General features: G+C 46.7%; 3 protein-coding genes and 1 pseudogene across 7 annotated transcripts in view; 3 read left to right on the top strand and 1 right to left on the bottom strand.

Moving 5' to 3' along the window:
- The window catches only part of HACD2 (3-hydroxyacyl-CoA dehydratase 2), a 93,005-nt gene extending 60,100 nt beyond the window's left edge, over positions 1 to 32,905 (top strand). The window contains exons 5-7 of the mRNA XM_080918668.1: positions 23,617 to 23,738; positions 25,841 to 26,019; positions 30,117 to 32,905. Of these exons, the coding sequence (XP_080774794.1) occupies positions 23,617 to 23,738; positions 25,841 to 26,019; positions 30,117 to 30,199 (384 nt within the window). The 3' untranslated portion in view covers positions 30,200 to 32,905. The remainder of the gene's footprint in view (positions 1 to 23,616; positions 23,739 to 25,840; positions 26,020 to 30,116) is intronic.
- A 50,554-nt stretch (positions 32,906 to 83,459) lies between these two features.
- ADCY5 (adenylate cyclase 5) lies at positions 83,460 to 229,723 on the top strand. Its single transcript, XM_080918647.1, has 21 exons — positions 83,460 to 85,158; positions 173,374 to 173,523; positions 177,337 to 177,458; positions 190,635 to 190,746; positions 192,151 to 192,278; positions 194,071 to 194,229; positions 195,689 to 195,830; positions 198,014 to 198,154; positions 202,268 to 202,290; positions 202,954 to 203,098; positions 204,066 to 204,163; positions 207,025 to 207,112; positions 213,226 to 213,342; positions 213,757 to 213,921; positions 215,234 to 215,409; positions 216,671 to 216,700; positions 217,597 to 217,729; positions 222,562 to 222,825; positions 223,677 to 223,881; positions 226,334 to 226,458; positions 227,695 to 229,723. Exons 1-21 carry the CDS (start codon positions 84,022 to 84,024, stop codon positions 227,821 to 227,823), a joined length of 3,789 nt encoding a protein of 1,262 aa, XP_080774773.1. The 5' UTR covers positions 83,460 to 84,021; the 3' UTR covers positions 227,824 to 229,723.
- Positions 188,391 to 190,528, top strand: LOC308422570 (small ribosomal subunit protein eS10-like; annotated as a pseudogene). The gene is made up of 2 exons: positions 188,391 to 188,879; positions 190,524 to 190,528. The product of its transcript is annotated as a small ribosomal subunit protein eS10-like (transcript).
- A 7,888-nt stretch (positions 229,724 to 237,611) lies between the features above and the next one.
- On the bottom strand, positions 237,612 to 284,762 carry SEC22A (SEC22 homolog A, vesicle trafficking protein). 4 transcript variants are annotated; one of them, XM_080918865.1, is made up of 7 exons: positions 284,635 to 284,762; positions 278,837 to 279,035; positions 266,298 to 266,461; positions 265,035 to 265,229; positions 253,450 to 253,565; positions 243,285 to 243,350; positions 237,612 to 238,481 (listed from the first exon to the last, which is right to left on the bottom strand). In XM_080918865.1, the coding sequence occupies exons 2-7, from the start codon at positions 279,016 to 279,018 to the stop codon at positions 238,281 to 238,283; spliced, it is 924 nt and encodes a 307-aa protein (XP_080774991.1). In that variant the 5' UTR covers positions 279,019 to 279,035; positions 284,635 to 284,762; the 3' UTR covers positions 237,612 to 238,280. The 4 variants fall into 4 exon arrangements, with proteins under 4 accessions (XP_080774991.1, XP_080774992.1, XP_080774993.1 ...); XM_080918866.1 differs by having other exon boundaries at positions 237,612 to 238,328; XM_080918867.1 differs by having other exon boundaries at positions 237,612 to 238,267.
- Between the last annotated feature and the right edge of the window lie 3,596 nt (positions 284,763 to 288,358).

The raw sequence follows: 288,358 nt of genomic DNA, 5'->3' as shown, positions 1-288,358 counted from the left end.
TAAAAAACTAAAACAAGAAAATACATTCTTGTATTACATATAGCTTTTTGTTCTCATTCTTAGCTCTTATGGTGTTAGAAGACTATTATACATATTTCTATGTGTATTTCTTCCTCCTACACCTTTTTGTTTATACTATAATGTTTTTCATTGTAACCAGTAACTCCTTATTTTATTTGCCAGTATTTTCAAGTAACCTCAAGTCTTTCTGTTGTACCTCAATTGTATCCTTTTGTCTCCAGTGCTAGGGAGTGAACCCGGAGTCTTGCATGTGATAGACAAGCATTTTACCACTGAGCCACCTCCCCAGCCTCATCCCACATGCTCTTTGAACTTGACTATGGTCCTGGCTCAAGCCTCCTGAGTGGTACAAGTACAAGCCTGTACCACCAGGCCTAGCTCCTTCCTTACATCTTCAATGGGTTATTATGTGGATTCAGTGCATGTGATGCAACTGTTGAGTCACTTTGCTGATACAGGTGGATATTGATTATTTCAGCATTGATGCCTTGCCCACTTCAGTGACCACTCTTCTGCTTATTACGATAGTTGCCAAAGCAGGTGGGCAAGCACCCAAAAATGCTTGCAGTTCAAATGAAGCAATTCTGTAAGATTCCCAGATTTCCTAGACAGACCAGTGAAACAGACTGTCTAAAAAGCTATTAAACGTCTCTGTAGATTACAAGTGCTAGGCATGGCTGTCATCTCCATAACCACACTGCCCGCCAGATGTGGAGTCTTGACATTTAGCAGGTAGTTTCCAATATAATATTACACTTAAGTGTCATTACATATGCGTATTCACAAATTGTTTCTCTGCAGCTAAAGTGATCCAGTTTCTGCTAACATTAACATGCCATTTTCAGAAAATCCTAGTATAGTACATTTCACCATCTCTTTGTCACCTCTTAGGGCTCTGCATCTTTCATGCACCCAGTTCTCTGCACCCAGTTGGTCAGCTGACTTATGAATTTCTTGAGTAAATAGAGTTGGTATTTTTGCTGACCCATGATTTCATTCCATTTCTCTGGACATAACTGTTCATTTGTCATTTTGTTGATTCCAGTACATTTTCTGCTCTGCCTCCACTCCATCCCCAGTTTGCCTGACAGCCAAGTTGAAAAGCTTGCTTCTGTGTTTTCCGGGGCCAGCCTGCTTGCTCTCTGTCACCTATTCCTAAGTCCTGTGTCTTAGCCAAATGCCATGTTTCTGTCTTAGAGTTTCTTAGAACTGTAATTCTACTTGCTGTGTCTAACATTGCCTATGACTTCCCTTCCATTTCCTGAAGTATCTGAAACACAACTGTCTTACCTAGCTCTGTGTGCTGTGACTGTAGGAACGTGTAACTAATGTATCCACTTTTGTATCTCTAGGTTTCCTTGTTACCTTCTTCCCCAAAGGGGACAGCAAGTATTACATTCTCTGTGGGCTTGATTCTTTCCCTGTCTTCTGTGCTCATTCCTCTTGATATTTTGGTTTTTTTCTTGTTGTTGTTGTTTGTTTGTTGTTTTGTTTTGTTTTTCAAGACAGGGTTGTCTGTATAGCCCTGGCTGTTCTGGACCACACTGGCCTCAAACTCAGATTCACCTCCCTCTGCCTTCCCAGTGTGCGCCACTGCTGTCGGGCTCCTCTTGGTTTATTATTGTGTTTTTGGTTTGTTTTTAATTGTTTGTGTGTTTATGCCCTGGAATTTTTTTTTTTTTTTTTTGTGATGTGCTAAGGTAGAGCTCATAAACCTTTTAAGATCTAACTATATTGAAGTATATCCCCACCCCATGTGTCTCTCCTTTTAAAAACAAACAAACAAACAAACAAACAAACAAACAAACAAACAGGCTCTTATGCAGCCCAGAGCCTTTGACCCTCCAGCTTCTACCTCCCAAGGTGCAACCACATCCAGCTTCAGGTTTTTTCCTTTTAAGAGACCTTATAAGACAAGCATCCTCCCTTGCCATTTTATTTCTTTAGCCCGGGATGCCAGCCGTGTCGGTGCTGTAATGTACACTGTGGAACTAAAGGTGATCAGAGAGTGTTCTCTTGAAAACAAGAGCTCCCTCTTCCACTTGACAGCACAGTAACAAGGATGCTGACTTAAGTATCTTAAGTAGGCCTGATGGTGCTCTATCCAGTGATTGGGAGACAGAGGCGGGCTGATTTCTATGAGTTTTAAACCAGCCAGCCAGGGATACAGAAAGAGATCCTGTCTCAAAAAAAAAAAAAAAAAAAGTCTGATCCTGAAGCTTTTCATTTACCTATGTACCAAATACTCATTTCCTTCTAAAGAGACTGTACATATGAGCAAAGAAAAGCTGTGGCACAGCGGCCAACCTGGAGTAAGAGGGGAGTTAGCAGAGGTAATCCACAACTCTAGCTGACCCGCTTCCTTTCTCAAGTTCCTTTCTGTCCCAGGTCTGAACTGGCTGGTTCAACATCTGGCCACTGCTGGTACTTGCTCCCCTACTCTCTATCTGGGTCTGAGTGTGTGTCTTCTCATTCAACTGAGTCAGGACCAGCATCCTTAAAGCGAATGGTGGTGGGCATGTGTTCTCTTTGTTTCTTATCATGACTCCCCTTCAAAAACAAAAACCCGCATATCTTTGCTTGTTCTGAAACAGCTAAGCTTGGCTTCAGACTCCGAGACACATAACTAGACCACTGTTAGATTCTGTCCTTGACTTGGCCCTCTGCAAAAGCCACCACAAATCTTCCTGAATCTTAAGAGCACCCTGATGCTCTTCCAATAGAAACCCCAAGACTTCTGTGGAAAACAGCTGGGGAAGTTCAAGACTATTATTTTGTATTCAACCAAATGACTTTACTGGGAGTGATCTTCATAAAATAAAACTAAACCTCAAAGATAAAGCCTTGACTCCTGATCTTACTGTTTGCCACAACTGGAACAAGGGTTGTTACCCCCACACTCTTTGGTACCTCTTTGTGGCACACTGCTGGCCTTCCTGACATTTACTCTACTGCTCTTGCCATTTGTCAAGGGGCTTCCAAATGCTTAATACTCTGAAGTCAGTATTAAGAATTTAGTGTCTGATGCCTTATTATTGTACTAATTATTGTTTGATACATTATAATTTACAGAAGCTTTATCATTTATTCTTGGCTACTGTCTCTGGAGGTAGATTGGACAAAGTTGGACTTCTAAGTTCTGGGTCTTCAAACGACATCACAGTTGGCTTCCTGCCACAGTTGGAAACTGCTGCATGGGTTGTCCTCATTGTCCTTTTGCTGACTTGTCATTGCTTGGTGGAGTAGAGAGCCCTTGCCTAAGATCCAGGGCTATGCTTCCTATTCAGCACCTCATTTTGCGCTGTGCATATTGAGGTGTGATTCTTTTATTACATCTTGCGCACACCTTGTGCAGATCAGTAGTGAACCTCCTCTCAGGACTTACCTGCAGCACTTTGCTTTTGGGTGTTTGTTTTGTTGTGTATTTTGCTTCCTTTTTAGTCACAGGGTGTTTACTTAGTTTCCTTTCTGTTGCTGTGACAAAAACACCTTGAGAAAAGCAACTTTAAGGGAGAAAGGGCTTTGCACCTACAGTTCCAGACACATGCTGACACTGATGGGAATTAAACAGGAACATGGAGGGGCTTATCACAGCCAGTCCGTAGCAGAAAGAGAATAAATGAATATATTCTTCTTATACTCAGCCAGTTGCTGCTACTTACAGTGGGCTTCATCTTCCCATATCAGTAACTATCAAGACAGTCCTCCATAGGCATTTCCACAGGCCAGCTTCATCTAGACCAGTGCTTCTCAACTTCACAATGCTGGAACCCTTTAATATAGTTCCTCGTGCTGTGGTGACCTCCAGCCATAAAATTATTTTTGTTGCTACTTCATAACTGTAATTTTGCTACTACTATAAATCATAAAATATTTTTGGAGATAGAACTTTGCCAAAAGTGTCATGATCCACAGGTTGAAAACCACTGATGTAAAACAACCAGTCCCTCACAGAGACTCTTCTCAGGAGATTCTAGGTTGTGTAAGGTCAATTAACTATTAATTAATTCTCCTGTCTTCCAAGCTGGCCTTCAATTCCTACATAGCTGAGGATGTTCTTAAACTCTTCTCCTTCCCTCTCTACCCTAAGAATTGTGACTCCAGGTACATGCTGCCATGCCTGGTGTTATAGCGTGGTGGGCAAACACTCCTGACTGAGACATATCCCCATCCTACTGCTCTCATGGCTCAAGGACGAGCCCGATTCCTGTGCTTGTCTGCTGTAAAGCACTAAGACTTTCTATAGTTAGCATTCATGGCCCATTTGGACCAGAACTACCAAGAATGTTGTTTCAGGTCCCACCCCACACTTGACAGAGAATCTCTGAAACCAGGGCCAAGGAATGAACATTTTTCAGAAAATCTGAATTCTGACTTGGAGAAATGCCCTAAAAATACCTGTGCTCTGTACATCTCACCTCCTGTCTCAGTTCTCATCCCCAGACTGAGAGGGAGGGAGAGATTGATGAAGTACGCTGTAAGGGGGTCCATGACTGGAGTGCCACTGACCATCTTTTTAAAGCTGGTGTATGTAGGATATTTTTATTGAGTACCAGCAGATAGATATTATTAAATGTCATATTTTAATTATACTAGAAAAACTATTTTTTTAGATCAAAACATTCTAGCAAGTTTTTTCTCAAATTCTAGTATATGTAAAAATAGACTAGAAATTTTGTTAGAATTTGTATTTTGATTTATAGATATATAGGATTGTTTCCCCCCCGGGTGTGTTCCTAACCTGCTCTCATGCACATGGCTGTACACACACACACATAGAAGATTCATTTAGGTATTTTATGTGTGTGAGCATTTTTATCTGCATGTGTGTATGTGTGTGCACCACATATGTACATAATGCCTTAGAAAGGTCAGAAAAGGGGGTTAGATCCCTGGAACTAGGATTGTGGATGTTTGGAGCCACCATGTGGGCGCTAGGAACTAAATCTGGGTCCTCTGCCACAGCAGCAAGTATTCTTAACCACAGAGCCACCTCTCTAGTCCCACATATACACCTTTTAAAACATAAAATAGGGGCTTTCAAAGCTTTCATTCTTTGTAAAGCTTTCAAAGAGAAAAAAGCTACATACTTCTGATATATGGCGGCACACAAAAGGAGGAATTGGGGCATACTGAGGAGGGTTAGGAACAGTTCTGAAACTTTGCAAGGCAAACATCTGGCATATGTGAAAGTTCTTTTGAGCATCCTGCTTGGGGGAGGGGTAGAGTTCTTCCATTTGTAGCTCTGTGTTTTAGCTATTGAGCTGGCTCCACAAGGCTTTTGCATCTTTTCTCAGCAGACATCCTACATTCCTGGTATGTCTTGTTAACTTCTGTACCACTGACAAAAATACCTAGGAAGTCAGGGTTCTGTAATTCTCCAGTATCACAGCCCTGTACAAATTCCAGGCATTCTGACTCCTCAGGAGAGAAGTCAGTGGCTGGGGCTAGGAATATATTAGATTGCTTATCTAATATGGAATAAATTCAGTTTATGAACTGGGTATAGAAACTTCTGCATGCACAAGAATCGGAAGTTCAAAATGGTCATCAGTTATATAGGGATTTGAAAGGTAACCTGGAATACTTAAGATCCTGTCTCAACAACAATAAAAGGTCAGTGGTAGGCTGGAGAGATGGCTCAGCAGTTAAGAGCACTGGATGCTCTTCCAGAGGTCCTGGGTTCAGTTCCCAACACCCATATGACAGCTCATAACTGTCTGTAACTCCTATTCCAGGGATCCAATATCCTCACATAGACATACATGTAAGACCAATGTATACAAAATAAAAATTGTGTGTGTGTGTGTGTGTGTGTGTGTGTGTGTGTGTGTGTGTGTGTGCCAAAAAAAAAAAAAAAAAGTACTTACTGGCTACTATTCCTGAAGACCTGAGTTCAGTCCCCAGTACCCACATGATGGTGATACTCACAGCTGGTCCCAGAGGCTTCTGGTTTCCACAGGCACCACATTCACATGGTTCATTCACCACCAGGTGAACTATAAAATAAACAAACTTTTAAATAAAAAAGTGGTCAAAGCTGGAGAAACAAAGCACTGACTGTTCTTCCACAGGTATTGAGTTCAATTCCCAGCAACCACATGGTAGTTCACAACCATTTATAATGTTATCTGATGCCCTCTTCTGGCATGCAGGTATACATGCAGATAGGACACTCATAGATAAAATAAATAAATAAATAAATTTTTTAAAAAAGTAGCCAGTCTTGGAATGGCAACAGTGTTTCTCCCTACTCCCAGGGTGTTCTGGTGACCTCCCTGGGGATTTCCTGCTCCTCCAGTATTGGTAGGTTACAGGATGACAAGGGCTACAACAGAGCCATCTGAGATTCCTAATTGAGGGACATCATATGAGATAATCCTAAGTTGGTGGGCTGCAGAGATCCCTATTATGAAAATCCTTAAAATTCCTTTAAACCACTAAGTGTAACTCCTGTGTAGGTTCTGGCATTTTCTTCATATAGTGGCTTTTGCTGTTGAACAGTTTAAAGGAAGCTGAAAAAGAAAGTCAGGGGCATCCAGAGGAGACAAAGCACCCTCTCATCTGTTTGGTTGGTGAGGTATGAAATGCAGCTGCTTCACACTAAGTTCTAGTGTTGTAGAACATGGAGGCTTCACACAGGTCATGCACAGGAGGAGGTGATGATTTGTCTCTGAGGCTTTTTTTGCGCTGCCTGCCTCTGCCTCTGCCTCACAGTTGTGAAGTTAGAGTGTGTGAGAACACAGTGGGGGCAGTGAGGAATCGTCAGCAGCTGTGGGAAGGGGCTAATCCTGGAGGTAGTTTTCTCTTTCTTTCCCCCTGGTCCCCATTTTTTCTATTCTTCTTTGCTGGTCCTCCAGCTGGGTCTGCAGAGTGCCCATGCTGCCCATCTTGTCGCTGGAGGGCTCACAGCTTCTTTTCTGTGGCTACACGTGTGCCTTGGCCGTGTTGTGGCCTTTCCAGCAGATCGCACCACAAGCTTAGTGAGACGGGCAGACAGAGCATCTTTGTATCCTTACTGTTCAAGGAGATGAGATGCTGCCTTTAGAGTGTGTCATTGTTTTCCTGAAGGCTGTGCCTGGACTGGACCATGCCTGTCTCTCCTGTGCCCTTCCCACAGTGGTATTCCATACAACTCAGTCTCCTCTATTCCCCTTGAAAGCTAGGCATCCAGTGTTCCCCTTCCATCTATTTCCTTACTTTCTATTTTAAACACTCCTGTAGGTGGGTGCACATCACCTTCACTTTTAAAATTATCCCACTCCTAAAGGCAAAAACTTTATTTGATTGTTAATCAGGCACTGTCAAGCTTTAGACAGCTCTTGGATAAAGGCAACACACTAGAATATCATTTCCACATCTGGTAATTGTGGGCACTTAGTGATTATGCTTCTAACTGCCTGCTGAATTGTTCTTTTGCTATTGCCTGTCTTGGATTATTGTGGCAAAATCAGAATGTCTTATTTTTCTCTCAGTTTTCTGCTTATTAACTTCCAATATTGTACTTCGGAATACGGAAGATATGTAGATCCATTATGCTTGGCCTAAGTTCACTTCTGCCATTTCGTGCTCTCTCTTTCTCCCATGGTCTTAAGCCCCTCAATTCCTGCCAGACTCCATTAGAACACATGTCATTTAAAATAGGGTGTCTTCTGATAGTTTAGTCAGTTGTTTGTTTAAAAACTGCATCCATCTTTGTAAACAGTTGAAAGTTAGCCTCACTCCCTGCAGAGGTGGTCCTCCTCATCACCTCAGAGCTGAGTAAGTTCAAGCTCATTAAGGCAGGAAAGTGACAGTTTCCTTAACTTAGTGTGTTTCTGTTCTGGGGTCCATGCTGCACCCCACATTCTTCTCATCCAGGGCCATTCCCCTACAAACATCCAGCACACAAAGCTCCCCGAGCCCGTCTAAAATGTGACACACAGCATCCCCAGGTTCAGCATGAGAAGAGACAGCTACACCGGTCATTTCTCTGGCATCTTATGAAGTTGTCTTCATTCTGAGAAGTGCCATTCAGAAGAGGATGGTCGGGGGCTCTCAGGAAGTGTCCTGCCCACTTTGCTGAGGTCTCTGAGAAGCAACCTGCACTGGCCTGCCCTGTAGTACCAGTCCTTCCAGGATGAAGAACAACCTACTTCTTTCTCATTGTTTCTGTCCCAGATCTTAGGGTATTTTGTGCATTTTGTATTTTAGTCTCTTAAAATATTAATGGTCCTTCCATATAATGGATATTATGGAAACATCTGTGCAGCACCCTGCATTTTTCCCAGGTTCGACAGTTATGGCACAGTAGATTATTGTTGGAACATGCTTTCTCCAGGCATATGCACTATTGGGCAGTGTCAACATATGCAGTGTAGTTGTCTGTCAGTACCAGGCAGCGTCGGAACAAACCTGGTTTCTTGCAGTCCTCAGATTACCAAACATGTTTGGCTTTTGACATCAAGGACACAGAGTGAAGAAAAAAGTGTTACTTGGACTTAATAGTTTCCCAAATAAACAAACAAATCTTTACTGGCTGGGGGCAAGCTGAGCAATAGCATGAGAGACAAAGCGTGTGTCACAGAACTGCCTAAGTTGTGATGTCAGAGAGTTGTTAGCAGTGAGCTCCAGCACTTGCGCTCTCATGGGAAGAGCACTGCCTTAGACACAAATGCATGCGCTCCGCTCTCTTTATTTTATCCGGTTAGATTTCTCATGTGCATTTTTCTCATGCTCTGTAAATGACTATGATACATTAAAAAAAAAAAAAAAGCAGAAAGCAGGAGTGCTTGGTATGTTGTTCTTCAACTAAAGGACTGCTAATTTTAAACAAATCCCCAATAGTGAAGGTGGCTTTCATGGTCCTCTCCCTGATGCAGGGTTGGATCTGATGACCAGGTGCAATTCCACATGGCCTCACCCTTCTCACCCTTCAGAGAGGTTGTTCACTCTGACAGCATATCCCAGATTCACCCTTGTGGAGAAGTGAAGCATGTCACATGCCTTTTCTCTCTGGTTTGAGTTAAATGACACCAGTGGAGTACAGTCAGCATTGTTATTATCTGCGTGAATTCAGAGAGCCTTGTTTCCCACTGTAAAAGTGAGGTGATTGGCATGCATCGTGAGCATGGCTAAATATGTCAGCAAAGCCAAGAGAAGTTAAAAGGTTTGACCTATAAAAGTGCTTTTAAACAGTTTCTACAGTACAGTGAATGGCATTCTTAAAGCATTGATTAATATTCATTTGGAAACTTTTTAATATGTGGGAAGAACTCTTCTCTGGCAGAGCAGCCCCTCATATACTGTAGCTTTTTTCAAAACACATTTATTTTGAAGCATGAAGGAAAACATCTTAAGAATCCTGGTGCTTTCTACCTCCTGAGAGCCATCCTGTTCAGCAAACACAGTCCGGTGACTGTTGGCCATCCTGCAGCCCACAGGGGAACCTGAAAGTTACTCCTGTTCTTATGCTTCTAGAGAAGACATACAAAGTATACATACCTTCCTGTGTTTAGGAAAGACGGTCTAGTAACCATTTTTTACTTTAATTATCAGAACACCCATGTTCAAACTGCCATCATATGTGGTTATGTATCATGAAAGAAGTAAGGCATATTACTAAGTGTCTGCATTTTCCAGAGAGGACCCTTACAAGTCTGGTATAAAACCCTGGTAAGATGGACTTGATACGTGTGTGTGTGTGTGTGTGTGTGTGTGTGTGTGTGTGTGTGTGTGTGTGTGTGTGCACGCAGGGCCTGCTTTGCCTAAAATGGGGAAACTAACTTTGTTCTTTTCAGATTGCTGCCATAAATGTTTGTTTTGAACTTGACAGTTTCTCTGCTTCTCCCTTTTACCTTTTGCTCTGGCTCTACCAAAATAGCCTGAGTTTGAAAGTTTTGTGTCCTGCCTTCCGTCTGTGCTGGTGTCTGTCTGTCTGACTGGGTCAGCAGTGCTGATGTCTGTCTTACTGTGTCCACTATAAAGGGCCATCTCTTGAGTCTATGACTTGAAGAGAAAATGCACTGTGTAGTTCTGGAGAGCCTAGAGCTTTTCAGGTGTGCTCCACTGCATTACCTTACCATCTGGAGTCAAGGCTCAGCTGGTGACGTAAGGACTGGTGAGTGTAAGCCACCTCATAAAAGCAGCCAGTGTGTGCCTCAACTAGTCATTGCCAGATCCAGTCTGAGTTTCTTAGAAAAAGGCAAAAATCCAGACATTAAATTTCACATTAAAATATGGAATCTCCCGATTAAAAAATAAAAACAAAAAACCTAATTGAAATATTTTAACACACTGTACAAATCCAAACAGAACATCCATGGACAGAGACCACTGGGTACTGTTTTTATCTCTGCTCCGAGAGCTTTTGTTTGTACTTCCTATTTTTTGAAACTTGTGCACTTACTACACTGCGCAGAATAATTATTTACATATATGATTCCATTGGCTGTATCCAGATCTAGCATCCAGATGTTATATTTCTGACAGTGATAAGGCCCTTGCCCCTTGGGAAGGACAGCTGGCAGGCTGTGGTGTAAGTGTACCCCAGTGTATCACAGCAACCTTATGCTGGGAATGTTGTCCTTTGAGCTATTGTTGCTGTTCTTACGGATACCTTAGTTAATAAGATACTTATTGGATTAGATATGACCCCATTCTGATAGAATCTCGCACACAGGCTGTACTGAGGGTGAGAGCTGTGTGAAAGCGTTGCAGTCATTAACACTCGTTGGAAGTAGGAGACTCAACTAGGACTAAGGGAAAGTGTTATCAAAGGCCAGTAGCCAGTGAAAGCCGTGGTATGACTCCAAAGGCAAAAGTCTCCATATGAGAAAACCAAGATTCAGAGAGGGTAACTTGCTCTAAGAAGTGCTTCTAAGAAGTCTTGAAGGTCTTTTGCCTTCCAGAGTTGCAGTTGGAACCAGACACAGTGACATTGTGATAAGGCTAGCCAACTTAAAGTACTTCTTGATACTTTCATACATTCTAGAAAATGGGCTGGACACATAGAAAGCCATAAGCTAGACAAATGGAATACTTGAATATTCAGAGCTGCATGCTTGGCTATGTATGCCATAATGCAGGATTGATTGTGAGTTGCTTGTTGAATGCATGCCTATTGTTTTTCTTAGTGCATGTTCTGTTCAGAAAAGTTGACTTTGTACAGAGTGACTTGGTAGACCAAGATCACCATCCACATCTAAAGTAACCCACTGGGCTGATGATGTGGCTTAGTGAGTAAAGGCTACCTACCCACCACCTGGGCCCTACATGGTATCGAGAGAACTGATACTTGGGAGTTCTCCTCTCACCTACATACACACACACACACACACACAATAAATAAAATCTTTTCCTTGGTTTTGTTTATTTGTTAAGTCGTCCAGGCTGGAGCGATGGCTGGTGATTAAGAGCACTGGTTGCTCTTCCAGAAGACGCAAGCTCAATACCCAGCCCCCACATGGCAGCTCACAACTCTCTGTAACTCCAGTCTCAGAGGACCTGAAGCTTGCTGCTGCCCTCTATAGATAGTATATACACATGCTACACAGGCATGCATGCAAAACACCCACACATACAAAATAGCAAATGTTGTCCTGGGCTGGGTATGGTAGTTCATCCTTGTAATCTTAACATTTTGGAGGCTGAGACAGGAGGATTCTAAGTTTGAGACTAACTTGGGCTATATAATGAGACTGTGTCTCAAATTGCTGCCAGAAGAAGGAGGAGGGGGAAGACAAAGAAGAGAAGAGCCCTTAGTTATTGTGTTACAATGGTAAGAATGTTTTGATCAGTTTCCTTTGTCACTATAATTTTTTTAAAAATGTGTGTGAATAGCAACACATTTTTCTCACCTGTAAATGGAGTAAACAGTGGTTTTTAAAAATTACTTAGTTCATGTTTTCCATTAAAAATAATAGTATTTTAGCCAGACATGTTGGCACATGCCTTTAATTCTAGTACTCAAGAGGTAGAGACATGTAGATCTCTGCAATGGCCATCCTGGTCTATATAGTAAGTTCTAAGATAACCAGGACTATGTATCAAGACCCTATCTCAAACAAATAAACAAAAAAGGTATTTTCTGGCTTATCATGTATCCTGTAATGGGTTTAATCATAAAGAATAAAGTATATGAAATTGTTGTGTTAAAAGATAAAGAATCCAAATGTCTGTTTTTAAACCACCTTATCTGTGTTTTTATATTTTACTAAGGATACATTTTTAAATAAACAACTAAGTCAGTTACTTTTGTATTCAAGTTAAAGAAAGGATGGAGGTTGTCCTTGTGTTCTCTGTCCTAGTCCTTCAGCCTGTGTAACTGGCTAAGGGTCAGTCCAAGGCCTTAGCATCCTCCGGCTGGGCTGCAGACAAGGAGAAATGCAGTTCCTGTCCTCATAAGGACTGCAGTCTAGCACAGGCCAGCCACATCAGGCAGACCACAACACAACCAGGCATGGATAGATAGTGCTCTGACCCCTTGTCCTGCTCAATTGCCCCAACCCAATGAGCCACGCCCATCTCCCACACTCCACTGGGAGTTAACATATACAAAGTACTCAGAGCAGCCCTTTTAAAGGATCCAGTGAACTAATGTGTTGATTACATACTAGCAATTATATAGCCCAATCCTTTCAAGACAGTGTGGTGATGACAGTCCATGTAACAGTTTCGAAGCCTTTTCTATGTCCCGAGCTTTCTAGCAGAAATATAATTGACTTTTCACATAGAAAGTAATATGTTCTTTATACTTATTAAAATAGTTTCACAGTAACTGGTGAAATTTTCTACATAATTACTTTTATCCTGCTTAAGGAATAATTATCCCTGCTAATGGGAACTATCATTATCATAATCATGATTATTATCCTAATCTAAAGCATTTATTAAGAATTTGATTTTGGCTTCTAACTAGGCTAGCCCTTCTTCAAAGCAAGTTTGTGACCTGCCCTTGGGGTTTTTATTCTCTCAGACAGTAAAAATGATAGCATAGCTCAGGGCCAGCCTTCAACCTGTTAGTCTTTCTCAAAGACCCATGTTGATAAGTTTTCTTTAATACATGTTCTTGTCTTTCCTAAGACTATTTCATAACCTGCCTATCCAGCATATTCTGGTGCCTTATTTCTTCTAAACAGTGTACAAGCCTGGTAGTGATTATATTTCCTTCTGAATTGACTTCTAGGGTACTTGCTTATTTTGGAGATTTTCTTTGGTTTTCGTCTTTATTCATTTATCTCTTGAGTATGTAGATGCAAGCAGAGCTGCTTGGAGGACAACTTGGGGATGTCAGTTCTTTTCTTCCACGATGTAGGGTTTCAGAGGTCAACTTAGGTCTTCAGCCTTGGTGGCAAGCGCCTTTACCTGCTGAGCCATTTCACTGAACCTTGTAGTTTTTGAAACAAGGTCTCACCATATAGCTCTAACTGGTCTACAACTTACTAGAAAGACCAGACTGAACTCAGACTTATAGCAATCTTCCTGCTTCTGTCCCACAACAGATATGAGTTGTTTTCCCTTTTTTCTTATATGTGTGGTGTGTATGTATGTGTGTTTGCAATATGTGTGTACATACAAGTGTGCCAGTATGGGTGGATGCATTTCCAGTTGCACGTGGAGGTCCCAGGTCAACATGTCTTCCTCAATCTCTGTCCAACTTACTCTTTTGAGGGAGCTTCTCAGTCAAACCCAGATTTCCCCGATATGGCTGGTCTCACTAGCCAACTTGCTCTAGGAGTCTTATTTGTCCTTTTGTTCTTTTCCTAGTGTGAGCCACCCCCTACAGCTTACAGCCAGATGGATTTTATACTTTGTTTTATTTTATTTCTTGGAGACAGTCTCACTATGTACCCCTGACTGCCCTGGAGCTCACTCTGCCTGCCTCTGCCTCCTGAGTGCTGGGATTAAAGGTGTGCACCACCATGCCCAGCCCCTGAGATGTTTTTCAAAAGATGTTCTCAGTGATACAGTGCTTGCCTAGCATACACTGAGCCCTCAGTTCAGTCCTAATATTTCTAATTAATTTTTCACATAGAAATTATTGTGTTCTTTGTGCTTACTAAAATGATTTCATGGTAGTTGGTGAAAATTTTTACCAAAGAAAAAGGAAATGTTTTTATTTTGAAATCATTTCAAACTCACAGAAAAGTTGTCACAACAATACAGTGAGCTGTATACCTATACCTCAGATCTTTCACCTTGGCATTTTACTACATCCATTGTTTATATATGTGTGTATGTGCATCATTGTTTTTCTTATTCTGAACCTTGAGAGTAAGGTATGCATGACATTCTCTTGCTTTCAAATACTTAGGTGTGGGAATCGTGTACTTAGTACCTGTATGTAGCCCTCCAGATAAGAAAGTCCTCTTACCTATTCTATGAGGCCCATGCACACTTCACTAACTTTCCAAACAGTGCATGCATGTACAAACAATATAGATATATACATACTCTAGATGTATCTGCATATGCATGCACACATGTGTATATACAAGGAGGTGTGCTGTCTGCCTCAGGTACTATGCTAAGCACAACAGGAGGTAAGGTAACAGGTGTTTATGTCACCTGTCAGGCCTCAGTCTAGAAAGCCCCTCCATCTTTGACATGTGCACCCTGTGCTCACATCCTTAACAGTTTTCAAGAGCATACTTTATAGTGGCCTCCAACCTAGATCCATCCAGTTTCCTCATAACAATTCAAGCCATGCATTTTTGGTAGGAAACCTACAAAAATGGTCCTCTGTGCTCCTTGGGAGGTAGCATGGCAGCTTCCTGGTTCTTTCCTCTTACTTCCATATGCATACCTTATGAAGTGAAAAGTTCCCAAACTTACCTTATACTTCCCTGCCTTTGCAAGAGCCACTTACTAAGAAGTCCAGGTCCCTTCTGGTGGAGAGTTGTATTAATCATGGTCTGGGGCTGGAGAGATGGCTCAGCAGTTACGAGCATTGACTGTTCCTCCAGTGGTTCTGGTCCAGCAACCACATGGTAGCTCATAACCATCTTTAATGGGATTCGATGCCCTATTCTGGTTTGTCTGAAGACAACGACAGTGTACTCACACATATAAAAAAATAAATAAATCTTTAAAAAATTAAGAACAGAGACAAATGGATCTTTGTTTAAGAAAGAAAGAAAGAGCAAATGAATGAATGAATTAGGGTCTGAAAATCCCCACATGCAGGACAGTGAGCACAATGCCAACCCCTAACCAAGAAGGTATTATTCACAGCTGATATCTGCTGGGAGACAGACAGAAAGTCAGTTTGGCCAATGAAGTGACACAATCCAGGGCAGGCCCTATGCTCAGAAATGGTTAACCAGTATAAGTCAGACCATGGGGTTTTGTATGCTTTTTTGTCTTTTGGGTTGGGGTTTAGGTATGTTGTTTGTTTTGTTTGTCTTTAAGAGAGAAAGAACATGAGGTTAGGTAGGTAGGAGTATCTAGGAGGAGAAATAATTTGATCAAAACATGATTTTTTTAATTTAAAATTGCACTTTAAAAAGAATTGGAGTTTGAGCAGTTGAAGAGCTTACAGCTCTAGAGATGCTATTGATTGCTGATGTGTTCTGTATAGAAAACTAAGGCATACTTCCCTGTATATATGCATACATGCACTTACATTTAAAAGTACTTCTGTAGCTAACTTGTATGTGCATGTGAATATATGTATATGTTTTGAGGTTAGACTGATTCCTCCAATGCTTGAGTCTAGTGCTCTCATTTCATCTTTGCAAATATCTCCATCAAGAGCAGGAAGCCTAAAGTAGGTGTGTGTGTGTGTGTGTGTGTGTGTGTGTGTGCATGTGCATTCGTCATTGTGTCTGTGTAGCTATCTGAGACCAAAAGAGGGCATCTAGATTCTCTGGAACTAGAACACCATATGGGTGCTGGGAACTGAAAGCCCATTGTCTGCAAGAGTAGCAAGTGCTTAACACTGAGCCATCTCTCCAGCCAGAAGCCTCTTTTTCTTAGTTGGCTTATTTACTCAGTTAGCTATTTCTTTATTCCAAGTACCTAGTTTCCCAACCACACTAACCATTTATTTCATACATGTATGGCCCAGAACCAAAAAGGCATATTAGAAATGTTGAAGGTTAAGGTTGGATTTTCAGAGCTTTACTTTCATTGTAAGATGGGAATCTGTGAGGCAGTTTATGTACAGAAGCACTTGGTGTATAAGAGCTCAGACCATCGATACAATAGCTTTATTGTTGCCTATATAGCATTGAAAAGAGTAAGCAAAGAAGTTGAATAAGCATTCATCTTTTTATCAAAGAGGAACACACACAGTAGGCACAGGATCCTAAGATGCTCTGATGTGAGCAGCCGACCTATGCATGGTCTTGCATAAATACTTCCTTTCCCCACAGTGTGTTGGCTGTAGACATAGTCTGTGTCATAGACCATCATTTTGGTCAGGACAGCAGTGATCACAAAATATAGCTGAACAGACTATTGCTGGTGACTTGTATGTGGTGACTCTGATGTAAGCATCCACCTTACAAAAGTGCAGCACTTGGGGGTTTTACACTCTAGGTGTGCATTCTAGTTTATCACTTAGATTATGACCTCAGGACACACTTATCAAACAAGAAAATCATACTGACTGTACTTCAGTCCTTCAGATTCAGCCGTTCCAAGGAATGCTGGAGAAAGATACTATTTGTGTGGTACAGAGGGGTCATAGGACGGGCACAAAGTTGAGAAGTTTGATGAACCTATTATAAGGGTTAGCTGATGAGCCAAATTGGTGGGATTGGTTTGAGTTGGGTTGCTTTTTGTTTTGTTTTGGTATTTTTGAGAAAGAGTTTCTCTGTGTAATAGCCCTGGCTATCCTGGAATTCACTCTAGACCAGGTTGACATCAGCTCTGCCTCTTAAGTGCTGGTATTAAAGGTATGTGCCACCACTCCCCAATTTTTTTTTTTTTTTTTTTTTTTTTTTTTTTTTTTTTTTTTTGAGACAGCCTCACTACATAGTCTTGTTTGTCTTGGAACTTACTATGTAAACCAGGCTAGTTTTGAACTCACAGAGATCCACCTACCTCTGTCTTCTGGGTGCTGGGATTAGAGACATGTGCCACCATACCTGGCTGTATTACATTTTTTAAGGAGTATAAAAAGCAACCAAGATTTTTTTTAAGTTTTTATGTCATGCACAACCCAAATTATTTACTCTATAGGGCTTCTTAAAAGAAAAATATTTGGCTTAGAACATTGCTTTAGGCCACATAGTGCCCTGTCCCTGCACACAGGTCAAATGCATTGTCCAGATGCCTGTGTTGAAGACATGATCTTAGTGTTGATGCTATGTGGACAGGAGCCTTTGGAGGACAGTTGCATTTAGCTGAGTTATAAAGAATTAGTATCCTTATAGAATACCAAAAAGCTCCCTTCTCCAACTTCATGTAAGGCTGCATCAGGAAGGTAGCTACCCACAAGTCAAGAGAAGCTCCCAACACAGCTGTCACACTGCCACCCTGGTGCAGCCTTCATCCTCTGCAGCTGGGAGGGAATTGTCTTCATTGTCTAGGGTGGGCAGTCTGTTTGGACAGGCTAAGATACATGTGCATGGTGTTCTAGTCCCATCCCATATTTTACTGTAACCGTATCACATCACTTCCTCCCTCCTGTCTTCTCTCTTCCCAGGGGAAGGGATGTTAAGAAGAAAAAAGAAGGCTTGCCATAGCTTGGTCTCAGAAGTTCTTTGACATAAATGGAGTGATAAACAGCAGACCTCGAAGTACTAAGAAGAATGGGGTTTCTGTAATAGCAGCTTGCCTGTGTGCACCATCTGTCTTTCTTTGCATGTAACAAAAGTGACAGCTTTCCATGCGCTGACAGTTCCGTGCTTTTAAAGTCAGACATATGATGCTATTTGTGTGTAAAGGTTTTTCTCCTGTGCCCATTTGTTTTTCCAGCTTGGATTTCTATGTAAACTCCCTTGGCTAAACCACACAAGCCACCTACACGATACCTCCTTCCTGGCTTCAGATCAGGGATAGGAGCCAGTGCCTGTGGTGTGCAGTGGGATCTAGCACACTGCACCAGTGAGGTACCTCTGCTAACCCTCTATGTGCCTTCATTATGAACATGCATCTCTGAGAAACAGCTGCCTGTAAGACACTCGGGGGACAGGGAAGTGGCTCAGTTAACATTGTTTGCCTAGCATGTACAAAGCTCTCAATATAAACCAGTATAGTGGCGCATGCCTGTAATCCAGATCCAAGATGTGTGGACAGAAAGACCAGAAAGTCAAGGTCATCCTCAGCTATATAGAGAGGCTAGAAACCCTGTGTTTAAGAAAAAAGACATCTGTGGATGCCTGTCCTACCCTGCTCTCTGTCCTTTCTAAGCCTTAATAAATCCCAGTTGTCACCCTTTCTCCCCTTTGCCTCATGTGACCCCTTCCCCCCTTAAAAGTCAGTATTATTTATTTATAGAAAACCTTGTTTTTAAACTATTAATTTTTAAAATTAATTGTAATTTTTAAAAATTCACCATTTTAGGTAACCACTACTTTTTGGCAAATTTAGCAAGTTGTGCAAACAACATACCTTAATCTAGTTTTAGAACATTCTGTCACTTAAGATGATGCTTTGTGCCCTTCTATAGTTAACTGGTGCTCCCAGCCTCTAGCCATCACTTTTTGTCGCCAAATTTGCCCATTTCTAGACAGTGGCTACTTATAGTCGGCTTCTTTACAGCGTGGCAAATGTCTTTGCTGGTTTGTTTAGCTCCTCTGTTGTAGCACACACTGATTGCCTTCCTTCATGTTGCTGACTCATATTCTGTTGTATGAATATGTATTATATGTCCCCTGTTACTAGATATTTCAGCTGTTTAAACTTTTTTCACAGTTACGAGTTGTGACACTCCATGAATATTTGTGTGCACCCCCCCACACACACACACACACTTTTAAATGTTGCTGTGTAACGTAGGCTGACTTGAAATCCAGGATCCTCTTGCCTCAGTCTTCCGAGTGCTAGGATTTAAGTGTATACCCCATACTCAGCTGTACATCTCTTAATCTTTTTTTTTAAGATTCTTCTCTCATACAGTACATCCTGGCTACAGTTTCCTCCACTCCTCCAGATCCACTCCCCCTTGGTTTCCCTTCAGAAAGGACAGGCCTCCAAGAGACAACAGCCAAACGTGACAAAACAAGAAAAAGTAAGACAAGACTAAGGCCCTCATACTGAAACTAGACAAGGCAATCTAACAAGAAGAGTCTCAAGAGAAGCAAAAGAGTGAAGAGAGATACACCCACTCCTGCTGTTAGAAGCCACACGAAGACAGCAAGCTAACGGCCATGGCTATAAGAGAGGACCTGCTGTGTAGACCTCTACAGGCCCTGAGCTTGCTATTTCAGTCTGCTGTGCTCCCTACTTAGCTGAGTCAGTGGGCCAAGTCCTTCTGGGATCCTCCATACCTCTTCCATGGGATTCCTCAGGCCCCACAGGGAGGGACAGATAGACACCTCCAATTTAGACTCTCTCCGAATAATGTCTTGCTTTGGGTCTTTGCACCCAGTTTCATCTACTGCCAGAGGAAGCCTCTTGGATGGCAGCTGGACAAGGCACTTACCTATGAGTGTAGGAGAATGTCATTAGTAATCATTTCATTCTTTGTGCTTTTGTTTGACCGATTGTGTTTGGTTCTACCCTAGGTCTCTGGGCTGTTCAGTATCTAGTTTCCTGACCATCCAGACAGTGGGTTCCCTCTTGTAACATGGGCCTCAAGTTAAACCAGATACTGCTTAGCCACTCCCACAAGTTCTATGCTACCATTGCTCCAGCACATCCTGTAGTCAGAACAGATAAGTTGAAGATTTGGTGTTTGGGTTTCTCTTTTGGCAGCCTGTAGTATACCTTCCCACACAAAAGGGAATGTAGGGTGAAGGCTCCATCTATGCAGACACCAGCTTGACCTCTGTATATTCAACGAGCTCCTCTTAGTCTCGATAATAAAGTTGTACATCTCTATTTCTTAATTTGAAATAGCTCAGTTGCTGGTTATGGCTCTCCCACTCTCAGCACATAGGCAAAGGCAGGAAGACAATGACAAATTTGACATCAGCCTGGCTGTTAGTGAATCCTAGACTCTCCAGGGTTACGCTGTCTCCAAAACAAATAAAGAGAACTGAGCTGGATTTTTTAAAATACTTGTCCTTTGCCTTCTCAAAATCCCTTCCTAAGCCACACTAGTCTAAAAGAACTTCATGAAGCTATTAATCATTTAATTGCTACCCCCTAATAGATAGGAGGCTCCCCGCATGTTGGAATAATTGTCCCAACTCTTGCTTTCAAAAACAAAAAGTACATTTTCATCCAGTGTAAGAGGCATTAATTCCACGCAGCCCTAGGACCAGATCTGTATTGGATCTGAGAAAGCTAAATAGTAGGGCATGGTCTGCTGAAGACTTTTCTGTCAAGAAAGAATAAATAGTCTGGTCCCACCCACCCTGCTTCCTCCCCATCTCCTTCCTCCAGCCCCCGCTGGGACTGGATCTCATGATGCTAGTCTGTCCAGTGACTTTCTAGGTGAAGGCTATTCAGTTCCTTTCCAAGGCACTGCACAGACACCCTTGCCAGCTCCCCACCCAGCTCACCCATTCTGTAGGATTCTTCCTTGGTGAGAGACTGTAGATTTAAGTCCAAGGCCCAGGATCCTGCAGCTTTAGAAGGTAGCAGGTATTTTTGGCCAGCTAGTCATTGATGTTGGTTTTCTGATTTCAGACCAACATCTTATTCCTTTTGCCTTTATCCATTAGTCTCATATTAATGGTGTCCTTCTTACATGCCCTCTGTTTCCTTTTCCCGCCTAAGCTCTGCCAGTTAGCTCAAGCATTCTTTTGACAGACTCTGATCTATTTAGAATGTAGCCGTGGGGACAGGACTGTAGTAGTAAGAGGCTGAGTGCTGAACATGTGGTTTATGTCCTCATACCCTGTTGGCTCCCATCTCCTGGGTTCATGAGCCAGAGTATTTTTTAGTCTATACTGAAGCTATTTTGCTGTTGAATTATATAAGACATTATATTTCTTTACGTTGACTTTGACATAATTAAGTTTTTAACTTATTTTTATTATGGTGAAATATATATGACATTTGCCATTTTTGGTCATTGTTGAGCGTACAATACAGTTACTTGAAGTGCATTCCCATGATTGCCTTCCAGCCACAGAATTTTCTTCAACTTCCCAAACTGAGACTCCAGTTAAACAACAGTACTCCTCCCGCTTTTCTGCCCAGCTCCAAGCAGCGTTGTCTTTACTTTTCTTATCTCTCAATTTGAACACTCACATGCTGCATGCGAGTGGAATCAAACAGTGTTTGTCCTTTTGCAAGTGGCATATTTAACTGATAATAATCTTCAAGGTTCATTCATCCATGTTGTAACAAATGTGAGAGTTTTCTTAAGGCTTTATAATATTCCTTCTTATGTGTGTGCACATAGATGCATGCAGTTGTTGATACATTCACCCATTGATGGACGTGGCTTTTATCCACTTTTTGACTGCTGTGACTAATGCTGCTGTGACATGACCTACAGATTGATACCAAGTCAGGCCTTATTGGTGCTCTTGTTGATTTTAATCCATTACATTTTGTCTTGGTTTTTGTTGTTAAATAATTTCTACAAATCAGAAAGATTTACCTCTGACTTTATTCAAATCTCTTCTTGTTTTAAATTTATGTATATGGGTGTTTTGCCTGCATGTATGTTTATGTACCATGTGTGTGCCTTGTGACAACAGAGGACAAAAAATGGCATCAGATCCTCTGAAACTGGGGTTAGGGTGATTGCAAGCCACAAAGTAGGTCCCCTGGAAATACTCTTAACCTCTAAGCTATCTCTCTACCTCTCCAAATCCCATCTTACTATTGATCTGAAGTTAGAATTGTACAACATGGCCATTTCCCTAATCCCGACCTTTGAAAGAGTAAGTGTAAAAACTACCTGCTTGGCCAGGTCAAAGTGAGAAGTTTGGGGTTTGTCTGCATATTTAGTACCCATCTACATGCAGGCCACTAAGATGATGCAAAGCAATATTAGATATTAAGAAAGGAACTGAGTCTTAGAGTGAGCTGAGTAGGTTGAATCCCTTTACTTCACAGATAGTTGTAAAGGTTTTTCCTGTGAAAAGCACACACTCAGCTTCCAAGATGGGGAGTATAGAACACTGGAGTCAAAAGTCTTTAAGCCAGGTTTTAGCCATAGCTGTAATAAATCATACTAATAAAATAAATCTATAGAAACTGTACATCACTGTCAGATAACAAGGGTTACAAAGTCCATGAAAAGCTACACATCCTATAAACTTAAAATTTGGTATCCATGGGCTTTAAGCAAAGCTTTATGGCAGACTCGGCCCTCAGTATGAGCTTTAAAGGCACTTACTTGGCTCTGGCCTTACCGTGGCTAATAGAAAAGCACCAGGAAAGCAAAAAGTACTCCTGCTCTTGACAGTATGAAATTCTTATTATTTTTAGAGAATAGTAACCATGCATTTATGAAGTTCTTTGTCAGAGCAATTTAGTTAATAGCTATGTAAATGACTACTTACTTCACTGTGTAGGTGGATCACTCCATGTACACTTTCTGAGAAAGAATGGAAGTGCTGAAAACTGTTGGCTCTGCAGATGGAGAGAAGCAAAAGTGAAGTCAGGAACACTGCACCTTTGTCACTAGGGGTTGGGATGAGACAGAAATCAGCACATAGTAGTCTGCTTAGTTCACTTAGTAGGACTTCTAACTCATAGCCAACTCGCCAACCATGAAGGACATGGGAAGCAGAAGTGGATCTCAGTACAAGCTTGTCTGTTGGGTTTTGCTCACAAAGGATTACTATAAATTCAGCTATAGTAAGGTGGAAGGGTGCTGGAGTCTTTGTTTACAGCCATAAATTCCCCTGATACAGCACCTATCAAACACGTAAGGGGACTTCACTAGGGTAATCCTTTTTCCAGCATAAGAACAGGCAGTATCAACATGCTTCTGGTTCTAGGTATTTACTGTAAGTGAGAAGGCGGCTTGTCTTCTCACAGAGGGCGTGAGCCTGGGTCTGAGGAAGATGTCATCAGTGACCAGCATGAGCACCTACCTGGTAGATGGTCTGTACCTCTTCCCTTAAGTTCGTCACCTGAACTTTAATCCTCACATTTGCATTCTGGAAATGTCCTCAGATTCCCAGCTGTCACACTAATTGCACTCAGACTCTTGGTGATGGATCCCAGGCTTCCCACCCGATTGTCCTCCCAGCCTCCTCCTCTGCCTGCCTACTTCTGACTCCCACCACCTCACTGTCTCCTTATCAGCACAGCAAAGACACTTGCTGTAGTTGTCTCTTCCTGAGGGATCTTGCTCATCCGTTCCCTTCCCAGCAGCTCCTACCAATCCACAAGATGAGTCTCCTGTCAGGAGCCTCTGCAGAACTGTTATAGGTACTGTGTCTTTGATCAGCAAGCCCTCTCTAAGATGTGCTGCAGCCATTGAGGACAGCTAGGTCACTGTGGCTGTGCAGCTCTGCAGGTTATGCACATTATAAAACGGCTCTATCCGAACGTTCCTTTGTTTGCTCTTACATCTTTTTTCTTTTTCTCCAGGTGCAGGGTGAAGACAGTGTACTTCTGTTTGTTATTGCCTGGACAATTACGGAAATTATCCGTTACTCGTTTTACACATTCAGCCTATTAAACCATCTGCCTTACATCATCAAATGGGCCAGGTAAGGAAGTACATACAAGCACTGATTTTCTGAGGACCCACACCGTATTTGTCCTTTATTGCCTGAATATTGCCTCAAGCTTCCTAAAACTAAAGTTGGATAGGATGGAGGGATTTTACCAGAAGGGTCTTGACTTTTATCTACAGAAATACTATTCTAAGGTCTTTATATTTTACTTAGATTATTTTTATTAAAATCTTTCCTTTTCAGTTAAGTCATCCAACAGAGATGTAATATAGTATCTGTTTTTGTTCTTATTCAGTTTAGCTGATGAACTTTTCCACTGTGGTGATTTCTGGTCCATGTCTACATCTCCCACTCTTGCTTTGTCAAGAAACTATGATTCTCAAGGTCATTTTTACTTAATAACAAACATTACATGGTTTTCTCAGCTTATAAGTTTTATTTTACTTTGATTATTTTTACCAGTAATATTAAGAATCCAGGCACGTGGGGCTGGAGAGATGGCTCAGCAGTTAAGAGCATTGACTGTTCTTCCATAGGTCCTGAGTTTAATTCCCAGCAACCACATGGTGGCTCACAACCATCTGTAATGGGATCTGATGCCCTCTTCTGGTGGGTCTGAAAAGAGGAACAGTGCATTTACTCACATTAAAGAAAGAAACAAAGAAAGAAGGAAGGAAGAATGAATTCAGGCATGGTGATTCATCTCTTTGTAATCCCAGAACTTGGGAAGCTGAGGCAGGAAAATTGCCACAAATTCTGGCCACAGAATGAGATTCTGGTCTCAATAACAATGACAAAATTTAATTATGACTTGGACAAAAGGCTGATGGCACAACTGTTTATCCAGTTGTGATTTTTGTGCAAAGAACTGAGGGGTGAGGAGAACAGAGCAGAAAGGTCTAAACTGACTTTGACGCTAAGACACCCCATTCCTAAAAAGAAGACAGTTAATTACTACACCGTTTGTGAGTTTAGTGATTGAGCAATTCACTTTCCAACATTTCAGGGACATGAGCCTTTTGTTCTTTTTTTTTTTTTTAATAGACTATATTTGGGGGAGGTGGGGGGAAAGGAAAGCATAACAACTCCCAACCAACTTGCACTGCCATCAGTACTGCCACCATAAAGGCTGTTTGTCTGTGGGGACACTTGAGGGCTGAGCTTTGGCTTTGTTCTCAGAGAATTCTTTGGTCTATGGACAGTTCTTTTGCCTAATGATCTAGGTTGGCAACAGGCAATATGACTTCTTTCCCAGCAGATTTTTATGCCTGGAAGCTTAATCCAGGTTAATCTTGAACCCTAAACAAGTTGTTTTCTTAAATCCGAGCTGAAGATTTCTACAGGGACCATGATGCCTCAGATGTGTATTAGTGTGTCGTCTACAGGTGTGTTTCTGTGTCACGTACATGCCTGCTGCCTGCAGAGGTCACAAGAGAGTTTTGGATCTCTTGGAACTGGAATTATATGGGTGGTTGGAGCCACCATGTGTGTGCTTAGGTAGTGAACCCTGGTCCTCTGCAAGAGCAACAAGTGCCCTTAGCCTCTGAGCCTTCTCTCCCACTCCCTCTGAATGCTTTTAAAAGAGATAAAGCTTTGTAAAAATGAAAATAATTGCGTGAACCTCATAAAATAGTATTTTATTAGTGTGGTTTTGATTTGTAAAATTCAAAGCTATTAGGAATTTTTTAATGTTAAAATTAGTCAAGATTTTATTTTCACAGTAGCTTGTATGGGCATTTGGGAAATAGCAGAATATAGTTGTGTAATGTGCTGTTTTCTTCAGTCCACATGCAGCTTGACATGCCTTATGAATTCCTGGATACCTGCTCCTTTTTCTTCTCTGCCCCACAGGGAAGGCCCTTGCTATAGTTTAACTATAGTTTAACGCACCTACTCTACCTCCATTGTTCTAAAGCTGCATGTTCTGAAGGAGCCAAGTTTCGAGGTTGACTTGACACATTTCCTTTGCTCTAAAACATTTGGAAAAACTTGGGACCTACAGTGGCCCCTTTCAAAACCTGAAGTCTAAAGGCTGAATATAAATGGGCAATGGGAGCTGCAGACATGAGCTTTCTGAGAAGGCGGTGCTTGTAAACATGCTCTGAGCATGCAATCAGGGCTGTGCTCTGTTTCAGGTACACGCTTTTCATCGTGCTATACCCAATGGGAGTGACAGGAGAGCTGCTCACAATATACGCAGCTCTGCCCTTTGTCCGACAGGCTGGCCTGTACTCCATCAGCTTACCTAACAAATACAACTTCTCCTTTGACTACCATGCATTCCTGATTCTGATCATGATCTCCTACATTCCACGTGAGTATATTTATGTGATAAAGGTCAGCTCTGTGGTAACTACAGTTACGTCTTTGCTCTCTGTGTAGTATAAATCACGTATATGGAGATGCTTTGGTTTTTATTGACCACTGACTTTCAGAGGGAAATTACTCTGGCAGTAATTGAATAAAGATGAGCCCTTTTCTGTGGAGATGCAGTATGTATCCCTCTCAGTGTGCGGGTCACTCCTGTGTTAGGCTAAGTACTAAGGAGAGAACAGAAAACCACTGACAGCCTTACCGTAGCTTTATTTTTCTGTCTCTTCAGAATTGCTTTATTATGGTTTGTGAAAAACATTGTAAAGAGATGTTTGCATTGCTCAGTATATCAAAATAGGCATGTTCACTTCACTTTAAGGCATCAGTAGCTGACCAAAAACAAATAACAAAATAAAACAGATATATTGGTTTTCTACATTTCTCATTTTCTTGTTGAGCACAAAACCCTCAGAATAGGACACAGTGTTCCCTTCAGTGTTGCTTCCAGTTATTCTAATAGAACCTCTGATGACTTAAATGTACGGAAAATCAAATGTACTTCTGCATGCACAGGGGCAGAACAGAAAGGGCACTGTCGACGGTGCTGTCAGGGAATTCTGGTTGCTAATCATCAGGAGTGTGTCTTTTTCTCGGATTCTGCTCAGTTGTACCTCCTCTGGTTGATTTCTGTATTCCAAAAAGACTTTGTTAGACCCAAGGACATACCAAGCTCATTTCACTGTACTGTAGTCACTATAATTCTTAGTTTCCCCTAAGCCCCACTAAGTTCAAACAGGGATACACCTTATTTTTTTAGCCCCAGCATTATCTGAGTGAGTCACCCTAACCATCATAAATGACATGTTTGTGTCCCTCTATAGAAAACTGCATTTTACGCATTGTTAAGAAAAAAAGAATTCTGTCCAGATTGCATCTAACATTTATCTTGGAGAAATTCTTGGACACAGTCCTGCTTTATGATTCAGTTCCACTCTATTCATCACTAAAACCTTCCCTTAATGATGAAACCTTGGTGACTAACAGCCATTTCTCTTCAGAAAACATGCTGGATGTTGAAACAAAAGGCAAATCTGGAAGAGTAAAGGTGTACGTAACACAGACACACGGCTCTTCACCTTTCCACATTTGCTCCCTGGAGCTTAGTTTTCTCAGCTCAAGAGCAGCAAGGCACAGCAGTGATTTTACTACTCTGAGAATAGCACCCCCATGGGCACCTCAGTATTTGTTTCTATTCTGATAAGCAGGAGATATGTCCCACTCTGAATGACTAGAAAGGGCAGAGAAGGCTTCACACACTCACACCTCTGCGGGGACTTTACACTGACGCTCCAGAGTCCAGCTGCTGGCCAGCCCTTTATTTCAGGAACAGTTCCCAAAGTGTCCTTGCCAGGACTTCCTGCTGCCCTAGACTGACTGTCCAGTCAGACACAGCAGCCCTCCATGACACTGGGGCCCCTGCTAGAAAACACAGCCAACCAGTGGGGTTTTCCATCTTGACCTTCAGGGAGAGAGAATCAAGCACAGGCCTATTTCAGAACTCTGCCCTCATTCTTTTTTGAGTAGTGGGATTACTAGAAATTAACACAGGGCCTTGGGCATATCCTCTCCCACTAGCCTGTGTCTGCAGCCCTAGAACTCTGATTGACTTTGTTTTCATTTATGTTTGTTAGGAGGATATATATATGAGTGCACACGTATCGCAGTACACATGTGGAGGTCAGAGGACAAGTTTAAAGAGACAGTTCTCTCTTTCCATGTGATCTAAAGATCACACTCATCGTCAGACCCACTTAGCCAGCACCTCTGCTAAGGCAGCTAAGCTTCATTTTTAATTATGATGGGGCATATGTATGTACATAAGTACATATTCATATCCCTAAGAAGGCCAGCATCTGGTTCTCTGAAACTAGAATTAGTTAAAGATGCTTTTACCTGCCCCACATGGTGCTGGGAACCAAACTCAGCAATAGAAGCATGTGCTTTGAACAGCTGACTTGTGTCTCCAGCCACAGAGCTTCGCTTTCCTAGTCTTGACTCTTTCCTCCTCCTGCTTTCTGCTTTCTAGTTCAGGCCCAATACAAGATGATAGATTTCTCAGCTGCTTATTCAGGTTAATATTGCCAAGGCTTCTATCAGCATGGCTGGATGTAGTTACTTAGGTCAGGAATTGCTTGCCCTAAGCACAGTGGTCATTCTGATAAAGAAGCATCAGTGCTTTGGCTGCCAAGAAGTCACTGGAACTAAAATACAGTCTAAGAACATCCAGTGTCCCCTCCCATATACATCCACATACCTGGAGCACTAGGGGCCTCTACAGACTGTAATAGAGTGAAAAGGGCCATGCCTGGGCCAGCAAGGTGTCTCGGCAGGTTAAGGTGCCAAGCCTGGCAGCCTGAGCAGCATCTCTGAAACTTGAATGGTTTAATGAGAGACAACTCCTGTAATGTGTCCTCTGTCCTCTGCACACGCACCGTGTACACATGTCCTCATTTCTGTAGTATGACTCTGCTGGTGGACTCGGGCTCTTCCTCTTAGACTGAGGAGCCTAATGAACAGACCTCAGTACCACCCTCTCACCTCTCAAATAGCCCCTGGGACATTAGCTCCCTCTGTGGGAAAGGCAGGCACAAATGCAGCCAGGGAAGGGAAGGCATCCCCAGCTTAGCTCAGAGCCCCTTTCCTGAGGAAAAGCTAGCACTGTGGCTGGCCCACATTTTAAATGCTTACAATTAGCACTCCTTATGGCTTAATTATATCCTTACTTCCAGTTTTTACATTATAGAGCTTGTCAAATTTTCTGGCTTTCATACCAAAATAGTTCTGTCACTGCTGAATTCTCTGCATAAGCTGAGCCTTTTCTGTGACTTCCTCACAGTGACTGGTAGTACAAGTGGCAGCTTGGCCTGGGGGCTATTGGCCACACTCTTGCTACCTCCTCATATCTTGACATGCTTTGTGTGGGGACACTGAAATTTTAATCAACTTGGAGCTAGATGTGGTGACGTATGTCTTTAATCCCAGCACTTGGGAGGCAGAGACGGGCACATCTCTGAGTTTCAGGACAGCCAGAATTACAGAGAGAAACCCTGCCTCAAAAGAAAACAGGAAAAAACAAAAAGTGGTAAGGTTGGAATCCATTTGAGAAGGAAGAGATGGTCCCTGGAGAGCTGGCAGTAATAGGAACCACCTGCCCTCAGATGCAGGCTACCTGGAAAAACAGAGATGGCCCCACAGAGAAGAGGAGGAATGAGGAAAGGACTGAACATGAGCTGTGTGGTGACTAAAGGCCAGGTTCCTCAAACCAGCCCTTCTCCACTGGGCATTTGTGGTGAAAAGGTGTTGGTTGGGGGTATTTCAACATCCCTAGTTTCATATGCTAAGTGCCAACAATTTCAACCCACTTAATAAACATTCTCTAGGGAAGCAGTCCATTTTTTAAGAATCAATACCAAGAACAGGAGACTGTCCCATACCTGATGTTCAAGATACGGGCTTCCGTTCTGTAATGGCTTTTTGTGCATCCCAACACTACTTTGTTATGTTTTAAGTCAGAGTTTGTAGCCCTCCTCTCCCTCCTCATTCTTGTCATCCACATAGCAACCTTTCTCAGAAAGTGCCGTGGGGTGATTTGCTACCTCCCCTCTTGCTCTCACCCATACCCCAAGACTGGCTAAACAGTCTATGTGTGTTGTTTACCCCTTTGGGCCTACCATTCCTCCTCTGAAGTAGGAATGACTCCATCAGAAGTCTCTCACTGGTTGTTCTGAAATTAACCAGAATAAGTATGAAGGTAAGCAGAGTTTCAGCAGGGAGGGTGCATCGCTCAGTGATAGGAACTCTGTTCTCAGTCTCCAGCACAAACAATGACTTTATTTGGTGGCCTGTGTCCCTTGACTGTGTCTGCCATTCCATTCCATACGGCTTTCCTCAGCTGAAGAGAGCAGTGTGTCCCTCCCTCTCCTGTAGTGTTGTTGCCATTGGCCACTGGATGAGACAGTAGTCAGTATCAGGGTGCATACTTTGAGTGGACAGAGCGTTCAGAGGTCCGCTAACCCACTGTTGTTTCTTGTCTTCCAGTTTTCCCACAGTTGTATTTCCACATGATACACCAGAGAAGAAAGGTCCTTTCTCATACCGAAGAACACAAGAAGTTTGAATAGCCCTCCACACCACCCCAAACCAAACTTTTCAATGATCAAAAAATGCTGCAGAATTTTTGAGTTCCCAGTAAGAACTATTTTTAAAATATTAAATACAAAACAAAATAAAAACCAAAATCCAGTGTCACATGGGCCTGGGATTTTATAAGAAATATAAATAAAAAAGATTAAAAATGCAAATGGCTGTTCCATAAAGCACCCTCGCTGGTCCTGTTCAGCATGCTCTGACCAGAAGTTCCCAGTTCCTATGATGGCGCTAGAGGGGGGTTGGCGCTCTGTCTCCTCCACGTCCTCCATTTATCTGGCAGTTCAGAGTGTACACCAAGTGCCGAGAGCTGCAGTCTGAGGGACAAGGGAGCTCTCCGACTGACTGCCCGGTTTGCAGCAGAAGCTAGGTTGCAGTCTGCAGTTAACCTTCCCCTTCTCAAAGTGCTTGACTGCATGCTGGAAACTTTGTGCTCTGGAATGCTCTGAAGTTCTGTCCAGGATGTAACCCTCCTGTCTAGTGAACGAGTTAGAAGATGTATATGGCTATGAAGCTTTGGGTAGTGCCTGTAACCAGAAAACCACCAAAAGCCTTTCATTTGTTTTCCATTGAGCTGTTACTGCCTGCCACTGAGAACTTGAACTTAGCTTGTGTAAACCATAAGGACCCTTGTGTGGAGCTCTGCTTCAGTCAGACTCCACCAAGCCACGGTACAAGGGGAAGCTCGGTGCCTGGGAGATGCTGAGTACCCTCCATGTACTTTTGCTCAGAGCACGGATGTGTGTACACTGACCAGCGGGATTCTTCCTGACAGACTCAGAGCCCATCTCAGCACACAGAAGGAAGAAGTCTGTAATTGAGGGCACTTGGAAAGTGTTGTTTTGCCACCAAGGTCCAGAGAAGACACTCGGAAATAGATTTATACTTACTTTTTATTTTAATTTTTTACTCTGCTGTTTAGGTACCTTTCCTGATTGTGTTCCTGTGTAATTCTCACCACGTTGTAAAAGTCCAGAGACAGCACATGTTGTAGGAAAAGCTAAAAGTAGGACTGTCTCCACCTGTCAGAGCAGCTACCATCTGCTTGTGGCTAGGCCCTGTCTGATAGCGTCTTCACAGAACTTTCCTGCTCACATGTGTATTTTATGTCCCCGGCAGGAAAGGTTTGGAGGAGAAGGAGACGGGCAGAGCCGAGGTCCTGCCCAGCCTGCTGCTTCCACAGTTTGGATAAAAATGCCAGGCCCAGGTTTAGATGTGCCCTCGTTTTAAACAGCACCTTCTTAATAAGATCTCTCCCCCTTGATCCCCCCCTCTTTTGTTTATTTTTAAGACTTTAAAAAATCTTGCCATTGTCATTTAGAATATAATTGTTCCATTCAGAAGAATATAATGAAAATTACATTTTCAAATGCCTATTTTCATAAGAGCCTGAAAACCTAATGCAAGCAGGTGTGTAATAAGTTATTGTCAAACTGCACATTAGAATTCCGCTTCAACTCGGCTCTCTTGACTTGCTGTATTGTAATCCAAAACTATTCTGGTATTTGATAGACAAATATGTGGGAAATATTTTTTCCAGCTTTTTCTTCCTCCAAACTGCTTTTTTTCCTTTTTTCTTCTTCTTCTTTTTTTTTTTTTTTTTTTTTTTTTTTTTTTGGTGAAACAGAATCCACTTGGGTTTCATCAGCCTTTTTAGTGTATTGCATTGGAATGCCATAGAAGGTGGTGTAAGAAGCAGGTCATTCAGCCCAAGGGACCCTTATGGCCTGCCTTCCTCCTTGCTACGTCTGCTTGGCTGAATTGCATCAAATTGAGCTGCAGAGATAAGAATACAATCACCAGTTTCCCTCACAAAAAGGGTCTCAACCCAAGTGTCCGCTTGACATGAACTTTCAAGATAGAGCAGACAGCAGAGCATCCTTCAGATGCCTCTTGGTAACTGGTTTTTAGGTCTTTTTCATTCTACATTCCTAACATGAATTAATTTCTCCATTGAGGTAATCATGTTCTTTTATAACTGAGAACATCTAGCCTCCTCAGGTGTGACATCTGATGAGGTGTGAGCGAATAAGGTACTTTTCAGTGGCTATTCTGTCAGAACTAGAATCAGGCGGCATTCTCCCAGCACCCACCTGACTGCAGTTCAGATCTCCACAGGGGCCCTCTGTGAACAGGACGGAACCTTTGAGGTACACAGCCAGCCTTCTGTAGATGTGTGTTGTTAATCTGCATCATGCTGAGGTTGGGACCACAATCATCAAAGGCCCCATGGAGTTAGTCATGGAGTAAGGCACTGTGCTCCTGGACAGGAAAGTCTCTAAAGCAAATGGTATGGACGATGCCCAGACAGACAGACAGATGAGGTGATTGTGCCTTGCTTTTCACTTGTGTTGGCTTTACATTTCTATCAAAAGCCTGGCATTGCTGAGGTCCAACCTGAAAATCATACTCAGTTCTGAGTTTCAGATAAACTATTATAAAACATCAAAGTCAGCACACACTGCTCCTTTGAAATTTGGGTAAAAAATTATACAACCATATATATAGTCATTTTGTATTTTTTCTATGTTGTGAAAACCAAAATTGTAATTTTATAAGTCTTTGATTCACTAAAATTATATAATTTAAATGTATTTTTTGTATATTTAGAAATAAGGAGCTCAAAAACTATGCTTAACTTTCTATGCATGCACTTGAAAGCTGTTTTTATCTGTTAATGTAGTGGTAAGTTATACTCATAAAAGACGGATACATGTTGCATTTCAAAATAAATTGGTGTGTGCTCTGCCTGGGTCTGATCTGGAGCCATGTTGCAAGAATGTGGAAACTCCCATTGCATTTTGGACTCAGCCTGTTCTTTGTTTCCAAGCCTGTTTCTGATATTACTGGTTCTGTACTTAAAGAAGAAATAGACTTTCTTAAGATGTTTCTCTCTGCCACTTAGACTTCACACTCACCAAGGTAGGCTTGCTAACACGCTCACACGAGCAACTCCTTCCCCTTGAGGAACCAGGAAATCTAAAGCATTAGTGAAGAAGTTAAGAACTTTGGTCCCACAATGAGGTTTTTGTTTTGTTTGCTTGGGGCAGGCAGTTTCTTAGGGGCATTTCCTTTTCAGCTTTCTAACATTACAGGGAGCCCCAACTCAGCAGATAACTTTCCCAGCAGTAACGTCTTTCTCATGAAAACTACATGTGGTGAAGTGTAAGTACCTCACCCTAAAAATGGCTTAACTTCCAGAACATTCCTGATAGTTTTCCACAATGTCAAACTCACATAAGTGTTGGAGGGACCTGGGTTAGAGTGTCCCCAGCAGGGTCCCTTCTGAGCCACTCCATCCCAGTTTCTTTTCCTAGGGCACTCATCAAGTCCCCTTAATGCTTTCTCTCCTATGCTTGCAGCAACATCTCGCTCCTGCCTAAGTCTGCAGTCTTTCTCAGAGCTAACCACCAGCACTGTCCAAGAGCAAGGTAACATCCCAAAGGAGCCTCCTCTGTCCCTGTCCCCAGCATGGCTGTTTGACTACCCCTCTCTTACACAAGACCTTTGTTTTCACTTAGGAAAACTGACCCCAAGTAGCAAGTGGGATAGACAGTGGTCAAGGCTTGCCTGTGCACACAGTCCTTACAGTTTTAGCATGGTGGTGGGAGCTAGGCATTTCTGGTTGCCTTTGTCTACTTTGTGGCAGTTGTGTGTGTTGTGCTGGCATGAGCCTTGTGGTGGAAGAATTGCCTGGTGTAATTAGGAAGTCGCCTGTTCACACAGTGTTCCAAAAATGCTACTGGGTGCTTTCCTTTAACAAGAGTAAAAGCTAGCATTGCAATTCATCATATTGTTGTTTTTTTTTAATCCCAGCCTTACAAAAAGCCTGGCTCATTGTCAAACCATTTGGTAGTGAAGAAACTGTTGTAAGTAACTATTACCAAAAATAGCCATACCTATTAACATTCCTCTCCTTTCGTCTAAGAGCCAGACCAGGGAAGAGCCATGAAGTTCTGTTTTTTTAACTAACACTTTCTTTGAAAAATATAAGGGACTATTTGGTTTTTTTTCGCATGACACCCATGGTGTTACATGGGGAAAATATACCAAAACAATTTTTTCCCACATAAGATAAATTTGCCCAGTGACTCCCAATGGGTAACAAACCTAAAACAGTGAGAGGTTTTGTGGTGAAGCACCTGGTGTTCATTTCATAAAACACCTTGTCCTCTGGAGGCTCCCTAATTCTAGAGCATAAACTCATTTCCACAGCAGGGCCTTCATGTCTGTATGGCCGTGGGTGGCTGGAATCCAGATGTACTGCAGTTACAGCCTGGTTGAACAGTCAGAAACTCCATTTCCTCCTCCGTGTTGTGCTGGCCAATCCTCCCCACTAGGGGGCAGCACCTTCCAAGCAATGTGGGCTTCAGGAGCATTGGAAAACAGCTTCAGCTCAAGGATAGGAAGGGGCAGAAAGGCACACAAATGAGAAAATTAGTCACGCATCTATTGTCCATATAAAGCAAAGACAGGTTTGGAGCACATTCTGAAGGCGTACAGAGAGAAAGCAGGTTGGGTGCATGCCTTGAGGGTCGGGTTTTCTCCTTAGTGCCCTTCTGACTCGGACTCTGCCACCCAGAGCTTTGGTGGGGGTAGAGGGGCTGCAAGCAGGTGTTTGCCCCAGTCAGCAGCAGAGCCTGCATGTGATTATCTGAAATGCCCCTGGAGAGCCTTTCCCACTCTTGCTCTGTCTCCGGATATTTTTGGAGGACAGTCTGGGCCATGAGAAAATGTCAGACCACCTTATAAGGCGGTGTCTGGACCCGAGAGTGCTGTCTGCAGCTAGTTGGGTACACTGTGGACTTGAGTTAACTCGACTCTTGGACTGTGGGTTTTCTCACAGATTCCAAATACCCTGTGTATGCCATGAATTATTCTCTTTAACGGGCTGTAGATCTGCTTCCAGAGAGATGTTTAAATGGCTGCCAGATTGAAGGTACCAAGCAGATCACCAGAAGCTCCCTCAGCCACACTGTCCGTCATCCACGACTGTTGTGAGTGGCAAGAGTGGGTGGAGACGTGGAGGGGGGGTGTCTGTGGTTTAAAACACTGAGACAAAATGAGAAAGTTTTCTCCTGTTCTGCTTCACTCTGTGGATGTATTTTGAGTCCCCAAGAGGGTTGCTGTGCCACATTTTCCAAACCTGCTTTTCCCCTGGGGCTTCCTGAACACACCTTGGAAAACAAGCCTGTGGAAGGCAGCTCTCCCCAACCAGGGGATCGCCACCCCTTCTTGGGGATGATGACAGTGGGGCTCAGCCTGAGATCCAGGAAGCTTACTGTTTTGGTTTCTATGTGGACCAATGTTTTAGAGGAAACACCCTCATGAAATAAGTAAATGGATCCTTAGATTAATGACGCACGTGTGCTCAGCTCCAGATGGAGTGAGTTGGTTGCTGTTTTCCAGTGGGTGTAAAAGGCGTCACTGTCACACGTGAATCTTTTTCAGAGACAAGTAAGGATCGGCAGTCCTCAGCCAAGTTCAGTCCCCTGTGCCTCGGTACCTTCAGGGCTGGCCGGCTGCCTGTCCAGCCTGTGCTTAAACTCCATCCATCCTCCGTAAATTCTTGGGATATTATCTCTGCTGCCACCTGGCCCGGCGTGTTGTCCACACCTGTGAGCCCAGCAGTCAGGAGGCTGAAGCAGTGGAGTCCTTTGATGAGGATAATCTGAGCTATAGAATGAGATCTGCCTGGGCGTGGGGGGAGTAGGTGAGGGAGGTGGCTAGCAGCACCAAACCCTCCAGTTTTGGCTACCAAAATTCTAAAAGCTGTTTTGGGAACGTGCTTTCCTTCCTGTCTGCCTTTCCCTGGGGTTCACCCCTCCCTTGCACTCTAGACAGTCTAAGTCTCTCAGTACTTCCTCTGAGCTCTGGCCTCCCCTGCTTCTCTCTTCCTCTCCTGCCATGCTGTGCCTCAGACAGGGTTCTCCCAAGATTACTAGTGGTCTTCGGGTTATGGGACACAGGGCACACTCTTTAGTCTTTGTCTTAGGGCTGGGCACCCCACAGTCTTGACTCTAGAAACCATGATTTTGGAGTAAACGGGCAAGTTCAACAATGACCGATGCTAGCCCGGAACTCTTGCTTTCTCCTCAGAATTCTTCTCCCAAAGAATCCATGGAGAGTAAACCAGAGAGTGTCATGGCTGGTCCTTCCAGGGCCGAGTCCCTCTAGGATTCAGGGGTTGGGGGGAGCCTCAAAGCATGTCTTCTTAAGCCAATGAGAAGTGGTCACATAGACTAAAGGAAATTATGAGACTTTCCAGACTCACCTTAAATCCCATCCCTCTCTTCACGCCAACACTGAGAGGAAGACAGGTGGAGCACCCATGCCCCAATGCCTGGAACCAGCCTGGCCTTAGCAGGTGGAGGGCCAGGTCAGGAAGGACAAGGCAGTTTCCAAGGAGAGCCAGAGAGAGCAAGCCCCACTCCGCTCTCCACTTAAGCCTGGAAGAGTCCACAGAGATCACCCTGTGCACTGACCTCTTAAGGCCCATCAGCTTCACTTGCTCCCATAGCAAATGTAACTCCATCAGAACCATGAGACGCAACATTAAGATCAACATCCTTCTTCCTTGGGGAGAGGCAAAGATGTGCTGTAGGAGGATAAAGGGAATCCTAGGAACCAGCATCCTGGCTTCCATCAGCAGCCATCTTGTGCTTTTTAGCCTGTGCTGTTTTTCTCCTGTTTTCTAGGCCATTGTCTTCTGCCTCCTTCCTAACTCAGTTTCTCATACACTTGGGTATGCTTCAAGAGTAACTCACAGCACTTATTAGAATCTGCCCTGGGCTGCCCTAGACCTGTTGAACCTTCAATGCTGATGCCTGAGGGTCTTTCTCTGTGTCTCTCTCTGTCTCTGTCTGTCTGTCTGTCTGTCTGTCTGTCTCTCTCTCTCTCTCCCCCTCCCTCCCTCCCTCCCTCCCTCTCTCTCTCTCTCTCTCCCCCTCCCTCCCTCCCTCCCTCCCTCCCTCTCTCTCCCTCTCTCCCTCCCTCCCTCCCATAAGTGGCTGTATTTGTAGGGCCATATGGAGAAATTTTACAGTGTGTGTATCCACAACATGCATGTGGAAGTCTGGACGACTGGGGTGATTTTCTCTTGCCCCATGTAGGTTCTGAGGATTGAACTCAGGCTATCCTGATTGTTGGCCAGTGCCTTTACCTGATAAGCCATCTCTCTGGCCCTCTTACAGAGGATTTTTGAAGAACATGGTAGGACTCCCGATCTTGGAGGTTCTGTCTCTGCTCCACTTCTCATTCTAACCCAGGAACTCTGGCGAGCAGGGCCAGAGCAGATCTAGCCTGTGGACGTGTTCTGCTGGACACTTGCCACCTTTTGTTTGTTTTTTGCTATTTTAATTGAATCTATTGCCAACAGCCTAAAACTAGAAGACACCATTTAGTCTTCTAAATAATAAAAAGGAGAGGCATGGAGAGTGGACATTCCCCATGAGGCCTTGTGAGACACAGGGAGGACTTCCCATGTTGTATCTGATGATAGGGAAGGGAGCAAGCTCACAGCCCAAAGCTCGCCCTGGCACCACCCACCCCAGTTCTGGAGGCCACTGGAGCAGGTACTAAGACAGGGAACAGATCTCGGACTTTGAGCTCCATCTGTATGCCGTTCTAACCTCCACCAGGAGTCCATACCTGTCCATTCACTCTTCCAAACTGAAATTCCTCTCCTTCCTCCACCTGCCACAAATCTCCATTCTTCTTCCTATCCCTACCCCCACCCTTCCTGCCTCTGAATGGCCTCTATCTCCTCTGTTCTGGGTCTCACCCATCCTTGATTTACTTGGTTGCTGATGTTGCCTCCTTGAGATCCCCTGGGTGTATCTGCTTCTCTCCTGCCTCCGTCTAAGCCACCGTTGATGCTGTCTGGACCACTCCCCCTCAATAAGAAGAGAGTGGAGGCCTCAGAGCTGCCACTGTGCTCCCCATCATCACCATTTCCCGTGGGGATTCTTAAAAATGCAAGTATGTCCCTGTGGCTGTTGCTGATAAGGTGAAGGACAAGACCCCTGAACACAGCCACGAACCTCCTGTGACCTGTGCCTGCTTCTGTCCCTAGGACCTCTGCTTCCTACATTATGGAAGTCCAACACTGTTCCCATGTTTGGTTCTCACCTGGACTGTTATCCCACAATGCCTCCACTGGGACGATGTTCACTGTCCACCTACATAACCCCTTCCCATCCTCAGCTGTTGGCTATGACCTTGCCCCTTGAAGTACCTACCCAGGTCCAAGACCAGTGGTGACGTTTCTCCCAGGCACCCCACAGTGGCAAAGTTGCCAGGATGAAACATGAAACTGAAGACCCAGTCTAACTTGAAGTCAGATAAATGGAGGGTGTTCTGGCATCTCTCCTGCAGGGCGTTTAGTTTCTAAGTTACACGAGCACGTGCGCTCTCTGAGGGAGGACCCTTCCAGGCCTGTGTTGCATTGTGCTGTCTGCCTGCCACTGCAGCTGAGTACACAGGCAAGAGACGTAAGGATGTTCTGACTGAAATCAGGCTCTAGATTCTAGGAAGAAACCGAGAAAGGCAGCGTGTCGCAGGCCCCAAAGCTCACAATTCTTTCCCTCCACCGTACTTCCTCCCTCCCTGTTCCTGGGATGAAGGAGTAATGTGGGCAGCCTCTCAGATGTCCTGAAGCCTAGCTGGTGACCTGTACCTACAGTCCCAGATCATTTTACCCTGGTAGTTCTACAGCCTGGGCCGATGGCAGAATGTTGTCTCAGAGAAGTAAGAAAAGCAGGCTGGAGAGATGGCTCAGTGGTTAGGAGCACAGACTGCTCTTGAGGGGAATCTGGGTTTGGTTCCCAGAACCCACATGGCAGCTTACAACCTAATGTACCGCCAGTCTCAGGAAATCCAGTGTCCTCTTCTGGCCCCTGCTAGCACCCAGCACACATGTGGTGCCCATACATACATGCAGGCAAATACATGCAAATAAACATTTCTTTTTTAATTTTAAAGAAAGGTGTAGGGAGGTGGTTTAGCTGGTATTGGCTGGACAAACGTGGGGACTGGAGCTCCAGCACCCACCTAAAAACAAACAACAACAAAAAACTACAAAGACAGCAAAAAAAATCAGGCCCAGTGGAGTTCCCCATAATCTCAGTACAGGGGAGGCAGAGACGGGTTCCCTAGGCCACAATGTGGCTGAGTCAGACAGTTTCTGAAAGACCTCATCTCAAAAAGAAGAAGGAGAAGAAGGGAAAAAGAAAAAAGAAAATGAAGGACAGTTATAGGAAACATCCCCATGCCAACCTCTGACACATGCACACACATGCATCCAAAATTAAGTAAAATGTCAACTCCATGGAAGCTGGCTGCTGAGAGACCTGCACTGCTCCTCTCCCCACTGCAGAAGGCTCCCTTTGATGAGCTCCTAGAGAAGCTCAGTGAATACCTTGGAACCTCCCGGATCCTGGGTTACAGTGCCCTGCATGGTTGCCTTCATGCTGAGCTCAAAGCTTTCCCCAAGCTGGTGGGGAGGAGGCTTGTTCCCAGGGCACTTGCTCACCATTAGCAAGCTGCTAGCAGCTGGGAGTCTCCCACAGGATCCCTGAAGGCCTAGGGTCTCTTTCCTGCAGCACTGAGAAGCAGTGCTTGTCCCCAGGGCTGGGCCCCACCAGGCAGAATGCTCAGAGGCGCAGGGGTTTGCACCCACAGGAGGATCTCACAGCACCGTGGAAGCCTACATTTCTTTGGCACATTTTTGTGTGCCTGAGCAGTTTGTCAGGCTCCAAGTGTGTCTCTGGCTCCTGGGAAAGTATGGATGGGGCATTTCACCTCGTAGACAAGAGTCCCTCCCATCCACTCCACAGAAGCCTGTAGCCCGCTGCAGACCTGAGGGGACTGTGTGTGATGTCAGAGCTGGAAGGTGCCTCAGTCACCTCCAGCTTCTGCTTACATAGTGATGGGAATGGCGCCAAGAAGTGAAAGGGGCGTGGCTTGTTAGTGACAGAGTGCCTGCCTGACTCCCCACAGCACATCTGGGCATGCCAAACAGTTGGGTCTGGCTCCTCAGACTCAAGTGTCTGAGCAAGGCAGGAGACCCACAGCTGCCCAGGGTGGAGATTGGGGGTGTCCACACATGCTCTTTTCAGAAGCGTGTAGAATGTGTAGGTCACAATCACTTTGAGAGGTTGAGTAACTCTTTCACAGGGGTCGCCTAAGACCATTGGAAAACACAGACATTTACAATTCATAACTATCAAAATTACAGTTATGAAGTGACTATAAAAAATAATTTTTATGGTTAGGGGTTGCCACAACATGAATTGTATTAAAGGGTCACGCCATTAGGAAGGTTGAGAACCAATGTTGCAGAAGGAGACCACCCTTCCCGACCCAGGAGAGAATGTTGTGTGCCTCTCAAGCCTTGCTGGGCTTTGGTCTCCTTACTTTGTCTATAAGGTGAAATGCCCAGGCCACTGGTAGGTAATGCCCATCCGTACCCTTACTGGAAGGTAAAGAAGCTTTTGGAGCCTGATTAGAATACCACCCACATCTGGAAGTTCAGGAGATGTGACCGTCTCTGTGCCAACCAGCCCTGGAAAAGCTGAGAGCAATGGAAATATGCCTGCTGTGACCCCTTGCAGACCTTCCTAGAAGCTTCCCGGTTATACAGCTCTCCCTGGACCTGTGAAAGTCTCCCGAGACCCAATCAGCACTTATTCAGGAAAAGAGGTCTCCAGTCTTCCTGAGTCAGCCTCAGAACCTCACCCTGCCCCCCAATTGGAGAACATGGGGTACTCAGCCTCTTGTCAGAAATCTCCATTCCAATCTAGGCAGCTGTTTGGCTTGGCTGATATATTTAGAAAAGTCAGACTCTGGTCGCTCCCTGCTCTCTTCCAAAGTGTGAACTGCACCCATCACATGGAAATGTGATTCACTTCTGAGCTGCTTCCCACCACCTCCGAGCATCCTCCTCTCCCTGCCATGCTCATTCCCTCTGCATCCTCATCTCCCCCTCTGCTTCTCGGCTTCTTCTGGGAAGAAGTCTCCAGCTGGGAGAAAGCATCCCTGGCCACTGGCAAAAATGTCCCTTTTGCCTTTGGAGGTGCCTAGGCACTGCTTTCACTCTGAAAATATGAAAACCTCATTTTTCTATATACACACGTGTGCACACACATGCACACGGTGCTTGCCTATGTTCTTTAGGAGCCCTGCGTTAACTCCCCAGCGAGGCATGAAACCCTCATAGGAACATGTACACCAAAGCTTGGAAGTATCTTCTGCCTACCAGCAGCCTTTATTTTTCCCTAAGATATTTTAGTTGTCTTTTTTTTTCATTTTAAAATTATGAGAGATCACCTTTTAAAAATTAATTTCCTGCCTCTCTTGAAGAAAGATGTGAGGTTCCTGTTATTCCAGACCCTGATCCTTCACTTCACCGTGCCTCCCGGAGGAATGGGTAGAGAGACCTGTCATTTTGAGAGAAGGGTCTCTAGGTCACCTCATCACACCCCTATGCCCATGTCTCCCAGCTCTGGGGGCTCAGGGGACAGACAGCTCACACATCTGGACTTTTATGGCAGGAGATAATGAGAGTGCAGGGACCTTGTGTGTTATTTCTCATTCTCTGTGTCCCTCCGCCTTCTGAGCATCCCCCCTTTCTGCTCCTCACACCGTTCCTGTGCTCTGTATTGTTGCTGTTCTATGTTAGCCCAGAGCCAACTTCCCCAACCCTGCCTGGTCCCTTGGAGAGAGCAGTGTGGTGCCTTGGAGTCAGGCCTGGGTTTGATTTTCTCTCCGATTTCCTCTCTTGCTGCTTTCTCCAGTCTCTTTAACACATAAAATAGAGATGGAAAAAAAAAATGCTGGCTATCTGTGAGAATTGGCTTGAAGTTAGCTCATTGATAGCCAAGGATTTTGTACTTGCCTCGGGGAATTGCTGAGCAGAGTCCATGGTCTCCCATGCAGGCCCTAAGGAAGCTCTCTCTTTCCTAACCCAGGTTCCAGGAAATAGCTTCTGTACACAGGCTGCCCCTCAGAAGAGCCAAGAAGTGACAATGTGTCTTAGCTACAGTTCTATTGCTGTGAAGAGACACCATGACCAAGAAGTGAAAACATTTAACTGGGGCTGGCTTAGAGTTCCAGAGGGTTAGTCCGTTACCGTGCCAAGGAGCATGGTAACAGCTAAGCATGGTGCTGGAGAAGTAGCTAAGAGCTGCATTCTTGTCAGCAGGCTGGGACTTTCACACTCAGCTCGGCAGGCAGTAGGAATAGACACTGAAACCTCAGAGCCCACCCCCACTGACATACTCCATAAAAGGCCACGCCTCCTAATCCCTTTCAAACAATGCCACTCCCTGACATCGAAACATTAAATTACATGAGCATATGGGGGCCATTCTCATTGAAACCACCACACTGTGCCTGTGACTCTTGAGAGCAAGAACCTCATTTTGTGAGACATTTCACACGGGGCTAATAAAGGTTGGCCAGGCCTAGGGAGCCCTCCACCAATATGCTAGACCATTCCCCTAGCCCAAAATGGCCTTCTTAGACTCCCCTGGCCAGAGGAGTGAACAGATGGGCCTGGCCTGAGAGAAAGGAAAACCAAGCTATCCGGCTGAAGAGATGGATTGGTGGTTAAGTATTTACTGCTCTTACAGAGAACCAGGATAAAATTCCCAGCACCCATATGTTAGTTCACAATTGTCAGTAACTCTAGTTTAAGGGGGATCTGAACCTTCTGCTGGCTTTCATAGGTACCAGATACACGCATGATGTGCATACGTATATGCAGAAATGGCACCCACAAACACAAAATAAAAAGTAACACTATCACCAGGGCCCTCAAGATGGGCTAGATTGAGCAAGACTCTGGTTCAGGGGACCCCTTCCCAATCTCAAACTATAATCTTAGTGCCAACATGAGAAGGTCAGGAACAAAGGATTTCTGTAGCTTACAGGATTCCAAGCACAATGAGACAAGTAAAGGCTGGGGATGAATCTCCATCAGCAGACTGCTTGCCTAACATGCACAAGGTCCTGGGCCTGATCTCCAGCATAAACTAGTCACAGTAGCACATGCCTGTAGTCAATGCCAGCATTTTAGGGGCAGAAGTACAAGGATCGGAAGTTCAGGAGCATACTAGCTATATAACAAGCCTGAAGCTAGCCTGAACTACCTGAGATCCTATCCCAGAAAATAAACAAAAAGCTCTTCTCCCCCAGAAAAGCCTTGGCCTCCTCATTAAAGCTTATTTTCTGGGTCAAGGGAAGACCAAAGAGCTTCTTCCATTGGGCCTGTATTCCAAATGCAGAGACACTCTCCAGTGTACAGCCCTGGGACACAGAGAAACCCAAGGACCATCATGTTACTGACCATTGCTATGTCAAGCACTGAATGTGTTTCTCATGAATATTAACTTAGCTAGCTCTCCCAGCACCCTACAAAGTCAGTTCTGTCAGACTCCCATTCTGCAGATTAGGACACTGAGGCACAAAAAGGTTAAAGCCTACCCAAAGGTGGACATTTTTGTGAGTGGCAGAGCCAAGTCTTCTAGAACCTGTGCCTTTTGTGAGTTCACTAACTGGGTTGTGTTTACATGGCTACAAACCCCAGAGTGAGCTCACAGACCCACTTGTGAATGATTTCTGGCTACAGTGACCCAACTGTTCACCAATGCCCATCCGTGACAGCATGGCCCAAAGGACAAAGGCATGAGGAAGCTCTTGATAACACAGAGAAGGCAAGAATTTCAAGAATGAACTTTCCTGTGTGACCCGTGAGAATATGGAGCCCCTACATCAGCTCTACAAGATATCTAAGTTCTCCGCTCATCCCTGTTTGATCTTCTTGCTTTGCCCTTCCAAGAGGTAGGAACTTGAAGTTCTGGATGTAGCTGCTTTTGTAGCTGTAGCATCACTGGGGCTCATGGGGTCAGCACACTCTGCAGATTTTAAGATGCAAAAATAAACTTTCAGTCATTAATGATATTTACAGACCTCTGTGGTAGCTGGTGTTCGTTGTCGACTTAACAGAGTCTAGAATCACCTGGGAGAGCCTGTGGGAGCTACCTTGTGTCAAGTGACATGGGAAGACCTATCTTAATTGTAGGCAGGACCATTCCCAGGGCAGGGAAATCTGTAGCTGTACCAAGTGAAGAAGCCAAGCTGAGTTCTATTAGAGCACACATACTCTATCCCCTGCTCCCTGATCCTGGGTGTGGTATGGCCGGCTGCTTCCAGCTCCTGCTGCCTGACTTCCCCACCATGATGGACTGTGCCTTGAACTGTGAACCTAAATAAGCCCTTTCTCCCTTAAGTTGCTTTTGTCTGATACTTTATCACAGCAACAGAGACAAAGGTGAAAACCACCTCCTTTCCATACTTATCCCCCTTTGTGAAAGATACATTTTGAGACACCTGCCCAGAGTCACATGACCTTATATATGCTATTTTTTCTGTATATACATACCTGTAATGAAAGTTAATTTATAAATCAGACACAGTAAGAGTTCAACAAAAATAGCATAATAAAAATTAAATGTTGTGACACGTTCTGTAATAAAGGTGCCAGCGTCCTTATTCTTCTTCCCGGGAGCCAGTGCTGAGTAAAATAAGCCAGACTTTAGTAAGATTTCTTTAAAGTCTATCTGATAAGTTGGATGCCTATGGATACGTTATGGGAGGGTAGTACATACAGGGAAGACACTTTGCCAAAAGGGACGGGTTCATAATCTGTGCAAGACAGAAGGAGGGGACACAAGATTTCAACTTGCTATTATGAATACGTACAATTTAAAAAATAGTGTAGCTAGACCTGGAGGCACCAGGCCTGTGATCCCAGCTACTCAGAACTCAGAGGCAGGAGGATCAAAATTTCAAAGTATGCCTGGCCTACTTCCTTCTCAAAATAGAACGTGAAAGGGGCCAGAAGTACCTCTGTGGTAGAGCACTTGCCTAACATATGGAAGGCTCTCTGTTCTATGCCCCAGTGCAACACCAAAGCTACACACACACACACACACACACACACACACACACATAACCAAACTTACAAAGTATCTATTTCTAGAACTTTCTATTTATTATTTTTAGATTGCTGTTGACCACAGGCCAATGAAGCCACTGAGGAAACACAAACACAGGGAAGAAGAGAGAAAAACCTCAGATGGGAGGTAGCATGTGGTCACAGCTACAGCTACTGACACTTAGGCCTTGGCCATATCACTTGGCATGCGACACAGCATAGACTCTCTCCTCAATTTATTCTTCTACGAAGTCAGGACCAGAGCACCTGCTGTACCATGTCTGTGAGGATGCCATGGGAAACAGCGCTCAGTACCCTGCCATACAAGAGCTCAACAAACGCTATTTCTTGTTTCCTCACCTCAAAAGATGCAACTAAGAGTGGCTCCCAGTGCTCCGCCTGCCTTCTCTCTCACAAGCCAAAGAGACTGTCTACACATCCACCAGTATACACAGCTTCATGCAGCGCAGAAACTTCCTGCCATTATCTGGAGCTGTTGCAATGAGCTGGAACTAGGCTGTTTCTGTCTCTCAACCTGCAGGCTCCTATAGATCAACAACAAAACCTTATTTGTGCTTTTATCTTTTTCAAAATGCTTTTTTTTTTTTTTTTTTTTTTTTGATTTATGTGGATGTGTCTCTGTGTGTGCCACACTTATGCAGGTACCCGAAGAGGTCAGAAGAGGGTGTTGGTTTCACCGAAATGAGCTACAGGCAGCTGTGAGCCAGTGTGGGTGCTGGGAACCAAACTCCCATCCTTGCCGAGAGCAGTGTGTGCTCTTTAGTACTGAGCCATCTCTCTAGCCCCAGATGATTTCTGTGCCTCTTGGTGATGGGCCATGACATATTCATGACACCAGTGGGGGATGGGGACAGTTCCTGGGCTTCTCAAGGACTCGGGACACCTGAGACACAAGAGGTAAGTGTAAGGAGGACCTAGGAGTGACTTCTACCTGCTGATACCCAGGCAAGTGCTCACCCCAGACCCCAGTATCCTAGACCAGAAGGTACCAAGACCAGGAGGAACCTGGTTGGAGACTCTCAGCCAGGCTGAGTGAGAGGTGTCTGTCACCTTGTTCTATGTCAACACTTTGCTCTTCATGGTCAGTTACCACACAGGAGAACAGCAGGTATGTCTGTAATTACTTCATTACAATGATTACCTTCATTTAGTGATACTGCCCAGTTCTTCACTATCCCCAAACAACAACAAAGTGAAAACACCCGGGTCCTTCTCCTCTCCTCTCACAGCGGAGAAGGCAGGTGGGATCCTAGAGGAAAGGCTCCTGTGACCAGAGTGGCTCTTTCCTCTGCCGCTGGTGAGAGACATTGTCCCCAGCACCTGCTGGGCTGGGCTCAATTGCTTACCATCTCCAGCATCACAGAGGCTGCTAAATTCCGTTTCACAGGCTCTGTGTGCACACCTCCAGCAGCTTCCCAAGGATCATTCCCTCTCATTTCCCTGCCTAGGGCGGAAATCACCTGGCTCTACATTTGGGCTTGGCCGGAAGGCTCTCAGAGCCCGAATTTAGTGTCGTGGGCTGGTATATCCATCTCGTGCTCATTAGGTCTCTTGTTCCTCACCCTCACCTTCCTTCTCTCCGGTTCTGTCTCTCTTGTCCTTGGTTTCTACAGTGACAAACACTACAGAGATGCGATGTCATCAGCCCTTCCAGGTTCTCGCCAGCAGGGAGCTGAGAGGAGGCAGAGACTGCAAAGAGCATACTCAGGCAAGCTCTGCTGCCATACTGTGAGTCTGACTTTGCCAGGAAACAGGGAAGAGCCTGCAGGGCCCTTGGGCTTCTGTAGATCCAGCCTTGTGCTAACTGGGTTTCGTTACCTTGACACTAGTGAGAGTCATCTTGAAAGAGGGAACCTCTGTTGGAAGTGGCCTCCATCAGATTAGCCTGTAGGCCAGTGGGTGGGAGCTTTTTCTTGATTAGAGATTGATGTGGGGGGAACCAGCCCACTGTAGGAGGTGTCACCACTGGACTACTGGTCTTAGGGTATATATGAAAGTAGGTTGACCAAGTCAGCAAGATGGTTCCTCCATGGCCTCCAACTCAGCTTCTGCCTCCATTTTCCACCATGACATTCTATCGTTGTGATGGGCTGTAAGCTGTACTAAGAAATAAGCCCTTTCCTCCCCAAGGTGCTTCAAGCCATGGTGTTTATCACAGCAATAGAGATGTAACCAGAACAAGCCTCAAGTTCCAATATACCCTCATCCTGTTGCGGGTGGCTTCCAGCCCCCTCCCAGCTTCCTTTGAATCAGGGATAAAAGACATAGAGATACGCAATTGTTCATTTTCAATTTGGGGCAGTTGTTGGGCAGAAGGTGCAGGCGGGAATTCTGGGTCCCTGGATGAAAAGGGAGACACAAAGAAGGAGAGGCAGAATTTCGCCATGCTTGTGATGGAGAAGGGTTGAAGAGCCATGTGAGATTTCAAAACGGAGTGACCACAAAGACCGCTCCTACAGGCCGGTGGTCAGGGGCATTTAGCATGGGCTAGATGGGACTAACCACTGAAGTTTAGGACAAGTGGGAGATACAGCGCTGAGAGTAATGATAAGGGCACATTTCCAGGTGGGAGACAGTAGTGCCCAGTAACTGTGCCAAGAAGACAAGTTGAAAAGGAATAGCTCCCCCCACCCCGTGTGTGTGTCTGTCTGTCTGTCTGTCCATCTGTTTGTCTGTCTTTTATCCATGGATTCAAGAGAAGCTGGGCAGTGGCTGGTAGCGAGGCTTATCCCCGGAGCTTAGTCAGGGTAGCAAAAAGCTACAGGCAACATCATCCCCAGTGCATCCTTACCCAACTCGCCACTCTGGGCATTTTCTTCACCTATGGGCTTGGGCTGCTAGCCTCTCTTCTTAGGAAGGTCATCCCAAAGAAGCCCTTTGGAGACCTGCAGTCACTGACCCGTCGTTTTCCTTGTTTCTTATCCAGTTCCCCACACTCCAAAAGTATCTCCAGGCTACATCTCCTGCATCCTTCAGTGACAGCATTATATCTCCTGACAGTTCACATACAGGAGCTTTGGCCACTCTCGGTTTACCCTAATTCCAGCCGTTACCTCCGGCAGCCCTCCTAAGTCATGAGCATCCTTGATCTTCCCCTCAAGTGGAAAGAGCCTGACACTGCAGTCAGGAATTTGGGAAGACTCACAGTCCCTGTCTGAAGTCTGCACTGTCCCTCCAGAGCCTGTGTGCAACCTTCAGCCTGGTCAGCTAAGAGAGAGACTGTGGGGCGCTGCCTGCACATTCTCCATTACAAGATGGTGCTGACATCCGGCTGGAGTTAGCAGTAAACAAGTCATGTGCGCACGTGCTGGGTAACTTTCCACTCCTTGAGCTCTGCCTCTCCCGTGGCGTCATAGGGCCTGATGAGTTTCAATCAATCAGGGGGCTCCACGTCCAAGGCGAGGACTGATTCCTATATAAGGGGACGGGCTAGATAGTTCGTGGTCTTCACTTCTACTTGATGTAAGCTTATGCTCTGCCTCTCGAGAGCATTAAAGCTTTACCGCAGAAGAATCCTATTTCGTGTGCCGTGTCGTTCTTGCTGGTAAGACGGTTGCGCAGGACATCTGGTGCCTGAACCCGGGAACTCAGACCACTCCATCGTCAGCACCAGCGAAGATCCCTTGTCTCTGGGCAGGGAGGATCCAGAACTGCGGGGAGATAAGTTCGGCAAGGTATGTCTGACCCTGGATCTTTCTTTAAATTTGGTTTAAATCTTCCACGGCCGTGGGAAGGGTCCGTAGAGGCTCTGGTCTTTGTCAGTGCAGTTTTTATTCTCTTCCTCTTAATTTCCTCTTATGTCCAACGGGGCTGGTGTTAGTTTTGTGCTTACTCGTGCTTTCAGTTTCACTTTGTGCCGCAACGTAAATAAGCCTCGGGCATTACATCGCTGTGATGGGCTCTTCACACTCCACCGTTACAGCCCTGCAGTCAATTCTTAAGCAGAGATATTTAGAATTGCCCGCCCGCATCTTACAGCATTTTGTAAAAGAGATAGAGCGTGCTGCCCCTTGGTTTGCGGTCTCTGGGTCTCTCTCACCAGCCTCATGGAAAAAATTGGGTAGAAATTTAGGCCGTGCGCAGACTGCCGGAGACCTCGGGCCCGGGACCATGGCCATTTGGATGATGGTACAAAATTGTTTAAAAGATGAGAGTTGTAGGCCCGCTATCGCTGTGGGGCAAGAGGTATTGAGTGAAGTCCAGGATAGACTATCAGAAGCCGAACAGAGCGAGAGGATGGGCGCGCGCAGGAAAAGATATTCCCCCCCTAAGGAAAAAGGACCTCCAGCTACGCTGCACAGCGGGAGAGTTGTTACCCACAAACCTTCAGATTTTCATTCCCTTATGCCCTCTAATATTAAGAAAGGGGGAGTCAACTTGTACCCTGTAGAGGACCTTGAGGCTCTTAACATTGATAGCCCCGAGACTTCAGATGATGATGAGCGAGAAGGCTTGGACCCAAAGAAAGGCAGGGTCTGGGCTTTTCCTAAGCGCCATTGAGGCAGTACGGCCCATACCATGGAAAACGGAGGATCCGGTATGGGTTCCTCAATGGCCCCTTACCTCCGAAAAATTAGAAGCTGTTACCCAATTGATTAGAGAACAACTACAATTGGGTCATGTAGAACCCTCTACTTCACCTTGGAATACCCTTATTTTTATGATTAAAAAGAAATCAGGAAAATGGCGATTGTTGCATGACTTGAGAGCCATCAATGAACAAATGCATTTGCTTGGCCCTATACAACATGGCCTACCGGTTCTCACAGCGCTCCCAAAACATTGGCCTTTAATGATAATAGATATTAAAGATTGTTTCTTTTCCACACCTTTACATTCTCAAGATAGGCCTAGGTTTGCCTTTACCCTTCCTTCTATTAAGCAAATGGATGTTACCCATGTCTCCTTCTTTGGTAAGCTGCAATATGTACATGTATCCATTGACACCTGTTCGGGTGTAATTGCAGCCACTCCCTTATCTGGAGAGAAGGCCTCGCACGCCATCCAACATTGTTGGGAGGCTTGGAGTGCATGGGGTAAACCAAAGTTCTTAAAGACAGATAATGGACCTGCTTATACCTCACAAAAATTTCAACAATTTTGTAGCCAGATGGCTGTGACTCATCTTACAGGTTTGCCGTATAATCCACAAGGACAAGGTATTGTGGAACGTGCTCACTGCACCCTTAAATCATATCTAATAAAACAAAAAGGGGGAATTATGTAGGCTTTGCCCCCTGTGCCTAGGACCGCAGTATCCATGGCATTATTCACCTTAAATTTTTTAAATCTTGATGACCACGGCCATACGGTGGCTGAAAGGCATTGCCTACCCATGGACAAACCAAGAGAGATGGTGAAATGGAAAGATGTCATAACTAATAAAAGGAAAGGACTGGATCTTGTGTTGATCAGATCTAGGGGAGCTGTTTGTGTTTTCCTTCAGGATGAAAATAATCCCTTCTGGGTCCCCGAGAGGCTTACTCGAAAAATGGTGGAGACTCCTGATTACAGCCCTGCTCCTGATGCTTTGGAACCAGAGAGTCAGAAGAGAGGCGAGATGGGCGATTCTGTCGGCATTCCCGAAACCAATTCCAGTGGAACATGATGCTACAGTCTTCCTAAGTTTTTCACCACCGATATCAACTTGGGTGGGGGTGGGACTCTTTGGAACAATCCTTTGCTGCGGACTTGTGTTGCTTCTCTGGCTGGTTTGTAAGCTCAAGGCCCAAACAAAAAGAGAGACAAGGTGGTTATTGCCCAAGCGCTTGTCGCTCTAGAACATAGAGCATCAGCCGATATCTGGTTGTCTATGCTTAAGCAGTAGGTCGCCGGCCAGACAGCTCTCGCACTCCTAGAACTTCGGTTCATTGCACAGGATTAGAGTGTCTGGTTTGAGCAGCCCATGAGGGATGCCGAGCAAAGCATCGCACTGAGAGCCCCTTGTCGCGGGGTATCTCTGGGAGATATGTCATCTGGCGTGAGGGTTGCCTGCCCCAGTGTCCCTCCCTCAGAAAAATGGCAGAGTGACAGGTCAGGATTACTATGGGCTACAAAAAGCCTAGCGGTTACTCCTGTACATGGTCTTTATACACCTTAATGAGGATTTAACTTCTATCTCCGCCCTCCTAATATGGGTGTCCTACTTTGCTTAAAGAATAAAAGAAAGGGGGAGATGTGGGGCGCTGCCTGCACATTCTCCATTACAAGATGGCGCTGACATCCGGCTGGAGTTAGCAGTAAACAAGTCATGTGCGCACACGCTGGGTAACTTTCCACTCCTTGAGCTCTGCCTCTCCCGCGGCGTCATAGGGCCTGATGAGTTTCAATCAATCAGGGGGCTCCACGTCCAAGGCAAGGACTGATCCCTTTATAAGGGGATGGGCTAGATAGTTCGTGGTCTTCGCTTCTACTTGATGTAAGCTTATGCTCTGCCTCTCGAGAGCATTAAAGCTTTACCGCAGAAGAATCCTATTTTGTGTGCCGCGTCGTTCTTGCTGGAGAGATGGTGCGCGGGACAAGAGACTCTGCGAATTTCACCTTGAAGACCGTTTTTTGCACTGCGTGTTGAGCACCAACCCATGACCAGGAGCCCAGGCGATATTCTGAGGTTTACAAAGCCAGGAGTGGTGCCCTGTCAGGGTTTTGTGCACTCTGTGATCTCCTGGGACTTTGGGTGGAGAGGACCATACATTCCATGCTGCCCTGCGTTCACCATGCTTCAGTGACAGCTTCAGGTGAGGCATTGAGGCCTCAGGGGAGTGCTCAATCTCCCACACCCTGGGCCTAATAAACCACCTCATGGCATCTCTGTCCCTTGTGCCTTCCCCTCTCCTAGTTAACTCTCTCTTCCAGGTGTTTTCAAGCCCTACATCTCATGGAATCCCAACTCAGAACCATCTGGTTTTTTGTTTTTGTTTTTGCTTTTTTTCCCCCCATCAAAGCTCACACAATGCAATTGAAAGCACCTGTGAAGTTTGAGGTACGTGTCTGCTCCCTCACTGTATAGGGGCTTGCCTTGTGACTCTGCCTTCCATCTGGGTTTGATGCACAGGAGACAGAACCCTCAGTAAACAACCGGGATCGGAAGGCTGGGAGGGGTGCGTGCCAGGGGAAGGAGTATGTACCAGGGATAGGAAGAAACTGAGGATCTCAGTTGGGCTTGAGGTTTGCAAGGCCTTTCCCCATTTAGGAATTGCTCAGCTCTTGTAGGAATTTCACAGGCCATGGAATTCTCCAGCCACGGAATCCACCCATCTGCCCCGGCCGGGCACTGACTTCCTCATCCAAACCCTTCTGCTATTCTTAAAGGTTCCCACAAAGCAGAATTCCATAGCTTCCCTTCCTTTTGGGCGGTTGCAGTGAATTTCTTATGCTTTTTTGTGGTCAGAGAAGTTCTTGGAGCCTGGATCCTACATTTCAGGTGGCATTTTTAACCCCTGCCCTCCTGTGAGTTAGTAAACATGAGCTAGCATTTTCAGTACAAGATCTTCAAGATCCATCAGTAAGGTGGCTTTCAAAGCCACGTGTGGTAACGCACACCTGTAAACCCAGCATTTCCAAGGCTGAGGCAGGAGGTTGTCTTGAGTAGGTCAATTTGAGCTAAGTAGTAAAAGCCAGGCCAGCTGAGGCCACATAGTAATCTGTCTCAAAAAAAAAAAAAAAAAAAAAAAAAACCAGAGGCTGGGGGATGGGGGTAGGGGTGAGAGAACATTGTGTCAAGTTGTTACTGTTTTCTAAGTAGCAAAATCCCTTTTCCAGAAAGTAAGACTCTGAACTCTAAAATGTAAGACTAGCAAATTTGCCATAAGAGGTGGGTGTTCCCACTCACCAGGGTACAAAGAACCCAAGTTGAAAACCCCTAATCAGGTCAAATGGAACATATTTTTTTTGGATAAAAAGACTGCAGCCAAGGGAAATGACCTCCCCTAGACAGGAAGGACCTCAGCCCACGTGTTTCTTGATATGACATTTACTGGCAACCTTGTTGGACCTCAATGAAAATTGATAAAGTTTATGTCCTGAAGATACTCTGTTAATTGATTTAAAGATGGAGGGCTCACTATGTTACTTAGGCTAGTCTTGAACTCATGAACACAACCCTTATGCTTCAGCCTCTGAATTAGCTGAGACCTCCTCAAATGGCGCCGCCAGGTCTGACTCAAAGATGTATTTTTATGAGTGTGTTCCAGTCTTGTTGGTGGCTATGTGGTTCTTATTTTCTTCTTTATGATATTTGGTACTTCAAATGCCAAAAAAACTCAATGAGGAGTTGGCAAAGGGATTTGTACAAACATGTTTCGAAAATCTCCAGATCTTTGAACTAAGATGGTCATCACATTTTCCCAAACATCCCCACATAGGGCCGTGGAGTACGGCCCATCTTTCCCGTGTTATTTACTCATTTATTTTATTTGGAGCGCAGTTGGAGCACACACAGTACGATCGCAAGAAAGATCCAACTGGAATGAGAAATGGCAGTGCCCTTTGTGCTGGGACTCATTAAGCCTCCTGCCCCAGGGATCTGGGAGGCCCATGGAACGAATTTCCTTCTTGGGATTGTTAACCTAATCCTCTGGTCGGAGGGTTGAAGGCCCTGCGAGTGGCCGGTGCAGGGGGCCTGGGTGGGTTCTGCAGGAGCATGTTCCCAGGCACCAGGACAAGGCCTCCTCTCAGATTTCCCATGAACTCCTCTACCTTCCCCACCCACAATCTCCAACTGGTTCCCAGACCAGGAGACTGAGGGGTGACTTTAGGGAGTAGGATCAACAGAGTTTGCTGGGACAACACCTCCTGGCTACTCACTTTCCACCTGCCTCCTTGAGAGCATTAGTCAATATGTACATACATACACACATGTACTCACATGTGTATGTATGTATTATTTATGTATATATGTATGTGTGTTGAGGGGAGTGTGCCAGATATGCATGCATGTATGTATATGTGCAGGCAGGTGTTGTCTTTCTGTATGTATGTGTATGTTGAGTTGAGTGTGCCAGATGTACATGTATGTGTGTAGGTGTGTGTGTATGTATGTATATGTGTGTATATTGAATAGAATGTGCCAGGTACATTATATATGTATGTATGTATGTATGTGTAGGTGTGTGTGTGTGTGTATGTATGTATGTATGTTGAGCAGAGTGTGCCACTTATGCATATATATATATGTGTAGCTATGTGTGTATGTATGTATTATGTATGTATGTATTATGTATGTATGCATCCTGAGCGGAGTGTGCCAGGCACTGTGCAGCCATTTGCAAATGTTTAGTATAAGTTGGGTGCCCTGCAGTCTGTGTTGTCCTGTCCATGGTGACAGCAGCACTGGACTCACCACTGCATAATCAAAAGCACTGATCTTTCACAGGGGCTTGGGCCAATGTTAACTCACCTAATCTCTGCTTACATTACTTTGTCCAATACTAAAAATAACCGATTTGGGGCTCGTTGCTTAAGAATACTGGTTGTTCTCACAGAGGACCTGAGCTCGGCTCCCAGCTCCCACATAACAGCTCACAACTGTCTGTAACTCCAGTTCCAGAGGATCTGATATCCTCTTCTGGCCTCTGTGGGCTTCACACACACACGGTGCCTTTATATACATGTGGGATATGTGTATGTGTGTGTGTGTGTGCACACATATATCTATGCCGGCAAACACTCATACATACAAAGTAGAGATAAATAAATCTTTAAAAATGAAACCAAACAATGAATTCTCTTTTTTCCCTTATGTATCCGGGGTTTCACTGTATCTGTCTCAGCCACAGTCAAGCAGCTGAGATTACAGGCGTTGCCAACGTATCCGGCAAGCGGTTAGTTCTTACTGAATACCCAGCATCCGCTAAGATCTCCATGTGAACACATGTGTTTAGAGTAACTAAGGTGTGGGCTTTGAAGGGCTGAGTGAGGCTCCATCGAAGTTCAGCACTACCGTGGTCTGGAGTGAGCCTGCCTTACCACGGACGGACAGACAGACACGTTAGCTGTCTCTTGCTACCTAGCACCTTAGCTCTGCAGCACCTCAGGAAATCTGAGAGTTTAGCAGGGAGGGGGAGGGGTAGTCTCATGAGGTCATGGTCCACCTCATAGCTCAGCTGGGGAACTAATTCTGAGCTCTGTCACCTGGACATCTCCTCTCCACAAGCTGGCTCTGTGATATGGCAGCTGGTCTCCCCAACTGACTAACCCAAAAGGGCGCCCACAAGCAGGCCACTGTCTCTTTGTAACTGACTCTCCAAGAAGTCCACAGTCCTGTCCCATTCCACCCATTTCAAGCCAATCAAAAAACTCCAGCCTGCACAGAAATAGCAAAGGGTTCCTTCTAGAAGACTGTGAAGACGAAGCCAGATCTGGCACATGCCTGTAACCCCAGCATTTAGGAGGCAGAGGCAGGAGGACTGATGCCATTTTGAAGTCAGTCTTGTCTCCATAGTGAATTCCAGGCCATTCAGGGCTACGTAGCAAGACCCCCCATCTCAATGAGCACGAAGACAGGGAAGTGGGAAGATTAAATTCCCAAGGGCTGCCCACAAGTCCCTTTAACTTCTGAGCTTCCTTTCCCATGTATGTAAAATGGGGGTCTTAATGTCCCCAGCTCAGAGTTAATCTAAGGTCTCGATGAGATGACGCCACTAAGCCAGCGCAGTCTACCAACACTGAGCACTCGTGAAGGCCAGCCATTGCATCACGTAACTAGAAGCTACCTAGGCATGGATGCCATCTTTCCTGATATCGTCTGTCCCTCCACTGCCAGCCTAGCTCAGTGCCTGGCACTTCCTCTCCCTGCAATGTCATCAAGCACCGGGAGTATCAGTCTGGGAGTGGGGAAGAAAGAGCCATTGCCTGGTGCACAGCCGTGACACGTCCTACAGGCATCAAAGATCTCCTCAGAGGCATATCCAGAATACAGGGTCTAGAGTACCATGGGCACTGGTTCCTGCTGCCACCTCTTCTGACACGATCTAGAACCGCGAGCAACTCCAGGTTCCTATCACTCTCCTCTCACACTGCTCCTGTGGGTCCTGGGTTGCCAGGCTCCCCTCAAATATTTCCCTGCTGTTCCCCAGAAAGGCTTGCCCAAGGGCAAGTGCAAGTTCCAGAATTGTCAGCCACTTCCCTGTGGCCAATAATAACTGTGACTTCCTGAGGCTTGTTATCAAGAAACAGCATGTTGCCCTTGAGGGTGCTTGGCCGCACTGGCCTCTGCCTGGCATTAAGGAGAGTAACGCAGAGGACCACAGACAGACAGGCTGTGGGCCAGGAAGGGATGGAGTACCATAGGGGAGCCGTGTGCTGTTCGAAACGTGTCTGCTTAGCATATCCAGATCTGGGCTTGAGTTGGGCTTCAGGACTTGCCTTGTTCTCATTGCTTGTAAATGGAGTCTTATCTGCCCAGCGGGGTGGACACCCAGTACCCTGCCAGTTCTCCAACCTCAACCTTTAAAAACTTAAATCAAAAGAAACATTTACAGAGCCGGAAGATGGCTCAGAGGTTAAGAGCACCGGTTGCTCTTGCAGAGGACCTGGGCTCAGTTCCCATTGCCCACATAGCAGTTCACAAAAGTCTGTGACCCCATTTTCAGGGGAACCAACACACCCTTCTCACCCTCATCAACACCAGGCACCCATAAGATGTATATGCATACATACATGCAAACAAAACACTCGTATACATAAAATAAAAATAAGTAAATCCTTTAAAAAGAAATATTTTCACACTTGCAAGTTAATTAACTGGAGTATTTTGTTATGGTGATGGTAATTTGACACCCCAGGACCCAGCCTCCATGGGCACCCCAGCTCTCCCAGGACTTGTCCTCTGTGGGCACCCCAGCTTCCCCAGAACCCAGCCTCTGTGGGCACCCCAGCTTCCCCAGGACCCAACTTCCATGGGCACCCCTGCTCCCCCAGAACCCAGCCTCAGAGGACCCCCCCCCCCAGCTCTCCCCATGACTGTCTAAAGCTCTGAGACTTTTTTAAATTCTGTTCTGCTAAAATAATTCATGTGATTGGCGAGCCTGCAGTTCAGCCTCGGCTGATAATACTGTGGTGTGCTGACCCCATCACTGATAATACTGTGGTGTGCTGACCCTGTCACTTCATGACAGAAAGTATCCTCTAACAAAACACAGGAAAGGCTTAATCCTAAAACAAAAAGATGCTTTGTGAATTTTATTAAATCAGTCTCATTGAAAACTTCGAAATGAAGGAGAAGATAGTTCCTAAGAGAAATAAAGTGCCGCCCTGAACTGGGGCAAGAGGATGCTGAGAAGGTCTGGCTTCCACCGACTGCATGTTTAACCACAGCATCAGGAGGGCTGCCAGCCTGACCCCCACCATATGCAGATCCCCTGTCAGATGCCATAGGTCACCTGACTTCTTTTCCCTGGCCCAGACTGGGAAACAACAAAAATTTTTGAATCTAAGGGTCTGTCTCAGAGAAGTAACCTATGTGATCTGTAGTAAACATTTGTGTGTGTGTGTGTGAGCATGTGTGTATCTGTGTGTCTGAGTGTGTATATGTCTATCCCTGTATGTGTGTGCATGTGTGTACTTGTGTTATCCTTGTCTTTGTATGTGCATGTATGTATCTGTGTATGTACATGTAAGTGCATGTGTGCATATATGTATCATTGTGCTTATGTATGTATATGTATATTTGTATGTGTGCATGTGCATATCTCTATGTGTGTATCCATGCCTACATGTGTATGCATGTGTGTCTCTGTGTGTGCATATGTATGTGTGTATGTGTATATGTGTGCATATGTGTATCTATGTCTGCATGTGTGTGTGTCTTTGTGTGTCTGCATGTGTGTATCTGCATGTGTACACATATATGTGTGTTGTGTGTCTGTATGTTTTGTCAGGAATAAAACACAGGTCCTTCCCCTACAGTCCTGGTGTATAATTTAAGTGGAAGCAGGTCTCAGAGGAAACAACTTCGAGGTGAGCAAGGGGAACTGGGGAGAGAAGTCTAAGGGGCTGCAGCAAAGCAGCCATGATGTAAAAAGGCTTGTTGAGAAGTTTGGCTTGATGTTTGGGACCATGGAATGTCCGCTGGCCTTGCTCTGTGGGCTGTGGCTGTATTAGTGCTGTGGGGGCTTCAGTGCCTGGAGCTGATCCTGGCTGGGGAAGGCTCAGGGCTGGGAAGGGTAGTGGTGGAAGTAATTCTTAATGGGCTAGCAATCTGTCTGGTCAGGCCACGAGAGTTCCTCCCTAAAGTCACAGGTAGGAACTCTAGAGACAGGAATCTTCTCAGTAGTGAGAGATGTTTTCCACTTCCCTTCCAAAGTTTGTGATGGGGGCTGGAGAGGTGGCACAGCTGTTAAAGTCTAGGCTCGTAACCAGAAGTTTATAGTGGAAATTTCAACATACACAAAAACAGAGAGAATGGTACCATGTTCTGAAGATCCACGCATCACCCAGTGACAGCAGTCATCAGCCTGGTGCTGTCTAGAGCAGTCTTGGACTTCTGATCTCCTGCATGTGAGGCTGAATGAGAGTGGGGGGTAGTGAGTCTAGTTTCCTCAGCAGCAGCTGGGGGCGGGGCTGGCCAGTAATCTCTAGGGGAGCATGAAGGGTTCTCATGGGAGCTGAAGGAATCAAAAGAAACCCTGTAGTTGATCAGAACCGTAAACAAAGGTAATTGAGGTTGGGTGGCCAAGGACACAAAAACCTCAAGTCCAACACCTCAGGAGCTCAGGTGTCTGAGACCAAATGCCAACACATTGTGCAAAACCCATGCTGGTCCTCTCCTTGGCTTGTAGAGATCATCTACTTCCTGCCCCTTACATCACCTTTCCTCTGACTGTGCTGTCTCCATATTCCCTCTTCTTAGAATAGATGCTTTATAGAGTAACTTGATTATCTCTTAAAGACCCTCTGTCTGAAAAAGGGTTCTGTGCTAAGGTGCTGGGTGGGTGTAAAGACTTGGTGTGTAAAACTTGGGGAGGGGAAGAAACACTGAATGAATGCCTTGAAGAAACACAAGCACTCCAAAGGGTTTTCTTACGTAGGAGATGGGCTAGGGAGAAAGGTCTGTGGGGTGAGGAGAGGCATGTTAGCCAGTTCCTACCAGACCCATTTTTCAGGGGCAGCACAAAATCTGAGAGGATACACAGGGGCCTCTGGGCAGAGATGTGACTTGTTGCTGGACATCTTAGCCCCAGAAGTTAAGCACTACTTGAGAAAAGAACCCCCAAAGGATTTGCAGTGAATATTTTATTCAGCTTCTAGTCATGGATCTTGGGAGTTCAGAATTATTTTGGAAATTTGGAGAAGAAAAATTTGATATTTCTGGGCTGGAGAGATGGCTCAGCAGTTAGGAGCACGGACTGCTCTTTCAGAGGTCCTGAGTTCAATTCCCAGCCTTCACATGGTGGGTCACAACCATCTGTAATGGGATCTGATGCCCTCTTCAGCTGTATCTGAAGACAGTGACAGTGTACTCACATATAAAAAATTAATCAATCTTTTTTTAAAAAATTGATATTTCTGCATTCCTTCAGTTAACACAATTATACTTGCCAAATATAAGGTGGGGAGGCAGGACTGCTCTGTGGGAACACACACCCAGCCTGGGTTCTTGATATCACAGAGACAGTTTCAAGGACTCAGGATACACACATGTAGACACACACAAATACACACATGCACACACACACACACACACACACACACACACACACACACACATATACTTTCAAAGGGGCTCAGCCTGAAGCATTTACAGTCCACACCTGCCCCTTATGCAATATATCATTCCCCTGAGGTTTAGGAGAGAGAGCTTGCCCTTAGATGGACACAGGCAAATCAGCAGTGTAAAAACCTCATGTCAATGAGACCATCTCCTGCTGGCTTTCTCGAAGGTTTCCCATAGATGTGGATATGCATCTGCGACCCACAGTGAGATCTGTGAACTGTGTCTCACAGCACAGCCAGTGACTGCTCCCTGAGCTGGCTCAGAGAGAGCCTGCAGCCAGTTTTGGGGACCTTGTGTTTTGTTGTCCTTACATTCTAATAGATGTGTAGTGTTCTGGGTTCTTCCAGCATGTCTCCATATATTTCATAGGAGTATCTTTGCTTTCTATCCCAAGAAGGCATTCCAAATTCACCTTGTCCTTTTCCTGGTCTGGAATAAGCGATTGATCAAAGGAGTCCTGGCTTTTGGAATTTTTGAAGTAGTTTAACAAAAAAAGGAAGGGAGGGAGGGAGGAAGGAGGAACGGAAGGAAGGAAGGGGGAGGGAGGGTGGAGGGAAGGAAGGAAAGAAGGGAGGGAGAGAGGAAGGGGGGAAGGAAGGGAAGGAAGGGAAGGAGGGAAGGAGGGAGGGAGGGGAGGAAGGAAGGACTTAAAGAGCAATGATGTGAGGAAACCATCACAAAATATGTGCTAGGATTTCACATTGTATGGAGAGATCATTCTCCCAGGCTGGAGAAACTCCTGTATATAGAAACAGCTGAGGCCTTCCACGTCAAATCCGTCTCCAGAATTATCTCATGCATCCCTTTCTGAGTCACCTGGCGAGATTGGCTTCATTCTCTGAAATTAACTCTCACCTACAGAGTGACTGAGCCCAAGACCCAGCCAAGCAACTGCAGCTCAAGGAAATGAGGTACTGATATGGCGTCTTGCCCCTCACTGCCACATGGGAGGCCAGCCGTGAGCTGCTGGCCGTGGGAGACCTCATCCTGGTCCTTCTCACCACACAGTGGTAACACGGTGATGGCCTGTGGTCAGCTAGAATAAGTCTTTAGAGGACAGAGAGGCCGCCACAGCCTGTTGTGTAAGAACAAGGGTTATAAAACCTAGGTGTGAGCTGGCTGCTTCCAGCAACACACAGCGTCTAAAGAAGACAAGAGCTCGGGGATTTTTCTTCCTTAAAAAGTATAGATTTATTAGCGGGCTGGGAGACTAACAGCTTTATTGAGCTATAAGTGGTAAACATAAAATATCCATACTAAAGTGAATAATTTGATCAATTTTAACATGCTTTATACAACTGCCCCCTTGGTATTCATGGCGTTTTAAATCTGAGACACTCTATAGACACTCAGATCGATAGATTCAGGTTCCCTATATAAGTGGGGTAGTGTTTGCATATGAGCCATGCAAGCCTCCTGTATACTTTAAACTCTTGAAGTTTATAGTGCCTAATATAAGACAAATGCTATAGAAATACTGGTTAAACTATGTAGTGTTTAGGGAGGAAGGGCATTTAAAATCTGTACGGCGAGGCAGATACAATTGGATTTTTAAAGCTGTTCAAGTAGATATCTCTTTATTCCGTTTTCATACCTACACACAGTGTCCTTTGACCATATTTACCCTTCCTTCCCTTTCTTCCTCACACCCCTCTCCCTTTTCACATCCCCATGCTTTCACTCCCACCCCCTCCTCTCTCCAGCCACCCGGGCTCCACATTGGAGAGCACACACCGGATTCCTGTGGTCCTGAGTCTGTGCCGTTTCATTAACAATGATGACCTCCAGTTCCGACCATTTTCCCCCGCAAACAGCATAATTCCACTCTTATTTATGATCGTCCAAAGCATCACTGGGTGTGTATCCCACGATTTCTTTATCTGTTCACCTCTTGATGGGTACCCAGGGTACACGTCCTGCCTATTGTGTAGAGAACTGAACATGGAGAGGCAGGTGTCGCTGTAGTATAAGTTCACTTCATATCTTTGAGGTGTATACAGAGAAGACGCAGCTGAATCACGGATTATATGCCATGGCTGAGCTAATTTGGATGTCTACTGCAGTGTGTTAAGGTTCCGTTTTCACCAGCCTTTGTTATTCATTCATCTGTTCCTCCCTGTCTACCCCTTCCCTCCCTTCCATCCTTTCTTTTATAATAACCATCCTGTCTGAGGAGACATGGAAATTGTTCATTTTAAAAACATTTTTAATTTACTTTATTTTATATATGTGGGTGACTTGCCTGAATGTATGTCTGTATACCACATGCATGCCTGGTGCCCAAGGAGCCTGAAGAGGCATTGGATCCCCTGGAATTGGAGTTATAAATAGATTTGGGCCATCATGTGATTGCTGGGGATTGTACCCAGGACCTCTGGAAGAGCAGTCAGTGCTCTTAACTGTTGAGCCATCTCTCCACCCCAGATCTTAATATATTTTAATGTACTGATAGCTAAGATTTTAATATGTATTTATTATCCTTTTTTCTTTTTGAGATAAGGTCCTGGCTGGCCTGGAATTCCCTCTGTAGACCAGACTGGCCTCAAACTCACAAGGATCCTCCTGCCTCTGCCTCCCAAGAGCTGAGATTAAAGATGTGCACCACTACTGCTAGCTCTTTCTTTCTTTCTTTCTCTCTCTCTCTCTCTCTCTCTCTCTCTCTCTCTCTCTCTCTCTCTCTCTCTCTCTCTTCCTTCCTTTCTTTTTCTTTTTCTTTTTAATGGACTTAAAAGCACTCTCTGTCTCCTCTCTTTTTGTCTATCTCCTCTCTCTGTTTCTGTCTCTCTGTCTCCCTGTCTCTCTCAACTTTTTCTATCTCTTTCCTCTCTGTGTGTCTCTGTATCTCTTTGTCTCTGTGTCTGTCTTTCTGTGTGTCTCTCTCTTCTGTGTTCTCTGTGTCTGTCTGTCTGTCTGTTTGTCTGTCTGTCTGTCTGTCTGTCTCTCTCTCTCTCTCTCTCTCTCTTTCTCTCTCAGGATTGAACCCAGGGCCTTGTGCCCCACTGAGTTTATACCCTCAGGCCCCATCATTTGTATTTCTTTGAAAAATTGTCAATTCCATTGCTTGTTTATCGATTGGATCATTTTGCTTTGATATTTGCTCTTATTATGTGGTGGGTATTAATGCCCTGTTAGATGAAGAACAGGTATAGGTTCTCTCCCGGGCTGTCTCCTTATTCTGTTGCTTGTTTCCTTTGCTGTATTAAAACCTTAACAGGCACAATCTTTATAGAACAACACCTTTGTTGTTTTTATTATTTGTTTATGTTTAGGTGTGGGGAGAATGAGCAATATTACAAAATCACATGCGACGATCAGAGGGCATTTTGTGGAGTTGTCTCTATATGCAGGTTGTGGGAATTAAACCCAGCTCACCAGGTATACAAGGCAAGTACCTTTGCTCACAGAGCCATCTTGCCTACCCTCAAAACTATTTTCTTAGGGGTCAGGGAGATGGCTCATAGCGTTAAAGTATTTGCTGTCAAGCTTGACAACTTGAGTCTGATATATGACAGGAAGCTCTTCGAGCATCAAGCAAGTGCTTCAGCCATTGAGCCGAACCCCAGCACACAGCTTTTTATTTGCTGTTCACTTGTTTATAGAGTCAGAGATCTCTGGAAGCCATCCGTGCTTGCCAGGGCAGCACAGAGGTTGTGTACGTAGGTCTTTATATCGATATTCATTTTTCTTAGCTAAATACCTGAGCTGGATTGGATGGTGTTAGCTTTATGTCAACTTGACACAAGCTAGAGACATCAGAGAGAAAGGAACCTCAATGGAGAAAATGCCTCTATAAGGTCAGGCAAGACTGTAGGTCATCTTAATTGCTGATTGATGTGGGAGGGCCTAGCCCATTGTGGGTGGGGCTACCCCTGGGCGGGTGGTTCTGGAATGGTATGAGAAAGCAGGCTGAGCTAGCCTTGGAAGTGCAACTCCTCCATGGCCTCTGGATCAGCTCCTGCCTCCAGGTTCCAGTCCTGATTCCCTGTGATGCTGAACTGTGAGGTGGGAGTGTAAGCTGAATAAATCCTTTCTCCCCCAAGTTGCTCTGGTCATGGGGTTTTATCACAGCAATAGTAACCCTAACTAAGATGGATAGACTACATCATATGCATATGCTTAACTATTTAAGTAACTGTGATATTGTGTCCCAAAGTGGTTGTATCATTTTTCCATTCCTGTCAGTGATGGATAAGCATTCTAGTGGCTCATGGCTTCATATTATCTATACGATCTACATATCTCTATCTTGTTGGCTTGTTTCTCTCTCTCAACTATTATTGAGCTTAGCAAGTTCTTTATGGGTCCTGCAAACCCTTGTCATACATGTGACATGCTCATAATGATCTTTGACTCTTGAAGGACTTAACAGTCTTTGTACGTGTTCAAGAGTATATGTTCAGGTGTGTGTGCAGAGGCCAAAAGTCACCTCAGGTGTAGTTCCTCAGGAGCTGTTCAGATTGGTTTTTTGGAGACAGGCTCTCTTACTGAGGCTGACTGACTGGCTTACACTGACTGGCCAATGAGCTTCGTGATCAGCCTGTCTTGGCCTCCCCAGAGCTGGATTTACAAACGTGTCACTGTGCCTACTTTTTGTGTGTGTGCTGGAGAAACTGAGCACAGAAAACACTGAGTTATCTATCACCCCAGTTCCTCATTTAAACCATCTGACATGGGTGCCGAGAATCCAATTCAGGTTTTCAAGAAGAGAAGCAAGCAGCCAGACAGGTCAGCTAGGACTTCATAGAGCAGAGGCTCTCAACCTATGAGTAGCGACCCTTTTGGGAGTTGAATGACCCTTTCACAGGGGTTGCCTAAGACCATCAGAAAGCACGGACATTTAATTACAATTCATAACAGTAGCAAAATTACAGTTATGAAGTAGCAATAAAAATAATTTTAGGGTTGGGGATTAGCACAAAAACGAAGAGCTGTGTTAAAGGGTCACAGCATTAGGAAGGTGAAAACCACTGACACAGAGTGACCCTGTCTAAAAAGACACAAACAACAAGAGAAGCAAGCTCTCTGACTGAAGAGACATCTCTTCAGTCCTAAAAACTTCTGAAAAGAAGCTTTGATGTGTGTGTGTGTGTGTGTTTTGTATATGTGGTGTATGTGTATAGTATGTGCGCATGTGTGTGTGGTGTGCATATGTGTGTGGTATGTATGCATGTATGTGGTATATGTGTGTGGTGTGTATATGGTGTGTGTGTGATATGTGTGAATATGTGTGGTATATGTGTCTGTGTGTGGTGTGTGTGCATGTGTATGGTGTGTGTGTGGTTTGCATGTAGTATCTATGTGTGTTTGTGGTGTATATGTGGAGTGTACGTGTGGTATGTGTCTATGTGTGTCTGGTGTGTGTATAGATGTGTGTGTGGTATGTATGTGGGTGTGTGTGTATGTGTGTTTATATGTGGTGTGTGTATATGTGTGTTTGTATGTATGTATGAGAGTGGTGTGTGTGTGTATATGTATGTGTGTTTGTGTGTATGTATGTGTGTGGTGTGTGTGTGTGGTATAGTGTGTGTGTGTGTGTGTGTGTTACTTTTGGTTGAGATAGAATCTCACTTTGTAATTCTTGACCTTCCTGTTTTTCCCTCAGTTCCAAGATTACACCACTGTCTTAGTTAGGGTTTCTATTGCTTTGCTGAATCACAGTGAAAAGCAGGTTGGGGAGGAAAGGGTTAATCTGGCTCACACTTCTACAGCACTGTTCATCATCAAAGGAAGTCGAGACAGAAACTCAAACAGGACAGGCACCTGATGCAGAAGCTGAAGCGGAGGCCATGGAGGGATGCTGCTTACTCAGCATGCTTTCTTATAGAACCCATGAGCCAGGGATGCAAACCCACAGTGGGCGGTCCCTCCCACATAGATCACTAATTAATAAAATGCCCTTTGGGTTTGCCTACAACCCAATATTATGGAGACATTTTTTTCAAATGAGGCCTCCTCTCTGATGTCTCTAGCTTGTATCAAGTTGACATAAAACCAGCAGGTACAACCAATGAATCTGGCTATGAAGCATTTTGTATTAATAAAGTCTAACCCATCAAAAAATGTTAAGGAGCCTGGAGAGATGGTTCAGCAGTTGAGAGCTCTTTCTAAATTAAACTCCCAGCACCCCTTGGCATGGGGAACTTGGGGATCTGACACCCTCTTCTAACCTCTGTGGGCACTTCACATACATGACACACAGTCGGGTGATGTTAAGAGCCAGTGAGAAGGTTCAGCAAGTAAAGGTAGATGTCACCAGCCTGACAACCTGAGCTTGCTCCCTGGGACTCATGTGACAGACTCCTTCAAGTTTGCCTCTGACCCCCATGTGTGCCCTCTACATGCGACAAATACAGTTTTAAAGTGTTTAATAATATTGAATAGTTGGAAAAGATAATAAATTACGTATGCTTTTAGTGTTTTGTCAAGGAAATCTTTGCCTAACTCAAGGATGTTCTTTGTTCTGTTCTAGAAGTTTTACATCCCACATTTAGGTCTAACGAAGTTTTTTGAGGTAATTTTTTGGTTGGGGGGGGGGGGATGTATGGTACTAGGCAAAGTTCAGAACTTCTTATTTTTCCTAGAAAGCCAGATACTAAAGACTTTCCTTGAGTTATAAGATCTCTCACAATGTTCAGATCTGTCATTGCAGTGCAAAAGCTGCTAGGAGAACAAGTAATGTAGCTGTTTCTATAAAACTTTATTTGTAATAACAGCCAGTGGGTTGCACGTGGCCCCCAGGCTGTGTTAATGATTCTGTCTTGGAAAATCTAAATCCTGCTGAGCCTTTCCTGGCACCAGGTACTGTCCCCATCCACACCAGTCTCTTGAATTTGCTCATTTGGTCAAAGATCCTTAACAGAAAGAACCTTGTAAAAGGATGGTCATTTTTCTCAAGACTTGTGTTCCTTCCTCCTCTTCCTCCTCATTGTTTCCAATACGCAAATGAGGACATCTTCCCATATGGGCACCGAGACTAAGAATCCAATGTGTGCCCATGCCAGGGTCTCAGGTTCACTCTGCAAACTGCCAGGCCTCTCACTTTGCAATGACCAAAATAAAAAGAAAATTTTGCCGAGTCAAATTCTTTTCCTACATCTGTGTGATCTTAAGATAGATCTCTCCTTTCTCTTTCATCAGTAGGGGAAATTACTTTTCCTAATAGTCTCCATGTTATTGAGCAAACAGAGGTCTTTCCTCCTGCACCTGGCTCAGTTTCCACCAGGCAATCCCAGACTAACCCTTTCCCTGGACAGTAGTTTTTAAACTCTGCTTTCTTTCTTAAAACAAAACAAACAAAACCAAACCCAAACCAAACAAACAAAAAACAAACCGGGATTCGAATGTGAAGAATCACTAGTATTCTCTCTTTGAAAGTAATTCTAGAATGCCCTGCCCCAGGATTTTGCAATCTGTCACAGTCCCTCAGTGGCCCTGCCTGTTGCCAGGGAGAGAGATTACCTAGGTTTGGGGAAGGTCAGCCAGCCCCAGCAGTCTTTCACCCAGCCTGGCTTGCCAGGGCTCATCACAGAGTCATCTGAGCACGGGGAAGGACCACTCCAAGGCTAAGCAGAGAGGCCACGGAGAGGAGAAAGAACACTTAGCACCACTCTGCCCCCCCCCCAGGCCGCTCTAATCACCACCCACGCCTGCAGGACACTGCACACAGTTCGCCAGTAGGCATGGCAGGCAGGCTGCCAGCTGTCGGCATCCTGGAAGCGGGAAGGTCTTTGAGAACCAGAGACTTCATCTGCAAGGCCCTGGGGTCCCCCCACCCCACTCTTTGAACACAGAAGATGAAAGCAGATCTAGGCTACTAGATGGGTGGCTACAGGCGCAGTACAGACATGAAAATATTTATCACAGTCCTCTATAAATGTATGCAAGAGCTGGCGCTCTCAGAACTGCACCTCATTCCAGCCTAGACAACAAACAGTCGGATCTGTCAAGAGTGAATTTATTTATTCGTTATTATTAAGAATGTTTCCCACTTGACATCAGGGGAAATCATTTGAAAAGGACTTTCTGTCCGTTATCCTCTTCCTGGTAATAAGTCATCACGGGAGGTATCCTCACTGGCCTGGCCGCCCTGAGGCTGCACAGCTGGAAGTAGGGGAGAGCTGTGTTGTACTGGATTATCCTCTAAAACAAACAACCACCGTCTTGGGGCGGTCAGCTGTGCCCAGCTTTAAAAGATCACCACCGCTGGGCTTGTTGACAGTTTTACACCCTTCACAGAGAAATGGGGAGGGGCACGAGACCCTCCTCCTCTCAGCTTCCAGCTCCTCCTCACCACCAGTGTGTCCACGTGCCTTGAGGAGGGGCCAGCGTATATAGCTCAGGGAAGCCTACAGGAGCAGGGATCTGTCTATGTGGCCATGGGGAAATCATTATTCCTACTGGGTAAAGACTTTGCAGTGTAGGCTTTGATGAGGAGGCATCCATACTCCAGTGCATCAACCCCTCACCTATGCTCAGTAAGGAAGCCCAGTAAACTCACTGGTTTTACCCAGTGGACTTTGATGAAATCCTGCCTCATTTTGTCACTGGGACTTATGAGCCATTTTCATCCCCGACCCCAACCCCCAGGTTGCAAGCTGGAGAGATTTTCCAGTTGTTCTGACTCCTAGTTTAGTGCTGGTCCCCCAAAGTCACCTCTGTGTAGATCCATGTTTTGCCATCAGATGGAGAAAACCTTAGTAAGGAGGTTATGAGGAGGAAGAGGAAAAATGGGCTGGAGCAGGAGCTGCCAGTGCCAAAGCTCCCCCTCCCCCACCCCCACCCAATTCTGCTCCACTTCTCTCGGAATATGTCCCCCAAATCCCATTTAGGGAGCAAATATCTTAAGGAGTAGGTTCTGTCGAGAGCTTTTAATGGCACCCTGCCCCCCAATATCTAAATAGGACTCTATCAAGTGATATGTAAGCATAATCTCCGATATCTGGTACCAGGTCCATACGATAATCATTGAAATCAATGGACGCAGAAAACAGAGTGTAAAGACCTCTGAAGAGGTCAGGATCCTGGCCTCGGATTCTTTCCGTTCTGCACCTACCAAGGAAGTTGTGGGCTCCCTGCGTGAGCATGAGTGTGTACTTTCTGAGCGGGCACTCCCACAGTGGGGAAACCCAGTCTTTTACCACCAAACCTGAAGTTCGATGATGCTGCCTTCCAAGAAGGTTGCCTTTGACTTTTCTAATGAAAAATTAATAGGCACTTACTTGCTGCTGCCTTTAATTACATTTGCCTGAGACGAGTGTCTGCCAGCTAGCAAGGCTCTGGCTGGCTTCCGCACGGGGTCCACTCTCAGCAAAGCTCATTTGGTTTGGGAAGAGGAAAGGTGCCATTTTGGCTGAGCAGCCTGAAGAGGCAGCAATATCCTGGGATGGGCATAGTATCAGATTTTCTGATAATGGGTCTTCATGCATTAGCCTGGCCAGGGAGCCCAAGCAGACAGATCTGAGTAAAGCATGCCCAGCTTCTAAACCTGGGGACTGGGGACCTCAAGACACCAAGAAAACTTTAAAAGAGGCTCACGAAGCCCAGAACATAGGCCTAGTGAACAAACAATCCCACTGATACAAAACCACTCTTCTTATTGAGATTGGCAAACTATTATAGTCAATTAGCTTAATTTCTAAATTTATAACAGTCGCAAGTTATGTATTTTCTAAGCTAAAAGAATATGTACTAGTCACATATGGTGGTTTATGCCTGTGGTCTCAGAACTCAGGAGACTGGGGAAGTAAAATAGAGAGGTGGTGCAGAGAGAGAGAGAGAGACAGACAGAGAGAGAGCGCTATGGCTTGATTGTATCTGCATAAAATTCACATGCTGAAATATTACTCCCTGAACAGCAGTTTTGGGAGGTGTGGGAGTTATTTTGCCCAATGAAAGGCACATGGAGAATGTGCCTTCTTGCACTTGAGTTAAAGGAGCATGGACCCTCACCAGATGTGTCAGCCATCTTGATTTCCAGCTTCCAAAACTGGGAGGAAATAAATCTCTTTTCAATGTAAAGCATGGCTCTTGCTCCAAAAGGAACAACATATGGTTTATTCTGAGCCAAATATGAGTAGCCAAGGCTTTCGAGAATGGACCCAGGCTGCTCTGAATGGCGTTTTCCATCATGAAAGAGGTTGTGTGAATTCCAATGGTCGCAGAAGAAAAGAAAGCCAGAAATCAATGTGCTTACCAAATAGTGGGAAAGAAATAGGCAGGGACTTCAAGCAGATTCGGAATAGAAGGTCTGGATGGGAGTGAGGGGTGGAGGGGATGGGTGAGGGGTGGGGTGGAGGGGGTGGGTGAGGGGTGGGGTGGAGGGGATGGGTGAGGGGTGGGGTGGAGGGGATGGGTGAGGGGTGGTGTGGAGGGAATGGGTGAGGGGTGGGTGGAGGGGATGGGTGAGGGGTGGGGTGGAGGGGATGGGTGAAGGGTGGTGTGGAGGGGATGGGTGAGGGGTGGGGAGTCTCTTCTGTAGGTTTCAGATGTTGTAGTAGTCTCAGTGTTAGGGTAGCAATAAAGGCCCATTTTGTGTGTGGTGGGGGGCTTCTAGTCAAAACACTAGAATCTCTGTCCTGAGTAGAAGCCTGACATTTCTGTTGGGCTGAGTCAATCACCTAGCTAAGGGACCACCCCCAGAAAGGTGAGAAGGTGGGTTCACCATAAGCCAACCATGCTAAAGAGACAGGTAAAGTAATCACACCTCCAATTTGAGATAATAAACTTTTTTAAAAAAATCTATTTTATTTATATGAGTACACTGTTACTGTCTTCAGACACACCAGAAGAGGGCATCAGATCCCATTACAGATGGTTGTGAGCCACAAGGTGGCTGCTGGGAACTGAACTCAGGACCTCTGGAAGAGCAGTCAGTGCTCTTAACCTTGGAGTCATCTCTCCAGCCTAAGATAATGTACTTTTCTTCCTAGAATTCTTATTCCCTGGTGGAGTCCCTACAAGCTGGGCTGCCTGGCTCAGAAAGGTGTAACTTTTCTTTCTTTTCCTGGCCAGAACTGACAAGAACTATTTCTGATACTCTGGGCTTCCTTACTTTTCTCTACCATCCCACTCTCTGACACTCAGCTGCTTCCTCCACGCTGGTCTCTGGTACTTTATTTACCTGGTGCTTTGTGTCTTTTTCCCCCATGTCTCCTCCATCCTCTCTTTCGGGAGCAGCAACTGAAATTTACAAGCTTGCCTGCCCTGGGGTCTTGTTTCTTTTACATGTTCGTAAAAACTGTCCTCTAGTTTCTCTTTGAGTCCATTCTTGAAAACTGAAGCCGAGAACCCCAGTCTTCCCAGTGTGAACTAGCTTCAAGGTTGGCAGAAGTTAGCTGACTACTAACACATTTGAAAGGTTTACCTGACAGTCACAAAATGTGAGGTCAGAAACAAAGGTGGGTAGGAAACGGCTAGTTAAGGGATGGAAGCTACTCGATATAGCTGAGAATTCATCCAAGACTGCCCACCTTTCCCCAGTCAGGAAGTTCTAATCAGTCTGAAGATTCCTCAACACAGTGCGGCTTCTTTAGTCCACATCTTCACAGATCCCTCAGCCTCTGGTATTTTCTGTTATACGGAGCAAACAGACTAAACCATGTCAGGGGTTTTGACATTAAAAGCAAACAAACTTTAAGAAATGGATCTTTGAGCAGGAAAAGACTATGAACTCAGGGTGTCCCTTCTATAATTGTGAAGAAGGATGCTTGAAGTATTTTAAAAATCCTTCCCCTCCTCGATTTTAAACTGCTTTAATGAAAAGTTATTTACATGCCATAATCTAGGCTCAATTAATGTACTGAGATTAACCTTATTAAGTATGTTTATGGGGTTGTGGAGCTATCATCATACTCTTAGAACAGTTTTCAGCAGTGCTCCATTGTATTCATTATGACTGAAGTAACCACTGGTCTATTGTGTTTCCGTGGATGGGCTTCTTTGTAACCTCTGGTCTACTTTGTTTCCATGGATCTGCTTCTTTTGATTATTTTATACAAATGGGATAGGCTCCTTTCTGGTCCTTGTGATTAGTAGAATGTTATGAATGGGCCATGTGAACAGAAGCCATGTCTGGCTGTGAACAAAAGACTTGTAGGATGAGTCTGTATGTCTGCAGAGACTGACAGACTGCTTGGAACTTTAGTACTGTGGAGAGATCAGAATTTTGCAGGTTTGGAGGCTAATTACTTTATCATGAACTAGTTTTAGCTTCTGGAACAGCCATGCCTTGCCCCACTCTGTGTTGGTGTTAACATCCTGTGATAATTAAATAAAAACCTCCTAGAGGCTATTAACTTAGCAGAACACTAGCTTTGGCCAGTCTAAGAGCTAAGAATGTCATGCTATCTGAATAACATTTGGGGCCTATAAAGTGGCTCCTCCTATCTTGTATCTGCCTGACTTAGTCAGCATCCTAATGCTGTGAAGAGACACCATGACCAAGGCAACTCTTATAAAAGGAAGTATTTAACTGGATTACAGTTTCAGGAGCTTAGATCATTACTGTCATTGTTGGTAACTTTGGAGTATGCAGGCAGATGCTTCAGCAGTAGCTTAGAGTCCTACATCCTGATCTAAAATCTGAGAGAGAGGGAGAAAGACCGAGAGAGACAGAGACAAGCAGACAGACAGACTGGGCCTGGCTTGCACTTTTGAAACTTCTAAGCCCACTCCTCAAGACATACATCCTCCAATAAGACCACACCTCCTAATCCTTCTAATCTTTTCAAACAGTCCACTCCCTGGTGACCGACCATTCAAATATAAGAGCCTGCAGTGACCATTCTCATTCAAAATGCCACATATACCCACCAATGTGTTTTAAATTCACCTTGTTTTATGACTTTCTTTGTTCTGTAAAACTATAAAAAACACTGTGAAACTGCTTCCATGTTGGAACATAAAACTTGGTTCTGGGTCATGGTCACTCAAAATGGCTCCATAATAAACTCTCTCTCTCTCTCTCTCTCTCTCTCTCTCTCTCTCTCTCTCTCTGTCCCTTTAATAACTGTGGTGGTTTTTTTGTTTGTTTGTTTGTTTGATCTCAACATTCTCTATACCTAACTTCTATGTCCACTTTCAGGCTCCCACACGTGCCATTTTCTAAGCTTTTCTAGATCACCCTTGTTAACATTCTGTCTAAGCACCACCCCACAGTTACTTGGCAACAGGCAGGTGTGCCTCGCACTATAAAAGGGGCTGCTAGCCCCCTCCTCACCCTCTTGTTCTCTTGCTCCTCTCTTGCTTTTGCCTTCCCGCCCCCACTCTCTCCCCATTCTCTTCCCCCTCTCTCTCCACGTGCTCATGGCTGGCTTCTACTCCTCTATTTCTGTACTCCTCTCTTTCTTTCTCTCTCTCTCTTTCTGCCCCCACTTCCCTCTTTTTTTAAAAAAGGTTTATTCATTTATTTTATATATATGAGTACACTGTAGCTGTCTTCAGACACACCAGAAGAGGGCATAGGATCCCATTACAGATGGTTGTGAGCCACCATGTGGTTGCTGGGAATTGAACTCAGGACCTCTGGAAGAGCAGTTGTGCTCTTAACCGCTGAGCCATCTTTACTGACACTCTACTACCCTTTTAACTCCACTCCCCATGTCCTGAATAAACTCTATTCTGTATTAAACCATCTGTGGTTGGTCCCTCAGGGGGAAGGGGTGCCTCAACATGGGTCTGCCAGAGGCTCTGACACCTCACCACACCTCCATAGAATATATCCCCCCTCTTTATCTTTTTATAAACACATGTATGGTGCTGGTGACTCGGATTTAGAAACTCTGCAGGTTTACCTGCCCCCTGCTACTATATGGAGATCTAATGCTCACTAACCTAAGCTTTGGAGAAGTGGTAAGCCCCTTCCTACACTGGTCAGAGCAAAGGTCTGCATGGTACCAGGGGAAGAGTTCTTGAGCTTGGAGCTACCCCTGTGCTACCCTTGAGGATGGAGTTTTTCACTGACCCTCGTTCTAGGACTTTTTCTCTCGGGTGAATATTTTTTATATTAATTTGCTACCCCTTTTCTGGATTGCCCTAGAAAAGCTTAAAACGGGCCTAAGTGGCACAGCCCGTTTGTGATCAAGAGACATCATGTTCTTGGTCGTCAGTTTTCTCTTAACTCTGACTTTTTGGGGAGGCATCTCCTGACGCTTCCTGGGCTCCCCCAGATCTGTGGTACCTAGCAGTCTGCTCTTCCCCTGGGTAACCAGCTCATGCTGAAAGAATCAATGACTCATAAGGATGTTTCCAGATTTTTAGGAAGAAGAGATTCAGGGGAAAGCAAAGCCAAGGCAGAAATTTGGTGGGCTCTTGAGTTCAAGGGCAGATGGGTTGCAGGTCTTGTGCAGAGATGTAGGGTCTTTTAAAGGTCCTGGGAAACAAAGGGTCTTCCACCTACCTCCAGCAGCAATTTGGAACAACCTATTAGTCACTCCTTTTGCTGGAGGCATTATCCGCCTCCATTAAAATGCAAATGTCAACACCTGGGAGCGTGCAGGATCACACTATTATCAGCCTTTTCCAGACTCTGCTCTGAGCTCTGCAGGGTTCCTGCTCTCCTGAGGCCCACAAGTTTAAAGGTGAGACTGGAGGTTGGAAAAAAATCTAGTCTTTTTTGTCTCTATGTCTGTCTGTCTGTCTGTCTGTCTGTCTATCTATCTATCCATCTATCTATTTATCTCATGTACACGCCAAATGCACACTCTCTCCACCCTTGGTTTCCAGGGCAAAGGAACCAGAGGTCAAAAATAAGGGCAGCGTCCTCTTGACTTCTCAGACTTCATGGTGCTCACAGGCTGGGAAATGAGGATAGCTCCAAGGGATCTGAGGCATGATATACATATAGATGACCTGTCCTTCAAATTCCCAGTTCCCTGTTACCTACCCCAACACGGGGCACAGGGGTGGGGGGAAAGGGGTTTAAATCAAAGGAAAGGGCTTGATCTGAAAATGCGTTTGTCACTTCTACCTAACTAGGCATAGGGTGACCTTTAAGACCCTTTGCATCCTGGTTTCACTCAGAAAATGGTTCCTTGATGTATGATGCTCAGGGGAGATGAAAGTTCTGAACTAACTCAGACCTCAAGCCTTACCCCTTCCCTTTTAGCCTGAAGTAGGAGCTTTCTCTGTAGTTCCTAGGCTAATTTGAGACTGGATCCTCCAGCTGATCACCTGGGAAGAAAAACAAGGGTAGCGGCCAGATGAACGTGGTCCTGAGACATTGTCTATTCTTTGCTCCATTCCTCACTGCGACAGGTCATGTCCCAGTCCCCTCCCTTATGAAGAGGGTGTTTAAACCCTTGCATGCATTTCATACTGTGAATGAGCGTTTGGCAGAGTAGCATAGAGCCTTTGTCTACCATGCTCTAGGCTCTGGGTTTGGTCCTGGATGGTGTAAAGAGAAAAGTTACACAGGTAGTAGGAAGAGTCTACAATCTCAGCACTTGGAAGGTTGAGGCAGGAGGATCAGGGGTTTAACGCCACTCTATTCCATAAGGAGTTTGGGGCCAGCCTGGGCTACATGTAAATAAATGTCCCAATAAATAAATGAATGATTAAAAATGTGTGTCTTTTCTCCCAATCATCTGCTTGTTCTGTTTTTATTTTTTAAAGTGTTATTTATTTATTTATTTATTTATTTATTTATTTATTTATTTATTTATTGTATAGGAGTGCTTTGCCTAGGAATGACAAAAGAGGGCATTAGATCCCTGGGAACTAGAGCTACAGATAGTAGTTAGTTTCCATGTGGTTGCTGGGAATTGAATCCAGGTCCTCTGCAAGAATAACCAGTGTTCTTAACCACTGAGCCACCACTCCTGTCCCTCATATCCTTTTTCTTTCCTTTTCTTTTCCCTCTCTTCCTCCCTTCTTTCCTTTCTTCTTCCTCTCCTCCCAAGACAAGGTTCTCTGTGTGGCCCTGTCTGTCCTGGAACTCACTCTGTAGACCAGGCTGGCTTTGAACTCAGAGATCTGCCCACCTCTGCTTCCTGAGTCCTGGAATTAAAGGCATGTGCCACCACCTTTAATTTTAGCCCCTTAATTTTCATTTTGAGGCAAGGTTTCACTATCTTCTTAAGGCTGGCCTGGCATTCACTTCGTAGCTCAGAATGGCCTTGAACTCACTGCAAACCTCTTACCTCAGTCTCCTGGGTGCTGGGGTTATAGGTATGAAACACTACACTCAGCTTGTCAGTTTCTTTTGATAGGCTCAATTTTCAAACCCTCAGGAGGTGGTAAGTTCCTTCTGCCCTCCATGCTTGAAGGAGCCCCATGTTCTTAGAATTTCTAAGACTTTTCGAAGAATTCAATCTGAGGCAGGTCTCCCAAAAACATGTAGAAGAGAACATTCCCTTTTATTTTCAGACAGGGTCTCTAGCCCATGCTGGTCTCAAACTTCTTGTGTAGCTGGGGATGAGCTTAAATTTTGATCTTCCTGTCTCTGTCTCTCCAATACTTAAGATTACAAGTATGTTGGATGACGTCAGGTTCATGCAGTGCTTGGGGTAGAATGCAGAGCTGCAGGCATGCCAAGCTTCTCAAGAGTTTCTTTTGCTGTCATAAATTCCATGGAACAAAGCAACTTGGGGAGGAAAGAGTTTATTTCACCTTGATGTTCCCCATCACAGTCCCTCACTGAGGGAAGTCAGGGCAGGAACCTGGAGGCAGGAGCTAATGCACAGCCAATGGAAGAGTGCTGCTTACTGGCTTGCTCCTCTTGGCTTGCTCATCCAGCTTTCTTATAGAAGCCAGGACCACCAGCCCAGCGGTGGTACTGCCCTCAGTGGGCTAGGCCCTTCCACATCAGACACTAATCCAGAGAATGCTCACAGACTTGCCTACAGGTAAATCTGGGAGGAGCATTTTCTCAAATGATGTTTTCTCTCTTCCCAAATGGCACTAGCCTGTGTCAAATGGACATAAAAACTAGCTAGCACATTAGGCAAGCATTCTACCAGCAGGGCTATCCCTTGCCCTGGAAAATTCAGTTTTGACCCTGAGTTCCTTCCTAATGGCTTTTCATTCTTGTACTTGCTTACCCATTGCTCTCCCATACTGTGTTTGGCTCTGAGCCTTCTCTTCTTCCTTTTCCTCACAGATCTCTGCTCCTGAGTATTGAGGACATTTGAGGGCAGGACATGTGCTGATAACACTCACACCAGCCTGCTTATACGTTTTCAGACCCACAGTCCTGCACATATCCTTTGACAAATTAAGAACACTTACATTCATTTTTTAACTACTGTATTGAGATAGAACTTTCAAGAGGTAATTTATCATATGTGTGAGTGTGCATGTGTGCACATGCATGCATATATACTTGTATACAATGAGAGGCCAGAAGTGGGCATTGGATCTCCTGATGTTGGAGTTCCAGGTCCTTTGTGAGCTGTCTGATGTAGGTGCTTGGAAGCAAACTCCAGTCTTCCAGCTGAACGACTCTCCAGCCCCTAAGATAAAACTTTGGAGCCATGAAGTGCACCCAGTGAGCCGAGTTGTGTGCACAACCACACCCAGCATTTATGTGAGTGCTGGAAACTGAATGCTCACCCTCACGTTCGAGAAGCAAGAACTTTACTCGGGGAACCATCTCCCCACAGATTCCATTCTGTAATTCAATGGTTTCTAGTATATTTACAGAGTTATGTAATCATCACCATAATCTAATTTTAAAACATGTTCATCACCCCAAACCTACCCATGAACTGTCACTACCAAGTCCTCTTCTTCCCTAGGCCTTGAAACTCACTAATCTATGTTCCGTCTCTGGATTTTCTGCATTCTATTTTTTTTTTTTTATTGTTATCCTAAAGTATGACCCCCTACTAGTGGGATTTTAAGCTGAGTGAGCAAAAGAGTTTGTAAGTAGGAGAACACTATCAGAACTGACTTCTCTAGGAACAACTGCACATTCTAAATCACGTTGGTTCTAATATTCTGATAGAATATTAGGTACATGTAGATATATTCTTCAAAAAGGGCAGCCTGGAGTAGTACAGAATGAAGTCCTGAAGGGCAACACAGACATAAGGGGTTTGGCCAGAGTGGATGTAATGGTTTGTATATACTTGGCCCAGGGAGTGATACTATTAGGTATGGCCTTGTTTGAGTAGGTGTGTCACTATGGACCTGGGCTTTAAGACCCTATCCTAGCTACCTGGAAGCCAGTCTCTTCCTATTTGCCTTCAGACAGAGATGTAGAACTCTCAGCTCCTCCTGTGCCATGTCTGCCTGGATGTTGCCATGTTCCCACCTTAATGATAATGGACTGAACCTCTGAAGCTGTAAGCCAGTCCCGATTAAATGTTGTCCTTTAAGAGTTGCCTTGGTGGGCTGGAGAGATGGCTCAGCGGTTAAGAGCACTGACTGATCTTTCAGAGGTGCTGAGTTCAATTCCCAGCAACCATACGGTGGCTCACAGCCATCTGTAATGGGATCCTATGCCCTCTTCTGGTGCATCTGAAGACAGCTACAGTGTACTCATATAAATAAAATAAATAAGTCCTTAAAAAGAAAAAGAAAAAGGAAAAATGCGCCTGCTGAAGCTTCCTCTTTAAAAAAAAAAAAAAAAGAGTTGCCTTGGTCCTGGTGTCTGTTGCCAGCAGTAGGCCCTAACCAACACAGTGGCTCTGACTACAGACACATTTCTCAAAGTTTCTAGGTGTGGCAGAGAACAAATGCTGAGGTTACCAATGACAGAGGGTGAGCTTACTCCACAGATGCCTCAGGCCCGTGTCTACTACCTCTCCTGTACAGCATAGACATTCTTCTTTTTTTAAAAGGTTTATGTATATGAGTACACTATAGCTGTCTTCAGACATACCCAAAGAGGGCACTAGTTCCCATTACAGATGGTTGTGAGCCACCATGTGGTTGCTGGGATTCGAACTCAGGAACTCTGGACAATCAGTCAGTGTTCTTAACCACTGAACCATCTCTCCAGCCCTTGACAGGGCCTATTAATGAACCTGGAACTTGCTGTTGTGCCTAAGCTGGCTGGTTTTATGAACTGGCTTTTATGTGGGTGTTGGGGATTTGAACTCATGCCCTCATGCTTGAGCACTAAGAATCTCCATAGCTCCCCTTTCTTATTTTAACTTAATTTCTACAGGTTTATTATTTTATGTCTGAGTATTTTTGCATGCATGTATAAAATGTACACGTGTGAGCCTGGTGATTGAAGAGATTATGGAAGATGTCAGACCTCTGGGACTGAAGTTACATCGACTTGTAAGCCACCTTATAGGTGACAGGAATTGAATCTGGGTTGTCTGCATGGGCAACAGATGCTATTAACTGCTGGGCTAACTCTCCACCCGAAACCACTCCTCTGCACTGTGTCCAACCCAACTGTCCATCTCCACTTACCATGGCAGCCCCCCTCCACACTCATGCTTGAGGTCACGTGCTGCTCGTTAGTGGACAACTGTAAGTTAGGGACCAGGCTTAGCACTGAGTACAGAACAAACAATACTAACTCTGCAGACTGTGTGTGCAGCCTGGTCTGAGAAGATGTCCAAACCATGTGCTGATGCAAGCAAGGTACCCTGGGAGCAGAGGAGGTGGGAGTGCTTACCAGGGGCATTATAAAGGGCTTCCCCTAGGCGCTGATAACTTTCGGAGGAAAGGGATGGCGTCTACAGCATCTTATGGAGCAGCCCAGAGGCTGAGTAACGTGGGAAGTAGTGGGGGGATGAGAGCTGCTGTGTGGACAGTTTTCAGAGGGGATGCGATGAGATGAAGTGGGACCATCTGGACAAAGGTGGTAATGAGGATGTATGTGGAGGAAGAGACAGGAATGGACGGGTCACCACTCACAACGGGATTTGGGTCTAGTCATGCCCCTGTCCGTGAGAAAGCACAAGGGACAGCAAGCTACTAGAGAGATGACCTAAGTTTTAGATAAAAGGAATCAGATATGGGTGTGTCCCAAGAGCATCCATCGGCAAGTCGGTACCTCACAAGTCAAGAGCTGGTGGCAGATTTCTGTAATATCATAAGTATATTAAGCTCATCTTTTGATTGAGCAAATTTACTTGTAGGAATTTCTCCCAAGGCTGTAACTAAGGAGGCATGTAAAGATTTATCTATCAAAAGGCTTATTGCTCCTAACATTAGAAGAATGAGAATATTTTACAAATGACCTCGAGAGTGATTAATGGTTAACAGAAAAGGAACACTGATGCCAATTCCAATATACTCATACAACTGTTTTACTCCAACAATAAAAGGGACATTAGCCCTAGGCAGTGGTGTGCGTTGGTAACCCCCAGTGCTCAGGAAGCTGAGGCAAGGGGGATTACGAGTTCAAGGCCAGCCTGATTTACATAGTGAGGGTGTGTTTAAATTGAGTATTGTAAATAAACTGTTTATTAACATGAAAAACATTAACACCATTGGGACACACACACACACAGTTTTTGTTGTAAAAAATAAATGATTACTGTAATTGATGAAAAAATGTCAGAGTAGGGAGTGCTTGCTACTATGTTACAAGTCCTAGTGTCAGTTAGCAGGACTGGGTGAGTGGGGAAGGAGAGAAGAGGGGAGAGGGAGGAAGGAGGAGGGAAGAAGAGGAGAAATGAGAACAGGTTCAAGGATGTAACTTCACTGTGTTCTGTGCATTCGGTGGCCTAGGTCCCAAGTGTCTCTTAAACATTTGCTTGGATGGCTGAGTCCAGAAAATAAGTTAATCTTTATGCTGGAGTAACCAACACCTTGCTTAAGAAGGTTGAACAAAATTTACAAGAGGTCACTGATGTAGACTGACATCCTGCCCCAGACCCAACAGACCCAATCAAAATGGAACCACCCATGCTCAAGTCTGTTTACAGTTAGTCATCTGACCTTCCAGGGGGTTTGGGGGCAGAGAGAGAACACACAGGTGTGAACTTCCCAAACATGGTAGCCTTGACAAGATAAGGAAGTCCGGCTCTGGTTTCACCTTCTTTTGAAATGAGCTATGTTCTCTTTGTTCTGATTCTGCCTCTTCAGCCATTTTCTGCCTAGAAAGCCAAAGCGCTTCTGCCGTAGCTCATCGGATCACTATTACAGAGAAAAGGCTGTTGCCTGATTCCCAAATCGCTAAGAAAAGCCAATTAAGATCACAACTAAATCTGTTCTCTCATTGGTGTTTGACACTGGCAATAGAATATCGCTACAGGACCAAGATGCTTAGTAAACCTTGCCCATCTTCTTTGCCTGCTGGGCAGGGACTGCACCCCCAGAATCTTTTCTGGTACTCACAGTGGGAAACAACAGTTTTCCTGTACACTGATGGGCTCTTGGAATCTTGCTGAATAAAGTGGCTGAGCTGGAGGGGCGGGCCAGCTCTGCTCCCTCCATGATTATGAGTTCCAGGCCCAGCCGGCTCATCTTTTTCCGGTAGCATCCAGCACAGTACAGTGCTTTGCAAACTTCCAGCGTGATAGGGTTTTGCTGGCTAGGTTCGTGTTGCTTTTTACCACGTAGCTAATCATAGATTACTCAAAGGCTGGGTGATTACTCAAGATCCCGTTACTCAGATCCCTTGGAATTTTTCCTTTTCTTTTCTCCTCCCGATTTGCAGCTCTGGAAAGGTTTGTCTTCAGTCGCCAAGGAGATGACCACTGGGAAGATTCTGGACCTCTAGGCTTCTTGTCAACTTTGGAGAGGGCAGAAGGATGAAGGGGCTGACAGCATATGCTTTACACTCCCCAAACAAAGCCGCCAGAACGCCTGTAGGACAGCTTAGGGCTCAAGAGAGTTGAGGCAGACAGACCCAGGTTTTCTACTCAGCTGTCTACTCTTGTCCACCCGCGCCTTTATCCAGCGGTTCCCAGAAGGGTCACTTTTGCTTCTCTGACAAGGAGACTCTAGCTTGCCTGTGGGAGCGTCTGGATAGGTGTGGGAGACAGCCTAGCACTGAAGAAAAGGGATTATGGTTTAGGAGACCAGTGTGTTGTATTCCAAATTGGCTAAGTTCTTCAAGCCTCAGTTTCCACATTTACAAACAGGAAATAACTACACAGGCCCTGTCCCCGTCATAGCCCATGGTTGTTACTGGAACCAAGTGGGATTTAAAAGACATGAACAGGCAAAGGGCTCCTTATAAACGCCAGGTGTTCCTACAGCTGTCAGCGGTGCTTCCTCTTTGTAACTATGCTCCAAAGCGGTCCTGTCCGCCCCACCCTGGCTGCATCGGCCTCACCCACTGCCAGCAACTCCATCTTTTCCATCTCTGTCTTTCTTTGCCTCAGACATCCTCGGTCTCTGCTCTCCCTAGTTCATTTCCGGGTCTGGCTCTGGGTCCCTTCGTCCTCTCCAGGGACTCTGTCTCCAGTTCCCTGCGGCAGTAGCGGCCGGGGCGCCCCCCACCCGGCGCGCCCTCCGTTGGCACCGTAGCCGGGCCACAGAATCGCCCAATAAGAGCGCCGGACTCGAGTCTGACAGCTCTGGAAGCGGCCAATAGAGCCGGACCAGAGAAGGGGGGCGCAGCACCATAGCTGAAGTTGGGCTGAATGGGGGTGGGGGGAGAAAAGGGTAATAAAAAGAGGGGAGATAGGACTGGGGTCGCAGGACCCGGCCGGGGGTGGATCGCCCGCTACCCAGGTCCGACGAGGGATCCGCCGGTTGACCCGGCTCCAAGGACCAGGGAGGGAGGGGCGCGGTAAAAATTTTAGGTGAGGAAGGGGAGCCGGGGTCCCTGCGGCCCCCAGGCCGGGCTTGAGTATGCTCGCGGGGCGCCGGGGCCAGGGCTCGGGCGGTGGCATGGCAGAGGGCGGAGGCGGCCGCACGCCGCTGTGAGCCGAGGCCGGAGCGGCGAGGGGGGCGGGGAGGCGGGAGGAGGGGATGCGGAGGGCGCTCCGGCGGCGGCGGCGGCGGCGAGCGGGCGAGAAGGGAGGAGCGGCGCGAGCGGCCGGAGCGGCGCAGGGCCCGAGGCGTGCATGGCGCGCCCGGAGCCGGGCTCCCGCGGGCCCCTCGGGAGCACTCCCGGGGCTCCGCGGCTCTTCGGCCGGCCCTTGTGGGCCGGCTGCTGTTGAGTCGCAGCCTTCCATCGCTGGATGTCGTGGTCCCCGGGAGAAGCCCGCCTGCGTTGGGGTAGAACGGCGGCGGCGCTGCGCCGGATTCCGCCCTCCGCGTAGTGGTTCTGCGCCCGGCCACGGTGGGCCAGCCGCCGGCAGCGAGGAACCCGGGGCTTACGGAGCCAGCCACTCAGCCCTCGGGACCTGCGGGCGCGGGCCAGCCTGCTGGGTCTGGGGGACAGGAGGAGAAGAGAGGGGAAGGGCCGCACCGCAGGAGCCGGTCCTCGCCCCCGCCCCCTGCGCGGACGCGCCGGAGGCTCTGTTCGCCTTTCGCGGGGGCCACGCTCCCACTCGCGCCTCCAGAGGTGGGGGATGCGGGCGACGGCCCCCCTGGGCTCCAGGACCCTCCTCCCCAGGGCTCCGGAGCTCTTGCTCCGCCCGCCGCCCCCTCCCCCGTCCTCTCCACCCCCCATCCCACCTCTCCACCCCTCGTAAGAAAATAATGCTGGCAGGATCCTGCACCTCCCAGTCGCTCCCAGTGCGCTGCGAGGAGCAAAGGGCACCCGCTGCGTCTCCGTGCCGAGACCCCTGCCGAGCCGCCCTCGCCGCCACCTTGCTAGGAGAGTCGCTGTGCTCCGCTTAGGCAGAAGCCGCGAGCGCCGCGCCCGGGAACTGCCAGCCTCGGAGAGGAGCCGCCCGCAAGGACACCTCTCCGTCCCGCCTGGTCCTCAACTCCCGGCCCGAGCTCGACGCGAGCCAGGAGTCCGGACATTTCTGCGCGCGGCCCCCGCTCGGAGCCAACTCCGTCTCGGACCTGGGACTCTGGACTCTTGATTCTTAACTACTTCTCACCTCAGGGCTGCGCTGTCTCCCCGCTAGCCTTCCCGCTGTCCTCCACCGCTCAGGACGGGGGTGCCACGATGTCCCGCTGCTGCGCAGGGCCCCGGCCCTCCCTCGACGTGTGACCCTAGCCTGGTCCCCCTGCTTGGCCGTCCGCCCTCTCCTTGGGGACCCCCGGCCCGGCCCCCGGGGGAACAGGAAGAAGACGACGAAGCCGAGGGGGGGATGTCCGGCTCCAAAAGCGTGAGCCCCCCGGGCTACGCTGCACAGACAGCGGCGTCGCCGGCGTCCCGGGGAGGCCCGGAGCATCGCGCCGCGTGGGGAGAAGCCGATTCCCGCGCCAATGGCTACCCCCACGCCCCCGGGGGATCGACCCGCGGCTCCACCAAGAGATCTGGGGGAGCGGTGACCCCACAACAACAGCAGCGCCTGGCCAGCCGTTGGCGCGGTGGCGACGACGATGAAGACCCTCCACTAAGCGGCGATGACCCTCTGGCCGGGGGCTTCGGCTTCAGCTTCCGTTCTAAGTCCGCCTGGCAGGAGCGCGGCGGCGACGACGGCGGTCGCGGCAGCAGGCGGCAGCGGCGGGGCGCGGCTGGAGGGGGCAGCACCCGGGCGCCCCCTGCGGGCGGCAGCGGCAGTTCGGCGGCGGCCGCAGCGGCCGCAGGTGGCACAGAGGTGCGCCCCCGCTCGGTGGAGCTGGGCCTGGAGGAGCGTCGAGGAAAAGGGCGCGCGGCCGAGGAGCTGGAGCCCGGGACTGGCACCGTCGAGGACGGAGACGGGTCCGAGGATGGAGGCAGTTCCGTGGCGTCAGGCTCTGGGACCGGCGCGGTGCTGTCGTTGGGCGCCTGCTGCCTGGCCTTGTTGCAGATATTCCGCTCTAAGAAGTTCCCGTCGGACAAACTGGAGCGTCTGTACCAGCGCTACTTCTTCCGCCTGAACCAGAGCAGCCTCACTATGCTCATGGCCGTGCTGGTGCTCGTGTGCCTGGTCATGCTCGCCTTCCACGCGGCACGGCCCCCGCTCCAGCTAGCCTACCTGGCCGTGTTGGCCGCGGCTGTGGGCGTGATCCTTATCATGGCCGTGCTCTGCAACCGTGCAGCCTTCCACCAGGACCACATGGGCCTGGCCTGCTATGCGCTCATTGCAGTGGTGCTGGCCGTCCAGGTCGTGGGCCTGTTGCTGCCACAGCCACGCAGCGCCTCTGAGGGCATCTGGTGGACCGTGTTCTTCATCTATACCATCTACACCCTGCTGCCTGTGCGCATGAGGGCTGCGGTGCTCAGCGGGGTGCTTCTGTCAGCTCTCCACTTGGCCATCTCTCTGCACACCAACGCCCAGGACCAGTTTCTCCTGAAACAGGTAGGGGCCCACTTGGCCACACTTGATGGAGGGGTGGGCAGGCCTCGGCCTGATTTTAGAGAAAAGGAATTAAGTCCACACCAGTTAATAGTGGTAAAAAGTAACCAGAGAGACAAGGCTTCATGCCAGGCTAGGCTGTGTGTCTTCCAGGCCTAGCTTCCTTATCTACAAAAGACTACTCTTGTATGGCTTATAATGTTGTTGGCCTGGTAGAGAACATTCTTCATACTAGTCACAATCGACAACTTAAGTGAGAAAGGAGGGTTTGGGAAATTTTCAGAGTTCCAATTTCTCTCAGAACTTCTGGTCCCGTATAAACGACACTCCCAACATCAGTGGCTGGACCCTTTAGTAGCCACCCCTCCTGAGCTCCTTTGTGGGTTTGTTAGCTAGTCCGGGATAAGGCTGTTGCTCATTCTTAAGGAGGAGTCTATAACCCTGCCCCCTGAGGCTGGATTATTGGGAGTTGTTGAGCTCTTGAAGCAGAACTGATTAAGTTTGCTTTCTTTCCCAAAGCGACCCGAGTCATAAATCTGCCTTTAGCTGAGGTGGGAAGGAGCTGCTGCGATGTGTGTGATAGCCAGTGTGATGATTGTCCCCTTTTCAGCTGTGCTGAGCATCCCAATCCCTTCCAGTGGACACTCCTGGATGTCACCATGCAGGAACTTTATATCTCTGAAGGGACCTGTTGGGCAAACCCAGAAGGACATCAAACTTATGATTCTTGGTTAACTGGTGACTCAGACTTGACCCCAGGGTGAGACAGTCTCCCTGATATCCACACCCTGTTCTCTGTCCCAGTCTGTGAGCCCTACGGGGCCTGTTTGTACGTTGCTCAGTTGGAGCATCAACTGGGGTCTTGCAAGTGGGTGAGTGTGGGTTTGGACCACACCACACACTCCTACACCTCCTTTGGTATCTGCCTCTTCTCATAGAACCTCATAACAGAATTCTGTTGTTATTGCTTCCTTCCCCACTTCTATCTTCCCAGATTTTGATCCTGTCAAATGCTGCATCCTTCTGGGTGTGCTCTCCTGTGCCCTCAGGGTACATCCACACCCATGGGGGATAACAGTCACGTAGTCTCTGGCTCTTCATGGGGCACTGGGACCTCTCTCTTCTAGAGGATGAAAGGGTTGACCATGCCCCTCATGACCATGGGCTTTCTCCCCTCTGCTTGGTTAACAGTAGACCCAGAGGCATGTTGTGATTTAGTAACTTCTCACCTGCTTGGTTGGGGTCCAGGTCAAATGGGAAGTAGTGTTCATTTTTTTGGGGGGGGGTCTGGTATCAGAAAGGGTGGGGTTTAGAGATCAGCTTTGAACTTGAGAGCAATCTTTTAAAATAAGGTTGTTGTTTGAAAGGGTTGCTGCTTCTGTTGTTAAGGGGCGCCAGTGTTAAATGAACATTGTGCCAGTGTGGGGTGGAAGGAAGAGCCTTTGGTTTGTGTGTGGTAATGGAGGTTTCCAGGATAGCTCAAGGCATTTACAGCAGCAGACTTGAGAACCTGAGATCCGACAACAGTGTGGGGCAGTCCTGAACATAGGCTTTCGGAGATGGAGATAAATCCAAGCCTGGTCTTAGTGTGAACAGACTGTTGCAATCTTGTCCGCCAGATGGACTTTCCCTGGTGGTTCCTCAGGCTAGCCCTTCTTCCCTCCCTCCCCACTCTACCCTGCCACACTTCAGGCTTCTTTTCCCACTGTGGTCTTTAGACTTTTTCCTTGGCTGCAGGTTTTGGAATAGGTTTATACTTAACTTAAAAAAAAAAATCTTCTCTAAGTCTAGCACAGGATCTTATTGGGCCAAGACAAGGAACACAAACACTCTTTCTGTTTGGCCTCAGAGAAAACAGCACCTTTGTTTTGTTTAGTTTAGTTTTTTGTACTTGACTTTACCTTTCAGATTATACATGACCCAGAATGTGTCTTTCTTGAGTAAAAGCTGTGCCGGGTGATGGAGGAACAGTAATGGACCAGCCAAGTGTTTATGTCTGCCTCAGATTGCTCTAAAACAGCAGGTGTTGGTGGATGACTCTGGCTAGATGTTAAGTTTGTTTCCCTGATGAAGACACATACCTAGGACAGGTGATGATGGTAAACCTGTTCTGTGTTTGAGTTTTGATGCCCCCAGTCTGGGCCCTGCCTCTCCACCCTGTGGTGTTTTGGGCCATGCAGTAGGCTGTAAATTGTGAGAGCATCTCTTCATGTCTGCAAGGCTGACGTCTACCCTCCTATAGCCTGGGGCTCTCAGCATGATCTGGTCTGTGTGCTTTGCCCCACCCCTTTGATGTGTGGGTTTTCATCCTTGGCTTGGTCAGGGAAGCAGTACTTGGTTTCTTAACATGTTGGTCTTCACTCTGGAGACTAAGACTGGAGGTGCAGGGACCTCTCATGGTGGTACTGGGTGCTTCTTTCTTCCTCTCTCTGTGTTTCTGTCTCTGTTCTCTCTCTCTCTCTCTCTCTCTCTCTCTCTCTCTCTCTCTCTCTCTCTCTCTCCACTTGCTCCTTCCCTCATTGCTTCCCCTTTCTTCTCCATCTACTCCAGGACCCCTGTGGATATCTGCCCACCTACCCTTTCCTTGGCCTCTCAGCTAGTTCTGCCTTCTTTGGCCTCTCAGCCTTTTCTGTGCTGTGTATTGCTGTCATGGTTTCATCCCCTCACTGAGGGTACAGTAAGAGCATCATAGGTTGTTGGTTTTTTTTTTTTCTCCTTTGCCTGTTAGAGGTCCCTCTGCTACACCCAAACCATAAATAACACTCGAGCATCTGCCAAACACATTCCTCACTTGTGTTAATAGGCTGCAATGATGCTAGAGCCTGTTGCCATGGCAACCTCATTTTTGTTTGACTGTATCCCACTCTGCTACATAAAGCCTCTGTGTGCACTCACACACAAGCAAGCATGCTCCCACAACTATTACCCATGCTTGGCTGTCAAAGAATATTTTAGAGACAATGTCCTTGGGACCTGTGGGGGTGAGATATTCATTCGAACTCCAGACGATGGTCATGTCTTCCTTCCAGAGATACCTTAGGAAGTGAGATGGCTGGAGAAGCTCTTTGGGAAGCAGGGACACTGTTCAAATGTGGGGTATTTTATTTTGTAGCCACATTAAACCTTCCCGGTGTGGCTTTTGGGGAGATTTTGACCCTGTGAGTTTCTCGGGAAGCTTGCAGAGGGGATACCCATCCCCGTTGACTTTTATCTATTTTAGTTCCTCACCCCTATCTCTCCCAGCCTCTTTGGGAGAAGCTTAGCTTGGTGGTTTCTTGCACGTCTTCTTTTGTACCTGTTTGAACTGACAACTGTCACCAGTTGTTCCAGCCATCAAAATGGCACAGGCACTGTGTGGGTGATGTTCTGTGACTGAGCACGTGTGGATGTCTGCCTCAAGGAAAGAAGGGGTGGATGAGGATGTAGGTCAGGATTGGAGTCCCATGGCTGCCCAGGGACATGCATATGTGTATGTGCCTGCCTGCCTATCTCTACATGCGTGTCTGTCAGTCTGTCTGACTGGTGCTGGGGTGGCTGGAAAGCCTCTCAGAGGAGATCCTTATGGCTCTGACTTGCTTGTTTTGGGCTGGCTTTCAAGGGCCCTTGCCTTTCTCATTATTCTAATGGTAATGAATTGTCCTATTGACCTGAGCTCCCCAGGGAGTGCCTGGTGCACCCTCTGCATTTAATCTTTGAACCTATGGGCTGGGCTTGAGTCATCTACTACTCCCTTGTCCCCATGCTCCTGCAGCCTGTGTGCGCCACAGCACTATATTATCTGCTGAGAAGCCACCTCCTCGCTCTGGAACATGTCGCAGAGGGCTTCTGGTCAGTCATCATGGCCTCCGCAAAGTATGCTGCTGCTGGGTCACATGGAAGGGGGACACACTCACCCTATAGGCCCCGCATTGTCTTCCACCAGCTAAGCCTTCATCACTTGTATTTCTGTGCAGGGGCAACCTGGCCACAAGTAAGGCCTGTAGGCTGGAGTCAGGGTTGGCTTTGAGTCTGGAACAGAGGAGGGTCTGTTTATCGCCCCTCAATTAGCCTCAGGGCTAATTGCATTTGCCAGTGATATTTCCTAATTGTTTTCAGTTCTGTTATCCTTTTGCAGGCTGCTAGGACAGGGTACTTAAAGGGTAGACGTGGCTCCTGACAGGGCTCCAGCAGGCTTCTGGATTGGGGGTGGGGGTCTTTTGCTAGCTCTTGGGGGAATCAGTGATATGAGCTGGGAGGGACCTGTTAGTGACAACTCAGCAGAAGGTCAGAATGATCTGCTGTTGAATTGGTGGGGATGCTCGTGGTTAGTCTAAGTTGATGTGCAAGTAAGATCTCAGGTCTGTGCTGAGGAACAGAGTGCTCACATACACATTGTCCGTACAGAGGATAGATAACCTCTCCACTGTAGAAAGGGCTGGGACCCAAGCTGTCCCATGTAGACAGGCCCTGGCCAATGTTGTCAACGCTGTGTGAGTCCTTGTGTCAATGCTGGCAGTTGGCATCAGAATAAGGCTGTGGCCCAGGCTTGGGCCAGGCCACCTCCTCTCCTGAGAGACATGAATGGAGCTGCCACCAGGCTTCCAGCCAAACGTGGGAGCAGGGGTGGGGCAGGGAACCCCTAGGTTATGCCAGCTCCTAGCTGGGTGACTTCCTGTTCACCAGGCCTACGGAATGCCTCAGCTAACTTCTTTCATTTTGTGGCAGGCCCAGTTTGGGATTGCTTACTTCCCAGGAGTGTTGGGAATGGAAAGTTTGCTCTAAGAACTTCACCATACTTGTTCCCATAAGTCCTTTGGGTGTAGTTATGTAAGTGATGTTCTAGCATGTTCTTCTCTTATTTATGCTTTTCAGATAGGGGTAGCTGGCTTATGGAGGGCAAGATCAGTGTTCATTTTCTTTCCCAAATACCAATTTAATGCAGCAAACTAGAAAGTCATCTACTACTCCCTTGCCTTCATGTTCACACACACACATACAGACACACTCACACACACACACATTTTATATGTACACACATGCAGATATGAATACATACATGCAGGCATGAATACACATGCAGGTATGCAAACATACACACATATGCACACACATTTTATACATACACACATGCACATATATACACACATGCAGGCATGCACACACATGTGCACAGGTATACACACTCACACATGTTTTATACATACACACATGCAGGCATGCACACACATGTGCACAGGTATACACACTCACACGTTTTATACATACACACATTCAGGGATGAACATACACATGCACACACACACATGCAGGTATACACACATACACATGTCCATGCACACACACATTTTATACATACACCTATGCGCATATGCACACACATATGCGCGCATACACACACTTACACAGGTACACACACATGTTCATGCACACACACACACATACACACTTTAACCTTCTCAAAGCAGTGTCCAGTTGCAAGATGGGAAAGATCTCTATAACACTATGAACAAAACCCAGAGGTTTCTAGTTAAACAGTGAGCTCACATGAGTCCATATTTTGTGTGGCTGTGGGAAAGGCAGGTAGGACTCTTCTGTTATAGGAGACCCAGTTCATAGGAAGGTTGAAATCTTGTCAAGCATGCTGTTTAATTCTAAAATTCAGAGGGAGGTGACTGGTTTAGTAGAGGACTGAAGACCTTGAATTCTGAGGGGACAGTGGATAAACTGAAGGATACTGCAGAGGAGGAATGAACTAGACAAACTGCTGCTGCTGGGATTTCTTGTTGGAGTTTACAAGAGGCGCTAACTCAGTGTTGGTTGCTCCCAAGGATAGTTTTTAGGACAGAAAATAATAACATATTTTCGCTCCAGGTAGGAGGTCTTTTTGGCAAGTGGATTTGCAGTGATCAAATAAGAAGCTCTCTGTCAGTGGGTGCAGGGGAGACGGAAGGCCGCCTGCTAGGCTCCATGTGGAGGCAAGTGCTTGCCTACGTTAGTTTATCACTGAGCCCTGGCCTAGGCTTATCGTCATCCTCTGTGAAGATTCTGGAAGATGCAGACACACAGTTACTAGAAGGTGCAGCTTCTAAGGATCTGGGGTAGAGGCCAGAAGTTGTTGGATTTGTTTGCTTGTTTGTTTGAGCGATAGGGATCAAATACATGGTCTTAAGCAAGGGCTACACTCAGTAAATCCCTCAGCCTGAACTATTTCTCCTCGTCCTTCTTCCTCTTCTTCCTCTCCTCTCCTTCCTTCTCCTTTTTTCCTCCTCCTCCCGTTTCTTTGTTGTCTTCTTGTCTTCTTCTTCCTCCTCTTTCTCCTTCCCCTCCCCTTTCTCTTCCTCTTTTTCCCCTCCCCTTTCTCTTCCTCTTTTTTCCCCTCCTCTTTCTCCTCCTAAAACAGCTTAGATCCAGTATTCCAAGCTCTCCTGGTAGTCTTAATGAGCAAGAGGAGCTCTCTGGTTACAGCCCAGCCTAGGAGTCAATGGCTCAGTGTGCAGGACAGCACAGGCGTCTCCTGGGGTTCTCTGTATGCCAGCTCAACACTCTTCTCAGTATATTATTTCATTTCTCACAATTATAACAAAAAAACCTTCGTAGCAAACTTTTTATTACAAAGTAAAGGTTTATTTACTCAAGCGTTGGAGGGCGTGGTGCCTACATTGGCACAGCTCGAATGAGCATTGCATTCTAGTTTAATGAGCAGCAGAGGCAAGGACCTGCGTGGGTAGAATCGAGCGGTCACATCTTAAGCAGGAGGAGCAGAGAAAGCAGGATGAGGTAAACCTGGCCCACAATTTAAACCTGGCAAAGCAGCCCATGTCTTAATCTTGTAGGTAGAGGCAGGAGGTTCAGAAGTTCAAGGCCATCCTCAACTACATGGTAAGTTTGAGGCCAGCCTGAGCCACAGAGTCAGTTCATGGACGGAAAAAAAATCAGACAAAACTACCGAGAAGTCACACTTCCAGTGACCTTAGGAACCTCTGCAGAAGCTCATATCTCAAAGGCTCCACCAGTCCCCAGTAGTGTCACCCTGGGGACCAACCTTTTAAACACCGTGAATCCTTTAGAGAGACACAGACTTTTCTCAGATCACAGTGCATGACCCCTGTTACAATCAGCAGGATCCTGTATGTCTGCTTAGTGGTGTCCAGAAGGGGCCTGTAAGCGTGTGCTGATTCAGGGATGCAGATCTGGAAGGTGATTGGACGGTAGTAGTGAACCGGCATGGGAGATGTCCAGCTTGAAATTACTGCTCTCCACTCATCCCTCTCCCCCACCATCCAGCCCCTATTTCCTGTTGGGAGCAGAGCAATGTGTAGCTACTGGGGCAGGGCAGGGGCGGTAGAAAGGGGGTGTGGCTAGCTTTGCTGGGGGGAGGTGTAGAAGACACTGGAAAAGGAGGGGGACAGAGGAATGGGAGGGATTAGGGAATCAGGTTTGCAGGAGAGAGGTTGGAGTTATAGAAAGGCATAAGAGATTGTTGCTGTTAGTATGGAGGGAGAGAAAGGGCTTGGGAGTGGGGGTAGGGTTGCCACTGGGAACAAAGGGACATAGAGCAGGGGGAGACAAACAAAACATAAGGAGACAGAAGGAGCTTTGTTCTGTAGTCCAGCCTCATGTGTCAGCATGAACTGTGCCCCCCCCAGCACCTCTTTCTCTGGGGGTTTACACACTGCTACTCTGGGGCTGAGGCTGCCTGACATCACTCTCTAGCCTGGGCTTCTAGGGCTCCCTGGGCAGTGGACATTCTCACTGAACTCACAACAGGCTAGCTATACTTTCAGAGGGGACCTCGGGTCTCTAGGTCTCACGTCTACCGGCACTATGTACGTACATAGTAGGTGCTCAGTGAGGCTCTGAATGAACAAACGAAATGAATGAATGGGTGGCGGGGTGGGTGGATGTCTGCATGCCGACTCTAGGCTTCGCTGAAGTGCTAGACCAACACCTCCACAGAAGGAAGCCAGCCGCTCCGCTTGGAAGCCTATTTTGGTGGGTTGTAATCCTAAACTCTGAGCAGGGCTTCCAAAACCCTCCTGCAGCAATTTGAAATGCACGCCTTAGAAATGGGGCTGCTGCCTGGTACTGCTGGTACTAGACCACGTCACAGATTGGGAAACCATCACATAGCCATCCTCCCAGCCTTCCCCATTCATTCCGATAACCCTGTTACTGGTGCCTCCTGCGACCCAGGCACTGCGTTAGGCTGAAGGGCTGTGGATTGGTTCACCTGGGTCCCAGCTCTCCCAGGAGGGCCCTCAGCCCAGAGTCTCACATTAAGCATATTCCTGAGAGGGCCATTAACTAATATTTCATAGATACTCATACTGCCTGTGTTAAGTAAGTTCGGGAAGCGTAGTCAGCCTTCTGTGTCTGTAGGTTCTGCATGCGTGGATCCAAATACTGCAGATTGAAAATATTTGAGTCTGTACTGAACATGTACAGACTTCATTTTCTTGCCACTGTTCCCTAAACAGCCCTGTGATAAAGTCACATAACAGTTACATTGTAATAGGTGATACAAGGAATCCAGAGATGGCTTAATGTATGTGGATGTGTGTGGGTTATATGTAAATCTCACATTATCTTATATAAGGGCTTGGGCATCTGTAGATTTTAGTGATTGAGGTAGGCCCTGGATGCAATCCCCCCTCAAGACCTTGAGGGACAGCTGTACTGGGTTGAACAGAATTCCCGGGTTTAAAGGTTTTAATACATTAATGTATATAAATGTTGCCAAGAGAGGGTACTGCATGGAGCCTTTAGTAGATGTATTTGATCCCAGATGAGTTCTTCCCTGCCCCCAAGGAATATGGACCAGGTGACACACTAGTGTTGGGTAGAACATACTGCAGCTCTCTCAGGACTTGCTCTCCGTCCAGTCCCCTGCCTCTGGGATAGACCAACCAACATTGAGGCGTTTGGAGCCCTGTGTTTGGCAGCTTGCCTCCCTCAGAAGGAGATTGCCCAGGCTCCTCTGGCTGACTGCCTGTAAGTCTCATTTCCATCTGGGTCAGAAATCCTATATGAAATAAAACGATGGGGGTGGGCCAGGCTAGTCACCCGTCTCCGTTATCGAGCTCCAGCTTCTCTTAGGGATCGTCTGCTGGCATTAAGCTGAGAGCAGGTTGGGCTTCTGCATGGTGATACTGTAGAAGACCTGGGCTTTCCTGAATGTGTTTCTAGAATTCTTGCTTCAGGCTCTGAGTGTGTAGCTGCCCATGGGGAGGTAGTAATGGTCATTTCAGATCATTTCTCTAAATGTGACTTCTTCCTCTCTGGTCCTAAATCTACAAAATAAGGAATTTCCTGAAGGGTTGATTCTAAGCAGTGAATAGGTACCTAGTCTACTTCACCCTGGGGTACTGGCAAAAGCACCATGTGCAGAGTCTAATTGTTTTATTTTAATTTGTTCCTTAGACAGGATCTTACACAGTAGCCCATCTTGGCCATGAATGCAGTCTATAGCCCAGACTGGCCTCAAACTTGAGCTAATCACCCTAATTTTTAGCCTCCAAAATCCTGGGAATGTAAACCTGTACTTCCATGTCTGGCTGCCTGACAGTGTTAATCTTTTCTTTCCTTGTCTCAAGGTTTTTCCTTTGGACAAAAAATAGCATTATTGTTATTCTGCCTGTGAGTGCGCATGCCAAAGGGCTCCTGCCCAAGCACACAGACAGAGGTCAGAGGTCAGGTTTCAGGTACAAGTTCTCTCCTTTCCACCATGGGAACGGGGGATTCAACTCAGTCCTTCAGGCTTGTGCAGCAAGTACCTTTGACTGCTGAACCATCTTGTAAACCCTACCTCATTTGATCTTAATATTAACCCAAAGAGGAAGAACATTTCCCCCCTCCACCCATCAGCCATGGTAGAAACTTGTGTAAGAGCAGCCCACTAATTGTAAGGTCCTGCAGCAGTGTAGCAGATGGCCTGTCCCCTGATGCTCCTGGGCATGTGCCTTTGGCTGCTGTCTGTCAAACTTCTAGCTCCTAGTGCCTGAGGGCTTTGAACTTTGGGGCCTACTGGGAGGGTAGGCAGGAAGTGCTCTGACCATTCAGTACTTTCCTTCTTTGTCCTGGGGGTAAAATAGTCTAGTTTGGGGTGTGGGTTCTTCCAGTTTCCCAGAGTTCTCTGGGAGTATTATGCTCTATAGCTACTCAAGATGATAACACATACTTCCTTCTCCTCTTCCTGGTTGCTTTATTCTTCTATTTCTTTCTGGGGTTAACTCCCACACAAACCTTCCCTATTCAAATCCTCCAGGTTCTTTTATTAGGGGCAATCCAAACAGACAGTGGGTTGGCCATGACCTTAACCCAGTTTGGTTGGAACACCGGGGAGCAGGAGGCTGTGTGCTGGGGGTGAAAATGCATCCAGCGCAGCAAAAGGTACAACCCTAGCATTGCCTTTGGTGCCTCGTTCCTATTTGGTGGCTTGTTAGTCACTCATACATTGCTGGCAAGACAAGGGGTGATGTAAATTTAAAATAATGTTTTTTAGGGAGACTTGTATCTGTTTAGTTGATACTTAAAACATCTTTGGCTTTACTTACTATCTCTGGTTGGCCTCTGACCTCTCTCCGGGTTAACTAAGCTACTGTCACAAGATGACAATAAACCTATTACCTCAAAATAATTTTTTTTTTTGAAAAAAAGAAATGAAAACCCTTGGCTTAGAATTTTTTGTTCTGCTCTGTTATGGAACTGAGAGAAATCCGTGCTGACTAGAGGACATGCTGGCCAGGCTGAGACAGGATGTAGCCAGTGGCTAGCTCAGTAGTCTGTGTTGTTCTGTCTTCTTGCCCTGCACCCATCCCCCACCCCCTTTCCCCCAGTCCCCCATTTCTCCACACTCCCAGCTCCCCACCCATTCAGTGTGACGCTCACTCAATGACAAACACTAAGGCATGGCTGGGGACATGTGTCCCAAAAGATTAAGATGTAGCATTGCCAGGAAGGCTTCCCTTCAAATAATGGGACACCTAGATCAAGGCCCTTTTAATGTCAACCTTCCTGATGCTTCAGCCCTTTAATACTTGGTCCTCAGGTTGTGGTGACTCTCGGCCATGGAAATTATTTCATCGCTATTTCATAACTGTAATTTTGCTACCGTTTTGAATCATAACAGATATAGATAACTGATATGCAGGAAATCTGATGTTTGGCTCCCAAAGGGGTCTCTACCCACAGGTTGAGAACCACTGCTTTAGAGGGGGCTCCTGTTTCCCTGTATGCTCTGTGAGTGCTGTCGTATAGGCCTAAGGTGAGGGAGAGTCAGGGATTTCTATTCATGTCTGAATTTTATAGAGAGCTTTGGAAATAGACCTTCCTAAGGCCCATCCAGCCCATTTTAAACTCCCAGGAAGAGACAAGGTGTTCCCAGGGTTGAGATGTGGTCTACACTGTGGCCGCGGTCATTCCAGATGGTTCAACTGCTTCTCCTAGCAGCCCTGGGGTTCAGAGCCCCAGCTGAGTGCGGCTCTGGCCAGTTCACCTTACTTCTCTTCAGTCAGCTTTCTCCCCAGTGACACTACTGTCCTCACGTCCTGTGGCCCTGCAAACTGGCATATGTGAAGGTGCATTGTTGACTCTGCTGGGGTTTTAGAGAGGGGGAAATAGAGGCTCAGAGAGGCAGAGTAACCTTGTTCAGGCTAGTTCTTTGGCATAGGAGGCACTGCACACATCCAGATTTTGGACACCGAGCCAGGACTGTTCATAGTTGGGCCCAGGGCTAGTCCTCTGTGGCCCTCTAGCTTCTTCAGAAGCTGTAGAAGGCACAACAGCACCCAGACACTTGCCCAATTGCCTCAGCTTGGTGTTGGAATGCACTTTTTTTTTTTTTTTTTTTTTTTTGGTAATGTCTTTCTTCCCTTCTGGTGCCTGGCACAGACGGGCATCAAATGAGTTGTCATTTTCCTGAGTCTGCCTTTTGCCATTCACCTTTGAAGAGCCCCTGATGGTTTTATGGGCAATGAGGAAAGACTGGGAGGAAAGTCAGAAGTGATGCTGGGATTGCTTAGCTCTGGTGTCAGGTTGCCTCTGAGCTAGTCTTCTGTTAGCTTGAGACATGGGGCTGAAGGGAGGTTGTCACAGGTACCTCAGGACTGCCTCCTGCTACAGTGCTGTGGTCAAGCATGGCGATTCGGTGGTGGAACATCTTGTAGGTACGTAGTTAAGCACTCATGGGGGAAGTAACTCGGAGGATATTTTCAAAACCCAGATCTCAAAACCACCACACCCTATAAAGTGCCCTTGATGTCCCAAAGCACATTCTGTGGCAAGCCTACCTCTGCATCAATTGGGCTTCTCAAGAAGACCAGGAGGAAGATATTTTTATTTGTTCTTTGAGAATGTCATGCAATGTTTTTTGATCATATTTACCCCTCCGTCCACTCCTCCCATACCCCCACCCTCACCTTCCCACTCTCTCAACTTTGAGTTTTCTTCTGAGTTTTGCTGTTGTTTCCCATCCCCCACAACACCCACCTCCTATCAGGTCTACTTTGCCTTACCCAACAGCTCTTGGGATTACAGTCTGCCCTGGAGTAGGGTCACATGGAAGTGACTCCTGCCGATTTTGTGCCCAAGGTTTTATTGCCACATTTTCTTTCAGAGGCGGGAAAGCTGTATTTATTGAACTTGCCCTAGACCCTAATCCTTAGGCCAAGTCTCTTTCCTGTAAGCATTTCACCATGCTGCATGGATATGAGCCATCAGTCCCCTGACTGGCCTGAAGTAGATATTACCAGGTGGGAAGTGCCTTCCATCTCAGCCAAGAGGCTGCAGAGGCAGAGGGGCTAGTGCACAGCTGGGAGAGTGGAGGAGGCCTATCTCCAAAACATCTGTACTACAGACTAAATTAGAACTGTTGCCTTTTTCTCTCTAGGGCATATGCTGAGTCCATCTATCTGTCTGTCTGTCTGTCTGCCTGCCTGCCTGCCTACCTGCCTGCCTGCCTGCCTACCTACCTACCTACCTACCTACCTACCTACCTACCTACTTATTTTTAGAGGCAGGGTTTCTCTGTGTAGACCTGGATGTTCTAGAACTCACTCTGTGAGTTAGGCTGGCATCGAACTCAGAGATCCACCTGCCTCTGCCTCCCGAGTGCTGGGACTAAATGTGTGCCACCACGGTCTGGATTGTTTTCTAACTTTTGAGGTTATAGTTACATAATTCCCTTTCTCCCCTCTCTCTAACTCTCTTTGATCTTTCAAATTTAGTCATTACATTTGTGATGTGTCTAACTTTTTTTTTATATAACAGGGTTTCTCTGTGTAGCTCTGGCTGTCCTGGAACTCACTCTTTATACCAGGCTGGCCTTGAACTCAGGATCTACCTGCCTCTGCCTCCCAGGTGCTGAGATTAAAGGTGCACATCACCACTATGCTGTGTATACTTAGATACCTAAGACCTGCTTGGTCTGTATTATGTTACTCATATGTATGCTTTCAGAGATGGCCGTTTGGTATTGGGTCAGCAGTCAGTGTGCTCTTCCCTGGGGAAGACTGTCCTGCTCTCCAAATCCCTTAGTTGCCTGTGGTCCTTTGTGTAGGGATGAGGCCCTGTGAGCTTTCCATTGATCAGGTTTGTCCTTTTAAATAATTCTGTGCCAGGGAAAGAATCTAGAGCCTCATCATACGTAGTTAAGGCAGGCTCTCCCACACACCTACACCGAAGCCCAGCATTGGCATTTTACCTTGAAGGCTTTCTTCCTTCCTTTCCTCCTCTCCCACCCACTCTCTCCTTATCTGCTCTTTGCTCTGATATACACATACTCACTGTATGTTACCAATTTTCTGGCCCCCACTGCCCAGCCCTCAGGGGGACAGACAGTTCTCACTCCTGGGTTCCATGAAGAAGTCTGACTTTGGCCGAGAGGGCTCCCGCCCTGGACCGATATCTCCACACACCAGAACAGGGATCACTACACAAGTCCCAAAAGGGATTGTTTGTTCTTTCCAGTGCATTCCCATGGCATAGCCACCACCAGAATGCATTACACACTTCCTTACAGTTTAGAGTCGTGCTTGGTGGTGTGGGTGTCTGCTGCATTTTTACAATAAATGCCTGGGGCTGGAGCTTAGGCTGGCTGAATGGGTTAACCCCATAGAATCTACCAAAACTTAAGATGTCAGAAGAGAAGGCACATCTACAAGTTTCACCTAATCTGAAGGTTCAGTGGAGATGACTTAGCATGGCGTTTTTAAAACAATTTTTTTTTTGAGCGTGTACTGGGGGAAAACCCAGGGCTTCACGCAAACAGAGCACAGACTGTCACTTGGCTTCCTGTGGCCTGGCTTCAGTGTTTTGTGATGCTCCTGGGGATTCTAACATGCACCAAGATTGAAGACTTGAGCCCTTAGCCTCCCCTGTCAGCAGCAAGGTCATGTGGATGGCATGGGAGTCTGATTTATGGCTATATTGAAAGGCAAGTTGTTTATATCTACAGGGTTTATTGTGATTTAGTGGAGTGTGGCAGCCACTGAAGATGATTGTAGGCATGTTATGGGGAAGCAAACGTGCTTGAGGGGTGGTGTATAAAATGTTGTCAGGCAAGGCTGTGGTTTGGTTTGTTTCTGCTGCTCATAATGGTCACTGGTAATTAACCCCGAATGTGACTGGATAAATGGCTGAGTCCGGTGCTGTAAAGTCTGCAAGAATATTTTAGGTTGAGTCTCAGCAGAGCATGAAACCTCACTCGGCCTTCTGGAAGTCCAAGTCTTTTGCCTGCTGACAAATGCCTGTTGGTTGGTAGTAGCTCTTCTCTGCTCTTTCTTACGTCTATATGGACGAACATCTTAGCCTCACCCTCCTTGGCCAAGTTCTGTCTCTCTCCCATTGTAGCTTAGTGGTGTCTGTTGTAGATGCTCACTGAACACCCACCAAATGCAATGACAGCTTTGCTCGGGGTCACACAGCAAGCAGTATTAGTTCAGTGCTGTTGGGTTTTCTTCCTCCTTACCGATTATGGAAAACAAGGGATTACATAGTTGTGTATGTGTGTTCATGTGTGTGTGTGTGTCCGTGTGTGTGTGTGTGTGTTTGTGTGTGTGTGTGTGTGTGTGTGTGTGTGTGTGAGTGAGAGAGAGAGAGAGAGAGAGAGAGAGAGAGAGAGAGAGAGAGAGACTTAGAGAGTAAAAGCAGGAGACATAGTGTGGGGGGGTCACTGGGTGTGCACCTCGAGAGCTCACTTCCTGTCTAGTCTGAGGTTAGCTCTTCACTGACAAATCTGGGATGAGACAAAAAGGACAGGACATCTCTTGGGATCCTTGTGCTCTGGAAGGCAGACTGGGAAGCACCTGCCATATGGCCTGGGCTTGAGGAACATCCAGGACAAAGGTAGATCTTCAAGATTAGTGCTTGGCCGAACATCACTTGTGGATTGCCATGTCTCCCTTTGGGAGAGGGTTATCCAGGGAGAGTTAATTTTGGATTTTGCTTTACATTTATTTTAAAAGTGGAATATTCCTTTAGCATTGGTGACGATGGCCTAGAAAAGCCAATTAGTCACCATATGAATTCTCCTGAGGGGGTGTTGCCTCCCTGTTCCCCTCCCACCTGCCATTGGTGGGGCTCCTGTAGACTTTTCCTTCACAGGCTCAGGGGATGACACCTCAGCCTGGTCTGTTAGTCCCCTAAGCAAGCTGAGGTGATGTAATCCCAACTCAGACCCTAGGGTGTCAGGGTAGTCAGCCCCATCCGAGTGGGTCAAGGCCTGGGTCCCCACAATCTCTTTGGTTTGCCTTGCTTTTGAGGTGTAAGATCTCCTCCTGCTGGGGCTCTCCTTCCTTGGCAGTTGGGGCTTTAGGAGCATACCCTGTTCTGTAAGGCCCCTGGAGATTCTCTTGTGCCCCAAGATTGATGACTGGAATTCTGAGGGCTCGTGCCAGGCCTCCTGAGCGCTGGGATTACAGGTGTGTACCACACTCGGCTGCCTGACTTCTCTCAAGAAGACTAAATGCTAGAGACTGCCCCATTCTGCATTCCATGGAGAGGGCAGAGGGTCTCTGTGTGTGTGCTCTGAGTAGTCACTGGAGTTTCATGAGGAAAAGATGCCCACCAGTGTGTCTGATCCAAAGGTAGACCCTGGAGTAATGCGAGGCAGCCTTTCTTCAGAGTACGCTGCTACACCTGAGGCTGCTGGCAACCTGTACTCCAGTTCAGGTGTGATGAGGCTGGGGACGTGGGAAGGGCAGAGAGAACTGGGTGCAGACATAGGGTAAGGCAGAGTGTAGAACGCTTTTTCAGAAGCTGGGCAGCCTGTGTGGCATCACAAGTGGGGCAAATATGACCCCCACACTAAGATTTGCTGCCCCTCACTTGCACTGGGTTAGGACTGAGTTACTATCTAGTCTTATTGGAGTGTGTCAGTCTGTCTGTCCATCCATGTGTGTGTACACCCTGGAGAAAAATCACTGGGCCCTGGACCTGATGTAACGTTTTCAGTAGAGGGTACAATCATCTGGGAGACGGTTTGGAGTGGTTAGTCAAATGAGTGGGGTCTGTCAGGCTGTGTGGTTAGCGTTCCCTCTTCCATCTCAATAATCACAGTGGTGGGAGGAGTCTCCAAGGAGTTGCTGCGTTGTCTAGTCACTGAAGGGGGACGGGAAACAGTTTCTCTAAGGGACTTTTCCCCCTCTGTTACTAACTGTTGTAAATCTGGCCACTCTGAGGTAGTCCTTAAGTATGTCGTTAATAAGGCTCCAATAACTAAAAGTGGTAACCGAATTTTTCTCAGGACCAAAAGTTGAATAATAATCCTTAAAACGGTCACCTACTCTCTGCCAAGCCCTTTCATCAATGGTGCCTTCTTGTGGAAACCAAGGACAAATGTTACCAACAAAGCCTAGACATTTTTTGAGATCTTTTTTCTTAACCTTAGTTTGTCACGTCTTGACAGATTCCTTAAGTCCCGAAATAAAGAGAGACTTTTGGGAGAATGCTTGTCCCATCACCTTACCTTTAAGGATCTGCGCCTCGAATACGTTTTTCAAGCCGGGCTACCGAAGGGTAAATCGTGTAGTCCCTCTGTCACTCCCTGGAACACGGAAGGCCTTCCTAACTGGCTGCATGGCGTTCCCTCCTTAGAGACTCTGGATGGCCCCAAACGTTGGGCACCAGTTTGCCCCGACCCGCAGGACAGTCAACGGGAACCCAGGATCACCTAGGAGAGAATGGGGGAACAAGAGGCTTGAAGAAGGCCAGCAAGTCAAGTGGTCTGATCAGCTGACTTTTTTTTTTCACATGCTCGTTTTATACAGGTAGAAGAAGGAAACAAGGCTGGGAAAGTTAGGTATAGAACTAAGGGAACTTTCCAGTTAAAGGATTTCTCACAATACCCTTTGTGAAGATTTACTTGAGGAGGGGGACAACCTAGGTGCAGGAGGGAATGTTGTGCCAAGCAGGATCCGTTGTCTGGGTGACCGTTCTACTCGGCTAGCAACCTGACCAAAGTGAGATCACCTAATATCTGGGAAAAGGCCTTTACCGTGGGAAACAGAAACCGAGGCTGACATCTATGTAAAATGGTGTTACTCAGGCTAAGGAAGTTTCTTAATTCTGTCAGCTCCCGGCATGTACATGTGTGTGCGTGTGCATGTGTGTGTGTACATGTGTTTGTGTGGGGGTGGGGGTGTGTGTGCACACACGTGTGTGTGTGTGTGTGTGTGTGTGTGTGTGTGTGTGTATCCTGACTTCCAGGCTTCTGGCAGAAACCTTTGGGATGATGCTTTATGAGTAAAAGTTTGGGTACGGTGGGGAGCGGAAGAGGCAGATGTATTCCCGAGAAGAGATGAGTGAAATGTCTGTGCTTTCAGTTGTGGGGAGAGGAAGAGTTGCAACCCCAGAAGATGGTGGGGTGAGCCCCTCTGTTTATCCTGTTGGCTGGTTGATAAAGATCAGGGTGTGGAATGGGATGTAAGTGTCTTGGGAAACAACACCTCAGTCCTCCTCTGTGTCAGAAACTCTGGGTACAGAGAGGAAAGAGGAGAATTTGCCCTTTCCCTTGGGGAATTTTCGGCCTAGTGGAAATTTCTTTCAGAAATGCCTATCAAAGGCAGCCTTGCCAAATTCTACCATTCACCACACATTTACCAGATACAATACCAAGCATCTAGTGATTTATTGACTTCCTTTATCTCCCAGTAGGTAGGTGTAATGGTTTGGATTTGTGCCTTAAATTTCATTGGCTGGAAAAAGTCCACAGTACAAGAGTATCCAAGGTACATTGGTCAGGAATGAGGTCACAAGGACCCTGGATGAATGCTGTTATCACGGGAATGGGGCCCGGGTAGGTGGAGGAGTTCTACCTGCATCCTGCTCCGGCTTTCAGAACCACAGCCATGTGTATCCCTGATCGATATGTCTGCGGCACGCTCTTACAGAAGCACGTGTTAAACTAGGCAAGCAAGCCACCCTTTTTAAAAGATAAGAACAGCTTACATATAAGGAAATTGAAATGAGTGCTGCAGTGATCACACTTAAGGCTAGTGACCCATTGGTTTCCAAACTCATTCCCACAGGACTCCTGAGAGGTCTGCTTAAAAATCCATTCATCCCTCAGTGTATTAGTCAGGGTTATCTAGAGAAACAGACCTTATATAATGAGTCAATCAATCTCCCTCCTTTCTCTCTCATATTCATATATATATGAAGGATTTATTAAAATGGCCTACAGGCTATGGTCCAGCTAATCCAATAATGTCTGCTTATGAAGGAAAGGTCCAAGGATTCAGAGTTTGTTCAGTCCACGAGACTGGATGCCTCTGCTAGTCTTCAGTACAATCCAGAACCTCAGAGAAGTAGTCTATAATGCCAGCGGAAAAAATGGACTTGTTAAAAAGAGCAAGAGGAAACAGGCACGGAGAGCAAGTTTCCTTCTTCCATGCTGTTCATATAGGCTGCCAGAAGAAGGTGTGGTCCAGATTATAGGTGGATTTTCCCATCTCAAAGACCTGGCTTAGAAGTGGGGTCTTCCTGCTTCAAATGGTTTAATTGAGGAGAGAAAAGAAGTCCCACACAGGTGCGCCCAAGAATTTTGGGTTTAGTTAATTTGAGATGTAGTCAAGTTGACAACCAAGAACAACTATCACACTCAATTTCCTGTGGAAGAGTAACCCACTGCGATCAGCGCCCACCCTCCCACTTCTTAGATAGGCACCCACATTTGAAGCAGATGACCTGGGAGCTATCAAGTGTCCTTCCCAGGCAGAGCCTGGCTGAGGTTATCCAGGTTCCCCTTTCCTCAGGCTGGGGGTGTGGTCAGAGGCAAAATGAGTACATAGCATGCAGAAAGCCCTGGGCCCATTGCCTGGTACCTTGTAAACTGGGGCTGGCAGAACATGCCTCTGATTCCAGCACCCGAGGGATGAAGTGTCAGAAGCCCAATTCTCATGATTAAAACGTCCCTCCATGGAGGCATGGGTTTCTTTGTGGCTTTCAGCCTTGTGGCTTTCGGCTGGAGGCAGGCTTGGCCCTAGAATGAGGTGGGCACAGTGTGTGGTAGGAAGGGACTTTTTGTAGAGCTTCTGCTTGGCAGTCCTCAGGGGACCGAGCTGGAGGAAGCTGAGGAGAGTGTCTGGATTAGACAGTCTAAGCCAGAGGCTGGGAGCTGAGGAGCAGCCCCATAACAGGCTGTGTGTTAATAGCCAGGGAGAGGAGGCCAATGAACGTTTCCAGGTTGCAGCCACTACAGTGCTTACAAGACACTCAGCCCTGCCTCAGTTTCCATAGCTGACAATGGGGAGAGGGTCTCGGAAGGGCCTGCCAGCGTGTGCATTACAGATTGTATATAAGGAGGGTGCGAATAAGAAAGAAGACCCGCACAGGCCTGCTGTACCACATACCTGGGGTGACAGAGCCTTTCTGTCAGATAGCACAGGTCTCAAAATATTTCAAGCCTTAGGCTCTCTGATGAGTCCCCAGCCATTGTCAGTGTCCTTCTGTCTTCTTGAACCTGGCTTGTTCCCAAAAGGGATACATCTTAACTGGTTTTCTTTTATTAACATCATTTCTGTCTGCCCTGGTACCGGCATCACCTATGGTTGGGTTGAATATTTGGTCCATGTCTCTCATGTGTGAGGCACTGGAAGACATGAAGAGACCTCAGCCCCTTCCCTTTCCTAGCAAACCTTTGGAAGGTGCCTACAGTACGTACCCATCAACTCATTTAACCTTCTACATGGCTCTATCTGGGGAGTGCTGGCATTGTCACCCCTATTTTGGAGATGAGGATGTTGAGACGTGGCAGTCTAGGTAATTTGTCACAGGGTCACACAACTCAGCAGCCTTCTCTAGAGTCTGGGTTTTCCTCTCTGCATGGAGAGATGGTCACACAAGCCTGTTGGGCACCATGTCACATGTGCAGTTTAGCAGTGGACACAAAAGGTCCTGGCTATACAGGGAGGGGATGGTGTACCTTGGTTTCAGGTCAGAGGAGCCCTGGGGGCTTGTTGGGAGCTGGATTCAGTGGCAGCAATGTCGGGGAGAGCAATCCTGATCAAAGGGTAGCAGGAGTGAGGCTGTGAAGGGAAAGACCCCAAGAGCCTGTCCCATACTTCCAGAGGACAGGGAGAGATGTGGTGGGAAGGCAAAGCTGCCCCTTCCCTATGGGACAAGCCTAAGAGGAGGTGTCTATGCTGGGGGCTGGCGGCGTGGAAATACCCGAGGTTCTTCAAGTGACTTTGTGTATGGGAGAATGTACACATGGTCTCACTGATCGGAGAGAGGTGCCTGTCCAGTGCGTGTGGTCTTTCACAGGGGAGAGCCTGGAGTGCGGAAGGGCGATGTCTGGAAGCCCTGGGCACATATGTATTAGCTTCTCTCTGCCTTGACAACTAAGGGGCCAGGCAGGCACTTTGCATGCACCTCTCAACCAGAAAACTGCCTCTCCCTTCAGGTGTCTAGGGATGGCTTCTTTTGTAGGACTGGGTGGCCCTACAGAGTCACCTTCTCCTTTCTTGGACTTTAAATGTCCCATCTCAGCCTCGGTGCTGGCTAGTCTCATGTCAACATGACACAAACTGGAGTCATCCGAAAAGATTGAGGAAGTGCCGCCTCAATCAAGAAAATAGAGGATTTTCTTAATTGGTGGTTGATGGTGGGGGGCGGGGCCCAGCCCATTGTGGGTGGTGCCATCCCTGAGATGGGTTCTATGAGAGTGTAGTTTGAGCAAGGCAGCAAGCAGCACTCCCGCCAGGGCCTCTGCATCGGCTCCTGCCTCCAGCTATTTGAGTTCTTGTCCACACTTCCTTCAGTGATGTGCTGCTGTGACCTTAACGTGTAAACCCAATAAACCCTTTCCTCCCCAGACTGCTCTGGTCATGGTGTCTCGTCTCAGGATCAGTAATTCTGACTATGACAGCCCCATTCCCTGGAGCGAGGACTTTCTTTTCATTCGTACTGGTGTCAGGCATGCAGGAATTCAACCTCCAACCTTTCCGTCCTGGGGAGCCATGACTCTCTGAGGCTTCCATAGTCACACACCTATAGACTCAGCCACGGGTCCTTCCTGCATGGCCACTCTCCTGGATGCAGTGGTCACTTATCTGGCAGATGCTGTCTCAGGCAGTGCTGTCTGAGGCTTCCTTTGCACAGGGCTCAATGTGGCTCTCCCACACTGAGACCTCTGGTGGACTGTGGGAGGTCTTGTTAGCCTTCAATACAGGCACATTAATGGAGTTTCAGAAGAAGGCAAGTCTGGGAGAAGCAGGTGTGTGGCCATTCTTTCCCCCACAAGGGCCTGCCTTTAGAAATCATTCACGGGCTGTTTAGAAACCTCTCTGGATCTGAGGATAAGATGCCTCCCACAGGGCTGACCTGAGCTTCAGCTTCCCCTAATTGGGGGGGAACCTGACCCAGCCTTCTCCCCGGTTCACATAGGCCCCGGGGCAGTCACAGACAGCTGGTCCCAGTCCTAGAGTTTATGCTGATCTTTTGGTGGCCTGCAAACAGAATAAGGACAGTGCCAGGGAAGGGGGAAAGCACCCCATAGCCCAGGACCTACAGTCTCCTTACTTGGGTTTCTAGGAGGGGGTACCGAGTTCTATCCTATGTGTCTTTGCTCGGACACACAGGCTGTTGAGACAAGCAATGTGCATCCTGCCGTGTGTGTGGACTTCACACTTTCTGCAACCAAGGTTTCACAGAGGCTATGCTTGCACCTGGCAGTCCTCAGACCCAGTCAGGCCCAGTGCCACACACAGCCCTGAGCATTCCCCTGGAGTGACTGTTAGCCCCACCCCCACTTCTGGACTGAGGTCCGGGAGCACAAAGCGCAAGGGTTACCCTAAAGATCTGAAGGATGCAGTAGTCTCCAAAACAGAATCCCAGCAAGGACCCACAGGGCTGAGATATCCATGGCGCCAGACAAGCCATGAGAGTTAAAGCTTACAGGTTGGCAGACTGCCTGCAGTAGGGTTAGATGCCATGGGTGTGGAGCTGGAAGCAAGGAGGCTTCTCCCAGATGTGCCTCATTCTGAAACTTTATTAAGGTGGGCGTGCCTGTAGCGAAGGATAACAAAACCTCCCACAGACCACCAGAGGCCCCAGTGTGGGCGTGCCCTGGGCAGTGAGCCTTGTGCAAAGGAAGAGTCACATTGCACTGGCTGAGACTGTATCTGCCAGGGTGACTATGACATCCATGAGTATAGTCCCCAGCTCTTGTGGGAGTGGCCAGGTGGGCAGGACTCATGCCTGAGGTGTGTGGCTATGACAGAACCCAGAGAGTGTTCCTCTGGCTGACTGAACCTTTAGGCTGAACCAAGGGCTGGGCGATGGTTGGAGGCCCACCAAGAAGTGGCCTGTTGGCTTCTTGCAGGGTCGTAACCTTGTATGCCTCAGGCTGGGCCCTTTCTCTCCCCATTCCTGTTCCCCTAACTCTGCAAGGTCCCCTTCATGCCTACAACATCTAGCTGTCTGGGGGAGGGGCTAAGTGGACACAAGAAAGTACAGCGGCCCTGGGCCCTGGCCGGAGGCAGTCTCTAGACGGACCTTTCTTCTTTTTGGCTAAATTAACATTTGGCATTTCAGGGTGCTGGCCCCACGCCCAGCCGCTCTGGCCTTCTGCCTGTCAGCTCCTTTGAGGCTATTTTTTGCCGTTCACTTATTTATTAACTATTATTGCTCCCCAGGACAGATGGGCACACACTGACATTCCTGTGCAAATGCAATCATATACACCCATTCCTAACCTGGAGCTCATCAGGAAAGCTAACCTGTGTCCACCAAGGGAAAGGACCAAAAGGATGGACATCCCTCCAGGTAGTAAGGATGACAAAAATGCCTCTGCCCTCCTCCTTTGACCCTCTCTCCTGTGTGAGAGAATTGTGGCTTCAACTTGGACCACCTTTCTAGCAGCAAACTGGGAGAACACAAGACCTCTCCACGGGCTATAGGGGAGCACCCTTGTCCTTGGAAGAGACCCTGAGACATTCTTCCACCTGGCCCTGCTGTTCTCATCTCATGAGGACACTTGGCTATTGTCTGTTGCTATCTGGATGGGGACAACTTGGGTTCTGCTGGTGAGAAGCATATTCCTCGGCTTCATTTGGTATCCAAGTGTGAAAGCCCGGAAGACATAGGCCTAAGCAGAGGGGTAGCAGATGCGGCCCGCGCCTGCTGACAGATACCAGGTTCTGTAAGCCCTGCCTGTTCACAACACTGTGCATGCTCATGGAAGTGTGGTCCAGACACGGGGGGCTTCTCAGCTTTTTGGGGCTGGGGCCACCCATGTCCCTCCACATTACCTAATACTGGTGTACACAGTGTTCAACATAGAGCAATCGAGTGGCCTTCCATTGTAGCCATCTGAGGGCTTTCCTGGGTCTTGGCCTTTGTGTGAGAAACAGAAATGATTCTCCTTGCTGTTTCCAAGACCATTAGGGACTGCTGCAAATACTGTCCACGTGCGTGGTGGCCAGGCCTGATACCTGGGGGTGGGCTACTCATCTTCCCTCTCCTCAGATGACAGTTTGTCCGTCTTTTTTTTTTTTTTGAAGGGTGTGCCATATGCTTTCTGGTTTCCAAGGATCATGCTCTGTGTCAGGAATGCCTTGTACTCCTGGGGCTGGATATTCCCTCCTGAGGAAGGGTTGCTGTCTGCAGGGTGTCCTGTGGGACCTTCTTACCACCATTTTGAGAGAAGGCTGAGAAAGCTTTCCCCTTCTACTTGGGAAGGTTGAGTCAAGAATAGCATTCCCTAGTTGCCTATTCCACCCCCCTCTCCTAACAGTTCCAGAGGAGGCATGGGGATGATTTTACTCTAGAGGGTCAAGAGCTCATAGGGTTGTGTAAGGCATATGCGCACAAATGCCTGTGTATGTATATAAGTGAGGTGGGTGGGAGGAATGATGTGGTTTGAGAGTAGGCGGTGGGGGGGCGTGGCTGCTGTTCCTTTGTGGCCTTAAGCCTAAGGCTAGACCTTCTGTGCAGGCCTGAGCCTTTGCTTCATCTTTCTTTTTTGTGTAATAGCCCAGGGTGGCCCCGTAACTGGTCTGCCCCTCACCTCCAGGCAGGGAAACATGAACCTGTATTTGAAGTCAACCTGATACGCTTTCCCACAAGGACCATGGTGACAGTTCTGTGAGTCCGATTACTCGTATAAGAATCTCTGAGTTGCTATCAGCCTGTGATGTTCTGAAGCCCAGCCCATTTCCCCTTCTTAAAACGAACCACTGATTTGTGTAAATACCCTACTTCAGGGAATGGTATAATTTTGGGGAAATTCAGAAGCCCCCCCCCCCCCACCCAAGGGTTTCTTGTCCACGACAGTCTCAGTCTTATTAGCAGGGAGGCCAAGACTGGTGCTTGGGACCTAGCCTGGAAAGAGGCAAGTCCACCAGCAGATCATTTTGGCAGGGACTTGGGAAGGTTTTGTAACTCTCCATGGGTCTTGAGCTAGCATCCCTTCCCTCCCCTGGAGGTTGGATTTAGTGATAAGTGCTTGGATTTGGCATTTGGGTTTCGGGGCTCATTGTCCCTGTCTACCACATACCTGAATAGAAGTTCTTACTAGAAACAATGACCTGATCATCCCATACAGCTCTTTTGGGAATTAGATTACCAATATATGCATGTTCTCCAACTTTCCCTGTTGCTCCTGGAAACCACACAGATAGGATGTACACAGAAGGCTAGTTCCTCCTCCAACCACCACATCTACCCTCATTTCTTTATAAGCCTATCTAGTTTAGCTTTTGGCTGCTTTAACTGTCCATCCACATCTAGACTCAGCTTTGGTGCCAGTTTGTTGAAGAAGGGGGTGGGGAAAAGCTAGCCGGAGCAATAGCTGAGCAGAGCCCTTTTAAGGCCCCTTTCTGCCTGGGAAGGAGCTGGCAGTCCCTGTGCCCACAAGGTCTCTTGCTTCCACTGAAGACCGCATTATTATGAGCTAATGTCTGTGCTGTCCCTGGAGTGGCCAGGGAAGAAGCATTGGGTAATGTAATTATTACAACAGTAATAATAACAACAACAACGTGGAATCACCTGCCAGCACACACAGTTATAGAGACAACTGTGAGTAGAGGTGCCACAGGCCAGGGCTGTGCTGAGTACCCCAGAGATGGTGGTGGGCTCTTAAAGGCAGCAACTTGCCCACTTTTCCGGCTCAGCTTCTTCTCCCATGGTCCTCTCCCATGAAATCAAAAGCTTGTAGAGTAAACCAACAAATCCTTTCCACTGTGGCAAAGCAGTGGATATGGTACTCATCTGGGGTTGGGTAGAGTTGGCCTTGGAAATTGAGACAGTGAACTCCATTTGTTCTTTGTGCCCCCCCCCCCCCCACTGCCTTTCACATTCCCAAATGCCCTGGAGTGATGAATTGAACCAGGGTCTAAGGGAGACCTTGACTTGTGAGCACACTCCATGGATGTCTTAGTCTGCTGGTTTGTTTAGTGGACCACACCTACACCCTGCAGTTCTGACAAGGTGTCATGATGAGGGAATGTCTGAACTGCCCAGAACTGGAATTCACGAAGGCTAGCATGGTGTGATATGGTTATCAGAGTGTGCAGGCTGAGGACCACCTGCGTTTGCATCCTGATGCCGTGACTTATAAACCAAGCATAGGCAAGTTATGTAACCCCTCTGGGTCTCTGCTTTCTCACCAGGAAGTGGGGATAATAAAAGCGACCTGCCTCGTGCTGCTGTTAAACATGTTTATAATAAACACTGAAGCCCAAGGTCTGCCCTCTGAGGGTTCTCTCTTTTATGGTTATTATTTCAATAGCAAGAGTCGTAACAGTATCTCCACTGACTCTTCTCCCTGGGGCCTGTTATCTGTGGATTGTGCCTCCCAGAAAAGATGCTGAAGTCCTAACGAAAAGCACCTGTGACCTGTTAGGACGTATTCCCTTTGCTAATGACTGTGTTGAGATGAAGCGTTTAGGCTTGGCCTTAATGACCTGTGAGGTGTTTTTATACAGAGTTGGATCTGGGTACGGAGACAGAGGGATGACCTGAAGACAGTGATAACCTGAAGACAATGAGAATCTGCCAGCAGGGGAAACCAGGGGCCATGTGGTACTGAGTGAGTGTAGGGAACTGAATCCCTTGTGGTACTTAGGAGGCTCTGTCATCCTTTGGCTTCTGCTTCCGGGGTCCAGAACCTTAAGCATACTAGCTTCTGTTTGTGGAGTTAGGATGGTGGGGGTACAGCCCATTTACACTGCCCTATGGCCACTGGCTAAGCAGGCCAGGGGATGGGATCTTTTACACAGCTTGGGGTTCAGATGACCCTCTTCCAAGCCTATCTGTCTCTGTTTCTTTCTGCGTGTTTGTTCATGGGGAATGAAGGCAGAGGGGACAGTAATAAACCCCCGGAGAGGACAGGTCACAGTGGAGTTGGGTGTGGATGTATCGGCTCCTCTTCTTGTCTGTCTCTTAGAGCCTCAGGTCAGAGTGGGACATGGTCCGTCTGTCTGGGGTGTGTCTGTGTGTGAATGTGAGGATGGATAGAGCGTGTCCCTCATTAAGCTGCTGTGGTCTCGTGACCATGACTCATAAACTTACAATCATGCTGTGCTGGACAGAAGAGACCCGTCTATCCCCAGGGTGGGTGATACAGCTCCCAACGTAGCAGCCAGTGCCAAGGCCCTCCGCATTGCACCTTGGCAGCCCGCCCCAGCCGGTCTCCCTCCAAGGAACGTCTTGTTCAGTTTATTTGAGGGAACAGCTATGCTGTGTCTCTGTTGGGGACGCAATGATGAGGAAGGTGCAGACCTCGCCCACAAGATGTTTGCCATTTGTGTTTGGGGGTTGGGGTGTCTCTGAGAAGTGTACAGATCACTCTTAGCTTCACTTAGGAGAGGCAGAGGTGGGGAAGGCACTCTGAGGGCAGGGAGAGCAGAGGTAGAACCCAGGCAAGTTTCAGGACTCAGCTGGCCTTGGAGACTGGCTGCATTTTTTTTCCCCAATGAGGAAGGCAGATGCAAAGGCTAGGAAGCTGAGAGAGCCATTTCTGGCGACCCAAGTACAGAGCTACCTGAGGCGGGTGACAATAAGGCTAGACAGATAACAAACCCTTCATGTTTGAGCCATACAGTGTGGACTTCCTCTGTTCTGGAAGGGTCTGTTGGGTGGAGGGGGAGTATTGAAGAGCAATCTATGGAAGTCATGGAGAGGGGCTGAGGAGGTATGGGAGAGAGGGAAGGGTGGGCAAAGCGGAGCCCTTCCCTTTGGAAGAATGATAGTTTAGTAGATAAAGAAAAGGAGGTATAGAAGCTGGGCCCAAGTGCAGGAATGGTGCTGCTGTTTTGCAAGATGTTGGTGGGCAGTGCCCCTCACCCCTAGTCTGTGGGAACATATTCAGGGAAGGTGTGTGAGTGCCTTCAGTGGTGGGTCAGTACAGTGGTCGTGGAACACCAGGGGAACTTGACAGTGTTTTTCTGAGAACCGCCAGGAGGATAATTTATGTGGCAAAAGATGTATTATAAAGGATTAGCTCACCAGCAGTACACCCTGAGAGGACTCTCCCCATCTGCCCTTGACCCAGAAAAGCAAGAATGGCAGTTGATGTGATCCCAGTCCAAACCTAAAGGCCCGAGAACCAGGGAGCCAACAGCCAAAATCCTAGTTCAAGTCCCAAAGTTCTAGGTCCAGAGGAATAAATCGCAAGTCCAAAGGGCTTGAGAGTCTGAAACTGTCTGAGGACAGAAGGACATGGACATCTTAGACCAAAAACAGAGAATTTACCCTTCTGTCATTTCCAGCTAAGTCTTCAATGAAGCACTGAGTCCAACGAGGGCCATGTCTTTACTCTGTATCAGTTCAAACGCTCATTTCTTCTGGAAGCTCTGTCACAGACGCGCCAGAAATAATATGCTACCAGCTTCCTGGGCTTCCCCCAGCCCATCAAACTGACATATAAAATTAGCCCTCACAGTAGGGATCTTGGGGGGGGATGGAGAAGGTGGTGAGGTAGCAATCTGGGGTGAGCATGTGCCAGTATGTCCTCCAGGAAGCAGCGGGCAGGTGGGTCTTGGCTTCTGGGTTCTCTGTTATTCAGAACTGTCCATGGACTTGGTGCCCAGGGATTGCCAAAGAAATGGGCTGTCCTGACTCCTGAAGTGGCTTTCTCTTTGCCCACAGGGCAGTTGGTAGCCATGTTTGGTTTAGAATCGTGTCGTATTGAGACTGCCTCTCCCACATTTCAGCAGGCCTCTCGGGTGATTCTACTCTGAGACTCTTCCTCCCTACCACTCTGTTTGTTTGTTTCGTCTCAGACTTGGAGATGCCTGCGTGGGAAAGAACTGTCACTATTTCCTACTCTCATCTTCAGTGGAACAAATGGGGCCTGGAGAGGCGGGGTGTCCATCCCGGCTCACACAGCTGCTACCCACCATTGGGATTTAGACTCCTGCTTTTGACTGAGATACCATCCCATGGCTCGTGCCCTCCTCCTCCTCTTAGGTTTCTGACTTCTTTGAGAATCAGGAGCTGCACGTCCATCTCCAACATTCAGCATTTAATAAAGGCTTTGCTGCTGGGGGATGGGGATGAGTCAGTGCCAAGCACACACTCCTCGTGCGCGTGTCTCCTCATTTAGGGCATTGCAGAAAGCAATGGCTTAAGGAAATATTCTCACCAGGGGGCCCGGGTGGGGCCTATGGGAGAAGGAGGGTTTGGGGTAGGCTGGCCTGTTGAGGAGTCTGGGAAAAGGAGTCAGGAAGGGAGAGCAAGAGAGTATAGTGGCTCCAGCGCTCTTTTCCCTTCCAGAAAGGTGGCTTGATCTCTGGCCCCTTCCTGCCTCTAGCCCCGATCCGATCCTGCATGCTGGGAGGGTGTGTACTAGGAAATTAGACGCACTTGTGCTGGGCAGGCCCGATGAGGAAGGTCAGGTGGAACTGTAGTGACCTTCTGAGGTCTGCTTTCTAGGGTGGAGGGTATTAATTAGCTCCAAGTGCCATGCAAACTGCCGAAGAGGCCGGGCTTTGCCTTAGTGGGAGAGTGCTTGCCTGGCAGCACAAGGCCCAGGTTTCATTCTCAGACAACACAAGGCGGCTTCCACTTCCTGCACTTGCTCTCTCACAGTTGTGGAGTCTGGAAGTTTAAGATCAAAGTGCCACCTGACGGAGGAGCAGACTTGCATCAGGTCCTTGCTTGGTCTTTTCTCCAGTATCTTTTCCTCCTCTTAAAATGATGTAAGCCCTGTGGACCAGAGCCAGAGTCTTCTGACCCCATTTGGCATTAGTTTCCTTCCTAAAGACCAGAGCTATTATAGTCACATGGGCTTAGAAATATGGGGTGACACAATTCAGTCTATAGCAGGTGGCTATACACCAATGAGCAGCATCCTTCTGTGGTCTCTGCTGTCGAGTCCTGCCCTGCCTTGGGTTCCTGCTCTGCCTTCCCCTCATGTTAAGCTGAGTGGTGAAATAAACCCTTTCCTCCCCAAGGTGCTCTTGCTCATGATTTTTATCCCAGCAGCAGAAAGTAAATAAAACAGAAATTGGTACCGGGGTCGGGTTGGAGGGTAGTCTGTCACAGAGACAGGCCTAACCAAGTTGTCTTGGGAAGACTGTGAAGGAGTTTGGAACACTGTTGCGTGTCGGGGCCTTTGAGCTGTTGTGGAAACTTGGAAGATAATGCTGAGTGTGCTGAATGCTGTGCAGACGTTGGAGGCCTGGCTTGTGGTACTTTATAGGGAAGCAAAGACTGTACCGGAGTTGTTTATGTGACATATTTGAGTTACGAATCTGGAGTGTGTGGTCACCTGGAGCTGAAGAACTGGCTGTGATCCCCAAGAGAGCAGCACTGACTGCTAAGGTGAAACCTTTGCTTTCCTGGGACAATTATTGCTGGATAGCTGGATCTTCAGCCATGTGTGCTGAAGAGGCCAACATCAGTGAGGCAAAATCTTCTGGGAAGTTTTTCCTCAGAAGTTGTGAAGGGGGGCGGGGGAGGCAAGGCTGAATCTCATGCTGACAGCTGAACTCAGTAACATGTAAGAGTCTCCAAGGTTGTACTGGTTCTGAAGGCATGAAAGAAAGGTCATGAAGAACAGCCGAGGCTTGGCGCTGTAAGAGTCCAAGAGAGTACATTAGTGAAGGTGCGGGTTCAGTGGTTAGAGAATATCTAGGATGGAAAGGATCATGGAGAAAGGCTGAGGCTTGGCTCCACCTGGAGGGTTGGAGTCCCTGAAGAGAGCTCAGGAGAGGTAAAAGTATGGTTCAGTTGCCATGGAGACCCCAGCATTTTGGAGATGCTGGGACCACAGGATGACTACCCAGGACAGCCACACTTGTAGTGTGGAGCTGGTCTGAGCCTATGGTAAGAGCTGTGTGTGCTGTGGACGGCTGAACCAGAGAAGTGGAGCCGGCCCTCCGGGCCCTGAAGAGCACAGAGTATCGTGAGTGAACCTCGGACCCCGAGCACCGAATGCTTCCTGCTGTTGGGTTTTGCTCTTGCTTTGACTTGATTGTGACTGTGCTCGGCTTCTTCCCTCTTTGAGTAAGAAGTGTGTAACTTATTTTTGATTTTACAGGAGCCTGTACACTTTGGCTTTTCAGGGATACTTTGGATATTTATAAGTGACTAACTTCCAAAGACTGGGGACATTAAGTAACACTGGGTTTTGTATTGTGATATTGATATTAATATGTGATCCTGGGATGAACAAGAAAGGAAAGGTTATGGTTTAAGAGTAATGTGGTAGTGTGTCAAGGGTCACTTGTCCTGGATGTTTCTTTGTCAGCTTGATGCAAGCTGGAGTTGTCTGAGAAGAGGAAACCTCAGTTGGAAAAAAAAATACCCTCATCATATTGGCCTGTAGTCAAGTCTATGGTACATTGTCATAATCAATGATTGCTGTGGGAGGTGCCATCCCTGGACAGGTGGTCCTGGAGCATATAAGAAAGAAAACCGAGTAAGGCAGGAGCTCTAAGCTGTAAGGTGAAATCAACTCTTTCCTCCCCAAGTTGCTTTTGGGTTTAGTCACAGGAGTGGAAAGCAATCTCTGACAAGAGGACCTGTGAATAAGAGCCATGGTTGGCATCCTTCTCTGAACCAGGGTGCGTGTCTGTGAAGGGCTCATCTGCTAAGAGTTTGTTCAGAACCGCAGTCCCCACTGATTCCTGTGAGACAACTGTCTGGGGTAGCGCTGTGCCTTCAAGACACCCTTCCTTCATTCCTCAACAGTTCATGGTGGCTGGTTCTGTCCTGTCCCAGTTTGGTGTCTTCTCTGAGTCCACGAGACAGAATTTTTGGTTTTAAAACTACCAGGGGAGGAATTTCTTCTCTCTTCTCTTCTTTTCTCTTTTCTTCTCTCCTCTCCTCTCTCTTCCCTCCCCTCCCCTCCTCTCCCCCTCCTTTCCTCTCCTCTCCTCTTCTCTTCCTTTCTTTTTTCTTTTTTTTTTGTTGCTGTTGTTTCTGTTTTTTGAAACAGAGGTTTCTCTGTGTATTCCTGGCTGTCCTAGAAGTTGCTTAGTTGACCAGGCTGGCCTCGAACTCATAGAGATCCACCTGCCTTTGCCTTCTGGGTGCTTGGACTAAAGGCGTGTTCCAGCACTGCCAGGTCCAGGAAGGGCAATTCTTAACTTGGCCCATTCCTTTAGAGGAAGAGTCAGGAAGTAAGTTCTAAGGACTGACATTTAAGAAAGGTCTGGTTGGGCAGATATTTTTGAGGAGAGTGGAGCCCTCTGACGGACAACTGCTATTGCTTCCTTGGGGCTGACCCTCCCGGCCTTCAGCTGGGACCAATAGTTTAGGCAACTTGCCCAAGGTCATGTAGACAGTTATGACCCACGGAGAGATTTGAACTCAAAACCGGCTCATACCAACCAAAGCTGTTCTATGCTGTTCTAGCTATAGGAGCATTCTGTCCTCATGTGGGGCCTTTATCAGGTTTTCAGCATGAGACATTAGAAGTTTCTGTGTACCCATCCTTCAGTTTATCAACAGCCATGGTTCTCCCCATATTTCTTTATTCATTTTTTATTGCCCCCTACCCTACTTCTTGTTTAAGTATGTTGAAGCAAATTTCGGCCATTCTCTCCGTGTACCTAGAATTTCTTTTGGGAAAGACTTTCTACTCAAGTTTGGTCTCTGTGCATGATCCCAAGGCCACCAGCAGAGACCTTTTTCAGTTTCCCTCTGTGCGTTTCTCCAAGGGTGTGGACTTGGGTGGAGAACGAGAAGGGAAGGTGCCAGGGCTGTACCCTACAACCGGAGGCCAGACTTTGTGATGAAATCACCTTCCCCTGGGTTGCAGCTCATCCCCAAGGCCACAGAGCGGCTGGGCGACACACCCTGTTCCCACCTCTGATCACAGGAAGAGTAATCATTTTCCAAATGGTCCCGCAGACACCGAGGGGAGGCTCATTAGTTCTCCCAGGGGCCTCTGTTACCCCCCAGGAGGACAAGTGGCTCAGCTCTGCAAGAATCTGGGTCATTTTGCTTTGTGCCATATAAAGTTCTCCCCAGGGCTCTGGCAAGCAGTGCTCTAACTGGCCAGGACCACAGACACACAGGCACCTGGCTGGCTCCCTGCAGTTGTGATGTGGAGGTACCATGGTCGCCTGTGGGCTGGGATAGGCAGCTCCGGGCTATATCAAGGGCCAGTGGGTGATCGCACCCTATCTTCTGGTCCCTAGTGGAGCCAAAGGCAGCTTAATGGTTCTATCTCATTCCCTACTAACAAATGGATTTCTCTCCTCCCCTTGGCAACCCAAGCAGTGTTTACAGAAAATATCAGAGTCTAGAATAAACAGTTCCTATCAGGCCTGAGGGCCAGGGGGCCGTGAGAGAGCTCACTGGATTTCCGCCTTGGTCAGGGGGGGGGGTGACTGCTCTACCCCAGCTCACCCCAGGGTCTTCTCTGTGAGTCTTGTAGCATAGAACATCTTTGGTGTCAGCCAGTTCTGAGTTCAAATCTCTCCATGGGTCACAACTGCCTACATGACCTTGGGTAGGTTGCTTAACCTCTCACAGCTGTCTTGGGTGGTTTTGAAGAAGAGGGGTTAATCCCCGCTTCAGAAGTGTAACTCAGAAATGCTGGCTGTCTGTGCCCTGAGCTGAACTGTCTGAACCTCTCTTGTATCTAATGCTGGGCACAGAGCAATCTGGGCACAGACTCTAAGGAGTTTTTTCATATTTACCTCATCGCAGTATTGGTGAAGCAGGAGTTACTATCACACCCAATTTTAAGATTAGAAAACTGATGCTCAGGAGGGGATAAATGTGCTGGTGGAGCTTGGAGCTTGTGGCCTGCTGTTTCTTCCCCCTAGAGGCAGACACAGTGGTCCTGGATGAGAAGTGGGTGGTGATCTTTGAGGAGTCAGGCGGTTACTGTGTGGTGAGTCAGGACATACTCTCCAGACAGCCTTTTCAACCACTCCACCCCTCTCTGCCTTCCTCTAAGCTTTCTTTCATCTGAATATGAGCAGGTGAGGGCCTTTGAGATAGTCTCTCCTTACTCTGCCTTCATTATTCCCAAATGAAGCCCGGTGTCCAGGGGAATGAACTTCCCAGAGTCAAATAGTGCTAGGTGAGGCCGGGACTCGGTTTTCAGGCTTGACTGTCCTGTAGGCAGCCCAGTCCTCCTCTCTGTGTGTCCCCTGGGATGGACACCAGCACTGCTGTCGCACCCATAAATCTGTGTACATCTGAGACAGGACTGAGGATGGACAGGCCGATCAGGCCCCCAGGGTGGCCCTGCCACCTGCAACTTCAGAAGTGTGATGAATCGCTTCCTCCCTTGGGGTTTGTTTTGGGGACATTCTAACAGCTCCCAGCACAGGGCTAATCCTCCCTTAGCCCTACAGGCTCAGATGCCAGGTTTCTGAGGGGGAGGCTCATCAGGAGCTGTGTCCTGGTTTCTACCTTGGGACCTCTGTGGAGGGAGCATCTTTCCTCGCTCTGACAGAGTGGCCAGCCGGCCTTATTCCAGCCCCAGCCCACCTTGGACACTGACTGCTTGAGGTGCATCTGAGGGAAATAGGTGTTTTAGGTACACACAGTGCTGCTCTTACCAAGGTCACTTCTGGAGCCGCCCAACCTTTAGCTTGGCCCATCTGACCGGCTGCAGCAACTTTGGTGCTGTGAGCTGGCAGTCTCCAGGATGAAGAGAGGAAAACAAGAGCAGGGAACAGGGCTGATCTCACCTTGGAGGAGACCTATGTTTGCTTCCTACAGCAAAGAGATCTCTCGGGAGCTCTGCCTCTTTTGAGAGTTAGCCAGGGGACGGAGCCTGAGGCAGGGCAGTTATTGCTGCTCCGTGAGGCTGCTCTAGGCTAGGCGCCTGTACCAGGCTGGCCAGCAACTCGGCCACCATCTGTCCTGACAGGCCCGTGTGTGTACTCAGGGTTATTTAGGGCAGCCATCGAACAGCACATAACCAGGACAACCCATTTTTGTTGTGTTTGTTTGTTTGGTTTGGTTTCAGCCTGAGGAAAGAATCCAGATGTTTCTAATTGTGTAGAGGTTTTTGGTTTTCTTTTTTCTCTTTTCTTTTTTTTCCCCCTCTAAGAGACATAGGAAATGAGGGGCAAGAGGGACAGGGATTCCAGAGCCTTCCACATAAGCACATAGCTAACACGGTGCAGATTCCTTTGATACCAGACACTGACATTAGACCCATGACTCTACTATGAGACTCTTGGGCTGCCTTTTTTTTTTTTTTTTTTTTTTTTTTTAACCCTATACATGCACCATCAGCAGAGGGACTGGCATCTTCATGCCTTTAGAACCTTACCTAAGAATGGTCCCTCTGGGCGTCCATGTTCATCAAGGTAGTATTGGTGGTGTCTATGCAGTCAGAGGGGAATCCACGGAGATGAGCCAGTCGAGTTTTTTCCCCCTTTTCACTCTTTGTTTATTGTGGGCATATTTATCATGTTGCCTAGGTTAGTATCAAATACCTGAGCTCAAAAGAGCAATCTCAGACTGGCTGGGGCTTCGGTCATTCTCCTGACCCTCTCCACTCTTCTGCTGGGGAGAATGTCTTCCCACAGAACAGCCAGGTGTCTGGATCTGGACCAAGACTCAGCTAGCCAATGGGACCCGAGGAGAAAATGTCTGTGTGCCCCTGCATCAGGGAGCCTCTCTTAGCTTTGTTCTTCCCTGTTCTGTCCTGTCTTCTCTTCCTAGGAAGAGACTTGTGAGGAAAGAGGTCTTGCTTGACACATTCTGGAAAGGACAGACACTAATCAGCTGGGTGCTGGGTAGTGAGTGGCTCAGAGTTGTGAAGCCCTGGTAGCCTCTTTGGGGAGTGGGCAGGCTGATGAGGTGGACAGTTCTGTTGAGCAGGTTTAGAACTAGGCCCTCAGGCTGCCTAGGCAGCCTTGGCTCTCCCTGGGAAGAGTAAAGAGGCTCCAGGCTATCCAGCTGGTCCTGTGTGCAGTCAACATGCTTGGAAAACCCTGCCAGCGTGCTCACCTGTGTTGACATGTCAGCCCAGCTGACCTAGTCAGGAGAGTCTTGTGGGCATGCCTTAAGGAGCCCCAAGGCTGTGGTGCCCACATATGAGGGTGGAAACTGCCTACTTCCACCAGTCTCCTGTGCCCTTAGGATTTGGACTGGGTCCTGGAGCAGGAGTGCAAGTGTCGGTTTGTGTGCTCTCCCTGGGTTTGGTGCTGTCCCTGGCTAGTTGGTTCCAGAAGTAGGCTGTCTCTCCCGTGTGCCTAGAACAGGACGCTAGCATGACCATCTGATGCCTTGGACGGGGATGGGTGAGGCCAGCAGCCATGACTTATTCCCTGTTGACTTTAGCCTCCCATGGGTTTATCTTCTGAACCCAGAACATTGCTCTTAATAGCTCAAGCCTTATGAAGGGGCCCAATGATGGACGGCACAGATGTTTGAAGGAGGCGCTTCTGTGACCTTAACACCAACCCCGGGGGGCTCCCACAGAATGTGGGTTAGGTGAAGGGCAGCACAGGCTGGACCTGATGCTCATGCAGGGCTTGCTGTGAACTGCTGTGTGGTGTCCTGGGGCAGCTGCTGACTTGTAGTCTTGGTGCTCCAAGAATGAGTGCTGGAAATTTGGGGCTCTACCCAGTAGGGAATGGTTAGCCACAGAAACTGCCGGAAACAGCGGGACACTGCTGTGATGGAGCTCTTGTTGCATGTGTTGTATATTTAGGCGCGTGCTGTCACCCTGGTTTTTGCCCAGCTAATAGGAGCTGAGTGGGTGTGGCCAGGGGCCCTTGAATAACAGTGGTAGATCCCTTCCTAAACAGTCTGTTCACCCTGGATACACCCCTGCTCCCTGTTCCTACATGACCCTGGGAGGTGGGGTTGTCCTTTGGGAAGGAGAGGATGGTGGGGGTGGAAGAAGGCTCTTCCAGGGGTGGAGTTGCCCTGGGAGCCTTTGTGAGCTACTTCCTGGGGAGTTCTAGAAAGGAAAGTCCCCGTCACTCTGTTGTCCTTGGGGTGATGAGCTAGGTTCCAGCCCCCATCCATCCTCCCCACCCCCTCTCCTCCTTATCTCCCCATCCTCCGTTCTGAAGTGAGCCCTGGGGGCTGATACTGATCTCCTGCTGGGTTGATGGCAGAGCCCAAGGAAAGAGGACTCTTTGCCTCCTGCTGGGGACCTCCTGACTATGGGGCTGCACCCCTCTGCAGGGGCAGGACAACTGAAGAGAAAACCTAGGCTTCTGAAGGCAGATTTATTATCGTTGCTTTTCCCAAGCAGGCGTTTGCCTTTCCTAGGCCAGGATGGTGGAAAGGGAAAGTTAATCTATATCCAGGTGAAGGATTAGTTTATCTGGCCTTAGGGAATTTTTCTCAGCTTGTCCAAAAAGGGCCTGGGCAGGTGGGAGGGACCTCCAGTGAAGAGAATCTTCTGAACCGTCCCCTTCCCCCTCCTTTGCTAGCTCACTGGGCCATACTCAACACTAGTGGGCTGTACCCCAGAGTTCCTAGTTCACCAAGTCAGAGGTAGTAGAGGCTGTAAACCTGCTGGTCCTCAGGGTTTGTGTTAGGGGACTCCATGAGAATTTGTGGTAGCTGTTCCCTCTCCCAGGCTTGCAGGGATGTTAATTGTGAGAAAGGAAATACCCTTCCCACTTGGAGAAGCCACACATCCTGGTTCCAAGAATGCCTGCTCCGGTGATGACCAGTACTTGTGGGTCCTCTGTTCTCCTTTCCACATTCTGCCTGATTTCATGGTTCGCAAATCAGAGGCGCATTGCCTGGGAACAGGGTGGGACTCAGTCTCACCCACTTCTGGAGCCCCCATGGTGCCTAGCACAGTCCCTGGTATACAGAGGGACTCAGGGCCAAGTCAGTCTGCTTAAATTACAGTGACATGATTATGAACTAGGAATTATATAAGGGCCGAATGGAGAGGGAGTTTCGCAGACTTTGCAGGTTCCAGTTTAAAACACTAGCTAGCTCTCTAAATGGCCTCTGTTTTACCGTCACAGTCACATTTCATGTATGTAAATTGTAACTGATGTATGGAGTCTCATTCTAGGCACAGCTGTCCTAGAACTTGTGACAGTTCTCCTCTCCTGCCTCTGCTCCTCTAGCCGGTGCTTAAATTACAGGGATATCCCCATCACACCCAGTGTGGTGCTTTATTTTAAAATTTTAGCAGTTTGTATACTGATCGGCTTGCTGAGCGCCCAAATGAGCATCTTCATGTTCCTACGCCATCTTATTGAAATCTCACAGCAGAGAGGAGGATCGATGCTGTAGGCACACTCCTGGGAGTTGAGCATCCCATGGAGGTGACGTGACATGGACTGCTTAATGTTTCCTAGCCACCGAACACACAACGGGAGGTTGATAGTTCTGCGGTGGGTGCAGGGTTCTTTGCACTATTCCAGTCTACCTTTCACATTATTTTACACGTATCCACACCGGATCTAAATGATACATCATATGATACCATTCTTTTAACAACTGAAGTGAAATTTAATAGAGGCTTAACCTAATAAAATGATACAGTTTGATACTATATAATTCAGTATATATACTACATTTACAGTGTATAACAGCATTTCCATCTAGTCTCAGTTTTATTACCACAAAACAAAAATCCTATGCCTGTCAGAAGGTGCTGTTTCTCCCATGGACATAAGCAACCACTTGTCCATCTTCTGCTTCTGTGGCTTTCCCTACTGTGGATATTTAGCATACATGAAATCATATGTGTCTTTTGTGTCTGGGCTCTTCTACTTCGCATACTTTTTAAAGATTGTCTTTATCTTATTTTTTTATTATTTTATTTACATCCCAAAGGTTACCCCTTCCCTCCCAGATTTCTTCCCTCCACCCCCCCCATCTCCTTTGCCTCAATTATTTTCAATACAAGTATATGTATGGTTTTGTATCCACGAGTTCAGTGTCCATGGAGACCAGAAGAGGTCATCAGATTCCCTGCAGCTGGAGTGGGGGAGGGGGGATGGAGGATGGGGGATGGGGGACTGGACTCAGATTAAGCATATGTCTTCTTAATCACTGAGCCACCTCTCCAACCCTTTATTTTGCATAATATTTTTGAGGCTCACTTACAGTGCAGCATAAATTGGTACCTCACACCTTCTTAGGACTGACAATCTATTACACGGAGTCAGCACACTTTGTTGTACATAGTCTCATTCTCACAGGTAGCCAGAGGGATCCACCTACTGGAGTTAGGTGCTAGAGAGTGTAGCTAGTGTTTGAGGAGAGGAAAACTTGGAAGTGAAAGTCATAGGACATCCCAGGAAGATGGACAATGGACATGGTGGCCAGAGCTGGGATGGAGTCATGCTCTTAAGGGAGTCAGTGGGAAGTGTAGGGTGATGTTTTCTATGTGAAGGAGCAGCAGGAGAGGTGTTGTGGTAGTTTGAAATGGATGGCCCATATATTTGAATGCTTGGTCCCCAGTTGGTAGAACTATTAAGGAAGGATTAGGAGGTGTGGCTTCATTGGAAAAGGCCTGTCAGTAAGAGTGGGCTTTGAGGTTTCAAAAGCCAATGGCATGGTCAGTTAGCTCTCTCTGCTTAGTGGCTGTCTCAAGATACAAGCTCTCAGCTACGGCTCCAGCACCATGCCTGCCTGCCTATCTGATGCTATGTCCCCTGCCATGATGGTGGACTCAGCCTCTGAGACTATAAGCCCCAAATAAACTCTCTCTTCTGTAAGTTGCCTTGGCCATGGTATCTTGTCACATCAATAAAAATCAACAGGTGTCGTGTTTGCAGAGAGGAACAGTCAGTCTTTGGGAGTGTGGATCAACTCTGAACATGTCTCCAGCGTTTGTGAAGAAGGCTTCAAATAAGACATTTTAACCCAGAAAGGGAAGAGACCTAGGTCTCCAGGAGCCATAGTCATGGACCAGCCTTAAGGACAGGTATGCTGGTGATAGCCTCGATAGGATGGTAGTCAGCATGTTCTTGAAAGGGGTCAGATGAGGGTCAGGTGGAGGGGGACAGCCGAGTGGAGTCTTGGGAGCACAGCCCTAAGTGTCCTTGTGCCTCTATCATTACATCATTACCTGTGCCCCTTGGAGTAACTGATCCTTTCCTTCTCCCTTCAATCCCTCTGTCCCGAGTGAATACACCTCAGTGGGATCAGGTAGCTGTCAGCAATATTGAGGGAACACTGAAGATGAGCATTTTAAACTCCAGGCTTTGTTTTCAAGAATCATGAAACCGACGGGAGGAAACAGCCACTGTGACATTTATTACAGCTCCCTGGAGGAGGGCCACACCATGCCATCCGTACAGGGACCACGTGGTACCTGGACGTGCCTAGACGCCAGGAGGTAGAACATGCGAGGGAAAACATGAGCAGGAGCTTTTCCTGCTGTTTCTGAGGGAAGAAATAGGTGAGGCTGTCTTTGGATCAGCTGCTTTGAATGCTTGCAACTCTCTGGTTGTCTGGTTATCTTTAGGGTGGGAGTAACTAGAGGTCCAGAGTGTAAGACTCCCTAACTTTCTAACTTCCTTCCTTCCTTTTTTCCTTCCTTCCTTCCTTTCTTCTTTCCTTCCTTCTTCCTTCCCTTTTCCTTCTTTCTTTATTTTTCTTTCTTCTTCCTTCCCTCCTTCCTCCCTTCCTCCTTCCCCCTCCCCCTTTTTCCCTCCCTCCCTCTCTCTGTGTGTCTCTGTCTCTGTCTGTCTCTCTCTCTGTCCCTCTTGCCCCCTCTCTTTCCTACTGGGACTGGAACCCAGAGACTTACTCATACTGGGCAAAAATGCTACATGGTCAAAGTCTTCATAATAAAAGGAGGTAATCTCAAGGTTTTTTGTTTGTTTGTTTGTTTGGTGTGGTAAAAAAAAATATACTCTCAGGCCAGGCATTACTCTCTATAAACCAACCAGCCCCAGAAGGGATCCTTGTTCCTACAGGATGCTAGATATCAAAGTATAGGAAATGAAGAAATAAAAGAATAAGTTCACAGTAGATGTGGTGTTTTGAATAAGAATGTCCCCCATAGGCTCTGGACTTGAATGATTGGTCACTAGGGAGCAGCACCATTTGAAAGGATTAGAAGTGTATGTATCCTTGTTGGAAGAAGTGTGTTACTAGGGGTGGGTTTTGAGGTTTCAGAAGTCCATACCAAGGCCAGAGTCTCTCTCATCCACTGCCTGCGGATCCGGTTGGAGACCTCTCCTCTATCATGATTGCCTGTGTCCATCATGCTCCTCATCATGACGATAGTGGACTAGACTTTTGAATTCTAAGCAAGCCCCAATTAAATGCTTTCTTTCATGAGAGTTGCCATGGTCATGGTGTCTCTTCATAGCAACTGAACACTGACTATCGCTCTATTAGTAGTAAGTGTGACCCTATGAGTTACATACTAGGTAAGTTGGGTGTGACTTATGAGTGGACAGTCGGTAAGCCAAGTATGACCCTGTGAGTTCACAGTAGGTAAGTTGGGTGTGACCCTATGAACGCACAGTAGGTAAGCTGGATGTGACATTGCTGTGGCCTGTCATTAGGTGTGTCTTCTCTTGCCCTGTCCCTACCTTGCTTCCTGCAAATCTCTTGGGTTCTGAAGTGGAGGTCAAAGGAGCAGCTCCCCTCCCTGTCTGAAGAGACTCTGGGTCTGGAGGCCATGGCATGCTCCTGGGTTGAACTCGACCTTGCCAGAACTCACATCAGGTGGATCCTGGTGAGGCAATTCTTATGGTCTCAGGCTGGATTTGTTTCCCACCGAGTGGGATGTTGCAGAGGGAGGTTGCCTTCTGTGCTTTGCCTCTTCCTTGGGTACCCACTAACCCTTCCACTTTCCTCCATGAATTGAAGCAGTAGGTCCTCACCAGATGGAGCTGCCTAATCTTGGAATTTCAGCATCACCAAGTGTGAACTTGAATAACCTTTTTTGTTGCTGCTCTTCACTCTCGGATCTTCTGTTATAGTAATAGAAAATAAATAAAGGCACTTTCCAGTAGGGGAAAGACCTTGAAGGTGAGGTTCTGTAGCTAGAGACAAGTAGTTTGTGCTACCAGTTCTGTTAGCTGTGGGCTCAGTACCTCAACCCAAGGCTGTGGGAGGAGTGGCAGCTCTGGGCTGCTTCAGAATAGGTATAGGGCCAGAGTCTCTGCAGGGAAACTCAGGCTGCAGTAGTGGAAAGCTGGGCCTGGAGAGCCTATGCCTTCCCCTGTTTGTGTGTGTGCGTGCACGTGCTTGCACGTGTGTGCATATGTGTGTGGCAAATTTTGGAAAGTTAGCTTGCCCAGTGAACGTCCTTGCAGTGAGCCTGTATTCTCTGGCAGCACATAAGGCATTGATGGGAGATACAGATGTTTCCAAGGCATGTAGAGAAACTAAGACCAAACAGAATCAGGTGCTGAGACCCCAGGGCAAGCGGTCAGCCAGCACAGAGAGGGCTTCCAGCCCAGGCTTGTGCCCCTCCCTCAGGCTTGACTCTCCCTGGGGTCTGTCTTCTTGCCAGCCCAAGATAGAGGGTCAAGATTTTTTGATTTTTCCATCTTGCTCCATGTGATCCAAAAATTCCCACGTACTAAACGCAGCGTCCATGACAACGCAGAAAGCTTCTAAGGGCACTTAGAAGCTCTTAGGCACTCAGAGTTCCCTCTCTTCCCCTGGCTGCCTCCCTCTCTTCCTCCAGCTGCACCCCCATGCCTGTGTGTTTGTTCTGCGCATAGTGCACATTCCTCTCTCCAGAACACTGCTGGAGAGAGGGGCCAGAAGGAACCAGGCCCTGACACAGGAGGGCACTTGGGCCGATTCCATACCTCTGGGCCCTGCAGGCTGCCTCCCATGAGTTGGGAGGTACCACGCAGGGGTTGAGGCCAGGGCAGAAGGGCCCTGCTTGGTGTTTTGAACTGGCCAGCAGCTCAAGGCGGGCCCTGCCTACTCTTGCGTCTGGCGGACAGTGTTTACTTCCACAGGTATCTAGGGAGGCAGAAACCTTGCTGCTTTTAGGTCTTGTAGTCTTAGCACTTGCTTGGTGCTTGTGACCTAGCCACGTGGAGTCGGCTTGACTCGTCCCTTTGCCGAGGCCCCGGGTGAGCACCGCCTGGCAGTTCTGTTGCACATAGTATTATACGTGGTGCTTAGTGACCTCTGCTGCAGTTCTCTGGGCTTGGCTTGATTCAGTACTTCGCCTTTGGAGTTCAGGTGCTTTGAGGGAGGAGGCTGCGTTGTACCACTATCTTGGCCACTAACCAAACTGGAAGTGTTTGCTAAAGGCAGGAGGCCGAACATCTGTGAGCAGCTGGCTGCTGTCAAAGAGGCAGGCAGGCAGCAGGGAACACTGTCCTCTGCTGGAGAGATGCCAATGACCTGAAGGCCGCTATGGATTCCAAAGAAGGATGGGGTTGAAAGTCAAAGGGACAGAAAAGCATGCTGTGGTGGGACACGTGGGAAAGAAGGACCGGTGGTAAGCAGCTGTGTGAGGAGAGGCCCCACAGGCTGGGTGAACCTGGCTTCCAGGATTCACCCACCACCTTATGTTTTAACAGTCTTGCACTGTAACCCAGGCTGGCCTTCTTTTTGACAGTCCTGTTGCCTTAGCCTCCTAAGTGCTTGAATTACAGGAAGAGCTCCCACACCTCACTCTTATTTCATAGGCAGCAAGGACCCTTTGGGCATTCTTGAGTGATCAGTGAGTTGTTTAGCAGGCAGTGGAAGGAGGGGGAGGCTGGCATCCGTAGGAGGGTGGGACTAGGAGCCGGCTCCTCCCATTACTAGCTCAGTGTCTTTACAGGCCCAGAATCTTTCAGCTGTGAGTAAGGCAGCTATATAACTCCACTCTGGGTCTTTCTGGTTCTAAATCTGCCCCTAGTCTCTGCTACTCCAGACCTTGCCATATGTGGACCCAAAGTATCTGCCAAGGCATCTTTGGATCTCACTGTCTTCGGCATCAGCATTGATCGTTTTTATGACTTCTTCTTCCTTTTATCATCGCCGTCTTTGGTTACATAATAACTACAACATAACTACATCATCTTACTTCAAAGGAAAAGCCAGAGATGCTTTGAGCCCTTTCTCCTTTGGATGGTGGGAGTCTGGACATTTGTTTTGCCTATTGGCATTGCCAGCGCATGACACCACACCCACCATAGTCCAGGATTGTCAGGCAGCCAAATTTGATCCCAAGAATAGTCACTCGGGGCGAGGGCCATGCTCTGGAGCATGGCATTCTACTTCTGGGTCTGGCCCAAGTACAATGTTTAGAGTAAAGGGTTGTCTCCTTGCCATCGACCTTAAAAGGTGCTGCTTGTGGTCTATCCACAGCCCTTGATAACTGCATGCTTCTGCCTCCTCTTGGTTGATGTGACCGCCCCACCCCCCAGAGCCCACTGCCCTTGGCTTATCTTGGTGCTTAGAGCACTGAGGACTGCTGGTGCCCATGTCCAGCGATGGGATGGTGCTTCCCTTTTGCACATTTCCCTGACTGTTACTTTGAAGCTCTAATGGTCATGTGGTCTCGGCCTTGGAAGAACAGCCCTGTCCATGTGGCCTGCTCTCTTATCCCTGCCCCAGCCTCAGTCAGGCTTTGTGTGAGACGTGATATGGGAGCCACTCAGTGCCTGTGGCTTCGAAATGGGCACCTTAGGTAGGCTACACTCGAACCTTCTTGAGGTTTCTGAAGTTGACCCCACCTCCAGACAAGCAAGACTTTCTGGGTTGGTTAATAACTGACCCAAGAAAGATGTAGGACTTGGATGGTTCTAGGATCTTGTTCCTATTCTATGGAAAGCTACCTTGGTGCTTTTACCCCTCCTACCAACGAAGTCTTGTACCAATGCCCTAGGCAAACAGTGACGATCCACTTATATGGGTGACTCTCCATTCCCAGCTCATCTTTCCTGGCCCAAGCCGTCAAGTGACCTCCAGTGAATAAGAGTTAAAAATCAATTGCTCTAGCTAGGAGTGGTGACTTAGATGCCTATAATAACAGTACTTGGGAGGTAGAGGCAGGAGGATGGCTATAAGTTTAAGGCTACCCTGGTCTCCATAGTGAGTTTTGGACCAATTAAAACTACAGACCCTGTCTCATAAAGAAGAAAAAAAAATGGTTGCTTTAGGTTAGGATGTAGGGTGGACAGAAACAGGGCTTGCTTTTTATTTAAGAGCCATTAGCCACAAAAATTATTTTTCTCTGTATCCTCCCGGCCCTTCTAAATGGGGGGCTGGAGAGGTGAGGGTGACCATTTCCTGTCTGGATGTGAGCTGTATTGGCCTCTGGTCTCCTAGGGTTTCCTTGCAGCTGGGATGCCCTCGGATATCGTGGCTAAGCCAATCATAGACCTGGGCTCAGCACATGAGCCCATCACCATCTAGCTGAGCACCCAGATCCGGCTGGTACTGGGGAGTCTTAGGGAGCCTCAAATACAGAATCCTTGCTATGTATGTTATCCATGCGTATCTTTATTTGCCTGCTTGTTTTGAGTCGAAGGTCTTGCTCAGGACCTGATCTCCTATCAAGAGAGCATCCTGACTTAGCCTTTCCGGCAGCTAGGACTCTGGCTTATTTCTGCACAATTAGAAACAGAATAAAGAAAATAATTCCAGGTCCCATCCCTCTGAGTAGCTGTTTTGAAGAAAATGGAAGATTGCCTTCTGGCTTCCATGAACACGCGTGCCTATGTGGTCTTCCCACAGAAGCGAAACACCTTTTTCTCCTAAGGAAAAAAATTTTCTATTGAACCGGCAAGCTGGTTCCAAATCTAATGACCTTCCTCAGGACCGCTGAAGTAGATGGAGAAAACTAACTCCTGCAAGTCAACCTCTGGCCTCCAACCTCATGCGGTGACAGTGCCTCTCTTAATAAGTAAATTTAAAAATTGAATTATCTTTAGATATGACATCAGTCACTTAATATTCTGCTCCTCCATACATCTGATGAACACTCCCCTCAAAAACAACATAAAGCCAATAAACTCTCTGCTCCCCCCCTAATGTTGGAGTCTTCTAAATAGTTTCATAAAGTAGATTTGCCATATCATAGTTTAACTACCCTCCTATTATTAGATTTTAGCTTCTTCCCATTTTTTCCCCTTTTGGTGTGTGTTTTATAAATAGTGAGATAAAGGTCTTTGCCCTTAAGCCTTTTCCTTATTTAGGATGACTTCCATAAGATTCTCAGCAGTGGAATTACTGGGTCAAAGAGTTTGAAGGCGTTTGACACACGTTGCTGAATGGCCATGCAGAAGGACCAGGGCCGGTTCTCATTCCCACCAACAGGGCAGGCGAGCTCAGGTCCTCCCGGTGAGAAATGCCAGACAAGGGTGGGAAAGCTCCATTCCGAGGTGGTGGTTAGTGGGGGCAGGGCGGAACCCAGGTCTCCAGCTTCCAATGTGGATGTCAGGTATTCTACCTGCTCCTATTCTAACGCTGTTTCATGGATTTAGGGGGGTTGTTTTTGTTTTTGTTTAACCCTCCTGGTATGTAATCAGTTCTTCTAGCATGGGAGGGCTGTGCGTTGTCTCTGTCATGTGCATGTTGGCCTGGGGATGTTCATGCTGACCCGTTCATGGTGTGACATCTCCCTGAGCCAGCACATGTAAGAAGTGCTGTGCACCAGTAAGGAATGGCACGGGCGAGACCGAGACCTGGCTGTTCCAAAGTGTCCCTTAGGGCACAAAACAGCTAAACAGAGAAGAATTAATTTGCAATGCCAGTTCCTTATAGAGTGAATTCGAGGCATTTCTCAAAGATGCGTCTATACGTCCCGAGAACTAGAAAAGGTTCTTGGTGTCCTGGTATGCAAAACTGTGCCCGTTCCCTCAAAGTCTGCTAAGAGTCTATGCTAGGTTTCACATCAGGTTTTGTGTTTTTAACCACAATTTAAGAATTTAACTAACTTACCGAACCAAAGCAAGATGGAGTAGCAACAGCATCGTGGGGCTGAATCTGATGCAGATGGGATTCTCACTATACTCTGTAGTGGGCCAAGACATTTTAATACACGGGTACCATCCAGAAATACCCAGAGCTCCCAGGGGTCCCCCAGTACAGTAGAAACACAATGAAAGGCATATATTAGCCCAGCTTTTTCTGTAGACATGTTTCTTGCCTCTCCCATTCCTTTTCCTTTTTGTGGGTTCATGAGTGAGGGTGGGTATTTACATGGCATACCTGACGACAACCTCAGACTTTGTCTCCTGCCTTCCACTTTGTTTGAGATGGGTCTCTTGTTCATCGCTGTATACCCCAGGCTAGCCACAGCCCAGGCTAGCCAGTCTCTGTAAGCTTCCAGAAGTTCTCCCAGTTTCTGCCTTCCCTTGCAATCACAGATGTGTACGCCAGCACCCTCAGCCTTGCATGAGATCTCAGGAGTCAGGCAAGGGTGTGACAAGTGTGCCACCACGTTTCTCAAAGGTGAAAAGGAAATGGGTAAAAATTTAGGGAGATGTTCTCTTTAATCCAGCTTATCCCAAACACACTCATAGTAACATGTTACAAATGTAAAAACAAACAAAAAAAAAAACCCAAAAAACAAAAACAAACTCCCAGTAGCTGTTTTACCCAATTCTTCATACCTAGTCTGTGCCTCTTATAGAGACTTTTCTCCCCATGCTGCAGACATCTATGCACAGGGCTTTTTCACTGACAGCTTTGATGGCCTGGAGGAAGCCCAGAGGTGACTTGCTCCCCTGAACCTGCCCTTGGGGATTCCAACAGGGAAGCTGGGGCGCTTGTCCCTAAGGACAATGTGTGGTGACCTCCTGCAGGCCCAGACCAAATGGAGCCTCCCAGAGCTTCATTGGAGGAGAAAGGTCTCCCCTTGGAAGCCTGTCCATTAGACGTGGCCGTGTCTGCAGATGGCCCCTTATTGTATTGTGGTGGTGCTGGTTACTGTGGCTGCGTGCAGAGGGCTTGCTGAGCAGGTGAGCATCAGGCAAAGCCAGGGTCGGGCATGGGTCAGGGGAATAGGATGGGGACTAAGAACTGCCACAGAGTAGCCATGGGGGTGTAGCATGCTGTGAACGCCATCACTGTAGCCCGGTGTTTGGATACAAGTTATATTTTGGACTGTCCTGCGTTTGTGTTGGGAGCAGGAGACACACCTGGCTTCTGAGCATGAGAGTGGGGATGAAATTAATAGAAAACACTGTCCAGACCTATTCTTACAAAATCAGGGATCCCTTCCTGCATCCTACGTGGCTTCAGCCAAGGAGACCACAGAGTGACCCCGCCGGGCCATGGAATGGCTGTTCATGACCTCCTCAGAAGAGTTCACACTGGCCCCTCAATTCCTTGCAGCTGGAAAGTGTCAGTCTGCAAAGAATCCTTGCTTTTAGCCTAGAGGGGCATTTTGTTACAAATCACCCAAGGGCCTCAGTACTGGTGAGACTGCTTTCCAGGTGCTGGGAGAGCTGGTTGCCATGGCAATGGGCACACATCTGCCAGTGCTTTGTGCAGGAAGACAACAGATGGCTGGCTGCATTGGTGTTCTAGGGCTAGGGGTACTGTATCCCAGACATAGAGGTGCCTGGACCCCAAGACACCCGTAGGCGCTGTTGGGGGTCCTCAGCAGCCAGCTGGACTAACCCTGTGTTCCTCTTCCTTCTCTTCTCGTCTTCCGGCTCCACTCTTGAGTGTCTGCCTCGGCGTGGTCTCCTTCACTGTCTGCTTTGGCCATTCAGCACCTTCAATCTGAGAAAGCATTTCTTGTCTCCAAGCCATTTCGTCAACCTCTCGCCACCCCAACCCCCACCCCCGCTTTGAGAAAGTCTTCTTGAAACAGCATGTGGTAGAACATACTAATCTCAGCACTGGGGAGGCTAAGGCAAGAGGAGGCAAATTCGAGGCCATCTTGGATCACAGAGCAAGACCTTGTCTTGAAAACAGAAGAGAGAAGGAGGAAAAAAGCTTGCTGACTTGAGATCAAAAAAGAAATGGCCGAGAGTGGGGAAAACTCTGTCCCAAAGGATGCTAGAGGGTACTTAAGCCAGACTTTAGGAAGAACTTTCAGTTATGAAAATTGGAAGAGACAAGCCTGTGACTATCCTTGAGTCTGGGAGACATGTGCAAGAATTGGGACAAAAGTGATCCTGGGCATTTCTGGCCTTGGCCCTTCACTGTTCCACTGTGTTGGCAGGCCCCCCCCTTCCCTTCTACCTAGTTCCACCCATTCTTGGGAGCACCAGGACAGAGACTAAGTTAGATCTTTCAGTTACGGAGGAGCAAAGGCAGACATGAGGCTTCCCAGGAGTCTGCAGTGGGCGTCAGTTCCCTGACGGTTTCCCCTCGTGTGAGGATCCCTGCTGCCTGTGTGGCCATGCGCGCTGGAGAAGGCAGGATCTGCTCTGCTGCTGAGCCAACCATACTGTCTAATCCAGCAGATGCCAGCTGAAACATGGCAGGCTTCCCACTGGGAACCCAAGAAGCCAAGCCCCTGTGCACACAGGCTACAGCCAAGCCAGAGTGGTCGGGTCCAGGAAGAGCCCCAGGGGAAGCTGTGCAGTGAGGAGGCTTCAATGGGGGAGTGGGATCGTGGTAGGTGGCAGGAAATGAGGCAGGCCAAGAGGGATATCGGGGAGCCCAAGGAGGGCAGAGGGCAAAGGCAGAGGAATGTTTCCCCTTTACCAAACAGCCAGCGCCTGTGTGTGTCTATGTTTTAAATATATAACTTAATGCAGCTTTTCTTAAAAAGAAAGATAGTCTCTTGTATCCTAGGATGGCCTTAAACTCCTTATGTAACCGAGGGTGACTTTGAACCTCCAATCCTGCCTCTACCTCCCCAGGGCTGGGATTACAGGTGTGTGCTCATACCCAGAGTATATGGTGCTGGAGTTGAACTCAGGACTTCATGCATACTGGGCAAACACTCTTCCTACTGAGCCACACCCCGATAATTTGCCCCAAATGCCTTTTCTGTGTTCTTCATTAATGGGCCGTGACTTGTCACTTTTCAGTGTTACCACAGAACCTGCTGGAGCAGCAATCCTCACCCTACCTGACCCCACCCCACCCCCACTGCCAGTCTGCTGTTTCTAAGCTGCAGGAGCCTGCAAGTGTATTATTAGAATCTGTGCAAACCAACTGCCATCAGATACTTAGTGATAACGTGCGATTAGCACTTATAGGTAATTCTTCAATTGCATCTGTTCTGTCCTGTTGGGTACTTTTCTGGCTGTTTCCGGCTATGCATTGCTATAGCCTGGGAAAGGGACAGAAATTTTAAATTCATTCGAAAACAGTGAGATCCCTTGGAAGGGCACATGAAGACGCTTAGTTTGTTCAAGTATTCTGATGAGAGATACTATCCTTTATTTCTGACTTAAGCTAGGGGGAGAAAGTCTTAAAATCATATTGGACTAAGAGGTTGAAAAAGAAGCGTTTTTTCTTTCTTTTTTTTTTTTTTTTTTTTTTTTTTTTTTTGTAAGTATAGAACACAGTAGGAAGCACCAACACCTTAAATTGTATAGTGCTAGGCAGAGGATCTTAGCCACCAGATTTGGAGGGTGGGTAAGAGCAGGCATCAGGAGGCTGGACGACAGCTACCAAGTAGGGTGCCCCTGTGCAGGCTAAGTATAGGATAGAAGGCACAGGCCACCCTCTATGTATACAATGCCAAACCTCCTAGTGGTCAACAGCTCCAGTGTATAGTTGAGGCCCTTGAGCAGAGCAGAGGACTGAGGATCCTGGCATGTATAGCTCATGGGATAAAGGACTGAACTGAGGCCCATCCCACCCCCAGCCCCATGTTCTTTGAGGGGTGTATGGGTCATGGGAGTGTATTGAGGTGTGGGTAGTGGGCACAGCTTTTGGGCTTGGCTGCTCTCCGGTCTACTTTGCTCGAGGTCTCCGAGGGACTGAAGTTCTGCCTTCTGAGCAAGTGTCAGTTTCAGCTAGTGCGTTTAAAGTCAGCAGCACATCTCTGTGGCTCTTCGGAGCAGGGGACATCTTCCTGACCCCCAAATGTACTTCTCCTGAGGGTGGTATAACTAAGGGACAGCATGGGAGCCCCCAAGGTGCTGTGGGGTTGGTGCAGAGAAGCAAACAGGCCAGGTTTCCCATTTTAGCCTGGGAACCCCGGGCCAGCTGATCGGTCTCTGGCAGGTAGCCTGAGAGTCAGAGCTGGTCTCCTTTCCTACCCTGTGCTGTCCATAGATCCCAGTGCCTTTATCCTAAGGAGGTACGTGTTCCACCAAGCTCTCTTGCAGAGAGACTCAGGGAGTCACTCTCTGATACACTCTGTTCTCTTTATCAATCATAAAAGCCAGATCCTCCACTGGAGAGGAGATCTGCAAGAAAAATTACTCCTAATTCCAACCCATTTTGCTCTCTTTCTTGAGACCAGCCAACACTGACATTAGCAGGAGGTGGGATATACCGTTTGGTACCTTGCTTGCCCTGCGCCTACTGGGACAAGTTGTGGATTTTTCTTAATTACACAAAGCGAATTAAGGCACATCTTCACTGAGGAGAGGAGGCCATTCTGGCCTGGAACAGGCTGATTTCCAGCAGTTGCTGGTGCTGGCTCTGCCTTAACCTCCCCAGAGACCTGGTGTGGCAGGGAGGCTTTGGCCCTACCGTGCCAGGATAGGCACTGCAGATGACTCTGAGAACAGAGACTAGGGGCTTGCAAGCCCTGTGGGGGATCCGGGCACACAGCCACAGAGGACTGGTGACAGAGTCGTTGACCTCACCATGACCTGTCATCCTGTGCACCTGCTGGATCCAGTTGAAACCTGCTGGAAAGTCATCTCTAAGTATTCCACCAAGAACAGTGCCTCCACACCCAGCATGCATGCAGTGAGGGACGGAGCAATGCCTAAGGGAATGCCTGTGTCCTTGCTTGGATTTAATTAGAATCCTGGCCCGTACAGTGGATGGGCACATTATTGGGGCAAAGGCATTGTGGTAGACTTTGGAGAGGATGACAGCAGAGGCTGCAGCAAGGGGAGAAGAGGCAGCCCAAGGACAGTGGCCTTGGGTGGGACGGAGCTGCCTCCCAGGAAGCATGTCTCTATAATGCATACCAATCCTTAGCCCTGTGGTCTTCTCTTCCAGCTTGGCAGCCATAACTAACTTGTAGCTTCCCTTTTCTGAGGGATGGTCTTTCCTTCTATATTGTCTAAGCTGCACTTGCTGGCCCCTGTATGGCCCTCAAGGACATCTGGAAGTATTTAGACGGTCTGTGGTCAACAGGGAAGAAGGGTGGGTTTGGCCTGCTTTTGGGGCCCAGAGGATTTGGGGTAGCACATGTTTTTAAATTCTCAGAATACAGCTCACTTTTCCTCTTGCTAAAGCCACACGCTTTTGCTTCCTTTCCCATCTGTCTCCTCCCATCCCACCCACCTGGAGCTGCCCCCCCCCCCATGCCCTGTCTTCCCTTTGAGCTTCCAGGAACCCCTGGCCAGTCTGTTTGGGCAGCTGGTCCTCTGTGCAGGTGCACTGGATGTCGCCTGAGCTCCTGGAGGGGCAAATGGGAAGTTTGCTGGCCCCTACCCAAGACTGGCTCCACACACTGTCTTTGTAATGTTTGGCTTCTGGTTTTCCGAAACCAGTAGGGCTGTTTTATTCCAGGGAAGAGAAGTGTGCCAACATCCACTGGTGTAACTTGCCTTGACTCTTTGCATCATGGACTATCGAACTTGAGAGGTAGAGATGGGGTGGGGGAGGGGGGCAATGCTGCAGACCTCTGCTTGCTCTCCTGAACCTGTGGAGGGGAACAAAAGGATCAGGGTGGTTCTGTTCCACGGATGTAACTGGGTGGCCCAGCTGAGGCCCTACAGCACCTGCATCCTCACAGGCTGAGCATCCCCAAGGCATTGAGAGGAAGAGCTCTACTCCAGACGAACCTCGAAGGAAGCCAAGCCCAGTCCACTGTCCTAACTCCAAGGTGCCTCTATATGTTATGATCCCCTTAAGCAACTTTTAATCCTCCTCTGGGGGGTGGGGGAATTCATCACCTTCCCTCAACTCTGGTTTTCCAAGTTCCCAGGGAACACTTGCATAGGCCAGAGTGAAAGGCCCACTAAACAAGTGCACGGGAGGGGAGTGCTCAGGACACTGCATGAGGTAGGATCTCAAAAAGCTGACATCATACAAGATGACTGAGGAGGTGCTAAAGGCTGTGCGGACATCAGGCCACCACCATGGCTCACACCTCTCTCTCTCTCTCTCTCTCTCTCTCTCTCTCTCTCTCTCTCTCTCTCTCTCCTTCTCCTCCTCCTCCTCCTCCTCTCTCTCCCTTGTTGCTTTCCCTGTCCACAAGCTGTAGAAAAAAGATTAGGTGTAGCCCGGAGCTCAGTCTCAGAGGAAGCATAGGGGGCTGTTGTCTCAGATGACAGTGAAGTAAGTCACTTGATGGCCTAGGACAGGGAAGCCCATTCTTACCCTTGTCACCCAGTGGTGTCTACTTAGGCCTGGGCATCCAGCCCTGTGTAGGACCATGCTTTTCACCGGGGTCTTGTGTTTTTTGTATACCTTTATACAAAGGGGAAAGAAAGGGAGGACCATTTGTAACCCCCTGTAGAGCCAAACCCACCTTCACATTGACCCTGTGTTTCTTGTGGGTGGGACTCAGAAGACCATCTGGTTACTCTCCCATTGATGCTGAGCTCACTTCTCTCTAGACTCCATCCTCCTCTGGGCCACGGACTGAGAAGTACTTAATTCCAGGAGGGTTAATTGAGCCATGGTCAGTGAGGGGAAAGTTACAGGTTTCTCTGACCTCTGAGTTAGTGTCCCACTTCATCCAATTGTCGCATGCCTCTCTGCATGTGACATTCTGCTGGGGGTGTCAATAAGAGCAAGAAGCAGCTTTGTTTGTGCAGAAGACTTGGAGTGTGTCTGTGTATGCACAGGGTATGTGTGTGTGTTAGATCCTATTGTGAAAATTCCCCTTGTGCAAATGCACCCTGTTGGTGCTGGGGTAGACTAAATCAGAGATAAGGAAGGAAGGATCTGGATTCTTGGCTGGGCTGAGGGAAATCTCTAACTCTTCTGTGCCAGGTCCTCTTCTGGACAGATATCCTGATGAAGTTGGCTATTTTCTTCATATCCTTCTCCTCCTCCCCCTCCAAAGGACCACACTGGGCTTCACTAGGGATGCTCTCTGTAGTTTCTGTAGTGTGTGTGTGTGTGTGTGTGTGTGTGTGTGTGTGTGTGCGCGCGCGCGCGCGCGCGCGTGCTGTATGTGCATGAATATGCACACTTGTTGAGGAGCAGAGGCCAGAGGAGGACATGGGTACCCTGCCCTGTGGCTCCTGCTTTACTCACTCAGGCAGGATCCCTTACTGAGCCTAGGGCTGCGCTGGTGGCCCTAAAGCCTCAGGGATTCTTTTCTGCCCAACCTGGACCTGGCACTGGGATTTCTGGTGTGTGCCCCGCCATGCCTCATCTTATCCATGGATTCTGGGGACCCAAACTAAGGGTCTCAAGCTTGAGGAGCAAGTGGCCCCTTCCCACAGAGCTTCTCCTTAGCTCTCCAGAATTTAATTCTTTTGCAAATAAGTGCTCTCCTGATGATGTCCCGGTGACTGTTCCTCCTGTCCTGGCCTCCCAGGTCCTATGCTTAAAGCATTGCCTTTGCTGGCCACAGCACTCCACTCTCCTTTTCTGGGCCCCTGCTCACATTGACTGTGGACACAGGTTCTCCCTCCCCTCTCGGGCTTGCTGCATCTCAGGCTGAGCCACATACTCTAGAGGTTGACCCCTTTACCCCAGTACCACCTCCTTCCCAGCTCTCTGGATCTCTTGCTCTGACCACATCTGCTTGGACTCTTGTTTTGGTTTCCTGTCCTCTCCTCCATCTGCAAACATTTATTTTTCTCAGGGCTCTATCTTGGCTCTTTCCTGTGGCTGATCAGACCTGTCCCTGTTAGCACTTGTTGGTCCCTGGGGTCCCCTGTGGATTTCCAGCTGGCATCTCTGCTTCCCCCGGGCCCATCCTCAGCCCCTGGCCTCTCTAGAAGCACTTTCTTGGCCATCGTTTCTTGACAGCTGCTCCCTCACCACCCGATTTCCGTGGGGCATCCAGAGCTTGTGGTCTTGGCTCAGGAACTCCTCTCCATTTGCCCACCTCCTGCTCTTCTCAACTTGCTGGGTCTGGCTTCTCATCATTGCTCATCTGAACCTCTGCAGCGGCTCTCTCTGATTGAGCTTGCTTCTTTTTTGGGCCACCTGCCACACAGCTGTAAGGACATTCTTCCAAATCGCCCCGCAGGTCAGAGCACATTGTTGCCTGGCCGCGCTAGCCCCGAGTGCTGGCTTTCTTGGCTGTACAGTGCTGCTATAACTGTAAGCCTTCCGTTTCTCCTTCCCACCCACATTTACATTCCCGAGTGCAAGCCAGACCTCACTTCCTCCAGGAAGCCTCCCCAGATCACTCTCAAACAGGACATGTCTTTTCCTTCCCTGGTGTCTTGTGGTTGCACACTCCCAGCTGCTGAACTTCTATGCTTCTGTTTTCCTCTAAGACCAGGTTACCTCAAGGTTCAAGGTGGGCTTATGTGCTGAGGTCTCAGTCCTGGCCATGGCTGGCCTGCTATCGAACCTTGAATGTGTCTGACTAACTGACATATGGGAATTTTTCTTGCATCTGTCTTTTCTAAGAAGACTACCATTTCATTTGGTTTGATGGTTCTGTGTTTGCAGACAGGCCAGGATGGCTGTCCTCCTGCATAAGAGGTAGCTCCTACTGGCATGGTTGAGGGGGGTTTCCAAGTTTGGAGACTGTCACATGTAGTTGCACACTGCGGTTAACCCCCCAGCCCAGCTTCCTGTTGAGTTGTTCGAGTCCTGAATAATTAATCCATGCTCCCAGATCGACTGAGTTTGACTGCATCGATTTCTTCCCTCTGGGCAGCTTTCCTAACTCCTAGTGTTTTCTATGGAAGAAGAAAAGATCTCAGAGTCTCGACTCCTTTAAACAACCTGGTAACTGTATACTGACTCAAATGGCACTTTAAAAAAATGAGATACCGGGTGCATTTTAACACCTGAAACCAGTAGCTTGTCAGGTGTTCTTGGAACAACTCCCACAACATGATCATGCATGACTAAGTCCATGTGGTGTGCACACACCTGTGTGGCTACACCCTAATTCTGTAGGCTCTTAGATTTTTGCAATTGGTTATAGGCCCTGACCTTGTTGTCTAATAATTTTTTTTTCCTGAGTGAATGACAGACTAGAGTTGGAAGGAAGATCTATTTATCACTCCTTCATAGCCATGGAAGTGTGTCACGGGTCCTGCTCTCCCTGGCACTGTGATGATGGCAGGGCCTGGTGGTCACCCACACCCAGTTCTAACCTAGTTTCTACCGGAGGTTGTCTTCCGTGCCAAGAGTGCAAGACTTGTGGCTGTTTGTAATGTGGAAGGTCCACTGGCTACTCTGGAGAGTGAGCTTAAGAGGTTTGTGAGCAGTGGAGATGTGTGCCTCTGGGGAGGGAAGAAAGGCGGTCAGGGGTTTTACTTGAAGGTCTTGGTGCTACGCAGTGGGTGGGATGCTGTACCTTGAAGAGCGTCTGGTTCAGGGCTCAGGAACCTGTGGGGAGGGTTGGAATATGGTGATCGGTGAAACCAGGTCCTCTCTGTGAGTAGAAGGAAGGTTGGTGCAGATGGGCCATGCTGACCATGCCGAAGTATCTGGTCTAGCGAATGAGGGACAGGTCTGTTCCAAAGGCCCTCTCTTTGCCCCTAGAGCACCTGTAGGTAGAAACTGGAGGGTGTGGAGTGTTCTGAGAAGCCTAGAGATTTTCAGGCTAGGAAGTGGGACTCACGGGGCCATTCATCCTGTGGGATGTCTCCCTCAGGGTCTTGGGTTGCTAACAATCCTGACACTTGGTTGTCTTTATGGGATAGTGGTTCTACCACAGATGGGGGAGCTGGGTCTCAGCCTTTTTGGCCCAGGCTGAGTCATGTAGCTTAGCTGCATATCTGTGCTCTCCCGGCCCCCAATACTGAACCTTTACCTACTTGTTCCTGGCCTAGAGTTCAGAGAAAGGGGTGGACTTCAGGAAGTCCTTTCCTGGCCTATCGGGTTGTCACATTCTCCTTGTCTCTTTGTCCATCCTCCCTGGCCCATTGCTCAGACTCTGCCCTCGGTCCATGCCACAGTCACCTCAGCCTTGTGTCCTCATCCACAGACCTTGAAGACTGGTGTGGGATTAGAGTGGGATTAGACAGGGGGTGATGAGGACATTTTCGCTTGTTGGGTTTTGACTTGAGGGAGCAAACAAACTGGAGAGTGGAGAAAAACTGTGAGAGCTAACATTGAATCCATTCTTCACAGCCCTTGGGTGTGAATGCTGTTAGACGCTAACAGAGTCTTCATTTTGTAGATGAGAAACCAAGGCACACAGAGAGCTCAAGTAATTTGCCCAAGGTCATTCGGTCAGGTGATATGGACTCCAGCTTCTATAGGCAGCTTCAGGGCAGACGGGACCCTTAGATGTGAGTTCTAGGAGTTGGGAGGGGTGTGCACTAAAATGCTGGCAAGCTGCCCCGGGCACCTGGGACACACCTCTGTCCCGGCCACCTGTCTGGAAAGTGGAGGAGTTCTGATTTTAGCCACCATGTTTCTCAGTAGTCCAGCACTAAGTGAGGCCTATTTATAAAAGCTTTAAATAAAATAAGCATTTGGCCTCCATTGACATTTCCTCCTTCTGACTCCATCTCTCTGCTCACCTTTCCCCCATATTCACACAGATCATGGTGTTGACAGGGTGAGGGTAAAGGAGAGAGAGAGAGAGAGAGAGAGAGAGAGAGAGAGAGAGAGAGAGAGAGAGAGAGAGAGAGAGACTATATGTGTTTGTATATGTGTGGGTGGGTGGGGGGTGTGAGAGGGAGAGAGAGAGAGATTGAGTGAGTGTGTGTGTGTGCAGTAGACATTTTTTGCCCCTAGAAGGACGTGCCTGCTCTCCAACACAGCATGCATGTGTGGCTGGCTCCAAGGTGGCCTCTGCTGGAAGGGGGGCTCCTTAGACGGAACCAGCAGAGCTGGCTGCTTCTTAGGCTGGGGTTTCTTGCTTGTTTGCTTCCTTCTTGGGGGGTGGGCTGGGCTGTGGGTGTAATGGGGGCCGTGTTCAGATTGTTCAGAGACATCTGCTGTTTGCAGTAACTTGCCAGCCAGGCTGAGCTGCTGCGTGTTGCTTTACAGTGTTCCCTGTAAATATTATGACTTCGAGGACCAGGGTGGGGCCCAGAGACTCCAAGGAGACTGGAAGGCTGGTCCTTCTAGTGCCCACATTAGCCCCCAAACTCCTGTTGTCTTCCTGTTTCCCCTTGACTGGGGTGTTGGTTTGGGGGAAGACCAGAGAGGTTGATGTGGCCTTACGGTGTCTTAGGCCCCTCAGATTAGAATGGGAGGGTTTCGTGACAGAGTCGACTTGGTGCATATAGCGGGGTGGGGAGGCAGGGGAGCAGTCATTTGCTGGTACGATCTCTGAGGTACAACGGTTGAGGATGCAGATATATGCAGGGCATCTAAGGCTGAGTCGGCTACAGGATCCCAGCCCAGGGAAGATACTCCCTTTAGGGAGGTGGTCACTGTTCTTGGAGAAGTCTCCAAGTACTTTTGGTTCCCTTCTGTTAGAAGACCCACGTCTGATCTCACCAGAGTCCTTGATAATACATTCTGTCAAGCCACCCTGCTCTGTTCCCACAGGAGACAACAGGTCCCATCTGCAGCCTCTTATTTTTAAACCTCCTCAGGATCTTTTCTTGGGGCCTGAAGACCTTTGACCCTCCATAACCGCCCCCCCCCCCCCACCACCACCAAATGCTTAGTGTCACTTAATGAGCCTTCCTGGGTCAGAGCAGCAGAACAGGAAGTAGTCCTATCCAGGAACACGGACAGATGCCCTTTTCCACTACAGAACAGGAAGGTCACGTGCAAGGCCAGATTGAAGGAGGGATGAGCGTGTGCGCAGTCACCTGCTTGCGTGCACACACGTGTGTGCATGTGGATGTGGGCCTTTTTGTTTTCTTCCCAATCTTCTCTAACTGAACCCCTGCTCAGCTTATTGTTGGAGGCCTTCGCTTGGGAGCTGTATTATCTGCTGCTGCCGACGCCATGGTAGTGGTGGTGGTGGTATACTGTGGTCTTTGCTCTCCCTGGCATTTGTCTTCCTCCTCTTGTTGATCTCCAGGGAGGGTAAGCTAGAGCCCTGTGCAACCCATCCACCATGCCTCACAAGGAGTGGCTGTAGAAACCAGAGAGAGTGGCCTTTGAGCTGGTTCCAGTGCCAGGCCACACTGACCCATTTCTTATTTCCCAAGGAGGTGAGAGGGGAGCTGTTGGCCTGGCTGCAGGCTAGAGCAAGGCCTCCCCGCCTTTCTTGTCATTGCCACACACCTCAGCCACTGTCTGCCCCGTGGCTTGGCCTCACTCAGATCCCCAAATTTCCACCAAGACCTCCTGCCTCTTAAGCTTTGCCTCTCTTCTCAGAAGCCTGGTTCTCAGTGAGGGGATCTCTCCTTGAAGGCATCCTTTATGCACACGAGAGGACTGCAGCGCCCCTGAGCAGCTCCCTACCCTAGAGCCAGGACTTGGTCACCACTGTGAGCAGCGCTCTAGATGCTGGGGTGGGTGTGGGAGAGGCTGGGAGGCTGGCAGAAGATATAGGCCTGGAGGAAGTGCAGAGCCAGAGTGGTACGTCCTTCCGATTTGTTTTGGTGTCAGGTAAGAAGGTTCAGTAGGTAAAGGTACTTTCTGCCAGGCGTGGTAACCCGAGTCCATATCCTGGGACCCACATGGTAGAAGCAGAGGCTGAACTCCTACACACCTTCCCTTGGACTCCACGTGCCCACTGGAGCGCGCACTCCCCACCCCCACCCCCACAATAAGTAAAGGCAGTTTTAAAAGTTAAAAATGTTTCACACATAAAATGTAGCATAGAAGCTTCCCAGTCTGTGGTGTTGAGTGCTTTTGTCACACCCTGTGGTCACTGCTAGAATCTGTTTCTAGAACCCTTACATCATCCCAGACACCCTGTCCTTTAAGATAGTGACGTCAAGAATCTCTCTGACAGTGGTACGCTGGGACTTCATTCCTTCCTGGGGCTCACTATGGGATGATCGCTTGTATGCAGAACCCTATCACCTCCTCTGTCAGTGGCTCTGGGCCACTCCCACTGTTTGGTTCTTGTCAATGATGTTGCTATGAACACAGATGTATAATACCTCGGGGTCCTTGCTTCCCCTTGTGTATGTGCATAGGATCGATGGGTCTTTGGTGATTTCGTGTTTACTGTTTCTCTAGGAAGCTCACTAATCTTCATTCCTCCAACAATGCAGGAGAGTTCATCTCTCCGCTTTCTCTTTAGCTATTTTTATAATTATTTTTAAGAGGCATACCTCCCAAGTGCTGGATTACAAATATGAACCAGCCTGCCTGGCTCTCCCTATCTCCTTGTAAAGACTGCATGGATTGGCAGCTTCGCCCTTATAGATGAGGTGATTGATTCTAGGGGACATCAGAGTGTGGAAAGAATGACGTTCTTTTGGTGAAGACTATGTGGCCTCAAGTATCTCACTCAGAAGAGACAGTCAGAACTGGAACCCTAATGCCAGGCTGTTCCATGTACTTCATTTGTAGAGGACTGAGGAGGGCCATGCTGTTGGTATAGAAAACAATGGGCAACGACCCCAGACAATGAGACCAAAGAGGAAAGGTCGGGGCTTTTGGACTGTTATCGGTAGCCAGCAGTCCTCTCACGCCGAGCGAGCAAGATAGGAGCTATTGTAGGCTTTGATCAGAGAGGCGGTGCAGTTCTGAGTCCTGCTTTTAAAGGGCTCTCTGGCTGCCATGTAAAAAGAGAACAGTCACCTCTCAGGTGAGAGCAGAGAGCAGTCTCCTTCCAGGCCACAAAGGAACTCAAAAAACGGTAATGGCTGAGACTTTCCAGAGTGGCAGGAGGAGCCATCACACCCTGGGAGATGAGGGCGTGACCATGATTTGAAGAGCCAGGTGCAGCACAAAACAAAGATGCATGTGTGCTCTGTTGTACCCGAAGTATTAAGGTGCCAAAGACAAAAGCAGCTGTCCAGTGGCCTCGGCATGCGGCCCAGTGCGGCACCACGTGTGTGTTGCCGGCCTCTAGCTAGATGACCCAGTGCTTCCTCTCTGTGTCAAGCACGGGTGGAATCTGGTACCTACTGCTTGGTTTTGTGAGGAAGAGATGTAGAGTTCCTCCCTCAGGACATGGCACAGGCCACGGGCATAGATCCCTACAGAGCAAAGACAAGAAAGAAGTCTTTAGAAACAAATGTGGAGCCCCTACCCCAACGCTCACTGAGACCCCTCAGCTCTTTAAGGGACAATGACAAACCTTAACATGTACTAGAAGAGGAAAAAGTGTTTGCCCCCAGGTACAGAAAGATCTGAAACGATGCTAAATTCTTCCTTAAAAAATGTTTTCCCATTTTGCACACTTGTTCCCTATAATCCTGCAACCACTGATAGGTAGGTAGGGTATCCCCACTGAGGTGAGGAAACAGACCCCTAAGTAGCCTGGCAGTAGTTGCAATGGAGGTTCAGGGCCAGGACAGAATTTCTCCTACCCAAGTATCCCATTTCCTGCTCTTTCCTGGAGGCAAGCCCTCTATTCTGTCCCCCTCTTTACAAACTATTTGTGACATGTGGCATTTCTGTGGATCTGCATTAGTAATGCATTCCCAGTGTAGGCTAAGGCCCGGTCTACCATGCTACAAAAGAGGAGACCCAGGTAGGCAGTTTCAGAGGATGGAGGTCAAACTCCCAAGTTTCCTCATGGAGGAAGGGGCTGATCTGAGGAAGACTGTAGCCTCTGGCATCGTGGTGAGGTTCTGTCATCTTGATTTTAGGGATGGTACTTTTGTGAGGCTTTCTGACTCCAGAAGAGACAGCCAACAGAGTCCGTGGTATGGATCCCCAGGGTTAGACTCTTCCTGATCCCTACTGGTCTGTGGAAGCTCAGTCCTCTAAATGCCCTAAACCACTTAGAGCTTGGCTTGTAGGACCAGATCCACTGATCCCCGGGGTAAAGGGGTTTAAAGTTGCCTTCCTGCCTCTTCCTTTAGCTCCTTTACGCAAGCCACTCTGTGGAACTGTCTAGGTGACACACTAATGCCACTGTTAATTACAGCAGGGGCATTTCTGGCTTAGTTTTCCCTTGGGGAGCAAACTGTGTTCAAACATGAGCTTGCTGTCTCTGAGAAGGATGGGGAGAGAGTTGCCTAATTCCTCATAATTAGCGAAGTGGCCCTAATTAGGGATTGGTCCTCTTGTAGGAAGAAGTCCAGACCTCAAGGTGTCTGGTCGGAAGGACCTGGACTTGAATTCTAAGTGGCATTTGTTTCTTGTCTGTGTGTCCTTGGGGCGGAGTTGATTTCTCCTGCGAGTCTCTGTGGTTTTGTTTTCTGTAAAACGGAGGGTATTCGGTAATGATGGGAGTAGAGATAGCATCTAGTCTCACAGTGGGGTAGTTTAAGAGGAAGAGAATGGAATCTCCAGAAACTGCTCCAGGTTTTAGTCTCTGCTGTTCGCAGAGCATCTGCTCAGAAGTTGGAGCACATCCGGGGACTCCGGTTAGCTTTCTTGACTGTGAAGCCTAATCTTTCAGCCCCTGTGAGGTCTGCCCCTCCCCCTCCCCCTCCCACGCCTGTGCTGTCATGGAGGCCTCTCCTGACAACCTCCATTGTCTGTTGCGCCCACTCTCTGTACACCTCTTCTCCTGCCTCCCACCACCCCTCTCCACAGAAGTGACTGATGGATTCTGTTCTGGGTTCTCTCAGGCAAGATTCTCAAAAACCCACTGCTCTGGGGGCCCCAAGTCTCTAGCTTCCTTCCTCACCCTTCATGACACACCCTGCTTTCCTACTAAGACATCAGGTGTTTCTTCAAAGGATCCTCAGAAGCCCTGTTGGAGGAGAAGCTAGGGAGAGGCCATGGCTGCAAGGGAAGGTCAAGCCCCTCTGGAATCCTCGGTCTCAGTACCTCTCTGCCCTAGAAAAACTGCCACCATCTCTCCAGCCTCCACCCATGGTTACCAGGTGGCCAAGTGGCCCCATGTCCTCGACGGAGGCAGTAGAAGCTACAAGGGAGTGGGAGGGTGGAGCGTTAGCTGGGGAAACTGGTGTGCACATATATGTTCTGTGAGTGTCAGCATCTGCCAGTGTGACCAAGTGCCACACCTGGTGGCCAATGTCCTAGCTTAGAGAGCGTCAGCCAGAGAACCCAGATCCCGAGTACCTGGAGGAGAATATGGCGTAGGACCGATAGACCCCAGGCCTTTGCACAGAGGCCCTCCCCTGCAGCTATAGGTGACTTTATTTGGTTGGCTGGTTTTTGCTTTTTTGTTTTGTTCTTGTTTTTTGAGACATGGTCTCACTATGTAGCCATGGCTGGCCTGGAGACTCTCAGAGATCTGCCTACCTTTGCCTCTGAGATGGAAGGTGAGACTACATGCCCATCGGGAGACTACAGTATTTATAGTAACTGATTTTTCTTGTACCTGAGTCTTTCCCCTTTCCTTCCTACACTAACTCTGGGGCAGAGGGAGTTTGATGGAAACAAAGACATGTGAGACACCATTGAGGATACTTGGCCAGCCAGAGATAAGTAGGACCTGGCCCAAGGCATGTTCCCCAGCCAGACTCCCTCTCTCTCTGTCAGACTGCTGGCCACTCCAGACAATGACTAAGCCATGAACCTTGTGTTTTCATACAGAAGTATCTTCCCTAGGGCAGTGTCACGCTGACCTTTCACAGACTGGGGCCAGCTGGGCCTGTGCATTAAGAAATGGTGATCAGAGCTCTGGGGTCAGGGCTCCGTTCCTGTGTTCTTTCTTCAGCATTCTCTGATTCTCACAGCTACACAAAAGATGGGTTGCTGCTCTCTGGGAGGGCCTGGTCTGGTCAGTGTGTTATCCCGGGGTAAGACACTCTGTCCAACAATCAAGTCAGTGTGGCTGTCTTGGCCAGTGGAGGACTCAGGTTGCTGTAGGGCTCTTGTAAAGGGAGTCCATATTAGGAGCTGCATGACCATGGTAGGGAAGATTCCCTCTTTTGGGCCCATGAGAGGGAATACAGCGTTCCTCATCCTCGCTCACAGTTGACTTGTGACCGAATGACTGATGGTTAGCCAGAACAGTGTCAGCAGAAGCCATGTGTGCCAGGATGTGTGTGCTCTACTTCCAGGCCTGGCTCATAAAAATCTCCTCTGCTGTCCCCCAGCCTTTGTCTCTTCTCCCATGGAGGTCACATGGTCCAGATGGCATAGCCGCAAGATAGAGTAGAACCACTTGGCTTGTTTCAAAAGCCAGAACTACGGTTTTGTGAGTTAAGCTGCCGGGACTTGAGGGTTTATTTATTATTACATTATAGTCTTGCCTGTTCTGGCTAATTGGCTGGAGGTTGGTGCCTGGGCCCAGGCCGAAGGGAAGGACAGACGGTGGCTATGCACCGCCCCCTAAGCTGCAGGGTTTTTTCCTCTAAGTTTCAATTATTCATAATCAACCATGATCAGAAAATATTAAATGGAAAATGTAGGAAATGAATAATATTTAAGTTGAATTAACTCATTAGATTATTTAGTTCTATCCTATTGGTTGCTGTTGTTAATCTCTTCTGTGGCTAAGTTATACATGGAGCATGATCATAGGGTGTATATATAGGACCAAACATAGAACTCAGTTAGGCCCTGTCCAGGGTTTCAGGCATCATAGAAGTCTTGGAAAATACCCCCCCACCATAGAATTGGGGGCTGTGAGCTGTTTTGTAGCTTTGTTCTAAAGCTTTGCTTGAGTATTTCCACTTAAAGCCATGAATAGCTTTGGAGACTGCCCAGAAGTTAAGAGATTGATTCCCTTGTCTGTTCCATCCTTCCATCACTTGTCCATGTGCTCCTGCAGCACCAGACACTGTGCTAAGTACTGATGCTCTGGAAGAGGCAGATCAGTATGCAGTGTGTGGTCAGCAGGGAGGTTATGGCTGCAGGGAGGTCAGGCAGGTCATAGTTAAAGCCTGGCCATGCACAACATTCAGCTGAGGTCTTCAGTGGGTGTCAGGGGTGTGACCATTTGGGGTGTCAGAAGTTGAGAGTTGGGCTTCGGGAAGAGGAGGCAGCTAGAGAGAGGGTAGGGTTGGTGTTGAAGTGGTGGTGTTAGCAAGACGCAGGGTGAGACAGGCTAGGGAAGCAGAGGAACCCATGACTTCAGTCTACAAACAGCTGAAGGGAGGAGATGGGGTTCATCGCCACAGTCCGGTTTGTTTTGCAGTGGCAGACTGCTGCCCACCTGTCCTCCTCCTTGCCTGGGGTGTGGCTCCTTGTTAGCCTCGGTTCAGAGAAGAAGCTGTCCCTCTATGCCTGAAATGCCAGAGAATGCAGCGTCCCCTGGGAATGATGGCAAGTCACCGGATACAAAGCCTACTTCTGGGAAGACTGCTTGTAGAGAGGGGAACTTAAGTCTAAAACTAGGCTTCGGGAAGATATCAGTGAAACCATTCTTCCTGCCTCTTCCTTGAAGAAGGCTGGTCCTTCTTTCCCTCTTGTTAGCCTTGACTTCTCTCTGGCATCATTTTTCTACTGACCCATTGATCTTCTGGGACTCCCAGGGCTGAGGTAGAGGGGGGTCTGTAAGTTTTTATTTTAGAATCTGAAATGACTTGATGCACCTCAGGCTATGGTGTCGCCTCCTAAGGCTACCTTGGACACAGATCCCGAACCTCAGGCAGAAAAAAATACACATTTACAAAAGAAGTCTTGAATTTTCTTGAGAAGCCTGGGTCTAAGAGCCCACCCGGGTAGCAACTTAGTTCGGCATGACCACCTCAGCTATTTTCTTTGTATGTTCTTGTTCTTCATTACTCAAAATCAGGACCCCTTGAGTTCCCACCCTGCTAGCATAGCAGAACTATCAAGGAGACCTAGAATTTCCCCAAACCCCACCACCTGGCCTCCTGCCCAGGAGAGCAGGCAGATGGCAGCCTTCTGGTCTGTTGCTCACAAGCTCCGCAACAGCCATGAAATAACTGAATCCTTAGCCCTACGTCACTGTCACCGCCATGACTCCTGTCACCACTCCAAGGGCCCCCGTGAAGCCCCAGTTGCAGGGACTGTGTGCCAGACTGCCTCCTATTGAGTGCTGAGGAATGGTGAGGATGTGCATATTCACGTGGAGTGGTAACAAGGTGATTCCTTTGCTACTGGCATCTTCCTGGACGCTTCTCTGTCCTACATGACCCATACATGCAGAAAATGCTGAGGGATGAAATCAGTCCCTCCAGGACACTGCTCTACTGAAGACTTCTCATCTTCCCAGCTTAAGTATTTGGGGGGAGGGAGTGAACCCATGGTGCTGACATCCTTTTTTGAAGAAATAAGATCATGTCATCCAACTTTGAGTTATAACTGTCTCTTTATCTGAAGGTTGCTCTGGGAACTGGGAACAGAGGTACCTTTTCCAGAAGGATTGTTGAGCCCCTAGTTCAGATAGGCTGGGTTGTTGGGGTAATGCTTTGATGATGACTGGGGTTCAGTGTGTCCTCAGGAAAGCGACCATGCTGAGAGTTCCTGTAGCTAAGGTTATTGGCTGAAGGACCTGGGAAGACTCGGTGCCTGGTTTCCCTCTGTTTGTCGTTCCCTGAGGACAAATGAGACCATGCTTCCTTTGCCGGGGGGGGGGGGGGGGGACTGTTTATAGCTTCAGGTTCTTGACACATGCTTGCACACTTTCATACGCACAGACTTGATAAATAAGTCCCCCACTCTGGGCTCAGACTCGATGACAGATATTAAGCAGGCCCATCTACTTCCCCTCAGACCACAACCTGTGCTTGGAAGGGACCCTAGTAGGGTGTTATTGAAAGATGGGGCCCTGGGAGGGCTAAAAGTAGCTGGGAGCTTCCTTCCCCTGAGTGTGATTTGTGAAGGAAATCATCCCAGTATCTGTGGCATGGACACTCAGCTTGTCATTCTGAGTTCGTCGCCTCCTCTGTGGTCTCTGCCCATCTCCCCCTCTTTACTAATCAAGAGGTCTCTATGCATTCAGACACATATCTCTCACAGAACCCGAGGATGCACCTTTTCTTTGCAGCCTCCTGTCATGACCGCAGACTCAGTTCCTAACAGCCATCTCTCCTTGCAACTGCAGGCAAATGATCCTCCTTGGGATCAGGGAAGGGATGGGTAGCTTGGTGGTTAAGAGCATAGGCTTCTGAATCAGCCACAGCCATGGTTCAAGTTCCAGCGCCACCGCTTTCGAGCTCGGTGGCTTCAGCCTCATGGTGCTCACTTTCCTTGGGTATAACATGGGATTTGTACCTGCACTAAGCTTTTAGTGTTATCCCAAAGATTAGGTGCAGCTATACCTGCACCCGGTAAGCAGTCGGTGACCAGCAGCCAGCCTCACGTCCCCCATGAAATTCCTTTCTACCTTGCCTGCCTGCAGTGACTGCTAACCGCTTTGTGACCAAGTAAGTTTTTCATCTGGCAGACAAGAGCTCACCTTCTGCCTCGTTTGAGTGACCTGTTGTTTTCTGGTTACCATGCTTTGGTGGCCTCTTTTAATTTTTAGATGCGTTTAGTTTTATGTTGTGTACAAGACTGTATTGCCTGCATGTCGATATATTCATCTGGTGCCCATGGAAGTCAGAAAAAGGCACTGGATCCCCCGGAACTGAGTCACGGATGGTTGTGAGCCTCCGCGTAAGTGCTGGGGACCAAACTCAGATCCTCTGCGAGAGCAACAGATGCCACTGAGCCAGCTGCACTTTTGACCTTGAAGGTGGGAGGGGGAGGGGTGGGGGAGACAGCTGCTTTATCTGAAAAATTTACCTCATACAGATAATTTCCAGCTCCCAGCCAAACCACCTTCTCCTTGATACCTGTTCTAACCTCTGCGACTCAGACATTTGAGTCTGAACTCAGCGTTGAGCTCACAGATCTACTTGTGTGTTCTCTCTTCTTTTTCCTACCTTAATTATCAGTTTTCTGATGGCAGGACCTTGTCCTACCATGCCAGTCACCCACTGGCTTCCTTAATATAGAACATTAGGAATAGGCCAGGCATGGCCAGCAGAGAGACAGAAATCAAATACTAGAAAACTTGCCCTGACTTGATAGAACCAAAAAGTCAAGAGATTTATCCTAAAGTGTACAAGAGAACTTGGGAAAGAAATGGGGTGAGAACTCTAGCCTGCTCCTCCGCCACCTGGGGTCTCCTGGCCTCTCTGCCACAGTCTGTAGTTCAGCGGGTGTCAGTGATGGGTACGGGACTGGTCTGAGTGCTGCAGAGAATTTGCTTTGGCAAGGATAACCTATTTAAGTGACTTGAACTGACTCCCAAAGGGGACCTGGCTCACTCCTCTGTCACTGACCTTTGCCTCAGATCTCTAGCACCTCCAGAGATGGGGGTGGAGGATGAGGAGTTGTGGGCATTTGTGTGTGACCCTGAAGCTAATGGGACTTTGTCATCTTCCCAATCCTGTTCTGCCTTTTGGAACGGTACCAGTGAACGTTGTTTAGCTTCTTGAGAGTTCCTCATTCCCTGAGGGGTTAATCCAGGTGGGTTCACTAAGCGAGGAAGGCAGGATGGTAGGGAAGATTGTCATCGGAGGGTTTCCCAATGCATTGGGTGGTTTGGAATGGCAGTCCACGGTGTATAGCTGCTTCTGTTCTCAATTTTTTTTTGGCTCCAGCTAAGTTCAGACTAATCTGTGTTCCTTGTGTACCTATCAGTTTGTGTGTGACACCAAGCAGCTCTTGCTGCTGGGCCCCTATTCCTGATCTATAAGATAGTTACTGAGTACCAACCTGCTGCATTCTAGATGCCATAGACCCCGAGAAGGGTGGTCCCTGCCTGACTGTAGAAGACAATTTCCAGAGTAGGATCTTAAGCCTTTACAAAACAAGACAGACCGGCAGTCACACACGGCACTGCCAAGGACTCATAGCCTCTCTGTCTTTTCTCTGCCAAGGTGACCCTAGTTCAAAGGCAGCTTTGCAGACTCTGTTGCCTTCATGCATGTGGTCCCCTTAAGAAAAGCCAGTTGACGCATCCCCAGACTTGCCAATGCTCATTTATCAGGGAAGTCTCTGTTCACTTTCCCTTTCATGGCACTAATGTGGGTCCAGACTTCAGAGATGGCTTTATCCCATCCTCTATCCCAGCAGGCTTATCTGCCCTGGGTATGGGTGTGGCACATAGGGACATGGTGGTGGTCACAGGGTGACAGGTATGCCATTGTCCTCTCCAGATCCTCATGTTCTCGTCCTTGAGGATGTGCATGCAGAGAACATGTGAAGTGGGTTTGGATGCTGCTCAGTGTGCTGTGAGAAGTCAGGGTCCTTTCTTTGCACTCCTCTCTGAGCGAGTCAAGTTCTCTCTTTCATGGGGTGGAAGAAGGGCGCTCTGCCCTCTCCTCGCCCAGGTGCACCTAGCATGAACTCCCCCGAGGGCTTGATAGTTAATCTGCTTCTGTTGGTCAACATTTCATCACTGAAAAAAAAAAATACCTGAGGAAGGCATACGGGAAGAAGGAAAATTACGAAAAAGAATACGCAAGGATGGAAAGATTTATTGACTCTTAGGTAAGGAACATTCAGCCTCTCCGCTATTATGTCAGCCCTAGCCAGGGTTTCCAGGGGCCACTGAACAGAAAAAGGGGACCTTTGCCTTCACACGGCTGCTCCCATCTCTGGAATTTTTCATGGGCTAGCCCTGAGTGTCATCTACAAAGGGCACAGAGTTAGTGTTCAACTCCAGCTCTTGCCTGGTCCTCCAAGCCCAGGAGAGAAAGGCAGAGATTCTGTATGTAATGTCTGTAGATAGGGTGGGCCAGGGTATGTGTCTGGGCATAGGTCATCTTCCTGGGACATATGCTAATGAAGCACTCAGCTTTGTGCCTAATGCATCAAGACACAGGGCAAATCACCGAAGGTCTTATCTTCCCTGGATGCAGGGGTTGGCGTCCTGTGTATGAGTTGGGGGCTCCCAGACTTTTGCTTTCCCTTCATCTAAGCCTGGACAGGCAATGGAAGAACCATTGCGATGGTCAAATGATTGGGTCTGCGCAGTCCCCAAGAAGGAGCTCACACCATCCTTGTCTTGCAGGTGAGGGATTCAAGTCCAAATCACTCGGAACCATCACAGGAAGTGCTGAAGACCCTAAGTTCTGGGTTCTCCGAGGCCCGAGCTCTGTTTGTTCTCACACTTTTCTTCATCTCCTTGATATTTTACAGAGCCCATGTTCCCTTTCCTCAGGTCCCCGTCTCCCCACCTGCAGAGTTCAGCCACTGTGCGCTTCCTTCCTTTATGAACTCCATGTCTGCTTTGTATCTGGGCTCAGTCCCAGCTCTCGTCAGGACTACTGCCCAGAAGCCTTCAGCAGTGTCTGGAGAGGCTTTTGGGTCTTCACACCCCAGCCACGCCTGCTTTCCCTGGCCTTGTGTGCTGTTCACAGAAAGGGGGAGACAGGAAAAGGAAGGCAAAGTGGGATTGGGGGAGGGGAGCCTGCCACCTGCAGACTCAGTTCTGGAAACCTCTCTGCTTGCAGCTTGCCAGTGACGGGCAAGGTTGAGATATGGCCACAGTCACGGGGTAGGGTGGCTTTCAGAAGAAGGAGTTCACCTCTCCTGTGTCCCTATGTGGCTGGCTCAGGTTGGCAACACTCTTGCCTTCATGGACCTGCTGTGCTATCTGAGGCCATTTTCTTTATCACCACCACCCCATCACTACCACACACATACTCCAGTCAGAACTAGGTTGGAGACTCTCTGTGTTCCAGTCTAGAAGAAAATGGCAGTTGCTGGACCAGAGTGGGTGGGGGCTTGTTGGAAGTTGAAATGGGTGACGATGTGCAAGGGCCCATGTCACTTCTGTTCACACCCCTGCCTGAACACCATCACATGACATTCCTAGCTGCCAGGCCGACTAGGCAGTGTTGTCTCGCCGAGTCACACTTAGCAAGTGTGTACTGTTCTGGGAAGGGACAATAAATTTAGTTGGACAACTACCATCCTCTGTCACGACCTTTAAACAAGTCTGTTATTTTTAAACCAGAAGGTTCAAAATTATCTACCTACAGAAAAGGTGTTGTGATCATAGGCACCTCCCTCCGTAGACCTTGAAAACATCTTCTGGAGTGGAGGGAGCATGAAAGACAGGTGGTGGGTGTATAGGAGAATGTCAGCCACACTCTTGTCCCTGGATGCCGTTTCCACGTTTCCATCAGGAACGGTGGTGGTGCAGTTTAACAGTTTGGCCCTCTGCTCCCGAACCAGAAGTTCATTGGCCTTAAGGGAGTCTGATTCCTCAGGTGTCAATCAGCAGCCCAGGGGTGCTGCTGGTAGCCTCAGCACCAGCCTGTTTCCTTCCTGCCTCCAGTTAGCAGCACAGCTTCCAGAGAAGGGGCAGAGCCCGTGGATTTGCTTGGAGGAGCTGAATCATCATGGCGGAGAGTCCCACAGACCTAGGATGTAGGTGTCCTCTGGGAACAGCCGGAACCACAACCACCGGCTGTGTTCTTCCTGCTTTACATAAGAAGGGACCTCCTGAGGCCTAGAGAGGGGAGGATCTGCCACACCTGTCAGTCCTGGGGTTGTGAGAGGGAGTGAGATAGCAGGTTGCTGTTCTCAAGCCTTTCTCTGAGCCCTCAAAGGTATCCCCACACGGGACTCACAGACTTAGGGCCCATCTCTCTGGAAGATTTCTTCTCCAGCCCTTAGTGGCTATAGTAGGTCCTGTTTCCACCTGAGCAACTTTTGCTTGGTTTTGACACAGTTCTGGGCATTCCCGCAGATGAAAATCCCTCTGGGCCCCCATGTCACACTCAGGGTCAGGCAACACTGACTGCAAGTCTTCGTGGGTAAGCTGGGATATCTGGGGACCCGTTAGCCTTTGATTTCCCACTTCACCGACGGGCTTAGCAGACAAGAGTTTGCTGGTACTTGCTGTGTGCTCGCTTCTGTTCTGAATGATGGGGGTGTGATAGGTTAGTACAGAAGCCAAGCCAGCCCTTGTGGAATCTTCAGCCATTTGTCACTGGGTCAGTCCCTAGGAGTGTCAGCATTGGTAGCCCCAACCCACGCTGCACTGCACCCATGACACTTGTGCACCCTGTCTTGTCATCAGAAATCATCAGCGCCACCACAGAGGTGGACAGGCTATGTGGCTTCCCATAGGCTTCATGACTTTCCCAAGTCACAGGTTGGACTTGGCATGTCCTGGCTCTCAGTGTAGCATTCCATCCACTGTGTCTCCTTGCCTCCGGCACTCTCAGAACCCATGGTTCCCTGTTGAAGTACCTGGCAGAGCTGGCAATACAGCCTAGTATGAGAAACGCCAGGCACCCCTTTGTCCACGAGGCAATGGACTTTATACAGGGCAGCCCTTACTCAAACTTCCCAGTCTGTCCTCCATTTGCAATTGGATGGGGCTGGCTGGCTGGAAGTCTCTTTTTCTCTTTGGTGATTTTTCTTTCAGGCCTCCCCAGATTTTGACTGGCTGTGGCTGGCCATATAACTCAGTTGGTACAATCCTTATCTAGAATTCAGGAGGCCCTGGGTTTCGGCTCCAGTGACCACATAGCCTCTGGGTGATGATACGTGCTTGTAATCCCAGTCCTTGGAGGTAGAGGCAGGGGAATCAGTAATTCATCTTTTGCTACATGATAAATTTGAAGCTAGCTTGAGCTTGTATGAGAAAACAATTTTTGCTCTTCCTGGAGATGAAGAGATGGGAAGGAATGTAGGTGGCTCAGCGTGGGTGAAAAGTTAGGGATACATTGGAAACCTTAGAAGGTGCTGCCCTTTCTTTACCTGTGGGGCGGAAGCAGGAACTTGGTGTTTAGGTGGGGCTGCATTTCCCTCCCCTGAACCCTTTCCCTCCACCCTCACCACCCCCATGAGCCTAAGCTGTCACCATTGCTCAGATAGAACAATGAGCGCTTGTCTGATTCCGTGGAAGCAGGAGGAGGAAGCCGAGCCTGGGAGAGCATAATTGTTCTCCAAGTTGAGACTTTTGGAAGAGAGAAACTTTATTGCACTTGGATTATAAATAAACTTCTTTCCCACAAACCTTCTTGCCAGGCCACAGAGCGAACTCTTCCTTCTGCCAGAGGTCAGGGAGCTGCAGAAGTCACTGGTGGGTGGGTGAGGCCACTGTGCAGCCATTCCAAGACACCTCTCAGCTCCCGAGTCTCTCATTCACAGACCGTCTCCCTCCAACCCTATCTAATGTGGGAACGCATTTGCTTTTCCACACTGCCCCATCTTCATGATTCCCACACCTTCGGGTAGTGATTTAGAGCCTTGGCTTGGTATTGATTCTGAAGAGCTCTGGCTTCCTCTGGGATTCCCCACAGATCCAGGACGAGCTACATGGGTGTGGGCTGCGGCAGTGTGCTACAATTCAGTGGTGCATTTGGGAACCATCGGAGATAGAGCACAGACAATTTGAAACTAGGGGTTTCGGAAGATCCTATAAGTAGCATAGTACTTGTATTTTATTGTACGGACAGACTGCAAACTGTCCTTCCTGGGCAGTCGGAGGCCCAGGTAGATTTTTCCAGATGGCAAAGGCCTTTGCTGATCCTACACGTTTCCTTCCTATATGTACATGGAAGCTGACGTTCATGATGAAAAGGGACTTGCCCAGAGCCACAGCGCTCACTGTTTTTAGATCCAAGCTTAGACATAATGGCCTCCAGAAGCCGTCACTGTTCATGGGAGTGTCCCTTCCCCGCCATGGGTTTAAATTCAGACACCTCCAGAAAGTCTCCCATCTTGTAGCACGAGAGTGAAACTGGTGTTTAGTTGGTAATGTATCTACATAAGCCTGGAGACACCCGCCGTCACACGCATGTCCCTAACTGGCGAGGTTAGACCCTAGAACTAGCCACCTAGAACTTTAGCCCCCTAGCCACCAGTTCCCCTTTCTACCACCTCATTTGCTTCTCTGTAAGCTGCAAAGAGAGGCCACCATTACTGTTGCCCTCTGAAGACTGCTCGGAACCAGACAGGTGGATCTGGACCTTCAGAAGTGATCCCTAGGGATAGAGGGAGGCAGGCTTGCCGTGTCTTGACAGTGGGCCACCACGACATGGGTGCTATTCTGAAAGTCAGCTTTTGGTCTGTCCCATGCTCTGGCTTTCTTGTGTTCAGTAACAGCACTATCCAGCAAGAACCTAAGGAGAGCCGCATAGTGTTAGCTTTTCCATCAGCTAAAGAAGCAAAAAAAAAAAAAAAAAAGGCAACAAGAAAATACCCAGAGGTACAAGTAATTCCAAGTGCCCATGGCTACATGTAGCTACTGTGGTATATGGTGTGGCCCTGGTGTGGACCTCACTCTCCTCTTATTCTCTCCCTTCCCTCTCTCCATGCTGTGGCTATTCTTAGCCTTGGCTCCCAAGTCCCTTGAGGACCCTGAAACAGTGGGACTTCACCTTGTACCTCTGCTGAGCCCCAGAGGCTGCCATCTCTTGGTTCTGATCCTCCCGTGAGGTCACCTGTGGGCATATAGGCCGCACCACCTGGCTTCCCTACCCACTGAATTTCTCCCATTGGCTTCTATCATACCTGATTTTTGTGTCATGTGTATGGTATGTTTTGCATTCATGCGGTATCTGTGTACCCCATGCATTCAATGCCCATGGGGGCCAGAAGAAGGCAGTGGATCCCAGAATGTCACGAGCCTTCTTGTGGATGCTGTAATTTTGAACTTGAGTCCTCTGGAAGAGCAGCCAGTGCCATCTCTCCAGCCCCAAAACACTTTAAAAAAAAATCAATGTTTCATTTAGACCAAACCATCCCCTCCCCCAAATAGATATAATCCAAAGCTCCCTTTCAATGGAGATGTCAGCTCCCGACTCAGAGCCCTCTAGCCTTGAACTTACTATGTAGTCAAAGATGACCTTGAATGTCTGCTCATCCTTCCTCTACTTCCTGGCACTGGAATTACAGGCTTGAGCCACCACACCCAGTCTCTGTTCTCCTCCTGGGGCTTGAACCCAGATCCACTGAATGTTCTGCCAATGTGGCTACATCCCTTGCCCGTACCATTCCTTTAGCTTGTTTTGGCCTCTCTAGCTTGAGCATCTTCCTTTCTCTGCTCCTCCCACTATCAAATTTCTCTCTGTAGCATGCAGCTTGGGTCATACTGCCCTAGCGATGTTCAAAGCTGGGGTACTAGGGGAGCACACTTCTTCTGCGGTCTAAAGCGAGGAACACAGGATTCCAAATGATGTCAGCAGTAGGGACAGAAGCCCATAAAATCGAAGCAGAAAGCACTGAAGGAAAGGGAAGGCCAGAAAAGAGAATGAAAGGAAATGGTAATGCTGGCTGTCTTTGGGTGGTGGTTGATATTTTCCTCCCTGTGGCATCGAAATTTTCTATGAGGAAGGCCCATTTTACACTTTGAAAATTCAGCACACTTTTATATTTTTGGAAACGTAGCCCACAAGAATCTTTATGACTTTGACTTTTGACATCATGCGCCAGCTTCTTCCCCTGATACAGAATATCAACTGGTGATCCAGTGTTAACCTTTGGCTATCTGGAGCTTACTGGCTCTCTGGCCAGCCGCATTCTTGCTCCCTCTCTCCCTGCTTGAGTGTTCTCCCTGTGTATGCATGCAGCCTTGACTCGTTCTCTTCCCTCCGAGGCTCTGATGCAGGCCGAGTGTCCTTCAGCACTTCTCCGTGTGGCCTTCTTCATCACCTCTGCCCAGCTGGGACTGTCTGTTCTAGCCTGGTTTTCCTCTTCCCTCTGGCTTGCTCTGCCTGGCTTTGTGAATGTTTGAGTTCTCTCCTGGTCTCTGCCACTGGGAGAGTCTCTTCCTTCAGCCTGCCTTGCTCATCATAAAAAGCAAGACCCTCCCCCCATATGTGTGTGTCCTACTCTCCTTAAAGAACATCTAACGGAAAAGGAAAAGTATTTAGTGGTCTAGAGAAAAGAAGTCACAATCTTGCCCTGAAGAGGCATTGTCCTCCTGTTTGTGTTTTCAGCGTGTGTGTTTAAAAAGCTGCTGTTCACACTGTATAATACCGAAGTCTCTTTCCCCTCACTTGATATCACATTTGGAAAAACATAATCATCTATGTTGCTAAACCTCCTTTAACAGAGACAACTGAAAACCCAAGACCCATGCAATTGTACCATATTTATTTAACCCCCCCTTAGTTGTTCACCCTCTAACTGTTCTTCCCCATTGAGGGGACAGTCTTCTTTGAATAGAAAGCTACCCAGATTTTGGCACAGGTGTCTTTGTCAGGACTGCCAGACAAGGGGCTTGAACATTTTAAAGATTCTTCAAATATTCTTCACTAAACTGCTTTCCTGAAAGGTTCTACTAGTTTGTGCCACCATTGCCAAAATTTGGGAGGGGGGCTCATAGAGGCCTATTCTATCATATTCTTATTAATACCACCATATTGTTTAAAACATGGTTTCGATGTGTAGTTCTGGCTGTCCTGGAACTCTATTGACTAGGCTGGCCTTGAACTCAGATACCTGCCTGCCTCTGCCTCCAGGGTTTAAAAGTGTCACCACTGCCCGGCAGTTTTCACTTGGAAGAATTTATCATCACATTGCTGATTCTTGTTAAACCCTAACCTGTTTCTGGAGGGTTTGTAAAGCTCTGCATATTAAGGATGTTGTCTCTCCTGGTTACCTCAATCCCTGACTGGATGCTTGGGAGATTAGTTTGATGGTGGAGACTGAAGTTCAAGACACTTTTGCCCCATATCCTCTCTGTCACATCTATATCATTGACTCTCCAGCTTTGGGGTCCTGCAGGGTCGGGGCTAGATGACCAAGGGATGCTCAGTGTTCCTCTCAGAGCACCTGATCAACTTTGGATGCGTTAATGACAAGGCTGGCCTTTGTAAGTAAGTGCTGTTATGTGGAAGCCATGCTTTCTCCATGGGATTCATATACAAAGTCTGTGGTGTTCCCAGGAATCAATTAACTAAGAGATAAAAAACAAAAACTGTATAGCTGTGCGGGGCATAGGATAAATGGTCTCACCTGTTGTCACCATTTGCTTTACAAATTTGAGGGACTCTAACCGCAGCAAGATAATGTGCCATCCCCACTAATGTGACTGTCATAAAACACAAGGCCAAACACCTGACAACCAGGCCATAAACAAGGGCCAGGAGAAACTTGTAAAGAAAGGCTCTCCTACACTTATACAATGTTGCAACTGCCTTGGGGGGGGGCGTCGACAGACAATGCGATGGGGGGGGGGGCTCTCCTACATTGAGCTAAGACTATACAATGTTGCAACTGCTTTAGTAAACAGAGGACCCTTAAAAACTGTTAAATGCCATCACCACACTACTCAGACACTACTCTAGTGCAAATATCTGAAAGAACTGGGAGCATCACCCCATGCAGGGATTTGCATATTAATGTTGGCCATTTCAGTATTGTTCATGAGAGCAAAGGAACAGACACCAGGCACAGGTCCACAGTGGATGATAAAATGTAGTAGTCCTTGCTTCTACTACTTTGCCATCCTAAGAAACAAAGCAGTGATACTCATTATAATGCAGAGTAGTCTCAAAAATACCATGCTAAAGGGAGATGCTTCAGCTGTGAAAGCCACCTAGCAGGTCTGATTCCACATATATAAGAAGGTCATAATAGGCAAATCTGTGGAGACAGACAGGAGCTGACTGGGAGCGGGCGTGGGAAGGAGGGTTCTAATGGGCACAAACGTTTCAGGGGAGAAGGTTGCAGGTGCTCTGTGAATGCACTTAAGTGCTGAATCGAGCACTCTGAGAACTCCATGGTAACCAAATTCTATCTTCACCATGCTGTTAAGGAAGGGCACAGCTCAGGTAGAGCGAGGCTTGGCCTCGTTAGACAGGTGGTGGTCATTCTCAGTCACAGCAGTGGGTGCCTTGGAGAACGATGTGGCAGCAGGGCTCCCAGGGATACTCGTCCAACCTGGCAGTGGCTTCGAGTAGCCCCCACCTAATCAGTAGTTCTTTATGTGACCTGGGTCTGGGAAGAAAGCCTGGGGCACCTAGGACAGGGTGAGAGAAAGTTGAGTGTTCTTTATTAAATAGAATAAAACAAAACTGCCCCCTAAATTAAATTGGGGATAAATAACAGGTCAGTGTAGTGTTGTGGGACTAGCCCTGAGCTTAGCATGATGAAGTTGTGATCTTGGTCCGTTACCTCAGGCAGAGCCTCTGTCTCCGTCATTGGCAAAGCAGGCTGATGGAGCCTGGCTTGTTTGTCTTAGAGGACTTGAGAGGATATATGAAGCTTTTTATGTGAAAAGCATTTCTAAGCCTGGGGAACGTTGTCTTCGTTCATTCCACGAGGCCTGTCTCTCTCTTCCCCTCTTGATCTGTCTTGTTTTTCCTAACATTTGGAAATTATTTTAGACTTCTACGTGTGTTGGAGTGTATGCATGCATGTATGTATACCACCTGTGTGCCTGGGGCCCAGGAAGGTCAGAAGAAGGCACTGGAGCCTCTGGGAATGGGGTTAATGGATACTTGTGAGCCATCACATGGGCTCTGGGAACCAAACCAGGGTCCTCTAGAAGAACAACAAATGCTTTTAGCCACTGAGCCATCTCTCCAGCTCTTTTTTTTTTCTACTGACATTTTTGCATGGCACTGGACCTTGCTCATGCTGTGAGGTGGGCTTCTAAGGCTTCCTAAAATGTGCTCAGGAGATGTTAATTACTAATTTATCAGCAGCTCAGATTTCGATATTAGTAACACTGAGCTTCATTAACACCTACTACCTTTTTAGAATCATGCTAAAGTGACCTTTTCCAGAGAGAGTGAGGTAACTGATAGGCCGGGGTAGGTGATGAGACAGGGACATCCACAGGGAGACTTGTAGCTAGTTAACAGCAGTGCAGGAGTCAGGGTCTCAGTTTTCTCCTTGTGGGGAGTCCTGAGTGTCCTGGAAGAGGAAAGTATCGGTGTATTCTCCAAGGGTCTTTACATAGAGAGGCTGGAAGCCCCTCAGGAGATATGTTGGCTCTGACAGGTGAGTGTGACAATCTCAGGGTAGCAGGATGCTGCTCGCTGGAGCCGAGAGAAGGAGGTGCTGGCAGAGCAGACTTGCTCTTCAGTCCGGAGCCCTAGGGATACAGCCATACATACATACATACATACATACATACATACATACACATACATACATACATACATACATATATATATATATATATATATATATATATATATATATATATAATGTGAAACCACCTGATGTGCCTGCACATTAAAAGACCTCACTACAAAAGTTCCAGTGCACAGATGACGTGGTAGCACACACCATTAATCCCAAAATGTAGGAGGCAGAGGTGAGTAGATGTCTCCAAGTTCAAGGCCAGCCTGGAACCCTGCCTCAAAAACAAAATCACCTCTATCACCACCATCACCACCACCACCAACCACCAAAGCATCTTTATTCTTTGCAAGGGGATGATTTTAGTGATGTCACCACAGTATTAAAAACAAAACAAAAAAAAAAATCTAAAACTATGTTAATATTCTTAAAAGGCATTGAGTGCCTAGTGGAACATGGCCCAGTGTCCAAGGAACCTTGCTGGTAGATTGTCTGGACATACAATTTAAGATTATCTTTCCTTCCTTTATTTGATTTGAAATCTTAATGGGATTCTACTGCAGTCCCCAGAGCTTCCCACCACTACTGTGTGGGACAAAGGATTGTCCGCGTAGGAGAGATGCTTTGACAGGCTTGTCAGCTCCTTTTATTTGGAACTCATGTGGTTGTTAGCTTCGTGTGTTTGTAAACTGGGAACGGCTGGCAACCGGAAGGAATGGTAACTGTCATAAAGCCTGAGGTGAGAGGACGCCTACGGGAGAGGGCCCTCTCCTTCCCTGTGGCAGGAGACGAGTCCCTCAGCCCCAGGGTCTGGAGGTCACCTAGTTTTTGGGTGGGGCATGGAAAATGACCCCTTTCCTCTTTGGCTTGCACTCTGTTAGGAAGGCCTCTGACTGTAGTGTACAAAGACACTTCAGCTGTCCCTACAGTGGAGGCATAGTACGGGTGAGGTATGTTGGGGGCTGGCCTGGGTCTTAGGGTTTGTAGGTGAGAAGGCAGCCATGGCTGGGAGTGACAGGTCGGGCTAGTAAAGGCTCTCTGCTAGGATGGCCAGGTAAAGACCTGGGTCCCTCCGTTCAACCTAAACTTCAGAAGAGAAAGCACAGCATCTTCTGTTGCATGGGATCTACTGCTAAAAATGATTCACACTAAAAAGCACTGGCCGAGGTTCAAATAACAGAATAACCTGTCTTCTGACCTAAATTGCCAAGTGGTGAAATTGGAGTCTCTGGAGATTTCTGACCAATCCCACTACCTCTTCCCCCTCCATTACTGCCACCCCCCCCTTCCTCCTTCACCTCCAACACCACCACCTACACACTCATAACCATCATGGCCACCACCAAGTCTGGTTATTTCTCCTTGCACTCGGCCACGAACCTCAGCACAGACAGCACTGTCTGAGGCCAGCTGCTGGGAGTTTTTCCAGTCTTCTGCCAAGGCGACAGTGAATAAACCCAGCACTGTAACCCACACCTTGGCCCAAACCAAAACCCTAAAGATGGGTTTTTGGAAGTGTGGGTGTTTGGGGACTCTTAAATACCCACAGGCTTCTCTCCACAGAACAGAATTTCAAACAATCCTCCGGTGGTAAAGGTCTTCCTGGTGTGGTCCTAGGTAGGTCTTAGGCCCCCTGGGCTTTGTCTACCCATCCCAGTTGCAAAGCTTGTGGGAAAAGCAGAGACCAGGGCAGATGCAGAGCTGAGATTTTGCTGCTCTGTCGGAACCCACTAACTCCATTTGGTGTAATGTACATGAGGATCTTGTTTGCACATGCATGCATATGTGTCCCATGTAGAAATCAGCACGGGGATGATGAACAACCCCATCAAAGTCTCAGCAGTCTTTACCACCGTACACTTATGGCGATTTACTAATTTAGCCTTTTATAGAAGACAGGGCCTGCCCTTACATCTACTTTGTTCGCCTCCATGGAGACAAGGGGAGAGGCTCCCCCCCAACAGAAACTATTGATCTCTGTTTTCAGTGGAGCAGAGCCAGGCATCGTTTGCACGGGCCCTCCTTGTGTCCAAAGTATCACGTGTGCCCCAGGCTCCCCAGGTGCCTGTAAGCAGAACTCCAGGAGGTTTGACTGGTGTCTCCCCTCTAGTCATAACCCAAGAAGAATGCCCGCAGGGAAGGTTAGCACCCACGAGGACTCTGTGCACAGCAGCCGGCTTCTCGGTGAGCATTGAGAGAGGACAGGGCAGTGAGCGAAGCAAGCTTTGTGTCTTTAGCTCCATTTGCTGCACCACTGCACCCCTACTGATTTTATCCCTGACCCTGAAACCCCAGCACCAACTTGGTCCTGGTTAGTTTGTGTTTAGGGAACGAGAGATGAAGACGGAGGCATAGTGCTTTGCAAAGCCATTTGGACCCTATTGGGTTTCTGCTACTGCTTTACCTGGATTTGCACAGACCACTGCTATTGGCTTCTGGACTGCAGGGGAGGCTAGATTACAACAGGAGAGAAGCAGGATTGAGACCTGGGGATTAGGACGCACTGGCTATAGCCCTGGCCTGCTGATAATTACCTTGGAGTCATGTCTTAAAAGCCACTGTGGCCTCTCTTTCTGGCCCTAGAAAGATAAAAACCTACCTACCTTTCTTTGTCTGGCCAGCTCCTCGTATTCTCTCTCCTAGATCTGATCTAGTGTTTTTTTTTTAACTGAGGTAACTTATATACAATAAAAAGCATCTGTTATATTTTCAACAGATGAAGTAGAAATGTATGCACCAGCACAGTCGAGATACCTAACAGTTTTATCACCCTGAGTGAGCTCCCCCTGCTTCCCCGTGTAAACACTCAACCACACTCCTGCCCCCCACACACTTGCATCTGTCATCTGTTGGTAGTCTTGTGGTTGTGCATTTCCCAGAATGTCATATCTGTAGAATTGGGCTGCCCCAGGTTTGGGCATCTTGGCCTCTCTCTTTTTAGCATGGTGTATTGGGGTTGATCCACACACCATGGGCACTGCAGTGGGTTATTCCTTTCTCTACTGAGTTGATGTCCATGAACAATCAAGTGCAGATTCTTTGTTTCAATGCATCTTCTCATCTCATTTGAATAAACGCCTAAGAGGGGGTGTGGTGGGGGTGGGGATTGCAGGGTACAGGGCAAGTGCACATTTAACATTACCCAAGAATGCAGAAATGTCTCCAGAAGTGGCCGTATTATTCCCAACATCAAGGTGTAAGATTTACCGCTCTGTCATCTCTGTCTTTGGTATGGTCATATTTTCTTGTTTCTTTTTCTTTGCATTTTAAACTTACAGTGGCTTTAGCCATCCGTATGGAGACAGCAGCAGCTCAACTGGTTTTTAAGCCGGCATCTCTCTGATGGCCACCACTGTGGGTGGAGTGCCTTTGCAAGGCCTCATATGTCATCATTGGTCAACTGTTTAGGTGGTTGGGGTTGTGTTTGTTTGTTTGTTTGTTTTGGCTCTTTTAAAAAGGTAACCTATCTGTTTATTTAATGCTTGTGTTTTAAGAGTTCTTTATTGGTTTGAGTGTAATACTTCAGCCAAATTTATTATTTGCAAATACTTTTCCCATTTCTGTGGCTCATTTCATTTCTATAATTTTTGAGAGATATCCTGAATTTTTAAAAAGTTTATTTAGTTTATTTATATGAATACACTGTAGCTGTCTTCAGACACACCAGAAGAGGGTGTCCGATCTCATTACAGATGGTTGTGAGCCACCATGTAGTTGCTGGGATTTGAACTCAGGACCTCTGGAAGAACAGTCAATGCTCTTAACCGCTGAGCCATCTCTCCAGCCTCGATTTTCTTAATTTGAACAAAATTCATTTTTGTCTTTTCCTTTGATCATCTGCATTTTTTGGTGTAACATCTAAGGAATCATTGCCAAATGCAAGACCATGAAGATCTTTTTTTTTTATTTTAAAAAATATTTTATGTAATGGTGTATTACTTTAATCTCAGCACTTGGGAGGCAGAAGCAGGCAGATTTCTATGATTTTGAGTCCAATTGGTCTGCATAGTAAATGCTGGGTCGGCAGGGTTACAGTGAGACCATGACCCAAAACAACTTATGGAAGGAGTATTTCTTCTTATGGCTCCAAAGGGATGAGACTATCCTGACAGGGTTAGGACAGGTGTGACAGCAGAACTCAGGACTCGGGAGATCACATCTTCATCCACAAACATAAAACAGAAAGCAAATTGGAGTGGGGGTAGGACTAACCTTCCCAAGCTTGTCCCTGACAATGTACTGTGCTCTGCAAGGCTCTACCTCCCCAAACAGCGCCAACACTTGGGTACTAGGTGTTTAAAATACGTGAGCCTATGGAGACATCACTCACCCAAACTCCTATTGTCTCAAAAATGCTCATTATCCATTCTTTGACAGTGAATGTTCCTCAGCATTTATGTTGTATTCATCTAGCTTGATGTGATGCAGGTACCAGTACCTGCTCACAATGGCCAGGGGTGCCAGTAGCTGCTCACAATGGCCAGGGGTACCAGTAGCTGCTAACAATGGCCGGGTCATGCCCAGAAGACAGCCTCTCACAATTCTCCCCTTCCCATGTCCCCTGCTTCTTTCAGTCTTTCAACCCCTTCTTCCTTGATGGCCCCTGAGCCTTGGCTAGGGTTGGGAGTGGTGATAATGTCCAATTTAAGACTGAGCACACTTCTCAACACTTTGACCAGTCACGAGTCTGTGTTGGCTGCTTCCCACCGCAAAGAGAAACTCTTCTGACCAGGGTTGTCAGCAGCACTAACAAATGGGCATAAACTTAGATGTTCAGAAAGCGGGTTGACGTCATGTCCAGTTAGTGAAACAACATTAGTTAGTTTCCCCTCCAGGGCCATGACTTCCTCGGCCACGAGCTTTTAACCAGGATTACAGTACTAGACATGAGTTCCCTCCTGTGGGGCAGACTGCACACCTAATCAGACAGTGGTTGCCCCCAAACTGTCACAGCTCGATTGTACCCAGGCCGATCTTGCCTGGCAAGTCGGTGTTGTGCAAGCAGCGCTCACCACTGGGGGTGCTTCTTGGTCACCCCAGAGACCTCCGTAGCACTTGTTGGCACTTTGACAAGTCACCAGTCGGGAGGAAGTTTCTAGGTCAGTGTCAGCTAGATTTCTCTATGTCCCTCAATCAGAACGGGCCTTTCCTTCGGCCAGAGGCTTGTGATGGGCCTTGAGGAACAGTGGCAGTAGCCTGGGCTCTTTTAAGATCTTCTCTGACAAAGACTTCCAGCAGAATATCCACGCCATCGCTGAGGTTTTCATTTCACCACCATGTCTTTTTGGGAAAAGCTTTGCCTGCTCCTGCATGGTGCCTCGGTTCAGAGAGCCTAATTATTATTATTTTTTCTTAATTAGCTTACAAAGCAATAGGTCTCCATAAGGCTTTTTTCGAATTTCTAATTTTGGTCAATCTACTCTCTACTCCTTCCTCTCTCCAGCTCCTCTCCCCCACCCCACTTAAGCCCTCAATCCCAGAGTCCCTGCCCTACAGTTATAGCACCTCTGTTCTAGCCCCTTCCTGACTTGAGGCCTCTTCTCCTTATCACAGGCTCTTTCTAGCCTTCTGACTTCTACGGATACTTAAACAATGAAATGTAAAAGACTTTAAAGCTTAGGATTTATGGGTGGACAGATGGCTCAGTGGTTAAAAGCACTTGGCTGCTGTTTCAGAGATCCTGGGTTCACTTCCCAGCAGCCACATGGCACCTCCCGATTCAGTGCCCTCTTCTGGTGTGCAGGCATACATGCGGACAAAACACTTGTGTACGTAAACAGATGAATCTTTAAATTAAAGATAAAAGCTAGGACTTAGCTTTGAGGAGGAATATGTGACACTGGTCCTTAAAAAGCCAGAAAGTGCATCCGTAGGCTTTCCTGTAAGAATCTTATAGTTAGAGCTCTCGGGCTTATGTCTTCGCTCCCCTTTGTTTTAACTTTATATACGGTATAATACAGGGTCTAAGTTCCATTCCTTTGTGTGTATACAACCGTCACAGCCTCACTTGTTGGAAAAAGGCTCATCTTTCTCCCTTTAATTATTTTGTCAAAACTCAACCAGCCATTAATATATAATTTCATTTTAAACTCTATTCTATTGACCCGTACATCTTTACTGTCTAAATTCCTGAACCCTTCTCAGTTTCGAAGTCTGAAATCACCTTGGGTTATTTTGCCTGTTCTCGTTGCTTTGGTCGGGATCACGCTGGGCGTGAAGATCATTCGGGGTAACAACCGACACCTCTGTTTTCTAAGATAAGACATAGCCCCCATTTTCAAAACAGTTCTGCTGTTCCATCCTCCAGTGTAGAAAACATTTAGTTAGATATATAGTGTACATCATTTTCATGGTTTTAATGCTATGTAAACAGAACTGTACCACGTTTTACATCCAATATTTTATTGATTGTGCATAAAAAGAAAACCCAGTTGCTTTTTTTTTATCAGTCTGATAGCCTATGACTTGCATAATTAATTCTGGTTCTGGTTTCCTGGATTCATTAGATAATTATACTGACTTTAAATAGTGTTGTGCTTTTTTTCCCTCAAAATCTCCTCTCTCTCTCTCTCTCTCTCTCTCTCTCTCTCTCTCTCTCTCTCTCTCTCTCTCTCTTTCCCTCCCTCCCTTCTTCCTTTCCCCCTTTTCACTGGGTCTTATTATGTTGCCCTAGTTGGTCTTGAACTCATGAACTCTGTTGTTCTCCCGCCCCAGTCTCTTGAATAGCTAGGCTTTCAGGTACACATGTGCTGCTAATCTGTATATTGTTCTTTCTTTTTCTCGTCGTATTGCATGGTCTGGGACCTCCACCACTGCAATGAATGAAAATGACATCCCTAACTTTTCCTTAGCCATAGGGGACAGCATCTGCCTTTCCCAGCACAAAGTGTTAGCCGTAAGTGTTGGTATGTGTCATTGATCAGACTGACCTTACGTCTGTTGCTAGTTTGGTGGGGGTTTTCCCTGTAGGTTATGGATGCATGCTATATTTAGTCAAAGGCTTTCTTGGTCACTGCTGTAATGACATGCTGCTCTTCTATTTTATTCTGTCAATATGGAGAACACTTGATGCTTGAAGTTGAAACCAGCCTCCATTACTGGGATAACTACCCTCAGGTTGTGTTGTCATGACTCTGACTTAGCTCTACCTTTTCTCCAGATTCTTCTGTATTGCTCCTGCTTCTGCCGCCTAGCATCTCCTGTCCCCTTTTATAGACTTCCCTAGCTTGCATGCCCTTCAGCCTTCACCTCTTCATCTCCAAACCTGTCCCTTAGTGACTCCAGCGACTTCCCAGTGGCCTGCTCTTGGAGTATTGGCTCATGGTCACTATCCTAACTATACTGAAGACTATTCTGTGGTCTCTTTCTCCGTTCTTGTCCTAGACTTCTTCTGTGTCAGCCCTGCCTTGCCTGGCTCCGGCCCTGGCCCCAGCTCCAGCCAGGTCTTGGTTCTCTCACATTTTGGCTTGTATTCTAACCTATCTTCTTTTTCCTTTGAATTTGTCCTTAGGAGTCTCCTTCAGTTTTTAATTGCACGTCTCCTGATCCTAGATGGTCTGAGTTGCTACAACCGAGTACTATAGACTAGGTCACTTGTAGAAACATTTGTTTTTCTTATTCTGGAGACAGAAAGTCTGAAATTAAAGTGCTGGTGAGCATCCTCTTTGGGGTTCTCATGTCTTTACATGATGGGGAGCAGAGGCAAGAAAACAAATGAGCATCTCTTCCAATTAAGGCATTAAGCCTACTCCTGAGGGATCCATTCTTTTGACCTAGTCACCTCCCTACACTACCATGGTAGACGTTTTAGGGGCACTTGAACATGGCACATGTAACGTTCTTTAGGTGGCTTGCTAGCTGTCATAGAGTGGGATTTCCTTCCTTGTCATAAATAGATGTCCAATGTCATGTCTTTACATAAATGCCAAGATTCAGGGGTTGATAGGAATTGGTAATTAATGGTAACATTAGCCAGCAAAGTTGGGGCCACTGGTCACCCTAGTCTGCCCCTACCATGGGGTTCAGAGCAATCTTCAGCTGTGAGGAAGCCAGATTGTGAAATGTGAGAGAGAAATTCTCTTTGTAGAGCAGAGCAGACACTCTCTGGGACATCTCTAGAGACAGACGGCACCATAGCTAGCAAAAGCCCATCTGGCCTCTGTGCCTTCACTGGGCTGGGTTGAGGCTAACACTTCAGAGTATAGATAGCAAGGGAAACTTCATGTAGGATATATGAAGATCCAAGTCCACAGCAGAGACAAGGAAGCCCCAAAGGACTGTGGGAGTCTTGTGTTACAGCCATTGCTGGGACCCTGATTAACACTCTGAGATTCATATTCCCAAGTACCTTCCTTACTCAGGATTGGGGGCCAGTGATGCAGGGCTGGGCTTACTGCTCTGGGGTTGAGGGTAACAAGCTAAGGAGTGGAACTGGAAGAGCTCAGTCCTCACAGCCCACAGGCCGCCTCTCTCCAGGCTTCTGCTATACATGCCTCGGGGCAAGGGTAGGGAGACCAGGGGCAGCATGTTCGTATCCATGAAGCATCACTTGCCAAACTCCATTCTGAAGAACCTCAGCCCACTGGGCTTGTTGGGTGGCATTCCGTTGCCTTTTGGGGGTCTGTTGTATTGTTGAGTTTTACCTCAGTAAGTGCTCTTTCAAAAGACATGTAGCCTTGGGTCTGCTGAACAGCAGGGCAGAAATGCTTTCCACACGCACCTCAGTCAGCATGGAGCAGGGAGTCCATGAAGAGTGGGAGGAGGCAGATGCTGGCATATGGGGCTGTCAGAAACCTTTGGCTGGTGCAGAGATGGAAGCCTGTGGAAGAAGGAGTTGGGCCTCCTCTTATCCCCACTGGCCAGTGTCATTCCCCAGAGTGCTTACTGTGGTCCTGTGGCCTGGACCCACAAGAGCCAGCTTTTAGAGCAATAAGTCAGAGGCCCTTTGTGCTCTACCAACCCACACTTTTAAAAGTCAAGTCCTACTACCCTTGTGGAGTCTTTCCTATTCATATCCTCCTGATCTATTCAGAAGGTTACTTTAATTTACGACATCTCTGGCATATTTGATATGATTTTTCAGGGACTCTGTGTCCTTAGGTTCTGTGTCTCTATCACAGGCCAACCAAAGGGGTCTTTGAAAACATTAGAAAATCTCGATGATTACGTTTGACTTCCTCTAGTCTTGTGTCAACCACATCGGCGTGTGTTTGTTAGTGGCTGGGTGTGAACTTGCTAAAACGTAGACTCGGGGCTCTGCACTTTGGAGCCTTGGAGGAGCAGGGTCAGGCAGGGCTTGGGTGTCCATGTCTGTTGTGTTCCTGAGTGTCATGTGCCTGTCTTCTTCCTCCACAGCTTGTCTCCAACGTCCTTATCTTCTCCTGCACCAACATTGTGGGGGTGTGTACTCACTACCCAGCTGAGGTCTCCCAGAGACAGGCCTTCCAGGAGACCCGGGAGTGTATCCAGGCTCGGCTCCACTCACAGCGGGAGAACCAGCAACAGGTGAGCCACGGGCCTCCAGGAGGCCTGGATGTCAGCCAAGGCCTGCTGCTGCAGACAGTGAGCGGCTGGCTTGTGATCTGCCTGTCCCCCAAGGCCATGCTCATCCCTCTGCCAATCCTCCTTCCTGCAGGAAGCCCAACTCTGTGGTTCCCTAGGATCCCTTCCCTTGCCTGTGGTCTCCTTACACGGCCCTGTGGTCAAGCAACAAAAGCCTTTCTCTATCTGTCCCCCATGAGTTGAAGAAGTGAGAACAGCCAGCATTTCCAGCCTGGACAGAGACATTAACCCAGGGGAAGGAAGAGAGGAACAAGCCCTGTGGCTATGAGCCCCTTGGGGGCCCCAGCCCAGTTCTTCTCAATCCAGCTCTGCGAGTGGATGCTTCAGAGAAGGAAGATTGTCCCATCTCTCCCCAGACAGTACTTGACCAGACAGGCTGGTTATTGACAAGGCCACAGCTTGAGAAGTCAAAAGAAAACACACAGAGTTTCTCCAGAGTAAGATGGGGTGGGGACTCAGGTTGGCCTCAAGGTTTTAGCTGTTTCTGTTCAGTTCTGGGTCACCACTGCCCTTTTTCTCCATGTAACCCAGACAGATGGTCGTCTCTCCCCGCTCCCCCTCCAACACAGTGTAAAGCCATGGTACCTACTGACAGGAGACTGAGGGTAGAGGCTGGTATCCCTAAGAGAGCACCCAGCAGGGTGATGGATGGGTCTCCACACTCTTGGACCAGGCATGACTCTGGAAGTTCCTGCAGACCAGCAAATACCGGCAGAGGCTCCTGTATGCCACGTGCCATCAGCTCCTGTGGTAAATGTGAGCACACCAGCACTTTGAGCTGGAGACAGGAAGAGATTGGCCAGGGTAGCAGAAAAGTCCATACCGTGACCGCTCTGCTCACTGAAGTGTGGGCGTCTCTGTCTGGTTACAATGACATCGTTTGCTGACATCCAGATGGCCGTGTCGGGATGAGATTTCCAGGCCCTCCTGTCCCTGCCTGTCCTCTCTAACACTGCCTCTGTGGCTCTGCTGTTCACCAGGTATCCAGTGGACACTGACCAATCTGAAGTCTGACTGTCCTTGCCCTTACTTCCCTACTTTGGAGACACAAGCATAGCTATCCTAGGCTGGCTTGTAATATAGGCAAGGGAGGCTTTGAGCTTCTGTTCCCCTTGCCTCTGTCTCCCAGATCATGAGATTATAGGCATTTATTTCCTCAGGATGTCCAGATTCTACAGTGCTGGGATCAAACTCAGGGCTTCACGGATGCTAGACAGGTACCCTCCCAAGTGAATTACAGCCCTAGCCCTGCCCCCTGTCCCCAGCCCCCAGCCCCTATTCACTCAACCCTCCCTGGGCTTCTGGCCCAGCTTCTTGAAGGAAACTCTGCTCAGTAGCATCCCTTGAGTGTTCCCATTGCCCTGATAGGCTTACGTCACTTTCTACGTGCACCTGCTCGCCCCTAAGTCCCACCTTCCTCAAGAGCCTCATCTTTTGAGACAGGGTCTCTCTGTGTAGTGTAGACTGGGCTGAACTTCTCCTCTCCCCCAGTCTCCAGGTGCTGGGATTACAGGCATGGGCCATGACTGTAATCAGATAATTGTCATTTCGCAGCTCATCACTCTACTTGCTTTGGTCCTGGCCAGGCTGTTCCTGCCACTAAACTTCATAAGGATTTAGGGAAGAAACATTTTGCCATACAGTGTTTGGGGTCAAGAACTGGAGGAGTCTCTGGTGTACTTGAACTCCCGTTGTCTCACGCCACAGAAACCGCCCAGTAGATCCTGTCCCTTTCAGCAGCTGCCGTGACGATGCCTGAGAGACCAAGTACACCTCAGACAGCTACATTCTTCATCACGGGACATAAGACCTTGGGCTGAGGCACTGGATACAGACACAGCTCCTGCCCGTAAGGGGGCCTCTTAGGCCTACCTAAGGGGGCACAGCTAAAAGGCCATTGACATACCAGAGAATCTGAACTTCTATAAAAAAAAAGACCCAGAGTTAGATGGGGATGCTGGCGGCTGGGAATTGACATTCTAAGCAAGATGAAGGCCAGCTGTTTTATAAAGATGTTGGTCCTAGTTGAAGGACTTGTGCACAAAGGCAAGAAGAGCTCCCAAAGCTGGAGAAAGCCCTAATCTAATGGTTATTATATTGGGGGGGGGCATAGAACATAAGTGTTAATTCATGAGTGCCAGGAGAAAAGTTGGGGAGACAGGGAGGACTCAGAGCAGAGCAGAGTGATGCTAAAACCAGGCTGGGGTGTGGGCTGGTCCTATAGCCAGGCTAGAACAGAAGAGCTAGGAAAAGTGGGCCCAGTGGGGAAGGCATGGGAGACAGGGCTGTAATGAAGAATAAGGAAGGGTGAGTTTATCTGGCTCAGAATCCTACAAGAGGGTGCTATAACATATTCTGGAGAGCTGTAAGCTGTACAGGCGGCAGGGAGGGCTAAAAGGAAGACGTAGAGTAGTATGTACTACATGTATCCCAGAGACAGGCGAGAGTGTCATCAAAAGCAGTGGACCAGGATGCAAAAGGGAAAGGACACATTCAAGAGCTCTTCCTAGCTCAGTCCTGAATGCTAGGGCTTGGCCTGGGGCCAAGAGTTAAGGAATGAATACCAGAGGAACGTTCTAGAAACGTAAGCAGTTTCTACAGAGGCAGGGGGATGGAGGTGTCCTCTGCAAAGGCCAGGGAAAGCAGGACTGGGAGGGGGAGTCTTACTGGGGGGTGTGATGTCATGCCAGTGGGGGGTGAGGTGAGCATTTGGAAACCAGTGAGCCCCAGGCTGGATATGAGTGGAGGTGACATTGGAGTTGATGGAGGGTGGCGTCTGGACAGTGGATTTGCTCCCTGAGGCAAGAGTCTTTTGAGGACAGAAGTAGGGGATGCTTCATAGGGCACCCAGAGGAAGAGGAACCAGAAAGGATACTGAAGGAAGGTCTCAGGGTTAGCTGGTGGGTGGGATACACAGAAATCAGTGCAGAACAATGGGCAGGAGAGGCAGCTGCCTGCAGTCAGAAGGAAAGGTCTTGTGAGCCTGGCAGAGGGCTTGGCCCCGAGCCACGGCTGGGGCATTCAGACAGCCATTGGCAGGATATCTTGGAGCAGAACAGACCTTGAAGGGAAACTTAGGAATTAAATGAAGTCCAGACTCTGTACCTAGCTGACATGACTTCCTACAATGTAGCCCTGCCCCATTTTCCTGCTTTTCTCCCACTTCTCTTGCCTTTAACTTGTCTTGGTTCCTCAGAGTTAACTTTCTTCTCTCACGTTTACGGGCCACTGGCTCCCACTTGGAACTGAAAAACTCTGAAGGGTCTCAGTCCTTCAGGACTCCACAAAGCCTTGTCAAATGACAGCAGTTCACACAACCCATGGCCCCTGGAGGAGCTTTGCCTGCCTGTTGTTCGTTCATGGCTCTGACTCTTACATCCAGAATGCTGCTTGGCACATGGTAGACATCCAGAAATACTTGACTTGTTGAATGAGTCCAGCAAATACTGTCAATGGCAATGTGGCCAAGCCACAGAGGCTTTTAAGGTTTTAACGTAAGCTTCTGTATACTCAGGGCTTCACTAGGAGGCACCTTTGCCAGAGCAGAATGGAGCAAGCTAGGCAGCGGACCAGGAGGTATCCCAGAGAACCTTGGGTGTGACTCCAGCTGTTTAGTCCCCCATCCAGGTTCTGTGGCTCTAGGGAGAACCTGGGAGGTCTTCCTCGGTCCTGCAGGCAAGGCCCTGGGTATGAATGACCAGGGACTCACCAAGATGTGGCTGGAATGGTGACAGACTCATTTGCTTCCCTCTTCAGGAACGTCTCCTGCTGTCTGTCCTTCCCCGTCACGTTGCCATGGAGATGAAAGCGGACATCAACGCCAAGCAGGAGGATATGATGTTCCATAAGATTTACATCCAGAAACATGACAATGTGAGGTAGGGGTGAGGGCAGGGTGGGAGGGTTGGACCTTGATGGGAGACAGCCTTGCCTCTTCCCCCTAAAGGGGGCACAGCCTATCAGGGTGGCCTGGTGCTGTGGAACAGGCCAGCCCTGCCCTTTGTCTGTGTAGGGAATTAGCACTGTTTAATCTGAAGTAGGCGTCACAGTTGCAAGAGAGAATAGAGAAAGAAGGGGAGAAAAGATCGAGGCCAGCTACTGCTCATCCGACATAGAGAACGCACGGCCTTGGATTTCAGTGCCCCCCTCCCCCATTATAGTCCTCATCAGTACCCTCTTACATGCCCTGTAAACCCATACCCGGTTGGATGTTTGAGACCTGAAAGCCCCCAGCCATCACGGTAAAGGCTGCCCGCCCCAAAGTGCACTTCGCCTCCGCTGTGTGCTGGCTACCTCCCTCGCCAGAAGCCGCTGACAGCAGGGATGTGCAAACAGATGTAGGTTAATAGAGTGCAAAATCTGCTTATGAGTTCCACAGGGACATAAGCGGTACAGGTGGCCCTCATCCACCATGGCTCCCAAAGAGCCTGGTAATTGTAATTCTCCCATATGCCCAGAAAAGGAGCTACGGTGAGCACCAGGAAAGCTGGGTAAAAATCTCGTAAGGCCTGAATCCTCGAAGGTCACGTGAAGAGACACTTGGGAGGCCTGGGCTGTTTTCTGTCAAGGGAGCCACTGGGTTGTGCAAACTGCTCCGACCATGACTGTCAACGGGAATGGAGGGGCAGCAGGACACTGGTTTGCATGAAAAACCCCAGCAGAACCATGCAGCTTCTAGGCGTGCTCTGAAGTCTGAGACTGCCGTTCTGCATTTATGGCCCTCACCACCTGCCTTTCAAAACCCAAAGGAAAAGGCTTTTTGAGGAAAAACATAGATCTGTGCTTTTGAGGGGGGACCCCGCCGCTTCCCTTAAGCTCTTCATGTTTCATATCTGGCAGAGCCAAGATGGCCAGAAGTCACCATGGTCTCCCAGGTAGATGGCTGCCTGGCTGAGGTGCAGTAGATGCTATCGTGTGACTGACCGATGGCCATGAGCCCTGTAAGCGAGTAAGGGACACACCTCTGCCTGTCCTCGGGTGTGAAATGGTGACCTTACCGACATTAGCACTCTAAGCTCAGCAGAGCTTCTAGTAGCTTCCATTGATGTCTACACAGATAACCCGGGTGGTGGGGGATAGGGGAGTCTGCTCTGAGGAACATGGCACGGGTTCATAGCCCCAGCCACACAGCAAAGAGGTTTGCTCAAGGGAGTACCCCGAGTGCTCAGTTCACAGCGATAATTTCAAGGGATGCATCAGGTACCCTTGTGAAGACCCTGCGGTGACTTCATGTCATTAAAAGTCACAGAGCTATCTCAGTATGGAGTCAGGTCCCTGTCACAGCGAATGTTTCTATGTAGGATAAGGCAGACTGAAGACAGCAATCAGCAAAGGGGTGGGAGGAGAGAAAAGACAAAGTTGTGGTGCTCAAGGGAACCAAATCTTAACTCCTCTGGGAGGGACAATTATGGCACACACCAGAGATTGGGGCTCCAAGGTCATACCAACCTCCTGCAGGGGTCCTCTCCTTGGATCCTAGCTCAAATGCAATCTTTGGGAGAGGCACGTGCTCACGCGCGCCCCAGGTTTGGAGTGGGAGTTTAGATCGGATAGTAATGGCGGACATCATAGTTTAAAAACACAGGGGGCCGGGCTCAGGGGGAAGCCATGGAATACAGAGGTGAGGCCCAGGTCCTGGGGTTAAAAATCTCTGCTGTGTATGGACTGTGTGAGCAAGACACCCAGCCACTCTGAACCTCCATTTTCTGATCTGCCACTCATGGAGTAGTAACTGTATCCGCTTACTGCGGTTTGAGAGTCTGGAACAATGGGGAGACAGCGCTTAGCAGTTCCTGTGCTCAGCAGTCAGGAGCAGCGGTGACTGTTGCTGTTGTTTATTTATTTATTTATTTTGTGGGTTGTTATTCCACCCGTAATCAGAGAAAGGCCCGGGGTTCTCAGCTAGAGAAGGGAAGGGTGATGAGTCACATTCTTCAATCCTCTGCGGAGTTGTAATATTTAGAGAGGGTGATGGCATGCTGCTCTCTGCCACAACCAAGAGCAAGACCACAAAGAAAGTAAATCAAACTCATACAGCTCCTGGGTACCAGCCAGAACGGACGGAGGAGCTTGGACGGCTTTGGTCCTAGGCTATCACTGGCTGTGGCATGAGATCCCAGATCCCTCTCCTGTCTGAGTGTGGACAGATGGGCTATGTCAGCTCCTGTGGCTGGCAGCTTAGATAGGGTTTCTATTCCTGCCTCAGAGGGCTGAGAACCAGCGGTTCTCAGCCTCCCTAATGCTGTGACCCTTTAATGCAGCTCCTCATGTTGTAGTGACCCCCAGCCATAAGATGATTTCTGTTGCTACTTCACGACTGTAATTTCTGCTACTGTTCTGAATAGTAAAGTAAATGTCTGGGTTTTCCCAATGGTCTTAGGTAACCCCTGTGAGTGGGTCATTTGATCTCCATAGGGGTCGTGACCCACAGGTTGAGAACCACCGGGCTAGAGGAAGAGGGTACAGAATGGGAAGATGCAGACATCCTAGGTCACTCTTACCAGGAGGTCACATTATGGAGTGTCTGCATGGAGCAGAATGGCACACAAGCCAGCCCTGTCAGTCAGCTGTGGATTGTGTGTGGGTCACCTCACTGGAGCCTTGTTTTCCTGCTTGTAACCTGGGGAGGATGTGTGTGTGTGTGTGTGTGTGTGTGTGTGTGTGTGTGTGTGTGTGTGTGTTCATCTGTTTAATATATGTGTCACCTCTCAAGCTGCACTCCAAGATGTACTAGAGACAGGGAGCATGGCTTGGAGCTAAGGGACACCATCCCTGGAGGCATATGAAGACACATGCTGTTTCTGGAGATGCTTGAAGTTAAGTTACATGCTGTCTCTGAGAGTAACTTCGAGTAAGGTGCCTGTCTTAGTCAGGGTTTCTGTTGCTGTGAATAGACACTATGACCTCGGCAACTCTTATAAGGGAACGTCTCATTGGGGTTGGTTTACAGGTTCAGAGGTCCAGCTGGTTATTAACAGGGTGGGAAACATGGCAGCAGCCAGGCAGACTGGTCTGGAGAGCTCTGCATCTAGATTGGCAGGCAGCAGGAAGAGAGTGAGACAGTTGGCCTGGCTTGAGCATCCGAGACCTCAAGCCCACCCCCAGTGATACACTTCCTCCAACAAGGCCATACCTCGAAATAGTGCCACTCCCTATGGGCCGATGGGGCCAGTTTTCATCCAAACCACCACAGTACCAAATGGAGACCTTTAAAGTTGCATGCCGGGAAAGCCCTCGACCCCCAGCCTGCCTAGTAGTTTATTCTGATGGCTGGGGAGACTGCCAGGCTAACCTCAAGACCAGGTGGTAATCCACCACTCCAGAGGTCGGGGGGCAGACAATGCCAGGGACTCTTGAATTCCATGGTGGTCCTTCTGCATGAAGGTGACCCCCACCCCCAGGCTCCTCTAACTCAAACTGGTGTTCCTTAGGTTTTAAAGGTGTTTGGTAATAGAATGAGCTAGGGCCATTCCAGACTCTTCCCTGTAGGAAGGGATGGAAGGCCTCTACCTCTGGGCGGTGTGGACCCTTGCTAGGAAGCATATTCTTTCTGAAGTAGCTTGCCTTTGCTTCAGTCCCTATCCCTGCCTCCCCATGTCTCTGGCATTTCACGTGGCATGCTGAATCGGAGTCTCACGGACTCATTCCTGAGTAGCCACAGAACCCGAGGTTTTGGCAGGAGTCCAGCAAGGGGCTGCCTTGGCTGGGCTGCGAATGAAGTAACATAACAGCTCCCTACATTTAAGGAACATGGTGATGCTTTGGTGCCTCCTCCTCCCTCCAGCCCCTCTTTCTCCATTCCGTCCCCCTTGAAGGTTATCTTCTCTCCTGTCTTCTTCAAGGGCATGGCTGGATTCCCTAGGTTGCTCTAGCGTCTGGCTCAGCCACCGTGTGGTGTGGTTCTGAATTATAATGATCATGGACCATGTCTGAGATGCTCAGATACCCACGGGTGGAGTGTGCCTTCTAGGGGGGGAGTGTGGAAAGTGCCCGTCTCCAGCCCCATCCTCAGCCATGTGACATATGGACTGTGGGTAACCCAAACCTGATGCTAGAAGTGTGCCCAGCTCTATTCCTTATCAGTTATGACTGCGAGTGGCCTTTGCCTTGTAAGCATTTACTGAGAACCTACTATGTGCCAGGTGGAGCTGAACAGGTAACTGTGGGAACAGTGTGTTGACAACCCAGCCAGTTCTGCTGTGTTAACATGTGTATAGCATAAGGCATTAGAGGGATGGCTCAGCTGTCAAGAGCTTGCTGCTCTTATGGAAAGCAGGAGTTTGGTTCCCAGCACCCACATCTGGCAGCTCCCAACATCTGTAACTTCAGCTCCAGGAATCCAACCCCCTTCTGGCCTCTGTAGACAAACTGCATGCTCATGTATACATCCACACATAGACATATACACATATAAATAAATCATAAATCTTTTTTAAACATAGGTCTAATGTAAGATCTAGTGTGTTTAAAATCTGTCCTTGGGAGGATAAGTGGCATTAGAACATCCAGTGTTGACAGCCACCCCATGTCCAGAGCCAGAGTTCCCACGCCAAAACTGTGTGGCTGTTTAGCATGTCTCTGTGCCCCCAATCCCTGCTCTGGAAACTGCCTTTCTTCTTTCTGTTCTTATCAGTTGGATTATTCTAGATATCTCATGTAAGTAGAATCGAACAGAATTTGTGCTTTTGATGACTGTCTCGGCTTACCTGGCCCAACGTTTTCATGGTCCAACCAAGTTGAGGCATTTGTCAAGATTTCCTCCCTTGTCCAGACTGAGTAATATTTGTAGATGGAATTCTGCCTGTCCTTTATTCTTCTGATGCCCCCTGGGCTGTTTCCACCCTCAACGGGTTTAAGTGATCCTGCCGTGTGTTTGTGTGTGTGTGTGTGTGTGTGTGTGTGTGTGTACAGTTACTGTTTACACTTCTGCTTTCAATTTGGTCAGGGTATATGTCCAGTAGTGGGACTGCTGGTTCATATGATAAACTGGTATAATTTTTTGGGGGGTTCCCACACAGGTCTCCTCATTACAGTCCTCTTGACAGCACCTGCTCAGGGGTTTAAGGGCTTCAGCCTTTCCTCGTATCAGGTTCACTAAAGACCCCATTTATATTGGGACACAGTATGAAGGCCAGAGGAAAACAAAGGCCAACAATCAGCAAGGTCTTAGCTCTGCGCTCTGAGACCAAGGCTCTGGAAAGCCAGGAAGGAGGAGCCAGAGCGGAGAGAGACACTGATGGCTGAGCATGCCCAGTTGTGTTTCTGAGACAAATTCAAATAGGTGTGACCTGTGTGTCAGATCCTACTAAGAACTCAGACATGGGGATTATTCTGAGTGGGCTAAGTAAAGACACAGGGAAGAGAAGTGGGTAAGAATCAGATTCTAAGAGCAAAAAGGCTGATTTGCTCTCAGCCTTTCAAACATAAACGTTTTATTATATAAAGGATTATGCTTTGTAGTGAAATTGGTAGGTGGGGTAGAGAAGAAAAGCAATTCACGCAGATCTGGTTGACAGTTGCTGGGTCTCATTTCAGCCTCCTCTGTGGGCCTGTCCTCTAAGAGGCATTTCTCTGAGCCTATCATATCCTTGGAAGAGTGTCCACAGATCCCACTGGGTTCTGTTGTATGTGCAGGATGTGGTAGGGGGTGGCCTGGAATCTGCAGGAGGCCCATGGGCTAGCTAGTAAAGTAGGTTGCAGAATATGCCTTGATCTGAGGTACCCTGACTTCTCTTGGACTCTACTTACTGAAGGAATGCCCTTGTCCCTGTCAGGGTGGAGAGGCTGTGGACATATGGGATAGATTCTCCCCTTAATGGCATTGTTCACACTGGTCCTTGGTCATCTTCCCTTTCCTGTCCAGCCTGGGTCTCAGGTAGTTTTCATCTGCACCCAGTGGATATGAATGATTCATTGCTCTCCCTTACCTGACAACGTTGCAAGGCTGCAAACCCAAATGTCTCTCCAGGCTGGGTGATTTGGAAAAGATTGAGTGTGGGTGTGGCAGGGGACAGCTCTGTGAGACACAAAGAAATGGTGTCCTGCACAGGCCTAGCCACTCAGGCTTCCTGCCTATACATAGTGGGAATATCCCAGGGTGCTTCTGGATACAGTGCTATCAGCATCTTAAGAGATGCTCTGGATGAGACTGTACATCACTTCTGTCTTGACTGGACAGGCTAGTGGGATGCAGTTGTTAGCCCTGCTAACCCCACCCAGTCCTAAGTACACTGTGCTGCAGACTGTCCTTGTGTATAGGATCTGGGCAGGATGTTGGTAACTCATAAGTCATAGGTCTTTTGGCAATAAGAGGGGACAAACCTAAGGAGATGCCTGTGGACAGAGCAGGGCTGTGGAGAGCCTGTGGTGAGCATTGACTCTTCCTACACTTGTAGAAGGCCGGATAGCTAAGTAGTGACAGAGGAGAGATCATTAGTGAAGTATTCCCCGTGTGGGCCACACTAGTGTGGCCAAGAGGAACTCTCGAATGTCTTTTTTTTGCTTGTCTGAGCCTGGTGCTGGGCTATAAAGTGACTTTAGAATCCCCAGTGAAATGGCCAGGAAACTCAGGCCCTGGAGCAGGTAGTCTGTGTTGAGGAGACCCTATGAAACACAGGAGCCTCTGTAAGGGATAGTCATAAAGCAGCATCCTCCCACAAACAACAACAAAAACCATAGAATAGACTTTGCTTCTCAAAGGGTGGATGTGTATGCAAGTAGCAGTTTCTACAGATTGGCCAGAGAGGTTTTGGGGGTAAGAATTGGGGCCTTGGAGATCTTAGGTGAGATTCTCCCAACCCAGGTCAGAAGACCTGCTTGGCATGGCTCCTGGGGTGGCTGTGGGTGACCCACCTTCCCCTCTGAGAGAACCTCAGAGAAGACTCAGCAACTAGAGAGAGCTCAGGTTTCTAAGCCTCCCTGGTGATAACCACACTGTCTTTTGGCCTTGAGAACCATGTCCCACTGCTTCTGTGAGGGCTGCAGGGGACAGACCCTAAGCATCATGGGCTCCTCTCTGAGGTGGCACGCTCTGATCCCAGGAGGCCACGTGTGGCAGAAAGAAGGATCAGGATATGTTCTCTCACTTGTGCTGGTCATGAGCATTCTCTTCCTTTCAATAAATCAGCATCAGGCATTTCTAGGGCCCAAAGTGTTGACCTCCAGCTCTTGTAAATGTGGCTTCCTTATCTAAAAGGTTGCTTTCCATGGCCTAGGTTATCTAGGGCCAGCCACATGCAAGAAGGAGAGGGGTGCTAAGTGGCACAGTAAGTAACTGAGGGAGGGGGGAGGGAGGGGGGGAGAGTTTATTTACCTCAGTGTATTTTGTTACACTGCCCCGTTTTTATCACTGACCTCTTACTATGTCTAAGTGATAAGTTAAACATCATCACATGTGTCTGTGTGTATGGTAAAGCACTGTCTCAGTATTAACCGTGACCTTGGGTGTGCATTAAGGGATTTGGAACTGATTCCCACAGGTAAGAGGCTCTATGATATGAGCTTCACAGAGCCTATAGGTCAAGATTAGCTCGTACTTGTCATAGACGTATGAGTCGTGTTGTTATGAGAGGGGGGAAGGGCTGTGTGACAACACGCACTGAAGGAAAAGATCTGAACAGTGCAGCCTCTGACTTAGGGATGTCAAAGATTGACAGCCACCCCAGAGGAAGCACAAGTCTCAGGGAGAGCGTGACCCTGGTTCCACCAGCACCGTGACTTCAGAATTCCAGTCCTGGAACTGCAGGAGCATGCATCTCTGGATTTATGCAACTTTGGAATGGCAGTCCTTTAAACTGTCAACTGTGATATAGGAGTGATTGCTAAGATTTGGAAGTGGGGGGTCAAGAGTCAGGCAAAGCGGGCAGAGCCTGCTCTCAGTGAATCCTTCAGCCACAAATTCTGTAGGGACAGGGATATAACAGTGAGTGAGTGTGGTGAGAGTCTCTCCCTCAAAGAGCTCACAGTCCAGTAAGAGGAGGTAGACTAGAACAGTAATGGCTGTAGCGTTAGGTGCCATGGTCCCCCTGATACATGGAACCTACTTTCCCAGGCCCCCGGGAGATGCTCTAAAACCGTGCCTATGCAGCATTCTCCCCGTTCCGCTAAACTACCACAAACGTTAACCTTTCACTTCATTAAAGGGACATTTACAGCTTCTCTTTGCCACTGCCAGCATCCCTCTCCATTCTTGAGCTTTGGAGCCATTGTAAACTGAAATAAGGCTTCCTGAACATGGCACTGTGATGGACACAGCAGTGGGTCTGATAGCTGAGACAACCTCTAGGTTACTGTTGGACAGGCAGCGCACACAGCGTGTATACACGGCAGGCAGCGCACACAGCGTGTATACACGGCAGGCAGCACACACAGAATGGATACGCTGCTAGACAGAAGAGAAGACTCAGGCCCAGGTTGAGTATGAGTGAAAAGGAACATGGCTTCCTCAAATTACACAGAAAGGCACACTATCTGGAACCCTCAATGTGTTAATTTCTAGAGCTTCCGTGGGATGGTTTCAGACTACGGTTGGCTGTGGGCAACTCAATGATGGGAGGCCAAAGAGTGCCGAAGAGGGAAGTGCTGCGCATTGAATGGTTAAAGTGCAACAGAGAAAGGTGTTGGGGAGGACAGTGCACCTATGTGAAGCATCACGTGTGTAATTCGGGGTGGTGGGGTCCTGTGGAGAGGGCGCTGTTTAAACACGCCGTGGTTCTCATCTCTAGCCGCATACTGGAACCACCAGAGAACAACAATAAAACAATCACTGCAGAAGAGCCTTGGCCCTGATGGATTAACTTGGAATCCCTAGGGCTGGAGCTCTGAGGCCTCACCACAGGAAAGCTCCCCAGGGGATTGCAAGGGACACCAGACCTGGGCTGCTCCCACGCCAGTAAGAGTAGTGATGGAGAAAAGAGCTCACACAGCCGACAGGGCCTTCTGTGAGTGGCCAGAGGCCTGTCCCCTGTCAATGACTCTGTGATCTTGAGTTTGAAGAATCCATAAGCTCACACACCTTTGCCTCATGCTTCTGGAGCTAGCTTCTTCCTCATTCTCTCTTTTGCTGTTTCTGCAGCTGGGGTCGCCTGGCCCCATGGTAGTCCTGCTTCTGTGGGGCAAGGGGGCTTTCCCTGTCTCATTCTGGGGTCTCAGCGTCATAGTCCTGTGGTGCCTGGCGAATCTAACCTTAAAACAAGGTGGCAGCTAAACAGAGCTGCTTACCGTTTCGTTGGCTTATTTCCAGCTGATCTTGACCCTGGTTGCTATTGGTTTTTATTTCCTAGAAGGAAAAAAAATCCGTTTTTATAGAGATTGAGAAGCCTCCCCGAGAAACAGAAGAATAGGGAGACAGAATACTGTCTCCTAGTGTGTTCAGGCAGCTTCCCTCTAGACAGCGAACCCATCTATGGGCAGGAAAAGTACCAGAGTTTGTGAGACCTCATTCATCTCTAATCCACCACCAGGACAGCCATGGGGCAGCCATCTGATGTCCACACCTTTCTCCCTATCCTCTCTCATCTGTGGCCTGTCTTATCCATCTCTCTTGCTCCCACTACTGGACTAGATTGGAACTGGGCCGGGGGTGGGGGGCTAGAGGACCCAGACAGACACTGGTGGCTGCTCTCATGCTTTTTGGCCAGGGATAACCAGGACCAAACCCCAGGCTATCTTTCCTGGTAGCCCAGCCTGCTACTATGTGCCCCGATAATTTACTCTGGGGGTTTGTGAGCAACTGTCCCTCACAGTGGGGGTACCACAGTTGTTATTCTCTGAGTGACTGGGGCTGACAGACCACATTCCAGGTACCTCTCGGAGTGGGCTTGGCTGTGTGGCCTTGGGCTGGCGAGTCAATGTCTCTGTGCTTGAATTTCCTTCTCTTAAAAGCAAGTGCTAGCCTCATAGGGTGGAAGCTGTGAGGCTGAAATGAATCTATGTAGGAGTGTAAAGGGATATATTAATATATATTATTTTACTTTGTGCTGCTGGGGTAGAATCCAGGGCCTCCAGTGCTAGGAAAGTTCCCACAGCCTCAATGTATTTAGAATATTGGTTTTTTAAAATATATTATTAAGTTAGTTAAATTAATAAACGTGATAACAAAATAATAAATAAGATATTTATTATGGGGAGGAAAGGCAAATGCAGGCCAGAGCCTTTATTGTGTTTCCTTGGGAAGGGAAGTGATATGGGGTGAAGAAGCTGATTGGACAGTTTGGATAATTCCAGGGACCCCTGGAGTGTGGGAGTTATCTCAAGATGCCCCTTAGCTGTCCACGGTAATCTGAGTCTGCAAGGGTGGCGAGACTCTCACTTGGCTAGGCTGGATGTAGGAAGTGCGCACTAAAGTAAGCTGTTCGCCATCTCTGGGACGTGACTAGCCCTGGGAGGGTCAGAAAGGACACAGATTGCATCCCAGTGAGTGACGTGCTTTATTTACCAGTGCAGGTTGGTTCCGTTGGAGGATGAAGTGAACACTCGCTGAGGTGATGTAGGTGTGGTACTCTTCCTGCAAGTGATTGTACCATCCTACATATGTAGCATAACTCCGTGCCCCGTTAATAGTCACAGCGTCCGTGCTTGGTAAAGGAAAAGATGGGCTGGAAGGATAGCTCAGTCATGAAGTCTGTTGAATGGGGCCTGAGTTTGGATCCCCAGTTCCCCTGCAAAAATCTGGACAAAACAGTCTACACCTGCAGTCAAGGCTTTAGACAAAAGGATACTTGGGCTTGCTGGCCAGCCAGTCTGGCAAATTAGCAAGCTCCAAGTTCAGTGAGAAGCCCCATCTCAAAAATTAAGATGAGGCAGCCGTCATGATGTTGATGCCTAAGAAGAATCGGATTGCCATCTACGAACTCCTTTTTAAGGAAAGAGTGATGGTTGCCAAAAAAAGATGTCCACATGCCCAAACACCCAAGCTGGCAGACAAGAATGTGCCCAACCTTCATGTCATAAAGGCCATACAGTCTCTCAAGTCTCAAGGCTACATGAAGGAGCAGTTTGCCTGGAGACATTTCTACTGGTACCTTACGAATGAGAGCACCCAGTATCTCCGAGATTACCTGCACCTACCTCCGGAGACCGAGCCCACCACCCTGCGCCACAGCTGTCCCAAAACTGGCAGGCCTTGGTCCAAAGGTCCAGAGGGTGAGCATCCTGCAAGATTCACAAGAGGGGAGGCAGACAGAGACACCTACAGAAGGAGTGCTGTGCCCCTGGAGCTGACAAGAAAGCTGAGGCTGGGGCTGGCTCAGCAACCGAATTCCAGTTTAGAGGTGGCTTTGGTCATGGACGTGGTCATACATGTAAACATGTACATATGTGTTCTCACATACAAGAAAATATTTTAATTATAAATAAGTATATAAAGGGCATTTTCAATATACCAGTAGACATTTTGGAATAAAATTACAAAATATATTTAGTTATGCATTCTTAATTTTGTAGTCTGTGGATGTTGGGGCCTCGGGAAAGCATGTTGGGGAAAGAGAAAAGTTGGAGGTAGGATCTACTCTAGTCTACTATGGTCTACTATGTGGTCTCTACCTCTCCTCTGAGGCCTAGTCCCTGGAGTGGGAGCTACTAGGCTAGGGGGCTGAGTGAGATGATATGGCTCAGAGCTTTCCTACCAGATGCATATCAGTCTATGACAGTTGGAACACTTTTGTAGTCCTCTTAAGAAAGCACACATGTAGAAGCCCTTATACTCTGTGGCCTCGAGACCTTCACTTATGTGGTCAGTTTTGAAGGAAAGGAGAGATTTTCAAACCTAAGGACAGGGACAACAAGAATGGGCAAAAGGGCCACAGATGGCTGGTGTGGCTGATGGCACCCCTGGATGGCGCGGCTAGAGGTCCAGCAGAAGAAGCTGGGGACTTCCAGGTGATGGCAGGGGCTGGTGTCTACCTCTGTCCTTCCCTGTCCCTGCTCAAGGGCTCCCCTGAGGAGGTCTGCTTGAGACTGGGAAGTGAAAGGTCTCAGGCTCTGTTCTGGCCCAAACTTCCCAGAGCAATGTGTAAAAGTCCCTCTCATACTCAGACGCCCTGTGGGTAGGGGCAGGCCTGCAAGGTGACTGGAGGAGGGTTGGAGGGGGGACCGGGGGATGACTCAGAAGGTTCACTCTCTCTATCTCCCATGCTCCTGCCTGGAAGCGAGGACACCATAAAAGTTCAGGGCAGGATCAGGGGGTTCCCCAGGTAGGAGAGGCCTGTGCCTTTGTCCCCTATACAGCAGCCATTTAGAGTTCTTTCTTAGTTGGTTTTTGTTAACTTGATACAAACCTATACATGGGAAGAGAAAAAGGTCTCTGTGAGATTGTTCTATAGGGCCTGTGGGGCATTTTCTTAATTAATATTTCACATGGGAGGGGCTGGCCCATCATTGGTGGTGCCACCCCTGAGTAAGTGTCCTGAGCTGTCTACTAAACAAGGTGATGAAGCCTTGGAGATCAAGCCAGTAAGCAGCATTCTTTCTTGGCCCCTGATTCAGTTCCTGCCTCCGGTTCCTGCCCTGAGTTCTCACACTCAGTGACAGAGGATGACATGTAAGAAGAAATGTCTTCCCATGCTGCCGTTGGTCCTGGTGTTTTAGCACAGCACTAGAAAGCCCATCTGTGACAAGTCCCCCCAGACTCTTGTAGCCTGTGAGCTACCTACCCTAGAACCTGAGGCACTCCCAAGGTGCATGGATATCCCCTGCTTGGCATGGAAGCCTGTCTTCATCTGTTCAGGCTTCTGTGGCAGGTACCACACTGGGTGGCTTGTAAACAACTCTCTCCCATTTCTGGAGGCCTGAAGCCTAAGTCCACGGTGCCAACATGAATGGGCTCTGGTGAGAACCATCTTCCAGCCCTTTCTCATAATCTCAGAGCAGCAGAGCCAGGAAGCAAGCTCTCCTATTCCTCCTTCTCATTGGCCACTGATCCATTCACAAAGGCCCTGCTCCCACAGGCTAACCATCTCTCCAAGGCCCTGCCCCTAACACCCTTACAATGGACTTACCATATGGATGTGGTGGACTCAGACATCCAGCCTATAGCAAGTCTTCTTCCTGTTTCCCAGCATCCTGTTTGCTGACATTGAGGGCTTCACGAGCCTGGCATCCCAGTGCACTGCCCAAGAACTGGTCATGACCCTCAATGAGCTCTTCGCCCGCTTTGACAAGTTGGCTGCGGTGAGTCACCTGGAGTACGGGCCAGAGGGTGGCCTGGGCTAGGCTGTCAGGGGAGGGTCCTGAGGTTGAGGACATTAATTCAGGTTTTTACTCTGCTTACCAGAGACTTGGTGTTGGACAGAGAAATCAGTCAGGCTGCAGAGTGGGTCTTCATGACCCATACCATCTCTGGCAAGACAGAGATAGCATCCCTGGTCATGCGGGAATGTGAAGGAACATGTCTGTGCCTTCCTGCAGCCTAACCCTGTGGTGAGATCTGTTTACCTGAATGCATCAGGCGCTGCACATCTGCATTCCTGATGGGGTTTGACTGAAGGGATAGGATCTGAATCTCCACCGGGCCTGTAAGCAGCTGGGTGCCATCCCTAGGGGCTTCCCGCAAGAGATTTGGCCAGCACTTGGACAAAAATGGATGTGACCCCTTATAGCAAGGAGTAGCCACCAAGACACTCAGTCAGTAGGTCTCTGTACTCATTCTTATCTAGAATGGGCCTTTGTGAGGTCCAGTCATGTAAGAAACCACTTACTACAGAGTCTGTCCACTGGCACTGTTTATAGTCAGAATGAGGAAAAGTAAATGGGATCAGAGGCTTTCTGGGGCCTCTGAAGGTGCCAGAGGGTAGTTTCCCATCTCTGACGTTGAACAAGGTAAACGGAGGCATGGTTGTCATCTGAGTGTTGGGTGCGCCTTACGGGCACCTGTCTTCCACTGTCCCAGCTTCACAGGGTAGCACGGAGTCAGATTCCAACATGTGGTGTAACTGATAATAACAACGGTTGGCCATCTTGCTCCCAGTTAGGCGCTGGTATTGACCTGCCTCCCTGCCCCCAGGGCCTATGCCTTGAAGTAGTGGTGGTGGTGGCCATAGCAGGTTCGGAGCTCTGGCAGCTTCTTGGTGCTCGCTTGTGTGTTTGTTGGCACAGCTGAGCGGTCCCTTTGATAAACATCTCAGGCAGGCTGAGGGTCATGTGGGTTTTTGGCTCAAGCTTGTTTCTGCCTGCTTCAGTCTTTTATATAAGAAGGGTCAAAGCTGTTGATAGAATTGTAAGAGTCAGGGGTCTGCTTCTGGGGTAAGGAGTGGGATCTGAGATGCTTGCCCAAACAAGAAGAAAAAGAAGAGGAGGGAAGATAGAGGAGGGGAGAGGAAAGGAGGGGAGGGGAGAGGAGAGGAGGAAAGAAAAAGAGCTCCTAGGCCATTCTGTCCCCTTAAGGGCTGCAGTCCCGTCTCCTGGTCATTGTCCTCCCTGTCCTACCTCTCCTACAACGCTGACTGTGACCAGTCCCTGCCCACTTCTCTAGAAGGCAGCTTACTCCAAGCATGAGTGACTCTCGTCTCTCCCTTCCTTCCCTCCCACTCTCTTTCCCACTACTTTTTTTCTTTTTTAATCTAATTTGTTTTGCAGGAGAATCACTGTTTACGGATTAAGATCCTCGGGGATTGTTACTACTGCGTCTCGGGGCTGCCTGAAGCCCGAGCGGACCACGCCCACTGCTGCGTGGAGATGGGAATGGATATGATAGAGGCCATCTCGTAAGTGCCTACCTCTGGGTGTTATCCCCAGGGAACCGAGCCCCTCCCCTCCCCCTCCCCTGCTCCTCCCCCATCTCATCTGTAGTCATTGATGGAAGCAGAGAAAGAGTGGGTGCACCCAGGGGCCCCCAGCTATGCTGCCAGCCAGTTCTGCACCTCACCTTTCACCTCTACTCAGAGACTCCTTTCTTTCCCTGGAGGGCACCTTTCTTGCAGGAGGCATGAGGAGGAGAGGCTCAGGATAAGGGAGAGTTGGCAGGGAGGGGCTGCTCCTGAGCCCATGGCCTGTGCTCTAAACCTCACCGCCTCTCACAAGCCAGACCTGATGTAAAAACACTAGCTCCACTTCCAGGGTGCAAGAGTAAGACTCTTCCGGGCTAAGGAGCTCTCCAGGGATTCAGTGGTGGATGATGTGAGAGCAACAGCAGAAAGAACCAGGGCTAGGCTCTGGATCGGGGAAAGTATCCAGTCACTCTGTACTTTAAAAATAGTCTGAATGGTGACAAAGTAAAACGTGGTAAAGTCGGAGGTCGGAGTGGCCGCCAGTAAGGTGGTTAGGGCCTTTGTTTGGTACAGTTGCTTCTACCAACTGTCTCCCGCATGACCGGGTTACACAGTCGTGCCCTGAAATACAGCCAGAGCTGGGTGGGCTGGGCCTGGCTGCTCTGAGAGCCCGTGTGTCACCTGGACACATAGGTAAGAGACATGGCCCCTGCGGAGAGAAGCGGGTCCCACTGAGGGGATTGAAAGGCGGCAGGAAGCAGGTAGCACCAGAGTGAAGGAGCTGTCACTATCCTCAGGCGAAGGTTCTCAGGCATCTCTGGGCAGACGGGACTGCCCCAGTGAGGATGGGGTCTGATCCCAGGACAGGGAGAAGAGTCCCCAGTCTTTCCTGAGGTTAGGCCCGCTCACCAGACCCTTTGACTTGCCCGTCTCACAGCTTACTGAGTCAGGGAAGGCTGGTTTCTAAAAAGTGTATTGACCCTTCCCCAACTCCTGAATGTTTTTCTGCAGACCCTAAGCAGGCCGCGATACAGGTGGAGAACTCTTCCTCTTCTGCTTCCTCAGCATGGGAGATTATAGAGGGCCCACCCCATCTACTGGGACTCTTATATACTTGGAGCTGTGGCTGGGACCATGATGTCCTAGATCAAAGAGCACCTGAGTTTTCTGCACTTTCCCAGATTCACCTCCTATGTCCTCCTACAGCCAACACCCCCACCCCTGCCCCCACCTTCACCCCACCCCTGCCCCCACCCCTATTATGAAACCCTTCTCTAGTATCCTGCTAACCTTGAAAGACAAACCACTATCCAATCAACATGGGGTGGGGGATAACCATCCAATCTACCTTGCCTCCAGAGCATTGTATGATTAGGGTTTGGGGGTGACTACATCTCCCCCATGGGCTCAAGATAGCACTATAGCCAATTTCAGTTCTCTGAACAGTCCGATTGACAGTGGCAGTGGTAATGGAACTAGCTGAGTGGATAGGAATGGGGGATGGGACGGTCACACTTGGTGTTCGTGTGCAGCACCCTGCCACCTTGTGGCCAAGACAGAAACAGCACTTCCCTGGTTAATCTGAACAAAACACCTGCTGCCAGGCCCCTTCTGTTGATCTGTTTAGACTCTACTAAGGATGGATCAGCGAGAAATGCGAGAAATGCGTCTTTGACCCCTGCACCTCCCAACCCCCTCCCTTCACCCCAGTCCCTCCTTCCAGCCTCACCCCTGCTCTGTATGCCTAACCCCTGACCCTCTCCCAGCCTTACCCCTGCTTCATCCCCAGGTTGGTGCGGGAGGTGACAGGAGTGAACGTGAACATGCGTGTGGGAATTCACAGCGGGAGAGTGCACTGCGGTGTCCTTGGTCTCAGAAAGTGGCAATTTGACGTGTGGTCTAACGATGTCACACTGGCCAACCACATGGAAGCTGGTGGCAAGGCGGGGTAAGTGCGGGCTGGGGAGGTGCAGGTAGAGACCCAAAGTTCCCTTCCGACTCATCCTTACCCAGGAGAGGCTGTCATGGTGTGGGATTGGAGGAGGCAGGAGCAGGTACACTGGGGCAGATGGGATTAGAGATTTCCTGTGTGTGTGTGTGTGTGTGTGTGTGTGTGTATGTGTGTGTGTATGTGTGTATGTGTGTGTATGTGTGTATGTGTGTGTATGTGTGTGTGTATGTGTGTATGTGTATGTGTGTGTATGTGTGTATGTGTATGTGTGTGTATGTGTGTGTATGTGTGTATGTGTATGTGTGTGTATGTGTGTATGTGTGTGTATGTGTGTGTATGTGTGTATGTGTGTGTATGTGTGTTTGTGTGTATGTATGTGTGTGTGTGTATGTGTGTGTGTATGTTTGTATGTGTATGTGTGTGTATGCGTGTGTATGTGTATGTATGTGTGTATGTGTGTATGTGTGTGTATGTGTGTATGTATGTGTGTATGTGTGTGTATGTGTGTGTATGTATGTGTGTGTATGTGTGTGTATGTGTGTATGTGTGTGTGTGTGTGTGTGTGTGTGTGTGTGTACACGCTCTCACAGGAAGGAAATGGAGGGGGGGCTATGAGTATTGCTTTACTATAGAGTGCTTGCCCAGCATAAGATCCTGGATTTAACTCCCAGCACTGCAGGCAGGCAGGCAGGCAGGCAGGCAGGCAGGAAGGAAGAAAGGAAGGAAGGAAGGAGGAAAGTGCAAGTCACCACACTTTATGTATAAGCTGAAAGAAGATTGTCTCAGCCACCCAAGCCTGTGACCAGATCCTATGTGGTAAATGGTGGCTTGTGAACTGTGGTAGAAAGCAAGCTGTTTCAGAGGAGAGACCTTCAGGACTCTAGAAGCGCCAGCTGGGGTGGACACATGGGCAGAAAGGTCAGGCCAAGGGACCAGTGGGCAGGCATCATGTGGGAAGGACACAGATGTGGGAAGACATGGTGGACAGAAGTAGCTCAGATAACTTTTTAGGGGCAGCCAGGAGAAGCAGCCAGTGGCTAGGAGGGACCTGGGTGTCAGGCTGTAGATTTAGCTTGTTGCTGACTGCCCTTCCAAAGGTCCTGAGTTCAACTCCCAGCAACCAAATGGTGGCTCACAACCATCAGTAATGAGATCTGGTGCCCTCTTCCGGCCTGCGGGTGTACATGCACTACAGACGACTGTACTAAATCTTTAAAAGCCAGGTTTGTAAGATCAGAGGCATGTACCTTAGGTAGGCTGCCACAGGCTTACTCCTGCTAGGTGAGGCATGAGAGGGTCTGGGTGCTTTGGGTAAGCGCTGCAAATGACCGGGGAGTGTCATACTGATCACGTGTACGGCGGGGTGCCATTGGAGCCAGAGCTGGGGCCTTGAGGTTTGAATGACATCAGGACGGTTCGGGTCTCAGCTCACTCCTTCTGCCCTTCCCTGCTGTAGGCGCATCCACATCACCAAGGCCACTCTCAACTACCTGAATGGGGACTATGAGGTGGAGCCGGGCTGTGGTGGCGAGCGCAATGCCTACCTCAAGGAGCACAGCATTGAGACCTTCCTCATCCTGCGCTGTACCCAGAAGCGGGTAGGCTGGTGGGCCTGAGGGGCAGGGAGCCCCAGGATAGGAACCTTTTCCTGGCCTGCTCTGTCCTGTCCCCGAGGGAAGTTATTAGTTCCCTAGTGTTGCCTCCTGTCTCTCAGAAAGGGCCTGAGTTCAGTGAGCCCTTGTAAAGCTGGGGGATGGGGGGGATTCGTTCCACTTCAGTTAAAGAAAAAACGTGACAGGCCTCAGTGAGCAGGGAAGGATGCCTCGGGGCAGTGGGATGGAGCTGAGCAGCTGAGGGGTCTCTCCTCTGCTTCTGACTAGGTGGTGGTTTGTCCTTTCTCCTCTCTCCTCCTCTCTTCCCTAGTTGGCTCACTTCTCAGTCATTTCTTGTTTTTTCTCCCTCTGGTGGATGTATCTGTCGATAGCTGCCTCCGCCTGCATCGATGTGTGTCCGTTTGCTTTTAAACATGTATGACATACAGATTTGCTTTCTGTGCATTGGGTGTACATATATGTGTGTGTGTGAGAGAGAGAGTGTGTGCATGACATGGCATGTGTGTGAAGGTCAGAGGACAACTTGGAGGAGTCGGTTCTCCGATTTTACCATGTAGCTCCTGAGGACTGAACTCCAGTCGTCAGGCTTGGCAGCAAGCCCCTTTACCAGCTGAGCCATCTAGCTGGCCCCTGCGTCTTTGTTCCTTGAAATTGTCTTACCTTTTCACTTTCTGGTTTCTTTCTTCTTTCCTCTTTGTCTCAGCCCACACCTGCCAAAGGATAAAACTAAATTATTAGCAGGTCTCAGTTCTATTTTTAATAGTGTTATGTTCTGTGTTCTTAATTTTTAAGGCAAAGGGGGCATTTTTTGTTTCTCCCTACATTAGAATACCTTGCTGTGCCCTCCCACTGAGTTTATCTGGCCGCCAGTGTTCTTTGGTAGAGAAAAGTTCCCTGTTGCTTAAGGACTTGGTGCGAAAGCAAAACAGCTCTAAGTAAGTGCAGTCCAGAGAGGCCTGGGTGGAGGCAGTCAGTTTTTAAGGAGAGACAGGGGAGAGGGGATGGGAAGAGCAGGAGGACACATTGACCTGTACCTAAAAGGGGGTTCTGGCTGATCAGACACTCCAGTGGTGGTGGTGGCGGCGGCGGTGGTGGTGGTGGCAGCAGAGAGGGTGCATGAGGAGAATCGAACTTTAGGACAACCTCCTAAACACCTGCTTGTTCGCCGCCAGAGTTTGAATGAACTGAGGTCCTCTCAGGCCCTTCCGCTATCCCTCCTCCCAGTCCCCTTGGCACAGGCCGCTAGCCTTTATCCCATCTTCCTGCCCTGAGCCCTCTGGATCTTGGCTCCTCCAGCTGACAGCTTGTCCAGAAGGCATGAAGGAGTGGCAGACTAATGGGGTGACAGCCCAGACCCTGGAAGTTTGACCTAAAGATGGTTAAGTGTCCCCCTAAACCTTATGTCAAACATCTACCTCTGGTGCCCGTTTGGAATAACAGAAAGACAGACAGACGCTTAAGGAGTGTTTGCCCATGGCATGCCTACAGCCCTGCTGTCCCTGACTTTTCCTAACCCCGTGGCAGGTGTCTGAGAGCTGCCTTTGGACCAGCAGAGGTCTGTTCTGCTGATAGACCCTGGAAGAAGTAAATACTGAAGTCTAGGGCCCTTCTCCCTCCATCAGCCTCTGGACGCTTTCAGATTAGGTTCTATGCACTCATGAAGCCATAAGCAGAGCCCTCATAGATGCTGAACCTCATATTCCAGTGAGCAGAATGTGCCAGGAATGGAGCCCATGGTACAAGCTGGTCTGGCTACCTGAGAGACTAGAAAGGAAGACCAATCCTCCCATGGGATGCCCCTCCCCTCCTGTTCAAGGAGGAAGGGCGGGGCTTGTAGTTCAGACTTCAGGAGCTCAGCCTTCAATGAGGGGTCGAAGGAGAAGGTCGGGATATTGGGATTGAAAAGTTCCGGGATAAAATCTTGTGCTCAGACTTCTTGCAAGCCACAGGCATCTTCTACACCTATTTCTTCCTCATGAGACCAGCTCTTATAATTATCTGTGCCAAGCACCCTAGACTTTGGGGGAGCAGGTTTCTGGGCTGTGTAAAGGCAGCTGTTTCTCACCCTGCCTGGACAGATTCTTGTTCCTGAGTGGAGTGAGGTTATGCCCACCGGGGTTCTCCTGTTACCTCTGCCCACACACCAAGGTGTCTCTGTTGCTCTTCAGAAAGAAGAGAAGGCCATGATTGCCAAGATGAATCGCCAGAGAACCAACTCCATCGGACACAACCCGCCTCACTGGGGAGCTGAGCGCCCCTTCTACAACCACTTGGGTGGCAACCAGGTGTCCAAGGAGATGAAGAGGATGGTGAGTTTCTGGTAGTAGGATGCTCCTGGGGCTGGGGGGAATCTAGAGGGGAAGGAGGTAGGGGTCACCCTGACTTTAGGCTGGAATAAGAAATGCCCAACCCTGGACCAGTTCTGTTCCATGAATCCTACTGTCCCATGGATTGGGGACATAGCAACAGTGCCCTTCCCTTCTTCCTGCAGAGTGTACTGGTTCAGGTGGCTCAGACTCAGTACTGACTGCTGAGATGCCATGAAGCTGGGTGGCATCGGCCCTTCGAGTGCTTATTGCATTCCCTAAGCATTGGAGGCATATTCCGCATTTCAGCTGCCTAGAAACCATCCCGATGCTTTCTGGCAAGTGCCTGATGATGGTCCCCTCTGCTTTCTGTGCTGAGACATACCCTGTCAACAGGAGTTTCATACCACAGGTCATATAGACACTCGAGGCACCTTGTCTCCTTGGGAGACATGCACCCCTAGTTAACCCCAAATACAGCGTAGGATTTGGTGATGGTTCATAGAAAAATAAAAGAGGGCTCACCAGAAGCTAAGTGGCAATGGTAATGCTGTCACTTTCTGCCCAGACCTCAGTTCCCACTTCTGGGGATGCTGCTCGGGTCAGGAGTGTGTGATAAAGAAGCTCAAGGCGAAGGCGGGGTTGTGGTCACTGTAAGCTGGAGCAGGCTATTGGCAATAGTAATCCAGATGCACAGATCAGAGTAGTATAGATAGAACCAACGGAATGAGACAGACTCAAGGGACTAAAGCAGACAAGAGCCAGTGGCCTGAAGGAAGGGACAGGTTGGGGACTAACAAGTGGTAGATGACACATGTACAGCAAAAATAGGAGAGTCTAGACCTCCGTTAAAAACAAACCTGTGCACTGTTAGAAGACAGGAGAGGCCTGGCCTTATTCAAGGCTTTGAATCTGGATATCCTCAGACCTGATCCGTACCAACATGACCTGCAGAGACCTCCAAGGGCCTTCCACAAAGCAAAGACCAGGTGTCCGCCCCTCCCTGTTGCTGCCTTGTTCTTTAATAATCTCCCACCGACTGACTCTGAGCCTGTATGAACAGAGCTTTGGGGTGGTTTTTGTTTGTTGTTGTTGTTGTTGTTGGTGGTGGTGTGTGTGTGTGTATGTATGTGTGTTTGAGAGAAGGGAGGGGAAGGATGGACAGATGGAGGGGTATCTGGAGTAGGAAGAGATAACAAGAGAAGGGACTTGGGGAGGTACCGAGGAAGGAGGTAACAGCTAGCAGGCAGGACAGCAGCCTGGTGGGAACCCAGTCTCTGATGTCCTGGAGGTGATTTTTCAGTGGCATTCAGAATAACCTGCAAGCTCGGTTATTTCCTAGGCAGTCTGGGCTGTGAGTACTTCTTAGACAGGCACATTCATCACCGTGAGGACAAGGCTCGCTCTGGAAGAATTAGCTGTAGGGGCTGCAAGGGGAAGGGGTGTCTCCAGAGGGGGCCACTCTGCAGGGGAAGCTCCCGGGTGTTAATTGCGTCACCCAGCAGGGGAGAAGATTGTGCAGAACAAGGTGCCCATGCTGACTGGGTACAGAGTTCCTTGAGGACAGTGGCATCAAAGCCTGTTTTCACCAGCCCTACTTGTCCTGTGGGGAGTCCAGGCTGAGGGTGCCACAGTTCCAGCAGCTGTGGCACTGCTAGCTTTGGCATTAAGCTTCCCAGAAATCTTTGGGGAAGATGGGAAAAGAGCACGTTTACCTGTTCTGGTACAAGGATGAGTTAAAAAAAACAAACGCCCCCAAACCAAACCAAACCAAACTAACCAACCCAAACCAACCAACCCAAACAATCAAACAAACAAAAAAACCCAAAACAAAAGACGGCATTGAAAAATCCACAACACCAAAACTAGCCCGCTGAAGATGGAGGTTTTGGATTCAATGAAACCGCACCAGCAGGTAGAAAGGTACTAGTCTGTGGTGAGCAGTTTTGTTAGTTGGCATTTTTACTGAGCTTTTACTCGGCTTTTCAAACGCTGTTCCAAGCTGGGCTTCTGTGCTTGAATGCACACCTTGCTTTAGGATTGTGTATTAATAAACGGCTGACAGGGAGAATTGTGTGGACTGAGCTTGTGTGATTAAGTCAAGGACACTGAGACCAGCAAGTGGAGTGACGCTGTCTTAGTACTGGTGAGCGTGGAGAAAGCAGTGAACCCAGTTCACTGGACTGAGGTTTGGCTGCACAGGTAGGTGGGTGGACGGATACATTTGGTAGATCAAAGTGCTAGAGAGAGAACCCATATGGGTCTATGTTCCACCCCTGAGCCACAGTCCAGCCCTGGCCTGTTACCATCCATGCTGAGCTGTTTGATAACAACGACTTCCACCCTGTTGTCGACGCATGCCACCTTCAGTGGATCCTGAACTCCCCACACCAACATGGCATCCCCTAGGTGCTAAGGTTCAATCCAGCTCGATTCTCCGAACAGGAAAGAAAGTGTGTCTTCCACAGAGGCTAAGAGATAGGCATATCAGGGCTTTTTTTTTTTTTTTTTTAAGAAAACATTTTTTTGGATTTATTTATTCATTACATATAAGTACACTATAGCTGTCTTCAGACACACCAGAAGAAGGCATCAGATCCCATTACAGATGATGTGAGCCACCATGTGGTTGCTGGGATTTGAACTCGGAACCTCTGGAAGAGCAGCCAGTGCCCTTAACCACTGAGGTATTTTTTGACCTGTAGAGATGTGCCTGCATATGTACAGTACCACTGTTCCCAGTTGGATAGTTAGCTTGTTGCTGGCTACGGGATGGAACTCCATGATCCGGAGCCTCACAGCAGCAACTTGAGACAGCTTGCCTGTCTATCTCTGCTCTGGCTGTGCTGAACTCATTGAGGGGTCATGAGAGCGCAGGCGTGGGCCCAACCACAGAGAAGACACGCAACTGCATGACACCTCCTTCGACAGCTGGGAGACAGGTATGAGATAGGGATGTTCTACAGTCTAAAGAGAGGGCGGGGTGATTCTCAGGGGACTCGAAGGATCTGGTCTGGGCAGACAACTGACTGATTGGCAGGCCATCCTAGACTAGGTATAGGCACTTGAGTGCAGCTCAGAGGGACAGTAGGGGACTCCCTAGAGGCTGCTCCAGTCCTAGGAGTCTTCCTTAGCATGGGACTGCCATGTCTACCCAGCACCTCTTAGCCCTGGTTCATGAAGAAGTCCTTTATGGGGGCCCCTAGCCATGTTCTCAGAATGAAGTGGGGGCAGGGATCTGTTTAGATTTGTGGTTCACGCAGTACTTGCCAAACTCCCCATTTGCTAACTAGTGCCCCCTATTTGCTAACTAGCACTCTCTATTTGCGGACTAGTGCTCCCCACGAGGTGCTCCTCTGTGTCTGCTCTGAAAGTTTGGACTTCACCTGCAGGTCTAGGGCTGCCTGTCACTTTCACTGCCTCCCATCACAGGGACACCTCTATCCCCAGTCCTACCATGGTGGTCAGATCCTGATAGTTTATCTCTTTAGTGACTACCTCTAAGGCAGGCTGTGTGGTTGACATCTGTCTGCGAGGGTCTCAACCCTCTTCCTGGGCTTGCAGACTTGAACCACAGAAAGGTACTGAGACCCTACAGGTGCCATTTGGATTCCTTCCCTCCTAAAGCTAGTCAGCAAGAACACACTGGCTCCAAGATACCACATAAGGTGTTGTGGGTAACCAGAATTGAGCTGTTTGGGGTAGGAAGCTTCCTGTTTCCTGGAGGTTTTATGTGACCAATGTGTGTGCGCATGGGTTCACAAGTGTGGACACGTGTAACGTTCTGAGCATCTCAGCAATTTCTCTCCAATCCAAGGCCCAAGAGGAAGGAGGAAGGTCTGAGAAACATAAGGAGTCGCGGTGGGGAGATGAAGGGTGCCAGTGGTTAGACTAAGATCAGAGTACCTGGCATCTAGCACAGAGCCTGTGTCATCAGAAAGACCACACTATGTTCACCAAGGGTAAGGAGGAGGGAGCTGTCCTTCTGTTTATCACAGAGGTCAACAGCAGAGAACCATGACATGCTATCTTGCTGGATTCCATGGCTGACCAGGCTTGTGTGTGCTCCTTGTTTGCTGGTCTCATGTCCTCTGTTCCTCTTTCCTTCTCTTTTAGGGCTTTGAGGACCCCAAGGACAAGTGAGTAGTGTACTTATTTTTTTTTATCCTTCCCCCTTGGCTCATTTACGTGACAGACTTTCAGCAGCGGCTTGAATAGCAGCCCAGGAAGCTGCGCCTCCCCCCATGGCTCCCTTGGGGAAATGCAGACCTTGTACACTTATAGTGGGGCCTGAGTGTGCTCAGTATCTGGAGGGAACATCTTCTTCCTCCTCTTGTGCTTCCCAGTTCTTACAAGTGCCAGGAACTGTACTCAAAGAACAGGTTCTACCTTGAGAAATTAGATTTTTAAATTCAGCACCATAAGCATGTTTCCCAAGAGAGTCCTACTGTTGGTTCAAGTGGCAGATGGACCACAGTCCCTGTGGGAGGCGTCGCCACAACCACCAGTCCTAGCCTTAGCTCCAGGAAGAGGAGACAGCTAGAGAGTAAAGAAGGAGGCTTACCTGTTGGAATAACAATAACATCGTCAGTAATAATCTACATTGCCAGCAAGGTCCTCTGGGCTTCGGGGACCTTTCTGTCATGTGCAGTTACCAAGAACACGGGCTGGTCTCAATCCTAAGTGCGAGCTCTTTGGGGGTCTGCCAGGTGTCTCTGGCCAGTCTAGATGGCCATGCAGAGCTATCCATGTGACAGCATCCCTGGGTGTCAGCTTGCCTCTGTCTGTCCCTGGCTTTCCAGGAATGCCCAGGAAAGTGCCAACCCTGAGGATGAAGTGGACGAGTTTCTGGGTCGGGCCATCGATGCCAGGAGCATCGATAGACTGAGATCTGAACACGTCCGAAAGTTCCTCTTGACCTTCCGGGAGCCCGACTTAGAGAAGAAGGTATGGTATCAGGAGAGAGGGCCCCTGGCAGAACCAAGGCAGGGTGTAGGGAGCCCACAGAGCAACTTCCTGTCTCCTCAATCGTCTCCATCTGTAATGCCACACTCTAGAACCCCAGGAGATGGGTTCTGGGGAGATTTTCATAGTTAGAAGGAACACATCTCATCATTGCTGTGCCTCAGTTTCCTCGTCTGGAGATATTTTAGCATACCAACATCAGGATCAGAGTGAAGAACAACTGAGTTCTGACTGTACCAAACACATACCATGGTGTTTCGCACACAGGGGTGTGTTGTAAATGGTGTGCACGAAATAATTTCTATAGTCATTGAGCCAACCCAGTTTCCTGGGCCCATCAGGACCTCCAGTTGCTGCTTTGGAAGGGCCATGGGAGCTCCTTGTCCCACCTCAGATTATGATTGAAGAGCCCAGTGGGCCATCCAGTGAAGTGGTGACAGAGCCACCAGGCACCTCCCTTTGTCCTGTGTATGGCATTAGGTGAGGCTGAGGCTGGAAAGTGGGCCTGACAGGTGTGCCCCTTCCAAAGTGAGCGTGCCAGCATTTGTGTGGCTAGTTGATATCATGGGAGGAGATGAGACTGGGGGTTGGCACCTTGACTATGTCACCTGAGATTCCCCAGAGGAGAGTGAGTGCTTCCCGGAAGTAGAAACCAAAGCAGTCTGGGGCCCACTCTTGTATCCTGTGCCCACTTGGGTTCCGGGTGAGAGCGGTGGTGGTCTGCGCTGTGACCATTATGAAACATGTTGACCAGCTGTCTCTCAGTCACTGCCACATAGACTCTACCATATGGGCATTTACAATGGCTGCCCTTCATTTAAGACCAACTCTGGTCTTCATGTGTCATGGAGAAGGGCATCTTGGGTGCTGGGTGACTGGAATTGGCTAGACTGTCGCAGATGGTGGGAGGGTCCGGTGGAGTGAGCTCACAGTGCATGTGTCCTCTTAGTACTCTAAGCAGGTGGATGACCGATTTGGTGCCTATGTGGCCTGCGCCTCGCTTGTTTTCCTCTTCATCTGCTTTGTCCAGATCACCATCGTGCCCCAGTAAGTATTCTCTCCCCTCACACCCCCTCTTCTGACTGCAGGGTCCCCAGAGTGGGGTGGGAGCAGAGGAGGAAGTCTGATACCCTGCTCAGGCTGGGAGGCTGGTTTCTTAGTTTCCTCTGTGGATCTAGGGGTTCTGCCTCTGGGCTGGGGGGGGAGGGGTAAGTGCTCTTGCATGGATGGAGACCTCACTGGGCACTTCTCAGTTGCACAAGAGACCCCTTTCTAGCTGTCACCTCCTGTCATACCTGGTTGAGTCACACAGAGCATCTGACACTCTGGATTCCAGGTAACCTTTGACTCTTGTGAAAGAAATATATGTACACACATACATGTATACACAATGTATGTATACACACATTTATACATATATATCTTCAAAAGGTAAAGTTTACTTCTGAGAGTATTTCCAAGGAGGGATTTCAGGAGGCTTTTCACAAAGAGGCACACCAAGCTCTCCGGAGACTTGACCATGTTACTAGGTACCGCCAAGAGACAGGCCGAAGGCTTTTAAAATAAGGTTTAAAAGACAGCCATTCACAGGAGTTCCACCTAGGAGAAAAGTGTGTGGTCCTATGTTTGTGTGCACACATGGGTGTTCATTATGGGTGTGTTTGTATGTGTACATTTTCATCCTTTACTATGAAACCACTCGAGAACATAGAATTCAACTCCAACCCCTAACCTAGAACAGTGGTTAATATTTTCCAGTATCTGTTTCATTTGCTTTTTCTGATTTTTAAAACTGAACTTATGGACATTTCTCCCCCCATAAGCAATAGACATCTGTTTTAAGAACATCTTCCTCCTTAAGAAGAGTAGCTTACATATCAAATAAAACGAATGCATCTCCCCCAATCACTTGGTACCCAGTCCATATCAAATTTCCAAAACTATTCCCAAATGCCTTCCTAGTTTACAGCCAGGGTTTGCTTTGGATCCATCTTTCCATGTGGCTCAGCCTTCTAAGCCAGGCTTGACCTAAGGTGTCTTCCTCCCAACATTTTTCTTTTTGATATGATTGTAGGTCCTCTGAGAGACCGTAGAGACTGCATGGTGGGCTTGCTCATGCCTCTTATGCATTTCCTGCAGTATTGGCAGCCTCCTTCAGGGAGTCACAGCGGTCACAGGCAGAAGCTCACATGGTAACCATGCTCAGCCTGCTGACCCTGAGACCAAGTTTCATCTCCTTGGCTTCCCCTTGGACCCCTTTTCTGTTCCAGAAGCCACACTGCCTGGGATCCCAACTGCAGGTGGCTGTCTCTCCTCCTTCGGGAGTTGGAGATCGCTCTGTAACCTTGCTTGTCTCTCGTGTGTGAACTTGGCAAGACTAATGAGACCCCTGCCAGGTGATACTCTGGTGTGCCTGACAGTCTCCCAACTGGATTGAGGTTCCTTCAGTGACACTCCCCAGCATAGGTGGCATGTTCTTCACATTGCATCTTACCCAGAGGAGTTGTCCACTTGCCTTCTTTTAAGAGCTTTTTCTTAAAAGTACATTTGTGAGCATACACACATATGCATGAGCTGTTGAAAGTGTGTGGCAGTCCAACGAACTTCTGCTTTCTTAACACCTTTTATTTTTGTGGTAGTCACTGGGTAAAGGTCCTCCTTATGTGTGTATCTGTTGCCTGTCGGAATACCTCAGGTGAAAAGCAGATGCTGGTAGCTGGCTGTATTCCAGCTGGACAACTCAGCCCATTCCTCCCATGGAGGCTGTCCAGAGCTGGTGGGACTGTGGGTTCTGTTATTCAGCCCTAGTTTTTCTGTGTTGATATGGTATAGGCAATAACCATGTGCGTCAATGAGTGTCCCATCGTGTCCCCTGGTGATTGACAATGTCCACAATATTCCGTGCAAGGTCTGCACAGGCTCCTCGGCCACTTTCAGGGCAGCGGGGCAGCGGATCTTAGGGGTGGGGCCATGCCAGCTTCATTCCTGCCTGTGGCCACAGCTCTGTGGTCAGGGTATTGACTCAGGTCATTCCACGTGTGCCCTCCAGGGAAGCCTTAATAGCCACTTTCAGGGCCTCTCTCTCCCTCTGAAGAATTCTCCCCTTGCTCCTGTTGAAGTCAGTTGAGCACTGCTTTCACGGGAACCAGGAGCAGAGGTACTGTCAAGCCCTCCTGCGTAGTGGGTGGTTTCCCCCTTCACTAGCCTAGACCCTGACAACACCACCTGGCATCTCCAGGCCACCCCTCCCCATACAGCCTTGTGGGTGTGCAACACCTGAACAAGCTATGGCCCCAGGAGGGCAGTGGCAGGTTCTGGGAGGAAGAGCACTGGCAACTTGTTGGTCTGAGACTCCTCAAAAGACTGGGACATTTCCCTTGTTGAGGTGCCTAAGAATCGGGGAGCAAAAACTAAGCAGGAGTGAGAAAGAGGCCCTGACAATGGAAATGAAGAAGGGCTAGGTGTACACATCACACTGTCTCAAGGAGATGTTGTCTGGGCTGCTGGTGTGACGGCCATTTATCGGGTCCATTTGGGGCCCTGTTATTAACAGGTGATTTTTAAGATCAGTTATCCCATGCTCCCCGAAGCACTCCTGCAAATCGCTAAAAGGCAAACCGTTGATCTAATGTCCTTTATTTCTCCATTGGCTTCCCGTGGATGGCTGGTCCCCTATGAAGGTGACCTGAGGGTTGGAGGAACAGGAATGAACTGTACTGCAGCACAATCCTGCATGGGTCCTCACTTCAAGAGCTCTTCTTGGGGAACAGTGGGAAGGATGGAGCAGTTAGACTGACCCTCGGATTTGGGCTCTGAATGCTGGGCAGGCTCTTGGGATACAGTGGGGCTTGGGCTTCCGACTAGCATTCAGTTTCTTCTCACCCTTTTTCTCTCCCACCCACCCCCAGCTCCCTGTTCATGCTGAGTTTCTACCTGTCGTGTTTCCTGCTGCTGGCCTTGGTGGTGTTTGTGTCTGTGATCTACACCTGTGTGAAGGTGAGTCTCCATCACATGTCTCCCAGAGTGGCACAGGCCATTGGCCCAGGTAATGGATGCAGGAATGTAGGTTACTGGTCCACAACTGATGGCAAGCCCAACTGGAGACCAGGCTGTTCCTATTGGCTGCCTCATTAAGCCCTTGTTAATCTGCAACAAGACTGTCATTGCTGCTTCAGTGTCAGAAGGGACAAGGGGGTGCTAGCCAGAGCCTGAAACAGAGGATCAGTGAGCAGTAGAGAATGTGTGTGGAGAGGGGACACTCTCTGAGATTAGAGACAAGTCTAGAGCACACAGATTAAGGGATATGGCTCCATGGAGGCACAGAGTTTTTAGAATGGCCACACGGTAGACATCAAAGCCCCTGGCTTCCTGTTCTGTTTTCTCGTGAGCATACTAAGTCCCTTGTGCGGGCTGGCTGTTTCTCTAGGCAGTACTTGATCCCTTGCTTCTAGCCCCTTTCCTTCCCAGAAAGCCTTTGTCTCCTTCCATTACCTCCACTGGCAGATAGTCAAGGACTCTCCACCCTCAAACAGGGCCCTTCACGGATCCATTTGCTTAGTTGCCTCATAGTCAAAAGTCTTGGTGGAGCATCTGCCTGCCTGGTATTATACGAATCATATCAGGAATCATGTGTGGTTGAAAGGTGGTTCTGTCTTCCCAGGAAGAGAGTGGCTGTCTCCCTATGTCAAAGGGTGAGCAGTGGCTCTCTTTCTTCCAGGCTGTGACCCTCCTGCTCTCTTCAGACAGTCCCTGCTTTGACTGTGTAGTTGGTCCTAGTAGACAGCTTACTGTTTTCAACCATGGATATAACAATAAGGCACCAAATTGTCCCGATAACCAAGGGGCAAAGCAACTCAGTTCCCATCATCAGACGACAAGACAGAAACATAGCTCGTCACTGTGGTAGATTAGTGTTCAAGCGTACAGAAGAGCCGTGGCCCTGCCACATGCCGCAGTGTGAGTGAGCCTTGGAGACCACGCTGAGTGAAAGAAGCCAGGCAGCCCCGCTTACATTCTGTATTATTTCAGATATGGACTTACCTGTGATTGACAAAGTGGCAATATGGGAAGTAGATCAGAGGTGGCAGATGAGGGGTGGCCTCAGAGACAAAGGACTTTTGGGAACAGTAGCAGTAATGCTCAGCCAATGTTGTAACTAATTAAAACGGCAGCATGTGTCATATTTTTACTACAACAATAAAAACGCATCACAATGGGCAGCATCTGGCACAGGAGGATAGAGTTCAAGACTAGTCTGAGCTATGTAATGTTAATTTGTCCAAAAAAAGAAAAAAGGCCATAATAATTTTTAAAAGCACACCACAGCTAGAATAATTTTAAAGGTCCCCCCCCCAAATTCCAAAGAGACTATATTCTTGTGGGGGAGGCTTGGCTCTTAAATTGACATGCGCATGGCCTGCCCCCATGCATGTGAATGGGGATGCCTTCTGAGCAACGGCTCACCTGGAACATAGTTTACCTGTGGTTGTGAGCTTCTGCTGAGGCTGCTGAGAGAGTTTAGTTCCTCTGTACTTGTGTGGAGAAAGTGCCACAGCTCCCCTGGAACCTGCTGTTCCCGGCTGGCGATCACAGGTTAGGTAGACAGGAGTCCTCACCCTTGGTCCTCCTGCCTCCTTCCCTCCCTCCCCCTGGTCAGCCATCTTCTCCTCTTTTGTCTCCACTGAAGCCAACAGGGGGAAGCGATTCCATTACGAACAAACTCTGCCTACTTCTTCTTCCTCCCTCGTTTCTGCCATGCACTAAAACTGAGTGTGCACTGGGGTGTGTGAGAGGAAGGCAGGCCTGGTGGTGCGCTCCTGTAATCTGAGATGAAAGTAAAAGGATCGGGACTTCAAAGCCATTCTTGGTTACATGGTGTGTTTGAGGCTAGCCTGTGCTATGTGAGATCCTGTCTCAGAACAAAATGATGTAAAAGGCTATCCTTTCGTCAGAGAGATAGCAGGGAATATTAACTGCCCTTCCCCTGAATGCAGACCATCTTGTCACCGAGTCCCTGGAAGGCTGGCTGGGGTTGGAGGGAATCAACACTGTTACCATTCCCCTTGTCTGGTACTGATCAGCAGCTGGCTGGACTGAGCTCTTCTGTTCTCTTTTCCCTTGAGAAGCATCCTCCTTTTACCAGGATGCGTCAATGTCCCCCGTCTTATTTCCTGAGTTTTGGAGAGGCCCCAGTGCTCTGATATGACAATTCCATGGTTCCTCTGGGCACAGGCTCTGGTGATCGCGGGCCAGGCAGCTGTGTGCTCAGTTTCTTTATTTCATTACCGTTCCCATTGCCCACAAACAGCTCCGCTTCCTTCATTAACTCATCCATCCTTTTGTCCTTTTCGCCAAAAGATGCCAAGGGCAGGATGGGTGGGCTGATCGCCTTTCCTGAGTGCTAGAATTCCCCTTCTCTGTGTGAAGGGCTCTGGCTGACCTTGGGCCGCATCATCTTCCTGTCATCTACCTGCTTCTGTACACAGACAACCAGACTTCTTGGGAAGGTTGAATGAGTTCTGGGCACCAGGCCTGCTCTCACTTCTCAGTGTAGCAGCTTTTCAGAGCCCCACGGCCCCAAGTCTGCTTTTGATGCTGCCATTACAGAGGGCAAATGAGCTTGGAGCCCTCTGCCCACCCTTGGGATTCCTGCTACTTTTGGAGAAAACCATATTAGGTCCCTCTTCATTATCTCAGGCTCAGAAAATCTCAGTGTGGAAGGCCCAAGGGTGGGAACCCAGCCACTCTCCTGAGGTCAGATCCCTGCTCTGAATCTTGCATGAGATAAGCCAGCCAGATCTCGGTCACCTCCAGTGACTGCACACTTACTCATGTATCTTGGACGAAGCCCGTTTTCTTCTATGCAGGCTCCAACTGCTTCATCAGACTCTTCGTAGTAGCCATATTGTCTAAGGAAGCAGCCGAGCCCTGCCTACCAGAAGGAAAGGGTTGCCAGCTCCCTTTCCACAGTCCAATTGTTCTCCTCTCACGTGGAGAGTTAGCAGAAGGCAGCGTCTTCCAGCAGAATACAGAGGCCAGTGGGACCGCTCAGCTCTGCAGCCGAGTCTTGTTGAGTTTTTTTTTTTTTTTTTTGTCAACCTGATACAAGCTAATTAACTGGGAAGAACAACTGCAACTGAGCAAATGCTTCCATCAGAATGGCCTGTAGGCCAGGCTCTGGAGCATTTCTTTTTTGATGACTACACAGTCCACTGTGGGCGGTGCCAGCCCCCAGCAGCTAGCTAGTCCGAGATGGTATAAGAAAGCAGGCTGAGGAAGTCATGGAGAGCAAGTCTGTAAGGAGTATCCCTCCATGAAGGTTTCTGCTTCAGTGCCTGCCTCAGTTCCTGTGTTCAGTGAGTTCCCTCCCTGACCCCCCTCAGTGACAAACTGTAGCTATAAAATGAAATACCCCTTTATCCCCAGGTTTCTTTTCAAAGTGTCTATCAAAGCAATAGAAACCTAACTGCAGCCTGGACAATTCTTGAGGCTACTGAAGCCTCTAACCTAACTGCAACTCCCCTGAGGTTTGGGAGATGTGGATGGGGGTGGGGATGGAGTTGGGCAGCAGAAAAAGACACTTCCCACCTTCCCAAACAGAGCCACCCACAAAGAACCAGGTATGTGAGCCTGTGGGGGACACTTGTCATTCAAACCAGAACATGTAACAGCTTGCAAAGCATTTCAAATGAGCCTCCAGAGCTTCTCTGTGACGCAGCATTCCCTATTGGCTCACAAAGGAACTAAAGCTTAGAGAAGTTAACACTGTCCACAGGAACACACAGCTCCTAAGAAGTAGCAGCTAACCATCAGACTGAGCACGGGGACCCTAATGGAGGAGTTAGAGAAAGGACTGAAGGAGCTGAAAGGGTCTGCAACCCCATGGGAAGAACAATGTCAATCAACGCCCCCCCCCCAGAGCTCCCTGCTACTAAACCACCAACCAATGAGCACACATGGAGAGACCCATGGCTCCAGGTGCATATGCAGCAGAGGATGGCATTGTCTGGCATCAGTGGGAGACAAGGTCTTTGGTCCAGTCAAGGCTCATTTTCCCAGTGTATGGGAATGCCAAGGCCCTGCGGTAAAGTGTGTGGTTGGGAGAGGGAGCACCTTCATGAAAGCTAGAGGAGGGGGAGAGGGAATGGGAGTAGGGGAAAAGGGGATAACATTTGAAATGTAAATACAGAGAATATCCAATAACAATAATAATAATAAAAGAAGTGGAATAAGACTTGGGAAAATGAAAGCTATATGAAGATGTCAAGTCACCAATGTTTCCCTTTATAAAGGTTGATGAATTTGTAATCCACTAATCTTTAGTGTATTGGTGTGCACAGCGACTGGTGCTGACTAGGTATACAATGATGTCATCACTGTGGAAGAAACCTCACCTTATTTTCCTCCCCGTGCCCCTGTCACCACAGCCCCCTGCTAACTGCCAGTCCAGTCAGTTTGCATGCTCTCCACAGCTCATATGAGTGGGTTCATATAGCATGTTCCCTTTTGAGACTTTTGGCTTCTTTCACTTAGCATAGTCGTTTCAAGGCTCCCCTATAGCACAGCCTTCTGTCTCGAGGCTCATGGTGTGGCTGCAGCGCATTTTGCTTAGCCCTTACTTGCTGATGGACACATGCATACCTTTCTATCTTCATCCTGTCATGAGCATTGAACCTGTGGACCTGGATGTTCAAATGTCTGCTCAAGTCCCCACTCCTGTATAAACCCAGGGTGGAGTTGTCAAATATGATAGCTTGCGCCTAATTTTCAAGAAGCCATCCCCGTGTTCCCACGGCAGTAATGCCATCTGACCTTTCCTGTGGTGGCCCATGAGTGTTATGATCACCCCGTTAGTCCTTGCTTTGTCCTTGTTAGTTCTTGCTTTGCTTTCTGCAAAGTTATTTTCTGCATGAAATCTTTTAATTGATGAAATCTCACTAACCTGTTTTTCTTCCTTTTCTTTTCTTGGGGGTAGGGGTGGGTACTTTTGATGTCAACTGTCAGCACTCAGTGTTAGGTGACATATAGACTTTTGTTGAAATGCCCAGGGATGCTGAGGGCTTGTGGGATGCTGTGGATAGATAGAGGCCTTTGTCTACTTTCCTTATCCAAAAGAATTAAGGTGCTTCTACAGACAGACAGACAGACAGCCTGCCTTCAGAGGAGTGTGGCTTGCTCAAGATCATACAGAACAGAAAAACCCAGACAGCAAGCTTCCTGCCTCCTTTCCTTTGCCATGTCCCCCACCCCCACCTCCTTTCCCACGCCCCTCCATGCCCACCCTGAGGGTTTCCAAGGTCACTTTTACTCTTGGCAGCAGACAGGCTTCACCAGGAGGAACTGAGGCAGCAAAGCTGGAGAAGGCCAGGTCACCTGCTTTACTTTGTCATTGTCTTTGCTAGCCTACGTTGGAGGGCAGATGAGGAGTGTGTGGTCTGTGATACCAGTCAAGTGTGTCAGATGTGATAACAGGATGGGCTTAGCGGGCTGTCATTTCATTACTAAGAGTAGAGAGGGTTTCGGAACAGACATGTGGCTCGTCTTACTGGGGACAATATAGGAGGAACTCACTAAGAAATGTCTGTTCCTTGAGACCTCCATGCTGAAGAAGATGCTTGCCCAGCGCTCTCTTCAGGTCCCCCTCCTCCTGTTTCCACATCCCTCTGGCCCTCTGCAGGGCCTCTCTGAATCTCCATCCCTTTCTTAGGAGGGTCTCCAGCCTTCTAACACATCCAGGGATCTTCCCTGGTTGTACCCTAAGGCCCAGGCTCCCACCACAGGTGACAGGCTTTTCTGCCATTTCCTATCTGGTCAGGACAGCATCCTTCATCTACCGACAGCCCCCCCCCCCCCAGTACTGAGGCTCTTATCTGGTCAGGACAGGACCCTTCATCTACCGACAGTCCCCCCCCCACCCCCCAGTACTGAGGCTCTTGCTGCTGGCGATCTGAAGCAGAGGGCAGTGGAGTGAATATGGAGCTACAGTCCCGGAGGGGTTCAGGAAAGTCTAGGGAGCTATTCCAGGGACAGGGTGTGTCCTCTGAGCTCCACGGCTATCCAGAGAGTTCTAACTGACTTCTGCTTTGTCTCTTCCTTCCTTCCTGCCCCAGCTCTTCCCCACTCCCCTGCAGATACTCTCCAGGAAGATAGTGCGGTCCAAGAAGAACAGCACCCTGGTCGGGGTGTTCACCATCACCCTGGTGTTCCTCTCAGCTTTTGTCAACATGGTGGGTCTCTCCGTAGCCTCTCGGTGCCTCCTAGCTCTGTGGGTTCAATCCAGTGGGGCCCCGTGGCTGATGAGCCTAGCTGGGGAGCATGTCCCTGGAAGTTCATGTTCCACCTTCGGCTGGGGGTCTAATTTGATTTTCATTAGCAGCCTTCACAGGCTTTTAGTTCCTTGTTTTCAAGCTAGAAGGAGCACAGGGTCTCTCCAACACCAAATAAAACGGCCTGGCCTTTAGAAGGTGCATCCCTGTAGCCAGAGCAAAGCGTTCTCTTCAGGTGCCCCTTTTCTTCCTGGTGTATGTACAATGCTGCTCCTGAGACTGGGTGGTCTGGTACTGCCCACCATCCTGTGGGCTGGGCCTTCCTAGCTGGGCCCGAGTGGCTGAGCTGCCTCGATACCCTCTTCCCTACCCTAGTTCATGTGCAACTCTAAGAACCTGGTGGGCTGCCTGGCCGAGGAGCACAACATCACGGTGAACCAGGTCAACGCATGCCACGTGATGGAGTCCGCCTTCAACTACAGCCTGGGCGACCAGCAGGGCTTCTGTGGCAGCCCCCAGCCCAACTGCAACTTCCCAGAGGTTCGAGAGATGGGGTCAGGGTGTGGGGATGGCAGCAGAGGCAGACAGACATTCCTGCTCTTCCTCACTCTGCCCCACAGCTCTGGGAAGTCCCAAGCAATGTCCTAGCCATGGAGACACTTTCTCCCAGCCCCTCCCACACCCAAGCAGCCTCCTTATTACAAAGACAGTGTTCAAAACATAGCTGAGGTTTAGGCAGTACTTAAACCAGGTACTGGCTGGATGCTAAAGGCCTCCCCTCTACAGGATGGGTAGCTGGGACTCTGGGACACTATATTATCTGGGAATGGTCTCCCACCTTCTCCTCTCTCAGATACAGGTGGTGACTTCAGTTGCTCTGGAACCCATCTAATCACCAGTACCTCTGTTGTCTTTTCAAAGCCTGGGACGGCCATTGCTAGTCGGTAACATCTGGCTACAGCCCAGAGGCAGAGACATTGTAGAAACATGGAGAGTGGAGAAAACTCAGAAATAATGATGCTGAATGGGAAAGGACCAAAGAATAGATGCTAATGTCTGGAATTAGCAGCAGGGGATGAAAGACATAAGAGGGCCCCTAAGATCAGCTGGTCTGGTCCCTTAGTCAGCAGAGGAGAGAGGCTCAGAGATGGGAAAAGACTTCTCCAAGGTCATAGGACAGGGCACTGGGGTCTGTCCTGGGAAATCTGATTTACAACCAATGTGTTTGGACTGCAGAAGCTTTCAGACTTTAGGAGGTTGTCTCACACATGCCTTGGAGGAGTCTGGGCAGATTATGCTGGTTAAACAGTGCTGTGTCTGCAGTCCTGTGTGTGTGTGTGTGTGTGTGTGTATGTAGTCACAGGAAGTGTGGTGTAAAGGTGGTGCTTATTGTCACATTGGTTAGGTGGGTTAGTTCAGGTGTACCCCCAGCTGGGTGAGTTTTGAAAGCACTGGAGGTTTTAGAAATATCAGTATCAGGGCTGCAGCTCAGGGTGGGGCCTTTGTTCCCGGCAGTCACCGCTAGTGCCAGGCATAGTGCCACCAGCATCTATGGGTGAACATATATGATTTGAAGCTTTGCTGATGGGGAAACCGAGGCCTAGGGAGGATGAGTCAGGTCAGCCTGAGCTTGGAGTTATAGAAGTGGCCTGTGTCACCTTCTGGGGCCACTTCAGCCTGGAGCCCATCTCCAGAAGCTTCCTCTCACCTCCTGGCTGGCTACCATCAGCAGGAACATTCCCAAACCATGCTCTCCCACCCCCAGTCCCACCGCCAGGTCAGATGAGGGTGGGGAGGGGCCAGCAAGGGCAGGGGCAGAGCTGGGATCCGACATGGCCCCCTCTCTCTGCAGTACTTCACATACAGTGTGCTGCTCAGCCTGCTGGCCTGCTCCGTGTTCCTGCAGATCAGCTGCATCGGGAAGCTGGTGCTCATGTTGGCCATTGAGTTCATCTACGTGCTCATTGTAGAAGTGCCCGGCGTCACGCTCTTTGACAACGCTGACCTTCTGGTCACCGCCAATGCCATGTATGCGGCACCTTCTTTGCTCCACCCCCCAACCCGGGTCTGGGGAGAATCCAGGGTGTTGGGTGTGGCAGAAGCCTGGGTCCCAGCCACAGAGCACACAGGGTCATGGGGTCTCATGTCTTCCTTTCCTCCCTTCCCATGTTGGGGATTCTACACGTAACCAGGCCTCCCTGCCTTTCTGTCTCTAGTTGGCTGGGCAGTGCTCACCTTAGGCTTGGGAGCTGAGGAAGGCAAGGATTCTTTGGTTCACCTACTCGTGTGTTCGTACATTTATTGGGGGCCTGGGATGAGCAGATCTGGAACCAGGCAAGGACAATCAGAGAACAGGCAACTCTTGTGACAAGGACAACACCTGAGAAAGTTAATGCTGGATGTCAGATTCAAACAAGAATCTGGTGCTGGTGTGGGCAGGTGACAGGAAGGCACTGGCATCAGGAACAGGCACTTGAAGCTGGCTTTGAACTCCTAATCTTTCCGCCTCAGCCCGCCTGGGAGCCAACCTCTTGGCTGCTTTTTCTTTCATTCCTCTCCCACTGTTGACAGTGGGGATGGGCAACAGAGACCTTTGTGTCGAGAGACCCTGGGTTGGCTCTAACAGTACCATGCGGTAGATAAATAACGCAAGCCATGTGCATGATTTCAATTGTTTTTTTCCGGTAGCTGTAATTTAAAAGGCAAAGAAGTATGGTAGCTTTTTATTATGCTGCTGGAGGTTGAAGCCTGTTTGCATTAGACAAGTGCTATACTCCAGAGCAACGCCTCAGACCAAAGGTGCAATTAATTTTAATAACAATTGTGTATAGCCACTATATCCAAAATATGATCTATTGAACATAAATCAATTGTTAATTACTGTGAAATGATTTTACCTTTCCCCCAGCACATTCGTAGTATATTTACATGTGTGGCCTCTTTTAACTTGCTCTCTCCTCCTTCCAAAGCTTAGTAGCCACATGTAGCCAGCAGATGCCATCTGGGATGGCGCAGAGGCAAGGTTCCCCCTCCACTCCTCCAGGGTCACAGCACGGGGATGGACAGGTGGATATGGGAGGACCAGATAGGGACTAAGAATTGAGCAGCCTTGGTCAGTGTGACCAGATGCTATCTGATTTCTGCAAGCCTTACTGTGCACTGTGACCTTGGAGGAGGTAGGCTGGGCATAGCAGTAGCTAGGTCATAGAACAGAGCTTTGGGGACACAGTGGAGGCTGGCAATCAGGGGTGCCTGCAGGCTGAGTAGTCTCCCCAACTTTTCTTCACAGAGACTTCAGCAACAACGGGACCTCCCAGTGGTGAGTGGACTCTTCTGTGATGGGGCCTCATCTTCCCCTTGGCAAATAAAATACATGGGTCGATACCCTTCCCAGGGAGAAGGGGCCTTGTGACAAAGTGAGCGGTGAAGGTGGCAGACACAGGTGAAGACCCTCCAGGGGCGGCAGGAGCTACAGTTAGACACATACTTGAGGGTGGTCTGAAGTGTGACTTCATGGCAGTGTCATTGGGCCTAAGATTAACCTCCAGCGATTGCTTTAAAGCATCCATCCGGCCTCCACTCTTTCCAAGCCCTGAGCTCAGCCCTCTAGACACAGAGACAGGGATGGAATCTGCTTCCGTCCAAGTACAGGCCCGTCACAGGCTCTGAGGCTAGCCCTACAAGAGTGTGGGCCAGGAGTCAGTCCCAGCATTCAGGGCTTGAGCTTTGTACTGTACGAGGAGCAGGTTTGGAATGAGTGTTTTCTGTGAGCATGCGTCCCATTAAAAAGAATGGCTGTGCACATAACAGCCTCCATGGGGGGAGGCCTACTCTATGCCAGGTTCCTCACAGAGCACAGTGCATAGCAACGTTCTCTGTCCCTGTGTCTGTAAATAGGGGACATTTTAGCAGTACCCAGAGACAGGGTCATTAGGCTGGCCTGGTTACCTAGACCCGGAACTGCTGCTGCTATTGGAGAGCTGAGTTCACAGCCTAAAGTGACCAGATGGGCTCACCCAATGACAAGAATGTAAGGCACCAGGGTAGGAAAACCACTGCCCCCAGTGCTGGAAGGCTTCCTGAAGGAAGTGTCTCAAGCAGCTTGCACAGGAGGAGATGAGAGAGGGGAGCTATAGTGAGAGGAAGAAAGCCCAGAGTCTTTGGAGCCCACTGAGCACCAGAATGAGCTCAAGCATGCTTGCCTCTCTCTGACAGCCCTGAGCATGCGACCAAGGTGGCGCTGAAGGTGGTGACGCCCATCATCATTTCTGTCTTCGTGCTGGCTCTGTATCTGCACGCCCAGCAGGTGGAGTCTACGGCTCGCCTTGACTTTCTCTGGAAACTGCAGGTGGGTGGCCCTGAACTCGAGCGAGCGGTGCAGCAGGGAAAGCGGCAAACCTCACGGCACTTCCGAGACCTTTGGGTGGCCCGGTTTGGGCCTCATCTCATCTGTTGCTCAGTGCCAGGAGGAGGCGCCCAAGAAAACCTCCTGGAGAAAGCTGACTTCCAGGTTGGCTGCCTAGACCTGTGATTCCAGCCACCCCCTCCTCGTCTCTCCTGGCTTTCCTCCTATTTCCAGACCATGGCAGGCCATGTCTGCCTTAGACTTCTTAACATGAAGATTCAAGATTATTGGTTGGGGCAGGAGACCCTGCTCTTGGTTGGATGCGGCGTGCAGATGGCCATCTGTGTGTTCCTACTGAACTCCCTGGGACCTGGCTGTTGGGTCTGAGGTCCTTGGTGAAGGTGCCCTAAGGTTAGGAGACCCAGGGCATAACTTTTCCCTGGGGAATGTCCCTCCGAAAGTCCTCAAAGTCAGTGACCTGAGGTGCCACCTGTCCTTCTTTGAGGAAGTCCCCAGGTTAGACCAGGCTCTGTAGGACCTAGAGCTCATGTCCCTGCATTTCTGCTCACACTTCCCCCCTCTCTTCCTCCATGGGTCCCCAGGGTGCTTCTCCCAAGACGGTCGCCACTATGTACCCTGGCTGTGTCTCAAAGGCTTCGAGAAGAGCTAGCCTGCTGCTACCCTCTGCTGGGTGGTCTCAACTCCAGCCAGGGAGAAAGCCTGGGATCTAGAAATGGTGGAAAGCCATGTTCCTATGAGAGCTGAGGTCTCCTAGCTCCAGCATGTCTGATCCTCCCAGACGGAGTGGCAATCCTTGTCTCTCCACGGTAGCAAGAAGGACTGTGTTGGGGACAGGGACAAGGCTTCTGTCCCTTTGGCCTGGGGCCCTGCATAAGCTCAAACCATTTCAAGCTCCTTCTCCACCTCTGTTACCACAGGGCCCTCTGTCCCACCTGACCACAGGAACAGCAGAGTGTTTCCCCCTTGAAAATCTCCTTGCCACACCCATAGCGTCCCTTCATGCTTTTCGGGTTTTTGGGTTATGTATGCAGGTACATAAGCATCCGTATTCGAATGAGGACCAGTGGGCCTCAGAGATCCACTTTCCTTTACCTGTCAGGTGCTAGGATTAAAAGATAATCCCACCATGCTTGCTTTAAGAACAAACAATCAACCAAACAACAATAAAAACATGGGCTCTGGGGATCTAACTCAAGTCATTATGGTTACACACGAGGTACACATGTTAGGGCCGAGCTCTCTTCCCCAGCCCTGGGCAAGTTTTAAAAACCAATCTTCAGCCTGCAGAAGAACTGCAGAACTACGTGAGGAGATCCAGCAGTCCCACCTCTCTCCTTCAGTTTGGTGCCCCATCCCATGTGCGCTGTCTGGCATGCGTCCATCGGCTTTGGAGACTTCAATGTCTGTCTTTCAAGTCCAGCCCTGCCGTGCGCCCTGCACCCTCCCTACCAGAACTCACTGTGGCACCCTGGCTTTTCTCATCGAAGAGTCTTAGCTAGTTATAAACATCTTGTTAGTACATGTTCTTGTGTAGACATGGGCCATGCGTTTCTGGAAGACCTGGGAGAGGTCTGCCCCACCAACCACTCTGGCAGCTAGCACACTCCTTCAGCATCCTGCAGAAAAGACACAAACATGCCCTCTTCCCCATATTAATACCCAAGCAGGATCATGCCATGTGTCAGTAAGTAGTTCCTTCCATTTTACCTAGGCCCAAGTATGTCTAGTTGTAGGTGCCATAGACACTCAGAGAGTTCCCTGGCATTTAACTTCCAAATTTTTAAAACGAAAGAGCATGATTTAAATAATTTTGTGCTGTATGGGGATATAATTCCCCCCCTTTTTAATTTTAAGAAGATACTGTTTTAAAATTCCATGGGACTGTTCCACAATTCCTTGTCCTTGAGGATAGGAAGGAATCCCAGTAATATGAGTAATAGTAAATTGTTAACAAAGCTCCTCAAATACTTGACTGCAATAGCCAATTCCATTATCTGTCTTAATCCGATTTAAGCACCCAGTATAGAAAAGCCAACATAGGCAACGACTCATTTTATTTTTAGTTGCTTTTTCTGTTAAAGCAGTTGCAACTACAAAGTCTAAGAAGGTATCCATAGTTATATGCACATGTTTTAATTTTCCAACATCAGAAACATGAGTAATATCTATTTGCCATAACTGATTAGGTTCAAGTCCTCAAGGGTGAGCACCATTATGTGGTACAGGAAAAAAAAAAAAAAAAAAAAACTGAGGGCACTGAGGACAAGTCTTTACAATTTGAAGTGTGCATTCTCCAGAAATACCAAAGTGTCACCCGAGCAGCTCTGCCTCCCTCCCTACCTCACCCCACTATGGTGTTGATCCCGATCACTTGCAGGAATTGCCTTTGGCCAAATTTCTCCCCTAATATGCCTTTCAATAAGATGCTGAAACAGTTTTCTGGTCCTTATGAAGCCCTCACCCCAGGTCTCTGCATCCACTGATTCTTTCCTGTGTCTGCTCACATAGCGATGTCCATCAGTAGCTTGGCATGATAGCACATCCTGCAATCCCAGTACTTGGGAGGCAGAAAGAGCAGAGATGCTGCAGGTTTGAGGCCAGCCTAGTCTTTACAGCAAGTACCAAACCAGCCAGGGCTACATAACAGGATGTGTTCTCAAACTGCCCCAACCTGCCAAAGGGAAATGTCAGCTGTGATGTTCCGTGTCTGTCCGGCCTTCTTTTTAGGTGGCATTGTACAGAAAGGAGGAGTCCCTGGCCATTAATCTGTTTCTTTGTTTACTCTTCTGTATTATTACCTAGTCACGGTCCAGAAGATTATGATCTGCCCTTGCTATTTATTTTCGTACTCACGTGGCTGTAGGTCTGGCTTGTACACATTTCATCAAGCTGGTGGCTGTCATTGGAGACATCCCCACCGTTCTTTGAGCACCCCAGGCACGGGGAAATGTCACATAGTTTTACAGGTGCTTTTCCTGGCTTTAGGCCAGGACTCTGGCTCTTCCTAAGTGGAGAATCGTGTTTAGAAACTGAGATCTGAGCGCTCAGGGAATCATCCAGTGGATACAGCTAAGAATTGTGCATCAGCGTCTGTGGACTCGAAACCTCTGCATGTATACATGTTGATGTGTCTACACTCTAGTTTTTAAATTATGAGCTCCTTCCAGAACCTTCTTTCTGATCTAATGCCTCTGGCTTCTTTCAAGCTTCCTGATTCTGTGCTTGGCAGTGCTACCCTGGCAGCAAGAAACCAACTCCCCTTATCTTTTCTAGTGACTGATGAGCTTGGGAGTAATAGCTCCTCCCCTCAAGACCCTTTTTCTGTCCTTCCCCCAAGTCCCTTTGTAATCAACCTCTCTCTACCCTCCAGACTGGTCACTTTGTTTCCTCAGCTTCTGAGGACTATGGCCTAGGCACTGACTCCAAGGTCCCCTGCTTGTATGAGCAGAGTGGCTTGTCCCTGTCACCAGCCTATGTCTGCTTCTTTCTCCTGAAGCTGACCAGCAGGCTTATGATGCTGGCTGTCTCCTGTTCTTCTGGGCCTTCGGGGGGGGGGCAGCTGGTGGGACAAGAGCCAGCAAGTAACAGTAGAAACATGTAAGCCGGCCTTGCAAGGAATAAGTAATTGGCACACCCCACCCTCTCACTCCCCTTTGTCTTTGTGTCCGTCTGCAGCCCTGGGAGGAGGTCGTGTGTTGAGAATGGGCTCAGAGGCAAGTGTAGGTGGCTCTATTCACAGGGAGAGGCATGGTCAAAGTTGCCATCTCAGTCAGGCTGAAGGCTAGGCAGGAAACTGGTGTACACCACTGGACTATCTGGCTGCTCAGGGAGAAGGGGTGGAGGGGTGCAGAGGTCCCTTGTCTCGTGTAACCTTTGTTCTCTCAGCCACAACTCCAGTGGTTCTAAGAGTCACCCGGCTGTGGAGATGAGACCCTGGTGCTTCCAGGTTCTTTGCCTTGGGACTCTCCATCCCCTCTGGGTTCAGATCCTGCAGCCTTGTGAAGGTCTGCTAGCTCCTTGTACAGAGACACTGGCTGGGTCTTTTAAACGTCCCTGCCAGCGATACTTTCTCTGCCTGCCAGCCCACATATAGCCACTCCCAAGAAGGGCACTCTTTTGTCTGCCATCAAGTGTGGAAGATCCAGATGACTCCACTCTGTGATCTATAACGCCACTGGTCAAGTTTCTCCTTACCACAGCTCTGTGCATAACTGCCTCTCTGCTTCAGTCTCATGTGGGACACCATTACCCTCAGGCGAGAGCTCAGCACTGGAAGTTAAGTGACCGTAAACTCCATCTGAGACCCAGGACTCAAACTGGGGAACCGAACTCAGTGAGGTGATATGTCCTCCCCACCCTGGCTGATGTCATTCCCGCTAGCCTTGGCTAGCTCCAAAACAAGTCTCCTCTGATGCGAAACAGACATGGCAGGACCTGGGCCACGTTCCTGAGGGACCAGTCCAGTAGAGTTGTTCTGGCAAGCTGCTCTTCTGACTGCATTTGCTAATCTTGAGAAAATGCAGGGTTAGGGTGTGGTGGAGGCTGTTTGGGGTGTGGACTTGAATCACTGCTCTTCTTGGCTGCCAGCTTATCTAGGGGAGACCTGCATCCCCTCTTTGCTCCCCTCCTCCATGTGTGTTGTTTGCCAGAGGCAACAGGATTGTCACCCCCTCCTGTCCCTTCCCATGGCCAGGCATGCTGTTTGGAGAACATGTGGGGGCAGACGGCTGTGAGGAGAGGTATCTGGCACTTTGTTGGCACCCTGAGTGTTCAGGGGCATTTTGGTTCCCTCTCACTGGGTCTTCTGTCCCCAGGCCACCGAAGAGAAGGAGGAGATGGAGGAGCTGCAGGCCTACAACCGGCGCCTGCTGCACAACATTCTGCCCAAGGACGTGGCTGCCCACTTCCTGGCCCGTGAACGGCGCAATGATGAGCTGTACTACCAGTCCTGCGAGTGCGTGGCTGTCATGTTCGCCTCCATTGCCAACTTCTCCGAATTCTATGTGGAGCTAGAGGCCAACAACGAGGGTGTTGAGTGCCTACGGCTGCTCAACGAGATCATCGCAGACTTTGATGAGGTGCTCCTGGGGCCCTACATGTCCTTCCCGTTCCCTTTCCCCATCTGCCCGAGGCTCTCATGGTAGGAGCCTGGCCCTCTCTCGGGTGCCATTGTGACTCTTGGTGCCAATCGCAATGAGACAAGTGAGGCCTCACACCTTAAGTGTCCTGCCTAAGGTCACTGTGCTGACTGACACGTGGGAGCTAGCATTTTTTGCCCACTCTTTGAACTTGAGCCACTGTGGCCCCAAGGTAGAGATGGCCCATTATCTGTCAAGGGCTTTGAGAGCAGGAAGAGCCTGGGCAAAGGAAGAAGGCGGGCAGGAAAATAAGCCATTGCTTCATGTATTCTGTAGTTAAACCCTTGCTGAGCACCCAGTGTGTGCAGGACCACAGGGAAGGCTTCATCATGTGAGGAGTGGGGTACAATCCAGACGGATGAATATGCAGTACTTGAAGGTCTGCTGCCCTGGGGTATCCAATTGACTAGGATTGGGTGAAGGTGTCTCTGAGCTTTCCAGAAGCCCCAGGATAGAAAAAAAAAAGGTGACTTACTAGATAAGGTTGGAGAGATTATCATGGGTGGAGGAAGGTGAGACTCTCTTGTCAAGGGAATGAGACCTTAGTGACCTGGTCCTCTAGAGCTCTTGGTAGAGGGGTAAGTAGGTAGGCCATAGGCCCTGTCTAATGGAGCAGTGTGATGGAGGCCCAGCTTTGCCACAAAGCCTTGGGCACCTCACTGTAAACTGATGGCCCCGTGTGAGGACTTGGGAAAACCAGACTTCGGTGCTTCCTTTCACCTTTCCATCCTTCCTGTGAATGTCAGTGACCTAGTTGGGTGGTGACTTAGGTCTGAACCCCTTCTGTCTAGATCATCAGTGAAGATCGGTTCAGGCAGCTGGAAAAGATCAAGACCATAGGTAGTACCTACATGGCTGCCTCTGGCCTCAACGACTCCACCTATGACAAGGCAGGCAAGACCCACATCAAGGCTCTTGCAGACTTCGCCATGAGACTTATGGACCAAATGAAGTACATCAATGAGCACTCCTTCAACAACTTCCAGATGAAGATTGGTGAGAGAGCTTGGGGTAGAAATGGCATTTTGGGTTCCTCCATGCTCCACCCCATCTGTTGTCTAATGACAGAAAGCAGGTCTTATGACAGTTACCCAGTCAGTAAACATGAAAAGCAGTCACACTAAATTCTTGCTACATTTTTTTTTCATACAAGGTGTGCATATTAACATAACTGCACCTTTAAAACCATTTTGAACAGATACTCTGGTTAGCAAAATGACTGAAGCAGACTGCTTTATGAAAAGCATCAGGTAATGCTGACAATGGCTTTATTTTGGCTTTTTCTGGCACAGGGACTTTCGGTGGCCTTCCCGGTACTGAGATTATAGATGTGAACTACAGTATATGGCATGGTTTAGTTTTTAAGGCACAGTAATCTTTAAAATTATTTCTTGTGTGTACGGGTGCTGTTTACGTACTAAGTGCATGTCCAGTGCCTGCAGAATCTGGAAGAGGGTGTCAGGTCCCTGGAACTAGTTGCACATGGTTGTGAACTGGATGGCCGAATGGATGCTGGGAATTGAACTCAGGTCCTCTAGAAGAACAGCCAGTGCTGTTTTGTAGTCCCTAAAGCAGAGTAATCTTAAAATAAGTGGGCAAGGTATCACTGAGTTCTCAGTGTGATCCCAAAGCAGCTACCTTGAAAGCTGGGTGGTCCACACACGTGGGTAGGCAGTAGGGAGGGTGTGGTGTGTCAAGCTTCCCTTGACTGCATCTTGTGTGTGTTTCCTGTACTGAGAATTGAACCCAGAGTCTTACATTTTTCAGACAAATGCTCTACTGGCTGAGTTATACCTTTGGGCTCTCTCTGACAAAGGAGTTTATGTGCTTACCTCATGTGTGTGCACGTGGAGATCAGGCAACAACTTTCAGGAGTCAATTCTCTCCGTACCCCACCACGTATGTCCTCAGGCTGCCAGGCTTAGTGGCAAGCCCCCTTTAGTGCTAAACCCTATTGCCTCCTAACTCCATTTTTATCCAACTCTGCAAGAGTAGAAAGAACAGTGCAGAGAGAACCAACGCCCACCCTTGGGCTCACACACCCAGCCCCACCCCATCCACAGCTCTGAGTACCTGGTCCAGAAGGCACAGGGCTACTCTGCAGTTTATCTTCACCTCGCTCCTGCTCAGTCACAAGAGTGGTTCATTTTGCTAAGGAACAAAGTCAAGGGCAGTCTCCCTTCTCTTGAGGTTTGCAGCGGTGGGAAATGTTTTCTAGAAGAGCAGGCCTTTGTTCCAGTCGAAATTTTCATGCATTATCAACTCCCTGACTCTGGTTCAAGTCATAAATGATTCAGGCGTCGCTTTATTTTTTTCAATAACAGTAATTCACAAAAATACTGGCATTTCAATTCTCAAAATTAGCACATTAGATTGAAATATTACATCACTAAAAAACAATATTGTGATCATTAATGTCCCCAAGAGATATTTTGTTCTGGCCCAAGTGTCGGGAATTGGGCTATCCCTGAGCAGGCTGCTTATTTTGCCCCCTGGGAACAGTGGTTTGTGGATTGGACCTGGCTGCTGGAGGCCAGGCATCTGCTGTAGCCCACACACACAGCCCATGCCTGTGTTAACTCTGCCCTTAGTTTCCTGTGATGTTGCTCCACTACCCTGCCACAGTCCTTTGTATTCTCCTGGTAATCCGTCTCAACTGGACTGGACCAGACTGGGGGTGGAATAACAGACTACTAGCAGGCAGTTAAGCAGTCTTGGTGACATAGAACAGAAGCCACCTGAGCTCAGTGTGGTCAGCGAAGTGGTCAGTCTAGCATAGAAATGGCATGCAGGCTTTAAAAACCACATGTACTGTGACAGGGTTTGGAAACAGACAAGACTGGGACAAGGGACAAGGGGACAGGCTAGGAACAAGGTCTCAAGAGTGAGGGAGAGAGATGGAGCGAGTTTGCAGTATTCTCTGAGTTGTTGCTGAAATTGACATCAAGAGGGAAGAATAAGAAAAGGCACTGGGCAGCCGGAGAAGGCTCAGTGGTAAAAGAGTGCTTACAAAGTACCCAGGTTTGATTTCCAGCACCCAAGCCCAACGAGCCACCCTTAACTCCAGCGTATTGAGATGCCCCCATCTAGCCTCTGCAGGCACCCTCACATGAGTGTACCACACGCTCACACAAATACTTGAATAAAACACATGTTAAAAAAAAAAGTATTGGGCTATACTGGACATCCCTGGAGACCTTGAAGAGAACACATATGGCAAGGAACTTAAAGGTTAAGATAAGGACACAGCACCATGGATGTGTGCACAGATCCTCGCTTTCTTGAACAATGGATAGCGCAGAAAAGTGTGACTCTTGGGGACTAAGTTTAGCCTCAGTCCAGCAGGATTCAGAAGCACCTACAATATGCCAAAAGATGGATTCTGGTGATATCAAGCATAGTGTGTGTGTCTTAAGCTCCTGAGTATGGCTGATTTCTGTCTACACAGGGCTCAACATTGGACCTGTAGTGGCTGGGGTCATTGGGGCTCGCAAGCCTCAGTATGACATCTGGGGCAATACAGTAAATGTGGCCAGCCGTATGGACAGCACTGGGGTGCCTGACCGCATCCAGGTAAGTGCAACAGTTACCATTCACTGCATCACGTGAAGGGCCTCTGTTGCCCTGGTGCCAGGAGGTTTTCACTGCAGACCACACAGAGTTTACAGTTAAAATTCCTCTTCAGATTCAAGGGTGAAGTGGTAATCAGGACAGACATCTCAGAGTTTTCACGAACAGGGTTGGGTCAGGTCTTCAGTACCTTGGACAGAGGCCCCAGCCTGTGGAGAACCTCCACTGTGGGGCAGGCTTCACCCACCCAGACAGCTGCAGGAAGCAAGTCTTTACCCAATGGGACTTGCAGTTCTCCTGGCTTGGTGAGGCTGTTGGTGTCTTTAGAGCTCCAACTTCCAAGAGCAATGGGGATTACTTTCCCCATCTCCATCCTTTGCAAGCTGGTGCTAATGATTCCTGAGCCTGCAGCTCTTCAGTCTCTTCCTTCACTTTCCTCAGACTTTATTCTTGTTCCATTCTGATAAAAGATGTACCACACACCCGAAGGTCCTGGTGCAGCTGTGGGAAGTCAGCTTCCCTGGCCTGCTTTTTACAAGTGCTAACAGTACCATTTCAAAGGTATTTTTGATGTATTACACTGCTTGAATGTTCTCAGATAGACCTGGCCTACTGAATTGTGGGTGCTGTCCAAGGTACCAGGCCCTTCCCTGCCTTCACTCTGGTGCGGAGAGAAGGGACTGCAGGCTTGAGGAGAAAGGCTGTATGTATGTAGTGTCTAATCTACTGCCCAGCAGCTGCATGGCAACACAGTTGGGAGTTCTGACAGTACTTGGCATGCACCTGTGCCACCCATCCTTCACCCCTTCACCTCCCCCCAGTCTGCAGAATAAAGGCAGGCCTGAACTCTGGCTCTGGAGTGACTCTACCGTAATTTGTTAACTATAACCACAGGCGGGCAATACATACTTCCTGAGCCTTAGGCATGGAAAGAATAGTTTCCTACAAAGAGATGAAATGAGGCCAGTTCTGTCTCTGTTCTGTCATGGAGCCAGTTCTTCTGGAAGCAATTTATGAGCCCCAGCTCATGCTCCAAGTAGCACTTATGTGAGAAATCCCTGGGTACTTGTCATTCCATGAATGAGACCCCCATTGTCCCCAAGAGCCAGTGGTGAAGGCCTTCTCTACTCTCATGTTAGGGCAGAAACAGGGCATAGGCACACAGAGGTATATGTGCCCAGAGCAGCTCATGTATAGGGTCACTGATAGCCTGTCCTCTCCCTTCCTATTCCTCCTCAGGTTACTACAGATATGTACCAGGTGCTGGCCGCCAACACATACCAGCTGGAGTGCCGGGGTGTGGTCAAGGTCAAGGGCAAGGGTGAGATGATGACCTACTTCCTCAATGGAGGGCCTCCCCTCAGTTAGCAGATACCAGCCAGAGGTGCCAGCATCCTGGCCTCCAGAGGATTGGAACAGCTTCTTTGTGTACCATGGGCAGATAGGGCCTGCTCCAGGCTCACAGCTGTGCTGGTAAAATTTCCACTTTGACTCAGAAGCAACTTCTGCCTTTGCTGGTGGGCATGGCTTTTGGCCTAGGCCCAGGGTGCCAGCGTCCTGCGAGCACCAAGCTGACCAAAGATGTTCCCCTTGGCAGAAGATTCCGCTAGACTCAAGATGAACCTTGGGGTTTCTGACAAGTCCTGCTGCTGTACGGTGGGGGTGCTACGGGAGCCTTCATTGGTGACCCAGCATGGCACACAGTGGCTGGCCTTGGCCATGAGGAGGAGGCAAGCTCGAAGCTGGCCTGGAGGTGCCCGTGGACCTCATGGGTCGGCTTTCCCACTGTGGAGAGGCCATGCCCCCTCACAACGCTTTGGGGGCAGGAACAGGGAGAGGTGCGGCCTGTGCCATCCTCTTCCCCACACCTCCACGCACACAGACAACGCCCTGTAAGGGAAACAGGACTGTTGACAAGGGGGAGGCAAGAGGACATCCCAGGCAAGGAGCAGTGGCTCTGAGCAAAAGAAAATATTTATTAAATAAAACAAGTTTTCTCTGCCCTTCTTTAGACTATGCTAGTTGTACGCGTGTAAGAGACACACAAGCAAACGAGGGTGCCACTGGGGTAGGGAGGCGGGAGCCCCACTTGTCTTTTTGTATTTTTTATTTTGTATAATTGAAATCTTGGAGATCTAGCAAATATACCAAATTCTATATTTTGTAAATTCTATTAGGAAACAGCTGTGCCCAGCAAGGCATCTTTGCTCCTCTGTACTGTACGTATGTCAGTGTGTGTACTGGTGTACGTGTGTTCATGCTGTGGAGCCAATCCCTGAAGGGTGTGTTTCCCTCATTTCAGACTTGGCAGGTTTTGATTTTTTTTCTAGGCACAGCCAGAGCAGGGGTGTGTGTTGTTTTGGGGTACCATATATTCCAATTAAGTAGAAGACACGCTAGTCCCTCGTTCTAGCCCCACCTTACACACATCCCATCGGAACAAGAAGACAAAGGCACTGCTCCCATCCCAAGCGGTGTCCAGGATGCTCCACTTACTAGTGCTGCCCTCACTCCATCCCAGAGATGTTGCACGGTCCCCTCCCCTCACAGAGGCAGCTCCACAGGTTCCCGGAGCTCAACAGCCTCCTCAGTGGGCTGTCTTGGAAAGGGTCCCTGTGACCTGGGGATGCAATCTATAGGTCCTGTGTTTAAGGAAAGGGTGTAGCCTTGCCTTCCACCCCAGACACAGGAATGGGTAAAGCTATAGGGAAGATTTTGTCTGTTTTTTTTTTTTTTTTGGTGGGGGGGGGGCGAGGGGACAGTTAAATATACTGAGGAAAATATACTATTTTTGTAATTTCTAAGAACACATTTGAAAAATGACATTCTATCACAGATAAACTTAAACAGCATCCCTACTGTCTGTGCCCCGATATTCTCATTGCTTCTCAGGGCACAATTATTCTCCCTTCTAACAGGGGAGTAAAGGTGAGGTGGCAGCCAAGTGCCAGCTCAATGTTACTTTCATGCCCTTCACCATCCCCCCAAGAAACCAAGTGTGGACCCCGAACTGCTGCCCTGCATCTGTCCTGTGCTCTGCCACTCCACCCGAGTTCTGCACTGCCCTCACCTCTGGTACAGGGGCCGCTTCTCTCTCCACATGTCCTGCCAATGCCAGTGGGTTTCGTTTAGCTTCCCCCCAGAGTACAGTGTGTGCTGAGTTTATACTGTGTTCCCACGGAGGCTCCTCCCCACTCCAGCAGTGATTGGTGACAGCGTGCAGCGCTAGCTCTTTGTTCCCTCTAAGGGGTGTGTGCACTCTTTTTATTCCTGCTCTTGCAAAAAATGATACAATTATGATTTCCCATGGAAATTGAAAGTCTATTTAAATAATTTAACTATTAAAAACACTTTCACTGGTACCATTTTCTGGTCTGATTTTCATTTGGGTCAGGGTCCAGGAAAGGATGTCCCAGAAGAAAAGCAAAGCTTAGACCATTGGAAGGACCTGAGGAGGTAGGCGGGGATGGCCAGCAGATTACACATATATGGAGACAGCTGTGTGCCATACTAGGTTAGGCACCGTACAAATGCCATCTCCACAGCTCCTTCTGGTCATCACATTTCACTGAGGAAGAAGCTGAGGTGCAGAAACCTTGTACTGCTTAAGGCCACACAGCTGTAAGAAGCAGGAGGTTCACAGCAAAAGCACTGGGACCTGTTGCCAGAGACCACACAGGAGAGCCTTTTCAACAGATTCTATTTGCTGTACTATCGAATTCGGGGTTAACTGGGTCCAGGAAATAACTCCAGAGGGGTCCAGGCAAATTGAATTGGACATGGGTAACATGACGGGACCTGTGAGAGTTTACTGGCTTTATGAAAGCAGTGACCACACAGTTCTAGGCATGGTGGGCCTAGACCTCAGCAGGGCTTCAGTTATGCATAGGAAAGATATATGCTATACAGGCAGGGGCTCAACTCTGAGATTTCCAACCCGGGACATATAAATTGGAAAGAGAATTTAACATATGGAAATTCAAACTTGGTGGGGTGTGGTCGTGCACACCTTTAATCCTAGCACTTGGGAGGCTGAGGCAGGTAGGTCTCTGTGAGTTCAGGGCAATGTTAGAACTTCATAGAGAAACCATGTCTTCAGACAAAAAATGTCATGGCTAATATTGGTCAGAACAGGAACCTCCATCCTTAAAGAAACCGCTGTTGTGGCTGGGCCTTCAGGCACCCCTTGCACATACGGCCAGAGGATCACACCAGGGGCAGTTCCAAAGCCCTTCTATGCCTACCATGCTCACTGAGCAGACCCCGAGAATACATCCCACTGTTATATAGGTCAGGTTCAAGCATCCCACTGATGTCAGCCAACATGGTAAGCCACCGAGGAAGTTAGCAAGGAACTGGTGGGAAGCTACCGGGACTTCCTGTATTGGAGAACATGAAGCTAAGCCTGTAACAAAGCATGCCACTTCAAAACTTTCCAAGTTGCAGGTATATTTATGAACTTCCAAGAGCAAATGTCACCCAAGAGGCATAGAGCTCTGAGGCCAAGCTGAGGCTTTTCACATGGTGAGTTATGGGTACTGGGCATAATGTTTCAGTAGTAATCAGTAGACCCTGAGCTTCCCAGCACTGGATAGCAGTGTTGGACCCACTCGCCTGGGCAGAAAGCACGTGGGCACTGGGAGATGGAATGCTGGGCAGTGGTGCTAAGAAGCCGAGCTGCTCCTGAGCTAGAGAATGGTAGCAGCAGCAGAAAACCTAAAGTAAAATGCTAAAAGGAATGAACCTTGGAGGAGAGCTTTTCTCTTCTGTGCTGGTGGCAGGTCAGGAGAGCATTAGCACACCTGAGACTGCTAGGATGTTTACAAGCAGCTTCCCGTTTATCCAGGATGCCCTGTCCATAGCTAAGGTCTATAGGAATGGGCTTGTCAGTCCTTGATGCCAAAGGTTAGTGAGTTGCTGAAATGGCTCAGCAGGAAAAGGCACAAGAACCCACATGGTAGAACGTAGTGTCCTCTGACCTCCACGCACACGGTGACATGGACATGCACAATATATAATGTGTAATTTTTCTTAAGCTGGTGATGTGAGATCCTTTTATATTTCTAAAAGTCCTCAGGGTTCTGCTTCTGTTTCAGGTTCAGGGGGGCAGGACACACACATACCACACAGGGTTTTTTTTTTTTTTTTTCCCTCTATCTGGCCCATCTGTCCTTCTCACCTGCAGGGTCTCTATCCCATACAAAAACATAGTTCATTGAGAATTACAGCATGGCAGGCCCCCAAGGTTCCCCTCTGGCATTCTATGTGTGCAGCAGAAATTTACCCAATTTCTGGGAGCCAGGCCACAGAGTAGTAACAGTTGAATTAAGATTACAACATTAGAGCTACAGGCAGGGTTTACAGTGAGGTAGAAGCCTGGAGTAAGATTATCTCTAAACCAAAGTCAGGAAAGGCCCTTGCTTTGTTCTCAGCATTAGCTGTGCAGGACAGCAACACTGGGCGATCTGCCTTGAACCCCCACACCACAAGCTGGGGAGGCCTAGGTGGGAGGTCACAGAGTGGGTGGGTCTAGAGAAATGGGAGAAAAGGCAGTGGAGGTTAGAAAGGAAGGTCAAGGAGGGAGGCTCCCCGCACTCCACCTCAGCTCTGCAGTGCTCGTGAGCAGGGCAGAGCCACCCCAGCTCATGGTGACAGCACACTGATCCCCAGGACCCCTGACATGCTTCCCAAGAATGAGAACTCACTGGAATCCCTCAGGGAGCATCATCACTGTCTTCTGCTGTGTCGCTTCTAGTTCAGGCCTGGCTGGCTGTAGTCTCAAGCTTGTCAGCATCTCTGCTTAGCCTTACTTTCCCTGGTTTTCCAGTTTTGCAATATTTGCTTCCCCGCTTTGTCACTTGCCACTCCTACTGGCTCTCAGTTTCCAGAGCAGTGCACCTTCATCTTTTTATAGCCATGATATATTTGTACTTTCCAGGAAGGCCTTCCAGCTGACAGAACTGTAGGTTGCAGGCTGCTGGCTGCCCACCTCCTACCTCTCACCTTCTTATCAATAGGGACTCACAGAGGCACCAGGGAAGGTGTCATCCAAAACTGTCAGGTAATCTGACAGGTATATTCAAAGCCACGTCTGTTGAGGCCTGGATTCTTGTGCCACACTGGTACAAGATAGGGTTCCCCAGGAGACCCGTGCCTTGGGACTGGGAAGGAGAGACTGAAAGGCATAGCTTACCTCTCTCAGGGTGACACTGCATCCCTTCTTCAGGTTATTAAAGTATGTAATAACCATTTCCTCAGCAGAGCACCTGACATACAGCAGGCATGGCTCACTCAATTCCTTTCCCTCTTTGGATGTGTGCTGGCTAGGAGTCCACACATTTGTCTGCCTAGGGCACCACTGCGTGCTAGACACTGCAACAGACCCCTCCCCTGGGAAATGGCTTATCAAGAGCTTGTGCAAGGATTTATCACATTTGTGAGCATGGTGGCCACGGCTTTCTGCCTGATGCTTGTCCCAGGGTTTTCCCTACATCCATTTGCTTTAAAATCAAAACAACCATACTCACTGTACATGGGAGAAAACTAAGGCCGAAGGGTTTCAGAGACATGCAAGGTCATAGCACAAGTAGGAGAGAACCAGGGAGTGTGGATCCAAACAGTCTCAGCGGTAAAAGCTATCCTGTTTCCTGTTTTCACTAGAGCCTCTTAGCAGAACTGCCACAAAATTACTCCAAGCCAAAGAACCAGAGTTTTCTGGCAATATCCTAGGAAAGTAAAGGCTCGTAGCATGTGACTAACCAGTAACACTTATAAATACTACAATGTCTGGATACCTTGACCTAGATGCTTTAATCCCATGCCCTTGAGGCAGAATCTGTCCTTCCGTGGTTAGAAGTGCAGGGATTTTAGCCAACTATTTTATTCCTTTTAGGATGTCTTATCACAGGAGTTGGTATCGACTTTGTTTAGTATATAAAAAGCATATTACCTGCATAAATATGTAGTTATACAGGAACCTATGTGATACGGTTTAACATTACCTGGTAGCTAAGAGTATGAGTTCCTAGTGAGGTTAATCTGGGTTACAATCCTGGTGCCACCCCAAGGATCACACTGACTGTGGTGAAGCCATGTAACATCTTTAGGGCCTGGGCAGCTCACCTGTAGGAAAGAATGCCTTTGAGATTGCTGTGGGGGCAACATGGTTACACCCAGAGACATGTTGTAGAACACACAATTCTTTTCCTTCTATGTCTGCTCTATCTGTGCTCTCTACTGCTACAATGCTGTTATAGATGCCAAGAATTTCCTTTCTGAGACACAATGCAGCATAGACAGATGTGCACAAACTTCTAAATAAAACCTAGATCCAAGTGGCAACTCTATACCACCACCAATTGGCATGGTACCATCCAAAGATATTCCTGACCCACATTTTGTTCTCTCAAATGAAATGAGGTAGTGTCTCCTGCTCCCAGGCTGCCTTAACACACGCCATACAGAAGTACTAAAGGCATCAGTAAGCATTACAGGAGCACAAAGTCCAAAGGTGTAACATATTGTTTATTCACCTTTAGGCAAGGTTGTTTGTAACCCAGCCTTGACACAAAGCGCTGGCATAAAATAGTCAAGTGGCCAAGACAGAGATGGGAATGGAAGGCACAAGCCCTGTCTCCCATCTCAGATGCAGCCTGAGTTCCATAAACTTGGGTGATGCCTGCATTGCAGGGCTGTGGAATACAGTAGAAAAGGGTAAATGTCAATCAGGGGTGAGGCTCGGCTGAAAATACTGTTTGTTGCCAAGGCAACACTGGGAAGGATTTGTGATGCTACAGGACTGATCCAGAACTCTGCTCTGTAGTCTCTTAAGAGTCCTCAGGTGTGCAGAGGTAACTTTACACACCAGTAATGCCAAAGCACAGGATACCGGGTACCAGCTTACCATCCCAGTCACTATTAGAAGCAGGATGCATATGGCTTCCAAGCACACAGGGGTCAACAATTACTGAATTTCACCTGCCTAACACTATTTGAAAAGCTCAGCCATTCAAGAAACCATAAGCTTAGAGGTTCGCGGATATAACTTAAGAGTCAGCAGCAGGGACTGCTTTTCTTTGGAACAGCCAGTGCTTAAGCAGGAGGCTGCTATCAGCCAGCAGCCCCAGAGCAAGAGTGAACACGAGCAAATGCCTCTCACCAAGTGGCACCTCTCAGCAAGTGGCAGTCACAGACTTCTGCTGCACTCCTGCCTGCTTGGTCCTCACCAACCCATTCAGAGCCCTTAGGGTTGCAGGGGATTCTCTTGCTGATCTTTAGTGAGGATATTATCAAATCCAACTTAAACAACAGAACAGGTACTACTTACTGCAGTGTCTAAGATTCCACTTCCTCAAGAAGTGCAGAAAAAGACTAAGAAACCCTGACCATGACTTAAAATGCAGCACTCAGGAGTGACCTGTGATCTATGGTGAGGCTAAGTGTTCGAAGTGGTTGATACTTTAGAAATCATTTATTTCTTTTTAAACCAAACACTTCATGGCAGCTCCAACAAAGTGACTTTAGCTGGTCGAATAACAAGTGATAAGCATACATTCCACCATGCTCCCCAGGAAATCCAGCAGTTTCAAGTGTATCCTTAGGTTAAGCCTCCTGGAGAAAAAAGGCAGAGTATTCATTTGGAGCTTAGCATACTACAGGAGCACAGAGGAGTTACCCTGGGTCTGCAACATGGAAGCAAAGTCTCAGGCCAAGCTACTGGCCTCTGTGGAGCCTTGGTAAAGCCACAGCTGAGAAACATTCCTGGCATGGCCTAGTCAAAATGTACTTTTCCAGACTGCTGTGGAAAAAAAACCCTACATTACAGAAAGAATTGTGTTAAACTTGGAATAGCACATGATGATACTTTTTGTCTCAAGTGGATTTTCAAGCTTTAACAGGTATGTGTCCTTAGCTCAGGGAACAAGTAAAATCCTTACACATACATCTGCACAAACACACGTATGCACATAGAAACAGAAACCTGTAACAAATAGATAATCTACACAATATGCAAATGTAATGTCTATTTAAGAGTTCTGCTCCTTTTAGCACTTCCCAGAAACCCAAGTGAGAACATCTTTACCAAATTCATCAGTACAAGAGGCCTTATCTGGAATCCATTTTATCTTTGACAGAAGCCTGTCTACCTTGTCCCTTCTGACCCTAGCTGCTGGACACTGAGTTACATCCTCTGAGCCACAGTGGCAGCTCTAGCCCTTCTTTGTACTTCACTGCTCTGGTCTGTCTCCCTTTCTGTTCAGATTTTGTTAACACCGTATTTTGTGGCTTTTCTTGGCATGTTGTTCTTTCAGGGAAAAAACTCAGTATGAATAGGTTTCAAACCCAGACCAATAAATACTTTTAGATTATGACAGTGTCTGCTCTTGGCACAGTCAACATGCTGCATCTGAGAGCTGGCTAAATTAAGATAACATCCATTAGCACACACCAGGAAGACTCCAGATACAGTCCATTCATTAGTCCTGCACTAGTCAAAGAGCCTGGTGCAAGATTAGAGCACATGTGCTTAGCTGTGACACGTAGGCCGGGGATCTGGTTACTCCATTGCATCCATATAAGATGAACACAGCCACAAACACATCACAAGAACCCTGAGGGAGTGAACACTTAGGAGAAAAGGAGCACTTCAAATGTAAGCTGCTATCAGTGTTAAAGGGTTAGACACTGAACAGGTTCTCTAGGACCATGACAAGCCTAGGGATTCTTGGACAACATCATGGCAGACATGTACCCTCTCAGGGATGCACCTTCCAAGTAATGAAAGATGGCAGTGGTATACAGAAAAGATTACTTATAGCTGTTTCATTCTGTACATTAAGATGAAAACACCCTCTTAACCCAAAACAGCTGGTAAAAACATAAACAGAAAAACAAGCTTTTAGAAATAAACGGTGATTTTTCAAGTGTCCCTGCTTAACGGATTCAAATACTAATCACTGCAACACAACTTAGTGATGTTGAGGTAGCTTTTGAACCAAACTGGTAAGAGAGCTATCAAATACCAAGACGTAGGAAAGCCACAATTAATCAGAAAGCCTGAGTTTCCTGGTAGATTAACTATTACAAGAAATCTCTTCTGTTCTACCCGCTAACCAGAAAGCCTCCCTAACTTGAACCACTTTTATTACAAGGCTCAATAAGTATAAAATGCCAAACACAGTCCATATGGCCCTGATGTCTTAGGTTCATGTGATGCTTTGGGGCATGTCTCAGAAGGTACATGACAACTTTGTGAGCAGCTTTGTCACAGCAGAAACCTAGACAGATTTGGAGTTTCCTGTTTGAAATAAACCACAGGCATCATAAACCCACTTACTGCCTTCTTTCTACCTTATTTTTCTAAGATGGAGGGGCTGTGAAGGTTCCAAGTATGAAGATCTTCCAGCTCTGCAAGTGACCACACAATGGGCTAGGCAGACAAAGCAGTTCAGTAACCTGACCTAGACTCCTTCTACCGAGGAATTACAGCCCCTGAAGGAATTGTATACCAAGGACCATTGTTTTGAGGGATGATATAAAATATCAGAATCCTATGCATTCCTTGTTTGGAATCTTTTCTTTAAAAACAAAGGCAAATCACTCAAATGGCTCCAAATCAGGTGACTTGTAGATTTTTGCAAACAGAATCAAGCTATGCTTCTATATTATGAATTCAGAATGGCTTGGATAATCTTCCTAAGGTTATGAGTGTTATTTCTTCAGGATACTAGTTACTTCCCCAAATCATGAAGTAACAGGAATTGTCAGGGAAGTCCCATTTCTCACACTCAGCAGCTCTGGAACAAATGAAATGGTTCTGGGTGCAAACCATAACTAGCCAGTGCTATGCCACCATGAAATCCCATTGCCTTTGCAATCCCCATTATCCTTGGAGTATTCCAGAGCGCTCTCATTTTGGTGCCAGGTAACACCTCTCACTATCACAACGAGTGTGCCACTCAGGTCTAGAGCCCTGGTAGGTATGTCAGTACCTTGTAAGAACTCAGCACTTCATTGTGCGCTGGCAAACTGATACTGGTTTTCCACTTGGGAGTAGGGGTTCCTTTCTTTGTTAAATAAGAGTTTAAAGGTTAGAAACTCAGCAAATAATAGCATACCTAGTACCCAAATGATAAGAGTTTGGAAGACCACAATAGTCAAATGAATCGTGTATTTTTAGTGATTTCGAAAGAAATGATAAACATGGTCTAGAAGGAAAACACGTGTCACTGCTGTCATGACTTGTGATGTTGTAGAGATGTGCATCACAGTCCTCTCCATGCCAGGTGACCTCCAGAGTCAGAAGATGGCAGAAATAAAAAGTAAAAAAGCCAATTTTATGCCATTCTAGACTTCATAAACTCTTGTACTATAATTGTGCAAATAATCTGAACCTTAGTAGAGCGGCTGCTTTAGACGGTAGTTTTCCGTTCCTCAGCATCTGCTTCATTGGTCTACAGTAAGGCCTCAAAAGGCAAACTCGGGGTGTGGCATTTCTGCTTGGTCCTCAGAGCACGTCCCCATAACTGAGCTTTGCTTAACTCTCTAGTGAGGATTCAATGCTGCCTGCCAGGTCTTCAGGTGATGCTGAACTTCTGCTGTGATGCGCCTGACATCCACTGCAGGATCCTTGTGGGAGTTTTCTTACCAGGTCTCACATGCTCACAGGCATGCCAGGCTGATTTGTAAAACAAAAGGGGAGGATGGCAGAGAAAGAAAGCAGAGCTTCTCAAGTGTGGTGACTGGTTCCTTTATCACAGTGGCAGTTAATTTATGTCCTCTCCTTCTTCCCCTGAAGGCAAAGGCAAATCATCTGCAGGGAGATGTCAGACATCATGGTCAGGAGCTTTGCCTTGGGCTTGCCTCAGCCAGATCTGCAGTGTAACAAATGTTCCCACAGTCACATGAAAGAAAAGCTGCCAGAGGTTGCGCAGTTCATAGAGATACATGTTGCACAGACAGATTAAGCCAAAAGTCAGAAATGATTTGACATTCCGCCAGCTGGTGTAGTACACAAGTAAATAACACTGTTCAAAACATAAAAATGAAAGTTGGTTAGGTTACAGGAAAGAACTAGACATTTAACAGATGAGAATAACCAAGGGAAGAAAGACTTAATGTAGCTATTGGAGCAGTTCAGTCATGGACTGAAAAGTTCCATAGCTCAAAAGGGAAACATTTTCCCTTCTACGGCTTTCATTCTCAGAAGAAAAGCATTCTTTATCATATGTTAGGTGGAAGTACAGCAGGGTAACTCCCTTGTAAGACAGACTGAAGAAATTCTCTGAGGTGACAGGGAGCCAGGATGGATACACAGCTGAGTTCTCATCCCCTGGGTCATGTGCACCCAAGGAAAGCACAGAAAACTCAGCAAACAGCTGAGGAGGATGGACTTTACTACAACCGGAGTCTGAGGGGTAAAGAAAGCAGCATGTCCCAGGTGTAATGAACAGCGGTGGAGTGGTTCAGGTCGGTGGTGGTGGGGAGCTGCCTTGTGCCTCAGTTGTGACAGGAACAAACGAAGCCATTGTATTTGCTGGGCTTCCACTGGAGGAACCAAGTAGAGTGTTAACAGCATATTTTCATCATTTAACTTAAAGAAGTTAAACCTTGGAAAGTAGAAAGGGGGCAAAGGACAGAGAGTGCTATTTCAATGAGACAGCAAAGGAGGCAGCCCCCACCCGCCAGCCCTCTGTCCTTTGTTTTTCCCACAACATGTTACACACAGGCGTATTTTGCTTGTTCTCTAGAGCTCCTGACAGGTAAAGATTTAGCTGTCTTGTTCCTCTGTTTATCTCCAGAGTCTAGAACAGTGCAGAGCACATAGTAAGTGCTATACAAATATAATGACTAAATGGATCCTTTTCTAGAATGTGCCTAAAATATATTATCTGGGAAGTATAGAATTTAAATACACTCATGAAGTCTCTGCAAAGGAGCAGGGGTTTCTGTGAACTACCTCCAGGCTTCAGAATGAGAGGAGGTGAGGGTGTTCTTGACAAACATTAGTTCTGAACCGTGTAAAGACTATTTATTCCATATGTAAAACAGAACAATGCACACTAGAATGGTGCTTTTAATCCCAGCACTTGAGAGGCAGAAGCAGGAGAATTTCTGGAGGTCAGCATAATCTAAAATGCAAGCTAGAACTATACAGTTAAGACCCTACCTGCTGTTTAAAAAAACTCTGTGACTATCTATAGGCAATGAATAAAAATATTTACTTCATGAGAGTGATTTTCATTGTGGAATGAAGGTTTAAAGACATATTTTTCCTCTGAATAATTTGACTTGCAGGAGTTCTGAAACAGCAGAATGGTACTGTTTTCCAGTGTCACTGCTATGTCACCAAAGAACAGCCAGGACATGATCACAGTGAGGACTGCTAATTGATGGCTTTGATTCTGTCCTGTGTCCCATTAGGGACCTTTCCCACCTGGTACTCTGTGCTGCACTGAGCTGTCAGGTCTCCTCCAATCTGTGCTAGCCCCAGTCATGGCTGTGACAGACCTGACACTTAGTCATCAGTCATGCAGGAGCTGTGTCCTCACTTATGATGTGTCCAGTGTTCCAAGACTGAGTAAAGGATATGTAATTTTGCCAAGAACAACACAGGTGCCAGGCAGTATGTTTTATCGGTGCTGTCAACTTGGACCCCTTGACGGGAATGTATGCTACCCACCAATAACTCTGCCTGCATCAGCTATTACAGTGGAGTTTGCTTGATGTTGATTTAATAATGACTTTTTATCTCCATCATTCTTCTACATTTATTAATTGGAATTCTACTGTAAAGAAGAGCTTTTCTTGTATTAAAAAACATTTAGTTGATGACTAAAGTTTTTCAAAGGCAATGAAGAAAGAAGGTGCCTTGCAATGCAGAGGTGTTGATAGCGCGCCTTGATTAAACACATTAGATAGCTTAAATTTTTTTTCTAAACCATTAAAGAAAATAAAAGCAGAAAAAAAACTTGAAATATTAAGAAGGAAAAAAACAACATGGTAGCAACAATGTAATTAAGTATGACAGGTGGTCGTTTCCTTTTGAGTTTATATTTCACAGTAGAAAAAATGTATTGTAAATGTCTGATATGTTCTGGAATAAATGGGGAAGAAATAAACAATTTTATACACAGAGGATGAAAACAGAACCTCTAGGGAGATGTGTCTGTATCTCACTAAACATGAGGTGACAACAGCAGACTATGACAAGTATCTGTTGTTTGTTACCTACAGTAAGAAACCACTTAAAATCCATACATTTTAAAATACTATAGATGATACTGAAGTGGAATTCTTAAAACCTTAAATAAACTATAGAAACATAGAAAGAGGAAAATTAAAAAATAAAAACTGAACAAAAAACAAGCCCCAATATATCTATAATTATACTAAATGTAAATGGTTTACATACAGCAACTAAAAGAGACAAAGTAGACTAAAAAAACAATTTCACTATCTATCAGAAAACTGCATCAAATAACAGAGGCAAATTAAAAGTAAAAAAATAAAAAATTATATGTCATGCACATTTAACGAAAAATTAAAAGTATAAATATAAAAACACTTCAAAGCAAATGATGACACATGAGTCAAACTGCCAAGACAACAAAGCAATCCCAAATTTGTCTAAACAAAAACCACAGCTTCAAAACATGTTAGACAAAATCTGAACTGAAATGAAAACTAGAAAAGTCCACAATTCAACTTCTAACAAGGCAGAAATCAATAAAATTGAAAACAGAAAAACAGAAGAGGGAAAAAACAAACAAACAAACAGACAGATAAACAATAACCAACAGAACAAAATGAAACAAACCCCTGATGGACTGAACAGCTGGTTTAATCAGTGAAACAGAAACTGACAGGACCAACTGTGACAACGTAAATTACCAACATTAGAAAAGAAATGCTATTATAAACATTGCAGATACCAAAGGAATATTGAAATATGATTACCAATTCTATAATATAAATTAGATAAAATAGACCACTCCCATAAAACCCCACAAACTACCATAATTTCATCCACCGAACAAGAAATTTTGAGTCATTCTGTAACTACTAGGGAAACTGAATTTAAGGTGGTATATAGCGAGGGTAATAAACCATATGATGTGGTAGAAGGATAATAGACCAAACCACCATAATTCAGAACCCACATAGTCTCACAAAATACACCCGACTGAGTTTGTATAGAGGTGCAAAAGCAGTTCAGTGGAAGAAAACAGTCTAATATAGAAATGATGCTGGAGTACTGGCTCATGTATGAACAATTAAAAAAGAAACAGGATTATTGCCTTGGTTGGGCACAGAGGTAGCATGATATAGGGGAATGAACGAGGCTCTAACTCTGAAGCATTAGCCTTGGCTCCCTCCTTTTCCTGGTTATGCCATCTCAGAACAGGACTGAGAGTCCCTCTGCCCTCATTTGTACAAATGAGATAATGATCATGTATGACAGGTGTAGGAGTAAAGTGGGAAACCCTCAAGAGAACACTGTGCAAACGGAAGCATACTGTGTGCCACTAACAAACACATGGCTTCGCATTACCTGCATAAAATGTCATTTGTCCTAATGAAACCTGTCAAACTTAGTAAGACTCTAAGAAAATTTAAAGATTTTAAATGAAGTCACTAAGACTAAAATATATAATGTATGTTTATGTAAACCTCAAGTGTCTGTCAAAGTATTTCCCCAAGGAGTTCTACTGAATTTTTGGGTAGTTGGAGGTACATACCTAGCTTTAAATATTCCTACATGTTTTTCTTTTTTCCCCATAGAAGCCAAAGGAATATGCCACTTATAAAGGTTAAGTCAATAGACCCTGTTTGCTCCTATGTTGTAAGAAAATTATTCCTGAGTTTGGGTCACTGCCATGGTCATCCTTCCTATCTCTCCTGCCCCCTCCCAAGCACTACTGCTGATGCCAAGAAGTGTTTACTGGCAGGAACCAGACATGAATGTCTCCTCAGAGGCTCTCTCAGAGTCATATAGATACAGATGAGGATGCTTGCAGCTAAACATCAGACTGAACACAGGAACTCCAATGAAAGAGCTAGAGAAAGGACTAAAAAAGCTGAAAGGTTTGCGCCCTCATGGAAAGAACATCATCATCAACCAGCCAAGGAAATGAGGTGGAGAGAGTGATTGAGAGAGGGAGCACCTTCATGGAAGCAAGTTGAGGGGAGGAGGAAGGTGAGTTGGGGGGTATAACATTTAAAATGTAAATACAGAGAATATCCAATAAAATTGAAAAAAAAAAAGGACCTGCCCCCTCCTCGAGTATCCCACACATTGTTCCTTCTCAGTGGCAACATTCCTTACACCACCTTGCTGTTATTGCCACAGTTTATGCTCCCTTTATTTTCCATCTGAATTTTTAGAATCATCTCCCAACTGGTTTCCTTCTGCTTACAATCCATCCTACTTGCCTCTACTAAAAAGTCATATCTACTTAAAAATCCTAAAATATTACTTTGCTGTGCCACACTCTATTCAAGGCTTCCTCTAGAGCACAAATCCTCTGACACAAATCCTGGCTAGAAAATTTAGAAGTAGCCTTTCTGCCACAGGCACATGACGTGGCACCCCTGATATCCCACCACAGAGAAAGGGTTAAGAGGATGTCCACTGCGAACATCTGTCTACAACTCAAGATTGAATGCTGAAGTGTAGGTTACAAAAATAACAGAGGTTCAAATTATAGGAAAGGCAAATAACCCAGACACCATTTTTATGTATTTTAAATATATGGGCAATTATTAGACTGGACATCTGAAACAGACAGCAATGAGGAACTATTTGTTACAAATGGGAGGAAACCTACCTGGTAAAGGCAGGCTGCTGTCCCAAGGAAAAATGCAATAATGTAATTAAGATCCTCACTGTCACTCTGTAAAAAAACAAATAAAAATTACCTTTTGCTGGCAGTACTTGCTAACAACAACAACAAAAGCCAAAAACAATCTACCAGGATAGGATATGCTCATGTTTATACACATTCAAACATTTTACAAAATGTTGTATAAAAAACTATGAGCCTTAAAATAGAAATATAAAACACATGATAAGACAGAGGGAGGGGTATGCTGGAGATGTGATTCAGCAGTTAAAAGACCTGACTGCTTTTCTAGAGGACAGGGGATCAATTCCTAGCACCCACATGGTGACTCACAACTGTCTGTAACTCCAGTTCCAGGGATCCAATGCTTCCTTCCTGACCTTCATGTACTCCAGGCAGGTGCACGTCGTGCACAGACACATGCAGACAAAACACCCATACATATAGAATATACATTTAAAAGGCAGGGAATGGGAGGTTGAGGGAAACTACATGAATTCTCTGTGTCTTGGCCTCACCTATCCCTGGGGAAGATGAAAAGCACCAAGGAAAAGCTAGCTTCCACATAATACAGAAAATCTCTTCTTCCTGGTAAAGCCACATAAAAATGCACACCACTCTGGCAGTGACCAAGTTCTTCCTGCTCATAAGAGTCACTTAAATACAATCTGACAAACTTTACTGCCCAGAAGCACATAAATGGATTGCCTAATAAAGTAACTTGACATGATAAATAAAACCGTGGTGACTGAAAAGCTACTGTCCACTAGAGTGTGCTAAATCTCCAAATAAAGATCAGGCCTGGTTAGAATGCCACTATGCTAGAAAACAGTAAGGAAGAACAGCCATAGCCTATGTGAACAGAGACCATGTGCTGTCCTTTGTTCCTAGGAAGTAGCAGCACTTCCTTCACTGTGTGGATGAACAGTACAAAGAACCAAGGCAGGAGGAGCACGTGTTCTTCTTCCACGCAGGGATATTATACTAGACCTCTTATTCTAGAAAAAGTAATTTTCTTTTTCCTACACGGTCTCATTATCTATCACAGGCTGGCCTCAAATACTCAATCTGCTTGCTGAGCTGCTTGCTCAGCTTCCTAAATGCTGGGATTACAAGCCGGTGCCACCAAATGTGCCTCTGCCAATGAGGGTGGAAGGATTGTTATACTACAAAAAGAACAAATTGCTTTAGTGCAGTTGATTGGGTTCAGAACAGTCCACATGGCAGAGTGGCTTATCCTAGTGAGATCTTGAAACAGAAACAATTACTCTTCCTAGGATGCTCAGGCCAGTTCTGCCTCAGAGGCAGGCAGATCAACATGAAGCCTGTATACTTTTTAACTCAAAGACATGAATTAAACTTGTGCTTATTTTTTAAGTCCTTTTTCTACCGATTATTACAGTTTATGTTTAAGCTGGGCAGTGGTGAGATATGCTTTTAATCTCAGCATTTGGGAGGCAGAGGCAGGTAGATCTCTGAGTTCAAGGCCAGCCTAGTCTACAGAGTAAGTTCCAGGAAAGACAGACAGACAGACAGACAGACAGACAGACAGACAGACAGACACACACACACACACACACACACACACACACACACACACACACAGTGGTTGTATCCATTGCTGATTAGGCATAGGAGACACATGTTCTTATATAAAGGAAAAATTTTTTATTAACCTTTTCATGTGTTTCTGGTCTTTTCTCTCTACCTCTCTCCACTCCCTATCCCCAAAGAAATGAACCTAAACTTTTGCATGCTGCTCTTTAGTATTTTGGTTGACTCAAACACTTTCTAACACAGACGATAAATACACCAACCACAAAATATGTGAAAGAATGTATGCCTTTTCAACATATAGCAGGACCTAACTACTGGTCCTATAACAATAGTTTTTTTCCCCCTAAACTTATACTGCCATTTGAAATCTCTTATAACACCTTAAAGCATGTTTTTAGAGTCAGTCTGACCTGTGCTTAAATCTTTATTCTCAAGCTGTATTTTTTATTTCTTAACTCATTCCTTCTTTGGAAAACAGAAATAGATCATTTCTGCTTTGTAGTTAGTATTCCAAACAATTCTCAAGTCTGAGAACCTTAGGGCACTGGTGTTTTATAGTCCTTGGGCATGTGGAGTCTAAGCTTTCATCCTGCACACTGTGAGATGAGACCCACAGTGTCCTATCTGCAACTGAGCTAGTTACTGGCAAAGAGATGGCAGGTCTCCTGACTTCCAGGGCAGCATTTCTGCTGTTGTCACAGGATTCATTTTCTAATACTTCATATGAAAACTACCTCTGCTTTGGCATCAGCCTAATTATTATCACTTTAAAATTGATCTTTAGAAGAACCCATACAATATAAACAATGTGATAAAAGCTTATACATTCCTGAGGTGTCAACTCACAACAACCTTATTAACATCTCTAAACTCAGAACAAAGATAAGAAGCAAGTGCAAATAATCTAATTTACACATTACTGTGAACATGAAATCAAACTTACTAACTTAAAAATACATACTTATATACATAGAGACAACAAAGAAAAACTTTGGTGACACATAATAAATCCTTAGCGCTCTAAGTAGCAGTTACAAATCTATAATAAGCAAACTTATTCGGAGTCCTATTTTTTCATGTTCTACACACTATCTGCATGTGTGTATAGATGTACATATAGGCATGCACATACACATGCCTCAGCAAACAGATGGAGGTCAAAGAAAACTTTCAAGAGTCAGTTCTCTCCTTCCATCCTAGGTGTCCAGACCTGTAGCAAGAGCCTTTACCAACAGAGCCATCTCACCAGCACATTTATCTGGAATCTTTTAACAACAATATACAATATACATATACTTATACAATATACAAGAATTCTGATTCATGTGAACCTTCAGAGTAATACATGCCATAAGCACAAAGTAACGTTCTATAAGATAAATGTAACCATTCAGAGTATTTACAAATCAAAGTTACAAAACTATAAACTTTAAATTAGTACCTATATACTGTACTATTCACAATCAGAAAATATATATTACCTACTATATTAAAGTTATAATTTCCAGATAAATTCTTTACTTATTTTTCCTTCTTTTAAAACAAGAAACTCACTATATAGTCTTGGCTGATCTGGAACTCACTTATGTAAATCAGCCTTACCGTGAACTCACAAAGATCCTAAAGGCATATGCCACTACACCCACCAAATAAACCCTTCACTTACAAATCAAATATTACAGAAATATGGAAGCTTTGAGTCAACTTTTTCAACTCTTCCACTAGCAAGAACTAAATAATTCCACTTAGAAAATTCTTAATATTTGTACAAAATTCTATAGATAAAGCTTTAGGAAGATCTATTTAACTTATGATTTAAAGAGATTATTTCTAACACAAAATGCACTGATAAACCAGAGGAGACTAGGACCAAGTCTAAAGGCCTTAGTGAAGAAAAAAAAAAACCTTACTTTTCATCTCATATAAACTGTGAACAATAACTCTGAAGGAAAGAAAAAGTGACCAACCTCTGGTCATTGTCTCACATAAAGATTTACCTGTCTCTAAATTTTTGGTACTTGAAAAATCTACCCATTTAATTGGATTAACCAAAGATGCTATTTTCCTTCTGTTTTTCTTGCTGAGGATTAGACTAAGGGCTCTCACAGTGTCAGGATACAGCTATTAACACCCAGTCACACTCCTAGCCCACTCTTGTCTTGATGAGCAATTTTATGTGGCTCAAAGTAAAAACAATCTATGATGAGCCACTTAGTGAAGCTTTGCTGACACTGTTCCCCATCTGCCAGTTCCCCGTGCTTATTACTTTCCCATCCTTCCAGAGCTTGTTTATACAAATTAAAATATGCTGTTATCCAACCAGACCATTCTTGGCATGTGTGTATGGGGGAAGGGCAGTAAGCTGGCAGGGGTTAGTGTGTACAAGGTCAATAAACCTGACCTGTATTTCACTAGCACGCTCAAAATGGCACAGAATTTACTTATATATGGACCTTAAACACAGATCAGATTTCTGAACCACACTCCATTCTAACTAGGACATTAATGTCCTCACATGGCCTATGCAAGGGGCAAGGCTCAGACCCCCACTAGCAGAGGAAGCCTAATCTATGCTTTTAAGAGCAGCCTTGGTTCAACAGGTTGAACTTTTAACTGCTGCCAAGTAGAGTTGCACCTCACTGGAGAACATCAAAGCTCAGAGTAAAAACATGCCTCCCTTTCTAGTTTTCCTTGGATCAAAGAAAAAGTCCTTGTTTTACTCTTGGCTTTTAAAATACACTGTGTGTGTGTGTGTGTGTGTGTGTGTAGACATGGTCTCACTATGTAGCCTTGACAGGCCCGGAACTCAGAGAAATTCCCCTGCCTCTGCTTTCCAGGTGCTATATTAAAGGAGTATTCCACAGACCCAACTAAAAATAGATTAAACTAGAGAGTCATCATATATCCCCTATCTTCTGGCTTAGTTTGTAGTTACAACTGGAATTGGTGTGGTACACTCATCACAAATGCTGAGCCAGTATTGACACAGTACCACAGAGTACTTTCCACTCTTCCTGCTGCAGGCTCTGTGGTTTGGACAAATGCACAATGGCAAGCACTGCCACTAAGTCACAAAGCACCATTTTATGGCCCCGAGAACTTCAGATTTCCCGCCCCAGCATAACTATAGAACTTACTGTCTATAGGTCTGCCTCTTGCAGAAAGTGTATAGGAGGTAGTTTTTCATGCTAGCCATATGTACTTTAGAGTTCTCAGTGTCTTCTTGTGACTCACGGCCACCTCTTCTATCACTGAATGGTCATCTACTGTATGGGTCACTACCATTCACCACTTACTTCCCATAGCCGCTCCCGTGAAATCATAATTAAGTTGATATAAATACTCACATGTTCAAAGTGCTCTACTAGGAGAGGATTTGGTCCAGCAAAGGGTCGTTTTCCCAGTGTAGGGGAATGCTGAGGTAGGAAAGGGAGGTTGGGAGAGGAAGCACCTTCATGGAGGCAATGGGAGGAGGAGGGGGAGGAGCATAGGACTGGTGGAAAGGGGATAATACTTGAATTGTAAATACAGAGAACATCCAATAGAAAAAAGTGTTCTACTTATGTGCTGAGAGATACCTAAGAGCACTACTGCTAGATGACAGAGTAAAGCCGTTTAGCTCTATGAGAAACAGCTCAACTGTTTTCCAGACTGGCTGTAACATCTTACACTCCCACTTGATGAGGGTTCCCTTGTTCTGTATCCTCATTAGCATTGAGAAGTGTCAGGGCACATTTTAAAAGGTGTTCAGTGGCATATTTTAAACTTGCAGTTTGGCTTTTTTTCCTCAAGAATATATATATATATATATATCACTGTAGCTTTCTTCAGACACACCAGAAGAGGGCATCAGATCTCATTATAGATGGTTGTGAGCCACCATATGGTTGCTGGGATTTGAACTCAGGACCTCTGGAAGTGCTCTTAACTGCTGAGCCATCTCTCCAGCTCCAAACTTGCAGGTTTTTAATGACATACAATGTCCAGCTTCTTTTCACATGCCTGTCATCTTCAGTATCTTCAGTGGTAAGTTTTCTACTGATATTTTGATTACTGTTAACAGGTTGATCTGCATTCTTAGTTTTAAGTTTATAGAGTTCTTGGTGTATTTTAGAATCACCCTCTCTCCTCCTTAAAGATTTCTTCCTATTTATGTGTTAGTTGATTGTATATTATGAGTGTGTGAGAAATCTTGGAGGCCAGAAGAGTGTCAGATTCCCTAGAGCTGAAGTTACGGTTGTAAGCCACCCAAGATGGGTACTGGGAACTGAACTAGAGTCCTCTGGAAGAGAAGTAGTGATAAGCACTCTTAACTGGAGCCATCTCTCCAGCCCTACAGTCAAGGCTGGAGGTTTCCAAGGATCTTTTCCTAGCCTGTGGTTCTTTTCATCTCTTAACAGTGCTTTTTACAGAACAGACTTTGATATGTAGTGATGTTTAACAACATATTTTTCCTTCACAACACTTTTGATGTTATACCTCATTTCCAGACCCCAGGGTCATAACCAGTGTTCTCTTATGCTACTTCTTTTAATGTACAAATTTTAAGTTTTGTTCTTTACATTTAGGTCTATGACCCACGCTAAATTCCTATTTATTCAGCTTATAATATCTACAGATTCATTCCTTGGCATGTAGCTTTCTTGTTGTTCCAGCACCATGTTAAAATTACTGTCCATTCTCATTGACCTGCTTTTGCTCTTTTGTTAAAGATCAGGTAGCTATGTGGATGTAAGTTTGTCTCTAATCTCTCAATTCTGTCATGGTGATGATGTGCTGTTCATTCTTTTGCCAGTATCACACTGTCTTAGGTACTGTGGCTTTACAGTACACCTTAAAGTTGGGCAATTGTAAGCTCAACTTTTACTTTCATCAGCAGTGAAATAGTAATAAATAGTCTGTCACTAAGACAGGGCTCCTAAAACCCTTGTAAATGAAGGTGCTACAAAATTCTTTTCATCTTTGGCACTAGTCCTGTCACAGAACCCCTTAGACTTATGAAATTGGTTTCCTGAGCTATAGAAAGACTTGACCAGAATTCCCCCGTCTCTTGGAAGTTCCTGTGTAAGGAGGACAGCTTTTGTTCTGAAGCAGCTCTTGAAAGACTCCTAGATCAGTGCTAGATACCAGAAAAGACCATGGTTAGATGGCTAGAGTTTTTGCCTTCACCCCAATCTTCCAGGAGGAGAGAGAAGTCAATAACAATCATACCCTCCCCCAAATCTTTAACCCATGGAGTCTGCAGAACTTCTAGGTTGGTGAACATCTCAACATGTGAGGGGGATGACAAACTCAGCTCCACTGGGACAGAAACTCATGTCCAGATAATTCCAACCTCTCACTACATACATACTTCTTTATTCATCTGCATCCTTTAAAATATCTTTTATAATTAGCCACCAAATGAGTTTCTGAGTACAGAGACTATTCTAACAAATGACTGTACCAGATGAAGGAGTTGTACAAACTCTTCCAGCCAGCTGATGCTCATCAGTACAATCTCCCCATAGGATTGGCATCTCAACTAAGGACAGGTCCATGAGACTGAGCCTTAACATGTAAGTTCTGTCCTAACTCTAAGAAGACAGTATTAGAACAGAATAAAATTATAAAACATTTAGCTGGCACTTGAGAACTGCTTGGTATGGAACACCTCCACTTATCTGGTGTAGAAGTAAAATTTTGAGTTTTGTTAGTGAGAATACAGAATAAAAACTTTGGGTTTTTTTCTACGTATTGGGTCGTTTGCTTTCTATATAAACTTTGCAATCACTTTATTAAATCTACAAAATAACTTGCTGGAATGTTAACTGGGCCTGTGTTCAACCTACACATCAGCACACAAAGAACCAACATTTCAACAGTATTGAGTTTTCCTCTAGAAATGTGGAATTATTCTCCGTTTATTTAATCTTTAATTTCTTCGGTCAGAGTTTCTAATCTACTTCATATTGGTCCTGTATGTGTCTTAGATTTACTTATAAGCACATCTTTTTTTTTTTTTAGAACTTTTATATTTCAATTGTGGCTGGAATTTAAATAATGTCTGTTCAGTTCAATCTCCCATTTTGCTATGTAACTACAATCACTTAATAGTCTTAGGAATTTTTGGTTGGGTCATATAGATAACTGTGCCATATGCAAACTTATTTCTTCCTTCCATATATATTTTTCCTTTTTTTATTTTATTGCATCAGCTAGGATTTCCAGTACACAGGGCTTACACAGGAGAGGTAAGTGAAAGCATCTTTACTCTGTTTCTATTTTAGGAGAAAGATAATCTAGTTTCTTGTTGCTTGAGATTTGGAATGGATTTTCCTTATTAAGGTGAAGAAATTTCCCTCTACTTCTGGTTTGCTCTAAGCTGTTTTTCCTGTTGTTGTAGTTGGGTTTTTTGTTTATCATGAATGAAGACTTTTCTGGATTGTGTCAAATTCCTTTCTACATCTACTGATGTGATCATATGATATTTCTCCTTTAGACTATTGTTATTTCTCAATTAGACTATTGAAGTGATAGCAGTAATTGATTTCAACTATTAAATCAGCATTGCATACACTTGGGATAAATTCCACTCAGTTCTTGTATAATTATTTTTATTCATTACTAGATTTGGTTTAATATACTGCTAAAGATCTCTGCATCTGTGTCTAAGAAAGATAGTTTATAAGGTTGTCTTTTAAAAATATAAACAAGCTGAGAGATCTCAGAACAAAGAATCAATTACATCTAAGTAGCAAATAGTTCAATCTGATCATGCTTCTGAAACTTAAAACCCTCTGACCACAATCAGACAGTGTATTACAGACTAGAGGGAAAACACAGTACAATTAGCAAGAAGGAAAGCTCAAGTCAGTTGCAGCATTTCAAAAGCATGAAAGGCTGCTGCAGTATATATAAAAGCTTCCTTCAGTTCTTCCCTTATGAACCAGAAGAGGAAGGAGGAAAAAAATCAGTTCCAGAAGAGGGAGGCCATGATTACTGAGTGCATGAAGGAAGTCTATGCCTCCCTCAACAGGGAGCCAGGGTACCACCTCAGAGGCACCTTTTGACTCATAGGTGCTAAGATCTGGACCACAGCTTCCACAGATCTTCAGTCGGGATGTAAACAAGGCTTTGTGACAGTCAAGCTTTTCTCTGTCTAGGGCTACTCTATCTAGAAAGTTAACTTTTACATAACTATTCCACTTTTCTTTCCTATTATATCAATAAAATGTTTTTTCTTCCTTAATAAAATGTTTAAAGACTGTTTTATTAGCTTTTTCACTCTGCAGTTTCAACACTGCCCATTTCTTCTTGTTGGCAGCTTCTTTGGCTGGCTGAAAACTGGAATAAATCCAACCTAGCAGGGCACAGGGTGGGACAAGAAGCTAGAGGGATGATAACCAGCAACATCCAGTGACTGAGAGGAGGCAGGGGCTTTGCCTGTGAGGAACTGTTTAGATGAGAAACTGACAAGGGGAAGCCCCATGCATTCCTTTTAGGACCCATGATGTTAAGACCTATGTCATCTGCTCTCTTGGTTTTAGATGGCTGTACGTAGAGGACATGTAAGAATGGTACCATGAACCTACCTTGGTGAGCAGGTTTTTATAAATAGTGTGTAGAGAGCGCACGCACACGCAAATACATACACACACACACACACACACACACACACATACACACACACACAGAGAGAGAGAGAGAGAGAGAGAGAGAGAGAGAGAGAGAGAGAGAAGTCAGAGAGAGGGAGAGATCTGATTTATAATGGTTACAGTCAAGAACTCTTGGCAGACAGTGAATGGAAACAAAGGAAAGGACAACTGTGTGATCTCAAATGTGCTGGACTTTTAGGAAAAGAGATTTTAGGAAGTACAGGAAGAGAGTAGGTTAGATAGTCTGTTAGCTAAAGGCCCTGGAAGAAACTACCCTGGAAAATAAAGAATCTGAAGAAACCAGTGAGCCTCCCCATAAACAGGCAACTCAGGTTTGAAAAGGCCACTACTAAAAGGAACTGCAACGGAGCTTACTGAGACACACAGAAGTGGTGTCCACACACACTATCTTCCTGCTCCATTCTGCTCTGCCTCTTGTTCCTTCCAAAACTCCTCAGCTCTCTCCTCAGCTCTCCTGAATCACAGTAACTCTTCTCCTCCTGGCTCTAAGAATCTAGTTATTACACCTAGACTCCTCTGCCTATCAAAGTCAACTTTAAGCTTTGAGAATTCAGGGTCCATGCTACAAAGCTTGATGTTCCCACAGTCAACAACACCCCAAAAGAATGGATAGTAAAAGAACGGGCCAACCAGAAGTACTGTGGGGGGGGGGGTATTGTTTTTGTGTTTGTGTTTTTGTTTTGAGACAGGGTCTCATTGTATAATCCAAGCTGGCCTGGAACTCACTCTGATTTCAGCTGGCCTTAAATCTGTAACCTTCCTGCTTCAGTCTCCCATGGGCCAAGATTACAGGCATGCCCACAAGGCTCGGCTCTGAGGTCAAACTTGGAACTTGAACTGTAGATTATACTAAAACCTAATCTAATTCAAATCAATTCTGTAACAAGTAAAGTGAATAGGCACAGTCACCAGAAACTGCAAAAATAGCACAATACCTGCAGGAGGCTTTCTATGGCATGAAAGCCTCGAATTAAATTCAGAGCTCCACATAAAAGACTAAGGATAAACGCCACAATCCCTGACAGAGTTGCTGGTTCTAGTCGCTGATGGGCTGAAAAAGAAAATGAATGGTTAGAAATGAATACCAGTATCTCTTGTTAGTTGAGCTTATGTAGATAGAAATTCATTGCTCAACTTAGATGAGTCAAATGTAAATAACTTTAAACAATGTATCTTAGTAACTCATCAATGTGTGTAGGCATAGGTTCTCTGTGGAGCACTGGCTGTCCTGGAACTTGATCTGTAGACCAGTCTGGCCACCTCAGGGATCAACCTGCCTCTGTGTAGTAGATTAAAATTGTGTGCTACAATATTAAGCTTAAATATTTTTCTAAAATGCAAAATGTTTGGCAACATAAAATGTCCCGTTCTAAAGTCAAATGGAACTAACATTGCTTTTCTACATTTTAGTAGCTACTTCTATTTGAGGTAAGAGTGCTGTAGAGTACTCATACCTGTCAGTAAGTCACTTAGAAAAAAAAAAAAGACTACAGCTCAAATACATATACAATTGGCAATGTAGTACAAGTATTTGCAAAAGATGACTTTGCTTGGAGAATAAAAACAAAACTCCTGTGCTCTCTGAAAATGTTTAGAAGACACTTTAAGGATAACCATGGATTGCTTTTAGCAAAGCCTGCTTATCTGGGACTGAAGGTTATGAACACCACTGGCTATGAGTGAAAGCCCACATTTAGTCACCAACTCAACCTTGTCAATAGGATACAGTCTTACAGCTGCAAAGACCAGTGCCCCTTGGTCTTTTGAAGAAAAGTAACTAAAACAAACTCAAACTAAACCAGCTAATATTGGCTGTTTCAGGGCAGTCCTTCATTTTCAGGCTTCAACAGAATAAAATATTCCAAGTCACTTCCCTTCATGATCACTTTATAGTTATTAGGCTTTACAATTGTGTCTAAATGAAAACACAACTAAATGCATAATCAGTAACTTCAAAAGGGACACTGGCAAAGAGAGAACAACAGAACCACATTTTCATTACTTTATTTAAACCACTGAAGTGTAAAAGCCCAACAATGAAGTTAATGAGGCAGAACGTTAATAAAGGAAAAGCTCAGATCTTTGCAAATTATATTCAGCCTTTATAGCAGAAAATATTCCCCAAAGAGTTAATAAAAACACAAAAACACACAATTCATAGAGTGTTCTTCAGGTTCAGCAGAAACTACTAATTTAGAATAACATTTCATAATTCCTTCTGTGCCCATGTCTGGTCTTTCAATAAATTCCCTTCAGACTCTAATATGAAAATGGAAAACCTAATGTCAGTGTATATAGCACTGACACACGGTGTTTCAGCAGCTGAAAATCACAATGAGCCCCATTTTAGAGCATCTCTCTGTCCTTGGTCCTTCTCACAGTGAGAGGGAACTGGCCTTTCATAAAAAGTAAATGGGCTTTAGGAATAAAACCAACTAACAACTGAATAATTATCAAATCACACTTCCATATGAAACAAGTTACCTTACCAAAAACAACAAAAACCAAAGCCCAGACAGTAAAAATTCTAGCTTCACCTGGTCAAGTAAGGTATGTTTAAAAGAAAATTTTAAATTTTAAATTTTGTGCTGATGACAATATATTTAAGAAATGAATAAGCCAATATAAATTATTAGGTTTCTAACACTTGCTGTTTGGCCTTAGAACATGCGTTTTATAATAAAAGTATTCCATTTATAAATGCATCATTTCAAAATGACCAAAGATATTTTTAAAAGGTAAAAGCGAGTGCTAAGCCTCTTTTAATGAAGATAAAGCAAGCACTGAGCAAAAGTTGGTAGTGTGCCAACTGACTGTGGGCAACAATTTCTAATGTGCTGATTTCCCTGCTTTTTCTTCACCACTTTCCTGGGACCTGAGGCTTGCTTTCTAAGAAGAGTCATCAAGCAAACTTCTTTCTGCAGATGCAAGAGGTTGGCACCACAGAAGGCAGTTTCCTAGTTTGAAAAGCAAGATATTTAACCGCATGCTAATGTATTATTCTGTGTGCTATTTGTTACTTCAATGAAAGTTTCTAGATATGCTGTAACCCAAACAAAGTTTGTAGCCTATTTTGGTTTGGCACCATGCCAGGTCCTAGTAGGTTTTGAGTGTGCCTGCTCTATAACAAATGAGGGGTCGTGCAGAAGCCAGGTAGCATCGCCTCAACAGTTTTTCATTTTGCTACTGTCAGGAATTGGGGAAGACAGATGTGGGAAAATAAGATGTGCAGATAACCAAAGACAACAAAAAGGGGGCGGGGAAGGCTTCCAGAAGGAATGTGCGGCTAGGGCCAGAAACATCTGCATAAAAAGTTAAATGGTATCCAATCTATTGTCCAAGAGATGTTTGTTGATTCTAAAGCAGTTTCAGGAGAGAATGGGAGGTAAAGTTCAGACCAAAAGAAGTGAAGTACCTGGTAATGCTGAGACAAGAGCCCAGGTGTGTGTGTTTGCAGTTAAAGTAGACACACACAGAAGATTTACACAGAACAAGGTTGAGAGAGTCATTCTCTTCACACAATGTGTATACAGCTTAAGTATAGTGAGATAGGTCAGGGAGGCTGAATCATAAAAGAAAAAAAGAAACCAGAGCAGCCATCACTAGTCTGCAAAGACAGTAGACTAAACCACAGCACCTCTGCCCCACATCAGACAGAGTGCACAAGGTACAGTCATTATGGAAGCCCAATACCTGGAGGAACAGCTAATAAGATCAGGACAGCTCCCTTTACTTACTCCCTAAAGTACAACCCATGACACTAACCTTGTGACACCCCTTCCTAATCAGAGTCACAGTCTCTTATTTTCCTTTCTTTACTCCCCTGCCTCCTACCATCTCTTTGAAACAGGAATTCATCATGTGGCTCAAGCTACCCTCAAACTTACGATTCCTCTGACTAAGGCTCCTGATTGCTAGCATTGCAGGCATTGACTATCTACAATTCCTGGTCAGCCTTGTAAGTTTTTTATTAGATGATAATTCTTATTCCTATCTTAAAAGTGTTTGCTATCTTTATAAAATGCCTCCACAATATTTAGCATAATAATTCACAAAAAAGATTTGGCCCAAATAGAAATTTTCTGCTAACTAATAAGCTGTCTATAAAATTTACAAAACAGATGAAGATTACAGAAATGTCAGAAACTGAAGGAATTTTATGACTTTTTAAAAAGAAAAAGTAAAAGCAGAATGTAAAATTTAAAAGGCCAGTAATATTAAATAATGAAATGGGTATGAAGTTGGTCTACTGTTATATCAAAGACCCTTAAGCTGCCTAAACACCAGGCCATGCAGCCTCTAAGGACAGAGAGTTGCGGCCCTTTCCTTCCAGTTGTGAAGTAAGTTTACGTTCCTATCTAGTGCCTGCCTCCAAGAACACCTGCCACTTAGCCCAGTTCCAGCTAGATCGTGTGGTCTGAAGCTTACCTGCTCTCCTGAAAACCTCTAAGTCAAAAACTTGTTCCTGGAACAGAAGAGCGTATTTCTCTCTTCAGGACCCTGACATGTTACTGTCAGGATTGAAAGGAAAATCAGTCTGCCCTCCCTGATCCCACTTCAAGGTCGCATCATAGCTGTCCATGGTTGTGAGGTTCTCCTAATAAGGCTCATCCTGAAGGGTTAATTTGTGTCAGCTCCTTTCTAAGTTATAACGATTACTTAAGGGACCTTAAAATGGTATAAATATTTCAAAAAACAGTCAGTTCCTTAAAGACATAAGCATGCAACTAATCCTCTGATCCATAAATGCTGCCCCCAACATTTATAAATTAATATCTGAAAATGTCCATAATAAAACATCTAGAAAGACAAAGAAAAGACAGGATTTACTACTTCACTCACTCCATCAACTCACTCATCGTGGACATAGTTCAGTAAAGAGATAACAATAGTCATGCCAGACCATAGGAGGAAAGACCAAAGGGTTTCAAAGAAAAGTCAAGAACTGTTTTTAAGGTGATTTTAAAGTACTGTAACAAAGTAGGGGAAAGCTTGAAAACCATGTCATTTTTCTTAGAGGTTCTCGCTCCCCGACAAAAAACCCAAACAAAACAAAAACCAACTGTATTTTATCTTGAGGACTACAGAAAATATTATGTAGGCTTAGTCTGAATTAAAATAAATTTTAAAGTTAATTTTAAAGTAAGCTCTAGTTTTAAGTTACTCTTTATTAAAACAATTCCATATTCTTCTGACTTTCCTCTAGGGTCTGCTGCTTAATGATTCAGCATGCCAACATGGTCTAAAGTTCAGAGAGAATTTCTAGAAATCTGTAGTAAAAGAATGTCTAACAGTCTACCTTTTGGAAGGTCAAGTTGGAAGCCTACCTAAAATTAAGACTACTCCTCTAAATTCTAAACTAAAGGGCAGATCCTAAGCTACAGCTACTGCAGGACCCACAGCATTAGGATTCTCAGAGAAGAACGGGCCAATGGAGTCTTGGAAGTCATGGAGCTTCCCCACCCAAACACCACGAAGACTAATGCCTGAGGTAACTGCTATGACTAGTGTTACTATCTAAGGCCTAGAAGCCATGGTAGTGATCCCAATTCAACAGTGATTTCTGCACAGGGGAGATGGCTCAGGGTAAGAACTGGCTGCCTTTGCAGAGGACTAGGGTTTCATTCCCAGCACGCAGCCATACGGCAGCTCACATGATCTAGAACTACAGCTCCAAGAGCTCCAACACTCTCTTCTGGCCTCCTCATGCACCAGGCATACATGAGAAACACAAACATACATGCAGATAAAACACCCATACATATTTTTAAAAAATAATAAAATAAAATTAAAACAACAACAAGCCAAAATGCTGTTTTTCATTTAACATCCCTGCTTGCATCTCCACAATGGTTATCTTGAAGAATGACATAGTTTATAAGTTCTGCTTGCAAATGATTTTCACTTTGCAGCTGAGGAAGACGCTGAAATTCTGGCGACCCCTACCTCCACTTCTTGTTTATTTGGTGCTGGGACTGAACCCAGAGCTCCAGCTCAGTAGTCAAACAGTTTACCAACTATGTTACAGCCCAACTTTGCAAGTGTTCTTCTGGATATGATTGCTTATTAGTACTCATCAATTCACTATCTTACTAGACAGTAATTTGATAAGCTTTTTTCCTCTGTCCTTACAAATGGAAGAAATACGTTTGCTTCTACCTAGCAGTACATTAACCATGTTGTCTTTGGCTTAGTTTACATCAGGGGTTGGTTCAACTATGACCCATAAGCCAAATTCAGAGCACTCATCCTTTTACACAGTATCTATGACTAAACTGTGTTTATGTATTATCAGCAGAGATACATCAGAGTCTGTCTATGTAGCCTTTAGAAATTAAAATATGTAGCATCTAGCCTTTTATAAAAAAGTTTTCTGGCCCTTTGTTTACAGGAATCTAGTGTTTTAATACCCCATAGAACATTATTTTGCTATACATTATTAATCTCATGGTGATAGTACTTGAAAAACGATAGTAGTATATGCCTTAGGTTAGATGCCTTAAGACACATGTATGCTAGACAATAAAAAATTTAGAACAATTATAGGAGAACATTCCTCAGTCAGTTGCTGTTGGTCAAAAGTTTAGAATATGTTGGGAGTAAGAATAAAGTTTATGCACCGGGTAAATGACACCACTAAGAAAAGATACACTACTGATTAGTATGCTTCTTGTTCTAAAACATTTTAAAGACATTACTACATTTCTACACATTTACTGAATCTCAGTTTACCAGAGAAACAGGATATCACGTACACTACATGACACCCATGGGTTCAATGCAGTGCTGTGCAAAATAATACTGGAAGGCAGGGATGATGCTCCAAAACCCAGACAAAATACTAAAAAAAAGACCCTGGGTATGAAGCAATGGCAGTTCTTTTGGCAAGGAACTGTTTCCACTTTGAAAACTGGTTCTTAGTTTGTTGGTCATGGTAGAACTTAACTTCACCCCACAGTGAAATAATATTTATACATTATAAAGGCAAAAATAATCATAAAAACAAAAGGAAAGAGATATGGATAGTAAGCCAGTAAAGAATAAAAAATTGATTTCAGAGATGAAGGCATCTAGAGACAAAGGTAATCAAAACAAGACATGACAAAAGAAAACCTACAAGAGATGCCTCAGCAATTAGTAGTTCTGAGGCTCCTCCGAGGGTCCAAGCGCAGTTCCCAGCATCCACACAGAGCAGCTCACTAACCACCTTAACTCCAGTTCCTAGGAATCTGACACCCTCTTCTGGACTCTAAGTACCACACATATGTGAACATATATTAAGAGACACATAAATAAAAATAAGAAAGAAAGCTGTAGAGATGGCTCAGAGGTTAAGAGCACTGACTGATCTTCCCGAGGCCCTGAGTTCAAATTCCAGCAACCACAAGGTGGCTCACAACCATCTGTAATGGGATCCGACACCCTCTTCTGGAGTGACTGATAATCCTGCTGGGTGGAGACAGCATTCAGAGATTCTAATGTCCTTCAAATACTTCATGCTCTAACTAGACCTTTAGGGCTCCCAATAAAAGGGCATCAAAACACTATTTAAACAAAAGGACACAAAAAGAAAGACAACAGACCTAATACTGAAATTAATTTTAATATAATATCTGTACTATAAATATTTCAACGCTTAATATATCCCTAGGTACAAAGAACTCCAAAATAATAAAAGAACTAATGCATCAAGAGAACAAATTACATGCTTTAAATACGTAATACAGGGGGCTGGAGAGAGGGCTCAGTGATTAAAGGAACTGGTTGCTCTTGCAGAGGATGAAGGTTCAGTTTGCAGCAACCACACAGAGGCTCAACCATCCATAACTCCAGTTCTAGGGAACCCAACACTCCTCTCTGTAGACAACAAATATACATATGGTGCACAGACATTCATGCAGGCAAAACACTCGTACACATAAAAATAATTAAATCTGAAAAAAAAGTAATATCAAAATTGATCACCCTAAAATGAGAAAGATACCAACTCAGAAATTCAGAAACACAGTACCGTTTCTCAAAGAATGGCTGAAGCAGACAGCGAATCAGAAAAGACACAACACATTTTAACAATATCAGGCACCATGATCTAAGTAACTCTTATGGAGTTTTAAAACAGCAATACTACCAACAGCAGGAAACAGAACACTCTTTAAATAAGAAGAAAAGAATGACTAGGAAAGGCTATTTTCTGGAGAATATATCAAGTCTACATAAATTTAAAAATACTCAAGTCGAATAAAATATGTCCTCTGAGCACAATGAAATTAAAAATCAATAGACACTTGAAAATGCCTAAATAAAACTACACAATACTTCTCTAGATAACTCAGGAATCAAAAGGTAAATCAAAGGGGAATCTTAAAAGTATTTTAAGCAGAATGAAAATTAAAATGTAGTATGTTAAATCTGTAGGATGCAGCTAAACTAAGAATGAGATACAGAACAGCAAGAGCTCAGATAAGAAGATTTCAAATACTGCTCCAAATCTCGGAAAATAAGAGCACAGAAACCCAAGGTAAGCAGAAAATGGGAAGCAATAAGCAGAACATGTTAATAAAACAGAAAATAAAACATCAATCAAAGTAAAATTCTTAAAGAAATCAATAAAAGTGATCAATTTTTATATATTAGGAGAAAAAAGCAAAAGAAAAAATTACCAATATCAGAAATGAGAAAGATGTAATTGTAATTCTATGGAAAATGAAGGTATAATATGTATTGTACATTAAAGATCCATAACATAACCTGAAAAAGAAATGAACAGATTCCATTTTTTAAAAGCTGCAAAGGCTTATGAAGAAGAAAGGGAAAAGCTGAACAGTGCTGGACCTAGGAAAGAACAGATTTAACTCTTCCCCAGACAAAAGTATTTGCGGTTTTATTGCTATGTCCTACAAAACGTTTTTGGAAAATGTGGAAGAGGTGGGAAAACCCTTCAGTGTACTTTCTCATGTCAGCTGTGCACAGAGAGAAAATCTTCATCTTCAGATTGCTTACTGCCAATGTACAGCACAGAATTCTTAGATACTGATGCTGTTATGCAGCTTCTCTGAATCCAGGCACTTGTTCTAATACTTTTCTACAAGTTTCCTTAAGATTTTCCACAGAAAAAGCAATATACAAATGGAATGATCTATTCCTTCCTTTGAATTCCAATATCACTGTATTTTTTTAACTTATTCATTTGTTTAGTGACTGACTTGAATTATTTAAGTAAAATATTTCCCCTTCTCTTATATTTGTACAATCTAAAATATTTTCCCCTTCTCTCATATTTGTACAATCAAATCATATATGAGTGCCTTAATTAGGGTTTCCATTGCTATGAATACACAACCATGACCAAAGCAACATTTATTGGAGCTGGCTTACAGGTTCAGAGATTCAGTCCATTATTATCAAGGCAGGAGCATGGCAATATCCAGGCAGACATGATGCAGTAGGAGCTGAGAGTTCTACACCTTCATCTGACGGTTGCTAGAAAGAAAACTGATTTCTAGGCAACTAGGAGAAGAGTCTCAAAGCCCACCTGCACAGTGACAGATTTACTCTAACAAAACTACACCTCCTAGCAGTACCATTCCTGGGTCAAGCATATTCAAACCACTACATTCCACTCCCTGGACCCCACAGGCTTGTTCAAACACATGAGTCTATGGAGGCCAGACCTGGCCACAGCACAGTACAACTTCAAAAATCCCATAGTCTATAACAGTCTCAACAATGTTAAAAATCTAAAGTCTCTTCTGAGATTCATCCAATCTTTTAACCATGATCCCTTATAAAATAAAAATAAAAATGCATATCACATACCTCCAACATCTCATGACATACACTACCATTCCAAAACGACATAGTGAGGAAATACTGGTCTAAAGCAAGACCAAAACCCAGCTGGGCAAACTCCAAATGCAGCATCTCCATGTCTGATGTCAAAGCCCTCTTCAGATCTGCAACTCCTTTCATCTTTGTTGACTGCAACACAATTCTCTTTGGATGGTCCTAATCCCTATTAGCAACTTTCTTTAGTAGGTATCCCAAGGCTCTGGCATCTCTAACATCTTGGAGTATCCAAGGCATTTTCACGGCTTCTTTTTCCAATACCTGGGCTCCACACATTATCTTCTGGGCTCCTCAAAGGGGATTGGGTCACTTCTCCAGCTCTGCTCTAGGCTCTGGTTGACTCCACTCTACTGCTGTTGCTGTTTTTAGTGATCATCCATCCCATGATACTGACTCAATTTTCTGGAGTCTTCTGTTGTGGCTTCACCAATAGCCTCTCATAGGCTCCCTTCATGGTGCCAAGCCTCAACTTCTTTACATGATTCCCTCAGTCCTGCCCATCAACTGCAACTGAGGCTGCACCTTCACCTCTCACCATGGCCTCTCACAGTGCCAAGCCTAGCTGCTCTCCAGGACCCTTCATGCCTTCAAAACCAGTACCACCTGAGTAAGTCCTACACATTACCAAGTATAGCCAAAGCACAAGGTACAACCTTGGCTATCTCTGGAACACAGCTTCTTTGTGCTCTCAGAAAACACTTTATGGAAGATTTCACCTCAGTGATGCTAGTCTCATCTTAATTACCATTAATCTCTTAGCTCCAGCTAACCAGCATCAATTGTCCCAGTAGTCCCTTCTATTCTTGACTCTAAAGCCAGAGCCACATGGTTGACACTGTGTAGTTCTGCTGCTTACTGGAGCTAGAACATGGCCCCTTGCTTTGTCACATTATTACCAACTTTCTGTTTTCCTTCACTGCCTAAGCTTGGCTGTCCTGGAACACGCTCTGTAGATTGACCTTGAACTCAGAGATCTACACTGCTCTATCTCCTGAATTTAAATGCCTGTACCACCATACCTGGCCAAAGCTTTTCCTTGGTCACTATTCCTCAAGAGCCGTATCCTGTGTATTTTAGCTTCAAGATCTAGATCACAATTGTGCACTCTATTTCTGGGTTCATTCCAGATTAAAAGTACAAGTTAAAACAATAACCAGGTAATAATAACGTCTAGATATAACTATTTCTTGTTCAGGTGCAAAAGCTTAGCTGGGTGAAATCTTGTCCCAAGTCACCACTCCTTTAATCTGTTTATCTTCTTGAACACAAGATTCAGCTCCATTTTACCTCCTGGTGCCCCTTTATTCTTTGAACCATACATTTTATACTTTTCTTTTTGTAGCTTGCTCGTTTTCATCAAAATGCTTTTCAGAGTGAGCTTTAGTAACCACACAACAGAATTTATACCAGAGTGTTTTGAAACTTCCTTTGTCAAAGCAATTTATTGGAAATCTCTTTACCTTAGTCTCAGATAGACTCTTCAGATAATGGTAAAAAGCAGTCATATCCCATACCAAAATATCACAATAATAGTCACTCTGGACCACATACTAAAATTCTCCTCCACTGAAAAATCTTGGGCCAGTCCACACAGTTCAAATTATACTCAGCACCAATGTCTTCTACATTCCTACTAGGATGGTCCATTAAGCCCCACTGCTTCCCCAAATTCCAAAATCCATATTCCTCTAAACAAAAGCATGGTGAAGCCTATGTGGTACCAACTTCTGTCTTAGGGTTTCCACTGCTATGAAGACATACATGACCAAGGCAACATTTAATAGGAACTGGCTTACAGGTTCAAAGATTTAGTCCATTATCATCAAGGTGAGAGCATGGCAGTTTCCAGGCAAGCATGATGCTGAGCGCTCTACATCTTCATCTGAAGGCAGCTAGTAGACTAGCTTCCAGGTAGCTAGGAAAAAGGTCTCAAAGCCCACTCCCAAAAATAACACTTTCTCCAACAAGGCCACACCTCCCAATAGTGCCACTCCTTGGGCCAACTATATTCAAACCACCACAGAGGAAGATGTCAAAAGGACAAAAATGTCTTAAACTGAAGATGCTTTACCTGAAGAAATTAAGCTAGAAGCAAGAGCATAATTGCTATTGTTTCAGCTAAGGAGGTGACAGAACCTAAGACACACAAGCAGGCATTATATGGAAACAGACATTACCTTAAGCCATAAGAAAGATTTCAGAAATACTCCAATAATAGCATATCATACTTTTACGAAACAGTGAGGTTTCCATTTTAAAGAAGTTTCATTCTGTCCCAACTGTTAAGCCTCCTGTTCTTTGGGAGGGGAGATCTGAGTAGATAAGCACCACAACATTTACAAGTAACACAACCTTACACTTAAGAAAGACTCCCATACTAAACAGCCATTTGATAGGATGGAAAGTGCTTCTCAGTTCTACATTCCTAGAAAAATATTTACAAAGAAATCAAATGATTTCTCATTAAGAAATCTTCTGAGATTGTTATCTGAAAGTACTTTCCAGAAGCCACATCTTCAATACCCTACTTGATAACAACTGGAAACGGGTTGCTCTGAACTTCCATATTCTCTCATGAAGTTGATTTGAAATATGAGAGTTAAGCAATGCATTTTCAAGAGTTCCTCTGTTATCCTTAAAAGATTTAATAAAGTAATTGAGATCCAGAACTCACCAGAAGAAATCTTACCAGCACCTTTATAGTCAACAGAAAATGCAGATGTGACTCCATTGGCTGATCCCAGTTCACACATTGGGATTTGATAAGGGGGCCTCAGCTTGATTTCCATCTGCATGTCAGACAGATTTATTTTTGTTGAAAGAGACCTGGGATTATTATATCGCTGCTTGGTCCTCTGAATGAAGTTATCTATGTAAAATAAAAATAAAATTTCTTGCAGTCATTGTTAATTAAATCATTTGAGTGTGATGTTTATGGACATAAAGTTCATAAAGTTAAATGTGTTATTCAAAACTATTCAGTTTGCAATGGAATTTCCAATATGACGTCTGTTTAACAGGCTGCTCTATCATGGAGTCATCAGTTCTAAAGAGTAAACCCTAGAATTAAGTTACTGGAACTAGAGTCTACCTACCTAAGTATAGACTTCAAGGAATTCCAAAGAAACAAACAAAAATAAAACAGCTTTAATTGTCAGCCACTGCCTTAATTTTTATATCCTTATATCACAAAATATTCAATCTGTTATCAGCTATGATTACATACAAATTACACTTCAAGCAATGCGTCTTTATAAATGTGTTATTTCTTACACCATTAGATAGTATGTTCTGAAGAATAAGTTTAAAAGATTCAATAAAAGAGATTTCCTAAATATTTTCTAAGCAGAATTTTACTTTTACTATGTCCCCTCTTTCTATATAAAGAAATCCATAACTTTGGCCAGACTTTTCTGGTTGAGCAAGCTACTGCCCATAGGCCAAATCTAAATTGCTGGTTTCGTAAATAAAGTTTTATTATTAGACAATAACTATGCTCATTCATTTATGTGTTGCCCGTGGCTGCTTCCAAGCTGCAGTATCAGAGCTGAGTAGTTGTGGCAGAGACTAGAGGGCCTTTAAAATCTGAAATATATACTCTTTGATCTTTCCTATCAAGCATTTGGCAACCCGTTCTACATTAAACAGACTATAAAAGATTAGCACATAAACATAAAATGGAGTAAATTTCTCACTGAGAATGTGTCCTCTGGGATTCATTCTTTGGACTAATAATCACAATCTCCTTTACACTTAAACACATTTTTGTCCAAATAGACATCTAAATTAGTAACTATAGATCTTTTGCTAATTATTTTATCAAAATCAAGACTACAGAAATTTCTCCCTTTCTCCCCAATAATAGATAAAAATTTGACTGGAGACAGAGTAATAAAAAAAAGTACAAAGAATAAAACAAACAAAATCAGGCCCTTACCAAATTCAATGAAACAGTATGGTCTGACTGCGGTATTTGTCTTCATCATGTTATAAGTAGTAATGAACTCCTTCTGAAGCTCATCCAGGAAAGAGAAGGCGAGAACATTTGGATAATTTTCAGTGCACAACATCATGTAGCTCACTCCGAGAGAACTAATAAAACTACAGTGTAAAAAACATTGGTTTTAAAATTTTAAACTAAATCAAGGTAATTCATTGTTTCACAAGACTGATTCTATACACTATAAACTGCTGCTACAGTAGCAATGAAGATATTAACATTTATTATATATTCCAGCAACAACTTTAAAGGAACCAACATATAATACCATCCAAAGCTGTGGGTGTGTATGCTTCTAGAACTCATTATGAAGCAGAAAGCTAAGGGTTAAGCACACACATACGTAAGGATCCAAGCAGCTTAAATGCCAACCCTCCACAAAAGCAGGTGGAAACACAAATCAACCATTTAATGAGTCACCTAAGTATCCTTTTATTGTACTGATCACATAGATGGTATAGACCAGGAACAAGAAATCACTACAACATTCAGGCTATGGCTCCCACTTGTGTGCTATATACTACTAATCACAGCAATCTATATTGCCAGCCTGATCCACACTAGTGTGCCCGCTCTCCCTCCCTCACCTCTCCCACTTTGTGTGTGTTGGTGCATGTCCCTGTGCATGCTCAGAGGCCAGAAGGTATCAAAGTTGTCCTCTCTCACTTTCCACTTACTCCTTTGAGACAGAGTCACTGGAAGTCAGCAAGCCTCGACAAGCCTCTTGTTTCCTCCCTTCCTGGAGCTGGGATGACAGGCATGTGTAGGACACCTTGTCATGTGGTGCTAGAGTTCAAACACTAGCCATCATGGATGTGTAGCACAAGCACTCTTAACTGGTAAGCCATCTCTCCAGCACCCAGAACTTCTTTTCTTTCAAAGTTTGGAGTGTTCATGTGATTCAATTTTTTAAAAAAGGACAGAGTAGACTGTGTATTGATCTTCTCTTATTACCTCCTCTGCCCATAGTTACTCAGATTTCCTCCCTTGGGCAAGCCATGTTACTAATTCTCTTTGTATCTTTTATAGTGTATTTCACACTAGTAAAACTGTACTGAACTTATTCTGGGAACCTGAAACTCCTTTATAAATTCTAATATTCCACTTGGTAAATAGTCATTTTTGTAAAATTTCTAAAGCTATAACTCATTAGTAGGACATTTTGTAAAGAGGAGGAAGAACAAGAACAAAAAATTGGAATATTTATTGTTTTATAAAACATTTCTGTTTTCTACACTTATATACAAATGTTCACAAAGGCAACTGTATTTTGGTGTTTTTGTCCTTTTGGTGGGATGGGGAGGTAGGCACTGAATCGGGATTGCTAGATACATAGTCCAAACTAGTCTTAAGCTGGTCTTGAATTTATTAGCTCAGGGTAGCCTCAGACTTCTGATCCTCCTCTCTCAGATTCCCAAGTGCTCAGATTACAATTAGGTGCCACAAAGAACAGTTTTAAATGTATTTTCTCAAGTGATTTCTTGTCTCAAAATACTTCATCATTGTCAAAATTCTTTGCCTTGTCATTAGCATTTGGATAAACTCCACAATAGTTTGAATAACTTGGATACAATGAGTAATTGGCTCCCATCCATTCAAATCTTCCAACTAGTGAGACACAAGTTATTTCATTATCTAAATCTAATGTGACTGAAATTTTTGGACTACATTTTGTATTACGTCAGTTTTGCTATACTCTTTCTTCATGAATAGTTTAACAAGCCAAAGACGCCTACCCCATGGTTTATGGCAAACCTTGTTTGTGCTAAATTTAACTGGAAGATGAGTGAGAAATACAAAAACCCCTATTTTTGTTTTTAAAGATTATATGCTGGCATTTTTAGGACATCATCTATTTGTATGATACTCTCTGAAACTGCTAAAAAGCATTCTACAATTGACTTTCATGGAAGATTTGGTCTTATAAATCCTTCTCTAAAAAAGCAAAACAAACAAAAGAAATCCAGCTTCCTAACATTATATGTTAGCTGTTAATCTACATTTATCATAAGAATAATAATTGCTTTTTCAATTTTTGTTGGGCTACACAGAGATTCTTACCATCTCACTGAAGACTAGTTAAGAAACAGTCTAACATCACTACAAGCATGCCGTCTGCACCCATCAGTCTAATGTTCTATATATAGACACTACGCTTTGAGGAGGGAGGAAGGGAGGAGAAAGAAGGTAAGAGTAGCAACAGGAACAACAGTAAGTACATTTACTGCCTCTCAATGGAGTTGGGACCTCTGCTGAATAGTGTGCATAATTCTTTTAATTCACCCTCACATCAGAAGGCTACTACTAGATCCATTCTGCAAACAAAGAGCCTCAGAGAGGTCAAGTAACTAATCCAAGGCCATACAATTAGGAAGCAGAGATGGTTCAGCTGCAGATAAAGCACAGCTGGTAGAGTACTTGTCTAGCATATGTAAAGCCCTGCATTTGAACCCCAGCACGACAAACTAAGACTGGGACAAACATTTTGCTCCAGAGTCTATAACCTTTCTACAACACATCATACCAATTTTTTCACTTGTTCTCAGTCACAGATCAGTTTGTTTTGTTTTGATTTTTCCTACCAACATGAAGAGCAATGAGAGTTAAGGACTTTTAGAACACAAACACACAAACACACATACACACACACACACACACACACACACACACACACACACACACACACACACAAACCTCATGCCAGGAAACCTTTCCAATTTGTCCACTTCATCTTCTGCAACTCTCTTCTTCCCTCCTTGCATCCCAGCCACACAGGCCTGTTTCAGAGCTTCAAGAATGCCAACCTACTCCCTGCCCAGTCAATCCCATCCTGAGAAGATTCCAGAACACTATCTTCTCCACTGCCCCTGCACTCCAAATCTGAAGTCTCCCTACCCACCTATTCTTTTAGGCTTTTACAGAGTGCATGATCTGAAACAATGCTTCTCACCCTGAGAAGCTGCATATCAGATATTTACACTGCAATTCAAAACAGTAGCAAAATTACAGTTATAAAGTATCAAAGAAAAAATTTTATGGTTGGAGGTCACCCAACATAAGGAACTGTATTGAAGGGTTACAGCACTGGGAAGGTTGAGAACTACTGATCTAAAGTGAACCCACCCTCATGGTCATACATAGCATAGCAGCTGTTATTAACTATCGACTAGCTCAAGCTCTAAGTGTACATTTATATATTTGCATTCTGCAATCTCTCTCACTAATAGCCGTACTCTAGGACAGCAGGGATGGTTTCTGGATTGCTCACCACTGTATTCTTAGCTCCTGAAATATTGGGTCTAGTACATAATAAGCACTCAACAAATTAACAGAGAGCCAAATAGGCATCATTCACTTGTTTACAACCTAGTAGTATCCACGCAAAGTCTCAGTAATCACTGACTAATATACAGAAAACACCTACTCTTCCAGTCACTGTTCTACTTCAGGCCGATTTAGCTTCAAAATATCCAAAACTGGGGATGTCCTCAGAGGCTGTCAATGGTAACATGGAAGGTGTGGTCCTGCAGTGAGCACCCACAGATGACTACTCAAATCTGCAGTCATGACTCTACTCCCTTCATCATTGTCACTATATAGAGATAGACTCTTTTCTCTGACCTAAGCATAGTTTTTTGGTTTTTGTTTTTTTTTGTTTTTAAAGACATGTTCTCCCATATCCCAGGTCATCCTTAAACCCTTATGCAGCTGAGAATGACTTTAAACTTCTGATCTTCCTGCTTCTACCTCGAATACCTGGTTTATGTGGTACTGAAGATCTAACCAGAGTTTCAGCTACACCCTCAGTCTACAGAGTATAATTTTTAAAGATTTATTTCTGTATGTATGTGTCTGTATGAGTCTCTGTATACATGTATTCAGGTATGCAGGCCTATGCACAGAGACCAGAAAAGGGAGTCATTTCCCTCAGGATTGGAGTTACAGGTATTTGGGGGGTGCAAGGCTTAGAATGTAGGTGCTAGGATCCAAATTCTGGTCCTCAGGATTGTATAGCAAGTGCCATCTCTCCAGCTCCCACTGAGTATAATTTTTTAACTTACCATTTTCCTTCTCTCTTTCTCTTCTTTCCTCCTTTCCCTTCTCTATCTCTCTTCTCTACCCCTCTTCTCTCCCCTCCTTCTTCCCTCTACCCCTTCCAGCCCTGACTATCCAGGAACTCACTATGTAGACCAAGCTAGCCTCAAACTCACAGAGATCCACCTGCTCTTGCTTCTTTCCACTGACACCACCCCACCTGTGATAAGATTAAAAGGCATGTGTCAGTCACCACACACTTTTTGAAACAGAACCTTGAACTCTTTGTAGCCCAAGTTGGTCACATACTCAATACCTTCTGGCCTTAGCCTGCTGATCCTGAAATAACAAGCTTATGCCACCATACCCTGTCAAAAAAAAAAAAAAAAAAAAGATTTACCATGTGTGAGTATTTTGTCTGCATGTAATATGTGCATCATATGTGTATGGTTAGCAGAGAGATCAGAAGAGGGCATCAGATCATCTGAGACTGCACTTTTAACCATTAGGCCATCTCTCCAGCTCCCTCCAATTTTCTTTTGTCTTTAAGTTTTAATTCCTGTTTCTGGGCTTTAGATCCAATAGTTGGCATTTCTAGCCTCACCTTCTCCTGGCCAAGAAACTTAACCAAATTTCAATACATCTTTGGTTTTCTCCCCAGTATAGACATTAAAAACTTAGTCCTTTGAGGATCAAGTGTATCCACGGTGAGACTGAAAGACACAATTTCTGGACCAGGGTTCTGCTCCTTCTAATCACTTTGTTAAAAAGCTAGTTCTAGTATATATCACTATAAATGACTCCTAAATGAGTGTTTTGGACATAAAACTTTTCCTGACATATAATTTAAGATACAATGTATAAAACTTTACATATAACCAATTAAGTACTGACAGCCTTTTGTACTATATGAGCACATAGTAAAAGCAATGATGTTCCTTCTCAGCAGATCACAGCACACCTGTGGTCCAGCATGTCACTAATGTCACTATGTAAGGTTTAATGTCAAAGACAAGGTCCTTGACTTCCAAGAGCCTGAAATACAATTACCCAAGATTTACATGAGACAATTATTTAATACACCCCCCCACACACACACTCACTCACACAGCATACAAAGCTTAATGACAAAATATATAGCAAAAAATTTTAAATGATATGATTATAATATTACATGTCAATTTCATTCTTCAATTATACCACCACACATAAAAAGTCTTCTTATCTTTAGCTACATGCTCCATTAAATAGCTTTCCTGGGTGCAGAAAATCTCTCTAGTAGCATAAACTTTACGTTAAAGTTGCCAAGTATTAGGGGGAAAAATGGTACTTTTGAAATAAAAACTTTCACAAAAATTTTACTAAAATAAAGTATATAATCTTTTAAATGTTAAAATAACTTGACAATATAAAAGCAAGCATACTTTATGTTCACTGCTGGTATGTTTAGTATGATCTATTGTCCTATAGACACTTCAAATACAAAATCAACTAAGAACACAAGCCTGCCCACAGTGGGACAGAGGGAGAGAATTCAGAGGGTCGGCTGTGTACAGCGATGTAGCGTGACTTCCTGTTTCTTCACTTACCCTTCTCTCACATGGCCAACTTTCAATTACTAATGAGAGCACCAAATCATGAATTAAATCAGTCCATGAATAAAAGACCTATTTTAGCCATCAATTTTAGTCTCATTAAGTATAAAAATGTTTATTCATATGCGGCATACCAGGCAATGTCAACTTAGAAAGACAAAGGAGTCTTTGAGAGTTTTGAGGAACCAAAATCGATCACATTATCAGAGCCGTAAATACTATTTTCCCACAGAAACTGTAAAAGACTTATGTGTTTCCAAGTCAGCTCCTGAGTCTATTCAACAAACATGATGCTGACAGCCACAGGTTTGCCAAAATAAAGAGCAGAGACGTGATATAAGGCTAGCAATAAGGCAAGCAGGGCCTTGAGGTGTATGGATATCCCTCAAGTGGCTTGGTAGCTGTCCCATCAAATTTGGGCTTCACACATACACTTCATTCCTCAACAATTAAAAAATAAAAGGTACTTCACTTACCTGGTTAACTTCTCTCTCCATAAAAAGTTATGAAATTAGGGAGATAGAGAACACAGGTAGTTACAAAAGGGAGTAAGGGAAAGGACATAAATCTTATGAGATAATGTGGACCATGAAACCAAAAAGGCAAGGCTGGGGTTCTGCTCTACTATTCATTAGCTTTATGAGTTGGTGCGAAGTCTCACTTGTCACACTGGTGAAGTGACAGTACTGCTTATGGTACAGTAGCTACCAGCATCCTTTCTTCTCTTCCCTAAAGGGAAGGCCTCTAGCCTACCACATATTATACACAGCCTTGGATATGCCACATATACTGGAGTATGCCAGGTCAACTATGAGTGTCCCTCCTTCCTAACCACAGTGAGTAGTCCTGTCAAAGTCCTGCTCTTAACATCAACGGGAGCAGGCGCACAGCTGCATGAGGCTTGCAGCTGCTGCTAAGTGTCTCCCGACATGAGAAGACAAGAAAATCTACAAAAGCAAAGAGATTGAACAGAAGAAAGGAAGAAAGACTGTTGAGCAAGCATTTGACAAGCAAGCTCACATGATACATTTTGCTTTTTTGTTTAAACGAATGTGAGTTGTGAGCTTGCCTTTACCCACAACGGAGAAGCACTCCACTTACTAGGCATTCAGAGCCACTGAAAAATGTAAAGATGTTAGGTAAAGTACCTGCTAATTGTAGGTCGTGGATAATTTGCTATTGTTCAAGCTACAACTCCTGTAATAAGAAAATATCACCAAAAAATGAAAGGAAAGCCCTGCTACTGACTGAAACAGACAGGAGGCTTTCGACAATTTCCACTGAAAGTAGTTTAGGAACAAATACAAAGAAACTGCATCCTCAAGCAGAAGAAAGCCTAGGAGGCCCACAGCCTTTGCTCACTTCAAATGAACTCCCAGAGAAAGAACTAAGTAATCACATTGTTCCATTAAAATTCACAGTGGGGTATGACTGGTCCCCAAAGGATATTTGTCTTTTCACAAGATCAATGTCTCAAAATTAAAAGAGATCTCAAATACACAATCTCATTTTTTAAACTCCAAAGCCAACCAGAGTTTTAAGGGCTCAGAGGACACAATTTAATTTTCATGACTGCTTTAGCCATTTTCAAAGTAATAAGTTTATTCATTGGATATTTATTATAGCATGAGGAAAGTTTTTTCTTTAATTTATGAAACACTAGTCCCTTTAAAATTACTGTAATATCACTGTGGAATGCAAAATTATACAACTAAATAGTCTCACACCCAACCCTGCACACTCTGACCAAGCAACAAGACCAATCAATAAGGTTTTCCAAAGCTAAAAATCCCTTTTGGAGAAAACAGACTCATTTCCATGGCTGGGAACCCTGTAACTTCCTAATATATCTGTCACAGTTAGTGTCAGCTGTCAACTCCCCTCTGCCTCCCAAATGCTGGGATTAAAGGTGCGTGCTACCACTCCTTCTGACTCTGCTCTTGCTGGAGCTCCTGCCCAGAACCTCCCCAACAGAGGATGGTGATCAAGAAATGTAAGACAAACGCTTTCCTCCCCAAGTTGTTTTTGATGTTTATCACAGCAACAGAAAACCAACAGGGGCATCTGTCTCTCACACTTAGCTGCTGCTCTGACATGTGCAAGGCACTGTACTAATGCCAGCCATACACTGAAGAATGTGCTTTACCAGCAAAAAAAAGAAAAGCCCATGGGCATTGCAGTCAGAGAAAGCGCATCATTTCCCCCACACACAGAAGAAAATTAAAAGAGCTGTCTCCATTTTAAACATTACTATTATTACATTTCCCCTTGAAGCCTACAGTCTTTCTCTGCTAGGTCAGCTAGACTTCAGTGTGAGGTGCTAAGTGACTTAGCCTACAATTATAACTTGTTACTTTGACACTCAATTGCTACACAGATTTGAAAACCATTATACCTAGAAAATGAAGACTTGAAATAGGCTAGGCTGGGCTGGAGAAGTGATCTATCTATGGTTAGGAGCACAGATTAATGCAGTGGTGGCTCATTACTGCCTGAAACACCAACTCCCCAAGGACTTTCAAGAGGACTTGTGCTCACATGTGGACAAATCCACATGTGGACAACCCCACACTCCTGCACATACACATATGCAATTAAAAATAAGTATATATTTAAAATAGATTAATGAAGGAAAATACATAAAATTCGATTCTTGTCAGAACTACAGTTTAAAAAGTTCTGTTCTCCAACCCTTTTAAATGCTTGACTACAAGAAACATGCAGGGATTTTTTTTAAGGCCTGGTTATAAAAGTTGTGTATATATGCATTTATAGATATGTGAACCATCTTCTTAGACTGGACTCTTTACTGACTTACCCCACTTGTAACCTCTGTCACTGAACATTGCATTACCAGGCACAGTGGTGCAGGCCTATAATTCTAGCACTCAGGAGGGGAGGCAGAGGCAGGAGGATCACCACCACAAATTCAAAGCCAGCTAACGGAACACAGGAAGACACTGTCTGAAGAACACAAAAACTGTGTACTAGCAAAGTGCCTCAGCAGGAAAGGCAGTTGGAGAAGCCTGGAGGTCTGAATTGGATCTCTGAAACCTACGTGGTAGAAGGAGAGAGCCAATTCCCAACAGCTGACTCTGATTCTTACATGTGGTATGTGCCTTGGTGTGCAAGAGTGTATATGCCATGTGTACGCAAGAAAAGTCACAAGTTCACTACTGCTTCAGGAGTGCTAGCACAGTGCTGCCCCACTTATGGTATTTGTCTTAGGAACAGGAAAACTGAGTTTCCTGACTGACTCTTCAGCCTTGCCTCTGGCACAGGGGACTGACTCAGAGCAGTACCTGCAGGTCTGTTCTAAAAGAACGGGCTACATCTCCAGAAACTGTTACCTCTGTTCCTTATTCCCCTCAATCTACTCCTTTCATCTCATTTCTTCATTCACCCTCCTGAATTATTATATTTGAAAATTGCTTCAAATTATTCATGCAGAATAAGATAAGGTTAAAAGAAATTATATAAAGTCTAAAATTCATAATTAAATAGAATTGGGACATAGTAAAAATTTGGTACATTTCTATTACTTTTAAGAAGATACAGTAAAACAAAAATCAAAAAATTTGTTTTTTAATTCCAGGTAGTTACCAATATTAATGTATGCTTCAAGGCAGGCTCGGTAACTCTGGCATGTCTACACCACTACCTTACAACAAATGGAACTAAGAATGACAGAGGACATTATACAAGCCGGACACCTACAGTGTTTCAATGTTTCAAGGTCTTATTTTCACCTAAGTACAGGCAGGCTGAGATATCCTTTTAGATTCAATTCAACCACTACCATCAATATGTTATTTTCTAGGTAAACCTTCAAGACATTATTTTAGAGTTACATGATCTAAATAATTATGGGCATTCTCTGAGGCTCTATCCTGGCCTTCTCTAAATTCAGTAAGCATTTCTTCCCTCAAAATTTGAACTGTATCTATGTGAATGGCTCCAAAATCCCCATCATCCTTCCACCAGACTGGAAAGATTTCATGAAACTGAGTATAGTAGTGCATGCCTTTAACCCTAGCACTAGGAAGGCAGAGTCAGGCTGATCTTCTGAGTTCCAGGCTAGGCTGTTCTACATAATGAGTTCAATACTATCAAGGACTACACTATGAGACCCGTCTCTTAAAAAAAAAAAAAAAAAAAAAAAAAAAATCTCATGGGATTTCACCCTCTCTCCTTCTCCATGGACTGCTCATTTCTGAGATATTATCACTCTGTTCACTCTTTGCTCCTTTTCTTCATCTCTAGCATTCCACCTCATAGGCTTGGCCATTTCTTCCTTTGAGCCATCTTTCTGTTAGCATTTTCTTTCTTTCTCATTACTACATCTATTTTCTACTTCACACTCTAGTAGCAGGTTGACCTCTCTGCCTCATCTGTCTTAAACGTTCTGTTTTATCACAGACCACCACATGAAACTCAAGAGGAAGGAAGACCAAAGAATGGATGCTTCAGTCCTTCTTAGAAGGGGAAAAAATACTCAAGGGAAGTAGAGGGTAGGAGGAAAAAAGGAGGGTCAGAATCAGGTTTGAGAGGAGATGTGCAGAGGGTCAGGAAATTAAACAGAGGTGTGTAGCAATGGGAGATGGAGAACTGGGGTAGCAACCAGAAAGTCCCAGATGCCAGGAAAGCAGGAGACTCCCAGGACCCCAATGGGATGACATTAGCTGAAATACCCCACACAGGGGAGGGAGAACCTGTCGAGACCATATCCAGAGGTTAGGCAACCCCCTCCTAGTTGAGGGATGGGGCTACCCATCTATCTCCAAAAATTTTACCCAGAATTGCTCCTGTCTAAAGGAAATATAGGGATAAAGAATGGAGCAGAGACTGAAGAAAAAGGCCATCCAAAAGACATCCCCACCTGGGGATGCATCCCACATGTAGACACCAAACCCAGACACTATTGCTGATGCCAAGAAGTGCTTGCTTACAGGATCCTGATACAGCTGTCTCCTGAGAGGTTCTGATACAGACAGATACAGATGCTCGAAGCCAACCATCAGACTGATCACAGGGACCCCAATAGAGGAGTGAGGGGAAGTACTGAAGGAGTTGAAGGGGCCTTATTTGGCATCAATGGGAGGGGAGGCCCTTGGACCTATGAAGGGGATAACATTTGAAATGTAAATAAATAAAATATTCAATTAAAAAAAAACTTTGTTTTACTATCTGTTCTACAGTCTTGGGTTTGTTTGGTTTTGTACTTTGTTCTTTGTTTTTATGTGGTTCTAGCTGGCCTGGAACTTACAGATCTGCCCACCTCTGCTTCCTGAGTGCAGGGAGTAAAGACAAGCCTCATTCCTCCCCCGTTTGTTTTTTAATCATAATAACATCTCTCCATTTAACTTTCAGGCAGGACAGACCTGGAGCCACACTAGTGATCACACTTGTCTTAGCTCCCTGCAAATCTCCATCTGCTAGCACCAAGTAAACATGTAATCAACCGCATGCTGCAGTCATACACTGCGTCGTCTGCAGCCCTTTCCTGATGCCTTGTCCTACCTTAGGCAAATTTTAATTCTTCAAAATATGGTGTCTGGTCTTAATAAGGCTATTTGTTGATATAACCCACATGAGCCTTGTTATTATCTGCCTTCCTCTTAGGTTCATAAGTAGCATCAGCCCCCAGGTTAGCTTCTAATTGTTTCGTATGGATGCTGTCCAAGTGCTCTCATTTGTCTCCACAGTTTGAACAGTTTCCATTTTAACAAACCATAAACTGATTCCTAAGTCTAAACCCCACACTTGTCTTCTTTGCTAAGCTTCAGGCTCATACATCCAGCTCACCGGGCCCTTGGACATCTAATGGGCATCTCAGATTTAACATGCCCTAACAGAACTCTTACCAGTGAAATGCCTCTCTAGTCTTGCTCATTTTAGCCCCATCAGGCATGCAGATTCTAAGGCTAAACATCTACATATGATTCTTCCTTTTTCCTTCACATCCTAAAACCTCTCAGGGCCATTTACAGGTGTTAGGCCTGAAATGTAGCCAGCTTCAACTACTCACTATCACCCAGCTCCAACTACTCCTCACTATCACCCAGCTCCAACCACTCCTCACTATCACCTGCTCAAGCTTCACTTGTCATCTCCACAATGACCCCAGCTGTCACTTTGCTTCTGCTCAGTCTTACAAATGTCCAGCTTAAAGCTCCCCACCAGCATAGGATATATATAATCACATAGGATTAATAAACTAACACACTCACAGCGGTGTAGAGGACCCTAAATAACCTGTCCCATTCCTACCTTTCTGACCTCAAGTTCTTCTTCAGTACCACGAGCTTTCCTTCCACCCTCTAAGATGGATCAAAAGGCTTCTCCACTAGCTGCTGTTCCAGCCTTACTCCCATCCACAGGGTCCTTCAGAAAACTGTTTTCTTTTTCATTTTTAAAGTTCCTGTTCAAATACCAATCTTCCTGAAGGACTCAGTCAGCAGAGTAAAGGATAGTCCTAAAGGATAGACAGATAGACAATTTCCCCTCCCAGTAGGATAAAACTTTACTTCTCAGCATTTTTCCATTACAATTTGCCTGCTACAATCTTGTGCATGGAAAAACTCTTAACAAATATTTATAGAGCAATTTATGGGAACTGCAATCTGCAAAACTAATATAAAGTCTTCTAAAGCCAGAATCAAATCTAAAGAATCTGAAAATAAAGGTTAACAACATCATGACTACTATTTAATGTAAGTTCAGAATACAACTATTCAACAAGTTTCCTCAAGTCACTCAAACATGAGGTTCTACTGCAACCACTTACATCTCATTAAAATAACAACCTCTGGGCAGTGACTTTAGTCAAACAAACTGAGGTCTTACTTGATGTTATAGTGTCCAGTTTTCAGTGTACATCTATCAGGAAGTTGAGCAAGTTTCCTCGAAAGCATTTTAAAGTACTTTCTACACTCCTGCATTCCTGTGCTCTGCTCATAATCAGTAGATGCAGACAGCGGTAGTCCATCCCTGACACGAATGACTGAGGCAGATAAAATCATAGACATTTCAACCCACAGAAGACCTAGAATAAAATGAAAAATCTTAATTAAATAACAATCAAGGCTGAAACTGGTAAACATACAACTTTCAAAATCAGTAATAGAATATTAATAATTAAAATAATGATACAATATATTCTAAGAACCTTCCACTTAACATTTTTTTAAATCTGTATTTTATGTATATGAGCGTTTGTCCACATGCATGCCTGGTGCCCCTGGAGAACAGAGGGCACTGGATATGTTGGAACTGGACTACAGATAGATATGTGGGTACTAGAGTCTTCTTCAAGAGTAACAAATGCTCTTAACTCCTGAGGCCATCTCTCCCACTGTTGAACAAGCTTTTTAAAATGGCATTTGCAAGCTGGGTAAAACTTGCAGGGCAAGCTGTTCGATGACATAAGCTTGGCTTTCCAGAACACATGGTTATATGAGACATGGTTATATGAGTAGATGTCTATAATCCAGGGCTCCTACAGTAGTAGATTGGAGACAAAAGAATTCCCAGAGGCTTTGAGGCCAGATAGCATGGTATACTGCAGTGAACAAGAGACCCTGCTTCAAACAAGATGGGAATGCAAGAACCATTCATTACCTTAGATTGTCCTTTGGCCTCCACACATATTCTGTGGCTTACAGATTCTTCACCTCTACTGGCCAGTGTTCATAGTGCTAGAAGTTGCTATTCAAGCTACTGGAGAAAGGCAGCCAACCATGTCACTCAACTCTGAACCCTGCAAGCTCTAATAATGACCTGCCTACAATGAGCAGAGGTGCAATAGTGGCAGAATGTTACAGGAGTAACCCATCTTTTTAAAATGAATTTAAGGTCCACTCCATGAGCTGATGGGCAAGAACCTGAGACTGGATGGCTCATGGGGCAAGGGGGAAACCTACTACCATTCTGTTAAATGGCTATTGAAGGAAAACAATCAAGTAGCCCTAAATGGGATGTCTTTATCAAACCTGTCCTCTCAAGGCTCAGGGATCTGTGCAGAAGTGGATGGAGGTGGGAGGCCATGAGAGCCAGAGTGAGGGATGACTTCAAGGAAAACAGCATTTTCCAGACACAACAGGGCAGAAGTACATATAGAGCTCACAGAGATTGCGACACTATACACAAGATCTGCACCAACTCAAGCCAGACAAAAATCTAGCCAAGAAGCTATTAGCAATCAATAGCTGCTGGTAGAAGGGAAATTAGTTCTCTTCAATGGGGTGACACTGAGTACGATTATCAACCACACTCCAAGCAGGCCCCAAGCTCAGAAATACAAAAGGGACTCCTTGATTTTTGTTGTTGTTTTGGCTTTTGTCTGTTTTATTTCATTTAAGAGAGAAAGAAGCTCAGGGTGGTGGTACATGCCACTAATACTGGGACTAGAAAGGCAGAGGCAGACAGGTCTCTGAGTTTGAGGCCACCCTGGTCTACAGAGAGAGTTCCAGGCCAGCCAGGGTGCTACAGAGAAACTGTATCTCAGAGGGAGAGGGAGGGGGAGGGGAGGGAGAGGGGAGGAGAGAGGGAGGGGAGGGAGAGGGTGGGGGGAGGGAGGGAGGGAGAGGGTGAGGGAGGAGAGGGAGAGAGGGCAAGAATGGCTGAGGAAGGGGAGGAGGATCTGGGGAAGAGTGGAATGGCAGCAAAAGACAGTCAACATATACTGCATGAAATTCTCAAAAAATAAATTAAAAGTAAAATAAACTTGAGAGTTAAAAAATGAAAGCTTTAATAGCAAATATTGGTAATAGATTCAGAGACATTGTCCTGTTATGTAGGCCTGTCTGTCCGGGAACTCAGTATGTAGCCCAAGCTAGCCTCAAATTCATAGTAGACCTCCTGACTCAGCCTTGGAGATACTGAACTTACAGGTATATACCACCATGATCAGCAATAAATCTAAATATGTAATCTTACCTTGAGGGGGGAAAAATCATAATGCAGATAAAAAGTTAAATGAATACTCTTACAATCACATAATTTTAAAATGATCCAAAATACAGGATGACAAATAAATAATTTTATACCCACATGATGGAATACAATGTAGCAACTAAAAGTTTTCCAAAACTGAAAAGTTTGATAATGTGGTAAAATTCTGATGTGAGAAGTTAAAACAAACAGTTTTAAAAAGCAGGGTAAAAACTGAATATTTTACTAGGTAAAGTGACACATAACTATGACCTTAACACTCAAGAGGGCAGAAGAGGGAGGATCATGAGTTGGAGGCTAGCCTGGGCTACATCACAAAGCCTGCCTTTAAAATTTTTTAAAACAAACACATATCCAGAGATTCCTAATATATACTTCCAACTAATAAACAGAAGCAGAATGAACACAGCTGCCAAGGCCCTGAAAGGATGTCAGAGGGGTGTTTCTACATCAGTAGATAAGGGTTTTTTCCTATGGAGAAAAATTACCTCTGCCCAGAGTAATTTAACATTCAAACAAATTAAGGAGAAGAAAGGATGGGGGAGGAGGAGGAACAGGAAACAACTAGGATACATATCCAACAAACAATGAAGCTTAGTAAATTACAGACGGACTCTAATCACCTTAGGATAAACTCTTTACCTCAAAAGTCATATACCACCCTTTTAAAAATGCTTTACCACAGATTCTTACGGGAGTCTCTTAAAAAGCAAACAATTAAACAACCAAGGAATGTGGAGGCAGCATAGAGGCTGAGAAACCCGGGCAGGGTGATAGGGCTAAGGAGAGCAAGAGGGGCGGCAACTGCATAGGAAGCTTTGCAAAGGTGTCAGCTTTTTCCAACCAGGACCATAGATAAACTAATAAGTATCAGTCTCTCAAGGAACTTCTGCCTGTATCTTTATTAACAAAATGTACAAATTCAGTTTTGAGACATTGCGCTTTTTTTCCCCTAAATCTAAGTTAAAATAAAGAAAACTTTGTTCTATTTATATGTGCATGAAATAGTTTGGACGCTTGCTTTCTTAAATGTTTCCTCTGCTTACAAAATCATCTCATTATATAAAGGATGGCACCTAAGTTTGGGAAACTAACTTGTTACATACCATTTTGTTAAAATAATCACTGAAATCTGTTTGAATTGATTATAAGGAAGAAATTTCAGAATTGGCTGCATAACTGTGATGCAAAGGGTGGAGTCAGATTGAACTTAATTGACCACATTAATTGGACAGATCAGACTGGGAGAAGACTGAATGATAAGAAAGAAAAGGGTACCAAGGGCTTCCAGGATTTATTGTGACGTTTTGCCAGTACGGTCTACCTCATTAGCAGTCCTTGCTGCTTGCTTCTATTGTGGGCCCCTGCACCGCACACAAGTTAAACCTCAAGCTCCACAACAGAATATACCAACAATTAGAGAAGGGGCCCCTAACATATGTCAGTACCATACAGTTCAGACAGGTATAAACTTCAATATCCCGATAAGAGAACTGCTACTTGCTAAAGCTCACCTCTAGTTTACTGCAGGGCTGATACTTAAGCCTAAAAGCCTCCCATCTCTACCTCACTGCTATACTTCCCAAACCAGGAAAGCAACAGGCAGGGGAAAAAAAAAACCAGCCATACATACATACACACATACATCGTTTGTTTATTTATTTTTAATTTAGACAGTTTCACAAAGCCCCAGCCTGGTTTGAATTCACCAGGTAGCCATGACTGGCCTTGAACTCCTGATGCTCCTGTCTCCACCTCCCAGGCGCTGGGATGACAGGCTTGCATTCTAACACCTGGCTTAGCTGATCATTTTTAAAATAACTATAATAATAAATGGGGACATTATCTTTGAAAGGTAACACAATACGGTAATTTAAAAGTCAGTTTCAGGCTGAGGAGATGGCTCGGTGGCTAAAGCACTTCCTATGCAATCATGAGAACTGCAGAGCCAGATCCCTAAAACTCAAAAAAAAAAAAAAACCAAGGCAAGTTAAATAACCCCTAAAGAGATGGGATGTCCCAGGCAGGGGGATTGGCTAGCTGAAGTGGCTGGAATTGGCAAACTCCAGGTTAAAAAAAAAAAAAGACCCCATCTCAAATAAATGAAGGGCAAGCAGAGACTATACTAGAAGTCAACATTCAACCTTCATACACACTAACATGCACAAGTGTGTCAGTATACATTTAAATACACACATACACATTCACGCTGCACACATTAAGTGTAAAGTTTAAAAATACAAGAGTTTTTAAAAAGCCAGACTCCCAGATTGCCCAGATTTAAATCCATGCTCTAGCTGACACCTTAAACTCTGCTTTTCAGAGCCTCCCTCAGCTTTCCCATCTCTAAACCATGGCTACTAGCGGTACCTATCTTACAAGGTTCTTTTTCAGACACTAATAGCCTCTACCTTTATGCTCACCAAAAGCACTTGCCTGTCATCTACTAAAAGTTCTCGTTTAAGTATTTTAAGCTCAATATTGACAGGCTACCTACCCTCTGCAGACCAAGCACTTCATATACCTCATCTGAGCCTTCCAGGAACCTGTAAGGTTCGGTATTAGTTTCATCTTGCTTTGGAGAAAACACAAGTTCCAAAAGTTTAAGTCATGTGTTCAACCCCTAGACTAGTAAGTGAGTTGTTTCTAACTCTAACAACTCTATAAAACATTACCGCTAAACATATACACCCTTCTTCACTACAAGGAGGGGGAGGTCACAAGTGTCTCTTTGCTAGAGTTTCTTTTCATACACCAAACTAAAACATAAACTTCAAGCAGTCTCTAAAAATAAAGTACTAAACCATTGTGATCGCCTTAAGCAGAAAACACTTCAGTAACTTTTGGTCTCGGGTGTCAGTTCTCGGTCTTCCTTTACACACCAGAAGTTTTAAGTATTGTTTAAGATGCCGCCTAACTTCCACATTGCTGGCAAATGAGTGGGTACCAGTAACACGGAATGTGACTCCATTTTTTAAAAAAAAATGGTTGTTCTGCCCATCCGCTGGGATTCTATCCCAGCGTGTAGCCTGAAAGACACCCAGACTCTGCCCTGAGTTAAGCCGAAGAGGAGCGGATTCTGAAGAGTTCCACCAGCTCCAGGTGATGGCGATCCCAGAAGCTAAGCAGCAGGAGATTCCCCACTTGTGGAGCCAATTTCTCAGGTCTCTCTTCTGCCACAGAGAGTCGCGAAGTACCTTCAAACAGGGCCTCACGGGATTTCCCTGAGCCAACGTGGGCGATCTCCAACTGCAACGCCCAGTCAGACTTCACAAATCCCAGGGTACAGGCTACCCCTCCCAAAAGAAAGTAGGAACGCCACCTCAGGCTCTCTCGGGCCACCTACCAGCCCGAGTGAGTCGGTGTGCTTCTGACATCGGGAGCCAAGGAGTCAACACTAAGGCTCGCTGGCAGCCCGGGGCGACCGTCAGTCCCGGTCAGCCGTCCCTACTCCGGTCGCCCAACCTAGGACAGGCCTGCCAAACAGCAACCGCCGCCCGCGAGGCTCGCAGCCCTAGGTCGCAAGGACCCGGACCCCGCACGCCCGCCCTTCTAAGCTCTGCGGCCCCTGCCACCAAGCTTCGGCTCGGACACAACGGGTCAAGCTGAGGTGGAACTCCGAGAGCGGCGCGAGCAGCCAGCCAGAGTTCACAGAGACCCTGAGGAAGCCGAAAAGAGGGGCCGGGCCATACCTGTCGCACCGGGACCTGCCGCTCAGAGTGACGCGCCACGCAGTGCATTGTGGGGCCGGGAGTGGCCTACCAGCGGAGTTGCCCGCGTCCAGCGTGGCTGGCGCCGGCGGAGCTCGCTCGGGCCTATCGGGCGCCGTGGGAAGCACCCAGAGACCCGCCCCTTTCCGAGGCCCGCCCTATCCCCGCCTCCTCCAGCGGAGATTGGCAGGCTTTCCTGCACCTGCGTCAGGAGATTGACTTCTCTCCCAAGAAAGGAATTAAGCTGTCCTTCGGAAATAAGGCTAATCTTCTTTACCTGCTGCTTTGTGTCTGGAAGCAGTTTGTCTCTCGTGCGCCACTCGGGACAGAGGAAAAGCTCTCTCTGGTGAGCAGGGAAAGGATCTTCTTCCACCAGGCGCTACACAAAGAAACTTAACCAAAACATAGAGAAATGCCAGATGCTAGCCCCAGCAGCTCCTCTCAGTCTTCATGAGGATTCGTGTTATTAAACAAGCGTATGCTGAATGTCAATTAGATGATAAGCAGCACATAAGCATGTTTTACAGGAATGTCCACAGCACTCCTTTTAAAGTGTAATAGGAGTAAAAGGCATTAGAGCAAAATTGTTACAGAAATATACATTGTGATTGGTACTGGGAAGAAAAACTAATAGGTACATTGATGGATTAGTTGTGGACTGTCTGGGAAGAGCTCCATGATTAAGTGCCTTTTAAGATAAAGACTTATTAAGGGACCTTTAAGAATGTTCTAGGCCCTGGAAACATGATCTGTGAGCATTTAAATTGTACTAGAAAGTTGTGCAGGTGGGTTTCTGTCAGCCCGACAGAACATAGTTTAACATAGCTAGAAGGAATCTTGAGAAACTGCCTCTGTAAAATTGGCCTAGTGGGCAAGTCTGTAGGATATTGCCTTGATTAATGATTAATACATAAGGGCTCCACCCAATGAGGGTGGTTGTCACACCAGTGCAGATAGTCCTGGACTGTACCAGAAAGTAGGCTGCGCAAGCCATAGGGAGCAAGCTAGTAAGCAGCAGCCCTCCATGACCTCTGCTTCAGTTCCTGCCTCCAGATTCCTGCCTTGAGCTCCTGCCCGTGCTTCCTTTCATAGATGAAATAAATCCTTTCCATTCCAAGTTGCCTTTGGTCACCATGTTTAATCTCATCAATAGAAATCCTAAAACAGAGTATGTAGGGGCAAAAAGTTTAGGCTGAGATGAGGCAAGGGCTAACTCTCTTTGGCTACTTTATACAGTTCAGACCATAATCAGCAACACACCCTAAGGTCAATTCAGAGTTAATAGACTCTTAAGTAGGATCATGATTTACATATTCATTCTGCTGTTTATGGAGATGGGTTGATGGAGAGCAAGAAGAGTTACTGATGGAGGCCAGTTTGGAGGCAGTTGTATTAGTCAAGGTCACAAGTGATGGCGTCTTAAACTAAAATAATGGTAGTAGAGGCAGAAAGAGATAGACAATTTCAAGATATGAATAAATCATACGTGGAATTCAGGGGGCTTAATGGGCTGATTTTTCTGGAGCTGGTCAAAAAAGAAGAATATTAAACCTGATTCCTTAGGTAACTAAATGGGTTAAGAAGCCATTAGGATTCAAAGTATAGCAAACATGTGGGGCTATGTTAAATTTGAAGACCTATAAATGGGAATTTCAAGAAGCAGTTTGGAATAAGTATGCCTAGGGCTCAGAGGGGAGATCTGAACTAATTATATATTTGGCAGTTCTTAGTATGACTTAACAGAGCATTCCACTCTGAGATAAAGTTTCAACAGAAATGTATTCATATGTATTAAAAATGTCACACACTCTAAGGAAAAAGAATGACAATTGACAACTATGTATAAATCACCACAAGACTAAAATAATCCAGACACACAAACACATGTCACAGGACTCCACTTACATGATATTCGAAAACCACTATGTAGATATAAATGGCATAGTTAATAGATGATATTGGGTTTTAAAGCACTTCATAACTTGAAATAGTGGCTATAAATGTGGCCAAGAATTTAAAGAAACATGAATATAATGAGAGAAACTAATGCCAGAAACAAAATTAAATATTTAGAGCCCAAAAAAATGCAGCATCTGAAATGAAAGTTTTACTTTTAAGCAGTTCAGACACTGCCTGCCAAAATTCAGGACACAGCAACAACACAGTACAAGGAACTACTAACTCTGTTATCATACACCGGGGCTGGAGAGGTGGCTTGGCCAGAAGAGGCTCGTTCTGTGAAAGCTTGGTGACAAGAGTTGGCTCCTTGGAACCCATGTAAAGATGAAAGGAGAGAACTGACTCCACTGTCCTCTGACCGACACACACAAAACACACACACTACACACACACACATACCATGCACACACACCATACACACACACATACAACATACACACATAGAGTGGCACATGTACATCACACACACGTACATCGTGCACAAATGCACATAATATATACATATGCATACATACATACATACGTACATATGAACAAACAAATGTAAGTTGGGCCTGGTGGCACATCCCTCTAATCCTAGCACTTGGGAGGCAGAGGTAGGCAAGTCTCTGTGAGTTTCAGAGCTTGGTCTAAATAGTAAATTCCACACCACCCATGGCTATGCTTGGTTCAAAACAAACATACATGAACATACAAATAACACTAGAAACCACCAAAGAAACATAGCAACATCTCTAATAGAATCTAAAGATGACAAGTAATACTTGTCATTTCAACGCTACTCCTCAGAAAGAATGGAAACAAATTATTGAACAAAATCTAAAGTTCTGAAAAGAACTGCCAACCTCATGACATCTTCTGGTAAACAAAAAAAAAAAAAAAAATGAAGAATTTGTTATTACAGAATCTAAAGTGCAGTGAATGTTAACACTTTCCAGACTAGGCATGGTGGCTCACACTTGCAATCACAGTATATGGGAGGCGGAGACTGGAGAATTGGGAATTCAACACCAGCCACAACTACATACCTGGTGGCAGAGAAAGAGAGAGAGGGGTGGGGGAAGGAGGAAGGGAGGGAGGGAGGGAGAGAGGGATGGAGAGCAGTTTTCAAATTAAGAATAAATGATTCTAAATGGAAACTCAGAAAGAGCTCAAAACAGGACTGAGAGACAGCTCATGAGCTAAGAGAAATTGTTCTTGCGGAAGATCCAGGTTCAATTCCTAGCACTTCCATTGCAGCCCACAACTGTCCATAAATCCAGGTCCGGGAATCCAATGCCCTCTTCAGACTTCCACAGGCAGCAGGTATGAATATAGTGCACAGGCATCTATGTGAACAAAACACTCATACACATAATTCAAAACAATAAGAATCAAAAAAAATCATGTGAACCAAAAATTCATGTAAAACTAAAAAGCATTATGTAAATGCATATCAATATTTGTTCTTTAAGTTTTTCTAATATAACATGGCAATTTAAAATGAAACATATGTTAGTGTCATCATAAAGAGAAGAGCAAGATATCTGCAGTTGCATCTGGGTATCGTGGAGTCAGTCAGGTTCTGGGACCACCAGGGCTTTATAATCCAAAGATGCTCAAGTCTTTGGCTGATAGGAGCCTCTATGTAAAATGTACACGTCCTCTTTACACTCTAAATCACCTCTAGTTTACTTATAGTAACTTATACAGAAATGCCACATAACAACCAAAACTTACTATTTAGAGAATAAAGTCTGTACATGCT

Source organism: Micromys minutus (genome assembly GCF_963924665.1).
Source record: "Micromys minutus genome assembly, chromosome: 7".
NCBI classification, from domain to species: Eukaryota; Metazoa; Chordata; class Mammalia; order Rodentia; family Muridae; genus Micromys; species Micromys minutus.
This window is presented reverse-complemented; position numbering and strand designations above follow the sequence as displayed.

Excerpts from the sequence above, each read along its gene's own strand:
- ADCY5 (XM_080918647.1), top strand. The coding sequence starts at position 84,022 with ATGTCCGGCTCCAAAAGCGTGAGCCCCCCGGGCTACGCTGCACAGACA. Across the intron at positions 192,279-194,070 it reads GATATGATAGAGGCCATCTC|GTTGGTGCGGGAGGTGACAG; the intron begins GTAAGTGCCTAC and ends CTTCATCCCCAG. Across the intron at positions 195,831-198,013 it reads TGCGCTGTACCCAGAAGCGG|AAAGAAGAGAAGGCCATGAT; the intron begins GTAGGCTGGTGG and ends GTTGCTCTTCAG.
- SEC22A (XM_080918865.1), bottom strand. The coding sequence starts at position 279,018 with ATGTCTATGATTTTATCTGCCTCAGTCATTCGTGTCAGGGATGGACTA. Across the intron at positions 266,462-278,836 it reads ACTGGACACTATAACATCAA|TTTTATTAGTTCTCTCGGAG; the intron begins GTAAGACCTCAG and ends TTTACACTGTAG. Across the intron at positions 253,566-265,034 it reads TGCTGGTAAGATTTCTTCTG|CCCATCAGCGACTAGAACCA; the intron begins GTGAGTTCTGGA and ends TTTCTTTTTCAG.